The 288,358-nt window shown below is 49.9% G+C and overlaps 1 protein-coding gene across 2 annotated transcripts; it reads right to left on the reverse strand.

Moving 5' to 3' along the window:
• Positions 1-25,021: 25,021 nt before the first annotated feature.
• Positions 25,022-224,428, reverse strand: ADAMTSL4 (ADAMTS like 4). 2 transcript variants are annotated; one of them, XM_066609238.1, is made up of 17 exons: positions 223,790-224,425; positions 179,931-179,997; positions 164,054-164,802; positions 160,909-162,046; positions 151,433-151,535; positions 96,513-96,649; positions 64,313-64,517; positions 61,934-62,106; positions 41,401-41,509; positions 39,805-40,062; positions 39,587-39,716; positions 37,352-37,556; positions 37,021-37,194; positions 32,400-32,573; positions 31,820-31,999; positions 31,588-31,732; positions 25,022-30,134 (listed from the first exon to the last, which is right to left on the reverse strand). In XM_066609238.1, the coding sequence occupies exons 2-17, from the start codon at positions 179,994-179,996 to the stop codon at positions 29,998-30,000; spliced, it is 4,083 nt and encodes a 1,360-aa protein (XP_066465335.1). In that variant the 5' UTR covers position 179,997; positions 223,790-224,425; the 3' UTR covers positions 25,022-29,997. The 2 variants fall into 2 exon arrangements, with proteins under 2 accessions (XP_066465335.1, XP_066465336.1); XM_066609239.1 differs by having other exon boundaries at positions 30,036-30,134; positions 31,518-31,732; positions 223,790-224,428.
• Between the last annotated feature and the right edge of the window lie 63,930 nt (positions 224,429-288,358).

Below are 288,358 nucleotides of genomic sequence, written 5' to 3' on the forward strand. Positions count from 1 at the left end.
TAGATGCAGGATCTCAGAGGTGATGGACATCTCCACCATATTTCATGAATGATGGATTGGGCTCAGGTTGGGTGACTGGGAAGGCTATACCATTCAATGCAACTCTCCAGAATGCTCTTCAAACCAAGTCTGAACAACTGGGGTGTGAAGGCGCGGTGCATCAACCTGCAGGAATATCCCATCACAATGGGAGTACATGAAGTCCACGGAGGGCTGCAATTGGTCACCCAACACCCAATCATAGTAGGCATCAGTCAGTGAGGTGTTAAGGGTGACCAGTGGATCCAAGAATCCTACCATCAGCCACAACAATTGGTACCTTGACTCTTCAGACCACGAAACATGTTGCCAATCCTCTATGGTCCAGTGAGCTGTTTCATGAGCTCAGGTGGGAGGAATTATGGCCACTGTCATGTTAACAGAGGGACTCTGGTGGGTCTTCTGTTCGAATAACCCATGTGTGTGTAGTTTCCTGCAGGGTATGTGTGTGGGGTCTCCTGTGGGGTATGTGTGTGGGGTCTCCTGCACTGACCTGTGGGGTATGTGTGTGGGGTCTCCTGTGGGGTATGTGTGTGGGGTCTCCTGTACTGACCTGTTGGGTATGTGTGTGGGGTCTCCTGTGGGGTATGTGTGTGGGGTCTCCTGTGGGGTATGTGTGTGGGGTCTCCTGTACTGACCTGTGGGGTATGTGTGTGGGGTCTCCTGTGGGGTATGTGTGTGGGGTCTCCTGTACTGTCCGGTGGGGTATGTATGTGGGGTCTCCTGTGAGATATTTGTGTGGGGTCTCCTGTACTGTCCGGTGGGGTATGTGTGTGGGGTCTCCTGTACTGACCTGTGGGGTATGTGTGTGGGGTCTCCTGTGGGGTCTGTGTGTGGGGTCTCCTGTGGGGTATGTGTGTGGCTTCTCCTGCACTGACCTGTGGGGTATATGTGTGGGGTCTCCTGTGAGATATTTGTGTGGGGTCTCCTGTACTGACCTGTGGGGTATGTGTGTGGGGTCTCCTGTGGGGTATGTGTGTGGGGTCTCCTGTGGGGTATGTGTGTGGGGTCTCCTGTACTGACCTGTGGGGTATGTGTGTGGGGTCTCCTGTGGGGTATGTGTGTGGGGTCTCCTGTGGGGTATGTGTGTGGGGTCTCCTGTGGGGTATGTGTGTGGGGTCTCCTGTGGGGTCTGTGTGTGGGGTCTCCTGTGGGGTATGTGTGTGGGGTCTCCTGTACTGACCTGTGGGGTATGTGTGTGGCGTCTCCTTTGGAGTATGTGTGTGGCGTCTCCTGTGGGGTCTGTGTGTGGGGTCTCCTGTACTGACCTGTGGGGTATGTGTGTGGGGTCTCCTGTACTGTCCTGTGGGGTATGTGTGTGGGGTCTCCTGTGGGGTATGTGTGTGGGGTCTCCTGTGGGGTATGTGTGTGGGGTCTCCTGCACTGACCTGTGGGGTATGTGTGTGGGGTCTCCTGTGGGGTCTGTGTGTGGGGTCTCCTGTACTGACCTGTGGGGTATGTGTGTGGGGTCTCCTGTACTGACCTGTGGGGTATGTGTGTGGGGTCTCCTGTGGGGTCTGTGTGTGGGGTCTCCTGTACTGACCTGTGGGGTATGTGTGTGGGGTCTCCTGTACTGACCTGTGGGGTATGTGTGTGGGGTCTCCTGTGGGGTATGTGTGTGGGGTCTCCTGTGGGGTATGTGTGTGGGGTCTCCTGTACTGACCTGTGGGGTATGTGTGTGGGGTCTCCTGTACTGTCCTGTGGGGTATGTGTGTGGGGTCTCCTGTACTGTCCTGTGGGGTATGTGTGTGGGGTCTCCTGTATTGACCTGTAGGGTATGTGTGTGGGGTCTCCTGTACTGACCTGTGGGGTATGTGTGTGGGGTCTCCTGTACTGACCTGTGGGGTATGTGTGTGGGGTCTCCTGTACTGACCTGTGGGGTATATGTGTGGGGTCTCCTGTACTGACCTGTGGGGTATATGTGTGGGGTCTCCTGTACTGACCTGTGGGGTATATGTGTGGGGTCTCCTGTACTGACCTGTGGGGAATGTGTGTGGGGTCTCCTGTGGGGTATGTGTGTGGGGTCTCCTGTACTGGCCTGTGGGGTATGTGTGTGGGGTCTCCTGCACTGTCCTGTGGGGTATGTGTGTGGGGTCTCCTGTACGGACCTGTGGGGTATGTGTGTGGGGTCTCCTGTGGGGTATGTGTGTGGGGTCTCCTGTGGGGTATGTGTGTGGGGTCTCCTGTACTGACCTGTGGGGTATGTGTGTGGGGTCTCCTGCACTGTCCTGTGGGGTATGTGTGTGGGGTCTCCTGTACGGACCTGTGGGGTATGTGTGTGGGGTCTCCCGTGGGGTATGTGTGTGGGGTCTCCTGTACTGTCCTGTGGGGTATGTGTGTGGGGTCTCCCGTGGGGTATGTGTGTGGGGTCTCCTGTACTGACCTGTGGGGTATGTGTGTGGGGTCTCCTGCACGGACCTGTGGGGTATGTGTGTGGGGTCTCCTGTGGGGTATGTGTGTGGGGTCTCCTGTACTGTCCTGTGAGGTATGTGTGTGGGGTCTCCTGTGGGGTATGTATGTGGGGTCTCCTGTACTGACCTGTGGGGTATATGTGTGGGGTCTCCTGTACTGACCTGTGGGGTATGTGTGTGGGGTCTCCTGTACTGTCCTGTGGGGTATGTGTGTGGGGTCTCCCGTGGGGTATGTGTGTGGGGTCTCCTGTACTGTCCTGTGGGGTATGTGTGTGGGGTCTCCCGTGGGGTATGTGTGTGGGGTCTCCTGTACTGACCTGTGGGGTATGTGTGTGGGGTCTCCTGTACGGACCTGTGGGGTATGTGTGTGGGGTCTCCTGTGGGGTATGTGTGTGGGGTCTCCTTTGGGGTATGTGTGTGGGGTCTCCTGTACTGTCCTGTGAGGTATGTGTGTGGGGTCTCCTGTGGGGTATGTATGTGGGGTCTCCTGTACTGACCTGTGGGGTCTCCTGTACTGACCTGTGGGGTATGTGTGTGGGGTCTCCTGTACTGACCTGTGGGGTATATGTGTGGGGTCTCCTGTACTGACCTGTGGGGTAAGTGTGTGGGGTCTCCTGTACTGACCTGTGGGGTATGTCTGTGGGGTCTCCTGTGGGGTATGTGTGTGGGGTCTCCTGCACTGACCTGTGGGGTATGTGTGTGGGGTCTCCTGTACTGTCCTGTGGGGTATGTGTGTGGGGTCTCCTGTGGGGTATGTGTGTGGGGTCTCCTGTGGGGTATGTGTGTGGGGTCTCCTGTACTGACCTGTGGGGTATGTGTGTGGGGTCTCCTGCACTGACCTGTGGGGTATGTGTGTGGGGTCTCCTGTACTGACCTGTGAGGTATGTGTGTGGGGTCTCTTGTGGGGTATGTGTGTGGGGTCTCCTGTACTGACCTGTGGGGTATGTGTGTGGGGTCTCCTGTGGGGTCTGTGTGTTGGGTCTCCTGTGGGGTCTGTGTGTGGGGTCTCCTGTACTGACCTGTGGGGTATGTGTGTGGGGTCTCCTGTGGGGTATGCGTGTGGCGTCTCCTGTGGAGTATGTGTGTGGCGTCTCCTGTGGGGTCTGTGTGTGGGGTCTCCTGTACTGACCTGTGGGGTATGTGTGTGGGGTCTCCTGTACTGTCCTGTGGGGTATGTGTGTGGGGTCTCCTGTACTGACCTGTGGGGTATGTGTGTGGGGTCTCCTGTACTGTCCTGTGGGGCATGTGTGTGGGGTCTCCTGTACTGTCCTGTGGGGTATGTGTGTGGGGTCTCCTGTACTGTCCTGTGGGGTATGTGTGTGGGGTCTCCTGTACTGTCCTGTGGGGTATGTGTGTGGGGTCTCCTGTACTGACCTGTGGGGTATATGTGTGGGGTCTCCTGTACTGACCTGTGGGGAATGTGTGTGGGGTCTCCTGTACTGACCTGTGGGGTATATGTGTGGGGTCTCCTGTACTGTCCTGTGGGGTATGTGTGTGGGGTCTCCTGTACTGTCCTGTGGGGTATGTGTGTGGGGTCTCCTGTGGGGTATGTGTGTGGGGTCTCCTGTACTGACCTGTGGGGTATGTGTGTGGGGTCTCCTGCACTGTCCTGTGGGGTATGTGTGTGGGGTCTCCTGTACGGACCTGTGGGGTATATGTGTGGGGTCTCCTGTACTGTCCTGTGGGGTATGTGTGTGGGGTCTCCTGTACGGACCTGTGGGGTATGTGTGTGGGGTCTCCTGTGGGGTATGTGTGTGGGGTCTCCTGTACTGTCCTGTGAGGTATGTGTGTGGGGTCTCCTGTGGGGTATGTATGTGGGGTCTCCTGTACTGACCTGTGGGGTATATGTGTGGGGTCTCCTGTACTGACCTGTGGGGTATGTGTGTGGGGTCTCCTGTACTGACCTGTGCGGTATATGTGTGGGGTCTCCTGTACTGACCTGTGGGGTATGTGTGTGGGGTCTCCTGTGGGGTAAGTGTGTGGGGTCTCCTGTACTGACCTATGGGGTATGTCTGTGGGGTCTCCTGTGGGGTGTGTGTGTGGGGTCTCCTGTACTGTCCTGTGGGGTATGTTTGTGTGGTCTCCTGTACTGACCTGTGGGGTATGTGTGTGGGGTCTCCTGTACTGACCTGTGGGGTATGTGTGTGGGGTCTCCTGTACTGACCTGTGGGGTATGTGTGTGAGGTCTCCTTTGGGGTATATGTGTGGGGCCTCCTGTACTGTCCTGTGGGGTATGTGTGTGGGGTCTCCTGTTGGGTATGTGTGTGGGGTCTCCTGTGGGGTAGGTGTGTGGGGTCTCCTTTGGGGTATGTGTGTGGGGTCTCCTGTTGGGTATGTGTGTGGGGTCTCCTGTGGGGTATGTGTGTGGGGTCTCCTGTACTGTCCTGTGGGGTATGTGTGTGGGGTCTCCTGTACTGTCCTGTGGGGTATGTGTGTGGGGTCTCCTATACTGTCCTGTGGGGTATGTGTGTGGGGTCTCCTGTACTGTCCTGTGGGGTATGTGTGTGGGGTCTCCTGTACTGACCTGTGGGGTATGTGTGTGGGGTCCCCTGTGGGGTATGTGTGTGGGGTCTCCTGTGGGGTATGTGTGTGGGGCCTCCTGTACTGACCTGTGGGGTATGTGTGTGGGGTCTCCTGTGGGGTATGTGTGTGGGGTCTCCTGTGGGGTATGTGTGTGGGGTCTCCTGTGGGGTATGTGTGTGGGGCCTCCTGCACTGACCTGTGGGGTATGTGTGTGGGGTCTCCTGTGGGGTATGTGTGTGGGGTCTCCTGTGGGGTATGTGTGTGGGGTCTCCTGTGGGGTATGTGTGTGGGGCCTCCTGTACTGACCTGTGGGGTATGTGTGTGGGGTCTCCTGTACTGACCTGTGGGGTATGTGTGTGGGGTCTCCTGTGGTGTCTGTGTGTGGGGTCTCCTGTACTGCCCTGTGGGGTATGTGTGTGGGGTCTCCTGTGGGGTATGTGTGTGGGGTCTCCTGTGGGGTATGTGTGTGGGGTCTCCTGTGGGGTCTGTGTGTGGGGTCTCCTGTGGGGTCTGTGTGTGGGGTCTCCTGTACTGAACTGTGGGGTATGTGTGTGGGGTCTCCTGTGGGGTATGTGTGTGGGATCTCCTGTGGGGTATGTGTGTGGGGTCTCCTGTACTAACCTGTGGGGTATGTGTGTGGGGTCTCCTGTACTGTCCTGTGGGGTATGTGTGTGGGGTCTCCTGTACTGACCTGTGGGGTATGTGTGTGGGGTCTCCTGTACTAACCTGTGGGGTATGTGTGTGGGGTCTCCTGTACTGTCCTGTGGGGTATGTGTGTGGGGTCTCCTGTACTGACCTGTGGGGTATGTGTGTGGGGTCTCCTGTGGGATATGTGTGTGGGGTCTCCTGTACTGACCTGTGGGGTATGTGTGTGGGGTCTCCTGTACTCTCCTGTGGGGTATGTGTGTGGGGTCTCCTGTACTGTCCTGTGGGGTATGTATGTGGGGTCTCCTGCACTGACCTGTGGGGTATGTGTGTGGGGTCTCCTGTGGGATATGTGTGTGGGGTCTCCTGTACTGTCCTGTGGGGTATGTGTGTGGGGTCTCCTGTGGGATATGTGTGTGGGGTCTCCTGTACTGTCCTGTGGGGTATGTGTGTGGGGTCTCCTGTGGGGTATGTGTGTGGGGTCTCCTGTACTGACCTGTGGGGTATGTGTGTGGGGTCTCCGGTACTGACCTGTGGGGTATGTGTGTGGGGTCTCCTGTGGGATATGTGTGTGGGGTCTCCTGTACTGTCCTGTGGGGTATGTGTGTGGGGTCTCCTGTACTCTCCTGTGGGGTATGTGTGTGGGGTCTCCTGTACTGTCCTGTGGGGTATGTGTGTGGGGTCTCCTGCACTGACCTGTGGGGTATGTGTGTGGGGTCTCCTGTACTGACCTGTGGGGTATATGTGTGGGGTCTCCTGTACTGACCTGTGGGGTATGTGTGTGGTGTCTCCTGTGGGGTATGTGTGTGGGGTCTCCTGTGGGGTATGTGTGTGGGGTCTCCTGTGGGGTATATGTGTGGGGTCTCCTGTACTGACCTGTGGGGAATGTGTGTGGGGTCTCCTGTGGGGTATGTGTGTGGGGTCTCCTGTACGGACCTGTGGGGTATATGTGTGGGGTCTCCTGTACTGTCCTGTGGGGTATGTGTGTGGGGTCTCCTGTGGGGTATGTGTGTGGGGTCTCCTGTGGGGTATGTGTGTGGGGTCTCCTGTACTGACCTGTGGGGTATGTGTGTGGGGTCTCCTGTACTGACCTGTGGGGTATGTGTGTGGGGTCCCCTGTACTGTCCTGTGGGGTATGTGTGTGGGGTCTCCTGTACGGACCTGTGGGGTATATGTGTGGGGTCTCCTGTACTGTCCTGTGGGGTATGTGTGTGGGGTCTCCTGTACGGACCTGTGGGGTATGTGTGTGGGGTCTCCTGTGGGGTATGTGTGTGGGGTCTCCTGTACTGTCCTGTGAGGTATGTGTGTGGGGTCTCCTGTGGGGTATGTATGTGGGGTCTCCTGTACTGACCTGTGGGGTATATGTGTGGGGTCTCCTGTACTGACCTGTGGGGTATGTGTGTGGGGTCTCCTGTACTGACCTGTGGGGTATATGTGTGGGGTCTCCTGTACTGACCTGTGGGGTATGTGTGTGGGGTCTCCTGTACTGACCTGTGGGGTATGTCTGTGGGGTCTCCTGTGGGGTATGTGTGTGGGGTCTCCTGTGGGGTATGTGTGTGGGGTCTCCTGTGGGGTATGTGTGTGGGGTCTCCTGCACTGACCTGTGGGGTATCCTGTACTGTCCTGTGGGGTATGTGTGTGGGGTCTCCTGTACTGACCTGTGGGATATGTGTGTGGGGTCTCCTGTACTGACCTGTGGGGTATGTGTGTGGGGTCTCCTGTACTGACCTGTGGGGTATGTGTGTGGGGTCTCCTGTGGGGTATGTGTGTGGGGTCTCCTGTACTGACCTGTGGGGTATGTCTGTGGGGTCTCCTGCACTGACCTGTGGGATATGTGTGTGGGGTCTCCTGTGGGGTATGTGTGTGGGGTCTCCTGCACTGACCTGTGGGGTATGTGTGTGGGGTCTCCTGTACTGTCCTGTGGGGTATGTGTGTGGGGTCTCCTGTACTGACCTGTGGGGTATGTGTGTGGGGTCTCCTGTACTGTCCTGTGGGGTATGTGTGTGGGGTCTCCTGTACTGACCTGTGGGGTATGTGTGTGGGGTCTCCTGTACTGTCCTGTGGGGTATGTGTGTGGGGTCTCCTGTACTGACCTGTGGGGTATGTGTGTGGGGTCTCCTGTACTGACCTGTGGGGTATGTGTGTGGGGTCTCCTGCACTGACCTGTGGGGTATGTGTGTGGGGTCTCCTGTGGGGTATGTGTGTGGGGTCTCCTGCACTGACCTGTGGGGTATGTGTGTGGGGTCTCCTGTACTGTCCTGTGGGGTATGTGTGTGGGGTCTCCTGTACTGACCTGTGGGGTATGTGTGTGGGGTCTCCTGTACTGACCTGTGGGGTATGTGTGTGAGGTCTCCTTTGGGGTATATGTGTGGGGTCTCCTGTACTGTCCTGTGGGGTATGTGTGTGGGGTCTCCTGTTGGGTATGTGTGTGGGGTCTCCTGTGGGGTATGTGTGTGGGGTCTCCTGTACTGTCCTGTGGGGTATGTGTGTGGGGCCTCCTGTACTGACCTGTGGGGTATGTGTGTGGGGTCTCCTGTACTGACCTGTGGGGTATGTGTGTGAGGTCTCCTTTGGGGTATGTGTGTGGGGTCTCCTGTTGGGTATGTGTGTGGGGTCTCCTGTGGGGTATGTGTGTGGGGTCTCCTGTACTGTCCTGTGGGGTATGTGTGTGGGGTCTCCTGTACTGACCTGTGGGGTATGTGTGTGGGGTCTCCTGTACTGACCTGTGGGGTATGTGTGTGGGGTATGTGTGTGGGGTCTCCTGTGGGGTATGTGTGTTGGGTCTCCTGTGGGGTATGTGTGTTGGGTCTCCTGTGGGGTATGTGTGTGGGGTCTCCTGTGGGGTATGTGTGTGGGGTCTCCTGTGGGGTATGTGTGTGGGGTCTCCTGTGGGGTATGTGTGTGGGGCCTTCTGCACTGACCTGTGGGGTATGTGTGTGGGGTCTCCTGTGGGGTATGTGTGTGGGGTCTCCTGTGGGGTATGTGTGTGGGGCCTCCTGTACTGACCTGTGGGGTATATGTGTGGGGTCTCCTGTACAGACCTGTGGGGTATGTCTGTGGGGTCTCCTGTGGGGTATGTGTGTGGGGTCTCCTGCACTGACCTGTGGGGTATGTGTGTGGGGTCTCCTGTACTGTCCTGTGGGGTATGTGTGTGGGGTCTCCTGTACTGTCCTGTGGGGTATGTGTGCGGGGTCTCCTGTACTGACCTGCAGGCTATGTGTGTGGGGTCTCCTGCGCTGACCTGCGGGTTATGTGTGTGGGGTCTCCTGTGCTGACCTGCAGGCTATGTGTGTGGGGTCTCCTGTACTGACCTGTGGGGTATGTGTGTGGGGTCTCCTGTACTGACCTGTGGGGTATGTGTGTGGGGTCTCCTGTACTGACCTGTGAGGTATGTGTGTGGGGTCTCCTGTACTGACCTGTGGGGTATGTGTGTGAGGTCTCCTTTGGGGTATATGTGTGGGGCCTCCTGTACTGTCCTGTGGGGTATGTGTGTGGGGTCTCCTGCGCTGACCTGCGGGTTATGTGTGTGGGGTCTCATGTGCTGACCTGCAGGCTATTTGTGTGGGGTCTCCTGTACTGACCTGTGGGGTATGTGTGTGGGGTGTCCTGTACTGACCTGTGGGGTATGTGTGTGGGGTCTCCTGTACTGACCTGCGGGTTATGTATGTGGGGTCTCCTGTACTGACCTGTGGGGTATGTGTGTGGGGTCTCCTGTACTGACCTGTGGGGTATGTGTGTGGGGTCTCCTGTACTGACCTGTGGGGTATGTGTGTGGGGTCTCCTGTACTGACCTGTGGGGTATGTGTGTGGGGTCTCCTGTACTGACCTGTGGGGTATGTGTGTGGGGTCTCCTGTGGGGTATGTGTGTGAGGTCTCCTTTGGGGTATATGTGTGGGGCCTCCTGTACTGTCCTGTAGGGTATGTGTGTGGGGTCTCCTGTTGGGTATGTGTGTGGGGTCTCCTGTGGGGTATGTGTGTGGGGTCTCCTGTACTGTCCTGTGGGTTATGTGTGTGGGGTCTCCTGTACTGACCTGTGGGGAATGTGTGTGGGGTCTCCTGTGGGGTATGTGTGTGGGGTCTCCTGTACTGACCTGTGGGGTATGTGTGTGAGGTCTCCTTTGGGGTATGTGTGTGGGGTCTCCTGTTGGGTATGTGTGTGGGGTCTCCTGTACTGTCCCGTGGGGTATGTGTGTGGGGTCTCCTGTGGGGTATGTGTGTGGGGTCTCCTGTACTGTCCTGTGGGGTATGTGTGTGGGGTCTCCTGTACTGTCCTGTGGGGTATGTGTGTGGGGTCTCCTATACTGTCCTGTGGGGTATGTGTGTGGGGTCTCCTGTACTGACCTGTGGGGTATGTGTGTGGGGTCTCCTGTACTGACCTGTGGGGTATGTGTGTGGTGTCTCCTGTACTGTCCTGTGGGGTATGTGTGTATGGGGTCTCCTGTACTGTCCTGTGGGGTATGTGTGTGGGGTCTCCTGTGCTGACCTGTGGGGTATGTGTGTGGGGTCTCCTGTGGGGTATGTGTGTGGGGTCTCCTGTGGGGTATGTGTGTGGGGCCTCCTGTACTGACCTGTGGGGTATGTGTGTGGGGTCTCCTGTGGGGTATGTATGTTGGGTCTCCTGTGGGGTATGTGTGTTGGGTCTCCTGTGGGGTATGTGTGTGGGGTCTCCTGTGGGGTATGTGTGTGGGGTCTCCTGTGGGGTATGTGTGTGGGGTCTCCTGTGGGGTATGTGTGTGGGGCCTCCTGCACTGACCTGTGGGGTATGTGTGTGGGGTCTCCTGTGGGGTATGTGTGTGGGGTCTCCTGTGGGGTATGTGTGTGGGGTCTCCTGTGGGGTATGTGTGTGGGGTCTCCTGTGGGGTATGTGTGTTGGGCCTCCTGTACTGACCTGTGGGGTATGTGTGTGGGGTCTCCTGTACTGACCTGTGGGGTATATGTGTGGGGTCTCCTGTACTGACCTGTGGGGTATGTGTGTGGGGTCTCCTGTACTGACCTGTGGGGTATGTCTGTGGGGTCTCCTGTGGGGTATGTGTGTGGGGTCTCCTGTGGGGTATGTGTGTGGGGTCTCCTGTACGGACCTGTGGGGTATATGTGTGGGGTCTCCTGTACTGTCCTGTGGGGTATGTGTGTGGGGTCTCCTGTGGGGTATGTGTGTGGGGTCTCCTGTACTGGCCTGTGGGGTATGTGTGTGGGGTCTCCTGTACTGACCTGTGGGGTATGTGTGTGGGGTCTCCTGTACTGACCTGTGGGGTATATGTGTGGGGTCTCCTGTACTGACCTGTGGGGTATGTGTGTGGGGTCTCCTGTACTGACCTGTGGGGTATGTCTGTGGGGTCTCCTGTGGGGTATGTGTGTGGGGTCTCCTGTGGGGTATGTGTGTGGGGTCTCCTGTACGGACCTGTGGGGTATATGTGTGGGGTCTCCTGTACTGTCCTGTGGGGTATGTGTGTGGGGTCTCCTGTGGGGTATGTGTGTGGGGTCTCCTGTACTGGCCTGTGGGGTATGTGTGTGGGGTCTCCTGTACTGACCTGTGGGGTATGTGTGTGGGGTCTCCTGTACTGACCTGTGGGGTATATGTGTGGGGTCTCCTGTACTGACCTGTGGGGTATGTGTGTGGGGTCTCCTGTACTGACCTGTGGGGTATGTCTGTGGGGTCTCCTGTGGGGTATGTGTGTGGGGTCTCCTGCACTGACCTGTGGGGTATCCTGTACTGTCCTGTGGGGTATGTGTGTGGGGTCTCCTGTACTGACCTGTGGGGTATGTGTGTGGGGTCTCCTGTACTGACCTGTGGGGTATGTGTGTGGGGTCTCCTGTACTGACCTGTGGGGTATGTGTGTGGGGTCTCCTGTGGGGTATGTGTGTGGGGTCTCCTGTACTGACCTGTGGGGTATGTCTGTGGGGTCTCCTGTGGGGTATGTGTGTGGGGTCTCCTGCACTGACCTGTGGGGTATGTGTGTGGGGTCTCCTGTGGGGTGTGTGTGTGGGGTCTCCTGCACTGACCTGTGGGGTATGTGTGTGGGGTCTCCTGTACTGACCTGTGGGGTATGTGTGTGGGGTCTCCTGTACTGACCTGTGGGGTATGTGTGTGGGGTCTCCTGTACTGACCTGTGGGGTATGTGTGTGAGGTCTCCTGTACTGTCCTGTGGGGTATGTGTGTGGGGTCTCCTGTACTGACCTGTGGGGTATGTGTGTGGGGTCTCCTGTACTGTCCTGTGGGGTATGTGTGTGGGGTCTCCTGTACTGACCTGTGGGGTATGTGTGTGGGGTCTCCTGTACTGACCTGTGGGGTATGTGTGTGGGGTCTCCTGCACTGACCTGTGGGGTATGTGTGTGGGGTCTCCTGTGGGGTATGTGTGTGGGGTCTCCTGCACTGACCTGTGGGGTATGTGTGTGGGGTCTCCTGTTGGGTATGTGTGTGGGGTCTCCTGTGGGGTATGTGTGTGGGGTCTCCTGTACTGTCCTGTGGGGTATGTGTGTGGGGCCTCCTGTACTGACCTGTGGGGTATGTGTGTGGGGTCTCCTGTACTGACCTGTGGGGTATGTGTGTGAGGTCTCCTTTGGGGTATGTGTGTGGGGTCTCCTGTTGGGTATGTGTGTGGGGTCTCCTGTGGGGTATGTGTGTGGGGTCTCCTGTACTGTCCTGTGGGGTATGTGTGTGGGGTCTCCTGTACTGACCTGTGGGGTATGTGTGTGGGGTCTCCTGTACTGACCTGTGGGGTATGTGTGTGGGGTATGTGTGTGGGGTCTCCTGTGGGGTATGTGTGTGGGGCCTCCTGTACTGTCCTGTGGGGTATGTGTGTGGGGTCTCCTGTGGGGTATGTGTGTTGGGTCTCCTGTGGGGTATGTGTGTTGGGTCTCCTGTGGGGTATGTGTGTGGGGTCTCCTGTGGGGTATGTGTGTGGGGTCTCCTGTGGGATATGTGTGTGGGGTCTCCTGTGGGGTATGTGTGTGGGGCCTTCTGCACTGACCTTTGGGGTATGTGTGTGGGGTCTCCTGTGGGGTATGTGTGTGGGGTCTCCTGTGGGGTATGTGTGTGGGGTCTCCTGTGGGGTATGTGTGTGGGGCCTCCTGTACTGACCTGTGGGGTATGTGTCTGGGGTCTCCTGTACTGACCTGTGGGGTATATGTGTGGGGTCTCCTGTACAGACCTGTGGGGTATGTCTGTGGGGTCTCCTGTGGGGTATGTGTGTGGGGTCTCCTGCACTGACCTGTGGGGTATGTGTGTGGGGTCTCCTGTACTGTCCTGTGGGGTATGTGTGCGGGGTCTCCTGTACTGACCTGCAGGCTATGTGTGTGGGGTCTCCTGCGCTGACCTGCGGGTTATGTGTGTGGGGTCTCCTGCGCTGACCTGCAGGCTATGTGTGTGGGGTCTCCTGTACTGACCTGTGGGGTATGTGTGTGGGGTCTCCTGTACTGACCTGTGGGGTATGTGTGTGTGGTCTCCTGTACTGACCTGTGAGGTATGTGTGTGGGGTCTCCTGTACTGACCTGTGGGGTATGTGTGTGAGGTCTCCTTTGGGGTATATGTGTGGGGCCTCCTGTACTGTCCTGTGGGGTATGTGTGTGGGGTCTCCTGCGCTGACCTGCGGGTTATGTGTGTGGGGTCTCCTGTGCTGACCTGCAGGCTATGTGTGTGGGGTCTCCTGTACTGACCTGTGGGGTATGTGTGTGGGGTGTCCTGTACTGACCTGTGGGGTATGTGTGTGGGGTCTCCTGTACTGACCTGCGGGTTATGTATGTGGGGTCTCCTGTACTGACCTGTGGGGTATGTGTGTGGGGTCTCCTGTACTGACCTGTGGGGTATGTGTGTGGGGTCTCCTGTACTGACCTGTGGGGTATGTGTGTGGGGTCTCCTGTGGGGTATGTGTGTGAGGTCTCCTTTGGGGTATATGTGTGGGGCCTCCTGTACTGTCCTGTAGGGTATGTGTGTGGGGTCTCCTGTTGGGTATGTGTGTGGGGTCTCCTGTGGGGTATGTGTGTGGGGTCTCCTGTACTGTCCTGTGGGGTATGTGTGTGGGGTCTCCTGTACTGACCTGTGGGGTATGTGTGTGGGGTCTCCTGTGGGGTATGTGTGTGGGGTCTCCTGTACTGACCTGTGGGGTATGTGTGTGAGGTCTCCTTTGGGGTATGTGTGTGGGGTCTCCTGTTGGGTATGTGTGTGGGGTCTCCTGTACTGTCCCGTGGGGTATGTGTGTGGGGTCTCCTGTGGGGTATGTGTGTGGGGTCTCCTGTACTGTCCTGTGGGGTATGTGTGTGGGGTCTCCTGTACTGTCCTGTGGGGTATGTGTGTGGGGTCTCCTATACTGTCCTGTGGGGTATGTGTGTGGGGTCTCCTGTACTGACCTGTGGGGTATGTGTGTGGGGTCTCCTGTACTGACCTGTGGGGTATGTGTGTGGGGTCTCCTGTGGGGTATGTGTGTGGGGTCTCCTGTACTGACCTGTGGGGTATGTGTGTGGGGTCTCCTGTACTGACCTGTGGGGTATGTGTGTGAGGTCTCCTTTGGGGTATATGTGTGGGGCCTCCTGTACTGTCCTGTGGGGTATGTGTGTGGGGTCTCCTGTTGGGTATGTGTGTGGGGTCTCCTGTGGGGTAGGTGTGTGGGGTCTCCTTTGGGGTATGTGTGTGAGGTCTCCTGTTGGGTATGTGTGTGGGGTCTCCTGTGGGGTATGTGTGTGGGGTCTCCTGTACTGTCCTGTGGGGTATGTGTGTGGGGTCTCCTGTACTGACCTGTGGGGTATGTGTGTGGGGTCTCCTGTACTGTCCTGTGGGGTATGTGTGTATGGGGTCTCCTGTACTGTCCTGTGGGGTATGTGTGTGGGGTCTCCTGTGCTGACCTGTGGGGTATGTGTGTGGGGTCTCCTGTGGGGTATGTGTGTGGGGTCTCCTGTGGGGTATGTGTGTTGGGTCTCCTGTGGGGTATGTGTGTGGGGCCTCCTGTACTGACCTGTGGGGTATGTGTGTGGGGTCTCCTGTGGGGTATGTATGTTGGGTCTCCTGTGGGGTATGTGTGTGGGGTCTCCTGTGGGGTATGTGTGTGGGGTCTCCTGTGGGGTATGTATGTTGGGTCTCCTGTGGGGTATGTGTGTTGGGTCTCCTGTGGGGTATGTGTGTGGGGTCTCCTGTGGGGTATGTGTGTGGGGTCTCCTGTGGGGTATGTGTGTGGGGTCTCCTGTGGGGTATGTGTGTGGGGCCTCCTGCACTGACCTGTGGGGTATGTGTGTGGGGTCTCCTGTGGGGTATGTGTGTGGGGTCTCCTGTGGGGTATGTGTGTTGGGCCTCCTGTACTGACCTGTGGGGTATGTGTGTGGGGTCTCCTGTACTGACCTGTGGGGTATATGTGTGGGGTCTCCTGTACTGACCTGTGGGGTATGTGTGTGGGGTCTCCTGTACTGACCTGTGGGGTATGTCTGTGGGGTCTCCTGTGGGGTATGTGTGTGGGGTCTCCTGCACTGACCTGTGGGGTATGTCTGTGGGGTCTCCTGTGGGGTATGTCTGTGGGGTCTCCTGTACTGACCTGTGGGGTATGTGTGTGGGGTCTCCTGTTCTGACCTGTGGGGTATGTGTGTGGGGTCTCCTGTACTGACCTGTGGGGTATGTGTGTGGGGTCTCCTGTACTGACCTGTGGGGTATGTGTGTGGGGTCTCCTGTACTGACCTGTGGGGTATGTCTGTGAGGTCTCCTTTGGGGTATATGTGTGGGGCCTCCTGTACTGTCCTGTTGGGTATGTGTGTGGGGTCTCCTGTGGGGTATATGTGTGTGGGGTCTCCTGTGGGGTATGTGTGTGGGGTCTCCTGTTGGGTATGTGTGTGGGGTCTCCTGTGGGGTATGTGTGTGGGGTCTCCTGTACTGTCCTGTGGGGTATGTGTGTGGGGTCTCCTGTACTGACCTGTGGGGTATGTGTGTGGGGTCTCCTGTGGGGTATGTGTGTGGGGCCTCCTGTACTGACCTGTGGGGTATGTGTGTGGGGTCTCCTGTACTGTCCTGTGGGGTATGTGTGTGGGGTCTCCTGTACTGACCAGTGGGGTATGTGTGTGGGGTCTCCTGTACTGTCCTGTGGGGTATGTGTGTGGGGTCTCCTGTACTGACCTGTGGGGTATGTGTGTGGGGTCTCCTGTACTGACCTGTGGGGTATGTGTGTGAGGTCTCCTTTGGGGTATATGTGTGGGGCCTCCTGTACTGTCCTGTGGGGTATGTGTGTGGGGTCTCCTGTTGGGTATGTGTGTGGGGTCTCCTGTGGGGTCTCCTGTACTGACCTGTGGGGTATGTGTGTGGGGTCTCCTGTACTGACCTGTGGGGTATGTCTGTGAGGTCTCCTTTGGGGTATATGTGTGGGGCCTCCTGTACTGTCCTGTTGGGTATGTGTGTGGGGTCTCCTGTGGGGTATATGTGTGTGGGGTCTCCTGTGGGGTATGTGTGTGGGGTCTCCTGTTGGGTATGTGTGTGGGGTATCATGTGGGGTATGTGTGTGGGGTCTCCTGTACTGTCCTGTGGGGTATGTGTGTGGGGTCTCCTGTACTGACCTGTGGGGTATGTGTGTGGGGTCTCCTGTACTGTCCTGTGGGGTATGTGTGTGGGGTCTCCTGTACTGTCTTGTGGGGTATGTGTGTGGGGTCTCCTGTACTGACCTGTGGGGTATGTGTGTGGGGTCTCCTGTGGGGTATGTGTGTGGGGTCGCCTGTACTGACCTGTGGGGTATGTGTGTGGGGTCTCCTGTGGTGTATGTGTGTGGGGTCTCCTGTACTGACCTGTGGGGTATGTCTGTGGGGTCTCCTGTGGGGTATGTGTGTGGGGTCTCCTGCACTGACCTGTGGGGTATGTGTGTGGGGTCTCCTGTGGGGTATGTGTGTGGGGTCTCCTGCACTGACCTGTGGGGTATGTGTGTGGGGTCTCCTGTACTGACCTGTGGGGTATGTGTGTGAGGTCTCCTGTACTGTCCTGTGGGGTATGTGTGTGGGGTCTCCTGTACTGACCTGTGGGGTATGTGTGTGGGGTCTCCTGTACTGTCCTGTGGGGTATGTGTGTGGGGTCTCCTGTACTGACCTGTGGGGTATGTGTGTGGGGTCTCCTGTACTGACCTGTGGGGTATGTGTGTGGGGTCTCCTGCACTGACCTGTGGGGTATGTATGTGGGGTCTCCTGTGGGGTATGTGTGTGGGGTCTCCTGCACTGACCTGTGGGGTATGTGTGTGGGGTCTCCTGTTGGGTATGTGTGTGGGGTCTCCTGTGGGGTATGTGTGTGGGGTCTCCTGTACTGTCCTGTGGGGTATGTGTGTGGGGCCTCCTGTACTGACCTGTGGGGTATGTGTGTGGGGTCTCCTGTACTGACCTGTGGGGTATGTGTGTGAGGTCTCCTTTGGGGTATGTGTGTGGGGTCTCCTGTTGGGTATGTGTGTGGGGTCTCCTGTGGGGTATGTGTGTGGGGTCTCCTGTACTGTCCTGTGGGGTATGTGTGTGGGGTCTCCTGTACTGACCTGTGGGGTATGTGTGTGGGGTCTCCTGTACTGACCTGTGGGGTATGTGTGTGGGGTATGTGTGTGGGGTCTCCTGTGGGGTATGTGTGTGGGGCCTCCTGTACTGTCCTGTGGGGTATGTGTGTGGGGTCTCCTGTGGGGTATGTGTGTTGGGTCTCCTGTGGGGTATGTGTGTTGGGTCTCCTGTGGGGTATGTGTGTGGGGTCTCCTGTGGGGTATGTGTGTGGGGTCTCCTGTGGGGTATGTGTGTGGGGTCTCCTGTGGGATATGTGTGTGGGGTCTCCTGTGGGGTATGTGTGTGGGGCCTTCTGCACTGACCTTTGGGGTATGTGTGTGGGGTCTCCTGTGGGGTATGTGTGTGGGGTCTCCTGTGGGGTATGTGTGTGGGGTCTCCTGTGGGGTATGTGTGTGGGGCCTCCTGTACTGACCTGTGGGGTATGTGTCTGGGGTCTCCTGTACTGACCTGTGGGGTATATGTGTGGGGTCTCCTGTACAGACCTGTGGGGTATGTCTGTGGGGTCTCCTGTGGGGTATGTGTGTGGGGTCTCCTGCACTGACCTGTGGGGTATGTGTGTGGGGTCTCCTGTACTGTCCTGTGGGGTATGTGTGCGGGGTCTCCTGTACTGACCTGCAGGCTATGTGTGTGGGGTCTCCTGCGCTGACCTGCGGGTTATGTGTGTGGGGTCTCCTGCGCTGACCTGCAGGCTATGTGTGTGGGGTCTCCTGTACTGACCTGTGGGGTATGTGTGTGGGGTCTCCTGTACTGACCTGTGGGGTATGTGTGTGGGGTCTCCTGTACTGACCTGTGGGGTATGTGTGTGGGGTCTCCTGTACTGACCTGTGAGGTATGTGTGTGGGGTCTCCTGTACTGACCTGTGGGGTATGTGTGTGAGGTCTCCTTTGGGGTATATGTGTGGGGCCTCCTGTACTGTCCTGTGGGGTATGTGTGTGGGGTCTCCTGCGCTGACCTGCGGGTTATGTGTGTGGGGTCTCCTGTGCTGACCTGCAGGCTATGTGTGTGGGGTCTCCTGTACTGACCTGTGGGGTATGTGTGTGGGGTGTCCTGTACTGACCTGTGGGGTATGTGTGTGGGGTCTCCTGTACTGACCTGCGGGTTATGTATGTGGGGTCTCCTGTACTGACCTGTGGGGTATGTGTGTGGGGTCTCCTGTACTGACCTGTGGGGTATGTGTGTGGGGTCTCCTGTACTGACCTGTGGGGTATGTGTGTGGGGTCTCCTGTGGGGTATGTGTGTGAGGTCTCCTTTGGGGTATATGTGTGGGGCCTCCTGTACTGTCCTGTAGGGTATGTGTGTGGGGTCTCCTGTTGGGTATGTGTGTGGGGTCTCCTGTGGGGTATGTGTGTGGGGTCTCCTGTACTGTCCTGTGGGGTATGTGTGTGGGGTCTCCTGTACTGACCTGTGGGGTATGTGTGTGGGGTCTCCTGTGGGGTATGTGTGTGGGGTCTCCTGTACTGACCTGTGGGGTATGTGTGTGAGGTCTCCTTTGGGGTATGTGTGTGGGGTCTCCTGTTGGGTATGTGTGTGGGGTCTCCTGTACTGTCCCGTGGGGTATGTGTGTGGGGTCTCCTGTGGGGTATGTGTGTGGGGTCTCCTGTACTGTCCTGTGGGGTATGTGTGTGGGGTCTCCTGTACTGTCCTGTGGGGTATGTGTGTGGGGTCTCCTATACTGTCCTGTGGGGTATGTGTGTGGGGTCTCCTGTACTGACCTGTGGGGTATGTGTGTGGGGTCTCCTGTACTGTCCTGTGGGGTATGTGTGTATGGGGTCTCCTGTACTGTCCTGTGGGGTATGTGTGTGGGGTCTCCTGTGCTGACCTGTGGGGTATGTGTGTGGGGTCTCCTGTGGGGTATGTGTGTGGGGTCTCCTGTGGGGTATGTGTGTTGGGTCTCCTGTGGGGTATGTGTGTGGGGCCTCCTGTACTGACCTGTGGGGTATGTGTGTGGGGTCTCCTGTGGGGTATGTATGTTGGGTCTCCTGTGGGGTATGTGTGTTGGGTCTCCTGTGGGGTATGTGTGTGGGGTCTCCTGTGGGGTATGTGTGTGGGGTCTCCTGTGGGGTATGTGTGTGGGGTCTCCTGTGGGGTATGTGTGTGGGGCCTCCTGCACTGACCTGTGGGGTATGTGTGTGGGGTCTCCTGTGGGGTATGTGTGTGGGGTCTCCTGTGGGGTATGTGTGTTGGGCCTCCTGTACTGACCTGTGGGGTATGTGTGTGGGGTCTCCTGTACTGACCTGTGGGGTATATGTGTGGGGTCTCCTGTACTGACCTGTGGGGTATGTGTGTGGGGTCTCCTGTACTGACCTGTGGGGTATGTCTGTGGGGTCTCCTGTGGGGTATGTGTGTGGGGTCTCCTGCACTGACCTGTGGGGTATGTCTGTGGGGTCTCCTGTGGGGTATGTCTGTGGGGTCTCCTGTACTGACCTGTGGGGTATGTGTGTGGGGTCTCCTGTTCTGACCTGTGGGGTATGTGTGTGGGGTCTCCTGTACTGACCTGTGGGGTATGTGTGTGGGGTCTCCTGTACTGACCTGTGGGGTATGTGTGTGGGGTCTCCTGTACTGACCTGTGGGGTATGTCTGTGAGGTCTCCTTTGGGGTATATGTGTGGGGCCTCCTGTACTGTCCTGTTGGGTATGTGTGTGGGGTCTCCTGTGGGGTATATGTGTGTGGGGTCTCCTGTGGGGTATGTGTGTGGGGTCTCCTGTTGGGTATGTGTGTGGGGTCTCCTGTGGGGTATGTGTGTGGGGTCTCCTGTACTGTCCTGTGGGGTATGTGTGTGGGGTCTCCTGTACTGACCTGTGGGGTATGTGTGTGGGGTCTCCTGTGGGGTATGTGTGTGGGGCCTCCTGTACTGACCTGTGGGGTATGTGTGTGGGGTCTCCTGTACTGTCCTGTGGGGTATGTGTGTGGGGTCTCCTGTACTGACCAGTGGGGTATGTGTGTGGGGTCTCCTGTACTGTCCTGTGGGGTATGTGTGTGGGGTCTCCTGTACTGACCTGTGGGGTATGTGTGTGGGGTCTCCTGTACTGACCTGTGGGGTATGTGTGTGAGGTCTCCTTTGGGGTATATGTGTGGGGCCTCCTGTACTGTCCTGTGGGGTATGTGTGTGGGGTCTCCTGTTGGGTATGTGTGTGGGGTCTCCTGTGGGGTCTCCTGTACTGACCTGTGGGGTATGTGTGTGGGGTCTCCTGTACTGACCTGTGGGGTATGTCTGTGAGGTCTCCTTTGGGGTATATGTGTGGGGCCTCCTGTACTGTCCTGTTGGGTATGTGTGTGGGGTCTCCTGTGGGGTATATGTGTGTGGGGTCTCCTGTGGGGTATGTGTGTGGGGTCTCCTGTTGGGTATGTGTGTGGGGTCTCCTGTGGGGTATGTGTGTGGGGTCTCCTGTACTGTCCTGTGGGGTATGTGTGTGGGGTCTCCTGTACTGACCTGTGGGGTATGTGTGTGGGGTCTCCTGTACTGTCCTGTGGGGTATGTGTGTGGGGTCTCCTGTGGGGTATGTGTGTGGGGTCTCCTGTACTGTCCTGTGGGGTATGTGTGTGGGGTCTCCTGTACTGACCTGTGGGGTATGTGTGTGGGGTCTCCTGTACTGACCTGTGGGGTATGTGTGTGAGGTCTCCTTTGGGGTATGTGTGTGGGGTCTCCTGTTGGGTATGTGTGTGGGGTCTCCTGTGGGGTATGTGTGTGGGGTCTCCTGTACTGTCCTGTGGGGTATGTGTGTGGGGTCTCCTGTACGGTCCTGTGGGGTATGTGTGTGGGGTCTCCTTTACTGTCCTGTGGGGTATGTGTGTGGGGTCTCCTGTGGGGTATGTGTGTGGGGTCTCCTGTACTGTCCTGTGGGGTATGTGTGTGGGGTCTCCTGTACTGACCTGTGGGGTATGTGTGTGGGGTCTCCTGTACTGACCTGTGGGGTATGTGTGTGAGGTCTCCTTTGGGGTATGTGTGTGGGGTCTCCTGTGGGGTATGTGTGTGGGGTCTCCTGTGGGGTATGTGTGTGGGGCCTCCTGTACTGACCTGTGGGGTATGTGTGTGGGGTCTCCTGTGGGGTATGTGTGTGGGGTCTCCTGTGGGGTATGTGTGTGGGGTCTCCTGTGGGGTATGTGTGTGGGGTCTCCTGTGGGGTATGTGTGTGGGGCCTCCTGCACTGACCTGTGGGGTATGTGTGTGGGGTCTCCTGTGGGGTATGTGTGTGGGGTCTCCTGTGGGGTATGTGTGTGGGGTCTCCTGTGGGGTATGTGTGTGGGGTCTCCTGTACTGACCTGTGGGGTATGTGTGTGGGGTCTCCTGTACTGACCTGTGGGGTATGTGTGTGGGGTCTCCTGCACTGACCTGTGGGGTATGTGTGTGGGGCCTCCTGTACTGACCTGTGGGGTATGTGTGTGGCGTCTCCTGTGGGGTATGTGTGTGGGGTCTCCTGTACTGACCTGTGGGGTATGTGTGTGGGGCCTCCTGTACTGACCTGTGGGGTATGTGTGTGGGGTCTCCTGTGGGGTATGTGTGTGGGGTCTCCTGTGGGGTATGTGTGTGGGGCCTCCTGTACTGACCTGTGGGGTATGTGTGTGGGGCCTCCTGTGGGGTATGTGTGTGGGGCCTCCTGTACTGACCTGTGGGGTATATGTGTGGGGCCTCCTGTACTTACCTGTGGGGTATGTGTGTGGGGTCTCCTGTACTGTCCTGTGGGGTATGTGTGTGGGGTCTCCTGTGGGGTATGTGTGTGGGGCCTCCTGTACTGACCTGTGGGGTATGTGTGTGGGGCCTCCTGTACTGACCTGTGGGGTATGTGTGTGGGGCCTCCTGTACTGTCCTGTGGGGTATGTGTGTGGGGCCTCCTGTACTGACCTGTGGGGTATGTGTGTGGGGTCTCCTTTACTGACCTGTGGGGTATGTGTGTGGGGTCTCCTGTGGAGTATGTGTGTGGGGTCTCCTGTGGGGTATGTGTGTGGGGTCTCCTGTACTGACCTGTGGGGTATGTGTGTGGGGTCTCCTGTGGGGTATGTATGTGGCCTCTTGCATTGAATGTAGATGTGATTTCTTCCAGGGTGGTTTACGCAAACAAATCTAGCCAGACACCGTCGGTCGGGATCATTAAGCCCTTGTGGGTGACCATTGCTCCGTTCACTGTGGGTGATGATGCCTTCTATGCTGTACTCCCGATGTATATGACACTGCGGGTGGTGGCGCCCTCTATGCTGTACTCCCGATGTATATGACACTGCGGGTGGTGGCGCCCTCTATGCTGTACTCCCGATGTATATGACACTGCGGGTGGTGGCGCCCTCTATGCTGTACTCCCGATGTATATGACACTGCGGATCAAGGAATGTCAAATCCCGGCACAACTTTGGAAATTGAATGTCCCATCTGTCTGGCACCGACTATTGTGCGTCGCCTCGCCATGAGTCCAACCCTACAAGATAACACCTTCCATCATATACAGGCGGGGGCGTACCCGAGCGTCACCGGAGGTCTACACTACTTCATCACCAATGTACAGACCGCTATCCCAGGACTTTTGGCATGCCAATGTACAATAGCAGTTCTTTCTTTAAGTAGACCTGATCTGTGTTTCTACCAGCCATTGGCCCTCCGGCTGGCCCAAAGTTATCGAGGTCTCTCAAGAGAGCAATAAGGCCATCACTCTGACACTGTGTCTCTGCGTGAGAGCGACTACTTATGCTTCATGTATCATCTAGGATTATTTGGCACTCGCTTCTCAAGGGCCCGTGCCTCGGGCGACTGTCTGCTGGAGGGCCACCACTGGACAGGGGGGAAAAGGTTTTATGTTTTTTTCAGCAATCACCTCTGCTGCCTCTTGCAGGACCTGGTGGGAGCGGGTTATGGGAGTTGCAGAAGTAGCAGAGGAGTAATGCTCCTCCCTCTCATTTGCTGAGCTCTGATTGGTGTAACGGCGGTCACCCATCTACCGCTCTGCTACATGCAAGCACCGTGGAGGAAGTGCTGTGAGATCCCGCCCCCGCGGTGTGCTGTCAGTACTTACAATAATGTTTCTGCAGTCTCCCCTTTACTGGGCCCGCCTGGCAGGCACATTCATAAGGGTGGCGGTAGCAGGCGCTGCCACATTTCTGCCTCCTTGAGGACTAACTTAGATTCAGAGGAGTCCTATTTGGTGCAGAACTCCTCAACAAAGTAAGTTCCACTATTACTATTTTTTATCCAATTACTAAGAGCGGGAACTTTTACTCCATCCCCCATTGTGTTCTTGACCGAGGTCATCTCGCCTTCCAGACGTTCTCCCTATGGATCGGGGATCTCTATATTGGCCCCTTGGACTGGCGGTGTGAACGTCTGTCATTCACCACCAGGTGAGTCCCACCTGTTCTCATTATTACTCTACATCCATTTATCTATATATCTGACGTTCCTGGTAGGGTGGCAGGGAGGGCAGAGGCCCCACGTCTGGGGACGACCGCATGGGCTGCTGCGCAGGCACGTTCTTCAGGTAGGGGGCTCCACCATAAAGCACTGATATACACCAATGCTTCAGTAGGGTCCACATGCAGATATTTGGCGAAACTTGGCCTTATGGTCTCCTATAACTCTTCAATCCGCTTAAAGAGAAATATTACTACTTTAAAGGGATGGTGAACTCAAGTGCCGCACCACAACTCTTGGCCAACTACTAGTTCAGCATTTGTACCTATTAGTGTTTGAGGAGGCGCTGAGATGCTCTGCAGACACATTATTACTGCTTATGGCAGGATGGCACCATTATCTGGAGAGACCTGAAAATGGCTGTCCACCGACGGCCCCTATCCAACCAGACGAAGCTTGAAGGATCTACAGAGAAGAATGGCAGAAAATCCCCAAATCCAGGTGGGTAAACCTTGTGGCATCAAACCCAAGAAGACTGCAGTCTGGAATTGCTGCCAGAGGGGCTTCACCTATGTGCTGAGTACGGGGTGTGAATACTTATGTCAACGCAGAATGGTAGTTTTTTTATTTATTTTTTAAACTTGGGCCCTCCAGCCTGGTGCCTTGCCCTTCTGCAAGTAGTGAAACGTAGCAGACACCAGTCAATATTTAAGTGGACCAGTGGACCCAACCGATGTCATGAGAACACCCCACACCAGTATGGAGCCACCACCGGTCTACACAGCGCCTTGTTAACAACTGGGGTCCATGGCTTCATGAGGGCTGTGCCACACATAACCCTACCATCAGCTGAAACAACTGGTGACCCATCGGACCGCGTCACGTTGCCAGCATGATGGGAAAAAACAACGTTTTTTGTTTAATTTGTACAGGGCCACAACAAATGAAACAAAAAAAGGTAACAAATGTAAAAAAAAGGTGAAAGGGTCTGAAGATTTTCCAGATGCATGGTAGTTGTGGATCTGGAAAGAGTGTAACCCACCTACTGCTGAGGACCTCCCTGACCTCTTCTATGTACTCTGATGGGGATGTCCTCCTCATACAGTCTTCACGGACGCAGGCCATCTGTACTAGTCAGATGTCTCTAGGTGACAATGTCGGTCTCCGCTGGTGAAAGATGTTGGTTACGGTCAATATGCTAGGGTGAGCAGATCTGGTGGATTGCCATGGACATCCGTGCAACTCTACCCTAACTCCACCCAATGGTTTAGTTTTGCGAAGAGTCATCCTGAAGGTCAGAGATAACAGAGGTCTACTGCAGCAGGTCTCTCTGGCTCCTACTAATCCAATCATCATTATCCATCTTGGGGGTGGAGCTATCATCATTATCCATCTTGGGGGTGGAGCTATCATTATTATTAATCTTAGGGGCAGGGCTTACAACAACAATGCTATTCCTGCAGCCAGTGGTGGAGGATAACATAAAGGTGAACGGTTTTTACCTTCTCTGACCTCCCACCCCCATTACACATAATATATACATGGGAAACGTTGTGTCGCAATTAACGGATGGACGATGACACCAATTTTTCAAAAAATTTAATATTTTTTACAATCTCTTTTCATAGGAAACAAAAAACATAAAATCTTCTTTCTTAAAAAATAAATTAAAAATTTACAAAGAAAACAGAGAGCTCAGTTTATACTGATGGACCGGCTGGAATATGAGCTACTCAGCGATATGTTGTAAGGTTTTCAGTAACATTGAGTACAGTATAGAGTGAGGGTTGGAAATATGAAATGACCTTCAAGGAATACTCCAAGATAACTGGTCCAATGTATTAGGGCTGGCGCAAGGCTTCAGAGGGCGGAGCATGACGCGAGGATCAATGGGGGACCTATAGGTCTTCTCACGCCTACTCTGTGCTCTCTACAAGGAGACACAATACCCCTTCCCACCAGGATCTTTGTTATGCTCCGCCCCCGCTCATGTCTTAACACAATGGATCAGTTTTGCCTGTAGTGTTCCTTTAAGCAACCCTGTAAAATATAGGCACCAGCGTCCATGAATCCCCCATAGTCTATCCTATTACAATACTGATATGAATGTAGGCACAGTTCTGGTACATCTGATACCGTATTATAGACCATCTCCCAGCAAGCTCCTCTCTACCAATAAGAGGCGGCACAGGCCCCTGAAATCCTGGGGAACAATTCCTATTGTCATACGTGTCTTGGAATCTCGGACTCCAAAAAAGGATGCGCATTGTGACGTAGGACCCTGTAACCTACGCGGTGACCTATGAGAGCGTACGGATGTCGGAGGGTTGGGGAGCCGCTGCCAAGAGTGGTTCCCACCCCGGAGGACAAGACGCGACTATGGATCGTATGCGCACCCATACATGTGTATAAGCACCGTGTAATACTACATTAACCCTGCAGTGGCCACTGTGGGGGGTGAGCTCTTTAATGGCGTAACGTCCGCCAAACAGGAACGGTACCCCATATAATTTAGCCGCAGAGTTTGAGGTGGAATCCACATGGAAAAATCCAACCTGGATCCTGATACGTGAACCCAAGCCGAGGCCTCCAGCTTCTCGCTCTCCTGCTGTTGTAAACTACTATTCCTACCATCCTGTTATAGCGACATAGTTGTCAGGGCATGCTGGGGGTTGTAGTTGCACCAGCAGGAGGTCATTGCTCTAGAGAAATATAAAGTTCTATATGAGTTGTAATACCAGCCACAGACAAGGGAGGTGCTATTGGAAAGCACAGCCAGAACCTCCTTTCTAACCTCCCCACATATGTGATAGCGGTGCGGCCTTGTCTGAACTAGTGAACAGATCCGCAGGTAATGGCAGTCATGTCCGAAAAACTAGTGCAAGTAAGAAAAGGGTCGTTGACCAGATTCCAAGTAGAAGCGTTGGTTCGTAGGGGCGGTATCAGAGGTCTTCGGGCCCTTGTGGCCCTTCCATTGTGTAGTACGCTTGCCCCTCTATAAACTAAAGCGATCTAAAAACTTTAGCGCCACCCACAGCAACCCAACTGTCATATTCCAAGAGACTGTTGTACCCCAGCTGACATCTGATTGGCCGTCATACCACGCTTCTTGGATTTCACTACATTTTATCCATGAACCCCAAGAAGATCCCCAAAACAAAAAGCTTATTGGACTGTCAGATGCACAAAATGGATGACGCCACTTTGTGGGCGGGAACAATTTGTGGCCTATCGGTTTCTTACAAACTGGGGAGATCAAAGCCCCTTTTTTTTAAACCCCGCCCCAGAGGAGCCTTTTAAAAGGAACCCTCCACTTTCTGGATATTCTTGAAGGAAAGGTATTTGTGACCTTAAAGGACTATCAGCTCCTATGAGCCTCATAGACTCCAGGTATGGGCAGGGGCACGGTGTCCGGGAGCGGTCAGGTGCCAGTCACTTGCCGTTTGTCTGTAACGCGCCGCTCCCAGTATACAACGGACTACTTGGGCGCAAGTCATATGAAGAGGACCGCTGTATACAACGAGGGTGGGCAGCGGTGAGTGGGACCTCCCTGGACTCAGTGCGCCGGCTCCGATGGGCCTACAACCATGAACCATTTTTCATAGATCATCGCTAAGCAATGCTAGAAAACAATTGGGCCTTCTGATTACTTGTCTACCGACCTAGAGGATAAGTGGCGCCATTGTGTGTAGCTGACAGCGATTGTCTAACGTTCACAGTAATGATCCTGGGTTTTCTAGTTTACAGTACATTGAAGCATATAGGGTTAAAGCACCATCAATGATTCCCTGATCGTAGCCTGCTGCCTACATGCAGTGGGAGCCGCCATTTTGTTTCAAGATGTATCTCTCCATTGAACCCCACGAACCGGACCACCCAGTTCCTTCCTGACCATTATAAATGGAGGTCCATAAGATTCATTTAGGACTCGTAGTGTTGGTTGAAGAAGAAAACAATGGCTGCCTCTCCTGTGGGAAGAAAACAACATGGCTGCCCCTCCAGTGGGTAGCGCTCAGGCATTCTTTACAATGGAGGTCAGGCTTATTTTTATGAGCAGTTGACTCCGTATCTAAAATAATTTAGGTTAAACCTGGTAGAGCCATTTTGGAGCTCAATGAGGTGAGACTATTTGGTGACTGTGCGGCGCTGTATATGTAGCTCTCCGCTATAATGGGTCGCCATGTTTTCACCTTCTTTGTCCTTACAGCCATGATCCAACTTACCAGAAACAGCTGGGATGTGGAGCTGTGGCGCCCAGCCACACGATAACCAACATTTACCCCGGAAGGACTTGTTCAGGATGGGCAAAACATGTCTGCTTACTTCTAGAAACAGCGCCACACCTGTCCTCAGCTGGTGTCTGGTACTTTTAAAGGAGTCCCTTCGCCATTGTTGACCAGCTGGGGTAGGCGATGGATGAGTCTACCCAGTTATGTCCTCTGCCAGAACTTCCGTACGTTGACCAATTCTTATGAATCACTGCTCTAATCCCTGCGAGGTTCTTGGATGGAGACTCCATCATTTACTTCAGCCTCAACCAGGAGGAAGACTCTACCATCACTAATTAGAATGGATGAAGATGAATCTATACCTATAATGGTTGTATGTAAATTAGCTTCCTTCCTTCTGGAGGAGAACTCATTTGCATCCTTTTTTCCCATGAAGCACTGCATGTAAAGTCTCCATCCACCACCTAGATGTCCTCAATAAGAAGCGGCACCCGCCAGGAAATAACCATACAACCTGGCAGGTCAAAACACTAAATGAAGCTTAAAGAGACTTCGTCCCCGAGACTTAACCTTATGAGCTAAGGTAGGTGACCCGCTGAGTCTGGGGATGTTATACTTACCTCCCCCTGTGTGAGCGTTGAGAGCCATAGCTGCGTTGCATTGAGGGTCGCACTAAGTAGTTCACCCATTGTATAATTAGAATTGGCGGACTACTTAGCCATGCTCAATGCACTGCGGGGGCGACTTGCAGCGCAAAAGATGGGGGAGGTAAGAAGAACACTTATATCCCCGGACTCAGCAGGTCACCTACATTTAGCCCATAAGCTAAGCTCATAGGACTAAAAGAAGGTGACAGATTCCTATTAGGGGTTGGCCAAGCTACACTGCCGCTTGGTTCTCACACGGGGTCACATGGTATGGACTCAACCTGTGCCAAGCCTCTTCTGCATCACCAGATAAGGGAATGGCTAATTATTAAAATGAGCGCTAGAACTCCTCCTCCAATGATGGGACGGGCATGGAGAGAAAATCCATACCATGTGACCCGGTGTCGGCACTGGCCAGATGTGTAGGTTCTGACCCTGCAGGTACGGGTAAGGATTCTGCCTCCTATGAAACCTCTTTTAAAGTGACTCTCCAGTTTTGTACAAAATTCTGTCCTGGGACCAGAAGAGTTGAGGGTATATTACCTGCACTCGTTCTACTCTGATGTCCATCCGATCTACCAGTTTTGGTCCCGGTTTTGGCTGTCCAAGATGGCCGCTGCGATTTGGTATCTAGCTAATGTATGTTTTGCACTGCTCTCCGATTGGCCAGTGCTGATCACTCTACCAATGCATTATGGAGGTTGGGTAGTCTGGAAATTATGCCAGCCATCTTGAACTGCCAAAAATGGGACTGGAAACCTCCAAGTTGGACAGCAGAGAAGAACCACTGTCCTCTCTGGTCCCGGGCACACAATATTTTATCAAAATCGGAGGGTCACTTTACGGTTTGGACTAAATTTTGATATTTTTCCAGCAATCTATGGGGGTAAAAAAGTAGTCATTTGACTAAAACTATGTGAAAATTACATGCTCTTAACTCCGTCTCTGCTCCAGTCAGAACTCTGTATGCAGCCCCTCGTTTAAGGTGGTCTTAGGTAATAAAGCCTGCTGACCTACAGGAACTACAAAAAATAGTGGGTTGCCCAGAGTTAAAAAAGTATGGCGGTTATCTTCCAAAAATAGTGCCTCACTGTCCACAGGTTGTGTGAAGTACTGCAGCTCATTCTGTTGAGCAGACCTGTGATACCAGACACGGCCCATGACCATGGGTGGCACTGTTTTTGGAAGACCTTTGCCATGTCTTTCACATCCTCGATAAGGGAATGCTGATTACTCTGTAACCGTGAAGACGGAGAGGAATTATAAAAACTAGAGCGAGGAAGGAAGCTGAGAGATGGCCACAGCAAACAATAAGGTGGCCAAGAGTCTTTACATAAGCCTCCTCTAATATGCCTGTTGCATGATTCCTACATGACGCCAACAGTACGATAAATAGCATTGGTTTCCCAAAAGTCACAGTTGCGGTGAATGAGGATGGCGATATACAGGTTGGCATGTAGCACCGTAAAAGAATTGGGAAAGCGGGACCCTCCTCTGTTCCTGTGTGAGCGAGGGGAGGGCAGGAGAAGCAAAGATACAATTCAGTCTTTAGCCGCTTCTCTGCCGGCATGTTGGGCCTCGGCAAAAGTGGTCGGCCAATGTAGCACTAGAGAGGTAAATAAATACTGTCTCTTCTGCATATATAGACTCTGGTGGGGGGGGGTGGGGTGGAGGCCGGCTCGCTATCGGCTCTCGGATGTCCTTCGTTGCAGGGAGTGGGCGCAGGAGGAACAGCATGCTTGTTTGTAATAGGCGTAGACACAGAGTCGCGCTTGGACCACCACGGCGCAGTTGTGATACCGATCCCGGCAGTTGTCATCTGGATCAGGAAGAACAATGTTAGGTCACAGACAATGTACAAAGTTACAGAGACAACCACATGCTACATGTACATGCCAATTGTATGTGTCTTTGGTCATGCGGTCGTGGGGGGATGTTTTTGTGTTTGGGATAGTCGTTTTCAGATAATATTCTATGGATTTTTTTTAGATTTTGGCCCAAAAGTTTTATTCTGAGTCCCGAAGAACTTCACAATGGGTCATTCCAAGAGGGGCATCCCATCTGCTTGTCTAGAGTCTTCTTTTAAGGTGGTTTCACACGTAGCATTTTGCGTCCAAATGACATATTTTTCTTGGCGAGACGTATGGCTACAACCAGTCGTGGGACCGCGGCTGTCTTCCTATTCAAGTATGCTATTGTTATTTTCCTGCAGGACCCCAGTATTGGGATATAGCGCCGGATGCGGCTTTTTGACTATATCCTGTATAAGCTGTAATATTGGTGTTCATATCCTTGAAATCAAATAACTTGTAGCTCTTGACCAAATAGTAAACTGCACAATATTCTATGACCGACTGCTTTATTAGAGACAGCCACCTAGCTTATTAATGATAGACTCAGAGGTGGAACTTGAAGCTCCTGGCCACCATGGCCACCCTTCTTCAAGGCCCCCATCCTCCATTCACAATACTGGCATCGCCTTATTAGAAAACCTCCATCAGGTCATCTGCTACCTCTGCCCTTCCTATAGCTACGACCCTGCAAGGATGGTACCTTCTAAAAGTGGTGTGATACACTGTAGGAACTGGCCAGAAGAGAACTTGGAGAGGCAGGAAACACACAGATCGGTGTCTCTCCTGCACCTTCCCCTCCAGATCCTTAGTGTTTGCACTGAGTATCTTCTGCATGGGGCATACCAGCATGGTCTGGCCCCTGCCTCCGGTCAGTCTCTTGGCTGTACTCCGGAGAACTTTGAGGTCCATCAAAATACAGAGGCCTCCTTTGTTTTTCCCGTGTGGGGCTGAGAGATGCCGACTGGAGCTCAAGAAGCTCCCCTACTGAGGTGAAGATCTCATTAGACAGACCCCACTAAAGAGAACTTTAGACTTTATGTCAAGTCGAAGGTTTTTGGAAACTTCTGGAACTTCTATATTGGCAAGTCAGAGTTTGGCTGATTTTTTGGAGCTTGTATCATGTGATGTATGCAGTACATGCGTGTACAATGTAGGGTAGATGGTTTGGAAGATCAGTAACCACATAGTTTAGTCCACATTACACTTCAACTACAACCAGGACACACGTGCCACTAAGCTCCACAACTACTGCTAACGCCTACGATGATTAGGATTAATCTGAGCCGCTAGAACGATCAATCTGCTACCATCGACTTTCTGGTATGGCAAAGCGTTTACTGTTTATTAACCTCTGAGCTGCTGGAGAGGTCCGCCATGTAATGTCAGGTCAAGGCTGGACGGTTTCCTCTCTCTCCTCACCTAGTACAGAGGAACAGGGCTGTGGATTACACGCTTTCTTCTCCTCGGGCTTGGAGTCCAGGTCACACTGTTGGCTGTAAGTCTTGTCAGGTGCCAGGCACCGCACCTCTCTTACCTGGACGCCACCTTCACAAGACTGTGAGCACTAAGGGGGACGGAGACAATGATCAAGAATGAGGTGAAGTGTCAGAACTAGATCTAGCCTATGGCTGTGTTGATGCATGCCACTCACGGTGCTCCAAGGCGTTGTGAACCAGCGTGACCCACAGGGTCCGGCGTTGCATGACTGTAGGCTTGGTGGCTTCTCAAGGTGGGCACACTCCGATGCATCAGTCACGTTGAAGTCAGAGCCCATTTTGGTGACACAGATCACATCACGTCTCTGCGAACCTTCATCACAATCTGTAGAACACTGTAGAAGTAGAGAAGGAATAAGACTCCACGGGTCCAATTCACCTTATGTTTCTGCATTAAAGGGGTTTTCCGGGACTCAAATATCGGTGGGGGGCCATCGCTTGGGAACCCAATGGGTCAATTGCCTGAAGAGCCAATGGTACTCGGGCGAGCGCCACGGGATCTTCATCACATACCATGCACAGTGCCATACATTTCATAGCAGGGGTGCCTGGTATAGAAACTCAATCTCATTCAATGCATTGAGTTGCTCTCGGGCCATGCACTAATCCGAGTGCCACAAGCTCTTTTGTTGGCTGACCCCCCACCAGCCGGATACTGATGACTTCGCCTGAGGGTAGGGCATCGATATTAAAGTCCAGAAAAACCTCCTTATCAACAGACATTGGGCGATATACCTCAGACCAAGGTCCTGTGTACCACTTGATTGTCCGCTCGCAGGGTCCACTGTTACATACTCGCATGTCAGAAGGTTTATTGCCTGGGCAGCCATCTTGGGACTCATCCATGGGAGAACTGGAGAGACAGAAGACCGAGCGGCGCTGGATCCCTGGTCCGCATTCTGAAGAGCACTGTAAAGCATGACACACAAGATGAAGTATGGCAGCTAACACACACTATAGGGCTTAGAAGGAGGAGCTGTTCCAGGAACAGCACCCCTCTGGTCTGTGGCCTGTGTCTGGTAATGCAGATAATCTCCACTCAAGTGAATGCTGCAGTACCAGACACAGCCAAGAGGGGTGTTCTTTCTGGAACAAGAGGGGATACTTTTTAACTCCTTCGGGACATAGCTTGTTTTGGCCCATTAACCCTTTCCAATCCAATTTGTATCCTGCTTTTCCTAGGGGGCTTACTCTTTCTCTGCTGTTATACAACAGCGCTATCTGCTGGCTAAAGCAAGTACTGCATGAGGTGACACGTTGGATAGGCTTCGACAGCAGAGAGGCTGGCAATATACAGTAAGAGAGCCCCAACGGACGTCTTTCAACATCGGAGCTGTACAGCCTTAAATCATAATGTCTTCAGAGGTCAGACAGTGGATTGGAAAGGGTTAAAGGGGTATTTTCATTTTGGCCTGTATTGCATTTGCACAGGATATGCCCTTAAAGTCTAATAGGTGCAGGTTCCACTTTTCTGATCCACACCAAGTTGTGGCCCCCACTGCCATGACCTGGCCGTATGCAGTGGTCGGGCAGGGCCAGAATGTGCAGAAACGGCTAAAAGGGCTTTGCTAGATTGTCTCTGTAACTCCCATAGAAGTCAATGGGGGTCATGAAAACGCTGCAGCATAGGGAGCTTCAATTTACCATAACTCAGGAGGTGCAGAAAAATGCTGTTTGTGTGACTCCCCTTGACTTATATGGGAATGACGGAAACAGTTCAGCCCAGCCATGCTCGGCTGTCCGCCAGCCACCTTGTGTGCAGCAGTGTTTCCAATATGGCCGTATTTGGCAGACATGGAGCACCCCTTTAAGGATGGAGCATTACTTTTTTTTGTATTTTTTTCATGGTCTCATTCTAAGAGCCACAGCTTTTTTTACATTTTCCATCAGAGCAGCCGTGGAAGGACTTTGTAGGACAACTTAAATTATTCGCAGGTACATAAAAGTCCTCGATTGGCTTTTATACAGTTTTTAGGGGTTAATAGGGAAAAAAAACTGAAATGCAGTCCTTGCTTTAGGAGTTGTTATTGCTGCACTCACTGACTATGGTCAATTCTATAATACACTGCAATACTTACACTGCAATACTCCAGTATTTCAGTGTCTAATCTCATGTAAGTGTTATTAGTCCTGTGTTCACCTATTAGGCTCATATACAAGGCAGATACAGATGCCTTAGTTAGGCCCCGGCTGCCATCGCAACCCATTGGTGTCCCATAGCGCCTTCCCCTCTGTCAGTAAGGTGTTTCCCTAGAGGGTCATGATGTTGCTATGCTAGTGGACAGTGAAATACACCATATTGTGGCTTAGCAGGACCAAGCTCAAAGGGAGCTTGCTGATTGGCTGAGGCTGTTACATAAAAGGCCCATTTCTGCGGAATTGGAGGTCCTGCCAATATGTTGTCACATTAGGCTTACAGTATTACTCTAATCCCAGGGTTCAGCTGGTGGTGGCTCGTACCAAGTTATTCCAGAGGGATAAGTTAGATTGGTTTCTTTTTGTAATGCTACTATTCATCTGCATTCTTTCATTCTGTTGTATACCTCCTTCTGCTGCATCGTACCCTGACTCCATATTGCAGCACCATCTCCCATGATGTAAATGCTTAGATGCCATGGTTGACTGCAGTATCTAAGGGGTTAGACAACTAAGATCAGCGTTATCTTCAGGGTGTCGGCTGTAACACTGCGGATGGTAAGCCCTTTGTCAGAGTGATCTAGCCATCATGAGTCCCACTATCTTGTTTATATACTAATGCATACATTAATGATGCACAACAATCTCATCATGTATTTACAGCCCCGCCCACGAGGAGTAACTCGAAGCTCCTGGGTCCAGAAACAGATTCCATAACAGGGCCCCATGTGTCACTTATAGAAGGGGCACTCTTCAATGGCAGAGAGGCCTCTGGGGTGACCCAGGCACCAGCTGCACCCTCCATACCCCATATTGGCACATCTCAGGACGTCACAAGATAACACATTGTTTAGGGTCCTGTTCTTACAAATACCTTGTTTGGGTACACTGCATCTCCACTGGCAATTAATACGGTCATTGTCAAAAACAATCCCTGCCCTGGAAGGACTTCTCGGAACTGATTGTAACATTGATATAAGTAAGAGATCACACTATCAGAGCAAAAGGATCATTTATTGTGGAGAACTGACACTTGTAGGGAGGCTCTAGTACCCCGTTGTACCGCCTCTAGCTTGGATACATGATGTGATACAGGCAGGCATGGAGGCTCTAGTACCCCGTTGTACCGCCTCTAGCTTGGATACAGGATGTGATACGGGCAGGCATGGAGGCTCTAGTACCCTGTTGTACCACCTCTAGCTTGGATACATGATGTGATACAGGTGGGCATGGAGGCTCTAGTACCCCGTTGTACCGCCTCTAGCTTGGATACAGGATGTGATACGGGCAGGCATGGAGGCTCTAGTACCCTGTTGTACCACCTCTAGCTTGGATACATGATGTGATACAGGTGGGCATGGAGGCTCTAGTACGCTGTTGTACTGCCTCTAGCTTGGATACAAGATGTGATACGGGTGGGCATGGAGACATACAGGCTCCATATGTTATTCTACAGCATATCGCTCCACATTTTCTGTAACGGAGCCTCTAGATCATGTAATCTCGTAGGCTGTTGAAGCTGGCGTTCCAGATGGTTCCACATGTGCTCTATTGGTGGTAAATCTGGTGACCGGGCAGGTCATAGTGTGACAATGTTGTGGGGGCTCCTGTGACCCCCTTGTGTGTGCGGCTGAGCATTATCCTGCTGGAAGCCTCCATGAGAAGAACACATGTGGCTGCAGGATGTCCTGAACATATCGCTGAGCTGTCATTGTCCCTCATACCACTACTAGGGGGGACCGACTGTTGTATACGATGGCCCCCCAGACCATCACACCAGCAGGGGGCAGTGTGCCGCTCCACAGCAAAGGCAGCATTGAGTTGCTCACTCCTAGGTCTCCAGACACGAACACGGCCGCCGTCAGCACCCAAACTAAACCTGGATTCATCACCAATAACAACCCGGTCCCACTCTGCAGCGTCCAGTTTCGTTGTTCACGACATCACTGCAAACGGGCAACAGTGGGTGGTTGTCAAAGGTAGTACACGTAATGGGGGCCGTGAGACCAAATTTCTTTCAGCCAAGCACCTGGAAATGATTTTGACAGACACAGAGGTGTAATGATTGGGCCCCCTGTCTCTGGCTGGCAAACAATGAAACTGTTAGAGCTGCTGGTGCTTGTCAGATGATCAGACTCTCCTCTCTACTGGTGGTCTGTCGGGGGTCCTGAGCCCGGTCACATTGTGTACCCTCACACATTCAGTGGTCACAACACCTCCTAACAGTCTGGTCAGATGCTCCTCTCTACTGGTGGTCTGTAGGGAGCGTCCTGAACCCAGTCACCTTGTGTGCCCCCATCCATTGGTCTAAACACCCTCTAACAGTCTGGTCAGACGCTCCTCTCTACTGGTGGTCTGTAGGGGGTCATTAGGCCGGTCACCTTGTGTGTCCTCACACATTCAGTGGTCCCAACACCTCCTAACAGTCTGGTCAGACGCTCCTCTCTACTGGTGGTCTGAAGGGGGGTCCTGAGCCCGGTCACCTTGTGCTCCCCCATCCACTGGTCCCAACACCTCCTAACAGTCTGGTCAGACGCTCCTCTCTACTGGTGATCTGTGGGGGGGTCCTGAGCCCGGTCACCTTGTGTGCCCTCATCCACAGGTCCCAACACCTCCTAACAGTCTGGTCAGACGCTCCTCTCTACTGGTGGTCTGTAGGGGGGTCTTGAGTCCAGTCACCTTGTGTGTCCTCACACATCCATTGGTCCAACACCCCCTAACAGTCTGGTCAGAATGGCCGGTGGGAACAATTCATCGATACGTCCATCCAGCTTCTGACACCCCAATAATATTCCCCTCTTAGACTCTGGTAACGGGGTGAAATCTCTTCTCTGCGTTGTAGAGGCGTCTAGTGGTCAACAAGCTCTACACAAGCAGAAGAAGAGGTCACTGCACACAAGGAGCCTCCGAGAGCCTTTTATATGCCAAGGGGGGGAACCACTTTTAGAGCCTCCAGTGACCGTCCATCTAATCACCACAACTCTCATCATCTACATATCTGCCTGAGATGGAACTGTAGGACGGGTTTTGCAGAAAAAGAGCAATTCCTTCTAAGGACCCGATTTTGTTTTTGATAAAGAATGTATTCCACACCAAAAGTCTGCCTGAACCTTAGTAGCTTATAAGCAAAGGAATATGTGGTGTTCTATATGGGTTGTACATTGATATATCGCTTTTACATGAGTTCAGCCAAGCTTAGAGGTATTAGACGCAGACTTACCGTAGAGCTCCACTCATTGTGGAACCAGCTTCGAACGCAAGGTCCCATATCGCAGACCTCATTGGTCCTGGGACGGAGGCGGTTGCTGCATTCTCCCTCACCGACCACATCCCCTTGGTTACTGACACATCTGACGTAACGGGTCCTTTGGCCAAGGCCACACATGACTGAACACTGTGGATACAATGCAATAGAACTTAAGAATTGGATCATTTTGAGGAATATGAAGACCAAATGTGACATGTGATCTAATGAATCCTATTTACTATCAATTATAAATAACGGCAACACCTTCCACCATCTATCATAGGGTTCTTCAGTCATTCTTTACCGTAGTCCAGTTGCTTTGGATCTCCCAGTGGCTACAGATTCGGAGTTGACACGTCTGGGTGACATTCGGCTTCACCAAGTGACCGCACCTCTGTGGATGGACCATAGTGGTCCGGTTGGCATACATCTGCCGACACAGGACTTGCCGATGCTGTATTCCATTGCCGCACGTCCTACTGCAGACCGACCAGTCTCCCATGTCCCAGCTGAGGAGAAGCGAAGAATAAGAAGTTACGTTCTCAGATGTAGGTAAAGAATCTTGTTGTGTCTACAGGGGTTGTGAGGCATCAGAAAAAAGGTTCTTGAAGGCTTGTCAATAGGGATAAGATCCGTTGTTCTCCCAGTTCTCAGCTTTCTGTTCTTGTATAAACATTTTATAACAAAACCACCAAATTGGACTCTAGATGTGTTCCTAGAACTGGCTACCGGTGTACAATGCATTTTCCATTGTGACTCAGACAGTTCAGCGGCTTCCCAGTTGAAGTGGGCCAAGTCAGTGTTTCGATTGATGCTGTCTGGCACGCGGAGTTCTTCATTGGAACAGAATCTTGGATGACTTTTATGAATATTGAAGTTGAGTGAAAATGGCTGTGAAATGTATCCTAAGAAACTGATATATAGAGCTCCTTGGTTTTAAGGGTTGGAAAATTGGGATCAGGCCAAGCCTCAAAACCATTCCTCATCCACACAGCCAAGCCATACCAATTTCTGATGGACCTTTCATGCTCTTTTTTGGCCCATTTCTACGAAAACTGATGCAGTTGGCAGGTAGCATCATTTCATGTGCTTAAACAATGGAATGGATTCAGTTTAATCTCATCTCCATGAGCTAAGTAAAAGTAGGACAAAGTAAGTCTAACTGTGAGGAACGTTGGACAATAGGGACAGAAAAAAGTTCAAACTTTGACATGACGTTTTAAATTCCCCAACAGCGCCATCACAGGAGAAATTATCTATAACGTGATGGCCATTGAAACCAGTGGGGCGTTCATCAAATGCTGGGTCCTCCGGGGAACGAATGCTCTTTGTTAATGTTCTCCCTGTGCCTAATGGATGAGAGTCCTGAATGGGGATCCTCCTCTTATGCCCCTTAACCCTTTGCAATCCAATTTTGGATTTAGGGTTTCCTAGGGGGTTTTCTCTTTCTGCCATTATACAATGGTGCCATCTGCTGGCTAGAGCCAGTACTGCAGTATTCGATATGCTGGAGAGGCATAATTTACAGCAAGAATACCCTGCCGGACGTCTTCCGACATCAGAAGCTGTACAGTGGATTGAAAAGGGTTAAATGCCCTGGTATTGTACTAAAAGACAATGGCTTTAAGTGAAGAAAAAGCTTTTCCCCCATGGCCCAATAATCCTGTTTGAGCATTTGCCAGTCAGTGGGCCATAAAAGGGACTTCCTGGACATTGGGACAACTATCTAAAGTAGACAAGCTATGGTTAGAGGTGCTGTCAGTCTTGGCCAAGCCTTTGTGGGTCGTTGCTGTAACATTAAGTAGTGTCAACATTCCCATTCCTACTACCTTATATGACCAATGTATGGCTCTGTCGCTTGGGTCAGTTTGCTTGGGGATGGGCTGATGATCATCCTATATCCTCCCATTTAAAATGTATCTACAGCCTTAATGGGGCCATGCCAACATACACAACCCCTCTCAGAATGCGGGGCCCAGGATGACCAGCTTATTGTTCGGGTCCCTCACTTGGCACCCCCAACAAAAACATGATATTGACCAGGAAAAATTGTAGTATTACAGGATGGCCAATCACATGGATGGAAGGAAGCCGTGATAGGCTATGTTCACAACTGCGCGGGAGCCTTCATTGCAGATCCAGCACAACAACCCGAAAAATTTGTGAGAATTCCAGGCAACATACCGGAAGCTGGACGGAGCCCATTATGGTCAACGGGGGCCATCCGGCACCAGCCTATTCCGGATCTGGCCCATCCGTTTTTCTGTTTAGCTCCTAGGATGGAGCAGAACAACGCAAAAAGGGAACACTGATGTGAACCCAGTTTTACAGAGTGGCTCTATAGAGGGTGGTCCTAAGCAGGAAGCCCCTCTCTATGCCTTGCTAGGGCAGATGAACAGGTGATGCCATCTTGGCACAACCACTTTCATGATGTCTAATTGCCCATCACATATGACCAGGTGAATGTTTATAGCTCACTGCCCATGAGTAACGGGTACTGGGAGGCTCAGAAATTAATATCAAGGGTGAATAAACGTACAAGGCGGGGCAGGGCTGGGTGTTACAGGCCTCCTCCTGGGGGAACGGCTTGGTCGATGAGTCACATTCCTCCTCATCAACCTCATCCAAGGAACTTCTGGAGACACACTGGTAGATGGGATACCAGAACCCTGAGAAAAGGAGAAGGGAGTTACACTGGTGCCACCGAGACCCCCAAAAGACCGGAAAATCACCCTACATAATGTAAGTACCGCTCACCTTTCCCACAGGTGATAGAGCAGGGTGTACTTCCAACACGTCTCCAGAAATACTGCGGCTGCTCTGGCCAATAGTGAACAGGTGGAGCCGAAAGAGGAGGGATTCGAATATTACGCTGCAACGTGCCGGCCGGCCGTGGTGGAGGTGGTGGTGGTGGCCTTACTTGAGGTGGTGGGACCCGGTGTCGTTCCTCCACGGGGTGATTTCGTACGTTAGTCTGTGGCAGGGAATCGCTAGATGGCATTAACCTCAGTGATCCTACAGAAAGAATAGAAGTCAAGTCAACTGATCAAGTACCACGAAATATGGAGCTCAGTGTCGCTCAATATGGCTTATTAGTGGCCGCCCAGTTTGGGTGTCGCTCAATATGGCTTATTAGTGGCCGCCCAGTTTGGGTGTCGCTCAATATGGCTACCATTATTAGTGGCCGCCCAGTTTGGGTGTCAATCAACATGGCTACCATTATGGGTGGCCGCCCAGTATGGGTGTCAATCAATATGGCTACCATTATGAGTGGCCGCCCAGTTTGGGTGTCAATCAATATGGCTACCATTATGAGTGGCCGCCCAGTTTGGGTGTCAATCAATATGGCTACCATTATGAGTGGCCGCCCAGTTTGGGTGTCAATCAATATGGCTACCATTATGAGTGGCCGCCCAGTTTGGGTGTCAATCAATATGGCTACCATTATGAGTGGCCGCCCAGTTTGGGTGTCAATCAATGTGGCTACCATTATGGGTGGCTGCCCAGTTTGGGTGTCAATCAATATGGCTACCATTATGGGTGGCTGCCCAGTTTGGGTGTCAATCAATATGGCTACCATTATGGGTGGCCGCCCAGTATGGGTGTTGCTCAATATGGCTACCATTATGAGTGGCCGCCCAGTTTGGGTGTTGCTCAATATGACTACCATTATTAGTGGCCGCCCAGTTTGGATGTCGATCAATATGGCTACCATTATGGGTGGCCGTCCAATTTGGGTCTTAATTAATATGGCTACCATTATGGGTGGCCGCCCAGTATGGGTGTTGCTCAATATGGCTATCATTATGAGTGGCCGCCCAGTTTGGGTGTCAATCAATATGGCTACCATTATGAGTGGCCGCCCAGTTTGGGTGTCGCTCAATATTGCTACCATTATGAGTGGCCGCCCAGTTTGGGTGTCGCTCAATATGGCTACCATTATGCATGGCCGCCCAGCTTGGGTGTCAATCAATATGGCTACCATTATGGGTGGCCACCCAGTATGGGTTTTGCTCAATATGGCTACCATTATGGGTGGCCACCCAGTATAACTGTTGCTCGATATGGCTACCATAATGGGAGGCCGCCCAGTATAAGTGTTGCTCGATATGGCTACCACTATGGGCGGCCGCCCAATATGGGTGTTGCTCAATATGGCTATTATTATGGGTCGCTGCCCAGTTTGGGTGTCACTCAATATGGCTACCATTATGGGTGGCCCCCCAGTTTTCTGCTTTCTATGGTTGTGTAATGTCTTGCTGACGTAAATACTAGGTCATCTGCGTCCCTCCGGCCCAACATGTCGGACACTCACAGCGGAGGGCGATGTGGATCTGTAAGCGCGGCCCTTACCGTATTCCTGCTGCGGGACGTGAGGTACGTGGCTGGGATTATCAGAGTCGTGCGGCGCAGAGATGAAATACTGGAAGGAGACTCCAGGGTTGTCCTGCTGAAATATCATCTGGAAAGAGAGAAGAACTGGTTGGGGTTTGTACAGGAGCGGCCGGCTCTGACGGACAACGCCCTCCCTGTACACTGAATGACCCCCTTATTGGAGACCTCCATCTAGTAGCCCACCGGACCCCCTCTGGTCTTTACAACCTCAGCAATTCTTTGTGGTGGCCATCCACAGATATCAGAGGACCGCCGGTGCGACAAGAGCACCTTCCCCCACCATTACTGCACCGGCAGACAGGAAGGGGTCAGCGATTCATGCTGCTTGCACCCAATTCTGACTCCCATCAGTCGCCTGCTGTTATACCATCCGTGCAAAGGATCGGCGAGGTGTGCTAGCGGACATGTTAGTTGGAACGCCAGCCGTGTATTCGGCTATAGTTTTCTTAAATGTGCAGCCTGTTCATCAGAGTGATTCCTGACCTCCTCCTCCGACCCCTTTCTTCAATGTGTTTGATCCCCTGTCGCTGGATGTTGTACCTCAGTCATGCCATTCTCTATATACTCCCCTACTTCACTCAAGTAAGGGCATGCATACCACAGAGGCAGATCATACGACTGCTCAGGGGCCCTTGGAGAGAGGGGCCCCAGCTCTAATGGCACCACCCCTTTTACTCCTGGATATTGAGGACTTTGCAGGACCTTCCTCCAAATGGGAGCTGTATGATTAGCAAGAAGGAGCTGAATATTTGTCCCCGGGGTCCGAAACTGGAAACAACACAACGCCCTTCAGACACCATAACAGGGGCCCATTTAGGTTTGTGCTCTGGGGCCCCATCCCTTTTATGTACACCACTGCATCCAACTTCATACAGATAGGATTACTTCCTAATTATCCATCTTGTCATCAATACTCTTTACAGAAGGTATCAGGAACCGTCTAACGAGCCGCACAAAACCTTCATACGGGGCGTCGGGCTACAATGTATCTGCTGCAGCGGCACTAGATACTATGTACATCAAGTCTGCCACTAGATGGCGGTAGAACACCTATAGTCACTGCTATATAGTCTCCATACTATCAGCACGGGGACTGCTGTTACACAGGACTGCACAATATGACCTCTAGCGTTACACAGGACTGCACAATGTTACATACGACCTCTTAGTCTACGACGCTGATGATCCTGGATGTCATAAAAGCATTATCACCCAATAAACCGTCCGATTCGGATTAGTTTATAGAAAAGCTTTTCCTGCTGAAAGGACTGTGTAAGAGCCCAGTAACCGCGCCGCGTCGGCCGCAGCCGGTCCAATGACTGTGTAAGAGCCCAGTAACCGCGCCGCGTCGGCCGCAGCCGGTCCAATGACTGTAAGAGCCCAGTAACCGCGTCGCGTCGGCCGCAGCCGGTCCAATGACTGTGTAAGAGCCCAGTAACCGCGCCGCGTCGGCCGCAGCCGGTCCAATGACTGTAAGAGCCCAGTAACCGCGCGGCGTCGGCCGCAGCCGGTCCAATAACTGTGTAAGAGCCCAGTATCCGCGCCGCGTCGGCCGCAGCCGGTCCAATGACTGTAAGAGCCCAGTAACCGCGCCGCGTCGGCCGCAGCCGGTCCAATGACTGTAAGAGCCCAGTAACCGCGCCGCGTCGGCAGCAGCCGGTCCAATGACTGTAAGAGCCCAGTAACCGCGCCGCGTCGGCCGCAGCCGGTCCAATGACTGTAAGAGCCCAGTAACCGCGCCGCGTCGGCCGCAGCCGGTCCAATGACTGTAAGAGCCCAGTAACCGCGCCGCGTCGGCCGCAGCCGGTCCAATGACTGTAAGAGCCCAGTAACCGCGCCGCGTCGGCCGCAGCTGGTCCAATGACTGTGTCAGAGCCCAGTAACCGCGCCGCGTCGGCCGCAGCCGGTCCAATGACTGTGTAAGAGCCCAGTAACCGCGCCGCGTCGGCCGCAGCCGGTCCAATGACTGTAAGAGCCCAGTAACCGCGCCGCGTCGGCCGCAGCCGGTCCAATGACTGTAAGAGCCCAGTAACCGCGCCGCGTCGGCCGCAGCCGGTCCAATGACTGTAAGAGCTCAGTAACAGCCGGTCCAATGACTGTGTAAGAGCCCAGTAACCGCACCGCGTCGGCCGCAGCCGGTCCAATGACTGTAAGAGCCCAGTAACCGCGCCGCGTCGGCCGCAGCCGGTCCAATGACTGTAAGAGCCCAGTAACCGCACCGCGTCGGCCGCAGCTGGTCCAATGACTGTAAGAGCCCAGTAACCGCGCCGCGTCGGCCGCAGCCGGTCCAATGACTGTAAGAGCCCAGTAACCGCGCCGCGTCGGCCGCAGCCGGTCCAATGACTGTAAGAGCCCGGTAACCGCGCCGCGTCGGCCGCAGCCGGTCCAATGACTGTAAGAGCCCAGTAACCGCGCCGCGTCGGACTGTAAGAGCCCAGTAACCGCGCCGCGTTGGCCGCAGCCGGTCCAATGACTGTGTAAGAGCCCAGTAACTGCGCCGCGTCGGCCACAGCCGGTCCAATGACTGTAAGAGCCCAGTAACCGCGCCGCGTCGGCCGCAGCCGGTCCAATGACTGTGTAAGAGCCTAGTAACCGCGCCGCGTCGGCCGCAGCCGGTCCAATGACTGTGTAAGAGCCCAGTAACCGCGCCGCGTCGGCCGCAGCCGGTCCAATGACTGTAAGAGCCCAGTAACCGCGCCGCGTCGGCCGCAGCCGGTCCAATGACTGTGTAAGAGCCCAGTAACCGCGCCGCGTCGGCCGCAGCCGGTCCAATGACTGTAAGAGCCCAGTAACCGCACCGCGTCGGCCGCAGCCGGTCCAATGACTGTGTAAGAGCCCAGTAACCGCGCCGCGTCGGCCGCAGCCGGTCCAATGACTGTGTAAGAGCCCAGTAACCGCACCGCGTCGGCCGCAGCCGGTCCAATGACTGTAAGAGCCCAGTAACCGCGCCGCGTCGGCCGCAGCCGGTCCAATGACTGTGTTAGAGCCCAGTAACCGCGCCGCGTCGGCCGCAGCTGGTTCGCCACTTATTTTCTGCCTCCGCCCACGATTCTCTGCGCTTCATGGTGGACCTCCCCGCTCAGGACTAGGATGGCAGACAGACATTTGGGAAATGATTATGTGCATTAAAAGAATTAAGACTGGCACTGGCCTTGGACCTTAATTACCGCCAGTTGGCAAGCCTTGGCGCAGCAGAAGACCCCACTCTTAAAGGGGTTGTCCGACTCTGACAGATTCTGTTAGTTTTAGTTTGGGTCATCAATAGCTGGTCAGATTTCTGGTGTCTGAGCATTCCTTCTAGAAGACAATATATTGTATATGGACTGCAGGGCTCAGTGATTACAAATCTCCTACAGTTTTGTGCACACCAGCAGGCCAATGCGTTTCTATGGTTACAGACTATAAACAACTCCTTGGCATAGTCGGCCACTGCAGTGATATGTAACCCAGTGCCTATGCCCCCTCTTCTTCCTAACCTTAAAGAAGAGCCACGTGGATTGTAGTAACCCATGACTGTGGGGTCAGACTACACACAGGCTTTGTTTGTGGTCTGTTACCATGGAGACACAAAAGCCTGGATAGGAGTTGTATATACAAAGCAGTAGGATAGTTTTCATGACAACTAGATGCAAAGTTGACTAATTTTTTTGTAGGAGGTTTTCTGGATCATCCAAAAATAAGTCGCAAAACTTCAAATACCATTTAAAGGGATTGTGGCAACAGGTTCATGCGGCCTGAATCCACGTCAGCGTGAGCCCGGGACAGGGAAGCCTGTGGCCCCCAAGGTGTGTTGTATTCTGCAATGCTGAGCTCTGAGTCACTGGTGGCCCCTCCGGCCTCTCCCCCCACACATGACGGCACTGGGCATCCCTGTCCCGGGTCCATGCTGGCGATGCTTCAGGCCGTGTGAACCCGATGCCAGAATCCCTTTAAGAAAGCAGAAAGTCTGTGAAGGGGAAGTGGTGACCAATCGCCTTTCCAAACAATTAGCTCACAGGAGGATGTGAATCATGACATTGACTTGTAGAAGCAGCACGCAGCCTGATTGTGTCCCAACTAGGGCGCAGGTCAGCAAAATACAGCGAAGCCCGCGGACGGCCAGCGAGCGGCAATGACCTCACCGTCCAGCGCCGCTCGGATCCCCCGCTGAAGGTCCGCCTGAGATTCCTCAATGACACATTTGTTGTTCTGGAGATCTCTGGTGTTTGGATAAACGTTCTGCAGCCCAAGGATCATCCAGAGGCGGGGGAGCCGTCCTATCAGTGCGCCAAACCTGCGCCAATCACTAGCAATCAGGGCTGTCAGACTCCTTTACACCGAGGGCCACATCAGCCTTCGGGCTTCTCCCCACTAGCGATGATCTGACAGCGATTAATACGAAGCCAATGATTTTCACTGGTTTTTATACTCATTTGCCGTTTTTTTTCTTAAGTCTCGCAGCGCAGAGAAACAAATCTGCGATATCGCTCTGTGTTAGCAACGGGGCCGGCGGCAGCAGTGCCAGCCCTATTGGAAACATAGGGAGTACATGGCGGACTTCTGCCACAGCTATGGCAGGGGATTCCTTCATCCCCACAGGGACTGCAGGGATGAAGGAATCCGCTGTCACAGCTGTAGCACAATGCTATCCCATTGCTTTCAATGAAGACGGCACTGCTGCAGCCCCACTGAAAGCAGTGAATTGCAGGCAACCCCCGCAGTGATGATTTTCGTGGAAGTACTTGAAATATAAGCCCGTCCCTGAAAATCATGGCTAGCTGTAAAAAAAAGTTAAAAAAAAAAGTTTATACTACCCTAGAAGAGCAGTCCGACTTTTCTTTCTGGCACAGAAGTCTTCTTCTGTGTTCTGGAGGACGGGATTGAAAAATCCCCACCCCCAGAAAGCGCTGGTCTCATTGGCTGAGCGCTCAGCCAATCACAGGCAGCGCTCAGCCTTTGAATGACAGCTGAGCACTGCCTGTGATTGGTTACAGCGCTCAGCCAATCACAGGCAGCACTTAGCCATTCATCAATGAATGGTTGAGTGCTGCCTGTGATATGCTGAGTGCTCAGCCAATGACACCAGCGCTTTCTGGGGGCGGGGATTTTTCAAACCTTGACCTCCAGAACACAGAAGACTGCTGTGGCGGAGAGGAGAGACAGACTTCTCTTCTAGGTGAGTATAATTATTTATTTTTTAACAGCTAGCCATGATTTTCAGGGTAGGATTTATATTTCAAGCCCTTCCCCGAAAATCATGCTGCGGGGGTTGCAACAAAACCCCTGCTTTCAATGGAGCCGCAGCACTGCTGTTACGATCGTGTGGGCAGGCAAAGCACGGGACCCACACGATCGTGACCAAAGGGGGACACATACAGGTCATGCAACTGTCCCTGTGATAATGGGACGTAGACATGGCCCTACCTAAGCGGGGACATTGCCCCAATAAGGGCAGCCCAGCGGTCTTCGGATCTGGGCCCTAGCTGATCCTAGGAGCCACGCACCAGAACAGGATGCATTCACATGCCACATGACAGACCCAGAATACACTGCATACAACATACAACCACTAGTACCAGATTGGAAGCTGAATATAAATACCAGGTATTAGTTGACATGTTGTACAAGATGTTGTAAGCTAGCAGGCCACTTCACGGCTCCTGGTTATACTGCTAGTCCCTACACTAACCAGGAGTCCAGCAGAACCAGACAGAGTTCACACCGCACGCTGCAACAGGACAAGACACAGATAGCAGGACACACAGCAAGCTAACACAAAACTGACAGAATATAAACGTACAAACGGACATGAACCTGATCACACTGCAAACCTCACCAGACAAGCATTCATGACTGCTCACCTGAGGGGCCATACAGACTGACCAGGAGCTGGGTTTATATGTGAGCACAGATCCAGGGGATTGGCTAGCAGACAGTACCACACCCAGCCAGCTCAATCATTAACCCTGAGAGTGCTGTGCTGCTGGAATCACCATAGTACAACATGTCTCAGCAGCACACGCAACAACTGCCTTCCCCATTGAAAGCAATGCGATAGCATCACGGACTTCTGCCACAGCTGTGACAGAGGATTCCTTCATCCCTGCGGTCCTCACTGGGATGAAGGAATCCCCTGCTATAGCTGTCACAGCTGTGGCAGAAGTCTGCGGTATTCTCCCTATGTCTTCAACGGGGTTAGTGCTGCTGCCGCCGGCCCCGTTACAAACACTGAGCGATATCGCTGCGCGGCGCTCGATCCCGCATCACTAGAAGAAAACCCGTTAGTGGGTAGGCCCCCTAATGGTTGTAATTGTAAGACTCTATGGGGGACTCGTTCACACAGGCGCATTTGCACGGGGTATTATGGCAGCCATGCATAATACGCAGGGAATAAAGTTCATTGATTTCAATGGCTTCAGTCACACAGGTATATACTTTCAATGGGCGCGTCTGTATACTTCTGTGCGAGCACAAATACGCCGTGTACTGGAGCACACAAGAGCGTGCCAGACAGGCTGGGAATTGCAAGGCTCAGCAATTTTAGGACACACAAATACGTGGCAAATCTGCTTATGCCTGTGTGAATGAGCCCCGATAGTGGCCACCATAGTGGCCCCAGTAGTAATAAGGACCCCATAGTAATAGCAGCCCCTATAGTGGCCCCAGTAGTAATAGGGACCCCATGGTGTCCTCAGTAGTAATAGTTTCCTCTATATTGGCCCCAGTAGTAATAAGTGACCCCATAGTGGCCCCAGTAGTAATAGGGACCTCAATAGTGGCCCCAGTAGTAATAGTGGCCCCCATAGGGGCCCCAGTAGTAATAGTTGCCCCCATAGGGGCCCCAGTAGTAATGGAGACCCACATAGTATTCTCAGTAGTAATAGTTTCCTCTATATTGGCCCCAGTAGTAATAAGTGACCCCATAGTGGCCCCAGTAGTAATAGGGACCTCAATAGTGGCCCCAGTAGTAATAGTTGCCCCCATAGGGGCCCCAGTAGTAATAGAGACCCACATAGTGGTCCCAGTAGTACTAAGTGACCCACATAGTATTCTCAGTAGTAATAGTTTCCTCTATATTGGCCCCAGTAGTAATAACTGACCCCATAGTGGCCCCAGTAGTAATAGGGACCTCAATAGTGGCCCCAGTAGTAATAGTTGCCCCCATAGATAGGGGCCCCAGTAGTAATAGAGACCCACATAGTGGCCCCAGTAGTAATAAGGACCCCATAGTAATAGCAGCCCCTATAGTGGCCCCAGTAGTAATAAGTGACCCCATAGTGGCCCCAGTAGTAATAGGGACCTCAATAGTGGCCCCAGTAATAATAGTGGCCCCCATAGGGGCCCCAGTAGTATTGGAGACCCACATAGTGGTCCCAGTAGTACTAAGTGACCCACATAGTATTCTCAGTAGTACTAAGTGACCCCATAGTGGCCCCAGTAGTAATAGGGACCTCAATAGTGGCCCCAGTAGTAATAGTTGCCCCCATAGGGGCCCCAGTAGTAATGGAGACCCACATAGTGGTCCCAGTAGTACTAAGTGACCCACATAGTATTCTCAGTAGTAATGGTTTCCTCTATATTGGCCGCAGTAGTAATAAGTGACCCCATAGCGGCTCCAGTAGTAATGGTGACGTCCCTATTGGCCTCGGGCTGGGCAGCATTCCCTACAGGCATCTGCTCACCCTGCCTGCAGTTCCAGTCCAGCGGCTGCAGTGCAGTCTGACCGCTGACCCCTTCCATTGGTGCTGTGTACAGGTGGGCACACGCAGACCCCGAGGGGAAGAAGTCAGCGGTCAGACTGCACGGCTCCAGACCTTGAGGTGGGTGAGTAGAATGCTGCATGGCCGGCGGACCACCTAAAATGAGGGCCTTCTGTCTGATGCATGATATAAATGGACAAATGGGACCCAGGCGTCAGATAGTTCAAGAACCCAATGATTAGAGAATGAGGGGACGCAGGCCGAGCCCAGCAATAATGCAGATCTTCACTACCTGCCAGGCCGCTTCATACATGGTGTAGCAGCTTTCATATGACTGGGATTGGGCGGCTCTCAGGCCACATGGTGAATGAACGTGACGTCACTGGCCGGAGAAGAGACTACCGAGGCTCAACCTCTTGGAATAAACCGACCCACGGACCGGAGTGGCCAGAACTGGACCATGAGGGTCTGCCAACATATGAGTTCAAGGTCACTATGACCCATTGATGGTCCAGGCCCCGACACAGACTGCAGTATCTCTACCGTTCCTTGACATGAACCAGACCGTTTCACCGGACTGATCCCTCTAGAGGATGGGGACCGATCCCAGCCTGAGCCCTTGGCGATCCCTAAACATCGGCCTGAGTGAAGCAGTGATCCATCTGCATGGAGGACAATTCATGGGATGACCCAACATCGATCTCGGTGGAATGGACAATTAGATAGGATTCTTGACATTTTACTGTATGCTATGCCCATCCGATAGTCCAGAATGTTCGATAATCCAGGTCCTAGTCATGCTGGATTACTCTTCATGCTCTCCACCCCAACAAGTGAGGTCTAAATGCTATGGCCGCCCAACAATCCAGAATATTCAGGTACCTATGATGCCGCAATGATGCTGGATTAAAGGAATTCTACTGTATAAATCTATATCAATGATTCATACGTGGATAATGCGCCATATGTGAGCGGAGGGGGCACCGTACGGCTCCTCCAGGACGACCTAACCTCACGGGAGGGGAAAGTCCTATAAAACCTCCGGAGCGGGAAATTCACGGAGAGTTTTTTCCGCCTTTAAACAGGAAATTCAGAAAATTATTCCATATTTTGTGGCTTACGAATAAAACCAGACTTGGAGATCGCGACTGCGGGAAAACGGAAAGATAAACATAAAATGTATGAGAAGCGGCAGTGATCTGCGGCGGTGAGAACGGAGATCCGCGGCTGTGAGGACGGAGATCTGCGGTGGGGAGGACGGAGATCTGTAGTGGTGAGAACGGAGATCCGCGGCGGTGAGAACGGAGATCTGCGGTGGTGAGAACGGAGATCTGCGGCGGTGAGAACAGAGATCTGCGGCGGTGAGAACGGAGATCTGTGGTGGTGAGAACGGAGATCCGCGGCTGTGAGGACGGAGATCTGCGGTGGGGAGGACGGAGATCTGTGGTGGTGAGAACGGAGATCTGCGGTGGTGAGAACAGAGATCTGCGGTGGTGAGAACGGAGATCTGCGGCGGTGAGAACAGAGATCTGCGGCGGTGAGAACGGAGATCTGTGGTGGTGAGAACGGAGATCTGCGGTGGTGAGAACGGAGATCTGCGGCGGTGAGGATGGAGATCTGCGGCGGTGAGAACGGAGATCTGCAGTGGTGAGGACGGAGATCTGCGGCGGTGGGAACAGAGATCTGTGGCGGTGAGAACGGAGATCCGTGGTGGTGAGAACAGAGATCTGCGGCGGTGAGGGCAGAGATCTGCGGTGGTGAGGACGGAGATCTGCGGCGGTGGGAACAGAGATCTGTGGCGGTGAGAACGGAGATCTGCGGCGGTGAGAACGGAGCCCTCCGCATTAGACTGGACCTTCCTGGAGTCACTTAAGGGGTCCGGACCTTCTGGGAAAAGGCTGGGAAATTCTGCATTGTTAAATTCTGTGCTATATCACCAAACGTTCTGGATTATCGGAGAGCTGATTAACCCTTTGTGGCGGTTTTCTACTGAGTTCATTGGTGGGCTTCAAACCTCCACATGCACCTTTTAAGGCGGTGGCTCGGCGGACTACTGACAGCAGCAGAGAGACCTGAGATCCTGGCAGTGTAACCCCTTGCATGTCGTAATCAATAGCACCTGCGGCTTGTAAGCTGATGATGGGGGGGGGGGGGGGGGGGCTTTTTCTGTCACCCTGCAGTGTGATACAAGGTATCTATGGGTTCCCACAGCAACCGGAAGCCTGACAAAGGCCTCCCATGTGACTCAGCCTACTAGACCTCGCCTCTGGCACAGTCTAATAGGTTGCTGTCATACAGTAACATGCACTACCTAAGTAATGCAGTGTACCATCCAAGTGACTGAGTGACATATTCAAGTCCACTGGAGGGACAACAAAAAATAGTGTCAAAAAAGTTCAATAAGGTTTAATTTAGAGAAAAAAAACAGCTAAAAAAATACACATTTTTCCCTCCGAAAACTCGTTTTCAATTGATAAATGCCATTTTTTCTCTTTGGAGCCGCACATAACAGGCGTCACTGTGTTCGTACGTGGGGAACGCCGAAAAAATGATAATAAAAGGTTACACCGGGATTGTTAGTTTTCTTTTTTTAGACCCCCAAAAAGGTAATAAAAAACATCCCAAAAATCACAAGTACCTCAAAATGGTACCAATAAAAACTGCCCCTCTTCCCACGAAAACCAAAAATCCCAATGTCTCGGCTCTTAGAACGCGGCGATGCAGGAACTATAAACTCTCCATACTGACTGGTGAACGCTGTAAAAAGAAAACCCCAAACAGCGGATTTCTGGTGGATTTTTCCACCCCTCCTCCCCCAAACAGGTAATAAGAGTGATGCACTATATTGGGTGTGCCCAATAGCACCCCCCATTAAAAACTACAACTTGCTCCCCAAAACCAGCAGCTCTCACACGGCCAGGTCAGCGAGTTGTGGCTCTTATGATCCCTTCATCTGTCAGGGACAACATGGGCCGGTGTCTACGGGGTCTTAAAGGAATATCGCTGCATTAGCAGTTGTGTTCTGCGCCTTCGGACGTGTTCGCATTGTCATCGGAGGATCATTCTGAGCTTCTGTTAAAAGTCCGTGCTGCGCCATTTCATCCAGGATTATGCCGGTCACGATAGCAGAAACCGAACCGACCCCACTACAATCAAAAGGGTCCATTTAGTGTCGCTCAATCCCATCATGAAGGGATCCCTTCATCCTGGAGATCCCGTGTTTCTGCCTCCACAATGGAGCACACAGATAGAAGGCAGAAGCTGAACTGGTGTAGCCAACTGTTGGACCAATTACAATTCACCACAAGCCCCAAGCACAGGTCTGAATGGGTCTCCCTTTGGCCTATGCCTACGATAAGCGGGGTTCGGCCTCCCATGACCTGTCTTACACTGGCGCCAACCCCGGACAGGTAAGTATGTGTCTTCTATCCGTGCAGCAACTCAGATGAGCCTCTTGGGTTCCAGCAGCCTGTCTCAGCGTTGCGCCACTAACAGATTCCTAATATGGTAGCAGCGGGTCTTCACATGTAGCGCCGATCTACTCTTTTGTCTTACTCATAACGGAGCAGAAGAACAGAGACCCCAACGGTGATGTGAAGAAGCCCTTCTTTCTTATACTTCTAACTACTCAGAATGATGAGTACACTCCTTGTCTGCACCTCCCCATATAGTCCTCACACGGCCGGCTAAAGTACTTCTCCTGAAATGGACCCAAAACGAGGTGCGTCCTCTGCTGGAGTCTAGTTATTTATGGTACCAGTGGGCTTCTATTCCACCTATCAGAAGATGTTTTACACGTTTTCTTGATTCCCCTAACAGGTATATAACTATTGGCACAGAATGCCCATGTGGGCAGGTAAATTAAACCGGGTTCAAAAATTTGCTTGGGTGCTGAAGAGCCGCTTCTGAGGGCCATAACTTCAGAGACGTTTGCTTGAACATAACATAGGGGGTCTCTAAGCAAAGGATCCATGGGATTCATTCATAGAGGGTGACAGAGATCTTAGGGTGTGTATCCCATCCATATATAGGTTTGGACCAGGGTTCAGGCGGCAGTGGTTCCCTATCCTCAGAGAGACGGGCTGGTGTCATGGTTCAGGCGGTGGTGGTTCCCTATCCTCAGAGAGATTGGACGGTGTCATGGTTCAGGCAGCGGTAGTTCCCTATCCTCAGAGAGATGGGACGGTGTCATGGTTCAGGCAGCGGTGGTTCCCTATCCTCAGAGAGATGGGCTGGTGTCATGGTTCAGGCGGCAGGGGTTCCCTATCCTTAGAGCGACGAGCCCGTGTCATGGTTCAGGCAGCAGTGGTTCTGTTACGGCACTCTGCCCCCCGAGCGCCAGTTGGGGTGCCCTGATCTCCTGCACCCCACTGTCCCTGCCTACTTGCCTCGGCCCTGGCTAACCCCAGGCGGACAACTGGGCGGCAGTCCCTGCGCTGGCTAGGGACCTGGCGACTACCTGGATGGAACTACTAACAGGGGACAGAGTGCCGACAGGAGAGGCAGGTGTAACAGACCAACAAAACTACTAGGTGAATCAAGGCTGGAGGTGTAGCTCACAGGCAAACGAAAGGATACTGACAAGCAACTAGGACAGACTAGAATAGACCTGACTAGAGGCTAGCAGAACCAATAACTGGCAGTGAGTTCAGGTCACTGCCAGCCTTTTAACTAAAAGCCTCCGCCCAGGGGCGGAGAGTGGGAGGAGCCGACTCTCCCACTGTTGCATAAGGGAGGTGGATGAGAGCGGGCGGCACCCTACGGGCGGACACGCCCACGCCGCAGCCCGCTGGCTGCTCCACGCTGCTGCACGCTGGCTGCTCCATGCCGCCGGGAGATCCCTGACAGCACAGCTCCGGGACGCCGAAGCCGAGCTCGAAGCGGCGCGCGCCGGCCGCGGGACCCAGCGCCGCCCTGCATGGTAACATTACCCCCCCTCTGACGGGGGACCTCCGGGCCCCCGGAAACTCGACCAGGCTTATCTGGAAAACGACGGTGGAACCGCCGTACCAACACGGGAGCATGAACATCACATGCGGCCACCCAGGAATGATCTTCTGGTGGAAAACCCTTCCAGGCCACCAAGTATTGTAGGATTCCTCGACACCGACGAGAGTCCAGTATCTCCTGGACCTCGTATTCGACTTCATCCCGGACCAGGGTGGGCGGAGGGGGACCGGAGGTGGGTATCACCGAAGGGACAAAAGGTTTCAGCAGCGACTTATGGAATACCCTGTGAACCCTCCATGTGGCTGGCAACCCCAGCTTGTAGGCGAGTGGGTTCACCACACGTGTGATGGCAAATGGCCCCACGTAACGTGGCGCCAGCTTCAAGGACGGGACCCGCAATTTGAGATTTTTAGAAGACAGGTATACCTTCTGTCCCACCCTGTAAGGTTCAGACACAGACAGACTCTTCCCACTGCGCAACTGCATACGGGCCCCCGCTGCCTCCAAGTTTCTCTGCACCTCTTTCCATACTCCCCGAAGCGTATCTGTGGCGTCATCCGCTGCCGGACAGAGCGACGGAGTAGGGATTGCTGTAAGGAAGCGAGGATGCTGACCGTATACACTAAAAAATGGAGACACCCCAGTAGAAGAACAAAGGCGGTTGTTTAGTGCAAACTCTGCCAACGGCAGGAACTCTGCCCACTGGTAAGCCTTTTCGCTGGCAAACAACCGTAAATATTGCACTAAGTCTTGGTTCTTCCGCTCAGTCTGACCATTAGTCTGCGGGTGGAACGCTGACGAGAAGGAAAGCGACGTTCCCAGGTTTCTGCAGAAGGCACGCCAAAACTGCGACACAAACTGAACCCCGCGATCAGATACAATATTTTGGGGAACCCCATGTAGGCGAATTATTTCCTTTACAAAAATCGTGGCAAATTCTTTTGCCGAGGGTACCTTTTTTAACGCCACAAAATGTGCCATCTTTGAGAAGCGGTCGACCACCACTAAGATAGTGGTGCACTTCTGGGATTCTGGTAGGTCAGTGATGAAATCTACTGATAAGTGAGACCAGGGACTGGAAGGAACCGGTAGTGGTCTCAGAGGACCCTCCGGAGGACGCCGCCGACTCTTATTGCGAGCACAGACCGAGCAACCCTTCACAAAGTTGCGGATCTCCTGAGACATGCCTGGCCACCAGAAGTATCGGGAGCAAAGCTCCAGGGTCCCCTGGAACCCTGGATGCCCGGCGAGAGCCGACGAGTGGGACTCATCCATGACTCTAGGGCGTAGGGTCTCTGGCACAAACCATCTGCCCTCCGGCACCCCTGACGGAGCGTCCTGCTGAGCATCCTGTAGTTGAGGGACGAAGTTAGACTCTAACACTGCCACCACCACGCCGGGGGCTAAGATATTCTCGGGAGTCATGGTCCCACTGTCTGGTACCCCGAAACTCCGTGACAGGGCGTCCGCCTTCACGTTCTTCTCTCCGGGGATATATGTCACGACGAAGTTAAACCTGGCGAAGAACAACGCCCACCTGGCTTGACGAGCTGTGAGTCTTTTCGCATTGGCGAGATATACCAGATTCTTGTGATCAGTATATACGGTAATTGGGTGTCTAGCACCCTCAAGATGGTGTCGCCACTCTTCCAGAGCCCATTTGATAGCCAACAATTCACGGTTACCCACGTCGTAGTTGCGCTCTGCTGAATTGAACTTTCGCGAAAAGAACGCACATGGGCTATACCCAGACCTCTCACTGACTTCCTGCGACAATACTGCCCCCGCCCCCACCTCAGACGCGTCTACCTCAATAAAAAAGGGTAGTCGTGCGTCCGGCTGTATTAGCACCGGGGCAGTCGTGAATGCCTTTTTTAGACGGCTAAAGGCCTCAAGGGCTGCAGGCGACCACTTACCCAAGTCAGCCCCCTTCTTAGTCAGGTCGGTCAGAGGTTGAGCAATAACTGAGTAATTTCTAATGAATTTGCGGTAGAAATTTGCAAAACCTAAGAACCGCTGGAGAGCCTTGAGGTTGTCGGGTCTGACCCATTGGGAGATTGCTGCTACTTTATCAGACTCCATCTGAATCTCTGTGGGGGAAATTACATAACCAAGGAAGGATACTTGTTTAGAGCCAAATGTACATTTCTCTAATTTGACAAAAAGTTGATACTCGCGCAAACGGGTCAGGACCAACCTCAGGTGCCGCACCGTATCTGCGGAGCACACAGCTATGGTAGACAGGTGATTGTGACACGATGACCCCCAATGAGTCAATTCCCGGGTGGACCAATCAAATTGGGGGTTGTGCAGTGCCAACCAGGGCATACCAAGCACCACATCAACCGACATTTTTTCCATAACCAAGAAAGACAGTTCTTCCGAGTGGAGGACCCCCACCGTGAACTGTAATCTTGGGGTCCTCCATCGTACCAAGCCTGTAGAGAGAGGGGTAGCATCAATGCTGGTAAAATGAATTGGCGTCTTCAACGCCACAAATTCCGCCATCAGAGAACGGACAAAACCCAGACTTATCAAGTTAGCGGCTGCTCCGGAATCAATAAACGCCCGCCCTGATCGGGAAAAATCCCCGAATCTAACATGGCACGGTACCAAAAGTTTAGGAAGTACCTGAAGTCCTAGGCGATCCTCCCTGCAATCGCCTAGGACTCGGAGTTTTCCGCCGGTTCCGGCTGCGGGCGTTGAGACCTCAGTGGGCAGGTTATCACCCGATGTCCAGCTTTCCCGCAGTAGAGGCAGAGACGATGCAACAAACGGATCCGGCGTTGCTCTTTGGGGTCCAGCGGGTCCACCTCCATCGGCTCGGGCGCAGAGACTGGTAAGGAGGAGGAGGGACCAGGGCCACTGACCTCCCTGACTCTACGGGTCTGCCTGTCCTGCTTTCTAGACCTGAGCCTCCTATCTGCTCTCACCGCTAGCTCCATAGCCTCCCTTAAGGACCCGGGAACGGGATGGGAAATTAACAGGTCTTTAACTGCGTCCGAGAGGCCCTGCAGAAAAACGTCCTTCAGCGCGCTATCGTTCCATGTCGTGTCCCCCGCACAGCGTCTGAAGTTGGAGCAATAATCCTCCACACACGACAACCCCTGCCGCAGCGCCAACAACCGTGAAACCGCCAACCCCGCTCGGTCCGGTTCGTCGAAGATACCCCCGAGTTCCTGAAAAAAGGAGTCCACGGACTGCAGGCAGGAGGAACCCTCGGGGATGGAGAAAGCCCATGTCTGTGCCGAGCCCCGCAGCAGGGACATTATCAGCCCGACCCTCTGAGCCTCCGACCCGGAAGAACGGGGACGCATGCGAAAAAACAGGCGACACGCCTGTCGGAAAACAAAAAACTTGTTCCTCTCCCCAGAAAACACCTCGGGAAGAGGGCACTTGGGTTCGGGGCTGGTTGAGGCGTCCGACCACTGCGACACCCCCCGCCGCTCCTGGGCCACCATGCGGGCGGATAAATCCTGGATCACAGGCACCAGGGCCTGCAGCTGGTTTGTGAGGGAACTGATCGCCTCCATGAAAAAAACGGTTTTAAGGGCCAGTTATTATGTTACGGCACTCTGCCCCCCGAGCGCCAGTTGGGGTGCCCTGATCTCCTGCACCCCACTGTCCCTGCCTACTTGCCTCGGCCCTGGCTAACCCCAGGCGGACAACTGGGCGGCAGTCCCTGCGCTGGCTAGGGACCTGGCGACTACCTGGATGGAACTACTAACAGGGGACAGAGTGCCAACAGAAGAGGCAGGTGTAACAGACCAACAAAACTACTAGGTGAATCAAGGCTGGAGGTGTAGCTCACAGGCAAACGAAAGGATGCTGACAAGCAACTAGGACAGACTAGAATAGACCTGACTAGAGGCTAGCAGAACCAATAACTGGCAGTGAGTTCAGGTCACTGCCAGCCTTTTAACTAAAAGCCTCCGCCCAGGGGCGGAGAGTGGGAGGAGCCGACTCTCCCACTGTTGCATAAGGGAGGTGGATGAGAGCGGGCGGCACCCTACGGGCGGACACGCCCACGCCGCAGCCCGCTGGCTGCTCCACGCTGCTGCACGCTGGCTGCTCCATGCCGCCGGGAGATCCCTGACAGCACAGCTCCGGGACGCCGAAGCCGAGCTCGAAGCGGCGCGCGCCGGCCGCGGGACCCAGCGCCGCCCTGCATGGTAACAGGTTCCCTATCCTCAGAGCGACGAGCCAGTGTCATGGTTCAGGCGGCGGTGGTTCCCTATCCCCTGAGAGCGACAGGCCAGTGTCATGGTTCAGGCGGCAGTGGTTCCCTATCCTCAGAGCGACGAGCCGGTGTCATGGTTCAGGTGGTGGTGGTTCCCTATCCTCAGAGAGATTGGACGGTGTCATGGTTCAGGCGGTGGTGGTTCCCTATCCCCTGAGAGCGACAGGCTGGTGTCATGGTTCAGGCGGCAGGGGTTCCCTATCCTTAGAGCGACGAGCCCATGTCATGGTTCAGGCAGCGGCAGTTCCCTATCCTCAGAGAGACGGGCTGGTGTCATGGTTCAGGCAGCGGCAGTTCCCTATCCCCTGAGAGCCACAGGCTAGTGTCATGGTTAAGGCGGCAGTGGTTCCCTATCCTCAGAGCGACGAGCCAGTGTCATGGTTCAGGCGGCGGTGGTTCCCTATCCCCTGAGAGCGACAGGCCAGTGTCATGGTTCAGGCGGCAGTGGTTCCCTATCCTCAGAGCGATGAGCCGGTGTCATGGTTCACCCGGCAGTGGTTCCCTATCCTCCGAGAGATTGGACGGTGTCATGGTTCAGGCGGTGGTGGTTCCCTATCCTCAGAGAGATGGGACGGTGTCATGGTTCAGGTGGTGGTGGTTCCCTATCCCCTGAGAGCGACAGGCCGGTGTCATGGTTCAGGTGGTGGTGGTTCCCTATCCTCAGAGAGCGACAGGCCGGTGTCATGGTTCAGGCGGCAGGGGTTCCCTATCCTTAGAGCGACGAGCCAGTGTCATGGTTTAGGCGGCGGCAGTTCCCTATCTTATGAGAGTGACGAGCCGGTGTCATGGTTCAGGCGGCGGTGGTTCCCTGTCCTCTGAGAGCGACAGGTCGGTGTCATGGTTCAGGTGGTGGTGGTTCCCTATCCTTAGAGCGACAGGCCGGTGTCATGGTTCAGGCGGCGGTGGTTCCCACTCCTCCGAGAGCGACGGGCCAGTGTCATGGTTCAGGCGGCGGTTGTTCCCTATCCTCTGAGAGCGACGGGCCAGTGTCATGGTTCAGGCGGCGGTGGTTCCCTATCCCCTGAGAGCGACAGGCCGGTGTCATGGTTCAGGCGGCGGTGGTTCCCTATCCTCTGAGAGCGACGTGCCAGTGTCATGGTTCAGGCAGCGGTGGTTCCCTATCCTCTGAGAGCGACAGGCCAGTGTCATGGTTCAGGTGGCGGTGGTTCCCTATCCTCTGAGAGCGACAGGCCGGTGTCATGGTTCAGGCGGCGGTGGTTCCCTGTCCTCTGAGAGCGACAGGCCAGTGTCATGGTTCAGGCGGCAGTGGTTCCCTATCCTCCGAGAGTGACAGGCCGGTGTCATGGTTCAGGCGGCAGGGGTTCCCACTCCTCCGAGAGCGACAGGCCGGTGTCATGGTTCAGGCGGCGGTGGTTCCCACTCCTCCGAGAGCGATAGGCCGGTGTCATGGTTCAGGCCGTATTTGGGAGCAGAATGTTTGTCTCAGTCTAGGACAATGATTGTACCATTATGGGTGTCATTGTGGCCTTTTCTTCATAAGTAAGCAATTTACTTAAAGGGGTTGTCCAAGTTATAAAAGGGGTCTCCTATGGTGGAAAATAATGAAACAGCTGATGCTCACTGCCCCATATTCATCCCCGGGGGCTCCGCTGTGTCGTTTACAGGCTGCAGTCAACTTGTAACGTTCTGTAAACCTGTAGCTGCAGCCAATCACAGCGCTCATTAATAATCGCTGAGCGCTGTCATTTGTAGATGACTCAGGCTGACTGCAGCCTCTAAAGATGATGTCAGCACGGAGACCGGAGCCGCATATTGGGGATGAGTGGGAAGCGGTGAGTCTCCGTGGTCTTATTGTACACCGTGGGGGACTCCTTCGGCTGCCCTTTCATAATTCAGACAACCCCTTTAACAAGCTCTCATGGCTGGAATCGCACCATCTAGGTAGACCATGAGTCTCACGGAAATAGGCTAATATCATGGCCGCATATCTCAAGCTGTGAAGGTATGAGACACAAATTCAGAGTACTGTCTGTGCAGTAAACGGTACTAATGTGCGGTACACAATCAGCAATGGGCCAGAATCGGCTGCCGTAACAAAACATTTTGAGAACTGGATAATTTGGGCTCAGTTCCTCAAGAATAAGTAACAGGTGGTTCTCCTTTGGTTAAACAGGACAAGTCCTTTAAAGTTACCCAGACTTCGGGGGAAGCAATCACTAGCAGCCTGATCCCCGGTGAGGCTCAGCAGTCCTGTTGTGCCTGAAGGCCGATGTTGTCAGAGTAACGAGATAGAAGGTGGTGGACCATAAGGATACAGTGGAATATGTGCCCGCAGGGCTGACTGCATGCAGCTCCCTCGCTCTTCAGGTAGGGTAATGCAGCTCACATCCACACTGCTCAGTGGACATACTCCACACTTTGCCAAAACTCTTCCCTCTACTCTACCCACCTTCTGGTTTTGGGTTATTGATATCACACCCAAGACCCCGCCGCTCCCCAAGACCCCCTCCTCCTCCTAAAGGAACAAGAACTTCAGCATTCAGTATCAACATAAGAGAACATCCAGAGGAGTCACAGACCCTCCCCCTTACACATTGGGACATCGATACAGATAAGTAACAACTATCCACCATTCTGATGCCAAGGCCAAGACTTAAAAAAAAAATCTACATAGTAGGAAGTGCGAACACAATTAAGCCCACCCAGTAACAACGCATTGGCTCCCTCTCATCTAGCTGACCCGTCTCCTGCTCCTCAGCTCCCCTGGCCATGCCCACCTATGAGGTCCATATGGTAATCACATTCTACAAATGTTTTCCTAACTTCTATTCTTTCAGGCGTCTGGCAGCATCCCCCTGCATTGTGCCCACCCCAGACCGCAGCCCTTCTCTTTCATCGAGCATGAGGTAACCTCAAGCTTGGCACGGGGTGCGAATAGTGCCGGCAAAGAAGCTGTAAATCATTCAATATAGATGGTTTGAATTAGACCTCATTTAGCACTTGTTTCCTGGAGACAAACCCAGAGGAAGCCAGCTGGTTGTCATAAAAAAGAGCAAATTACTAAATCGCCTGGGACTTCTGGGCCAATTAATCATGAACATAAGGTGTATAGGGCAGAGAGAGTCAGAGAGCAAGGAGTGAAGGAACAGATAAGACTCCTTCAGGGACAGTGGCCAGTCCTTTAACAGGCCTTGCAGTGGAGAGATAGTTTGCTTTCTTCCTGGAAGGAGAGATAATTTGCATAACTTTTTCCCAGGAAGCATTGCATGGCTTATAAGCATTGCTATGCCAGCTTATCACTCTCCACAAGTAAAAACATTACCCCTCTGGACTTACTCATATCACTCAGTCACCCATCATAGGTTCCTCATGGCTCCCCCGTAAAGTCATCCCTCGTGAGCCAATACCTCTGGTGCAGTGATTCGGAGGCATACGGGTAGCACTGTTATTTTTGACCCACTGCCCTCCAAAGCCCTGAACAGCTTTTTTGAGCTCCACACATGGTTTGCAACTACCAAGGTTGCAAAGCTCTGACAAACCCTTGGGGACTTCTTTTGGAGTTCTTACCCTCTCTCTAACTCAAAGATGTAGTAACAATGGAGGACAACATGTGGAGGACATATCATGTGCCAGGCATGGAATCTGAGGAGGTATTACTCACATAGACATGGAGAGCTTCAGAGGTGGGTCCAGGAGCAGTGAACGACTCCCCTTCCTGTTCTTCACGTCCAGGTTGGGTATAGGTAAACACGGTGCTGCCGGCTTCATATTTTCCTGGTGGATCTACTGCCCAGTTACCATTAATAATGGATTTTCCTGATCGATTTCTCAAGGCTGAAAAAAGTTTAGAAGTTGTTGAGCTTTCAAGACATAGCATGATCTATGCATCCTCCGGTCACGTCATGTACAACCTTCATGCAACATTGTTCCCCTATCTAGAAGACCTTTGATTTGTTCCTCCGTTGGACGTTGACCTCCATTATGAACCAAAACGTTCACACTGCTTACTTCATCTAATCGTGGTTGACGTGTCTGAAGCTCATCCTATGTCCATTTCCTCAACATAATTAACGTTAGTATTAAAGGGGAGGTCTAGTGTAAACTGTGGATGGTCTATCCACAGGTTGGGCCATCAATAATAGACCGGCAGGGGTTTGCCACCCAGGATTCCCTTTGATGAGCTGTTTGCCCTCATGCATGGAGCTGGTTTCTTTAAGAAGCAGATAGCTCCATTCCCACTGCAGTGGCCAGGCTTGGTTTAGTAAGAGTAGATGGCCTGTAAGACCATGCCTGGCCACTGCAGTGGGACCGGAGTTGTCTGTTTCTTGCAGAAATCAGCTCAGTGCACAAGCCATCAACCCAGAGAACAGTTCATCAACAGGGACCCCGGATGGTGGACCTTTGCTGATCTACTGTTGATGGCCTATCCTGAGAATAGGATATTAATTGTTCACAACTAGACAGTCCCTTTAGGCTCTTCCATCCTTCCCAATCCTAATCCCTTCCATTTCTCTACATCCATGTGCATTTTTCACACCATCAATGGTTTAATTACTCAGCTGCCTTTTATGTTACCGACAACACTCTTAACTCGTCTGAATTTCTACCTCCAGATCCCAAAAAGAGTTTCCACTCTACTAAACAGTAGCATAGCTAAAGAGGGTCTCAGCTGCAAATGGGTCCCCATGCCAGGGTGGTCCAAAGGTTCCCCTCCCCACACTACTTACACGGCTTTGATCGCCACCTCTGTTTGGCCAGGCAGACACACCAGACTTCATCAGTCATCATCACTCACACTGCTGCCTGTTCGGCTATGCGGCTCCATGTAGGGTGTACTCCCGCTCCCCCGTCTCCTGCTCAGTATATGCTTTAAGCATTGCTGAGCAGGAGACGGGGGAGAAGTTGGACTGCGCTCTGCACAGAGCGGTCTGCTAGACTATTACAAAGTGGGGGCACAAGGGAGGGCACTATTACTGTAGACAGAAAGGAGGCATTAGATTTTATTTTTTACCCAGAGAGGCATGGATGGCCTTATAAGTCTCCTCACTCATCTTCTTGGTGCTCTCCTTAAGGAGCGATACTACCCCTTAAGAGACCCAGAAACACAGTCAAAAGTTCACAGCAGGGCAGACCATGGCCAGGAGCCATGGAGCGTAGGTTTGGGGGGAGGGAACCCAAGCTGAACTTTTGCACCAAGGCCTATGAACCTTTAGCTACATTCCTGTTATTAAGTCTCATAAAGGTTAGTTATGTTGTTTCCATGGCTGATTGGCAGCTCCTCGTTATTGAGACAGTAAAACGGCCACACCAGTTTTATTCCCTCAGATGAAAGGAGCCGTGAGCAGGTTACGCTGGGGATCTCTGCAAGCAGACAATGAACCGGGCAAAACCACAGCCCGACGAGAGAAGGAGAGAAGAATGTCTTGGAATGAAGCCAGAACCCACTTCCTCCACAAAATCCTTCAGCCTTGTCAACGTTTAGTCGGCTGTGGCCACAACTCCATTCCTGTTTCCTAAGGACTAAGTATACCAGGTCTCCAGGATGAGTCGGATTCTCTACTGTGGGATGGACTCTCCATTAATGGATGGACCAGGACTAGCTTCTATTGACCTGGCTCCCGGAGAAATTACTGACTGCTATTATGGCCCAATATGGCCTATTGTATTTGTTATTGTGTTCTGCATTATAGAGTGAAGCACATCATCTAAGAAAGCCTCTATTGCAGATCCCCGCAGTCCACGCTATACCACTATGCCACGGGGGCATTAGAGGACAGCCGTAGAGGCCGATACCTAGCCTGGAGTGGCCAGAACTCGGACATGAAAGTCTCCTCACACCACTGCCACCATATGACTCCACTTATGGTCCAGTCACAGGTACAAACCCAATGGGCCCTACCAATCTCTGGAGCAAGCCGGCTCGAGTCACTGGCTTGGTCCCCTCCCTTGGATAGCACAAGCTCCAGCTCGCCTCCTGGTCCATCCTTTTAATGGGGTGCATGTCATGTCTATAGGGTGTGCTTGCACATACATTTCTTACCTAGGTAGTTTGGGCTCCAGGTAAGTTCTCGGACACTGATCTGCGTGGCCCCCTTTGGAATCTCCAGGATTTTGTGGTAGCCAATAGGAATATTAGTGTCCTTGAATGTGCCTGTGATGAACTTGCAAGTAGAGCCATTTCCACCGCACACTCCACACGTGTCCAGCGTGCTGTTTGATCCTAATACGCCGTCACAACCCGGGCTCTGCAAATAGGGAAAGTGTAGGTATTATCTCCAAGACATTGGAAAGATACAGATCCCCCCGTCATCCAAGAGGGGTACAATGAGCTGAATACCATGAGCAGCTATGAAAAAACTAGATGCCTTTGAGAATGTTCCTGTATTTTGTGATCATTCTTTGCTCGGAGGGGTGATGGATCTGGTATCTAGAACACATTTTTAAATACCCTCTTAGGGCACTTATAGTTAGTAGACAACAGGGGTATAGCTATGGGGCTGGTGGGGCATCTGCCCTGGGTGTGGGGCTAGATCGGTGATGGCGAACCTTTTAGAGACCGAGTGCCCAAACTGCAATCCGAAACCCACTTATTTACTGCAAAGTGGCAACCCGTCAGGGGGGCGGGGCTTATCACCACGTATGATTTTACCTCCGTCGTTATAAAAAAGACAGGGCTGTTTCAAAGTAGACCGGGTGCAGATTTTGACTGGTTTTTGGATGCAGAAATGCTGCGGAATTTGCCACGGAAATTTCAGCTGAGGACATTCAGTAGCATTTCCGCCACGTGTAAACATATCCCAGCAGTAATAGTGCCCCCAGAGCAGCCCCAGTGGCAATAGTGACCCGTACAGCAGCCCCAGTGACAATAGTGACCCCCAGAGTTGCCCAAGCAGTAATAGTGACCTCCCACAGTGGACCAAGTAGCAATGCTATTAATACTGCAGCTGATATAGGGGACACTATTACTAATAGTATCCCCATATATCAGCGCCAGTAGTAATAATGCCCCCCTGAGACCCATATACTTACCCCACCTCCTCGTAGAAGCGCCACTGCTCCTCTGCTCGGCACTGCTGCTGGCACTGATCCCAGGTGCACACAGTGATGTCAGTGTGCTGCCGGACGCCTCTGCTCTCACAGAACCAAGGATGAGACGTCAGAGGAGGGGGATCCCGGGTGCACACTGACATCACAGTGTGTGCCTGAGATCAGCAGCGCCGAGTGAATGCCAGCAGGGGAGCTGTGGCACCCCTGATGGTATTCACAACCGTGGTAAAGAGTCGCTGGCGTGCGTGCCAGCAGGGAGGTCTCTGTGTGCTGCTTCTGGAATGGGTGCCATAGGTTCATCACCACTGGGCTAGGGTATTTAAATGCAGAGCTAAGACAGCAAACTGAACTTATACTCTCTCCTCTGTCAGAGTGGTAGCTGGGCTTTCTTCACCTTGGCCAGGTATACAGAACACGACCCGGCATGGATAGCACATTAAAGGAGTTATCCCAAACTCTAAAGTTATCCCCTACCATAGGATAAAGGATAACTTTATGATTGGTGGGGGTCTTACTGATGTCCCCTTCTTCTCGTCACTGTGGGGTCTCCCACCTGCAGTAAAGTCAGACTGAATAAACCGCTGGCTAGGTATGCTCCATAGTGAGACCCCCACCAGTATAAAGTTATCCCCTATCCTGTAAAGAGAGTGTAAATTTAAAGGTGTTTTATCACTACCCCCAAAAAGTCTTCAAGCAGCTAAGCCCAGCCTAAAAAATGGCTATACTCACCTCTTCTCGGCCCCCTGAGATGCAGCTGAGCGGCTCCCGTGGCCCGGCTTCCAGACGTATGGCCTAGTGGAAATCAGGTGAGGACTGCGGACAATTAGAGTCTGCAGCGTCACCAACCGAACTCCGGGTATCACCGTTCTCATCCAGGGTGCTGTGATGCCAGGAGTTTGGGATTGTGATGATGCAGCCTCTGATTGGCTGCAGTGCTCACCTGACTTCCATCTGGCCGTACACCTGGAATATGACGCCGGTTTATTTTAGGCTGGGGCCAGCTGCTTGAAAATGTTTTAGGGCAGTGAAAAAAAGCCTTTAAATTTTGGGATAACGCCTTTAATTTCAGTGGGCACCATGTAATGCTCAATATTCCCTGTGGAGGCGCTGCAGGCAAATAAAACACTTTGTTGCCAGGTTCCTCCAGCTGATCATTGGGCAGCCCAGCAACAAGACAACTTATTTTTGGTGGTTCCTTCCAAACAAAAAGGGAGGGTACAAAGTGGACACCCCTTAATGCAGTCATACCTAAGTCAATCATGTTCATCATTCCGACTCCTGGGGGCAACTGTGACCAATCAGCCTAATGGGCCATAATCGGGCCTACATTCTGCTGACAGCATAGGGGAATCATTTGTCTCCTCTTCTAAAGGAAGCCATTTGGGCAACAGGCATATATTAGGGAATTACTAAAAATCTATTCCCGTAGCTCTGTGGTGGGTGCGGGCACAGATGTAAAACATGTTTGACAGCCAGCAATCAGAGAGGAGTCTATGGGTTACATTGACCCAAATCCTCATATATACTGTGCAGTAGATCTGAGATCAGGCATCCACATGTTCCTAGAAGTCGTTCCAGAAATGTTTCCACTTCCTCAGTCATATAGATGATGTATATCAGAATATCTCAACTCTGCTGAACACATTTGGATGGTGTCAATGTGGGTAAGCTTCATCAAAAATAGGAAAGCTACATCTAAGATACTTCAAAATCCTCTGAGCTCTGACATCTACTGCAGGGTAGAAGCTAGGCTATGCTCTAAGGGTATAGACTTCATGAGGACAACCGGCCATACCACGAATATAGATGGAGCCTCCAGCCTTGATGGCAGATGTCAACAGATCAAGTCATTGGGTTCTAACATGTTTGATTCTTTAGTTATTGGGAAGATAAGCTGCCATACCAGAAGACATGGACGCTTGGCCAAGAATACCTGTGTATCGGGATGAGGTGTGGGAGAGATCGCGGTCAGCCCAACGAGCATTCATCTAAAATGTATGGCTAGCTTTAGTTCCATATCTTAATACCAACGTCAAGGTAGATGGGAATCTTATATAGGCCATGCAATGTTTCCTTGGAAAAAAAGTTTGTTCGACTGTTCAACAAGCCTTGACAACATGCCTAAGGATATAAGCCTAACCGGATCCTTCGTCAGAAGAAGACACCCATCTGACGGAGCTGTAGAGGTACTTTTCCATCCCCTAGCTGCAAAAAGAAGATGATTCTGGTCTGACTTATGTCCTTAGTCATGTTGTCAAGGCCTGTTGAAAAGTTAAACCTTGACTTATAAGAAAGTCACCTGCCAACAGGTGGTGCTATGGAGGTACTTTTCCATCTCCTATTTGCATACTTTTTCCCAGGGAGCATTGCATGGCCTATATAAGATTCCCTACACCTACACTAACTTGGTGCTCTCCTCAAGGTGACCCTTTATGCCCCAGTCTGTGTTATAACAATAAGAACTGTTCAGAATGCGATTCCATCATTACATCTTAAACTCCATGAAGTAAATCTTGGTCTGAATGTACAATCCAGTGAGGACATAAAGTGCCGGACTAAATGAGATCCAAGTAATACATCTTAATAATCCATCTAGAATGTTAAAAATAGTACAAAGACCAAAAATAACGCACAAACAGCACTTAAATCATCGGCTCCGTAAGCACAATGCTATGCTGCAGTCATTAAACACATCATTTAATACGTTTTCTTTACCTCCAGTCCGGCCGTAGCTTAGATAGCACCCGGAGTGACAGTTTTTTTGGCATCCGTCTCCCATCATAAGACAAAAACTATATTTTCACAGCTTGGCAGTCTGCTTGTATTCTATTTGTGCAGCCAGATAGCAACATAAACCAGAACACCTCAATGAATCAATACTGTACCAGAACCAAAATAAATACAGCACCAGAACCAAGCTTGGTACATAAATGAAGCCCCAAAGGCAAGCTTGGTACATAAATACAGTACAGGAACCAATCTCAGAGTATAAATACAGTACAGGAACCAAGCTCAGTACATAAATAAAGCACCAGAGCCAGGCTCAGTACATAAATACAGCACAGGAACCAATCTCAGAACAAAAATACAGTACAGGAACCAAGCTCAGTACATAAATACAGTACAGGAACCAATCTCAGAACAAAAATACAGTACAGGAACCAAGCTCAGTACATAAATAAAGCACCAGAGCCAGGCTCAGTACATAAATACAGCACAGGAACCAATCTCAGAACAAAAATACAGTACAGGAACCAAGCTCAGTACATAAATAAAGCACCAGAGCCAACCTCACTACATAAATACAGTACAGGAACCAATCTCAGAACAGCAATACAGTACAGGAACCAAGCTCAGAGTATAAATACAGTACAGGAACCAATCTCAGAACAAAAATACAGTACAGGAACCAATCTCAGAACAAAAATACAGTAGCAGAACTAAGTGATTGCGTTAAGGGGGCGCTAGTGCTCTGACAGCAGCACCACAGAACCTCAGCGGGAAGGAGACAGAGCAAGGATGAGGAGCATTCATGCAGCTCCACAAGACTGCTGTACAGAAGAGGTAGATCATCTGGAAGGGCAATGGTCCCCAACGTACATAGGGTGGGCCTGGTGCCCACCACACTCCCGTCCTACAGGCTAGTGGAGGGTGTCCTGTGTGACCACACAGGTCGCATGTAGCTAACTATGAAACTAGTACATAAGGGAAGTGGAAAAGTTGCCACCCCAGGTACCGCCTAATGCCAGGTTGTGTTTCGTTACAGGATGTTTTCCACCATCCATAATCTCAGCCGTCGGTCAATTAACATATGAGGTTAGAATGGAAAGAACTCGTGAAAGGTACCATGAAAACCTCAAACTATCATGGAGACCTCGTTAACATGTGGACCGTTACTCCCAGTCCAGCTTTGGGCTACACCCGCCTTTCATTATTGGATGGTGTAAACCAGCCCATATTTTCATTCCATTAGTGTTGATTTCATATTAGCAGCTTGGAGCGGCTCACGGGAGGCTTGCTATGTGTGGATCAATGCCCTGGATGTAGGCTGAGAACAGGCTTCAATGCCAGACCAGTTCTTGGAATGACTATAGAAGGGGACCTCATTAGGAGGGATGCAGACATTCCGACTGCCGGCATAGGCCAGTGACTAAGTTTACATATTCTAGAAGTGAAGGGTGTACGCCAGCAGATCTTGTGACCAGCAATGGCTCCTTTGTGCACACATAAAGCTAAAAATACCGGATAGTCCAAAAGAAATGTCAAGAAGGAAATGTAATACTAGATATAAAATCTCAAGAACAGGTAAACTTCAGTTGCAAGAAAAAGGAAATGAGCCATTTGGCATTCCTGCCCCTTGCTTAGCGATTGGCATCTCCAGCTCCATTGGAACACATGGCATCTCCAGCTCAAGGGAGCTGGGGATGTTAACAACTAGGCAAGGTGAGGGGCTTGGAGGAGAGAGCCCAGACCCAACGGTTCCATACCGCAGAGATTTCGGGGCCTTGGGGCCACTGAGAGTTCAAAAAAAAAGTCGGATTCCATTTGTATTCCTAACCCAACTTCTGCATGGCTGGATTCCAGATGCATTTTTGGCCAGTCTTTAGGCTGCCTTATCCCCACAGTGCATTGGTAGTGTTAGGCTACCAATGCATTATGCCTGCTCCCTAATAGGCCAGAGTTTGTCACGTGACCAGCAATGGCCAATTAGAGAGCAGTGCATTAGGTAGTTAGACAATTGCTGCAGTCATCTTGGACAGATTGGAGGGGGAGCAGAAGAAGAACTGAAGATAATATACCCCCAGACCCTTCTGTCCCAGAAGAGAGGGTTTTTTCGAAACCAGAGGGTCACCTTAAGCATTCCTTTATTACATCCATATGCAGATTTACTTAGACTTAGGTCTTCCCATGCCTTTCACTGCATCGGGAGACTAAAGAATGCCATTGTTGGTGGTCAATGGCAGCAGTTTCAGCATCATCCCATGGAAGGTCGACAGTCCATATGTCCTTTATTAATGTAGGTTGCCAGGTGATCTTGGGACTTCCTCGCCTACTTTAATGTAAGTAGAGGATAGGAAAAATTGCTCTTGTGCTCCCAAGGTTTAGTACAATTAATGGATAGAGTGAAACTTACTGAAGGGGGAGGTCTTTCTCCTCGAGACCCCCAAGTCGACTCCAGACCAAAGGAAAGTGATTCTTATGCAGGAGATTCACTCAAAGTTTTATTCTTCCCAATATTGGGCAAGTTTAAAAAGGATCCAATGAATATATACAATCGCAACGCGTTTCGGGGCTACACAGGGCCCCTTCTCAAGCATACGGTATGCTTTGGGTCTGGAGTCAACTTGGGGGGTCTTGAGGAGACTGACCTTCCCCATCAGTAAGTTTTACTCTATTCAACAATTGTACTAAACCTTGTGAACCTAAGACCAATTTTTCCTATCCTCTACTTGTATTATTTCCTGGATCGCCGATTGTGCTGTCTGGTGTTTGCTCTCCACCTGAGGTGGATGTAGGAAGTACTAGGACTGAAAGAAAAGTTTTACTATCTCTGGGACGCCATCAAGGTTTGCAGTCAACTCAATATCTTGGGTAGGACCACAAACGCAAGGCGAGTCCCACTTATAGGCGTAGTATCACCATTTCAGAGCGCTGTCCCTTCATGTATACGTGACCTCCCTAACCTTAAGAGGTTCCAATCCCAGGGGTGTAATATGAGAGGTGCAAAAGCTGAAGTCCCACCTGGGCCTTGGAGCATGATGAAGCTCAAAAGACGCCTCTACACCCATATGAGTGGGTGGGAGCCCCGTAATGGATTTGCATGGGGGCCCAAGAACTTTAAGTTCTACCTTTTGAGACCCCACAAGAGCAAACGCCAGGATCTATTAACCTGAACGCTTTCAGCTTTGTCATAGGAGTCTTGCAGCTGTGACAAGATATCTCGTGAGTAGCTCCAGCTTAATAGCAGAGGAGGAAATGACTGGGAAATTTTTCACATTTTTTTTACAACTTTCCTAAAGGTCAAGTGAAAGTTTTTTGGGGATCATTAAGTGATCATAAATTATTTTTTGGTTCACTGATGAAATATGCTTTGAATTAGGAGCAGCACATGCAAAACGTAGACCGTGTCCAGAAATATGCCGCTTGTAATAAGAAACTGAAGGCTGCAGAGATCTGGGCAAGCTTGATGTCTCGGGGGATCTGGGCATGGGACGGGTTAACAGACGCTCAGTGTTTGGCCGCTGTGAAACATCCCATTGTCTCTCCGCTCAGTCAAGTACTTTGTCTGGAACTGGACCAGTGGTTCTGGCTCTACATCACAAGGACTGGAGGCTTGGTGCTCTCGCATGTGGTCTCAATAGCTGCCGGAGACAATCTCCGAATGTTTGGAGTAGGACTCTGTCTCCTACGGATCTGTCTGCGACCATGTTACCTACAACCTTTTCCCAGCTTGAAGTCCTCGCAGAAGAATTAATCACACTTCTATTGCTAACGAGTCTGTGACCCAGAGGCTAATGTTGCTTTTCTAATCAGTTGGAGGCAGTAAACCCATCTGTTATCTTCTGCCATTTCTACACTTAGGAAATAAACCTTTCCATCCAGTCAAGCCGTAAGACGTCTCGGTTGGGTTCTGCATTGCCTCATATTTGTATTAATACAGTCGGAGCTGTCGGGTTATCTTGGGGTCATGGACAAGCTTGGACCTCGATGGTGAGGTTGGGGAGTTTGGATTAACCGATAGATTACTGGAATATTAGAGGCATTGGGATCCACTCACAAGAAGTCCTAAATTCTGGATAGTACACTGGTGGAAATCGAAAGTGTTACGCCGAGAAGGAATTGGTGGAGTGTTATAAAACATGGTCGATATGTAGAGTCACACCCAAAATAAATGGTAGCCAATTGGAATGAATCAACGCTTATTCCTGTAGAGGTTTCGGTGAGAAATGTGTTGACCACGAGCGCCTATACACTCCTGGATCCTTGCAGGCATGGAATTAATAGGTGTTTGGATGTCTTATTGGGGTATGTCTCTGCACGGCTGCATGACTTGTGCAGTTAGTTAGGGTATAGCTTGTGCTGCGTGGCCATGTAATGAGTCTACCATGGTATCCCAGACATGCTGCATTGGGGATAAATCTGGGGTCCGCATGGGTGAATCCATGGTCGTCACACCTTGTAAGGCATGTCTTGTGATTCTGCAGTATGTGAATGGGCATTATCCTGTTGGAAGATACCATTTTGGATGGTGGTCATGTAGGGTATGACAACAGGGTGTGCCCCGCTGTCCAGGTATTGGCGGGCAGTCGCTGTGTCTTCACTGACTACCAACCCAGTCCTGTTGTCATAACTGTTTAGCCCCCCCAAGCCATGAGTCCAGGGGTCTGACCTGTGTGGCGCTCTGAAATCACAGCAGGAAGGGCCTTTTCTCCAAAACACCAACTCATACGTTGACGATTATCCCTTTGCTCCAGACAGAATGGGGACTCGTCACTAAACACAACTGTTCTCCATTCATGTATCCAGTTGCGTCTAGCGGTACATCGGGTTAGTCGTTGCTGGCAGTGAAATCAAGTAAGAGAACACACTGCATGGGGGTTAGAGGATGCAACCCGGCTTCCAGTATGTTACATCTGTGCGTGGGGCGACTGTGACTCCAACCACTGCTGAGACCTACGCTCCAGTCGCTCCTCTATCAGGAACGGACATCCGCACAATCTGGCAGTCTTCAAGTGGCACTGCCCTTTTGCCTGGAGCTGTGCCAGGTCTGAGTGCCGCAGCTTTCCTGTAACCTCTCTCTATACGGACATTGCACTACAGCCAGTTCGTCGGGGGATTTAACAATATGATCCCCCATTTCGACCATGCCAATTATCTGACCGCTCTCAGACATTTAGGTGCAAAGAGTTTGAAGTCTATAATGTAGCATACCAACGGCGAATCAGAAACTTCCTACATAACTCCCCTTATGACTTATAAACTGAAACAATGTAGCACTTTGCATAACAAAGGGGGCAGGCATTTCCATACAAATACACCAACTTCATCCAATTTTTAATTATTCAATACCCTTCTTAGGCGTCATGTCCACCGGTGAGTCGGATGCCGCGTGGGAATCCGCCCGTGCCCGCATTGGGCCCTATGGAGAGACTTCCATCCAAATTTCACACATTTTATTAAACTCTGTGTGGATGTTACATTTTCAATCTCTACCGGTTTATTTACACCACAGATAAGGAAAACAGCCTTTACATGGGCACAGCTGGCATAAATAGTTGTGCCAACAGTGAAGTACAACGGAGGTTTCATGAAGGTCTGGAGGTGTTTTACGTGGCATGGTCTCGGTTTGTTAGTCATAGTGGCAATAACCATGACCACGGAGGTGACCCTGACACAATAATGTGCTGCCGACAATGTGGTAATACTCTGGGGATGGTCGGCCATACTTCCAACAAGACAACGCGCCTCATCATAAATGCAATGCTGTTTTACATTGGTTTGAGGATATGGATGTTCCATGATTGGACTGGTCTATACAAGGTCCCCACCTGAACCCTACTAATCTTGCTAAGATGTCCAATTACTTTTGGTAGGATAGTGTATATGAGACTATATGGAGGAATAGTTGCTACATGAGAGGTACAGGTGTAGCATGCGGTGTTACAATGGTCAACCAGAGGATCCTTTGATGGGCAGGGGTGCGACTCCAGAAACCACCAGCTGCTATGGGGCCCATGGGGCAGGACTCAGCATATTCTGGCTCATGCACTATGGCTGGCGCTGCAGGCTCTCTGCATAACTTATCTAACTACTCGGGTTATGCAGAGAGCAGGCAGCGCCAACAGTGCTGTATGAGGAAGAAGATGCTTATACTGCTGCTGGTGGCAGGAGTTTTGCGACTGGTTCTTAGTTATCAAGAGGAGCCACATTGGGGCTCGCCATTACCAAAAGGGGCCACTGCGAGGCTTGCCGCTACCAAAAGAAGCCAAAGAAGGGTTCACCATTACCGAGGGGCTGTAAAGGGGGCATTATTACAAAAAAGAGGTCCCAAAGGGGGTGCTATTATCAAAAGGGTTCACAGAGGGGGCACTATTAATAAGAGGGGCCACAGAGGGGGCACTATCACCAAGAGGAGCAACACAGGGGGCACTATTACAAAGAGGGGCCACAGAGGGGGCACTATCACCAAGAGGGGCCACAGAGGGGGCACTATCACCAAGAGGGGCTACATCTGCAGCTGACTTGAACCTGCAAGGCACCTGAGCCCTCACTGCAGCGCACATCTCTCACCCGACAGCCTCTACTGAGTAATGCCGCCGGGCAGTTGATGTGAAGGTTGGCACACCACCCTGCCAGTGGTGGAGGGCTCAGTAGTAACTGCGGGGTAGGGGGTGTATGCTACAGTGAGGGCTCAGTATGGTGAGAGGAGCGGCTCCGCAGGCTGAAACCGATGGGGCGGATTTTGACTTGGATTTTGACGCATGTAGCATCAGCCGGGAGCTGGCCAGACCCCTATAGATGGAAGGTGAGCCCACAGAGGCCCGATAGTAGAGTTGGCTTCGTTAGACACAGCTCCGACGTAGAAGCCTACATGTAGTTACTACATACAACATAATTATTTATCTTGTGGTTGTTTTGACATTCAACCAAGATGACATAGTAACCCCCTCCCTGTCCCGTGGCTGGATGCAAGAGCTTCAACCCTAAGGGGACAACTTCTACAAGCTCGGAAGTGTAGGCAAAGTCAAGCCTGCAGCCCTCAGGACTCTCCCGAGAGGCGGCTGTACTCCTGCTATGGTTACAGCTGTCTGCTTACGAGGTCCTGCCTTCCAACATGAGAAATAGAAGAATCAGCTCAATCATTTCTAACACCCCCCTCCCCTCTCCTCGACCCCTTCTTCCAATTGTGGGCTGGAAACGGAGCAGCAAAAACACAAAAAGTGGCACTAATGAAGCCAAAGTTCTCCATGTGAAAGGCCCCTCATGGCGAGTCTGAGAGGAGAATGTGAGGGCAACAGATTGTTTCTGGTGAGCCCCCTGAAATGCCAAGAGCACACAAGGAACTGGTTTAGGAGAAGATTGCAGCGTGTTGGGGACGCCGGGCCAAGACGACGCCTAGACGCAATGTGTTAACAATATGTTCTAACAGTGTAAACACTCCACATCCAACACGTACAGTAAAGCACAGCAACCATGTGATGCAAGGACAGATGGCTGATAGAGGAATACTAAGTGTGCTATAGGTAAAACCAGTGCGGGATAATGGGTTCAAATCCCACCAAGGACAACGTCTACATGGAGTTTGTACAACTTTTTTAGCGACATCGGCCTTTTCACAATTGGAGCCGCCCCGTATAGAAATCAGACCGGTTGAAAGACGGCCATACTTTATCAAGTGCCTGCGGCTTTAAATAATGTTTTCTATAGTTTATGTAATGCGTGGGCGAGGTTAATAAGGTCCCGCGAGGAGCGCACGGTATAACGGAGCTGTGTAATGCGCAGCGGGAACAGTGCATGCAGCCGTATTGCTTGTCAAGTCAACCAGGATGGGGTTAAGAAGGTGGCACATAATCCTTAAGGGATTATCGGGCAATGCCAGAGTTTGGCTCTTTGTCGCGTGTTGATGGTAGGGTTGCCCACCAGCCGGTTATTCACCAGAAGTGAATGCCTGGTTACCCCAGGTACTCTGCGCCTGAGAAACATCGTCTGGTGAATGTATGTTGCCCCGTGCTGATGAGAGGTCGGAATCTGGCAAAAGCAGCATAAATCGATGAACCCTTCCTATCAGGCGATCAGAGCACATCTAGACCTCCATCTAATGTAAGGCAACTACAAGAAGCTTCCTGTCTACAGGGGCCGATGTTCCTGCAGAACCATCTCATCACCCAATGGAATCTACACCGTGGCCAACTGCCGCGGTTCTGAAGGCCGAAGGAGTCCAAGGCACTCCTTGATGGAGGTCTCTAGTGAGGTGGCCACTTTCTGTAAGTTCTCCCCATGTTTGTGGGGATTTCCTGCTTGTACTTGGGTTTTCAACCACACTCCAAAAACATCCTGATCAGTGGGATTTAGATTGTGAGCCCCAGTGGGGACAGACTGAGATGACATACTCTGTATGGCTCTATGGGACATGACAATAACTGCAGGCTGTAGAAGGTCTGATCTGATAGACCCGGCCCATGGAAACAACTCATTTAATTTTACCAGAAATCTCGAAATCCTCAATTATATCAGGTGGGAAACTCTGCGCTCAAGCTGACCGAACATGAATGATGGCACCAAGGTTGTCTGACTCTTAGGAGCCACATAGCGCCACTGTGGCGGGTGGAGGTACTGCATGGCGACCCAGGATTCACGGACTATGCAATATTTACTTAACGCCACCAAACATACAAGCGAACAATAGAGTGCTAATGATTAAACAATTCGTCTTATTCCTGTGAACACCGGCTGCTAACATAGCGATAACAAAGCCTTGTGAAGAACATCAACACTCCTCTAACAATGGCACCGCTCCGCAGGAGGACAGATCAGGTTTCACCCCAGGGGTTAATACTCCACGACTATCACTGCAGTCTATTAGACATATAGATTACAGTTTACATTCAGGATGTCTCATTGTTTAAAGTTCACTTGATACCTCAGGCGACGTGTCACTCTTCGCTTGCCAACAAATGCCTCGGCCCGTGATCAGGGGCTCGAAGAACAAAACTTTGGAAATAGTCCAATGTCTTTAGTGTATGCTGTGTCTCCCTGCAGCAGCCCTGCTGACTAACTGTCCTTCGGCCTGTCTGGGGTGCACACCCGGTGTCCCCTTATGAGGCTAGCCTCACTTATGGTTCTGTTGCGTGGGAGTCCAAGCGTCTACCGACCCCACCGGACCCACACCTCTTGTCAATGCTAGCGGACTCTCCACTCTCCCCTCGGAGCGCCCTTTCTCTTTTGCTAGCACAGATAGTGGCATCCTCTGCTTTAGTCCGGCACGCTCACAGGGTAGTCTATCTCTCCTGATCTCCTGGACAGCACCCTCTTCTTCCTCAGCTCTGCTCGCTATGCTGCAAGGAATTGCCTTTTTTATATCAGGGCATTCACCAATTACATCACAATCAGTCCAGTGAGCATGATCAATTTCGTTGCGCTAAAATTTGGTGCCTGTGATGATTTTGGCACAATTTTGGTGCACTTTCCATCTTTTTAGCAACCTTTTAAGCTTCTATGGAAGTCCCTACATTACAATCTAAAGGGATCAGCCGACCAGTGCTCCAGTCTCAAGGATTCGAGAAGATGACTATGCAGTGATAAGGAAGGGACTCACCTGGTGTGGAGCACCCGTCTGATGACACCGTCAGTCCGAGGCGGCTTTATAGGTATAACCAAGAGACAGGACCCCTAATCCTTGGGGAGAGCGCCTGGGGGGACCCCGCAGGTGAAGAGGACCTCGGTCGAGAACACAAAAAGAGCCCCGCGCTCCTTTGTAATTTGGATAATGCAAGAGAAGTGGATCTACTGTTGAGGATAACATATTTCGTAGAGGAGCCCTATAGACACACAGGACTCCTCTAAATCCCAGTACGTCCTCAGAGAACCAGATAGAGTCCTGGGAAGGTACAGATTCAGTTTCAACTCTGTCTTTACCTCTGTCTGTGTCTACATATGTCTGTTCACCAATAACCCAGTTGAATCTGTACCTTCCCAGGACTCTTTCTGGTTCTCTGAGGACGTACCGGGTTTTAGAGGAGTCCCGTGCGTCTATAGGGCTTCTCTACAAGGACGTTATCTTCATCAGTAGATCCACTTCTCTTGCATTATCCATATTACATTGGAGCGCTGGGCTCTTTTCTACCTTGTGTCATTGTCTACATTACAACCAGTCGTCCATGGTTATAAAATGTTGGTCAAGACATTTGTGGAACATCTCTCTGGTCCCAAAGACAACAAGTCCTACATGTGAAGAGGAGAGGAAAAATCTCCTAGGGAAACATTTCTTAAGAAGCCTGCAGCTATCATTAGTTCTCATCAATCATGGCAACATAGCCTCCCCAAATCTCGTAGCTGAAACTATGAGAAAAGTCAATAGGAATCTCCGTCTACAAATTGTCAATGTGAGGCAGTCATGGATGGTCCCACTCAGATGATCTACAAGATCTCTACAGCTTCCAGTGATGGTCCCACTCGGATGACCTACAAGATCTCTACAGCTTCCAGTGATGGTCCCACTTGGATGATCAACAAGATCTCTACAGCTTCCAGTGATGGTCCCACTCGGATGATCTACAAGATCTCTACAGCTTCCAGTGATGGTCCCACTCGGATGGTCTACAAGATCTCTACAGCTTCCAGTGAAGTATGACTCTTCACTGTCCTGACCCTTCTCTCTGCCCCCAATAGTAAATCTCCACCATGTCACATCTGAGAGACTGGTTAACTTGTAAGTGAGAACAATCCCAATGTAACTTTCTGAGGGTGGCAGGATTAACCCTTTCCAATCCACTGTCTGACGTCTGAAGACATTCTGATTGAAGCCTGTACAGCTCTGACGTCGGAAGATGTACGTCAGGGTATTCTTACTGTATATTACTGGTCGCTCTGTTGTTGGGAGCCTCTCCAGCATGTCCTATACCGCAGTACTGGCTCTAGCCAGCAGATGGCGCCATTGTATAATTGCCGAAAGAGAAAACCCCTAGGAAACTCTAAATCGAAAATTGGATTGCAAAGGGTTATTGGTGCCGCAGCTTCCGCCCTGAGAACAGTAGGTTCTGTAGGAGAGGGGGAGACATTTCTCACTTCACTGAGTAGTAAGAATAGGAAATACATGAGGCGGTCTAGTAAAGAAAGTGAGTAGCCCTCCTCCGGATCTAAACGTGTACAGTAGCAGGTCTAAGCCATTGTGTTGATATTGCTGTAATTGAGACAGATGCTAGTTATTTGTTTAAGGGGTCCTGACTATAACGCCCCCCAGTATTGTGCCTGGATCAGGGCTGATGTGAGCAGAAGCAGAGGAGCATTGCATGCTTTAGTTTAATGCTACCGGCCCTTTAAGAGGGGAATGGTATTGCCGAACAATGTATGAGTTATTTAGGGAGTTTTCCTGGTGGTGAACATTTCACCTTATGAAGCGTGGATGGGTTCTCAAATAACACTGGTCTTTGTCTACAAGGCGGTGCTGAGAAGTTCTTGGCTTTTCGATCTTCATCTGTTTTCACATTAGTGAAAGTTCTATTATTTCAAAGCTCGTTCTTCGCAATATGTTGAGAGCAAAGTTTGGCACGATCTCACCTGCCAGTCTTATGTTATGTGGGTGTGAGGACAGCATGGCGGCGTCTGCAGCAGACATCTCACAAACTAAGGAGCAAACATCCCAAATAAAGTCCTGTCATTGGGACTTCCTGAATGACTGAGCGATAGTTGGTCCATGTGAATGTGCGGACCTGTTCACAGAGGCGGTGTGAGCCTTATCGAGAGACTGATGGAACACTATTCTTACTGGCTGGACCTACCAAGATCGGTGGAACTCTCGGCCTCCCTTCCTTGTCTTATTCTGCATCACCAAAAGAGTTTGGGGTCTTGATACCACTCTGGCCCCAGGTCCCCCGGCCCGCATTACAGGTTGCACAATGATCATGGAGAGAGTTTCATTGACTGATTAATGTACGGTACGATTCCATCTTTGCTGATACCTTATTACACTTCCCAGTTCCCCCACACCTACGAACAATCTGTTGGGTGTCTAACTTTTGGGATATGTGATGTGTCTACATTCTTCGTCCTCTCTAGGGCAGCAGTAAAGGTTGGGTGAAGGTTACACTGAACTTGGAGTTCCTTATTAATAACTGCTCCTTCTTAATCCATTCTTAAAGAGTCTGTTATGTCTTGGAGAGGTTCTTCACACGGAGTTCATGGAAGACTCTCTTCTTCTCGGTCAGGCCTTTTCTCTATTAGGAAGAGTTGATAGCCTCTGCAAACAGTAATTTGGCCCTTAAGGACGGCTAGTGTTTGTCCTGTACATGGGCACACCTTAATTAGGAACCAGACTTGGGACAACCACATAAAAGTTCCTCACAAGTTCTCCCACCAGTGGAAATGCCTACAACCCACAATGTGCAAAGACCTAGATATTAGAAGGGGAACTCCAACACCTACAACAAGTGACTGTCTTTTCAGGGCCCAAGTCATTTTTAAGAAATTGAGTGAGGGGCCATAACAAACTCTATCCTTCAGCACTAGGGGGCACTTGTGCTTCAGATTGGTACAATTTGCAGGGAGCTTATGGACCCTTTGGCACTGTTTTTGTTTTATTCCTACCATTTTGCTCCTTTAAAGTCCCTGTACCTCCTTCACATAACAAACTGTCATGTTAAAGCGGACATAGATCCATTGTACAGCGCTTCTGGCTAGGTTGCCTTTCTCTGACCTCCCTTTCCCTTCTCTTAGTGTTACAGAAAGCTGCCGGAAGAGGAGGTGGGTGTAAAGAACAGAACAGAGCGTGGAGTGGGAAGAAAGCATCCAAGTCTTCTGGGAGGGCAGATCACATAGACCATACTGCATAAACATGGGAGGAAAGTAGGCACTAGGCAGCGAAGAATTCTGAATTCAAGGGCTTCAGCAATCTACGGCTCTTCATTGAATGATGGGATCCCCTGTTCTCGGGATCAGTGGGGGTCCAACCGAGAACCGGGCTCCTGTTCTTAAGTGAATGGACCAGAGGTCATGCAGGCTGTGGATAGGGTCTAACTACATAACTTGGCACAATCCCTTTAAAGGTGGCCACAAGCCCATCATTTCTTCCATGCCAAAAGTGGCCATAGCCTCTAACATTAGCAAGTGCTTGATGTAATGCTATTCGAGATTCTTCAAGCAGTCGTAGCTCGCGGCTCTACTGAATGCCAACTCCAAGTGGTGGGTTTTACAGTCAGTATAGCAGCCCGCTGCCCATTCTGCTAACGTTGGGCCACCTTCCATGTTGTGGGTGATCCTGTCCTCTCCATACATGGTGTAATGAACACTTGGTTTTATACAGGCAACTGATCAGCCTCTTCAGTCTTGTAGTTCGACTATTAGAAGAAGCGATCTGCCATAACGACCGGCGCTGCGAGCTGCCTGCCACATGTCGGCTCTAGTTGACCCCAGCTGTGTCTACTGCAACTGCAATGGGTGATTTATGAACACGGGGAGTCCTAGTAGTATCCTGGTGGGGGGACAGCAATGCAACATTCAAGATGCGACGCAGCAGGCGGAACCACCAAAATATACAAAAATACCAGTAACTAAAGGAGAATGATTATTGAGCAATTGGACTTGGACCTTCGAGGTCCTAAGTGGTATCTGTCGCTAGCAAAAACACAGGAATAGCAAGATTCTCTGCCTAATGTATAATAACAGTAACACTTCATGGACAATGTCAACTACACTCCATAATTACCGAGACTGTATGGCAAAGTACAACGCGCACCTTCACCAGCAGGACTATGTTGCCTTAAATACCACAGCCCATAACCCGGACTGTTCAATGTTAGTGTCCGTAATTTTAGCCCTTCCTGTAGCCCTATTGGGGTGCACACCCAGCAGTTTTACTGAGGCCGGCCTCACTTACAAATAGTTGCCTCCTTTTGCTGTCTATTCTGTTAGTGCAGGTAGTCGTGTAGCATTCCCTTGTTTTAGTCCGGTGCCCTCACAGCCCAGCCCCGCTCTCTCTCAGGCCCCCGCACTACTCCTCTCTTGGTCAGCTACCTCCTGTTGCTGGATCCTAGCATAATAATAATATTTATTCATATAGCACCAACATAATGTAATGTCTTGTGTCAGATACGACAGGACACCTTCAAAGGTCTTGTGAAGTCCATGCTTCAATGGATCACAACAGTTTTGGGAGCACAAGAGCGACCTACACAATAGGTAGGTGCCTTTATTGCAACTAGTTGCTGTATAATAGCGCCTGTAAACCTGGACTAGGTGCACCATGTGGCGCAGAGTACTAAGGCAGCAGAAATGCAGTCCTAAGCTCTCCCTCACGACCTGAAGGTTGCAGGTTCAATCCCCGCATGGTTCAGGTAGTTGGCTCAAGGGTGACTCAGCCTTCCATTCTTCCGAGGTCGGTAAAATGGTTGGCAACAAAATGTTGAAGCAATCAGGAGTCTCATTTTCCTTCTCTTACATCGATCAGTGATCGTCGGGGGACGTGAGCCGGGCATTAAAAGTAAAACAAGGGGTTTGTGGGGGGACAAAGGCAGCAGAATTTCAGTGGGGGGGCACCATTACTTTGTGAGGGGTACAACTGGGGCACCACTAATTTGTGAGGGGCACTGTTATTTTAAGTGGGCACTCATACTTTGTAAAAGGCAGTAAGACAGCACTATTTTTGAGGGACACGAAGAAGTACGCTATAACTGTGGGGCACTAAGGGGGTACTGTTACTTCGCGGGAGACACTAATGGTGCATTATTAATTTGCGGGGTGCACTATTACATTGTGAGACACTAAGGCTGCATATTACTTTGCAGAGACATAAAGGGGAAACGTTTGTTGTGTGGAGGCACAAAGGGGGCGCTGAGAGGAGCAGAGGTAACAGCAGGATGATGAGTTCGTATGTAGAGACTGGCTAAAGGAATGGCTGGAGGATATGTTTATGGCAGTCTAGGCCTAGATAGAGATTGACATGCTACGCAGTGCAGCTGATGGCCACGAGGAGGTGCTGTGCCGATGGGGTTAGGCTCAGCTTTTGCACCTAGGCCAATGAGCCTCCAGCTCTGCGTGATCGGTACGGCTAAAATGCTGCCCATGACTAGTAGAGTCGCCATGCAGAATTTGCAATGGCGTTAAGTGAGACTTTAAAGAAGACCCTGCGGGCAGCGGAGCGTAGTGACGGACATGCTGACTTCAGCAGTCTGTCACAGCAATCATTTTAGAGGTTTTGCTGATGGCTAGGGTCTTCCATATTACTGTGCACACAGATGGACCTGGAGGAAGGAGGAGGTGAGGGGAGCATGCATATGTGAGCATACATGAGCGTCATTGGATTCATCTCCAGTCCAGAGGTGAAAAGTTTTAAATAAAGTTTTGCAAAAACTTTGCAGCCTGCGTGGCTTACGGGACGTGACCAATTGTCTTTGCTACCTCTGTAACACATAAAGGATTGCCCCTAGAACCCACATACAGTGCTGTTTATTGCATAGAGTATAGTGGTGGCAGGGGGTCCATCATATTTCGAGGCGTGCTCCTATCCTGTAGACTCCACTACCTGCCTACAGACCATCTCTACTTGGTGTCGGTGTGTTCCGTATAAAGCGCTGGGCTGGTAGGTTATTTGCAGAGGAATGCAGGATGTCGTCATCTCCGCCGCCCCCTGACTGACAGCAGGTAGAGTCATCATGACACATCCAAGTACCTCATCCATAAATAAGCCAGCCATTGCCTTTTATCTTGCAGGTTTCGGCTTGCGTGTTTCAGAAATATTAATAAAAGTATTTTCCATGACATCCAGCTTCATTCTGCTGCCATATTAACTCTTCAGAGGAACGGGAACGACAGTCTGGAACTTCATGAGAACTCAAACTTGTTTAAAGGGAACCCGTCACTACTCCAAGTCCAGTTATAGGGTGATGAAATGGATATATAGGATGGTGTGATTGGTAGGGTGCAAGGAGAAAGAATCACTGCAGCAGTAGACACGCTGCCACTCTCATTCATGTGGCTATATCCGGTACTGTAGCTCAAGTTCATTCACACTAGGGGTCGATAATAGTCACATGCTGCCCATGCTATGAGGCCTATGGGGCAGAGGAGTTTGGAGTTGAATGGCCCCACATCTATCTTACTGCTGATTCACAAGACGCTTCCCATTAGTCCGGCCAACTGCACAAATCTCCTTGTAACTCAAGTCTTGCCGGCCTGAATGCCGCTTGGCTCAGTGTGGAGGACAACTCCCACCCCTCTCTCCTGCTCTTAGCAGATTACTACCGGAGAGCAGGAAAGATGGTGAGGAGCTGGCCTCCGCACTGAGCCAAGCGATGTCCAGACGGGCACAACTGTGAGCCATTACTGACCTCAGATTTGGGGAAGGGGGGTGAGACACAGAACTGGACTGTAATCTTCAGGGACACAAAGGGGGTACCTTTACTAGGTGGGGCCACAGAAGAGGGGACACTAATATTTTGTCGGGCCACAGAGATGGCACCAGTACTATGGGAGTACAGAGAAGGATATTGAGGTAGCAGCAGGGTGAGAAGAGGAAGGGGAGTGAGACACAGAGCGGGCACTGTAATCTGGAGGTGCACAGAGGGGGCACTATTAGATGAGGCTGCAGAGGTGGCACCATTACTAGGTGAGGCCACAGAGGGGGCACCATTACTAGGTGAGGCTGCAGAGAGGGCACCATTACTAGGTGAGGCCACAGAGAGGGCACTATCACTAGGTGGGGCCACAAAGGGGGCATTATTACTTTGTGGGTCCACAGAGAAGGCATTAGTCCTATGGGGGCACTGTGAGGGATATTGGGGGCAACGGCAGGATGGAAAAACTAAAATATTCAACACCAATCAGAAGAGACACCCCTGTGATCATCGGAAGTAAGTGCACTATAATGACTACTGTAGTGGCCCAGAGTTAACGGGGCCCCTCCATAAGTATGAATGCATTTGTCTTGTGCCTATGTGTTGTCAGTGTCTTCTATGTCGCATGAATTTATTGTGTATTCCACCTCTGCAGCACTGAATGGGTTAATGTCTGGGTTATGTCTGGAAAATGTATCTTGTTGTGTGTCACATGATCATGCTTCATATATGTGTTTGCAAGGTGAGTGAAAGTTAGTTTTCTTGCAGCCATTGGAGAGTCGGTCTATGCAAGTCTGCAAGTTAGTTGTAGTTAGCAGGGGAGTCTTGCAAAGGAGAGTCTGGAGTTTGGAGTTCTGCAGGTGAGCCACACAGACACTGCTTGGAGAGAGTGAGAGGAACCACCATGCAGCATTGAGTGCCTTTCCCTTAAATGTGAGCGTTGACCAGTAGAGAGCTGGAGAGAGAGTGAAGGAGAGCGGCCGGGATCAGAACCCCACAGATAACTTGGACTGTGGACTCATCTGTCATCCCGTGATTGCTCCCTGTCACACCACTAATTTTGCCTGCACCCGTGTCCTGATGGTTGATGTACAGAGTTTGGACAGTTAACTGTTATTTCAAGTGAATGAGCTTAACCGACCGTTCCCGGTTCTGCTCTGAAACGTTATCCCTGCGTGTGGACTCTTTATTAATAACATCTGGATTCACCGCAGGGGATGGAACGATGACGTCACGAGTGACAACAAGGACTAAAGGTGAACCACATCTTGGGTTACCCTGTGAAACTCCCCCAGCGGTAACTTGGACGGGTACTGTGCTACCTCCAGGGGAGGAGATGGTAGAGCCCCATGACAAGGCCTCAATCCACCCCGCTGTGTCCTCAGCCGTGGGCCTTTGCCTCAGACGTTGCCCCACCACTGTATAGAACTGGTATCAGGCTGTTATATGAGCCATGGTATATAAACCTTCCGTATTATAGATATGCCGTCTCCAGTATATTTATTTTCGGGGGTGGAGGGCATTCTGAGTTTTGGGGCCACATGAGATCAGTTGCACCCGTTGCAGTGATTAGCAATGTTTTACCAAGGTACCCTCCCGTTAAACAGTCCATGATATCACTACATCAGAGGGTGGTAATCCCATAGGCTCACTGTGGACTGAACGGATTAGGACCAGTTTCAGGCTAAGTCTATGATTACACTATTTCTCCAGGAATGACAATCTGCTGGAGGTTTATGCTGCCCATGTGATACGGATGGAAGAAGGAAGGGAACAATATAGTTGTTACATTGTGTCCGGTGGGGTCTACGTGTGATGTGGCATTGTCTTCGAGAGGGGATTGCTGCTGGTGGGGGTTCGCTTGGCTTCAGGACTGCGGGAAGCATGATGAGATGTACTGCTCTGACAACGTAACCTGGACAGGAGCCACAGCTCCTCCAAGCCAAGGGCTCCACATCATGTCAAGAACGTTCTTCACTGCTCTAGTTTCTGCTATCGTCTAAGCTATTGGAATGCAGGACTTGAGGGAAGCCAGGGGTAGAATTGTCTACATGCAGACGAATGGGCCAGAGAGATGCAGAAAGCTCGGAGTGGATCAGTCTTACCTTCTCCTAATGCATTGGCTCTAGACAGTTTAATTGGTTGTCTCATAAAAGACTAATCGTCAGGCCAATACCCGAGGCGGCCTTCGGCAGCGGGAGTCGGGCAACTGCTCTTTATATCTTGCTAACCGAACTGTTTCCATCTTCTTATCTACCTACAAAAACTCTTATTGTTGCCCAGATCCATCCTCATCGTGACTTCTGGAAGTTACTACTGATCGGTCTTCTTACTAAACTCCCCCCTCTCCAATCCAACATGACCGCAGTAGTCAGATTAATCCTGTTGTCCAACCACTAAGCGATTCCTCTACCTTGTGCCAGTCACTGACCCAATGCCTCCACCCTGTGCCAGTCACTGCCCCGATGCCTCCACCCTGTGCCAGACACTGCACTGATGCCTCCACCCTGTGCCAGTCACTGCCCCGATGCCTCCACCCTGTGCCAGACACTGCACTGATGCCTCCACCCTGTGCCAGACACTGCCCCGATGCTTCCACCCTGTGCCAGACACTGCCCCGATGCCTCCACCCTGTGCCAGTCACTGCCCCGATGCCTCCACCCTGTGCCAGACACTGCCCCGATGCCTCCACCCTGTGCCAGACACTGCACTGATGCTTCCACCCTGTGCCAGACACTGCACTGATGCCTCCACCCTGTGCCAGTCACTGCCCCGATGCCTCCACCCTGTGCCAGACACTGCACTGATGCTTCCACCCTGTGCCAGACACTGCACTGATGCTTCCACCCTGTGCCAGTCATTGCCCCGATGCCTCCACCCTGTGCCAGACACTGCACTGATGCCTCCACCCTGTGCCAGTCAATGCAGGGAAGCCTCCCCCATGTCAGTCATGGCGCTGGTTGCCCATGCATTATTGAACACACTATAAGCTCATCATAAAGGTCTCCACAGGGCGGCACTGCCCCTTATTTCCAACCTCATCCCAACCCACCAGATTACCCGTGCCCTCCGTTCTACTAATGACCTGAGACTAAGTTCTTCTATGATCTGAGCCTCCCATCCCCAAGGCTTTGCCATACCTGAAAGTCTGAACTGACACATATTAAAGAGGTCCAGGCTAATAGTCAGGACTGGCAGCACAGGTACATTAACGAGGTCCGGGCTAATAGTCAGGACTGGCAGCACAGGTACATTAACGAGGTCCGGGCTAATAGTCAGGACTGGCAGCACAGGTACATTAACGAGGTCCGGGCTAATAGTCAGGACTGACAGCACAGGTACATTAACGAGGTCCGGGCTAATAGTCAGGACTGGCAGCACAGGTGTATTAACGAGGTTCGGGCTAATAGTCAGGGCTGGCAGCACAGGTACATTAACGAGGTCTGGGCTAATAGTCAGGGCTGGCAGCACAGGTACATTAACGAGGTCCGGGCTAATAGTCAGGGCTGGCAGCACAGGTACATTAACGAGGTCCGGGCTAATAGTCAGGGCTGGCAGCACAGGTACATTAACGAGGTCCAGGCTAATAGTCAACACTGGCAGCACAGGTACATTAACGAGGTCCGGGCTAATAGTCAGGACTAGCAGCACAGGTACATTAACGAGGTCCAGGCTAATAGTCAACACTGGCAGCACAGGTACATTAACGAGGTCCGGGCTAATAGTCAGGGCTGGCAGCACAGGTACATTAACGAGGTCCGGGCTAATAGTCAGGGCTGGCAGCACAGGTACATTAACGAGGTCCGGGCTAATAGTCAGGACTGGCAGCACAGGTACATTAACGAGGTCCGGGCTAATAGTCAGGGCTGGCAGCACAGGTACATTAACGAGGTCCGGGCTAATAGTCAGGACTGGCAGCACAGGTACATTAACGAGGTTCGGGCTAATAGTCAGGACTGGCAGCACAGGTACATTAACGAGGTCCGGGCTAATAGTCAGGGCTGGCAGCACAGGTACATTAACGAGGTCCGGGCTAATAGTCAGGACTGGCAGCACAGGTACATTAACGAGGTCCGGGCTAATAGTCAGGACTGGCAGCACAGGTACATTAATGAGGTCCGGGCTAATAGTCAGGGCTGGCAGCACAGGTACATTAACGAGGTCCGGGCTAATAGTCAGGACTGGCAGCACAGGTACATTAACGAGGTCCGGGCTAATAGTCAGGACTGGCAGCACAGGTACATTAACGAGGTCCGGGCTAATAGTCAGGACTGGCAGCACAGGTACATTAACGAGGTCCGGGCTAATAGTCAGGACTGGCAGCACAGGTACATTAACGAGGTCCGGGCTAATGGTCAGGACTGGCAGCACAGGTGCATTAACGAGGTCCGGGCTAATAGTCAGGGCTGGCAGCACAGGTACATTAACGAGGTCCAGGCTAATAGTCAGGACTGGAAACACAGGTGTATTAACGAGGTCCGGGCTAATAGTCAGGACTGGCAGCTCAGGTACATTAACGAGGTCCAGGTTAATAGTCAGGGCTGGCAGCACAGGTACATTAACGAGGTCCGGGCTAATAGTCAGGGCTGGCAGCACAGGTGCATTAACGAGGTCCGGGCTAATAGTCAGGGCTGGCAGCACAGGTACATTAATGAGGTCCGGGCTAATAGTCAGGACTGGCAGCACAGGTACATTAACGAGGTCCAGGTTAATAGTCAGGACTGGCAGCACAGGTACATTAACGAGGTCCGGGCTAATAGTCAGGACTGGCAGCACAGGTACATTAACGAGGTCCGGGCTAATAGTCAGGACTGGCAGCACAGGTGCATTAACGAGGTCCGGGCTAATAGTCAGGGCTGGCAGCACAGGTGCATTAACGAGGTCCGGGCTAATAGTCAGGGCTGGCAGCACAGGTACATTAACGAGGTCCGGGCTAATAGTCAGGACTGGCAACACAGGTGTATTAACGAGGTCCGGGCTAATAGTCAGGGCTGGCAGCACAGGTACATTAACGAGGTCCGGGCTAATAGTCAGGACTGGCAGCACAGGTACATTAACGAGGTCCGGGCTAATAGTCAGGGCTGGCAGCACAGGTACATTAACGAGGTCCGGGCTAATAGTCAGGACTGGCAGCACAGGTACATTAACGAGGTCCGGGCTAATAGTCAGGACTGGCAGCTCAGGTACATTAACGAGGTCCAGGTTAATAGTCAGGGCTGGCAGCACAGGTACATTAACGAGGTCCGGGCTAATAGTCAGGGCTGGCAGCACAGGTACATTAACGAGGTCCGGGCTAATAGTCAGGACTGGCAGCACAGGTACATTAATGAGGTCCGGGCTAATAGTCAGGACTGGCAGCACAGGTGCATTAACGAGGTCCGGGCTAATAGTCAGGACTGGCAGCACAGGTACATTAACGAGGTCCGGGCTAATAGTCAGGACTGGCAGCACAGGTACATTAACGAGGTCCGGGCTAATAGTCAGAACTGGCAGCACAGGTACATTAACGAGGTCCGGGCTAATAGTCAGGGCTGGCAGCACAGGTACATTAACGAGGTCCGGGCTATTAGTCAGGGCTGGCAGCACAGGTACATTAACGAGGTCCAGGCTAATAGTCAGGACTGGCAGCACAGGTACATTAACGAGGTCCGGGCTAATAGTCAGGGCTGGCAGCACAGGTACATTAACGAGGTCCGGGCTAATAGTCAGGACTGGCAGCACAGGTACATTAACGAGGTCCGGGCTAATAGTCAGGACTGGCAGCACAGGTACATTAACGAGGTCCGGGCTAATAGTCAGGACTGGCAGCACAGGTACATTAACGAGGTCCGGGCTAATAGTCAGAACTGGCAGCACAGGTACATTAACGAGGTCCGGGCTAATAGTCAGGGCTGGCAGCACAGGTACATTAACGAGGTCCGGGCTAATAGTCAGGGCTGGCAGCACAGGTACATTAACGAGGTCCAGGCTAATAGTCAGGACTGGCAGCACAGGTACATTAACGAGGTCCGGGCTAATAGTCAGGACTGGCAGCACAGGTACATTAACGAGGTCCGGGCTAATAGTCAGGGCTGGCAGCACAGGTACATTAACGAGGTCCGGGCTAATAGTCAGGACTGGCAGCACAGGTACATTAACGAGGTCCGGGCTAATAGTCAGGACTGGCAGCACAGGTACATTAATGAGGTCCGGGCTAATAGTCAGGGCTGGCAGCACAGGTACATTAACGAGGTCCGGGCTAGTAGTCAGGACTGGCAGCACAGGTACATTAACGAGGTCCGGGCTAATAGTCAGGACTGGCAGCACAGGTACATTAACGAGGTCTGGGCTAATAGTCAGGGCGGGCAGTACAGGTACATTAACGAGGTCCGGGCTAGTAGTCAGGACTGGCAGCACAGGTACATTAACGAGGTCCGGGCTAATAGTCAGGGCTGGCAGCACAGGTACATTAATGAGGTCCGGGCTAATAGTCAGGACTGGCAGCTCAGGTACATTAACGAGGTCCAGGTTAATAGTCAGGGCTGGCAGCACAGGTACATTAACGAGGTCCGGGCTAATAGTCAGGGCTGGCAGCACAGGTACATTAACGAGGTCCGGGCTAATAGTCAGGGCTGGCAGCACAGGTACATTAACGAGGTCCGGGCTAATAGTCAGGGCTGGCAGCACAGGTACATTAACGAGGTCCGGGCTAATAGTCAGGACTGGCAGCACAGGTGTATTAACGAGGTCCGGGCTAATAGTCAGGGCTGGCAGCACAGGTACATTAATGAGGTCCGGGCTAATAGTCAGGGCTGGCAGCACAGGTACATTAACGAGGTCCGGGCTAATAGTCAGGACTGGCAGCACAGGTACATTAACGAGGTCCGGGCTAATAGTCAGGGCTGGCAGCACAGGTACATTAATGAGGTCCGGGCTAATAGTCAGGACTGGCAGCACAGGTACATTAACGAGGTCCAGGCTAATAGTCAGGACTGGCAGCACAGGTACATTAACGAGGTCTGGGCTAATAGTCAGGGCTGGCAGCACAGGTACATTAACGAGGTCCGGGCTAATAGTCAGGGCTGGCAGCACAGGTACATTAACGAGGTCCGGGCTAATAGTCAGGACTGGCAGCACAGGTACATTAACGAGGTCCGGGCTAATAGTCAGGACTGGCAGCACAGGTACATTAACGAGGTCCGGGCTAATAGTCAGGACTGGCAGCACAGGTACATTAACTAGGTCCGGGCTAATAGTCAGGGCTGGCAGCACAGGTACATTAACGAGGTCCAGGCTAATAGTCAGGACTGGCAGCACAGGTACATTAACGAGGTCCGGGCTAATAGTCAGGACTGGCACTACAGGTGCATTAACGAGGTCCGGGCTAATAGTCAGGGCTGGCAGCACAGGTACATTAACGAGGTCCGGGCTAATAGTCAGGACTGGCAGCACAGGTACATTAACGAGGTCCGGGCTAATAGTCAGGACTGGCAGCACAGGTACATTAATGAGGTCCGGGCTAATAGTCAGGACTGGCAGCACAGGTACATTAACGAGGTCCGGGCTAATAGTCAGGGCTGGCAGCACAGGTGGATTAACGAGGTCCGGGCTAATAGTCAGGACTGGCAGCACAGGTACATTAACGAGGTCCGGGCTAATAGTCAGGACTGGCAGCACAGGTACATTAACGAGGTCCGGGCTAATAGTCAGGACTGGCAGCACAGGTACATTAATGAGGTCCGGGCTAATAGTCAGGACTGGCAGCACAGGTACATTAACGAGGTCCGGGCTAATAGTCAGGACTGGCAGCACAGGTACATTAACGAGGTCCAGGCTAATAGTCAACACTGGCAGCACAGGTACATTAACGAGGTCCGGGCTAATAGTCAGGTCTGGCAGCACAGGTACATTAACGAGGTCCGGGCTAATAGTCAGGTCTGGCAGCACAGGTACATTAACGAGGTCCGGGCTAATAGGGCTGGCAGCACAGGTACATTAACGAGGTCCGGGCTAATAGTCAGGTCTGGCAGCACAGGTGCATTAACGAGGTCCGGGCTAATAGGACTGGCAGCACAGGTACATTAACGAGGTCCGGGCTAATAGTCAGGACTGGCAGCACAGGTACATTAACGAGGTCCGGGCTAATAGTCAGGTCTGGCAGCACAGGTACATTAACGAGGTCCGGGCTAATAGGGCTGGCAGCACAGGTACATTAACGAGGTCCGGGCTAATAGTCAGGTCTGGCAGCACAGGTGCATTAACGAGGTCCGGGCTAATAGGACTGGCAGCACAGGTACATTAACGAGGTCCGGGCTAATAGTCAGGGCTGGCAGCACAGGTACATTAATGAGGTCCGGGCTAATAGTCAGGACTGGCAGCACAGGTACATTAACGAGGTCCGGGCTAATAGTCAGGGCTGGCAGTGATGCCTGACTGCACCCCGACAGTAGGCGAGCAGCGGGGGCGCTGTGACAAATGCACCACCCTGGACAATCGCGGGTAGATTACCGACAGTTTAGACCAAGATTAATCCCCAATCCATAGGGCAGCCAACCACAGTGAGGAGGGTGGGGGAAAGGAGACCCCTGTTCTCGGAATTAGTGGGGGTCTCAGCAGTGGATCGGTGATTCTGGTACAACTCCTTTAAGCACATCTCTTTAGGGGACATATCATCCCCCTGATCTAACTCTTCTCCATTTATCGGAGCCCCCCCCCATATACAAACATTCCGGCCTCAAATCCGATGGGCGTCCCAATACTGTGAGCCAACGGAGGATTACAATGGCGGTATTACGGAGAGCCGCCTGAGGCTCCAGGGGGCCCGAGGGGCCCAATCCACCTCTATCAATAATCCGCCTGTGTGGCCCCACTATCTTATAGTTCACCAGCCCTCTCAGAAGTAGCCGCCCCTTCCTAAAAAAGGAGGAGTGACGGCGGCCATCATCCAATCAGGAAGCGGCGCATAGTGCCGTGAGAAGGGACACCAATCATGATGAATTAATAAGCCTACCGGAGGCCTGCCCCCTCAGTTGAGTGATAGCCATTGGTTCCTTCCACAGTCCGCACCACTGAGGAACACATTGCTGCTCTCTTCTCTAACACAGAGGCATCACAGGTGAGAGTATGTATGTGGGAAGCTTGGTTCTGGGACCGTATGTATGTAATGGGTTCAGCGCTGGTTTAGCAAGCTTGGTTCTGGTACTGATACTATGTAAATAGCTGAGTTCTGGTACTGTGTCTATGTAAATAGCTGAGTTCTGGTACTGTGTCTATGTAATAGACTCGGTTCTGGAACCACATCTATAAAAAGCAAAGTCAGCACTTTGACTAAATAAATTAAATGTGAAAGTGCACATAAGCCTCGTGTACGAGTGCTGAAGCACGTGTATCTTCTACTGTAGTCGTCACGGCAACGGTTTACGTGTACCTTCACATTCAGGCCGCCTGCACACGGCAGAGCCAGATTCCACATGCCCACAGCGGAATCTGACCCGTGCCCAGCGTCCGCGCGTCCCTGTATTTCGTCTTCAGTATCTGTGCAGCAGATGGTTCGCACGGCTCGCCGTCGGACATGCGCAGTGCAGAGTTTTCTTTCTAAACTCCTGCTTTTCCCGCGCCGTCGCTAGGCGATGATGCTTGTAACCGCGACCTTACTGCAATTGCGGACGGGCCACGGGTCGGATGGCTCACACTGACTTCAATGGAAGCCGTCCACGTGAAATCCGCGAAGAAATAGAGCATGTTGTGATCGTTTTTCCACGAGTGCACAAAACGCAGTCGTTGTTCGCTCGTATGACCGCCCATGCGGCTGTCCTATGGGTTTGTGCGGAATGTGCTGCAGACGATTGCGGGTTCTGTCGTTCAGACTGGCTGGTGCGCACGTGGCCTTATTTGGTGGAGGGGCTGACCTCGATATTTGCTGCAGGTACATTTGTGCAGCCGCGGGCGCCTTCAGTGATGCCCTGCGTTCACCAGTCTGTCCCAGGCTCTGCAGTCAGACTATTTAGTCAGGTATCCCGTTTGCCATTCATTGGAGGCTCTTTAGCCCAAAGAGAGCTGGAGAGTGATCCAACAAGATTCGCTGGACGTGCCGGATGGGCCACCATGTTTTGATCAAACAAGAACCTTGCGTTTTTATGTGGTTAGCACAATTCTATTCCCATATTAAATGTGTATGAGTGCTGAAGCACATGTTTCTGTTGCTGGTACTGTATCTATGTAATAAGCTTAGTTCTGGTACAGTATCTATGTAGTAAGCTTGACTTCAGTATTGTATACAAGTAGTACACTTGGTTCTGGTTTCATATTAACGGAGTACATTTTTTCCTGGTACCTTATCTATACAGTAAGCTCGTTTCATGTACTGCATCTATGTAATAAGCTTAGTTCTGGTACAGTATCTATGTAGTAAGTCTGACTCCAGCATTGTATACAAGTAGTACACTTGGTTCTGGTACTGTATGTATGTAGTAAATTTAGTTCTAGTATCATATCAACGTTTTTTTCTGGTACCTTATCTATACAGTAAGCTCGTTTCATGTACTGTATCTATGTAGTAAGTGTGCTTTAGTCATTGTATCTATTCATCTTAAACCGTCAGACTAGTGGGGGATGGGCAATCTTCATACAGCCCTGGGTTCATGGTTGACTTAGTCCACCCCAGGGCGGCCCTATTATCCATCTGAGTGTTGGGTAATCATACATCCATGCTCTTTGATTCCGGTTTTCTGGGTGGTAAGCCCTTGCTCACCACAGAAGACCAGATCCCATGTTCATGTGGCTCCACGTGGTATTAATAAATTTGCGCACTATGGCGGACGTCTGAAGACTTGACGCCTCCGTGATTCCATCCACCTTTCTGCATGGCTGATTGTGGTTACTGCGGTCTCATGAACATCCTGCTCAGCCGTCCTTCTATACATTGTACTGTGCATCATCTACTCAAAGCCGGCCGGATATCTAGATTGGACATCTCGCCAAGCCGTAAGAAGGCACCAAAGTAAAGGCACACCATTTTATAGTCGTTTCTGCTAACCCATCGATAGTCCCAAATACTTAGCAACCAGCGGTAAATTCTATGGCCCTAACCAACAAGGTGCTGCGGGACATTCTGTCCGCCATGTCTTCTTCCTGGTGGTTTTAGCGATCGGGATGAATTTGGTGCGTATTAAGAGAACCAGAAACTAATTATTATCAGTCCGAGAGCAAACGGCAGACGACCCACTTGGCTTCGTGCTTAACCCATTTAGGACCAGCCGCTGTGTATATATACGGCGGCTGGTCCTGGGCTTAGAGGACCACCGATAGTAAAAATCAGTCAGAGGCAGGAACCGGTTATCAGCTGTTAGTGACAGCTGACAACCCGGAGCAGAAGGGGTTTTTAACCCTTTCATCTACAGTGCTCACTGTATGGGCAAAGTGAAAGTAAGAAGTACTTTCACTACGGGAGCCTCGGGGGGTCATGTGACCTCCCGGGATTCCCTGCTATGCAGAGCTGGAGGGTCAGACTAGACCCTGGCAGCTCTGCAGGTGACTAATGTCACCACAGGGGTTGCTTTCCCCTGTAACTAGGGCTCCTATGGACGCCCCAGCTACAGTGGGAAAGTGTCAAATAAAGAAAAAAAAAGTGAATTTCCCCCAGAGGTCTTATATGACGTCATGGGGGACACAGATAGTAAAATACACAATTATATACATCAGTAAGACAAAATAACACAATAAAACAACAATACATACAAAAGAGAGAGAATAACACAAAGCAGACGCCAACAAAAACCGTCGCCGTATGCGCCCTATAAACCAAAACCGTACATACTATATATTAAAACGTCCGAAACAAATAGAGGAACCCATTACCATACTTTATTTTAGTGTAAATATAAAAATAATTTTTTAAAAAACTATAAATGTTAAAAAAAAATGATTTTTTTTGGCATTTTACCCCCAATAAAACTAAAAAACGGGAAAAAAAAGTCAGTGAAAAAGATCTAAAAAAAATCGCCGTATATGTCACGGAAAAAAAACGCAGCAAATATAATTTTGGTAGCTAAAGGAAAAAAAATAGAGCAGTAAAACCGCCACATGGGTAAAATCCCTAAAAAGTGTCTGGTCCTTAAGGTACAAAACAACCTGGTCCTTAAGGGGTTAAATAACTGAGCTCAGACTTACCAGACATTGCCCATCAACACAGACATCCAGAGACCCGGCTTCACACGGGGTGCCATCTTGGACCTTCTCCGTATGACGTACATAGAAACGGTAGCCGATGGGTCGACAGTTCAGAGCGCACCTTTGATTTCCACTCACTGCAAAAGAAAGGAAAAAATATTATATTTACCTAATTTTTAAGTTTCCTCTCCACAGGACAGGTCATCAATAGTAGATCAGCAGGAGTCTGCTGCCCAGTACCACCGATCAGATGTTTGATGGGGCAGTATACTCATGCACTGAGCAAAGTTTTGCAGGAAGCACACAGCTCCGTTCCCACTGCAGTGGCCAGGCTTGGTACTACAGGCATTGAAGTGAATGGGAACTTTGCCTGTAATACCAAGCCTGGACACTACAGTGGGAACAGAATTGGTAAACAGCTGATCAGGAGGGGTTCTGGGTGTAGGACCACATCAATCTGCTATTGATGGCCTATCCAACAGATAGGCCACCAATGGTTTACAACTGCACAACCCCTTTAAAAGTTTAGTAAGTCATTAGTCATTACAGGTCTCTTGTTTCTCTGCAGAGGTCATAGTAGCTTGGTGACCATTACAATGTCCATGACAGTTGTTCCTCAACCATCCTCAACCATCCACAGACCCAAAGGCCTAATTGAGATGTACCTAATGCAGTAAAACCGGGACCTTTCATGGTTCAGCCGAGTTAAATGGAGATCACCATAAGGATTGGCTCAGCTGAACCATGGACGGTCTGGTGTAGCAGCCATAATACAGACGCTATAATACAACCACACTATGGTTGTGGGAATAAGGCCAAAATCGGTTAAACATTTGGGGTGGTAAGGTAAGAAACTCAGTTTGGATGAGTAGAAAGCGGACTGACAACCTTAACGGACAACCCCAACTGACATCCCCAACGGACAACCCCGACTGACAACCCAAACTGACAACCCCGACTGACAACCCCAACTGACTGTCATTAGAGGTTGTCCCCCCATCTGTTACCCCTGTAGAAGACCTCCTGTGACCCATAAGAAATGTCTATAAAGCAAACCATCACTACGTGGCTGTTTTGTGTTAATTCCTTTGAAGAACCCTCCAGGCACAACTCATTCACTGTATTCTGCCAAGGGCCGGAGCTAGAGGGACATGGCATGGATACATAGCTTGGCATCCTCATTGTTTCACCCACAGTCCTGTAAGGCCTTCTGACATAGGTGGACAATTGGACACGAACATTCGCTCATGTACCAGATTGTCATCATCTATGAAGCTGCATCCAAATCACAATCATCGCTGTAAGGGGGTTGTTAGAGATCTGCCCATCTGGTCGGAAAGCAGGAGGCCTTATTTTGCTGTTTTGTGTGTTTTTGGTAATTGGAGCCTGACCTCTGGCGGCCAACGTTGATGCTGTTTAACGCTAATATATGTTTTATTTCTGTTGGGTCAGGAGATCCCATGAGAAGGATGAGGCGCTCTGAGACAGGGCTGCACTCTCTATAAGTGTAGGGTAGATGCCTACAAGGTCAGTAGACACCAGCAGAGGGTGGCAGTGAAGTCTACACCGGCCTGCACCAATGTAGGAGCCTGGCTGTGGCATCCCTGGTGGGTTCTCATGACGTGCCACGGCACCCCGATTGGAAATCACTGCTAAAATAACAGCAGTGTGAATGATAGCTTTATGGTGGATTAATTGTGTCTCCCCAAAGAAAGAAATCCAAGGTGCAGGGAATGCACCAACAAATGTGTGAACCGCTCATCCCAATATCATCATTGTGAAAGGCAAAGATCCCGGTTAATGCTGATATCAGCCCACTTCAAAGCTACCTTGGTCCCTGAACTAGGCAGACTCCACATGAGGGGCCACGAAGGGACATAAACTTCCAGTTCTCTTCCATTTTGGAGGGCAAATTCACCTTCCACCACAATTAAGAAAACATTTCCATACAAGAAAGTTTTCTTCCTCCCAGGGGAAGCCTAATTTGCATATTTTTTCCCCATGAAGCCTTGCTTGAGTAATAAGTCTCCATACCTCCTGGATCTCTTCAATGAGACCCAGCACCCCCAGCCCCATTTTAGGGATACATTCTTTATTAAACAGTTGCAGTGGATTTGTAGGATTTCAGTTGCCACAACAGAACTCAACAACATATCCTTCTTTATACCTTTCATCCAACACGCTTAGCCGACCACGCACCTGACAGATGCGGAGGACACTCGGAAAATGTTACCTGCCAATACAGCTGCCGGAAAAAACCTAAATCCCACATCATTAAAGACAATTAGGGAACTGGATTTGTATATATTCCAGTCCGTTTACTCAAGGGAGAATAGAGTTGGCCCATGAGTAAAGGAGAGCGCCAAGTGTTCTTGGGTCCATGGAAGGAGGGGAGCAGCTTCATGGCACCTTCTGTGAGTCCATCTTGTCTTATCGCATACTCATGATAGAACGCTTGGCGCAGATACGGGGTTACTCATATTCCTCATGTCAGGCACACTATTTAATAAGTGATTAGTGGTCCTCTTCAGTAAACACCATATGTTTTGCTTCAGATGATATGTAACACTAGGATCTCCTCGCGTACAGTGAGAAGACAACAACCCTACAAGTCCTGTGAACATCTGCGGGGCCGGGAGCAGAATGCTTGACCTTTATTCTTGTTGAGGTGGAGTTTGCAGAAATCACACAGAGAAACTCTGCGGAATGACATAGGCAATGATGAAATGGGGTCTTAGTGTTTACGGGGACTATCACCCTCAGTCATGCCATAAGCTGTCATAACAGCGGTGGTGGTCCATGAGATTTGGTCTACCACCGCTTCCCGGAATGAGTCACACAAACACCTAAAGTCCACAATTTGGAATCCAATGTCCAAACCGATATATATTGGAGAGCTTTACTCTGTACAGCATGATCACGTCTGTGCCGAGATGACATCACTATCCATTTGGCCTATGGAGGCTTGAGAACGTTGTAGAGCAAGGTCCTTCACTCAGGACCCTCTCTAGATTCCAGAACGGAAAGATGCTCAGCAAAAGTAGTGCCTGTCCTGCAGACCTTCTGCGGTCCTGTAATATAAGAGAGTCAGGCTGGCCGTGGCTTTCACCAGCAAAACCAGCTGCCTGCCGAGGGTGCCGACAGCAGGACTTGGGGAGATCAGCTGATCATCATGAACACTGCATGGGGTTGTGCAGCTTGGTACCCCTTTAGTTTGTGGATTCAAGGAGGTCCCAGTTCATAGACTTCCACCAATGCTTTTCCTCAAACAAAATTTAAAGAAGAAGAAAAAAATTCCAGCGCTCTAGAGGTTGTGTAGATGACACAATGGCACTTATGTTTTGGAGGGGGATTGCAAGATCAGGAACCCCCCTAAGTCCCAGATGTGCTTTAAATCAATCAGTGGAAGGATGAAGTCCATGATCCCGAATTCTGAATTGAACACTGTTTTATGGCTAGAATATACATACAGGAATAAGAGTTTCCAAGGAGCTTCCTTCTCTTACTCCTGCATGCACAATGGGAAGAGTACCACTATGGGGAGTACCACGGGTGCCATTATTATTGCCTTGGGACCTATAGAAGGGTGGATTGTGTAAAGGTTTAGATAACGTAGGGAGGGTGATGGATAGCAAGGAGCCAAAGACATCTCTCTCTGTTAATTTCCACAGAGACAAGTTGTGGCTGGGTTAAGTTACTTCACCGCACACAGAAGATAATTACTCCACCGCACACGGACGAAGGTTACTCCACCGCACACGAAAGATGGTCACTCCACCACACATGGAAGACTTCTGCTCTCTCTGCTTTACGACTCCTCACCAGAATACAAGCTGCCCTCGCACAACACCACTGCCCCTTCCTGTTTCAGTCACCACATCCTACACAGCTGCCCTAATCGTGCTTCGGGGCCTTCCTCTGTAGGAAATAGGTGCACCTGATCCCAACACTGCAGAAGCATCTCTGTGCGTTACAATGGTGCCACACCGGTGGTCAAGACTTAGGGTTCTATAAATGAAGCAACTGGTTAAAGTGATTTGGAATCCATACACTTTTAGAAAACGTATGTATTGGAGGGGTGGGGGACTTTACCCTGTGCATTGGTCCCGTTATTTGGAGAATCGGTGAGATTCTACTCCTTGTGGCTCATTTGACCCGTCCCTCAAGTTGCAATGCTGCTGGATGGGATGAACCCAAGCCGTGATGGGTCAATTCATCGGCCCAGCTGCTTTCAATGCTATCAGATTATGGGACCCTACAGTAATACGGGGCCTTCAAGCTCCTCTGTCTAAGAATGTTGGCCGGTACCTTCTTCCGGAGCTGTGATCGTGCCATATTCGTTGTCACCCGGCTTTTTAAGGTGACAGAAAAATGACCTACTTGAAAAAGATTCCTGGAAACGCGAGCGGCACATCTGCTCCTCAAGAACTGAGATCACTGATGACTTTACAATATTCCGAGGTGTGATTCTATAAAAGAAGCACCCGGCTGAGGTCACGTAAACATATCGCAGTACTCTGCCTTAACTTCAGCCGGCTCTCTCTTCTTCAAGGAATACTGATGTTAATAAATATTTGAGGATTAGAGCCCTGGAGACGAGGGCTGCTCTCCGCTATGTCAGACCTCCCTGGCTCCTTGTGAAGATATCATCCACAAACTCTCTCTTCGCAGTCCAGATTGAAAGCAGAAATCTCTCCATTTGCTGCCTGGCAAGCGTGGAGCACCGGCACAGCTGGGAGACATCTGGCGGGGATGGTTTGTGTCCTGGACCACATATCTATCCCAACAAGGTCATCCTGTGTTTTACAGTCCTTTATCATGCCTGACAACACACTAACTTTAGTGTTAAGGAGAAGAAACAGCTGATCTGGGCATGGAGCAACAGAGCCGTGCTTGTGTGTCCATCTCATAATCCACGGAGGTGTGGAGGATGTGGAGGCTACATCAAGTCATGCTTTGGCTTCAGCTAATTTATGATGAAAGAGATCTTTTAGGTCTTGTTACGGACTTGGGTCAAAGTGGATCGAGCCAAAGTCTCTACACTACAGCATCTATGTAGGTGATAAGAAGCTGACCAGTTGGGTCTTCTGCTCGGCTGGAGGCTCCTCTTCCACATGTATTCTTACATGGGCAAAGAACAACAACGTGGCACTCATCAGGGTTGAGTGAACCAAACTGCTTGAACCCTGTTTTGGGTTGAACTTTGCTAAAAGTTTAGTTCAGAGTTGAACCCACTTTCTAGATGAAGGTGGTGGTGGTTCTCCCGTGGCTCAGCGGTTAGTCATTACAAGAACTAACAGTATTAACTGCCATTCCTGAAGGCTTATATTGACATCTTGCTCGCTCTTTGTTTTTCCCTTAAAGTGCACCATCAACCAAACTGTAAAGCTCACCTGTGTGCAGGTTCCCTCTAAGCTCGGCTGTTTCCATTGTTGCAGTTTACAACGGACTTCAGGTTCTGAATCTCAAAGTAGTTCCCATTGTCAGCTACCTCCATTAGGTGGCACTAGCAAGATGCTTGTCCTCCTTCTTGGACAGAGCTAATTTGCATACTCTTTTCCCATGGAGCATTGCCATATACAGTTGGTCTCTTTAATGAGAAGCAGTACCCACTGGCATCAGACAGCAGTCAGGCTGATCACGGCTCAGGTCAGAGACCACGTGTTGGAGACCACCGGCCTGTAAGGGCCTCAGATGTTTTTTTTTTCTTATTAAAGAGTAGGCTGGCCATGTTGAAGGGTCACATCAGTCAGGAAGGTAAGCAGTTTACTTTTGCTTCTAGAACTTAAAAGCCTAAAAAATATAAAAAAACAACGAAGCTGGAAATCTGGCGGCTCTCCAGACGCCTGAGGTGCTGAACATACCCCTCAAATCACAGCGGGCAATTGTTCTTACTGCAAAGACATGCAGGTAGGGCCAATATATGCACTCTATAAATCCGTGACATTACCAGGTCCCACTGGGCCTAGGAAGCCCATGGTGATCTAGATGTATAGGGAGCCTACCGTGGCTCTAATGCCTTGAACTTGTCCTGCATGCAATTCTGGACTGGGGTGCTGAGGGCCCAACAGTAACATTTATTCCAGGGTCCCACTGACCAGTTACATGTTAATACCACCCATCTAGAATGCTGCATCGGTCTATCAGTATGTATTGCAGTGGGTGTACGGCTCCACGCACTGTTCGTGTGAAGACTTGGTGGACCACTCCTGGCTCAGGGACCACTGGTGGATTCATCTGCTTCCCTGTAGGCCTGTCTGAGTCAGCCACGGATCAGGCAGATTTGTAACAATTATTGCCCAAGTAATCCCATGTTTGCAACAGGTGAACATGACCCTCGGGGCTTGAGAATTAGCAGCCTACGCGACAGGTATACGGGGTGTCACCTGCCAGGTGCCGTAGCAGTCCCGTGCTTGTTTACACAGTTTTGGGCATGAGTGACCAAAAAAAAGTGGGGAAACCTCTATGAGGTGTTGTTAAAAATTAGTCAATTCCTGCAACTGAAAAATGGCCCTTGTCAGATATTCACTGGGACTTTGTGGGGTCATATGACAGTTTACCCTACAGCCCAAGATGGGTGAGGCAGGAAGACCCCGATTTCGACTACCGAGGCTTGCTTCTGATTGACACCTCATGATGGCAGAATGACTCCCAGGTTGTTCATCTCATCGAAGGTCCTTACACAACGGTCAGGCATAGTATCAAGAAGGCCACGGGTCTGGAATGGGTGATGAGCCGTGTCCCTGTTTCCTATATGGTTAGTTCTGGGGATCACAGGGTTACTTGCACGGGGTGTTCATCTGGCGCTCGGACAGGGCTGCACTGACATCACGCAGGCCTTCTCCCTGATGTGTTTTTAGGTTTTTGTTGTTTCTTTAACTCTGGCAGACAATGCAGAATGAAAACACAAAGACCCCGCAGATTAGGGAGGGGACCAGCTGATCGCTCCCTTCACGGTGAACTTTATCTTGGGGCCGCCCTTGCAGAAGGGACAACGCTCACTACAGAAAAATGCCCCCCAAAAGAATAGCTGAACCCGAATAACCTTCTAAGAAGCCACGTCAGGAGGTGGTCATACAGGGTGAGATATGAAACAGGGCAGAACTACAGGGGGTGCAAAGGAAGCAGCGGCACCTGGGTCCCTATACTGGCGGGTCCAATGCCCCTCGGGCATGCAAGGTGCCCATAACTCACACATGGGGGGCTGAGGGGCTCTATTAAAGGTTTTGCATTGGGGCTCAGAAGCTTTCGGTTACACCTCTAATTTGGAAGACAACAGGCCACACCCCCAATAAGCCATGACTCCACCCACAAACATGTGAGTTCTGTTTGCAGCATCTTTAGGTCAAAATTGATACATTTTATAGCCAAAATCTGTGAATTTCTACAATACTGATCATGAAATGTCACGAATCATAGAAGAGTCATACAGCATTATTAGGATGACATACCATCCTATATTGGTCAACGGGGCTCCGCCTGCTGGAAACCGCACCGATCCTTCATTGATTTGTCCCAGCACAGATTTAAGGGGCTCCCCTAAAAGGTTACAAATGTTGCCATGGTGATGGACTGTAAGATGCACCAAAAATTGTGCCAAAATTTGGCAAAAGAGAGCTGAGGACGCTCAGTGGAAACGAGCTGATTGGCCGAGGCTGTGATACAAAAGGGTATGACATGCTGAGCTAAAAGTGCTGCTAGAGACTGCAGGGGGCAGCAGGAGTACAGAGACTGTGAGAGGGGCTTCAGGGAGAGAACAATGGGCTCTGGACTGACCAAACTGCCTGCTACCCGGAGCCTGGGAGAGAGAACGTGGCCGCACTATTAGCTAAACCCAGTGAGGCATCTGGACTGCAGTCAGGATAAGGTGACCAGACTTCCCGATTTAGGCAGGACAGTCCCACTTTGGGACCCTGTGTCCCGCCTTCCACCAGGACTCCGGAGGGACAGCCATTTGTCCCACTTTCGGGATGTCTGGTTACTATAGTGATTACAGGCCGGGGTGCCACAGCTTCCCAGCTTGTAATCACTGTGGTGGCGCAATGGATGCACACACTGACTGCATCTGGGATCTTCCTCCCACCCTCCCCTGACCTCTCCTCTTTAGTTCCGCGAGAGGAGAAGAGAAGGGCGGAGGTGCCGCTGCGGTGCACACACACATCCTCCTGTAGTTACGCTGAGAAGAGGAAGAGGGTAAGTTCATGGGTTTCATTGGTGTGGGGGTCACTATCACTACTGAGGGCCACTGTGGGGACACTATTACTACTGAGGACACTGTGGGGACACTATTACTACTGAGGGTCACTGTGGGGGTCACTATCACTACTGAGGGTCACTGTGGGGGTCACTATTATTACTGAGGGTCACTGTGGGGCTCACTATCACTACTGAGGGTCACTGTGGGGGACACTATTACTACTGAGGGCTACTGTGGGGGACACTATTACTACTAATCCCACTGTGGGGATCACTATCACTACTGAGGGTCACTGTGGGGGCACTATTACTACTGAGGGTCACTGTGAGGGACACTATTACTACTGAGGGTCACTGTGGGGGTCACTATCACTACTGAGGGTCACTGTGGGGGTCACTATTATTACTGAGGGTCACTGTGGGGCTCACTATCACTACTGAGGGTCACTGTGGGGGTCACTATCACTACTGAGGGCCACTGTGGGGTCACTATTACTACTGAGGACACTGTGGGGACACTATTACTACTGAGGGTCACTGTGGGGGTCACTATCACTACTGAGGGTCACTGTGGGGGACACTATTACTACTGAGGGCTACTGTGGGGGACACTATTACTACTAATCCCACTGTGGGGATCACTATCACTACTGAGGGTCACTGTGGGGGCACTATTACTACTGAGGGTCACTGTGAGGGACACTATTACTACTGAGGGTCACTGTGGGGGTCACTATCACTACTGAGGGTCACTGTGGGGGTCACTATTATTACTGAGGGTCACTGTGGGGCTCACTATCACTACTGAGGGTCACTGTGGGGGTCACTATCACTACTGAGGGCCACTGTGGGGTCACTATTACTACTGAGGACACTGTGGGGACACTATTACTACTGAGGGTCACTGTGGGGGTCACTATCACTACTGAGGGTCACTGTGGGGGTCACTATTATTACTGAGGGTCACTGTGGGGCTCACTATCACTACTGAGGGTCACTGTGGGGGTCACTATCACTACTGAGGGTCACTGTGGGGGACACTATTACTACTGAGGGCTACTGTGGGGGACACTATTACTACTAATCCCACTGTGGGGATCACTATCACTACTGAGGGTCACTGTGGGGGCACTATTACTACTGAGGGTCACTGTGAGGGACACTATTACTACTGAGGGCTACTGTGGGGGACACTATTACTACTAATCCCACTGTGGGGATCACTATCACTACTGAGGGTCACTGTGGGGGACACTATTACTACTGAGGGTCACTGTGGGGGACACTATTACTACTGAATGTCACTGTGGGGTGCACTATTACTACTGAGGGTCACTGTGGGGGGCACTATTACTACTGAGGGTCACTGTGGGGGGCACTATTACTACTGAGGGTCACTGTGGGGGGCACTATTACTACTGAGGGTCACTGTGGGGGACACTATTACTACTGAGGGTCACTGTGGGGGACACTATTACTACTGAGGGTCACTGTGGGGGACACTATTATTACTAAGGGTAACTGTGGGGGACACTATTACAACTGAGGGTCACTGTGGGGGGCACTATTATTACTGAGGCCACTGTGGGGGACACTATTACTACTGAGGCCACTGTGGGGACACTATTACTACTGAGGGTCACTGTGGGGGACACTATTATTACTAAGGGTAACTGTGGGGGACACTATTACAACTGAGGGTCACTGTGGGGGGCACTATTATTACTGAGGCCACTGTGGGGGACACTATTACTACTGAGGCCACTGTGGGGACACTATTACTACTGAGGGCCATCGTGGGGGACACTATTATTACTGAGGGTCACTGTGGGGGTCACTATTACTACTGAGGGTAACTGTGGGGGACACTATTACTACTGAGGCCACTGTGGGGGACACAATTACTACTGAGGGCCATCGCGGGGGACACTATTATTACTGAGGGTCACTGTGGGGGACACTATTACTACTGAGGGTCACTGTGGGGGACACTATTACTACTGAGGCCACTGTGGGGGTCACTATTACTACTGAGGGTCACTGTGGGAGCACTATTGCTACTGAGACCACTGTGGGGGACACTATTACTACTGAGGGTCACTGTGGGGGACACTATTATTACTAAGGGTAACTGTGGGGGACACTATTACTACTGAGGCCACTGTGGGGGACACTATTACTACTGTGGGTCACTGTGGGGGACACTATTACTACTGAGGGTCACTGTGGGTGACATTTTTACTACTGAGGGTCACCGTGGGGGACACGATTATTACTGAGGGTCACCGTGGGGGACACTATTACTACTGAGGATTACTCTGGGGGACACTATTACTACTGAGGGTCACTGTGGGGGTCACTATTACTACTGAGGCCACTGTGGGGGACACTATTATTACTGAGGGTCACTGTGGGAGACACTATTATTACTAAGGGTCACTGTGGGGGACACTATTACTACTGAGGGTCACCGTGGGGGACACTATTACTACTGAGGGTCACTGTGGGGGACACCATTACTACTGAGGGTCACTGTGGGGGACACTATTATTACTGAGGGTCACTGTGGGGGACACTATAACTACTGAGGGTCACTGTGGGGGACACTATTACTACTGAGGGTCACTGTGGGGGACATTATTACTACTGAGGGTCACTGTGGGGGACACTATTACTACTGAGGGTCACTGCGGGGGACATTATTACTACTGTGGGTCACTGTGGGGTGACAATATTACTACTGAGGGTCACTGTGGGGGACACTATTACTACTGAGGGTCACTGTGGGGGACATTATTACTACTGAGGGTCACTGTGGGGGTCACTATTACTACTAAGGGTCACTGTGGGGTCACTATTACTATTCAGGGTCACTGTGGGGGACACTATTACTACTAATCCCACTGTGGGGATCACTATCACTACTGAGGGTCACTGTGGGGGACACTGTTACTACTGAGGGTCACTGTGGGGGACACTATTACTACTGAGGGTCACTGTGGGGGACACTATTACTACTGAGGGTCACTGTGGGGTCACTATTACTACTGAGGGTCACTGTGGGGGACACTATTACTACTGAGGGTCACTGTGGGGACACTATTACTACTGGGGGTCACTGTGGGGGACACTATTACTACTGAGGGTCACTGTGGGGTCACTATTACTACTGAGGGTCACTGTGGGGGACACTATTACTACTGAGGGTCACTGTGGGGTCACTATTACTACTGAGGGTCACTGTGGGGGACACTATTACTACTGAGGGTCACTGTGGGGTCACTATTACTACTGAGGGTCACTGTGGGGGACACTATTACTACTGAGGGTCACTGTGGGGGACACTATTACTACTGAGGGTCACTGTGGGGTCACTATTACTATTGAGAGTCACTGTGGGGGTCACTATTACTGCAAAAAAACTGTCAAAATCTGTAGTATTGGTGCGGATTCTGTCTAAATAACAGCCGTTCCTCCGCAGCTGATGTCATACTGTGCAGCGCTCCCCTCACCTCCTCTGAAGGCTTCCTGCTGTCAGCGCTCCCCGACTTCCAGTCCCCAGCAGCCTGGTCAGGTGATGTTGGTCAGGTGATGCTACTAAAGGCTGCTGGGAACTGGAAGCCGAGCAGCGCTGACAAGGGAAGGCCTACGGAGGAGGTGAGCCGCATAGCATGACATCAGTTGCGGGTACACAGCTAATTTTCTGTCAAAAGTCGCACCAATATGATGGATTTTGACTGTTTTTGGATGCAGAAATGCTGCGGTTTGCTCCCTGCCTTTTTTGAGATGGGCCTGTACTTTTTATAACAACGCAGGTTAAATCATACGTCGCGATAAGCCCCCCCACCCCGACGACCCCCCCCCCCCTTTGTCCAGGGTCACACAGCGGCTCAGTGAGTTAACACCGTTGCCTTTTAGCACTGAGGTCTTGGGTTCAAGTTCCACTCAAGGACAACATCTGCATGGGGTATGTATGTATTACCCATGTTTGCATCGGCTTCCTCCTCATGGGCTTCCTCCTGGTAATTCCCCACACTCAACCCCCCCTTCCGTCCCAAAAAAACAAAGAAAACCCCAACAAAGTAAGAAAAATAGTAATAGGTGAAATTGGACTGCGAGCACTAATGAGCGCTGAAAAATAAGTATGTGCTATATAAATGTGTAACAATAGGAAGAGATGAATAGAGGATAACGCAGAAGAGTGGCACCCCTAACCCTATCCCTAAACCTGGATCAGTGGAAGCAGCCATTCCCACGCCACACAACTGTAAGTGAGGCCGGTCTCAACTTTATCTCTAGGTGTGCACATTAGAGATGAGCGAGCATGCTCGGTTAAGGAAATGACTCGAGCGAGCATCAGCATTTTCGAGTAACTGCCTGCTCATCCAAAAAGATTTGGGGGGTTGCGGGGGTGAGTGGGGGGTTGCGGGTGGGAGCGGGGACCCACAACACTCCTGGCTGAATGCAGCTTTCCATTACTTTCTTTTCTACTCATCCATCTGTAACACGTAATGGTATATATAGTCATATAGCTTATACAGGAACCTCAGCGCTCCAGTACATCGAGCACACCCCGCTCATTACCCGGCTATGCTGGACGGCCTGCGAATGAAGAAAGAGTGGGAGGGGGGGTCTGGCAAAACTCAGCATTCACCACATGTGTGGAGCTCCCTATAGCAGAGGCCATAAGTCAGCCTGCAAAAGGCATTCATGGGATTGGGAAGGTTAATCCGGCACTGGCAGTCGTCCCTCCATTTACTCTGCACTGAGTGGTGGAGAAGCTTGGGCAGGTGGAGAGGAGGAATTACTTGAGTTTATTTTGCAGGGGATTGAGAGCACTGCCTAAATGCTGCCTCTCCCCCGGGCAGTCGAATGGCCCTTGGCAAATGATATTACGGTTTTCTTAATGGCTAATAAAGATGTTGTTCTTTCCTTTTGTAATCCCATTCTCCTATAAAGTTTATCCTTTACTGGAGTTCATGAAGGTAGAGTGGGGCCCCACCCAGCACCTATGGCACACGGCCCACCAACCTCCCCATCTAGGGCCCGGCTCTGTACCATCATCAGGTTGGCTTACCTACTAAAATCAAACTCTTGTCTACACCCTTACAACCCTCACGGAGGCATGGTAGCCCCCGGACCCCAAGTTAGTAAGGGTCTGGATAGGGGCCTGGAGGACATATAGAAGGCCCACGTGATGGGGTTTGGAGGAAAAGCACCGGACTCCGAGCAGGAAAGAGCAGTCAACGGGAGGACAGCAAATGAAGTGAAGTGCTGCCCTCAGAAGCATTTGGTACTAGTATGGACGTGGAGAGGATCCTGGAGCAGCTCCGGGCTGCTGCCGGCATCCATGGCAGAGACTGGTTGGTGCAGCAGGTAGTGGGGCACTGTCTGGTTCATCCATGGCAATCTCCACCCCTCCTCCTCCTGAGCAGCACTCATGCCAAGCTAAGCCACCCACACACGTGAGCGCACATATGGCGCCCAGAGTGCCTCGTCAGCCCAGGAGCCTCTCTGGTGACCCTCTGGGCACTGAACCAGCGTCCTCTATGCCTGGAGAGGAGCGCAGCCTGGGAGGATTCCTAACACGTGGGTGAGTGCTGTGGTGGTCAGTAGGCCTCATGGTAGGCTAGAGGCGAGGTCTGCCTCCTGCAGCACTCCAGTGACAACTAAAATGGTGGCGGTTTCCCTGTCAGTATTCCAGTCAGGGAGCCCACCAGGCATTGGAGTGCTAGCCCCAGCCCTGAGACTACTAGTGCAGCGGCCCGATCCTAGCGGGTGGCAGTCAGATAGAATCTCCTCCCAGATGATCCCCCTTGGCAGGCCTCTGAGTTACAGTCGGCTTCCTCCATATTGGCGCCTGGATGTGGGCAATACTGCTCCGCCTGCCAGGATAGTGAGGATGCTGCTGGAGCAGATGGCCAAATACTGTGCTCTTCTGGATTCGGGCTGCCCGACTGGTGGGTCCACAGCTCCTGAACAGTCTCATTTGTCCATGCCCATCACTTGTCCAGAGTTCTTCGTGGGGAAGTGGGGTAGGTCAGGGATCTTATGGAAGTTATGGAGTATAGGTAAGGGTTAAGAGAGAAATGGTTTATGCAAATTGGTAGGGAGCATCATGGAATTACTGGCGCAATATGAACGTGCAGTGGAGGTGGCAGAAGGTCCATCTCTGGTGTCTGCATGAGTGGATCCTCAGCGGTGGAATGGACGTAGTGGTCCTTCTTCAACAGCAGTGGCGAGGCAACCTGGTGTAGCAATAGCGGTTCAAACTGAGAAAGAGGAGAATGATATTCGCTTGTCGACAAAGCTAATGGGAAAGTCTATGTGTGCTTTGAGGGCCCCCTAGGGGTCACCTGAAGAAGGAGCTTGGCGGGATAACTAAGTGGAAATTTTTTCCCTACTCCCTCTGGAAAAATGTAATTTGGATAAGGCTAAGAGGGATGATAGTCAGAAGGAGCAGGGAGAGAAACAGAGATGGCGTTGTTCATGAGCCGGTTGCAGGTATTGGCCATCTTGGCCAGCACAATGGGAGGGAAGGCGCCAGAGAATTGTTTAGTGCTCTTCTGCAACATGGATGTGAAAGGAGAGGCTCATCGGGGCGTTCTGCTCTGCACTCCTTTCTCATAGGAGCAGCAACCGAAGCAACAGTTTGGAGTTTAAGCCCGAGGACGTTGAGGAACATTGGTAGATGGTAGTCACAGCAGTACAAGTCTGACGTTCATCCCCAATTACTGGAAGAAGTTTAATGGGAGGGAATCAATTTTAGGATGTTGAGTTCGCTCTGTGCGTTTAGGGTGCTTCTATGGATAATTAAAGCTTAATTAATTAGTGTGGATATTCGGGCATTTGTTTGTCTATGGGGGACTGGAATGGGCGAAGCTTTGCCCAGCTTGTCAGAGCCCTGAATTGGTTAGCCCTACAAATGGAGAGTAACTACTAAGGGCTGGGGCCGCATGGCAAAGAGAAAACGTAAGGGCCCAATATACAGGGTTATTACAGATGATCCCCCCGATGTGAATCCCTCATAACTCACGTTTAAATCTTTGCAATCCAATTTTGGAGTCAGGGTTTCCTAGGGGGCTTTCTCTTTCTGCCATTATACAATGGCACCATCTGCTGGCTAGAGCCAGTACTGCGCTATGGGACATGCCGGAGAGGCGCCCGACAACATACAGTAAGAATACCCTGCCGGACGTCTTCTGACATCAGAGCTGTACAGCCTTCCATCAGAATGTCTTCAGACGTCAGACAGTGGATTGGAAAGGGTTAATGACACTCAGATACAGGAATACGATATTGATGGGAACAGAAACTCCCAAAAAGTTTCATTTATCAAAGCTGGCTACCAATAAGGCCTTCCATCCCAACCAATCACTGCGCATCATTCATTTCTCAAGCTGCTGAGAGCTGCGCTGTGATTGGTTGCTGTGGGCAATAAGGACCATCCGACTGTTAGACCCAAAAAGTTTTATTCTGCTGTAGCCGTCACTAGGGGGATATGAGACAAAACGGTTGCCAACGAAGACAGGAGAGAGTCTTGTGCCCTTGATTTTCACGTCTACCTTCTGTTATTAGTGGGCAAATAAAGTTTGGTGAAGATCTGCCAGCGGGTGTAAAATACGTAAGTTGTACTCCAATGTTAAGGAAAAGGGTAGCGTACCTGTACAATTTGAAACTGGATCTCCGCCGTGCAACGCTCCTCTGGGAAATTTGGTATGCAAATGAGAGCTGTTGCATTACTCTGCAGCGCCACTTATTGGAAGGCACCTTCTGTACAATTCAGTATCCGACCTTCTAACATGACTAAAGATATTGGTCAAGCCCAAGTCTTCTCCATAAGACTTACCTTCCGATGGGTGGCACTGAAGAGACATTGTACCATCCGCTATTTGTACACAGAGGTTAAACCCCCCTGAGATTTATACCAGAAACTGGAACTGCCAGTCTTAATAAATTTCCCCAATGTGTTGTATTTCCATTCAGACACACGAGGGACCTCCTCGCCCAGAAACCACTTGGATGTCCATCTGATGCCGCTTTAAGGGCACCCAGTGGTAAGCTGACTCATCAGATTGTGACACCAGATGCCACGGCCAAGATCTGATCTCTGATGATCTGGTGTGAATACCTGGAAGCCTCCAGCAGGGACCTCGTGAGCCTTCAGGGAACAACCTCTGCTTGTAAAGGGTGAAGAGCCTACATGAGGGGCTCCAGACAACGACAGGATGTAGTGGCGGCTGCGCACGAAATGGACACAAAATCCATCTTTACCTTCTAGGTCCTTTTATCTGAAGAGGAACCATCTCTGAATATCTCCCACATTCTCCATCATACCGACATCTGGATTTACTGTGCATGGTAGGCTAGTGGCTGTAGGCAAAAGTGGCTACATGCTCAAGAACAAAGTGGCCTTCTTGTCCATGGGCCGTCTGGTACTGCAAATGAGCCAAATTCAGGTGAATTCGGCTGAGCTGCGATTCCAAACACAGCCTATGGTGGCGCAGTTTCTAGAAAAAGCAGGAAGTTGGCCATAGAAATGCATAAACACATGGTACCAAACTATGTAGCTGCCAGCCAACCCTGGCATTACTTGGCTTTAAGGTGTAGAAGAATTAGAATAACTAGTGTACAAACAGCGCCAACCTGTCTACAGTCTGTGTATGGTATTGCAGCACATCACCAGTCACTTAAATTCTATCCCAACTGACCTGAATTTGGCGGCTCAGCCTCAGATTTTGAAGGATGTCCAAGGAAGCAGGAAACACTGGAGATGGGGTCAATTATAAATCAGCCTCTATTCTTCGCACCTCCAGATAGCGCGATCACATGCGATCTAACACGTGATTTCTGCAGCCAATCACTGGCAGGGGTATTGACTGCAGTGATCACGGGATCGCACTACCCAGGAGTGATTGAGGAACCAAAGAGTCACAGAGCAAGAAAGGTGAGTATAGTCGTTTTTTTACATTTTACTAGATAAAAGGTGGGATTATTACTGTGAGGAGACATTAAGGGGCACTATTAGTATGAAGGGGTCACTGAGGGGCACTATTACTGAGAAGGGGTCGCTGAGGGGCACTATTACTGAGAAGGGGTCGCTAAGGGGCACTATTACTGTGATGGGGTCACTGAGGGGCACTATTAGTATGAAGGGGTCGCTGAGGGGCACTATTAGTATGAAGGGGTCGCGGAGGGGCACTATTAGTATGAAGGGGTCGCTGAGGGGCACTATTAGTATGAAGGGGTCACTGAGGGGCACTATTACTGTGAAGGGGTCGCTGAGGGGCACTATTACTGAGAAGGGGTCGCTAAGGGGCACTATTACTGTGATGGGGTCACTGAGGGGCACTATTAGTATGAAGGGGTCGCTGAGGGGCATTATTACTGAGAAGGGGTCGCTGAGGGGCACTATTACTGTGAAGTGGTCACTGAGGGGCACTATTACTGTGAAGGGGTCGCTGAGGGGCACTATTACTGAGAAGGGGTCGCTAAGGGGCACTATTACTGTGATGGGGTCACTGAGGGGCACTATTAGTATGAAGGGGTCGCTGAGGGGCATTATTACTGAGAAGGGGTCGCTGAGGGGCACTATTACTGTGAAGTGGTCACTGAGGGGCACTATTACTGAGAAGGGGTTACTGAGGAGCACTATTACTGTGAGGGAGTCACTGAGGAGCACTATTAGTATGAAGGGGTCACTGAGGGGCATTATTACTGAGAAGGGGTCGCTGAGGGGCACTATTACTGTGAAGTGGTCACTGAGGGGCATTATTACTGAGAAGGGGTTACTGAGGAGCACTATTACTGTGAGGGAGTCACTGAGGAGCACTATTACTGAGGAGGGGTCACTGAGGGGAGCTATTACTGAGAAGGGGTCACTGAGGGGCACTATTACTGTGAGGGAGTCACTGAGGGGCACTATTACTGTGAGGGAGTCACTGAGGGGCACTATTACTGAGAAGGGGTCACTGAGGGGCACTATTACTGAGAAGGGGTTACTGAGGGGCACCATTACTGTGAGGGGGTCACTGAGGGGCACTATTACTGAGAAGGGGTCACTGAGGAGCACTATTACTGAGGAGGGGTCACTGAGGGGAGCTATTACTGAGAAGGGGTCACTGAGGGGCACTATTACTGTGAGGGGGTCACTGAGGGGCACTATTACTGTGAAGGCATCACTGAGGGGCACTATTACTGTAAGGGGGTCACTGAGGGGCACTATTAATGTGAGGGCATCACTGAGGGGCACTATTAATGTGAGGGCGTTACTGAGGGGCACTATTACTGAGAAGGGGTCACTGAGGGGCACTAATACTGAGAAGGGGTTACTGAGGGGCACTATTACTGTGAAGGTGTCACTGAGGGCCACTATTACTGTGAGAGGGTCACTGAGGGGCACTATTACTGTGAAGGCATCACTGAGGGGCACTATTACTGTAAGGGGGTCACTGAGGGGCACTATTACTGTGAGGGGGTCACTGAGGAGCACTATTACTGAGAAGGGGTTACTGAGGGGCACTATTACTGTGAAGGGGTCACTGAGGAGCACTATTACTGTGAGGGGGTCACTGAGGAGCACTATTACTGAGAAGGGGTTACTGAGGGGCACTATTACTGTGAATGGGTCACTGAGGGGCACTATTACTGAGAAGGGGTTACTGAGGAGCACTATTACTGTGAGGGGGTCACTGAGGAGCACTATTACTGAGAAGGGGTTACTGAGGGGCACTATTACTGTGAAGGGGTCACTGAGGAGCACTATTACTGAGTAGGGGTCACTGAGGGGCACTATTACTGTGACAGGGTCACTGAGGAGCACTATTACTGAGAAGGGGTTACTGAGGGGCACTATTACTGTGAATGGGTCACTGAGGGGCACTATTACTGTGAAGGCATCACTGAGGGGCACTATTACTGTAAGGGGGTCACTGAGGGGCACTATTAATGTGAGGGCATCACTGAGGGGCACTATTAATGTGAGGGCGTTACTGAGGGGCACTATTACTGAGAAGGGGTCACTGAGGGGCACTAATACTGAGAAGGGGTTACTGAGGGGCACTATTACTGTGAATGGGTCACTGAGGAGCACTATTACTGAGAAGGGGTCACTGAGGGGCACTATTACTGTGAAGGTGTCACTGAGGGCCACTATTACTGTGAGAGGGTCACTGAGGGGCACTATTATTGAGAATGGGTCACTGAGGAGCACTATTACTGAGAAGGGGTTACTGAGGGGCACTATTACTGTGAGGGGGTCACCGAGGAGCACTATTACTGAGAAGGGGTTACTGAGGGGCACTATTACTGTGAAGGGGTCACTGAGGAGCACTATTACTGTGAGGGGGTCACTGAGGAGCACTATTACTGAGAAGGGGTTACTGAGTGGCACTATTACTGTGAATGGGTCACTGAGGGGCACTATTACTGTGAAGGAGTCACATAGGGGAACTATTACTGTGAAGGGGTCGCTGAGGGCCACTATTACTGTGAGAGGGTCACTGAGGGGCACTATTATTGAGAAGGGGTTACTGAGGGGCACTGCTACTGGGAGGTGTCACTGAGGGACATTATTAGTGTGAAGGGAGTTACTAGGGGGCATTATTACTTTGTGGGGGTCACTGCGGGGCACTTTTACTGGAAGTGATGATATGCCCCCCCTCCCCCAAAGAGCTCTGATATCATCATCATGCAGTCTGTCTGGGATTACATGAAGAGACGGAAGGATTGGAGCGAGCCGACATCCACAGAAGATCTGGGCTTAGTCCTCCAAGATGTCTGGAACTTCTCTGCTGAGTTCCTTCAACAACTGAGTTCAGGTGCATCTAGAAGAATTAATGCTTGAAAGCAAAGGGTGGTCACACCAAATATTTTCCACTTCTGCTTAAAACCTTATAACCGGCGCAGAGGTCGCAGTCACACCCAGGCTCTGGGGTCTTAAGGGGCCCATAAGGTTTCTCTTCTCCATATAAGGAGGAGTACTATGAATGAAGCATTAGACACGAGGTCCTGTTACAGATTTTGTACTGGGGCTTACCGCTTCCAGTTACACAGGAGATCAGTGGTGCAGGAAGAGCGGTATCTTAATCAATAAGGTAGTTTAATAATGTTTTAGGCCCATAGACCTCCATGTGTAAAAGTTGGTAAAGCAGGTGCCATTTTGGTGCCACAATTGGGCCGCTGGTCAAAAACCTAAAGAGTCTTTCAAAAAATGCCATCAACTTCAAAAGGTCTTTTCTAATGGGAATTCCCTCCAAACCCCAAGACAGAAGAAGGGGTATCAGTCACATCCGGGGTGGATCGGTCGGGTTTAATGTCCTTGGAACTAACTTTTCAGAATTCCCCACTGGCAATGCTTTGCTTCCTGAATGGATCGAGAAAAAGCCATTAACATTTTAAGTCAAAACGGATGGACTTAATCATGAAAATATGCAGAAACAATCCCGGCCGATCCTCCAATAAACTTTTATAGACGGAGGATGCACCAACGGGGGAAGAGCTGCCAGGGAAAACAGTGGAGGAACACGTCAACTACTAATATTTGTGTCTGCATAATCTTCATCCTTGTAGATGAACTACTTGTATTTGTATTTCTTGCTCCGGATCGGAGCAGACGTCCCTCGGGGAAGTTCTACCAGATCAGTGCTAGGGGAACAGCCGGAGACTGTCCCAGTGAGACCAGACAGAAGTTGACCCAGCCCCAACACACAAAGAGGTCTTTCCCAGTTTGCTTAATCTCCTATGCTTTTTTCCAGGCCGTTTGTTTATTCCTGTGCTGCTGGAACACTTGATTCTCATATAAACCATGGTGCTGTGTACTGCTAACAAAAGCTCTCTGTCCGACCCCTTGTTCACTCAGTGAGGGAAACTAAACAACAGAGGGCAACCCGAGCAATGCGGAAACTTCAGCTCCCATCATGGACAAGCTTTCGAAAACAAGGTCTTCGAAAACACTCAGTTGTAAACAATCCTAAGAGGACAACTCAATCAAAAAGTAAGAAGAAGAGGTCCACCTGTGTCAGGATACAGGAATACCACCCGAGACGTCATGGACACGTCACTGGGATGGCTGAAGACCTCATCAGAGTGACCCCCAAAGAAACACTACTCATGGTAGCCAACAATCAACTGATGTCGCATTTTTGATAACACCATAAGAGGTGGCTCTTAAAAAAAGACAATGAAAGGCAGAAGAAGACTTTAGTCCAAACTAGAAGGACCACGTACTAACCAATGGAAGACAAGTGAAGAAAACGCTGTTGACATTATTTGTGTTTGTCATCAATGCTTCCATGTTCCCTTCCTTTACGTGAGGCACTCAAGATCTCAGCAGCTTGGGGGAAGGCTCTAGAACCGGTATTGAAATGTACATGAGGTTCAATCTTCCCTCAGGGTTGGCCTTAAGATCCCCATACACATTGGAGTTTAATACCCTTGCCGATGTTTCAGGCTTGATGTGATATCACACTACCCCACTACTCAAGATCCTGCACTGCACCTATATAACCTCCTATGAGTCTCTGACCATTTACGTATTAGGAGAGACCAGCCAACGTTGGCAGTGTTCATGGATAAAACAAATATAAGTCCAAACACAGATTATGGGCTTCCTTAAAACTCCCCCTCTACAATTACTCAATCCCACTGATAACAGTGGTGCCAGACAACCCTCTAATGTGTATGGATCCGGTCAACTATACCCCGAAAGATGATGGCATGGAAAAGAAGGATGGAGAAGTTGAAGTTCAATGCCAGATTCTTTACTTTCATTCCGAGAGCGATAAGCTTCATCAGAAGTGTCTTGTGGCTCAACGCCTTACACATACAAATCCTCTGCCGAGCGCATCGTTCATGTGTAGGGGAAGCAGTGGAAACAGCGGGCAAACAAATGGTCCTTCATCCAACAGTAATTGAAGGTGTATGGGCACCTTTAGAGATGTTCAACCTCTGCAGTCACAGAGATCGCACCCTGATCACACACTTGGTGCCCAAAATGACTATTTGGGCACCATAAGGCGGTCTCAATGGAAGATATCCTATAGCATATCAACCAACCAAAGGCCGGTCTTGTAAACTGAACACCATGAGCAACCACAGCAATATCGGGCATGGTAACAGGATGCATGGTCATGTTGTCAACCCAACCGCCCTCCAGAGACATCTTGCCAGATTAATGGGACCTTCCCCCATATTTTTTGATCATGGTGCCATCAGATGCATTGCTGCTACAACATAGTCACTCTTTGTGGTATTGTACAGCTCTTGGTACTTTACCGATTAACACCATCTATGCCAATCCACCAAAAGGCCCAATGCCTCCATATAGGAGAATGCTTGCAGCCAGGTCTAAGGAAACAAGCAGGATTCTTTGCTTCAGATAGAGCTGAGGGCACAAGGAACGGTCCTGGGTGTCCAAGATGTTTACTCTTAGCATGGCTGCTGACAGACGATGAGCTTGTAGAAATGAGAGGGTGATGAAACGGTCCCTGGAATTGGCGCCACACATTCCTGCATACCACCTTCTATGCCCATTTCTGATAGCAGAGATATGCATTATTTTACTATTTCAGTCCTGGGCTTCCCAATGTAAAAGAAAAGGTTTACCTTTGGATGTACCAGCTGACCTGACGGTCTTCTATCAGTAGGCCTCATGCTCAGTACTGGCGTTACGCTGGATGGTGCTCTGTGTGGCACCTTCACATGGCATCGCTCTCCCAAAATTGGTGTACTGTCATCCAATGGGTAAACAACCACACATTGACTAATTATTACCACTACACAGTAGGTCTCCAAGATATATGTCAGCCACATAGCCAGTGCTGGCATCAGGTTAGATGGCACCCTGTGTGGAAATTGTTTTTGTGCCCCCCTTCCCCATCATAAGAAAAAACTGTGTATATTGAACTGATAAACAGTCTGCCTGAGCTCTATGTGTGCAGAAGAACAGCTCAGTGCATAACTACTATACCAGAATCAAGCTTATATCATAGATACAGCACCAGAACCAAGCTTATAACATAACTGCAGCACAAACCAACCTCAGAACATAGACAAATTACCGGAACCAAGCTCATAACAGATACAACCACAGAACCAAGCTCATTACATAAATACAGTAGCAGAACTAAGAAATTGTGTTGAAGGGGCCAACAATGGCTCCTCGGAACATTACAGGGGAGGAGACAATGCCCTGAAGAGGATCATTTATGTAGCTTCACATAAAACTCTGCAACGCAAAGGAAGATGATTACCTAGCTGGGTGGACCTAAAGGTGGCGATTGCCCTTAACCTACATCTCCCTGGTGCCCCGCATCTCCCACCCCCATACAAGCTGGTGGTTACACGTATGTAAGACTGGCCATCCACATAACTTCCATATGGTAGTCTTAATGACCATGCTATATAATGCTGCTCCCAGCATGCACTGCAGTGCCTCAGTGAGTGCCCCATATGGTGCCCTAATCATACCAACATCACACAAGCTCAGACACGTAACTGGAGTTTACATTCATCCACGTCTCAGACTACACGGATGTGACATACAGGCACCAGCCAGGCCTTCGGAAGGCCCCGTCATCCGTGCACCGGGCCATATGTGGAGAGGCCGATATACAAGGAGAGGATCTGCAGATGATTAAGAAGTAAAAAGCTACATCTACTTTCATCTCAAAAGAATATTTTTGGACTGGAGAATCTCAAGTCTGACTACATTTTTGAAAGCTTCTTCAATGACCTAACAAGAGGGTCACCGGGGTCATGAGGTCACATACGACCGGAGCAACGTCTTCATGGAGGGTCTAGGTTGTCCCCCTGTTTGGGGATGTTCTGCGCATTAAAGTGTCAAAAAGGTATTCTTTATAGAAGAACATGCCTATTGTGCCATAAATGGTCAGGTTTATCCCCAGGAACTACTACACCGCCATAAGGCTTACTCCGATCTCACCTCAGCTGATCTCAAGATCTATGGCTTCCAGTACCGCAAACAAGAGGAGACGATCCGGCATGTACAATGTGAATGGGGCATCCTAAAGGGTTAAAGTGTTGCTATGGCAATGGATTGGAAGATGCACCAAATTCTGGCACGACAGAACAGAGCATGCTTAAAGGGAAACTTACTGATTGGCCAAAGCCCTGGCTATATAAGCCCTCTGCCACAAGAGAGAGCGCAAGGACTATTTCAGTTGGCTGGAGAGCTAGCAGGAGAGGTGTAATAGACTGCTTATGTGCCGCTGCTAGAGAGAGAGAGGAGCCTGCGATCTGGTTGTGAGAGGACATTGTGCACTGGACCTAATAACTGGAGACGGCCTACTGCCAGGAGCCAAAAGAGAGAGTATGTCTGCACTAAGTCCCCGACACAATGGGGGCATCTAGACCAAGGAGAGTGCTGGTAGAGTGGTGCTCCAGAGCTTGGAGACAAGCTTGGGTCAGTAGAAACCACGATTACCAAACAACAAAACCGTAAGTTAAGCCGACCTCAAATCAGAGACAAAACTAGTTAAGTGACAGGTCTGTGGTACAATGAGGTGCCACATTAAGAAGCATCGGTAAGACCAGGGGTCGTAGTGCCACGTTCAGGGCTTTATTTGAAGGCTACCTACTGCTCACTGTAAGTCCTGGACGTGGCTCTCTCCCCGTCCATAGGAATCAGTATGGCAGTGTTCATGTGATTTAGTCACCTGGCTATTTCTTCGACTTCATTCAGTTCTGCAAAGGTGCAGGCACCGATCTATTTTATTTCTGTAACTGAGCATGCGTTGAACTCAGTGACCAGCACCGATGAAGCAGCTGCCAGAGATGGGGAGCGCACCTGACCCCTAGACAACACTGTAGGACCACTGGGGTTGGTAGAAGCTGCAACCCTCCGCACACTACAAGCTGTAAGTGAGGCCGACCTCATAAGGGATACTGGGTGTGCGCACCAGGAAGGGGTTAAACTACAGTTAGTCATCAGGCCTGCTGTAGGACATAGGATATTGAACTGTCGGCAGTTTTTCTAGTGCTTGAGCCTCTGTTATTTGCTGGGCAGGGGAGAACCACCTGTTACCTGGGTATCAAGCAAGCCGTAAAGAGCCGTCATGAGTATATACTGTAATTGGCCTGAGACTATTTTGGGGTATTAACCCCAATGGTGCCTCCTGTCTCTGGATTGCGGAAAACTAAACAGTTGGATCTCCTAGTGCTTGTCGGATGATCAAATGGTCCTCTCTACTGGTGGTCTGTAGGGGGCGTCCTGAGCCCGGTCACCTTGTGTACCCCTATCCACTGGTGCTGACACCTCCTAACAGTCTGGTCAGACTCTCCTCTCTACTGGTGGTCTGTAGGGGGCATCCTGAGCCCGGTCACCTTGTGTGCCCCCATCCACTGGTCCCAACACCCCCTAACAGTCTGGTCAGATGCTCATCTCTACTGGTGGTCTGTAGGGGGCATCCTGAGCCCGGTCACCTTGTGTGCCCCCATCCACTGGTCCCAACACCCCCTAACTGTCTGGTCAGATGCTCCTCTCTACTGGTGGTCTGTAGGGGGCGTCCGGAGCTCGGTCACCTTGTGTGCCCTCACACATCCACTGGTCCCAACACCCCCTAACAGTCTGGTCAGATGGTCCTCTCTACTAGTGGTCTGTAGGGGGCATCCTGAGCCCGGTCACCTTGTGTGCCCCCATCCACTGGTCCCAACACCCCCTAACTGTCTGGTCAGATGCTCCTCTCTACTGGTGGTCTGTAGGGGGTTCTGTGCCCGATCACCTTGTGTGCCACATCCACTGGTCCTGACACCTAACAGTCTGGTCAGATGCTCCTCTATACTGGTGGTCTGTAGGGGGCGTCCTGAGCCCGGTCACCTTGTGTGCCCTCACACATCTTATTCTGTAACCTGTATCTCTCAGAGTCGGTACCAATAGTAATTGAGTATTATTGATATTGTTCACCAGGTATTACTGTTATTACGGACTGCTCTCGGGGGATTATTACTACTATGTATTACGGGGCGCCCATCTACTGTACGACATAAGTTACATTCATTCCATGCTCGGTCCCGGGATTCGCTGTTATCGTCCGTGAAGGTCTTACATTCTGGTAGGTTGATGCCCTAAAGACGGCCAATCGGTGCGGATAAGAGTCCTTGAGACTTTGGAGAGCTTTGTGAAATAACAGTTTCCTGAGTGCTTCACCCCCCGGCAGCCCTTGTGTCTCACAGTCTAACGGCTCCGCTTACACACTCAGCTCTTTGTTCGCTCTTAGCATTTGCTACATTACGTACCAATCCTTGTGTGTTCTAGAGGAAGAGCGGGCCCCTTAATAAACATGAACTGCAGGAAGACCCCGAGCGACGCCATATGAGTGCGGCACGCATGGGCTTACATGACGTATAGCCGGCCCGTCCATTCAAACATTTGGTCTAGACAACAAGGCAAAGGGTTGGACTGCAACGAGGTTTAAAGGGAGTCCATGATACAGTGAATGTTAGATATCAACTACCGAGGACTGATATTGGGACGGTGGGAGCACCTGGACCCCTTTTTGTTTGCATGTGCCGTAGTTCACTTTATGGTGCAGATCTCTGTAGACCCAAACTATATCCAAAGAGACGATGCACACTCTTTGTCACAAAAAATCGCGCCCCTAGAAGTCGTCATTTGGCAGTAAAACTCGGCATGCAGTTACATCTCAGGCAGATGTGCAAATGATTAGATGAATGGTCTTGCCACTCTTGGGCTATAAAAAGGCTCTCCGAGGCTCCTTGTATGTACTGGACTTTTCCACTTGTGTAGAGCCTGTTGACCACTAGACACCTCTACGACGCTATGAAAAAGATTTTGCCACGTAGTAAACAGAATTTGAGAGGGGGTGCATTACTGGAATGTGAGAACCTGGATGGTCATATCAACTGATTGCCCACCACCTGGGCCGTTATTACCAGACTTTTTAGGTGGTGAGACCAGTGGATATGAAAAGGGCATACAAGGTGACCGGGCTCAGGACCCCCAACAGACCACCAGTAGAGAGGAGCATCTGACCAGACTGTTAGGGAGTGTTGGGACAAATGGATGGAGGCACACAAGGTGACCGAGCTCAGGACGCCCCCTACAGACCACCAGTAGAAAGGAACATCTGACTAGACTGTTAGGAGGTGTTGGGACCAGTGGATGCATGAGGACACACAGGGTATCCGGGCTCAGGACCCCCGACAGACCACCAGTAGAGAGGAGTGTCTGACCAGACTGTTAGGAGGTGTTAGGACCAATGGATGGGGGCACACATGGTGACCAGGCTCAGGACATTCCCTACAGACCACCAGTAGAGAGGAGCGTCTGACCAGGCTGTTAGGAGGTGTTGGCACCAGTGGATGTGTGAGGGCACACATGGTGACCAGGCTCAGGACGCCCCCTACAGACCACCAGTAGAGAGGAGCGTCTGAGCTGTTAGGAGGTGTTGGGACCAGTGGATGGGGGCACACAAGGTGACTGGGCTCAGGACGCCCCCTATAGACCACCAGTAGAGAGGAGCGTCTGACCAGACTGTTAGGAGGTGTTGGGGACCAGTGGATGGGGGCACACAAGGTGACCAGGCTCAGGATGCCCCCTACAGACCACCAGTAGAGAGGAGCGTCTGACCAGACTGTTAGGAGGTGTTGGGACCAGTGGATGGGGACACACATGGTGACCGGGCTCAGGACGCCCCCTACAGACCACAAGTAGAGAGGAGCATTTGACCAGGCTGTTAGGAGGTGTTGGCACCAGTGGATGTGTGAGGGCACACAAGGTGACTGGGCTCATGATGCCCCCTACAGACCACCAATAGAGAGGAGCATCTAACCAGACTGTTAGGAGGTGTTCGGCCCAGTGAATGGGGGCACACACTGTGACTGGGCTCAGGACGCCCCCTACACACCACCAGTAGAGAGGACCATGTTATCATCCGACAAGCACTTGGAGATCCAACTGTTTAGTTTTCCGCAATCCAGAGACAGGTGGCACCATCGTTACACCCCTGTGTCTGTTGGAACCATTTCCAGGTGCTTGGCTGAAGGACATTTGGTCTCACAGCCCCCATTACACGTACTGTCTTCAACACCAGTCGCCACACCCATTGGCAGTGCTGTCACAAACAATGAAACTGGACTGCTGGTGTGGGCCAGGGTTGGCATCAGCAATGAATCAAGGTTTAGTTTGGGCAAGGACAACAATAGTGCTCATGTCTGGAGACCTCGGGGAGATCGCCTCAATCTGCCTTTGCTGTGGAGTGGCACACTGCCCCCTGTGGGTGTGGTGGTCTAGGGGGACAGTCGGTCCCCCCTAGTAGTGGTATGAGGGACAATGACAGCTCAGCAATATGTTCAGGACATCCTGCAGCCACATCTGTTCCTCTTATGGGGGCTTTCAGCAGGATGATGCTCGGCTGCACACATAATGGGGTCCCAGGAAGCCCCCACAACACTGTCACACCTCCGTGGCCGCCCGGTTGCCAGATGTATCTTTTTGCTCTGATATTGTAATCACTTGTATCAATGTTACAATCACACATAGACAGTTCCCCTTGATTCCGACGGCTCCTTCTAGGGGAGGGATCTTTTCTTGAGGAGTATATTTTGTCTCTGGGAACGGAGACTCTACAGGCTGGATATCTCACAGACAGTCAGAGGGATGATTGATATCTTCAGCTGGAGATCCCCATAATGCCCCATGAAATCCAGATAAGCCCTTACTCAAGAGCAGCCTGTACCCTCCTTGGCAGCCCCTTCCCTGCAGATTGCAGAAAGTGCTTCATGAGAAAAAGGGATCCTTCTTCAGAAGCTCAAAAACAGCTGGGAAATCTGATTATCGGGCAAGACGGGCCGTCATCATCAGGCGTGTTTGTTCCAGAAGATGTTTCCATCTGGACCAAAAACAGTAAGGGCCTCCCTTTACTAAGAGCGAGGGGTGGTTTAACACATTCCTTCACGCAACCTTGAAAAATGACTGACATATCAACACAATGGGGGGTGTTAGAATGCATGGGCGGCCCAGAAATGAACAATCACATTAGTCCTCTCACCAAGCCAACCAGAACCCTACTTCACACTGATGAGGGGCAAGAGACCTGAAACAGCTGGTTGGGCTGCCATTCCTAGTTGAGTTTCCAGGCTCTATATTGATGCCCTGACATGTAAATTGGGGGTAAGCTTTTTTTTTTTTTTTTTTAAATAGTTCCATTGTTTTTCCTCATTGGGTTTAGTATTGTGGCTGAGCTGTAATACCATACACAACCAGTGGATGGGAGTGGCGCTGTTTGCAGAAAAAAATGACTTTTTTGCACTCTCACACAACTCCATAACCGTTTGCAATGTCCTTCTCAATAATGACTTCTAAATGTAAAAGTCCCAAGATATCATGAGATGATTTAGTGGGACAGAGGGTTGGATTAGTCAGAGTATCTTTAGACATATCAGAGGTGGAAGGGTCAAAATACTCAACCCAAAATAAATTGAACAGGCTGTATCCACTTTGAGATATCAAGATGGCACAGGCCATTAATTAGCCACCAACGAGCTATCTGGGCGTGCTGCATGCTGACTATTCCTCACTATGTCCTCATAAATAGATGTAGGGACGCCCAACGCAGCGCTCATCTGTTACGGCCGGCCGTGGGATTTATTAGCACTTGTCCAGATACCCAAATAATCTAAAACTGTTCTACAAGTCAAGTACAGACAAAAATAGCTGGCCAAATCAAAATATAGACTTAAGGGGGTCATCCTATCTGAGCAGTCCCCTTCAAAAGCCCCTTTTAGGGGTCACAGAAGGGAGTTTCCCCGCACAGGAACCCCACGTGGACCAGAGAGTACCTTCACTCTGAACTCTATGCAACCACTCAATGGGTGCCATGTCCTATAGTGTTTACTCAATGGGTGCCATATCCTATACTGTTTACTCAATGGGTGCCATGTCCTATACCGTTTACTCAATGGGTGCCATGTCCTATACTGTTTACTCAATGGGTGCCATGTCCTATACTGTTTACTCCATTGGTGCCATGTCCTATACTGTTTACTCAATGGGTGCCATGTCCTATAGTGTTTACTCAATGGGTGCCATGTCCTATAGTGTTTACTCAATGGGTGCCATGTCCTATACTGTTTACTCAATGGGTGCCATATCCTATACTGTTTACTCAATGGGTGCCATGTCCTATACTGTTTACTCAATGGGTGCCATGTCCTATACTGTTTACTCAATGGGTGCCATGTCCTATACTGTTTACTCAATGGGTGCCATGTCCTATAGTGTTTACTCAATGGGTGCCATATCCTATACTGTTTACTCAATGGGTGCCATGTCCTATACTGTTTACTCAATGGGTGCCATGTCCTATACTGTTTACTCAATGGGTGCCATGTCCTATACTGTTTACTCAATGGGTGCCATATCCTATACTGTTTACTCAATGGGTGCCATGTCCTATACCGTTTACTCAATGGGTGCCATGTCCTATACTGTTTACTCAATGGGTGCCATGTCCTATACTGTTTACTCAATGGGTGCCATGTCCTATACTCTTTACTCAATGGGTGCCATGTCCTATACTGTTTACTCAATGGGTGCCATATCCTATACTGTTTACTCAATGGGTGCCATGTCCTATAGTGTTTACTCAATGGGTGCCATGTCCTATAGTGTTTACTCAATGGGTGCCATGTCCTATACTGTTTACTCAATGGGTGCCATATCCTATACTGTTTACTCAATGGGTGCCATGTCCTATACTGTTTACTCAATGGGTGCCATGTCCTATACTGTTTACTCAATGGGTGCCATGTCCTATACTGTTTACTCAATGGGTGCCATGTCCTATACTGTTTACTCAATGGGTGCCATGTCCTATAGTGTTTACTCAATGGGTGCCATATCCTATACTGTTTACTCAATGGGTGCCATGTCCTATACTGTTTACTCAATGGGTGCCATGTCCTATACTGTTTACTCAATGGGTGCCATATCCTATACTGTTTACTCAATGGGTGCCATGTCCTATAGTGTTTACTCAATGGGTGCCATGTCCTATAGTGTTTACTCAATGGGTGCCATGTCCTATACTGTTTACTCAATGGGTGCCATGTCCTATACTGTTTACTCAATGGGTGCCATGTCCTATACTGTTTACTCAATGGGTGCCATATCCTATACTGTTTACTCAATGGGTGCCATGTCCTATACTGTTTACTCAATGGGTGCCATGTCCTATACTGTTTACTCAATGGGTGCCATGTCCTATAGTGTTTACTCAATGGGTGCCATGTCCTATACTGTTTACTCAATCGGTGCCATATCCTATACTGTTTACTCAATGGGTGCCATGTCCTATATTGTTTACTCAATGGGTGCCATGTCCTATACTCTTTACTCAATGGGTGCCATGTCCTATACTGTTTACTCAATGAGTGCCATGTCCTATATTGTTTACTCAATGGGTGCCATGTCCTATAGTGTTTACTCAATGGGTGCCATATCCTATACTGTTTACTCAATGGGTGCCATGTCCTATAGTGTTTACTCAATGGGTGCCATGTCCTATACTGTTTACTCAATGGGTGCCATATCCTATACTGTTTACTCAATGGGTGCCATGTCCTATACTGTTTACTCAATGGGTGCCATGTCCTATACTGTTTACTCAATGGGTGCCATGTCCTATATTGTTTACTCAATGGGTGCCATGTCCTATAGTGTTTACTCAATGGGTGCCATGTCCTATAGTGTTTACTCAATGGGTGCCATGTCCTATACTGTTTACTCCATTGGTGCCATATCCTATACTGTTTACTCAATGGGTGCCATGTCCTATACTGTTTACTCAATGGGTGCCATATCCTATACTGTTTACTCAATGGGTGCCATGTCCTATAGTGTTTACTCAATGGGTGCCATGTCCTATACTGTTTACTCCATTGGTGCCATGTCCTATAGTGTTTACTCAATGGGTGCCATGTCCTATACTGTTTACTCAATGGGTGCCATGTCCTATAGTGTTTACTCAATGGGTGCCATGTCCTATAGTGTTTACTCAATGGGTGCCATGTCCTATACTGTTTACTCCATTGGTGCCATATTCTATACTGTTTACTCAATGGGTGCCATGTCCTATAGTGTTTACTCAATGGGTGCCATGTCCTATACTGTTTACTCAATGGGTGCCATGTCCTATACTGTTTACTCAATGGGTGCCATGTCCTATACTGTTTACTCAATGGGTGCCATATCCTATACTGTTTACTCAATGGGTGCCATGTCCTATACTGTTTACTCAATGGGTGCCATGTCCTATACTGTTTACTCAATGGGTGCCATGTCCTATAGTGTTTACTCAATGGGTGCCATGTCCTATACTGTTTACTCAATCGGTGCCATATCCTATACTGTTTACTCAATGGGTGCCATGTCCTATATTGTTTACTCAATGGGTGCCATGTCCTATACTCTTTACTCAATGGGTGCCATGTCCTATACTGTTTACTCAATGAATGCCATGTCCTATATTGTTTACTCAATGGGTGCCATGTCCTATAGTGTTTACTCAATGGGTGCCATATCCTATACTGTTTACTCAATGGGTGCCATGTCCTATAGTGTTTACTCAATGGGTGCCATGTCCTATACTGTTTACTCAATGGGTGCCATATCCTATACTGTTTACTCAATGGGTGCCATGTCCTATACTGTTTACTCAATGGGTGCCATGTCCTATACTGTTTACTCAATGGGTGCCATGTCCTATAGTGTTTACTCAATGGGTGCCATATCCTATACTGTTTACTCAATGGGTGCCATGTCCTATACTGTTTACTCAATGGGTGCCATGTCCTATACTGTTTACTCCATTGGTGCCATGTCCTATAGTGTTTACTCAATGGGTGCCATGTCCTATACTGTTTACTCAATGGGTGCCATATCCTATACTGTTTACTCAATGGGTGCCATGTCCTATAGTGTTTACTCCATTGGTGCCATGTCCTATAGTGTTTACTCAATGGGTGCCATGTCCTATAGTGTTTACTCAATGGGTGCCATGTCCTATACTGTTTACTCAATGGGTGCCATGTCCTATACTGTTTACTCAATGGGTGCCATGTCCTATACTGCTTACTCAATGGGTGCCATGTCCTATACTGTTTACTCAATGGGTGCCATGTCCTATACTGCTTACTCAATGGGTGCCATGTCCTATACTGTTTACTCAATGGGTGCCATGTCCTATACTGTTTACTCAATGGGTGCCATGTCCTATAGTGTTTACTCAATGGGTGCCATGTCCTATAGTGTTTACTCAATGGGTGCCATGTCCTATAGTGTTTACTCAATGGGTGCCATGTCCTAAACTGTTTACTCAATGGGTGCCATGTCCTATACTGTTTACTCAATGGGTGCCATGTCCTATAGTGTTTACTCAATGGGTGCAATGTCCTATACTGTTTACTCAATGGGTGCCATGTCCTATACTGCTTACTCAATGGGTGCCATGTCCTATACTGTTTACTCAATGGGTGCCATGTCCTATACTGTTTACTCAATGGGTGCCATGTCCTATACTGTTTACTCAATGGGTGCCATGTCCTATACTGTTTACTCCATTGGTGCCATGTCCTATACTGTTTACTCAATGGGTGCCATGTCCTATAGTGTTTACTCAATGGGTGCCATGTCCTATACTGTTTACTCAATGGGTGCCATGTCCTATAGTGTTTACTCAATGGGTGCCATGTCCTATATTGTTTACTCAATGGGTGCCATGTCCTATACTGTTTACTCAATGGGTGCCATGTCCTATACTCTTCACTCAATGGCTGCCATGTCCTATACTGTTTCCTCAATGGGTGCCATGTCCTACACTGTTTCCTCAATGGGTGCCATGTCCTATACTCTTTACTCAATGGGTGCCATGTCCTATACTCTTTACTCAATGGGTGCCATGTCCTATACTGTTTACTCCATTGGTGCCATGTCCTATACTGTTTACTCCATTGGTGCCATGTCCTATACTCTTTACTCAATGGGTGCCATGTCCTATAGTGTTTACTCAATGGGTGCCATGTCCTATACTGTTTACTCCATTGGTGCCATGTCCTATAGTGTTTACTCCATTGGTGCCATGTCCTATAGTGTTTACTCAATGGGTGCCATGTCCTATACTGTTTACTCAATGGGTGCCATGTCCTATACTCTTTACTCCATTGGTGCCATGTCCTATACTCTTTACTCCATTGGTGCCATGTCCTATAGTGTTTACTCAATGGGTGCCATGTCCTATACTGTTTACTCAATGGGTGCCATGTCCTATACTGTTTCCTCAATGGGTGCCATGTCCTATACTGTTTACTCAATGGGTGCCATGTCCTATACTGTTTACTCAATGGGTGCCATGTCCTATACTGTTAACCCTATAACCCTTTTCCATGCAGCCTAAGAGTTGGTCTACATTTTGATACAGGTGGTTCTCCTGATTGGAAGGAACTAAACTGAGCCTCTCGCATTCTAGAAGACTGGAGGCATCTCTACATTACAAGACAGCTAAAAAAACACCTTCACATAACAACAGGACCAAACACAACATCTATTTGCAGTCTGTAACCATAGAGTCACATCGGTCTACATAGGAGCTGTATACACAAAATGGAAGGATCATTTTAAATGAGGTCTGTTTGCAAAGTTGATGCAGTGGAGCAAAAAAAAAGTTGTAAAGGTGGACATAGCCTTTACGCTTACAGTGTAGTGGCCCAGTACATACTTTCCTAGCCCCCTCCATAATGTCATACTTGTCATGTCCTGTCTTGATGCTCTGTGCAAAAAGGTCTTGTCATTCTGTTGTGTGTATTGCACGGCTGCAGTATGTGATGGGTTAATGTCTACAATATATGAGCTGTCTGTCTGTGAATGTATCCATTCTGTCCTGTCACGTGGTGTAAGTGCTTGAGAGCAGGGAGAGGGTCTTCCATCTTGGCTCCCATCTGAGTTCCACCTAAAACACAGAGGCACACGGGAGCACCTTAAGGCCTCATGTGTTGAAAATGGAAGACGAGGAGAGATTTCCCGAGTGCAAGGATCCCAAAGAGAGAGAAAGTGAGCAGAGCGCCAGTTCAGTCTGTCAAGGCCTAGTGCAGAGGTACGCAATTGTCTCTCTCGCACACCCGTGCGTCCTTAAGTCTGGGACCATCGGTGGAGGTACTTGTCCACTGAGAGTCAGTGGAGTGACCCTACTGCTATCCTCCTCCGGGTGCCTGAGAGATAACTTGGGCTGCAGGACCGCTGTCATCCTGAGTTTCCTCCCTGACCTCAAATCTTCTGTCTTACCTGCCCTGTGTGCCTTTTGAATTTGTGCCTTGTATCGCTGAATTTCCAGTAAAGTTATTTCCAGGCCCCGACCGTTCCCGGGGACCGGAGGTACTTAAACTGCCTGTGGCTCATTTATTTGCCCCGCCAATGTTCTTGCCAGGGGGTATCGGAGGGTACGGTGGCGTCACCCGTGACAAATTCCTCTACACCTGTATCCCTGTTTATTGGGCATCCTTGGGGTGTCCAGAAAAGGCCCAGCACTGCTCTGGCCTTGGCCACAAGCGTCCCTCCGGTAGGCAGCCTGGAACGTGCCGCCGTGACCAGCCAACACTTTACCCCCCCAGCTCCTCAGCGTATATCATGTGTCCGGGGTCACCCTACGGGACGCTGCAACGGGCCTAAATCCTTGATGACCTCCCTATTTGGATAGGCTAGCAGTGTTAGCTTCAGGGGGGTCAGACCATCAGTCAGCAGTATGAAGAATGAAGTAAGCTGCAGCAGCGGTAGCAGGCCCATCCTAGAGTCAGACCCTCCATCATCAAACTTGTAGACTAAGGATAGGTCATCTGTTTTTTTGAGTTTCGACTCCAGTTTGAGAAAGTGACTACAAGTAACGATGAAAGTGCCATCCTTTATGACTCAAGGAAGGGTCAAAGCTTGGATAAAGCTGGGCAGAAGTGACATATTTATGGGTATCCTCTGGAAGGATTTGATAAATGCAATTTAACCCCTTTATGGCACAACCCTTTTCTTTTAGGCTTTTTGTCCCCACTTTCAAAGATTCATAAATCTTATTTTTCCATCAAGATAGCTTTCACAAGGCCCCAGGCTGCTATGGTGACCAAATGGTACCTCGGGATCTCATCACCGGGGGAAGGTTTGGGGCAGACGAACACTGATTGGAGCACTGAAATGCCACTGTCAGAACTGATAATGACATTTAAAGGGTTCACAGTCATGATCAGCATGATCGCTGGTTGTGACTATTGCAGGCAGGTGTCAGCTGTTAAAGATGGCCGATACCCGCTGTGTATGGAGCAGGATCACCTCCTGATCCCGCCTCATACAGACCCCGTGCACCCAGGACATAACCGTACACTGTTGGCATGAAGGGGTTGTACCAACTTGCACAATTGCCCCCCGAGCTGTCGGGGGGCGTTCACATGAAGGGCCATCCTGTAATACCGGGATGGCACAAGGTCCAACACAATGAGAGTCACGCCTACTAGGCAGGTCTCCGTCCTGGGTCATGGAGGGTGGTCCGAGTGAAGGGCTCCACTCCATGGCGTTCTTATGGCCCAAGAGGGTATATAAACAAGGGTTTGGCCCTTTAAGACCCTGGAGAATCATCTGAAGAAAAGCAGAAGATCAACCGCAGTAATCCTCGCATCTTCTATCTGTGAACTCCCTCGTGAGGAGGCGAGGCGCTGACGGTGTCCATCTACAAACACAGAGCTGAACTTAGCATAAACTAAGACTTGGGCCAACTCTGATACATACGGCTGAAACCATACAGGCAATGGACAGCATCAGTGTAGAAGAGGCCATGCGAAGGCATGGCAGAGGATTCTCTCATTCATGTGTACGAATGTCTCCCCTGTACAGAGCAGGAGCTTTTGGCTCCACCGGCACCTCCTATAGAGCGCTGGAGCTGTGGCACAGTCCCTAAGGTGGAGACAAGGAGGCACAGAGCAGAGCCAGCAGCAACATTATGGCTATTTGCAGGGGTTAGTAGAGTGGCTGTATCCCCATTCTGCAGAGCAGCCATTGATAGAGAAATAGGCCACCAGGAGCCTGTGATGACCTGGGGGTGAAGAAACCACGCCAATGGCAGACCAGCCCGATTCTTGGGGTGAAGTGCTCTGCAGCGAACGAGAGGAGAGGAAGTCTCCCCCCAGCATTGCCGGACACCGCAGCAGCGGTGCAGAAGACAAGCACTGGATGAAGACAAGACCAGGATGATGTATAGAGCGCCACCGCCAGAAGTCTACCGAGGATTCAAGTGAGCATGAGCGAACTACAGTGCCCAGTACTGAGTGAAGTATAATCCTTGGTCAGGGTGGGGGTAAATGGACTCATGGGACTGTGATGGAGTTATGGGATTTATAGCGTATAGATAGAGGCCTTGCAAGGGTTAATAAGTGAGGAAAATGTTGCATGCAGTGTGGTGCGAGGTGATGAGAAGTGTTGTGTCACTTTAAGAGCTTAATGCCAGTTATTACGCAGCGCTATACTGTTCATTATGTAACTGATCAATAAAGTTATTTTTATAGAAAAGAACTCCTCGGTCTCAATGTGTCAGCGCCGCGCCATCCTGAACCGCCATGGCATTACCACCCATGACCGGTTACATCCTGGAGATCTATCAAGAGTGCAAATTCAACCATTCCTTATAATCAACTACGCCTAGAGCTCATGCTTACTGGGTCTCTCCAAGCGTGGGCAGTCAGCAGTGCCAACCGTAGGTTAGATGGCACCCTGCGCAAAAGCTCAGTACATAGATACAGTACCAGAACCAAGCTCAGTACATAGATACAGTACCAGAACCAAGGTCAGTACATAGATACAGTACCAGAACCAAGCTCAGTACATAGATACAGCACCAGAACCAAGCTCAGTATATAGATACAGCACCAGAACCAAGCTCAGTATATAGATACAGCACCAGAACCAAGCTCAGTACATAGATACAGTACCAGAACCAAGCTCAGTATATAGATACAGCACCAGAACCAAGCTCAGTACATAGATACAGCACCAGAACCAAGCTCAGTACAGATACAGCACCAGAACCAAGCTCAGTACATAGATACAGCACCAGAACCAAGCTCAGTACATAGATACAGCACCAGAACGAAGCTCAGTACATAGATACAGCACCAGAACCAAGCTCAGTACATAGATACAGCACCAGAACGAAGCTCAGTACATAGATACAGTACCAGAACCAAGCTCAGTACATAGATACAGCACCAGAACCAAGCTCAGTACATAGATACAGCACCAGAACCAAGCTCAGTACATAGATACAGCACCAGAACCAAGCTCAGCACATAGATACAGTACCAGAACCAAGCTCAGTACATAGATGCGGCACCAGAACCAAGCTCAGTACATACATACAGTACCAGAACCAAGCTCAGTACCTAGATACAGCACCAGAACCAAGCTCAGTACACAGATACAGCACCAGAACCAAGCTCAGTATATAGATACAGCACCAGAACCAAGCTCAGTATATAGATACAGCACCAGAACCAAGCTCAGTACATAGATACAGTACCAGAACCAAGCTCAGTATATAGATACAGCACCAGAACCAAGCTCAGTACATAGATACAGCACCAGAACCAAGCTCAGTACAGATACAGCACCAGAACCAAACTCAGTACATAGATACAGCACCAGAACCAAGCTCAGTACATAGATACAGCACCAGAACGAAGCTCAGTACATAGATACAGTACCAGAACCAAGCTCAGTACATAGATACAGCACCAGAACCAAGCTCAGTACATAGATACAGCACCAGAACCAAGCTCAGTACATAGATACAGCACCAGAACCAAGCTCAGTACATACATACAGCACCAGAACCAAGCTCAGTACATACATACAGCACCAGAACCAAGCTCAGTACATAGATACAGTACCAGAACCAAGCTCAGTACATAGATACAGCACCAGAACCAAGCTCAGTACATAGATACAGCACCAGAACCAAGCTCAGTACATACATACAGCACCAGAACCAAGCTCAGTACATAGATACAGTACCAGAACCAAGCTCAGTACATAGATACAGCACCAGAACCAAGCTCAGTACATAGATACAGCACCAGAACCAAGCTCAGTACATAGATACAGCACCAGAACCAAGCTCAGTACATACATACAGCACCAGAACCAAGCTCAGTATATAGATTCAGTACCAGACCAAGCTCAGTACATAGATACAGCACCAGAACCAAGCTCAGTACATACTTACAGCACCAGAACCAAGCTCAGTACATAGATACAGCACCAGAACCAAGCTCATAGCAAATATAGTAGCAGAACTAAACGATTGTGTTGCAAGGGTGCCGATGAGCTGATAGCCCCTCAGAACATCAGAGGGGAACAGATGGAGTCAGGAGGTGGATGATTCATGTAATTCCAAAAGACGCTTCTGCACGGAGGAAGATTTCATTTGCAAAGGTAGACCAAAGGGGGGAATCACCCCAAGCCTACATCCGACTGGTGCCTTGCCCCTCCCCATCTCCGCTGATGGCTGGGACCTTGTGCGACTTCACAGGTAAGGCCACCCTCGGCTGTCAGTCTTGGTTAGATACCAAGAGATCTCCACTTTGAGTCAGAGGTGGGTGATGAGCTCTATGACACCTGTATGCCGTAGTAGCAGGATCCGGGAGGAGTTGCCCTGATGAGACAACGCTTTTATGTTTGGCTTTTTTTGGACTATTTTAAGGTTTTCCGTCATACAATCTGAGTTTGAGAACAACCGAAGTCCAGAACTTGGAAGCTCAGACCACAAGAGGCTAAGACGTCTTCAAAGGGAACTCGACTTCTTGCCATCTGCGATTACTAATACATTAAGATCCTAACTTGGAGCCAGAAAGCCAATTAGCTGCGGTTCTCCGCGACTCCTCGGTAATTCTACATTTATTACCGCGTCATTAGAGTGATACAATCAGCCGGTGCAAAAACGACTTGGCCAAGAGCGCAGGATAGCGGGGAACTTTATGGCTGCGAGCGGTCACATGACTAACGATCACCTGTATAAAAAGGAGTGCAGACGGGTAACACAGGGCAACCAATCAGCTTCCATTACCTAATTTGTGCTTGAAAACCATAAGCTGCAATCTGATTGGTTACTAAACATGTCCGAGGTCAGAGACATAACTAAGAGGAGTTGTATCGGGATAGGTGTAAAAGTCTGATCAGTGGGGGGCCACCGCTGAGACACCCAGAGATCCCAAAAACAGGGGTCTTGTATCCCCTTCTCCTCCTCACTGTGGGCTTACTGCACCCCATGTAGTGAGCAGTGAGACTTGTACATGTGCGGTGCCGCTTCATTCATCTTTAATGGAACTATGGGAAAGAGCTGAGGGACAGTTCTCAGGATCAGTGGGGGTCTCAGCAGTAAGACCCCCACCAGTCAGATTTTTATTACCCACCAGATGGATAGCGAATTGTGGCACAACCCCTTTAAAGCTCTTGGCCACTAATGCAGACTGTGTAAGGTGACCCACCAATCATGGGGCATTTATAACACTGGTGTTTTCTTATGTGGTGGGAGGGCTTTTAGCCCCCCTAGACACCGGAGCTCGGATGCATCTGTCACCTCCGCACCCAATGTTGGTCAGTATGTCATCAGTTATCACTCTAGGAAGTTGTGGAGGAGGAAAAGGTTTACTTGTCAGGAAGCGAGATGTAGCAAGGAGGAACTCGGCGGTGCGTCTCCGTAAGGCATCCCTCTGCCCTTTAATCACACTATGAGTTATGGCTACTATGTGGCGATATTATGTGGGCACTATATAACATACAGTGCTGGATCCTCAGATATGCTGCATCGGCGGACTGTCATGTAACAGTAGAGAGGAGGAATCTGTGCTGGAAACAAGTGGTGTATCGTCCGACCTCTTAGGATTGGTGGCATTTCACTGACCGCATGGATCTATTCCCTTAGCACTGAGATGGAATTACTGTTCCTGGACGGCATGATGCCAGAATGTATGGGCGCCGTACGGCACTATATGGATGTCTGGGCATTGCCTGTTTAAAGGACAATTCAAAAGGGACACCAAAAAGGAAAAAAGGCATCAAAGGGAAAAAAGAGAGATAAAGGAGGAGAAAGAACAAGAAAGGGGGAGAAAAACGAAAAGGCATAAAAAACAAAAAAGGTAAAAGGGAAGAAAAGAGTAAAAAGGAGAGAGAAGAAAGGACAAGGCAGAAAGGGACAGAAAAGGCACGAAGAAAGGGCAAAAAACAACAATAAAAAGGAAGAGAGGAAAAGGCAAAGCAAAAGGAAAAGGCAAATGGTGACAAAAATAAGACAAGATGATAGGGGACAAAAAGGCAAAAGAGAAAAAAGGCAAAAGGAGACCAAAAGGGACAATCAAAAGGGGACAAAAGATTAAAGAAAAAGCAAAGGATGAAAAGAAAGGAAAGGAAAGGAAAGGTCAGCTGAAAGCCTAAAATCTTAGATTTACTGAAGTACAATTCAACTTCCCTCACTCATAGATGTCTGTATAGCTGAGATATAGGATGCTGCTGGTGAGGTCTACACATACATACCCTGTTACCCTGAAAATAAGACATCGCATGATTTTCCAGAATCTTTGAGGATGTAAAATGATTTTTCAGACTTTTTGAGGATGCTTGAAATATAAGCCCTACTCCAAAATTAAGCCCTGCTAACAGTTAATTAAAAAAGTCAATTTCAATAGTGTCCAGGCAGCTATACATGGAAAAAAGGTAAACCTTTTTGAACAAAAATTAATATAAGACACTGTCTTATTTTTGGGGAAAGTGGGTAGTAGTGCCACTTTTGCCAGTTGACCATGCCAAGACACTGAACGTTTTACCCATTGGTCACTAGGTTAGGAGATGACCATTTCCCCCCCAGTGAACCCCGGCTCTTTATTGTGGGGTCCTTGGGATCTTCGTGTAGCAATGACTATGAAGGTTCTAGAACTCCCCACAGTCCATGTATATTTCAGGCACAGCATGAGTGCGGTGCAGAGGCTGCGTACGGTTTACGGAGTTTGGATACATTGCATTCTAACTTCCTTTGCATACCTTGCCCTGATTAGAGGAGCCTACTCTCCCATGCCCCCACAGCCGCCCTCGCTGTGCCTACTGACAGTGAAACAACACAGCTGGCGGAAGGCGCGCCTGCCCGTATTCCGGGACCAGCAAAGCTGAGCAGGAATTTCACCTTTCTGGACTGGTTTGTTTTCCTCTTGGCGGAGGCTTAGCAGGTACCCTGCGGCAGGTGCTGAAGGCTCAGGGGGCGCACAGCGTGCCAGTTGGTTTTGGAGCGAGTGCAGATCCTTCGCTGTTGATATGTTTTGGGGTGTTTGTGTTTTCTGTCCACTTTACATGCCAGAATAAGCCATGGAGAATCGGTTATTTATGCTGGGATGGGACCGCCACTCTTTATGTGTCCAAGGCGAAAAAATGGAGAATTCAGGACTTCTTAACCCCAAATCCTGGATGTGAGGCAGCCTTGTCCCATACTGAATGCGGTCAGTGCAGGTAGCCACCGCCAGGTTTAAAGGGCTTCTAGGGCTTCTACAAACTTCTCTATAAGATGTCCTTAGTCTATATGCAGGTAATACGAGAGCCAAAAGAGGGGGTGGAGGGGGATGCAGCTGCAGTTTGTCACCATGTCTGTAATACTGCATGCTGCAGAAGGCGTGGGAAGACATCTGATTGGCTCCGAGTACTAACGATATAGCCCCACCATCAGACCAGGAAGAGCTCATCATATATAGAGAGAAGGGATGTATATATGAACAACGCTGGGGCTACATGGCAACCTCACATCCAGCGATCAGATACATCCACTATCCTGTGCATAGGGGGTGCCATTATCGGGAAAATCCCTTTAAGGGAAGTATGTCTGCAATGTCCCATATGGACCATTCTCATGGTCAATGGTAATCTCTTTGGTCACCAAGATCTCTGCTTGCTGTGAGTGAATGGTCTTTTTTTATATCCAGAAGCTATATTAATTGTGCTGCAGTGTATCAAGGCAGGTAAAATGTATCTCTCTGGACTCCTTTTAGCTCACAGAGGATTGTCCAAGCTTGATACATAGTAACAACCCCACAGCTGAGGGTTAAAGGGAACCTGTCCTGCACAGAGCAGGGCTCAAGTAGTCACTCTGTGGGCCTGCAGCAGCTTGGCAGGCACACTACACTACAGCAGGGCACCCGGTGAGTAGCAAGCACTGCTGCCTGCTCCCTGACCTCTAGCCCTATACTTATGGGGCTCACAGGACATGACAGGGTCTCTCTAACCCTATTTCATATCCACTGTCTGACGTCTTCCTACATTCTGATTGAAGCTTGTACAGCTCCAATGTCAGAAGACTTCCGACAGGGTATTCTTACCGTCTACTGCCAGTCACTCTGCTGTCGGGGCCTCTCTGGCGCACACACACTGGCTTTAGCCAGCAGATGGCACCGTTGTATAACAGCAAAAAGAGAAAGCCTTTTAGGAAACCCTGAATCCAAGATTGGATTGGAAAGGGTTAAAGATTTTTCAGAACTTTATAAAACAATGGACAAACTTTCTTCCAATAAACCTGCTAACCCCAGATGGTATTGCATGGCCTCTAGGACTCCCTGCACCCTAGTGGTGGCCTCTTCCTTGGGGCGCTCTCCACAGAAGAAACATGGCTTCCTTTGGGACTCACATTGGTGGCCTCTCACTTGGCCGTCTGGAACCCTACAGTGCATTGATGAGGGGCAAGAACACTCAAACATCTGTATGTACATGGGGACTCGGGCCTGGTCAGCTTCCCAAGGTGCATTGCATGGCCTATAAGACTCCTTGCACTCTTGCGGTGCTCTCCACAAGGACAAACATTACCCTCGACTCACTGATATTGTATGATGTGTCATAGTGCATCACTAACAAGCGTTTGCTAAAACAATTATTACGCTAGTACTTGTCGCCCCGGTCACCCGGTCGGGGATTCATGCCACATCCTGGTCCCATTGCCTTGACAAGCCGGCAAATAACGTTATAATTAATGCTGGTGATTACAAGGACTTTGCGCTAATCACCCTGCATCCACTTTGAAGGGCTGCGGCCCTGCTGTCACTATTCCGGGACCTTGTGTCACATTCCACACAAACCCACCGGGGCCGCCGACTCCGCTAATCCGAATATTTACTAAATAACTTCACTTTAATTGGACTTTCTCAAGGGAAAGCGAAGCTCGCAGTCAGGGCTTTACTGCGGCGCAAAAGGCAACCGATGGCGAAAGAGCTTTGGGGATGCAGCAGCGAGGTCTGTTCACAGCAGACGCATTCTTCACAATCACTTACCCCATAGACCAATAGGCAATCCAAAAAGATTCAAAAAGTAGCACGTTAAACTCAAACCCCAGCGCCGGTGAGCCTCGCGGGGTCAGCCATGTTATTAGCTGGAAAGAATTACAAGCCTACTAAACCCACTTGGCCAAAAAGCAAAAACAATAAAGCAACAATAGACTTGTGCCAGCTTAGGAATTGTTGGGAAAACAGGCCAAGAAGGACTGATGGAAGAATTAAGGGTTTATGAGGCTCCAAGGAGGCCATTGTAGGCTTTGAATGAAGCATCTGTTTGAATTCACTCAGCTAGTCAGTTAAAGGGTATGTAAACCTTTGGAACCTTTTTTATTATTTGCTCTTATGCATCTTAAAGTAAAAATGAAGAAACGTTGCTAATAGTGTTCATTAAAATAAATACTCATTGTGTTTACAGCTCCGATGCGGATTTATGTGTCACTGTGACGAGAGACTACAAGCAAACCCACTATGTAGTCAAAGACTAGTACTGTTGTGGGCTACCGAGAGGTTTATTGGGGTAGAGGCAGAATGAAAGCGTTTGAAGAGATAAGTAATTACTGGAAGAAGTCTTCATAGCGGTCTGGGCCGGATGGAGGAGAAAAAAAGAAAACAGATTACTTCAATCTGACACAATGCCTCCCGTGATTACTGGAGGTAACTGCACTAAGGAGCACTAATACTGTGAGAGGATCATTGGGGGGCACTAAAGGTGAGGCTTAATGTAAGAGGACGCTGCCTGACAAAAATATGCTGGACTCTTTTTGGTTGTTGTGTGGCATGTGTAGTAAGCTCCATTAATTCCCCCAATACCATAACAAGGAAAAGTGTCTTTACTTATCCGATCCCTCCTAGGTTGTGAAGGACAGCATGATGCCGATCTCTAATCTGGAGGGTTGAGGTGGCCATCGGAAGGGCAAGCCTTGTGCATGTTTACATTTCCCATGAGGAATTTCACCGATGCCCACCCCTGCCCTGCCCAGGAAGACCCCTCCTTCAATAAAAACATGCAGATGGTTCTTCTACGCATATTTGAATAAGCAATGCCCCTCTTGTGGGCCACGTCTTGGGGCTGATCCACTAAAAATGGGGACTGCGAATGATCTGAGAAAGAGGATGGGGCTTACACAAGTCGGGAGCTCACTCTCCTGGCCGCGGTGTCTATGAAAAACTATGAAAAAACAGAGGAAACGCAGCGTGGTCTCCGGTTCAAGACCCACTCGAGACCCTTCTACCAAAAAGAGAATATCCCAAGTGAAGAAGCCCTTAAGGATTCGTCCGGCTACTTCTCATACGTCTGTCCTGCACCCCACTGGGGTAACAATTTTTGGAATCTAGTAATGACATATTTTGGATGCTTTCTGCATTTCTACACAAGTCTGATGGATGTGGCAGACAAGCGTGACCATCTGATAGGACCTCTGGGATGGTGACTGCTTCCATAGACTGACAGATGTAAGTTTGCACAAGATATTAGTGATCTTTGCTCTCCCAAATCCTTTAATCACACGAGGTCCTGCCTGTGTTTCCTGCAGCCTGGCGCACCGTGCCGGTATGTGTTTTCCACTTGCTTGTACAAATCAGGGTTGATGAACCCGACGAAGTGTCAACCTGCCAACGGAAAGCAGTGGGAAGGTTCCTACTGGGACATAAGAGGGTGGATTAATCCGGAGGCCCTGCTGCAGTGTGCAGACGTACTGTTCTATCCCAGTTGCCATTTCAATGAACCATGTGTTCTGATATTTACCTTGTTGTCTGACGTGCCGGTCATCACATTTCTATCAGGTACTACATACTAGGACAAAGTGTCTCGTATTGCATCACTGCTTCTCCAAGATATAGCTGGTTACCAAAACTCCTTCACTGGAAAGAGCAGCTCCAGCTCTGGACAACACAGAACGCCCTTGTATTACATGGAGAACCCAATAATTTCATTGTGAATTGAGTAATACCCTGTTTCGCCTTTGGGGGCACTGTGGTAGAATTGTATACCTTGTTGTTGGCTCCTCCCACAAGTTACAGCTGAAGGTCCAAACAGTCTGGGGATCCTTCTAACAAAAACTAATTGGATGATTCTTTTGAATTGCTCACATGAGGCATCAGGGCCCATTAGGTTTATTATACCTCTGGGGTTAAGCAGAGAGAACTAAGGACCGTGCTTGTTTGAAGTTGGCCGTGCTTATGTAATACATACCCGTGTAATGCGCTTTATTGTTGTTACATACAAGACATGGGTTGTTTACCCAGAAGGAACGTGCAGATCAGACAGATTGGCTAAAACACTAAAAAATGGCATGTCATTGAATCCTCCGTACACTAATCCACAAACTGCAGAGAAGAGCTACACTGGACAATCATTGCATTAGGAGCCCCTACCGGTAGTCCACAGCGGGCCGGTCTAATTATTTGGGTGATCACAGCTTTCAGATACGGCAAAGTGGTGAGCATCCTCCAGACTCAGCTCACCCCACACTCGCTATATCAGCTCTATCAGTCAGTGCAAGAAGGAGCAGATCTCACGACCCTTCCCAGTATATCCCAAGCCTGTTCAGTGGGGTTACAGTCTGGTGAGTTTGGGGGCCGAGGCAATGTGGAGAATTCATTGTCATGCTCCTCCATAGTGATTCAAGCTCAATGACACAGTTGTCCTGTTAAAAGATGGCACTATGTTCAGGGAAGAAGGTCTGAAGATATGGGCCAAGATGGTCAGCTAGCAGGTCCACATAGCCTTCACCAGTCAAGGATTGTGGTATGATGACCAATGGTCCTATGCCATGCCAGGAAAGCACTCTACAGACTATGGCACTGCCACCACCGATCTGTTGAGCCAACAGTGCACACATGAGAAACAGGACTCGTTACTCCAGATGACCTTCTGCCATGTCATTTAATGTCTTTTCTGGACCAATGCAAAGCCTTGTTGATGACGATGTAGGGTCACCCTTGTCAGTCTTAGGCTATTCAACCCCAACTGACATGAAGTACGCTGCATGGTCGTTGTGGAAATTAGTCTAACTTCCCTGCTGTTGTACTGCTGGCTCAGCTTGTCCATTGTGGCACTGAGGTACCAGATCGGCCATCTGACGCCCACCTCTAGGATCAACCACAAGAGGCCTGACGCTATGTGATCTTTTGTCAGATGTCTGTCCATGTCCAGCTAGTCACAGCCAACAAGTGTAACTCTTACAGAAATACTGGCACCACTTCTCCGAGCACCAACTACCTACCTGTAGTCAAAGTTACTCAAGTCACCACATTTACACATGACTGCCAAGTGTTGCCTTCTGTTGAGAAGTTGAAGAGCAGATCATGACACGGCCATCATGTGGTGCCACGCTACTGATCACAAGATATCACGTGCCAGCCGTTCCTAATGCAGTGATCGCTCAGGGTATAAATGCCTTTACTTAGACTAAAATCAGCTCCACTCGTTGCTACCTCAGTCAAATTAGGCAGAAATATACAATATCAGGTTTTCTGCATAAATTCCCAACCTGAAGAATGTATCATGGCCCCTCGGAGGAAAGAGAAGACTAATCCTGAGAACACAGACCTTAGTTCTTATCTGTTGATGTACGTGGTGAGGAAACGTGATAGAAGGACATCTCTCAACGTGATGACTAGGTAACGGTCACACAGTGCAAGATCAAAGCAAGAGGCCGAGGCGCAGGTTGGCAGGAACATGCCAATGTACCGGCGAGAAGGACTGAAGGTGACCGTTTGTTGTCCAGAACTCGGCAATTCAAGCCATTTGGATTAAAAAAAAGTGAAAGCATTAAGCCGGGTATAAACTGTTCTCGGAGAGTTAGAAGAGCGTCCAAATGTATTTTTGGACGGGTCTCAAAGGGATAGCCTCTCCGGCCAGGAGGAATGAATGGACTCTGTAGAATCAAATAGTGCTGGCTTTCACTAAATAGAAGGAAAGGACCGTAGAGCTGAGATTTCTGTTTCCACAGATCCCATTGATTTTGGGGTTGACAATCTCAAGTTTATGGCACAACCTCAATCGGACTCCTTGTTCCTTCAGGGTCTAAGTGGTGCAAGAGTTCCTATTAAAATATATATACAAAGTCGAGTCCCATTATTATGACCACCACGTAATATCCTGAGTAACCGGACAGCGGCTGGATGGGCTGGGAGTCACTGAATAAGTTGTTTATAGGTTGTCTCCGGTATCTGGTACCATGCTGATTGTAGGGTGCATGGGGGAGGATCCATAGAGCGAACACAACGATCGAGGTGGTCCCACAGATGCTCAGTTGGGTTCAAGTCCAGGGAAGTACTTGGAAGTCTTAGTCGTGCTCTACCAACCACTGTCGGACATTTCTAGCCGCGTGACATGCTGCATCCTTCTACTTCGGAGACCCATATACACAGTACAGTTTGCCGCACTGATGTGTTAGACACACGTCTGTTAGCCCTGTGGTTAGTATTCATGATGAGCTGCTCCACTTTGGTGTATCGGTCGGCCCTCGCGTAACTTTGTAGGGGACGTTCACCATTCACAGGTAATGCAATCACATACTAGACAACCCATGACCGGTGCAGTCAGTCCCTGGGGTCAGCCACAGTGGTCACTTGCCACCAAGCACATGATCCTGTTTAAAGACCAAAGTATAGCGTTGGCGGGGGGCTCGAAAGAGCCAACTATATTGGGGGGTTTTACAGGATAAAATGGGATATCTGTACACAAGTGGGCATTACTACTATGTGGGGGCAGAAAGACATTTTTATTGATGCGTCCTTGCCCGCTCAAGTTGGGTACCATTCAATATTTGGTTATGGGGCCAAGCATTATCTAGTTACACCCCTGATTAGTGACATCACTTGTGATGTCACCGGAGCTTTAATCAGTCAGTTTAAGGGGTTGTAGCACAATTTCAAGTTATCCTTTATCTACAGGATTAGGGATAACTCACTGTTCACTGGGGGTCTCACCACTGAGACCACCACTGATCTAGAGAGACTCCCGCGTCCTCCTGACCTGTCGCTGAGGGTTGGTGTTGCTTCTCCACCCACAATGACATCACTGTGAATGAAGTGCTGGCCATTTCAATGGGGCTCATGGAAATAACAGTTGCGCCACTCGGGTATCTCCGCGGTCCCATTGAAAGTGAATGGACACTAGTGCATGGCGACCAGCGCTCCATTCTGTCTGCTCCTCACTGCAGAGGGTGCAGTAACCCTGCCGTGAGGAGGAGGAGGACATGGGACCTCCATTTTCAAGATGATCGCAGATCTCAGCAATGAGATCCCCCGTGTGGGTAGGGAATAACTTTGTGGTACAACCTCTTTAAGCAAAACTACTTAGAAGCCAGTTAGCAGAATGCAGACTGCTGTATAATGTAGCTGTCAGTAATCCTCATGCTCTTGGACATTCTGGAGGTTTGTTTCGATGGTCCTACACTTTATCTGTCATACATGACAATTATTCTTGCGTGATGGCCACGATCTCTACACCTGTATCCTAACCTGGCGATGAGATAAATATACAGCCCCCCACCAAATGCACCGTTCAGAGGTATCCAATGTGCCTCCATGATGTCTATAGCCCATTATAATGACTTCTGCAGTAGGACTCAACTGGTGGCATTGGAGTAGACCGTCCAATATCAGACCTGTGCACTGATTTCTATACATACCACCATCCTGCCTATATCTAGCAGACCATCAGGCATTTTTCGGACCCTACAAACGACCTCTTTAAAGAGACTCTGTGCCCATCTTATTGCAGGCCTCACTGGGAGCACCATAAGGTAGTGCCGGGAGAGGAGACAGGGCCATTCACAAGACACTAATCTACCAAGGAGGAAGATCATCTGGCTAGGCAATCGCCCCCAGCCCACATCCACCAGCCCCCCCCCCCCCCCATCCCCTACAAGCTGGCGAATGGGTCGCATGGATCACACATAGTTAACACCGACCATGAACCTACCGATAGCGCATTATAGAAGAGAACTATATTACTAACTTCTAAAGACCTTCATCCAGTCAACCGTCCATCAAAGCCCAAAACAAAGGAACTTAAAACATGCGTCAAATATGGGTGGCTAACTGGAAGCCAAGAAAGTTCAGCAAAGTCGAAGGGCCACGAAGTAGAAGGACCCGTTAGCTGGACCTGTATCTACTGTAACATAGAAGTGTTGGAGGAGGCAGCAAGGCACATGGTGTATCTAGAATGAACATCATCAGGTCACAGACACGCACGGCTCGGCAAACATATCAAAGGCCGGACGAGTTGTTTAAACGCCGATGCCAGCTACAGCGCTCAGGAACGTAAACGCTCTTTAACCATGTCTTCACCAACCCGGCAGGCAGAAATATGAGAACACGCAACGGGAGAGGACTCGATATATGTTCCTGGATGGTCATCTCGTAGGTCCCAGAACTAAGAGGTCCTCAACAATGATCTCAGTAATAATGCAGGGACTGTGAGAAGGGCGACCGCCGCAGCCACGGAGGAAGACAAATGGTGGCCTCTGCCTCACTTGGCAGAACTTCGATAACCCCTGGACCAGAAACGTCAGCCAGACTGTTCCCAAAGTTGTGCCAACTTCTGAGCCTGAATCAGCGATGTTTACCAGCTATTGGGACATGTATGTAACTTCTCTCCACTCCGTAGGGTGTTGTCTCTTTCCTATATACTTTATGAACACGTGTAGGTCTTGTGCTGTTGATAAATATTGCCCCAGGAATCGAGACATTCAGGGTGCAACTTCTTAATATACACCCTGCCTCAATACTGCTCTTGTTCCAGATCGCGGGGCGGCTGGGTAGCCAGTTCTGTTAATCGCTCCTCTACATCTGGCCCAAGAACCTGCAAGGTCGCCTATTGGCCGGGGCGAAAATATATTACGTGCAAAGGGTGCAGTTGTGAAGCAGGGTCCGAGGGTGGGCTGGCCGGATAAGGGTGGTAATATGGGCAGCAGGTGGCGGCGCTGGGATATAACGGGAATTGTCCCATAGAGGGCGTCCGGTCCCAAGCTGCCCCATAATAGGGGGCATGCAGTGCTGATAAGAGTGTTACCGGAACAGACCACATGACTCCGTGGGATGATCGCGAAACAAGGTAACAAAGTCCTTATTAACCAACCTGGCAGCAGACGTAGCTCTACTCAGGCTATAGGTACGGTTCAGACAGGTACAGGTGAGAGGGGTTGGTGACCGCGGGATATCATGATGAGCTTTCTCTCCCTATCTGACCGGCAGGACTGATCTCAGGTGACATTCGCACCTTGCGCTTCACCCAGTGTAACTAAGCAACCCTTTGCCCAGCGTCTATCAAGTCCAATGTCTGCAAAAGATTTGAGGCATAGGCCTGGGGTGTAGGAGCCTGCAGCATGCTCCATAGTGACTAGTGGAAACGAAGCACTCAAAGTTCTCAAGTCCCTAGCCCGTTTTTTCCTATAGAGTACGAGCGCAGACTTCCTGCTGTGATGTGACTAGCGGGCCTGCATAGTTCCTATTAGTCCCTCTGTTTGTGTGTACACTGGCGGCTTTTACTGAGGACCGACCTCACTTACGGAATCCTCAATATGCGTTGTACTGTAGTGGGCTAAGGCGTCTTTCAACGACGGCTCCTCTGAAGAATAGTAGGACAGCTCAGACTTGCTCTTTCTCTTGGGGGTCTTACCCCCCTGCAGCAATGTCTCCAGCTGTAGCCTCTGACAGTCGGTAACCCTATGGATCTGTAGTTCAGCCTACTGTAGACCATCAGAAACAGTTTGGGCAGAAGCACTTGGCCTACACAGTTCTTATGCTGCCCTCTTCCCAACTTTGTAGAGAGGGACTGTGTGCGCCTGCTGAAGCACTCTGTGGCCTCCTGTGCTGTCTCCCGTGGTCTCTGCACACTTTGCACTGCAGTCCCTATGATCTGGACCCCCCTGGAGCTACTCTCCCAGCATGCGGCTCCTGCACTCTCACTGTCCCTCCCCACTGTGCTGCAGCAATAATTCTCCCTCTTGGTGGGGAGTAGCAAATCCCACCCAGTCCTTCTTGGCACGCTCAGTGCACCTCAATTCTGGTCTGTTGCAATGGCAACTCCATAGGGGAGCCTATAACAGTACAGTAGCAATCCCCAAACCCGCCTTACTGCTACACCCGGGCTCTGGAGCCTTAGGGGCCCATAAAGTCTCTCTTCTCAATATGATGAGACCAGTACTATAAATGATGCAGTAGGGGGACCTGTTACATATTTTATATTGGGGCCCAGCAGCTTCTACGTACATCACTGCCTATTAGGCTATGTTCACACGTGGTGGATGTTGGTGCGGATCCACGTCAAAATCTGCACTCTGCCTACCAACTTCCGACAGTTAGCGCCGGTGCCCGAGAGGGCTCCATAACCCGGTTGTCCCACAACCCTTTTATGTCCCTTGCTGGTGAATGATGGCACTATGTCAGCGATGTCCATGGAAAGCCTGCTGGTTCCATCATACCAACGGGAACAATACAGGATATAAGATATAGCGGGACCTGAGCCACCAGAGGAAATGGAAACCTCCGTCAGCCTTGTTCTATGTGGCATGGCCTCCCAGCACGGGTCTTCTGTACTTCCCTGCATCCTTCCTGCTCTGCGTGGATCTCCCGTCATTCTCTCCATTCAGTCCTCTCAGCGGCTAACCGCTACACGTTCTTGCATCACTCATGATGTGCGGAGAGGAAAGAACTGCCGTAGACCCCTCTGCTCTAAAGGACACGAGGCACAATATACGAGGTCCGGCATGTCATACTCTTAGGGCGCCTTCAACCCAGCGAGAGAAAAGGCAGGATTGTGAAACCAATGAGTTTCACTGATTTCATTCTCAGCCGCAGCAGGGGATTCTTTAATCTAAGGTGAAAACATCTCGATCCTCTGCAGCTGCTGTGACAGCAGTGGCAGGGGATTCCTTCATCCCCACCCGTAGTCCCTTCATCACTGAACACTGTGACAGCAGTGGCAGGGGATTCCTTCATCCCCGCCTGGAGTCCCTTCATCACTGAACACTGTGACAGCAGTGGCAGGGGATTCCTTCATCCCCACCTGGAGTCCCCTCATCACTGAACACTGGGACAGCAGTGGCAGGGGATTCCTTCATCCCCACCTGGAGTCCCCTCATCACTGAACACTGTGACAGCAGTGGCAGAGGATTCCTTCATCCCCTCCTGGAGTCCCCTGATCACTGAACACTGTGACAGCAGTGGCAGGGGATTCCTTCATCCCCTCCTGGAGTCCCCTCATCACTGAACACTGTGACAGCAGTGGCAGGGGATTCCTTCATCCCCGCCTGGAGTCCCCTCATCACTGAACACCGTAACAGCAGCAGCAGGGGATTGAGTGATGAAGGGACTCCCCGCAGACCCTTACCACTAAGACCCGCCCACTTGAAAAAAAATTTGGGGAAGCCAGAAGTTTAAAAAAAAAGAAGCTGAAATATCTGTGGTGTGTACACAACCTTAAAGTAGATTCACATGTGGTGGATACACTGTGGATATTTCATCAGGATTGTGGGAGTAAGATCCACTAAATTACTATAGAGCGAAAGCAGTGCGGCAGAAAAACTGCACCGAGATTGATTTCTGTCTTATGAATATGCAGCATGTCGGGTCGTTCGGCAGATTTTCACTGAAAATGTGACTTTTTGTGAGGCAAAGTGAGTAAAATCCATTGCGAATCTGCAACAAAATCTGCATGGAATTTCGCCTCAAATTCTGTCAGAAATCGGCGCCGCGTTACCTGTGCGCCGTTCAGACAGAACTTTAAAGGGGTTTCCCAAGACATAAGAAAGGTAAATGGGCTTACAATGAAAAAAAATAATTGAATACTCTCCTATCCCGGTGGCTCCCATCCAGCCCGGCGCCCCGATGCCCGACACACGGAACCCAGAAGAAGCAGCGGGTGGTCACATACCATTCATTGTGCACGCTCAGCCAATCACAGGCTTCAGCAGTGATTCTGTTATGGCCGCCGAGGCCTGTGAGTGGCCAACTGGTCACGTGCACAATGTATGGCACAAGACCCCCCGATGTGTCTTCCAGGGCCCTTGCGGTGGGCACCGGGGTGCAGCGTTAGACAGGAAGCCACCGGGATAATTGAATATTCAACTTTTCTTCATTTTAAGCCAGTTTAACTTTTTATATCCCAGAAAACGCCTCTAAGGCTCTTTTACATGACTTGATTTTCAGGCACAAATGTTTTTCTGAATGTTTGTTTTCCTAATCTTTGGGCCGTGTAAAAGGTCCAATGATTGGCCGATGGGCGATCATTGACTTTCAGCAAAGTTTTATCTATAACGCACACACAAAGGGGCAGATCCATGAGTACAGACCATAGGTGTCTACATTGCCTTTAAGACAGACCATTCAATGACATAGTGAAACGCCCTTACCTTCAGTGAACGCCTCCCACTGGTACAGACGACCCATGAACTCCTGGTTGTTGAAGGTTGAACATTGCAGAGTTCTTGCGTCAAGTTGACCAACTGGACATGGCTGCAAACCAAGAAAGGCAACATCAATGTTAGCATGGAAAATGTGCACAACGTCTTGTGTCCATCAGTAAAGCCAACTCTACAACATTAATCACAGTGGTATTCCGAATCTATATAGCCTTAGAAATGCCCTTCACAGATATAGACGAAATTAAAATAGATACCTTTATTAATAACTTGTTTAAAATTAGGGCCACATAAATCAAATAACAAACACTGACATACGTGGACTAACAACATGAATCGTGCTGTGTGACTCAGTGACCGGATGGAATAAGGGTCTAGGTTCCCCCCTAGGTATCCAGTCAGGTTAACCCCTATTAGCAGAATTGGGGGACTGGGTCACTGGTTTATAGCGGTATGTCACAATAGGAAGGTTCCCAATCTAGCGTGGCTGGTTCCCAGCCGGAAACCCCTTGACCGTTATTATCGCTATTTTCAATAAGGATCATATGGTTGATCAAAAGATCTATGTTACACCATACTAGATACGTTGTCACTTGTGGTACGTGTATTTTGACGTTAATAATGGGGGAATTAGACCCCTCAGTGGATGATCGCTCAGATATTAATATAGGTGTTCCAACGTCAATGACTGGGTAGTCAATCAGTGCTCACTCAAGCATTCTTTTCATGTCTTGAGATAATTCCTCAGCAGGTAGGTGACTACTCAGATGGCTTGCAATGTTTCGGCACTTATAAACGTATTGCTTCAAAGTTGTGTATTGATTTCACACAGCGAGTGACTGCTCAAGTATTTAGTGTACGTATTACGAATGGTCACTATAGTGGTCACTTAGACGTACATCAGTTTGGAGCAACGGAATAATTACTCCAAGAGTGCGTGATCACTTCCGTGGCCATTCGTTTGTTTTGTTACAGAATTAATTTGCTTAAGGGATAGGACATTAGCTCAACGCGTTTCTCCGTCCCTGTCTGGGGCGGTTCTTCAGGAGCAGGGCCGAAAATTGCCCTAAATTCTATGTAATAATCCCTATGAATCCTATTTTAGTGAATAAGACCCTTGTTGGTAGTCCTTGTTTTTATAAAAGGAAATAAGACAAAGGTTCTCCTCCTAATAGTTCCCTAGGCTCAAAAATTAAATATGGAGGGTCGCTTTGCTTGATGAAGATAGCAAGCGGACCGATGAAAGCCTACAGGAATATTGACTTTACTAATTGCAGTGAGACCGGTTGTATTGTATGATTCTCACGGCAAGTAGAGAAAAGTCGCCGAACACGACTCCCCGTTTTCAGAAGGAATCTCAAGGGACGATTCCCTCAAAGACACGATTTGAGTCGTGCCTCAAAAAATAATAGAGGGCTAGTCCCATAGACCTGTAGTTTCGAGTCTATAGGTACTGGATCGGTGCCCAATTACAGCCTGTGGCCTGTAAAAAGTAGTCTAATAGGGTTGGATCAATCATCCAATACGCCAAAAAAATAAGTAAGTAGTGCTGCCCCAAATGTCGGACAGGGCTGCGTAGCCCTACTAGTAAGGGGAGTCAAGCTGCAAGAGGAAGAGAGGAGAGATAAAGTGCCTGCGGCTCTGATGGTGAGCGGCTGGCAATGAAGTCCCAGAGCTCACAGCAGGGATTAAAAAGGGATATAGCTCCTCCTAGTTCCGGGGGCTTGTCAATGGTTAACCAATCTGTTCCCTGGTGGGGCGGGTCTGAGCTTAACCAGGTAATTGGCAATGCATTCAACCCGATAAACCACTACCTATGTTATCTGTTGTGGTACCAATTCTAGTCCGGATCGTAGCGCTGTTGGCCCAGTATCTGCCATGACCTAGCGATTCTTTCATAGAGGGCTGCGATCGGCGGCATAGGTACGGATGCGGCACTTCCGCGTCCCATGCTGGAACGCATGCACCGTCGCTTAGTGACGTCATCACGCATAGTGCGCTCCCATTGGACGGGAGGGCGGTACTGCAATGACGCCAATTGGGTACTGTGTCCGTGGGCGGAGAGAATGTTATAGCGAGGACATCCCTTAGGCAGCCTATGAGTGGTCAAAGCCGCTTTGTCGCTGCCTCCTCGAACGGTATACAAACGCTTCCGCGTTCCAAGCTGGAACGCATCCTACGTTGCGGAGTGACGTCATCGCGCACGCAAATCACCGCTACCCCCAGGGGGGCGGCGGCGCGATATCGTCACTGGCCGACTGAGCCCGTAGGTGGAGTATACAAGTAAGAGGTATACCACAGACACAGACATTGTGGGCGTGGTTGCACTTCTGTTTCTCCGCCCCTAGATGATCGGTGTGTCAAAAACTGGTAGCAGATGGAGTACAACTCAACAGATAATAAAATTCGCAATGTCCGGAATTAGCTTCCATAAAGGGGCAATGATGGTGAAATCTGCATTATGTTGTAGTGGGGAACGGACTACTCATGGTAGGGAGCTCAAGGTTTATATATATCCCATGTAGTGATAATTTCTGGGATGTTGGTTATGTAAAGTATGTGGACCCCAAATATAGTAATTTTTAATAATAGTCAGGGTTGTAATTTAAGCATACAGGCAGGGAAACAACGTACAACGGCACAATGTATCGCTACCAGCATGCAAAAATATAAGTCATGCGGGGAGACTGTCATGGCCCAGAACAACATGCGAGAGATTTATCGCCAGTTTGTCTGGAACATACTGGACATATATGAAGATAATCCCCTGTTTAACCCACAATAGGGCAGGGAGTAGATCCGACATGGGTCAGGAGAACCGGAAAACAGCGGAAGAGGCAATCAATTTTTTAGGGAGCTGAGAATTTTTTCTTCACATCAGCGATAATCAGTCTAAAGGAAACAGTTGAAATTTAGGGTTGCATTAAGACCTGCGGGGGTTACCGTATTTAGCCTAAAGATCCAGGCCGCTTCTTTTCTAAGGAGCATCTTGTCAATGTTGCCCCGTCTGGCGTTCGTTCGTAGGTTTTCAATTCCCTGGAATTTCAAGTCATCCAGATTGCCATTGTGCACCGTTAGGAAATGGTCCGCCAGTGGTGTTTTTTCCCGGCGTCGAATATTCCCCACATGCCCCAGGATACGACGCCGGAATTCCTGAATAGTCTTACCGACGTAGTTCCTGGGGCACGAGCAAGACGCCATGTAAACGATATTTCGTGTTTTACAGTTAATAAAACTTCTGTTGGAATAGATTCTGTTGGTACTGGCGCTTGTAAACGTCTTGCTTTTCAATATAAAGGTGCACGCCTCGCAATCATGGCAGGGAAATGTCCCACATGGTTTTAGGCTACCCAACCAGTTTTCCTTTGGACAAGGGGTTAGATGGCTCTTGACAAGGTGATCCCTAAGGTTATGACCCCTCCGGAATGTAATCATCGGGTATGTTGGTATGATGTCTCTTAGGTCAGGGTCATTGGAGAGAATGGTCCAGTAGTGTTCCAGGATATGGCGAACCTCTCTCGTTCCTGTATCGAAGGTCCCGATGATCCTTGAGGATCTCAAATTGTTACGTTGTCTAGGGACTAAGAGATCGCATCTCGGCTGTAGTTCTGCATATTTCTGTGCGTCTTCAATTATATCGCTTGGGTAGTCTCTTTCCAAGAAACGTTGCTTCAAACTTTCGCTCTCTCTCTGGAAATCTTGTTCCCTCGAGCAGTTCCGTTTGACTCTAAGGAACTGCCCTTTTCCCAAAAGGGCAGTTCCTTAGAGTCAAACGGAACTGCTCGAGGGAACAAGATTTCCAGAGAGAGAGCGAAAGTTTGAAGCAACGTTTCTTGGAAAGAGACTACCCAAGCGATATAATTGAAGACGCACAGAAATATGCAGAACTACAGCCGAGATGCGATCTCTTAGTCCCTAGACAACGTAACAATTTGAGATCCTCAAGGATCATCGGGACCTTCGATACAGGAACGAGAGAGGTTCGCCATATCCTGGAACACTACTGGACCATTCTCTCCAATGACCCTGACCTAAGAGACATCATACCAACATACCCGATGATTACATTCCGGAGGGGTCATAACCTTAGGGATCACCTTGTCAAGAGCCATCTAACCCCTTGTCCAAAGGAAAACTGGTTGGGTAGCCTAAAACCATGTGGGACATTTCCCTGCCATGATTGCGAGGCGTGCACCTTTATATTGAAAAGCAAGACGTTTACAAGCGCCAGTACCAACAGAATCTATTCCAACAGAAGTTTTATTAACTGTAAAACACGAAATATCGTTTACATGGCGTCTTGCTCGTGCCCCAGGAACTACGTCGGTAAGACTATTCAGGAATTCCGGCGTCGTATCCTGGGGCATGTGGGGAATATTCGACGCCGGGAAAAAACACCACTGGCGGACCATTTCCTAACGGTGCACAATGGCAATCTGGATGACTTGAAATTCCAGGGAATTGAAAACCTACGAACGAACGCCAGACGGGGCAACATTGACAAGATGCTCCTTAGAAAAGAAGCGGCCTGGATCTTTAGGCTAAATACGGTAACCCCCGCAGGTCTTAATGCAACCCTAAATTTCAACTGTTTCCTTTAGACTGATTATCGCTGATGTGAAGAAAAAATTCTCAGCTCCCTAAAAAATTGATTGCCTCTTCCGCTGTTTTCCGGTTCTCCTGACCCATGTCGGATCTACTCCCTGCCCTATTGTGGGTTAAACAGGGGATTATCTTCATATATGTCCAGTATGTTCCAGACAAACTGGCGATAAATCTCTCGCATGTTGTTCTGGGCCATGACAGTCTCCCCGCATGACTTATATTTTTGCATGCTGGTAGCGATACATTGTGCCGTTGTACGTTGTTTCCCTGCCTGTATGCTTAAATTACAACCCTGACTATTATTAAAAATTACTATATTTGGGGTCCACATACTTTACATAACCAACATCCCAGAAATTATCACTACATGGGATATATATAAACCTTGAGCTCCCTACCATGAGTAGTCCGTTCCCCACTACAACATAATGCAGATTTCACCATCATTGCCCCTTTATGGAAGCTAATTCCGGACATTGCGAATTTTATTATCTGTTGAGTTGTACTCCATCTGCTACCAGTTTTTGACACACCGATCATCTAGGGGCGGAGAAACAGAAGTGCAACCACGCCCACAATGTCTGTGTCTGTGGTATACCTCTTACTTGTATACTCCACCTACGGGCTCAGTCGGCCAGTGACGATATCGCGCCGCCGCCCCCCTGGGGGTAGCGGTGATTTGCGTGCGCGATGACGTCACTCCGCAACGTAGGATGCGTTCCAGCTTGGAACGCGGAAGCGTTTGTATACCGTTCGAGGAGGCAGCGACAAAGCGGCTTTGACCACTCATAGGCTGCCTAAGGGATGTCCTCGCTATAACATTCTCTCCGCCCACGGACACAGTACCCAATTGGCGTCATTGCAGTACCGCCCTCCCGTCCAATGGGAGCGCACTATGCGTGATGACGTCACTAAGCGACGGTGCATGCGTTCCAGCATGGGACGCGGAAGTGCCGCATCCGTACCTATGCCGCCGATCGCAGCCCTCTATGAAAGAATCGCTAGGTCATGGCAGATACTGGGCCAACAGCGCTACGATCCGGACTAGAATTGGTACCACAACAGATAACATAGGTAGTGGTTTATCGGGTTGAATGCATTGCCAATTACCTGGTTAAGCTCAGACCCGCCCCACCAGGGAACAGATTGGTTAACCATTGACAAGCCCCCGGAACTAGGAGGAGCTATATCCCTTTTTAATCCCTGCTGTGAGCTCTGGGACTTCATTGCCAGCCGCTCACCATCAGAGCCGCAGGCACTTTATCTCTCCTCTCTTCCTCTTGCAGCTTGACTCCCCTTACTAGTAGGGCTACGCAGCCCTGTCCGACATTTGGGGCAGCACTACTTACTTATTTTTTTGGCGTATTGGATGATTGATCCAACCCTATTAGACTACTTTTTACAGGCCACAGGCTGTAATTGGGCACCGATCCAGTACCTATAGACTCGAAACTACAGGTCTATGGGACTAGCCCTCTATTATTTTTTGAGGCACGACTCAAATCGTGTCTTTGAGGGAATCGTCCCTTGAGATTCCTTCTGAAAACGGGGAGTCGTGTTCGGCGACTTTTCTCTACTTGCCGTGAGAATCATACAATACAACCGGTCTCACTGCAATTAGTAAAGTCAATATTCCTGTAGGCTTTCATCGGTCCGCTTGCTATCTTCATCAAGCAAAGCGACCCTCCATATTTAATTTTTGAGCCTAGGGAACTATTAGGAGGAGAACCTTTGTCTTATTTCCTTTTATAAAAACAAGGACTACCAACAAGGGTCTTATTCACTAAAATAGGATTCATAGGGATTATTACATAGAATTTAGGGCAATTTTCGGCCCTGCTCCTGAAGAACCGCCCCAGACAGGGACGGAGAAACGCGTTGAGCTAATGTCCTATCCCTTAAGCAAATTAATTCTGTAACAAAACAAACGAATGGCCACGGAAGTGATCACGCACTCTTGGAGTAATTATTCCGTTGCTCCAAACTGATGTACGTCTAAGTGACCACTATAGTGACCATTCGTAATACGTACACTAAATACTTGAGCAGTCACTCGCTGTGTGAAATCAATACACAACTTTGAAGCAATACGTTTATAAGTGCCGAAACATTGCAAGCCATCTGAGTAGTCACCTACCTGCTGAGGAATTATCTCAAGACATGAAAAGAATGCTTGAGTGAGCACTGATTGACTACCCAGTCATTGACGTTGGAACACCTATATTAATATCTGAGCGATCATCCACTGAGGGGTCTAATTCCCCCATTATTAACGTCAAAATATACGTACCACAAGTGACAACGTATCTAGTATGGTGTAACATAGATCTTTTGATCAACCATATGATCCTTATTGAAAATAGCGATAATAACGGTCAAGGGGTTTCCGGCTGGGAACCAGCCACGCTAGATTGGGAACCTTCCTATTGTGACATACCGCTATAAACCAGTGACCCAGTCCCCCAATTCTGCTAATAGGGGTTAACCTGACTGGATACCTAGGGGGGAACCTAGACCCTTATTCCATCCGGTCACTGAGTCACACAGCACGATTCATGTTGTTAGTCCACGTATGTCAGTGTTTGTTATTTGATTTATGTGGCCCTAATTTTAAACAAGTTATTAATAAAGGTATCTATTTTAATTTCGTCTATATCTGTGAAGGGCAACTCTACAACATTACATCCCCCCCTTTAACTGTTGTCGTCCTCTCCCTGTTTCAGATGGACAGGGTGCCAGGCGAAGACGCCATGGCCCTTGTTGAAGTCACTTTAGGCTCTTCCTCCCAGCATTGGGCTCTGCTCACATTGGTGGTGGGTTCTGTTGGGTTCCAGTCTACAATGCTATGGAAACCTAACGAGACTCATAAGTCAATGGGATCTGTCAGACTTTGCTGGGATCTGTTTGTATACGAAGCTGCCAAAGTAGTTAAAGCCTAATTAAGAACAGAAGCCATGATGCTACCCTGAACAGAGCCTTAGGGGGGCATGATGAGGTTGGTGGGATCAATTAAGGGCAAACTAGATGGACAATTTCCTCTGGCAATGTCATCTGTCAAGAGTACTTGTCTAATCCTGCCAATACATTGTACGGCCAGCTTAGAAGAAGTCTTTCCAGGTTCACACGTGACTCTTGTACAAATATAGGAATTTGGGAACAGATTAAAATAGTGTATGGCACGATACCAAGGCAATCCAATTAGAGAAACTTATCTAGTTCTTCAGACTTGACAGGACTCTCTAATTGCTGGGTGGGAGCGAGTTTTGTGGTTGCCCAAGGAACTGTAGCAGAACTCAAGATCTCGGAGCGTTCCGCCTATAAACCCTCTGACTTCTCGTTCCAATGAGTTACAAACTATGAAGATATTAGAAGGAGTCGGAACAAGCGGCAGATATTTAGATATTTCCCAGCGAAGCCGTTGTGAGAGGCGAATGCAAACATGTCAAACGTGAGTTATAATTAGGTCTTGTTTGAACAGAGAGCCGCTCACAGTAGACGTATCTGGTTCCATCGTTACAGACTGTTACACAAATAGTAAAATGTTTACAACGGGCCCACAAATGGGATATTTAAAGCCCCGAGCAGTCAGGACATGCAAGCCCTCCACACGACGGGACTCTTATTCTTCTACCGTCTCCCCCCATTCAATACAGCCCAATCTATCCAATACTTGGCCTATTGGTTCTCCAGAAACTTTAAGTGGGTTTCTGAGTTATTTCTTATATAGTTTTAGACCTCCAGTGTCCAAAACAATGAATTCACCCATGTGCCGGCAGTCTGGCAACTAGGCATCTCACAGGTGACATCACCACGAGAGAAGAGACGGTGACGTCCCATAAATCTGTCACATGGGCTTCTAATGTAGTAGGTTTATGGGACGTCCCTGTCCAGCCTCCTATTGGCTGCAGTGATCACATGGATAAACAACCCAATCACCACTGCAGGTAAAGTAAACACAAGACCAGAAGTCCTGGAGCGAAGATAGGAAGCAGCACAGAAAGCGGGTAGGTGAGTATCTGTTATTTTTTTAATACACAGCTTGTCCTCTTGCTGCCACCAAAAATGTTGAACATGGAAAACCCCTTTAAGCTCTGTTACTTAGTGATGTCACAGACTTCAAAGTGATGCAGTAATTTGCCATATGCCACCTTTCCAGTCAATACAGGTACTGATGTGACATTTACATTATGGTGGGGTGGTATGAGAGGACCTCAAAAGTTGGAGATAAAGTTATGCTAGAGAGAAAGGTCATCTAAAAAGGCCGATTTTGCCTATTTTGTGTGACGATTGGCTGCAAAATGAATGCAGAGGACCGTGCATGATAGCAATGGCAGACTAGAAAATTAATCAGTGAGATTCGGCTGATCATGCCATTTCGTGGAAGCAATCGAATGGTGTTATAATAAATAATACCTCGTTGAGTTCCCCCTCCTCTCCCACGCAGGAGCACTGGTCACCGAAGCTCCAGCCCCAGAAGAGGCCGGTAGCACAATGGCATTTGCTCATTGTGCCCTTGACCCCTACCGGCCTCTTCTAGGTTCTGGGTGGTCCTAACTGCCCCTGAGTAGGATTTATTCCTTTATTTTCCCACTATTCCATGCCACAGAATTTATTTGGACTCCCAGAATTGGTACTTCAGCTGGTGGGATAGTTTGTACTACTGGGGTAGTGGTCCTACTGAATCGGACTTAGATCACTCTAAGATCTTCGGGAAATCGAAGCCCAGTTCAGTAGAACTCTAGGAAGTTCATATATTGTGGCCATAAGAGAACAAAATTTAGAAATTCTTGAAGACCATGAGTGGTCCATACCGCCTGCTTATGTGTATGAACTGCAGAAATTAAAATGGGATGTTGGCATACCTCTTGAGTACATGACTTGAACTGCTTCTTTGGACCCGCACAGTGGAATTCTTCTGTTCCAGGATTATACAGGGAAAGTGGAACTTCCGAATTGTGATGATGGCCTTGTCTGGGATCCTGTCCTCTTTCAAAGGTAAGAGTTGGGTTTCTTCCCAGTGAAGCCCAAGGATCGCCTTGCAAAGGTCTGGAGGGATGGTCTCTGAAAATACTGGGATGTGTCCGGCTGCCATCTATACTGTGCCTATATGGACTTTGCCTCTGGCTACGAGTCCTGGAACGGCGTGATGAATCAGATTTGTGACCGTTTTGCACATTTTCAACCACTTCATCACTGGTGACATCAGAATTTTGCAAGGGTGTCCTGCCCTGCCTATGTGGTTGTGCTACCTTTTCATCGTGACTTTTCTTCCCACTGATCACATGATGACTATTTACACGTTTTCTTATTACCGTATTCTGAAGAACTAATCTTAATGGCGTTGGTTTAGAAGTGCTCGTCAATAGTGGAGCGTGAGTTGAAGGTATCATCTTTTCCAGCTTCTCACTGGCCCCCGATGTCCTAGACCTAGAACCATATAATGTGCTATGATTCCCATTCTCATGTGGATGCAATGGCTCATCATCATCCCTTTCCGTCCTCATGTCCCGGAGAGCATCCCGGAGATTGATGTCAATTCTTGAATGATTAAAAGCTTGTCTTCCAACCATCGAGGCAGAATCTGCTTCTCCACCAACAAGAGACCCATGTTCTGATGACTCTCCTTCAAGATGCTTATGCTGAAAACCACTCAGCACCATTTGTGCTGAAGAGTTGGCTTTTTCTGATGGTTGATCAGGCTGACTAGACCTCTTGGGTTTTCTGGAGGATGGAGTACCCTTTTTGGAAGATGCATCAAAAAAGTCATTGGCTTGACCTGGGGCTTCACTACTTGGTTCTCCCAGGTCATCTAATGGTTTTTGTGTTGCTGGTAAGTCCTTCTTTCTCTCTTTCCTTGGGCTAGCAGTAGTGCCAACGTTCATTAACTTGTGATGTCTCTTAAAGCGTTGCGATTCGTCTTTTTCAGTAAGTAGGGGCAAAGCAAATGGCACTTTTCCATAACCATATCTGCCGGGCTTAATCACATTTCTTACACGAGACCTATGGGGAAAAAAAGAAAAAAAAATCAACATCCAAGAGCTTTGCTTCTATGGTCCATATTATGTCTAGGCTGAAGTTATGGGAAGATCTTCCAATTGATAATGATTGTGAATGCCCATCTCTCATGACGAAAGGCAACGCGTGACTCCTAATAATGGCCATGTTATCGTTCGACTAAAATAAAATGCAAAACCCCCGTTCACCTCATCCGTGATTCTTGGCACAAACTTCATGTTAGGAAAGCAGAACAGATTCCATGAAGGAGCTGCCCATACAAGGCACTAAGAGAGCGGCAGGGAGAGTTAAACGCCGATCGGCTTTAAACAGATTTTTACAGTATAGCAAATGCGAGAAAATGAAGTTGAAGCTTCCAGCACGTTCCTGGACCTTAAATAAACAAGATTGTTATCCAAAGTCGAAAATTGTTTTGGCTGCTCCATAAAATCACATCTGCTGCCTCAAAAACTCATTAAAAGTTCAAGTGCCGAAGACTAGCGCTTCATTGTGAAGCCGTCCACGTTGTACGGCCTGACGGCCCCGAGATCGGGCAATACACCGGTTATTAAAGCTTCCCAGGCAGCCATGACTAGTGCTGCTCAACCCGATCAGCCAGCTGATAAAATTGGTCTGATTGTCACAAAATTGAATTGGGTTAGTCCCAACCGATTTTTGGCAAAAATTGCAGGAAAATCGAATTTCCCATAATGCCTGCTGCAAAGGTCAGCGTGCAGTCAATCAGCAGCCAAATGTGTTCTCCATCTTACATATGGGCAGCCGCTTCATTGGCTGCCTGTATCACATGACCTAGCCATATATTACATAGGCAGTGTGTAACCAGCAGCCATCCTCACATTTATATGTCTATATAACATGGGTCTGTTGTTAGGGACAGATATTCCACAGAGGATATATTGCTGCTGGTGTGACAGCTTGTATACCAGCAGAGAACCTACACAGAGTTCGATTGGAGGGAGCAGAGAAGGACGATGCATCCCGTTTATATGTCTATACGAAGAGCTGTCTATATATTGGGAGAGGGTATATAGCAGTAGAGCAGACAGAGAAGAGGCTGTCTTAAAGAGGAGTGGCCATGTCTTCATGTTAGTCGGCTGGCTGCATAGCCTTCAACGATGTCTTTCTTTTGTTCATACTCACCCTCATTCCCTCTTTTTTTAGATTCAGCTCTAAGTGATATGAATGTGTCAAGTGGGCGGTCCCCACCACTCACCGTCATTGGGTAACATTTGACCTGGTTGACAGTGAATGGTGGGGACCACCCACTTGACACATTCACAGTGTATGAACAAAAGAAAGACAATGTTGGAATTAGTGGGACCGTGGCTGCTGCACCTATGTACCTGCTCCACTAACGGGAAGATAGGACTCTTTAAATACGGCCTTAGGTACGGGATAGATAGGAGGTCTCCGTCTATGTGCAGAAATGTGGAGCTTCTCTGATTGGACTGTCCATGCATTTGCTGTAAACTCTCAACCCAATCTAATGAACACACAAACTAGGGCTAAGAAGGATTAGGATTAAAAGAGTATATAAGAGTAGACATTGGAAACACCATTTAGATGTTGCCCGAAACAAGGGTATCCACCGAGTGGTTTGACACTTGGAAGTACTTATTTTCATACAACCATGGTGGTCAAGTGTAATGCTCAGCATATCATACCATGGTGGGTTGAAAAAAACAGAAGAGAAGGGACTCCTCAGCAACCATCAGGATGGATCCCTCATTAGTAGGCTTGGTTTTGCCACCCAAGACATAAAGGTCTCATTTACATAAAACTTAGGCAAATTCCATACCCCTAATTGACTAATAATTCGGTTCCTCTAGAAAGGGAAGCCCTGCGTAGGTTCTTGCCATCTGGTGATGGAACCAACTGAACCTGGATCCCTGCTCTCCCGAAGCCCTATGTCTCATCCTTACTGTCTCCATTGACAATATTGCTGATACCTCACCTTCAAGCTTACAGATTCTTATCACAGGACTTTCTTACCTTCGCGAAAAACGAGATTCTTTGGTGGGGAATAAAGGCGGCAATGCCGGTCCTGGGTTGGTCTCCTCCCAGCTGTCAGGTTTCAGAAGAGGGATGGAATCTGGAAAGAACGGCCATGGCTGTGAGGAGTCATCAACACGCGAATTATTTCTTCTATTGAATGGAACATCTTGGTGGGGTTTCCTATGAATGGAGATGGTTTCAGAAGCACGAAGTGCATCTTGCCTGGGTGGCATGTCCAATGGTGATGGCTGCCAAAGTGTTCCTGGGGGCTGAGGCGCTGTCCGTCCTCGGTTTGATGTGGATCTGTGATAGGGAGGTTGATCCCGTCTTGAGTAGGAGGATTGAGATCCACCAGCAAATGTCTCTTCTCTGACATTGCGATTAAATTGATTATGTCGACTAGGTGGAGGGTTTCTTTGTATATAAGGCTCCACAAATGGAGCTGCGATCTCCCTTTCTACATGAAGTGGGTACGATGACCTTGCCGGCCCCATAGAGAAAATATTGCCTCTCTCATCACGGAAAGGTGTCTCTGAATGAGGCTGAATGTTGTGTGGGTTTGGCTCTGATCTTGCTACCCAAGGAACCTGTTGATATGGAGACAAGCAAGTACGGCTTCGCTCGATGACTCCCAGGCCACAGGTCTGTGAACAAGAGGACCATGTTCCCCAGGAGCCCCATGTGCCAACAATTTTATTCTCTAAGGAATCATCTTCAATAGTTTGTCGAGATCTTCGATGAGGCACCTGTAAAGTGTAAAAACAGAGTTATCAGATGGTCTACAGAAGTCTAGAACCTATCACAGAAAACCAACCATCTCTAAACACATCCTAATGAAGTTCTTTTGTAGCCCTCTATTGTAATAAATGGCCAACACCACCCATTAGGTCGGTCTTCATACAAATTTGTTCTAAAAAAAAAAAAAACAGTTCAGACCCCTAGAAGACCTGCAAAATGGGATTCTCCAAACCAAAGGCACTTCAAGACCAATGCACATTGTTCTCATATCCACAGCACATATTAATGGAAACATACCATGGAGGGACCGCTCACCCATGGAACCACTTCCTTTCAAAGCTTAAAAAGTCGGTAAAAAATGTATAATAGATATCGGATTCTCAACCCCATCACAAACCTTGTCATAAGCCGCTCTTCACTTATCAAACGCTCATAGACATCTAGAGGTGCCCCTATCATGAGGCAGCCTGAGACTGCTGCCTCAGGCGGCAGTCTGCAGGTCCTCAGTGGAGTGGCACTAGGGTTGCTGCCCAGCCGGTGTTTACTTTTTACCAGCCCTATTAATGGCCAGTAAAAAATAACTGCCAGCTGTGAGCCAGCCGGGCAGCAACCCAACGAGCATTTAACTCACTTGTTCTGCAGCTCCGGCCCGATGGGGGCCGCCACTGCCGTAATCAGAGTGTGACCCCTGACCTCTCCCCTGAATACTGCGTCCCTGCATACTGATGCTGGGTTGTACTCGGTGCAGAGAGTTCGGGGGTCACACTTTGATCATAGCAATGCCCACTGCTGGACCGGAACTACAGAGCAAGTGAGGTAAATGCTTGTTGGGTTAGTGACCTCCAGCTGGGGACACTATTGGGGTCACTACTACTACTGGCGCCACTATGGGAGATACTACTGGCACTATGAACTGGGTCACTATGGAAGATGATTCTGTAAAGATACTTACTACTGGGGCCATTAACAAGGTACAAATCAGTACTAGGGCCATTAAGGGGGTCACTATTAGTATTGGTGCCACTAAGGAGGACACTATTACCCTGTCACTTCAGACCAGTCTCAGTATGTTTTGGGTACCTTGTGTATTGGTGCTCTCAATGCCTGTAAAATGAGTGGGGTTATTTGGGGGTCGGCAAATAAGCCTCAGGCAACATGAAGACTTGGGCCCCCCTGTAGACATTGGCCATCTTCAGACACATTACAATGGTATGATCATAGACAGCATGATACAATGGTCTACATTCCCCTATAGACCTCACAGGACTAAGTATGTTTGTACTCTAATTGGGCAGATCATTTTCTTTGACCTTGATCAGATCAACTCTGTCACTGAAGGATTTATGTGAGAGGGACACAATAGGACCGCACACGTCCTATCAGGGTTGGCATCTGTATCTTCTATAAAGAGCTGCTTGACAATGGTTTGTTGCGGAAGAGGAATGAACGTTGCCAAGTCAGAAATAGCTTCATTCTCCTGGTAACAATGGGGCTGTCAATGGGATTCCAAGAGTAATAGATCCTGGCATCAGAAGCTCTACTATGGCCACCCATACATCACGGTGCCATCTGAAGCCAGCCGAGACATGCCACCCACTGGGATGACGAAAATATGGAACATCTTAAAGATGCAAGGACATTTTGGAGGCCAGATCTAAAGCATCTGCACCACCCCACCCCAAATATCACATGGCCAATGGACCTCCTATAGTACTACTTCCTCTATCTCAATGGCTGCTACAATGGAGAAGAGGTGCCAAGGATATTGCCCAGGACCAAAACCTTTGTTACCCAATCACGTCAATTTCTCTTTAAAAAAGTTGGCACTCTTAGTTATACAATATGTGTAAATGGAAAAAAAGCCTAACGTTGTTTTTGTGTGGGAAGTCCTAAAAAGATTGTCCACTTTGGACATTCCCTAAAAGGGTTCCTTGACAATAGTATGATCAAAAAGGGAGTGTTCCCCTACTGGGACCTGCATTGATCAGGTGTGATCTGCAGTGGTACCACAGAAGAAAGGACATATGAGAGTTGTAAGAAGGGAGAGCGGTATCTTGCTCCCAGCGGCTCCATGCTAAGCTCCGCCCCCTTGTCAGACAAGGCAGGGAAATCAGAAGAGAGTTGAGATAAGACACCGCAAAGGGCACGGGAGCCTGGACCCCAGGATCCGAAAGGGACAAAGTTGGGCAGAGCCAAGGAAAGCAACAGTATGGGCGCCCCAAAATCGAGAGCCTGTGCTACAGCCATGAATTGGAGGAAGCAACTGGAATATGACAAGGAGCATGTAAAGCAGTGGTAGAGTCACGTTCCTGCCCCCCAGACAGTCTTGGGTCAGTAAAAGCAACGATTCCAATCCAACGGGACCGTAAGTGAGGCCGGCCTCAGTAACACCACTAGGTGTGCCAACCATAGGGACTTGCCAACCAACAAGCCTGTTCTATAGGAGGGTGCTTTGCCGCAGGGGACTTTGACTGTTAGCAAGTGTCTATTGCTCACAGATATATACTGAGATAGACCTTATGCACACGGCCGGATTGGATTTCGCATGTGGGAGCCCGCAGTGGAATCTGACCCTGCCTGCCGTTAAGAACCCTGCGGTACCTGTCGGGGTCTTCTCTGTGGATGTGTGCAGAAGCATCGGCCGGCGCACATGTGCAGTAGAGGTTTTTTTTTAAAATCTCCTGCTTTTCCGAGGAATCCGCGGCCCGGGCTGCAGATCGAACGGCTTCCATGGACTTCAAAATGGAGCATGCTGTGATTGTTTTTCAGACTAAAAGGTCCGCAAAACGAATCTGCGTGCTTTAATACAGCTGCGGACGCCCAGGTCTCCCTATGGACGGCTTGAACTGCGGATCTCCTGCGCGGGCTCCACAAATGAAATCCGCCTGTGGATACTGGGCCCTAAAGCCGCAGTGTGTTACGTGGTTCATATCTGTATAAAGCGAGGCTGATTGGTTTCCATTATTGATACCATCTTTCTGGCATTGTTACTATTTCACATTGAGAAGAGCGCTGTAGATGCGGCTTCACCGGCGGTCTCCCTCCTGCTTCGTTCTCTATTGCTGCCCAGTGGCTGTGGCCGGTATGTCCACTGCTTTACTGGTCGGGCACGCTCAGTAACTGGCAATGAGGTATTGTGCGATTGTATATAACAATGTGGACATCTGCAGGCAGCTGGAAGCAGCGCCCAACAGCAACATCCAACTTCACCGCAGAGGATGGAATGGTGGCGTCACGAGTGACAAAAGAGACCCAAGGTAATGCTCAATTTCCTTTCCCTGTGACCTCCCCCAGCAATAACTTGGTCGGGTCCTGAGCTACCCTCAGGGGAGGAGATGGTAGAGCGACCCGTGACAAAGTCCTTATCTTCCCCGCCATCTCCTTGACTGTGGGCCCGCTGATCTGGGAACACTGGGGAAAGAAGCCAGGTGGATGCTGGGTCTACGACAAGGACAGTAGAACCCAATTCTTTCACAATACGACTTCTGGAGGACTCTCCCTGCACAGCGGCCTCGTAGTGGCCTAGTGGGGTCAAACCAACCTCGGCAGGTAAGTGACTCATATTTACCGAAGCACTTTACTCCGCTGGAAACTCATTCAAGATCAACGGCCTCTCAGTAGGAGAATTTATAATGGTCCCTTCAAGTAAATTCTGCTGCGTGGTTAAGATGGCGTCTCCTGTCCCCCGACTCACAAGAAGCCGCAGAGCTCATTTACAAACTTGTGACAGGCTGTATTCCGTAACGAGGCCGCCAGTAGTAGGACACCTGAGGAGTTGTTCCCTAGTAGACAGTAGCCCTCGGTAGGCCCTGTTGCCCACCTGTTCTTTTCCACTGAGGGCCCCTTCTATGTCCACTCCATCAACCTGGGGGCCCCTACACCAGTATGCAAAACACTGATTGGCTAGCTCATTAAAAGGAAAGTCTACTGCCATGATGTGTGGGTGACGCTCGACACCCCTTCAAGCGTTACGTGATGGAATCCATGAGTGGTGGTGAATGGGGGTCTCACCTAGAGCGGAGGACCACCTGTTCCAGCACACAGCTGCTTTGGGAAGGATAGCATTACTCCTTCCTCATCGGCAGCGAAGCGTGGTTCCCTCATAATGGAGGAATTAGATGAAAGTGAAGACGGCATATTTGGGCATTTTGGCTTCTCCTTCAGAGGAAGAAGAGATTACACAAAAGTCCAGACGCTTCCAGCATTGTATCAGCTATCAACTGCTGCATTCTCTAACGAGGACTGTTACTAATTGTCACTAAGCGCAGCCGCATGAGGAAACCTGCGGAATCAGGTGGGACATACAATGCAGGGTTTGTGCTACTTCACATGAACCCCAGAGGCGGCAAACGCTGAACAAAGTCCATCAGCGATAAGTTCATGATAAGATGTCTTCAATCATCAGATGGAATCTGGGGGGACAACTTATAGTAGGTGTCTGTTGTCCCTGCAGCGCCACCATAGGGTAAATGAAGCATTACACAGTCCCATTAAAGTCAATGAGCTGTATGTACACTGTCCTGTAATTGGACACCTGAGCAAGAATGAAAAGTAGTCTTTATTCCCATATGTTCTACTTATTGGGGCTCCTTTGGCCCTAATGATATCGGATACTCCAGGAAGAAGTGCAGACAACTCACCGGGCCCGATGGCGTACCCCCCAGGGTCTAAGGGAGTTGAGTCATGCCATACCGCTGGTTCCCGATGGCGTACCCCCCGGGGTCTAAGGGAATTGAGTCATGTCATACCGCTGGTTCCCGATGGCGTACCCCCCGGGGTCTAAGGGAATTGAGTCATGTCATACCGCTGGTTCCCGATGGCGTACCCCCGGGGTCTAAGGGAGTTGATTCATGTCATACCGCTGGTTCCCAATGGCGTACCATCCGGGGTCTAAGGGAATTGAGTCATGTCATACCGCTGGTTCCCGATGGCGTACCCCCCGGGGTCTAAGGGAGTTGAGTCATGTCATACCGCTGGTTCCCGATGGCGTACCCCCGGGGTCTAAGGGAGTTGATTCATGTCATACCGCTGGTTCCCGATGGCGTACCCCCGGGGTCTAAGGGAGTTGATTCATGTCATACCGCTGGTTCCCGATGGCGTACCCCCCGGGGTCTAAGGGAGTTGAGTCATGTCATACCGCTGGTTCCCGATGGCGTACCCCCCGGGGTCTAAGGGAATTGAGTCATGTCATACCGCTGGTTCCCGATGGCGTACCCCCCGGGGTCTAAGGGAATTGAGTCATGTCATACCGCTGGTTCCCGATGGCGTACCCCCCGGGGTCTAAGGGAGTTGAGTAATGTCATACCGCTGGTTCCCGATGGCGTACCCCCCGGGGTCTAAGGGAATTGAGTCATGCCACACACAGACCCTTGCTTCTTATATTTCAGGACTCTATAGTGACGGGTCTTATCCATTGGGCTGGCACAGAGCAAACGTGGTGCCGATATTCAAAGGGGGGTCAAAAAGTAAACCTGGAAACTACGGGCCGGTGAAGGCCCATTTACACACAACCACTGTCGGTTAAAATTCGCGCAAAAGTCATCTTTTGAGCGATAATCGTTGTGTCTAAACGTGCCCATCTTTCCGTTACAGTTCTGCTTAAAAACCATTGTTTGGCATAACAGCTGATTAGCAGGACCGCAGGCTGTGCTCTACCCATGGAGAGCTGATAACATTGTATCAGCTGTTCTCAGCAGAACAAAGCGAAGGTAATCAGGAAACAGCGGGAGGTCTGTTCCCTGATTACAGCTCCGGGCTCCATGTAAGTCCATGGAGTGCTGTAATATCACATCGCAAAACGCATAACGCGTGCGAGGAGGCGATGCGACGGTGCTATATTTTCTGGGTGGAAGAGTGACTAATGGGAAGGCGGACTTTTACAAGGAAAAAGCAGGAGGTCAGCAGGGAGTGTGGACAGAAGCGAGACCATAACTACACAAGAGAGGCATTAAATACTCCGACCATGCCGAGGCTTCAGAGAGCAAAAACACATCGCAGCCGCACAAAAAACACAAGTTCGCAACTGCGATATCGCAGACAAGCGGCGGCACCCTGCTTGTCCTCTGCATTCTCCGCTTGGAGCGCAAGGTGATCGATCATCTTGAGCTGTAAGTGACACAAAGATGAGCGATAATCGTTGTGTCTGCATGGGCCTTCAGAGCTGCCATCCTGGAGGTCCACAAGGAGAATAGCTGTATCACTCCGGATCAGTGCGGGTTTATGGGAGATCGCTCCTGTCACACCACCCTGATCAGCTTCTACCAGGAGGTAAGCTCCAGACCGGACCGGACAGTCACCGGATCTTGTGGATCTGGACTCCTCCAAAGAGTTTGATCCTGTGCCACATAAGAGGGTGGTACATAACATGAGAATACTTGGTCTGGTGAGAATGTGGGTAAGGGGGTAAGTAATTGGTGAGGATAGAAAGCAGAGGGGGTTATAAAAGGGACATACTCTGATTAGGTCACCATTACTAGTGGGGTACCACACGGGGAAGTACTGGAGGGGTCACTATTACTAGTGGGGTACCACAGGGGGCAGTATTGGAGAAGTCACTGTTACTAGTAGGGTACCTCAGGGGGCAGTATTGGAGAGGTCACTGTTAATAGTGGGTTCCACAGGGGGCAGTATTGGAGAGGTCACTATTACTAGCGGGGTACCACAGGGGGCAGTATTGGAGAGGTCACTGTTACTAGTTGGGTACCACAGGCGGCAGTATTGGAAAGGTCACTGTTACTAGTGGGGTACCACAGGGGGCAGTACTGGAGGGGTCACCAATACTAGTGGGGTACCACAGGGGGCAGTACTGGAGGGGTCACTATTACTAGTGGGGTACCACAGGGGGCAGTATTGGAGAGGTCACTATTACTAGCGGGGTACCACAGGGGGCAGTATTGGAGAGGTTACTGTTACTAATAAGGTACCACAGGGGGCAGTATTGGAGAGGTCACTGTTAATAGTGGGTTCCACAGGGGGCAGTATTGGAGAGGTCATTATTACTAGCGGGGTACCACAGGGAGTGGTATTGGAGAGGTCACTGTTACTAATAAGGTACCACAGGGAGTGGTATTGGAGAGGTCACTGTTAATAGTGGGTTCCACAGGGGGAGTATTGGAGAGGTCACTATTACTAGCGGGGTACCACAGGGGGCAGTATTGGAGAGGTCACTTTTACTAGTGGGGTACCACAGGGGGCAGTATTGGAGAGGTCACTGTTACTAGTGGGGTACCACAGGGGGCAGTATTGGAGGGGTCACTATTACTAGTGGGGTACCACAGGGGGCAGTATTGGAGGGGTCACTATTACTAATGGGGTACCACAGGGGGCAGTATTGGAGAGGTCATCGTTACTACTGGGGTACCACAGGGGGAAGTATTGGAGAGGTCACTGTTACTAGTGGGGTACCACAGGGGGCAGTATTGGAGAGGTCATCGTTACTACTGGGGTACCACAGGGGGCAGTAATGGAGAGGTCATCGTTACTACTGGGGTACCACAGGGGGCAGTATTGGAGAGGTCATCGTTACTAGTGGGGTACCACAGGGGGCTGTATTGGAGAGGTCACTGTTAATAGTGGGTTCCACAGGGGCAGTATTGGAGGGGTCACTATTACTAGTGGGGTACCACAGAGGGCAGTATTGGAGAGGTCACTGTTATTAGTGGGTTCCACAGGGGCAGTATTGGAGGGGTCACTATTACTAGTGGGGTACCACAGGGGGCAGTATTGCAGAGGTCACTGTTACTAGTGGGGTACCACAGGGGGCAGTATTGGAGAGGCTACTGTTACTAGTGGGGTACCACAGGGGGCAGTATTGGAGAGGTCACTGTTACTAGTGGGGTACCACAGGGGGCAGTATTGGAGAGGTCACCGTTACTAGTGGGGTACCACAGAGGGCAGTATTGGAGAGGTCACTGTTATTAGTGGGTTCCACAGGGGGGGGGGGGCAGTATTGGAGAGGTCACTGTTACTAGTGGGGTACCACAGGGGGCAGTATTGGAGAGGTCATCGTTACTACTGGGGTACCACAGGGGGCAGTATTGGAGAGGTCACTGTTACTAGTGGGGTACCACAGGGGGCAGTATTGGAGAGGTCACTGTTACTAGTGGGGTACCACAGGGGGCCGTATTGGAGAGGTCATCGTTACTACTTGGGTACCACAGGGGGCAGTATTAGAGAGGTCATCGTTACTACTGGGGTACCACAGGGGGCAGTATTGGAGAGGTCATCGTTACTAGTGGGGTACCACAGGGGGCAGTATTGGAGAGGTCATCGTTACTACTGGGGTACCACAGGGGGCAGTATTGGAGAGGTCATCGTTACTACTGGGGTACCACAGGGGGCAGTATTGGAGAGGTCATCGTTACTACTGGGGTACCACAGGGGGCAGTATTAGTTAGACTTACTGGGGCTCACTCCATTAACATGCAATCACAAGCAGTAGGGAAATCTCTCCTTCTCTTCCATCTTCACCTCATGAAGGCTGAAGGTGCCCCCGTGTGACTCTGTACCTTTGTCTTTCTCATCTTCAGAAGATGGAACTCCTCCCCGTTGTCAGTCACTCCCTTTTATACCCTCCTCTCACACCACATGACAGACTTGATACATTTACATGAAGGCTTTGGATTTTTGCCGACATTAACCTCTCAAGCGCCGCAGCTGTGCAGCACACATACTGGAGATGACAAGACAGGTTTTTCACAGTGCATCCACATAAAACAAACATGTCTGACATTTAGGATGGTGTGCCGGTCACTACACTGGGACTGTAACAAGGGGGCGCTCTAATAACTATGTATAATATACCAGGATGGTGTGCCGGTCACTACACTGGGACTGTAACAAGGGGGCGCTCTCTAGGTCTAGAGGAAAGAAGATTTCTACACGGAAGGTAGGATAGTGTATAATACATGGTTGCGTTGTCTTCTAAGGCTCTTTGCAGCCACTACCCGCTCTTGCTAATAAACCACCCTTGCTTGAAAATGAGTTTTCTAGACAACCCCTTTAACCCCTTGGTGGCATGATTTGTACATGTACAGCGCTGGGAGCCACGACTCAGCACCCAGGATCATACATGTACATCACTGTGATCTCTGACAACTGCCATCCCTCATCAGTGGCCAAATCTAGAGAAAACTGTGATCCGGACCATTTAACCCTCGTGATGCCATATACTCTGTGCATGTATATAGACTACAGGGCTACAGGTACTTTCACATAGACCGACAATCAGGTAGGATTGTTGTCTGCGTATCACCCCATGTGAAGTGGGGACGTGCTGCTGGCAGCGATCATTCTCAATAGGGGATGAATGGTTGTATGAACGATCGTTTGTACCCCTTAGGGTCTGAATCGGCCCCTCTAAAGGCAGAGTAGACAAGCGCTAATATCTTTGACTTGCATTCGTCTACTGGAGCAAATCTCTCCATGTGAAGGGATCCCAAAGCCATTCTGTGGCTCATTCACACAGGCGTATGCAATTCTGGCCCGTGAAAAGCGCAGCATGTATGTATTTGTTTATGGTGCGTATATCGTGTGTATACATCCGTATTCACTGTGCCTATTTTTATGCTCGCCCAGAAAATCTCTGGGGCTTGCTGCACTGACCATGCAGTTAAACCCCGGAAGATTTCTGTGGACAGCTCTAGTGCTGAAATGCTGCCCAGGACACACTTATTGTACCACTGTACACATTTGAAAAATCTATGGGGCTTGCTGCACTGACATGGTAATAATAAATCTGCCACTGAAGGGGTTAATGGGCTATTTTACTCCGTGAATATGCAATAGGATGGGACATGATGCAATTTTTTTTACACTAATTCAATTCAGTTGGTCCTTAGTAGAATATACATGGAATACATATACAAAATGCGCCGTGTGAATGGGCCCTCATGCTGTTCATGAACACCGGCTTACACAAAAAACACGACGTACGTAACAGATCCAGATCTAAGACCTTTTCGAAAAGCCTCCAATGAATCATACATTAAAGAGCTTTAGCGCTTTGATGCCGAGGAGTAACGGACTGCTTAGACACGCGGCTAATGGTTCCTGCATGTTGCCGTCTTATGAGAACCATCCTAGAGCCTATGATACAAATCAAGTTTTCAAAGGTCTTGGGGCGGTGGGACGCCAACATCAATTCCGCCGCTCCATCAAGCGGAGATTCATCATTGCTGCCGGTTGACCAGCAGTGTTCTCATGACATGCGGGAAGGCCATCAAAGACCAAGATGATATACAGCCGGATATCAGATTTCAAGTGTGAACTAAGAAGACTACCAAAGACTCTGGATTCAATCAGCCGCTCCATGGATGGAGGATCTACAACAGGTTCATCTTAAAGGGCTTCTCCAGGATTAGGAAAACATGGCTGCTTTCTTCTAGGTTGCATGTGGTATGAATGGGGTGAAGTGTGATACCAGACACAACCCATTGTGTGTTGGATTCCAGAGTCTGTCCCAGGAGGCAGGAGACATGTCCCAATCCCCCTCGCCCCCCACATCACACCTCTCCCCAGCTCTGGCTCTCAGTACAGTGATGGTCAGACACCAAGTGGGTTGGTGCAACAATATGTAGATTGCCAACAGCACAACCCTATACCCAATATTGCAGGGGAGCCGTAAAAGTGCACGCTTCCACCAGGATCCTCAAATCCACACACTCAAAGCAGGAACAGTGCTTGACAAAGACCACAGAAGTGGTGGAAACGTCGCTCGTCTTGTATGTTCTGTCAGTGGATTGGCAATAAAAGATGTCCCTTTGATTTACAAGAAGTCTTCTGAAGATTCCTGATTGTGCTGCTCCCTTTAACACTTCCTGTCATCCTCTGTACAGAGCGCAAGGCAACCCTATCCACAGGGAATATAATTTGCTGACCAGTGGGGATCTGACCGCTGATCATGCGTGGTCAGCACTCCATTCATTTCAATGGGGCCAAGCGGGTGCAGTAACCTCACGGTGAAGAGGACAGGGGGCATGGGACCCACGTTTTTGAGATCAGCGGTGGTCTTAGTGGTAAGATTCCAACCGATCAGTAAGTTATCCCATAGCCTGTGGATAGAGAATAACTTATGGTACAACCCCTTTAGCATTTTACCAATACAGCCCACTCATACTTCTAATCTCAGTGGGAAGGAACATTTTTGGGATGCCACCCATGGCAACCTCCTTAAGTCATACATCCAGTATGATGATGACGGATCAAGTGGCCATACATTGACCCATATGCCCGGCACATGCAGATCAGATTAAGTGCACATACTCCGGCTTCTCCCCAAGCCCAGCAGGAGTTGATGAGGGAGAACTGCAACCATTGTGTGTGTTCACCTAGCAAGTGAACCATTTCCTAAACAGGAACAAGAAGACCTCAGCTTGTCGGAAAAGCTTGTAAATCAGCTCCAACCTCATCACCAAGGCATGACTTGTTAAGCTTCAAGTACAATGAGGTTTCCTGCTGGGCATGTAAGTAAGCAGAGCCCATAAAGACTCATCAATGAGTGCAAGACAATATCTGGGTCAAAGCAGAAGGGCAAAGGCCACCCACCAGGTGCCAGGACAGGGAGGTCTCAGGGACTGAACTCCACAATGACCAGACTATTGGGCAAAATAGTGTGAAAAAAGCACCCGCTACCAACTAATCAGAGGGCACTATTAAAGGTAGCAAATACTCAGCGGGCACTACTAAAGCCACCAACTAATCAGAGGGCACTATTAAAGGTAGCAAATACTCAGCGGGCACTACTAAAGCCACCAACTAATCAGAGGGCACTACTAAAGCTACCAACTAATCAGAGGGCACTACTAAAGGTAGCAAATACTCAGCGGGCACTACTAAAGCTACCAACTAATCAGAGGGCACTACTTAAACTACAAACTATACAGCGGGCACTACTAAAGCTACCAACTAATCAGAAGGCACTATTAAAGGTAGCAAATACTCAGCGGGCACTACTAAAGCTACCAACTAATCAGAGGGCACTACTTAAACTACAAACTATACAGCGGGCACTACTAAAGCCACCAACTAATCAGAGGGCACTACTAAAGGTAGCATATACTCAGCGGGCACTACTAAAGCTACCAACTAATCAGAGGGCACTACTAAAGGTAGCAAATACTCAGCGGGCACTACTAAAGCTACCAACTAATCAGAGGGCACTACTAAAGGTAGCAAATACTCAGCGGGCACTACTAAAGCTACCAACTAATCAGAGGGCACTACTTAAACTACAAACTATACAGCGGGCACTACTAAAGCTACCAACTAATCAGAGGGCACTATTAAAGGTAGCATATACTCAGGGGGCACTACTAAAGCTACCAACTAATCAGAAGGCACTACTAAAGGTAGCAAATACTCAGGGGGCACTACTAAAGCTACCAACTAATCAGAAGGCACTACTAAAGGTAGCAAATACTCAGGGGGCACTACTAAAGCTACCAACTAATCAGAGGGCACTATTAAAGGTAGCAAATACTCAGGGGGCACTACTAAAGCTACCAACTAATCAGAGGGCACTACTTAAACTACAAACTATACAGCGGGCACTACTAAAGCTACCAACTAATCAGAAGGCACTATTAAAGGTAGCAAATACTCAGGGGGCACTACTAAAGCTACCAACTAATCAGAGGGCACTACTTAAACTACAAACTATACAGCGGGCACTACTAAAGCCACCAACTAATCAGAGGGCACTACTAAAGGTAGCAAATACTCAGGGGGCACTACTAAAGCTACCAACTAATCAGAGGGCACTACTAAAGGTAGCATATACTCAGCGGGCACTACTAAAGCTACCAACTAATCAGAGGGCACTACTAAAGGTAGCAAATACTCAGCGGGCACTACTAAAGCTACCAACTAATCAGAGGGCACTACTAAAGGTAGCAAATACTCAGCGGGCACTACTAAAGCTACCAACTAATCAGAGGGCACTACTTAAACTACAAACTATACAGCGGGCACTACTAAAGCTACCAACTAATCAGAAGGCACTATTAAAGGTAGCAAATACTCAGGGGGCACTACTAAAGCTACCAACTAATCAGAGGGCACTACTAAAGGTAGCAAATACTCAGCGGGCACTACTAAAGCTACCAACTAATCAGAGGGCACTACTTAAGCTACAAACTATACAGCGGGCACTACTAAAGCCACCAACTAATCAGAGGGCACTACTAAAGGTAGCAAATACTCAGGGGGCACTACTAAAGCTACCAACTAATCAGAGGGCACTACTAAAGGTAGCATATACTCAGCGGGCACTACTAAAGCTACCAACTAATCAGAGGGCACTACTAAAGGTAGCAAATACTCAGCGGGCACTACTAAAGCTACCAACTAATCAGAGGGCACTACTTAAACTACAAACTATACAGCGGGCACTACTAAAGCCACCAACTAATCAGAGGGCACTACTAAAGGTAGCAAATACTCAGGGGGCACTACTAAAGCTACCAACTAATCAGAGGGCACTACTAAAGGTAGCAAATACTCAGGGGGCACTACTAAAGCTACCAACTAATCAGAGGGCACTACTAAAGGTAGCACATACTCAGGGGGCACTACTAAAGCTACCAACTAATCAGAGGGCACTACTAAAGGTAGCAAATACTCAGGGGGCACCACTAAAGCTACCAACTAATCAGAGGGCACTACTAAAGGTAGCAAATACTCAGCGGCCACTACTAAAGCTACCAACTAATCAGAGGGCACTACTTAAACTACAAACTATACAGCGGGCACTACTAAAGCTACCAACTAATCAGAGGGCACTACTAAAGGTAGCAAATACTCAGGGGGCACCACTAAAGCTACCAACTAATCAGAGGGCACTACTAAAGGTAGCAAATACTCAGCGGGCACTACTAAAGCTACCAACTAATCAGAGGGCACTACTTAAACTACAAACTATACAGAGGGCACTACTAAAGTTACCAACTAATCAGAAGGCACTATTAAAGGTAGCAAATACTCAGGGGGCACTACTAAAGCTACCAACTAATCAGAGGGCACTACTAAAGGTAGCAAATACTCAGCGGGCACTACTAAAGCTACCAACTAATCAGAGGGCACTACTAAAGGTAGAAAATACTCAGCGGGCACTACTAAAGCTACCAACTAATCAGAGGGCACTACTAAAGCTACCAACTAATCAGGGGGCACTACTAAAGCTACCAACTAATCAGAGGGCATTACTTAAGCTACCAGCTAATCAGAGGGCACTACTAAAACTACCAACTAATCAGAGGGCACTACTAAAGCTACCAACTAATCAGAGGGCACTACTAAAGCTACTAACTAATCAGGGGGCACTACTAAAGCTACCAACCAATCAGAGGGCACTACTAAAGCTACCAACTAATCAGAGGGCACTACTAAAGCTACTAACTAATCAGAGGGCACTACTAAAGCTACCAACTAATCAGAGGGCACTACTAAAGCTACCAACTAATCAGGGGGCACTACTAAAGCTACCAACCAATCAGAGGGCACTACTAAAGTTATCAACTAATCAGGGGGCATTACTAAAGCTACCAACTAATCAGAGGGCACTACTAAAGCTACCAACTAATCAGAGGGCATTACTAAAGCCACCAACTAATCAGAGGGCACTACTAAAACTACCAACCAATCAGAGGGCACTACTAAAGCTACCAACTAATCAGGGGGCACTACTAAAGCTACCAACTAATCAGTGGGCGATACTAATCTAAAGTTATCATCTGATGTATGAACAGTACCAGACTGAAGCTACAAACTAATAGATGGGCATTATTAGACTAAGGATGCACAGGAGACAATGTTGCCAAGCAAAAAAATTCTATTAGAAGCATTTGACGAACACAAGATCCCACCGAGGTGTAATGGTCCTTTACCCTTAGGGCATGTTCACACGGTGGACTCCATGTAGAAAAAGCCACGTTGGATTGAACATACACTTGGTCCTTGATTTCTTTCTTGACGATGCATGCCAACGCCCCCATTGCAATCACTTATGGTTCATAAATAGGCATGGAGCAATTTGAAGAATTATGGTGGTAAGAGGGAACCATGAGGCATGGGATTTGTGCCAACTACCTAAAGGACAAACACTGGGAGGGAATGACTTTATGTCAACACCAAGACTCACCTTGTCACTCCCATGGCACAGATGAAGGATCAGCAGGTGGAGGAACAAGAACTGGAAGTTGGGCATCCTATGGAAATAAAGAGAAGCTGCATATTACCTGTAATGTCATATTTCTGCATATACGGCACATGTTATGCATTACAGTCTATATATAGAGGAAAGATACAACACTTTACAACTCTTCCACTTATCTCATGCCCTACTCTGCTGCATTGTGGGTCATATTTAGGAATAGTAACCTTGTCAGGCAACCGGGCGGCAGTGAGGTAGCACACAAGTCCATATGGCTAACGCACCGGAAGTGTAATGATAGCAGACCGGCAGGCTGTGAAACTGGGGATTATTAGCATATGAACTTCATTTCAGTAACGCCATAAAATGATGTCTACGTATGAACCTCAGGTGAGATGTGTATACCGCAGCCCAGACTATACATACAATCAAAGTAGTGGTACTTGCATCTTAGTCCACATGCCATAGGTCTAAGTCACAGTGGAAAAAGTTGAAGAGAGAGCAGAGTCACTTGGCCGTACTCGCTCGACATCTCCACCATGTGTAGGCACTGTCTGGTTGATAGGCTGACCTTCTTCTGTTAGCATCGGGAAGCGGGGGAACTTTGAACCCATAGACCCACCAAAACTGCTCAAGACCCACTAGCAACAAACTGATCAGATTGCACTTAGATTCTTCTTTCTGTAGGTTCTACCATCCCATCATGTAAAGATATTGTAGGCCCCTTGGAACATGAAGAAGGTTCCTTATAAGCCCATAGTAGTGTTGTGCCTGGACCCAGGTATTGTTGAGTCCGGTCCTTTACTCACATTAATTAAGCCCCACACCAACCCATTGCCCCGCGTTCTCCCAGCCCCCAGTGGAGACCCCCCCCCCCCCCCCCCCCCCCCCCACAGCTGGACTCTACAGATAAATTTGGACGTTTTATTAAACAAACATTAAGATGAATAAGGAAAATTGCAAAAGACTAAAAACATAATATATAAATATGTATCAAAATGGAGGGGAGGGCCTTGGAGCCCAAATGTCCGTAATAAAATATGATTTACCTCCAGCTGACACTACCAGCCACCACAGATGGCTTCCACAAGGTTGCCACTCTCAGGGACACTGTCAGAGCCCCAAAAGGTGCAAGACCCAAATATCTTGACCAAAAATAAGGCTGCCAACAGCAGCGGAAGCAGATAACTCTGTGATATGTATAAGGGAGGCTCAACTTTTCCTGACAGATGCTTCCAAGGGAGAGGACAATTGGGGATGTTGCATTTCAATGCCGATCCTTTTGTTACTTGGGAGGTAAGCCAGCACTAGAGCTGTATGGCTTACCTCCCTAAACACATGAATCATTGGCCAAGCATTCATGTGTATGGAGGGCAAACAGCTGAGGATGTCTGGGGTCATAAAGAGCTGGTCAACTTACAAAGCCAGTCCCTCTCATCAGATGGACTCCTTCTCCATCTGCAGCGTTTGGTAATGCCGCTCAGTTCCATTCAACCAAGAACATATTACCAAACTGCTATTTCTCCAATTCCCTAAAATAATCCTAATTATGGGTTTGTTAAATGTATGTTATCGTGGAATGCATAGAATTTGAACCTTTTCACCCAGAACCACCACAGGTCCTATCTAATGCCACCTCTTCATGCTGACAGATGGAACTTGTATAGGAGATGTCGCCATACGGGGTCACAACCTGAATTCTGTAGGAGCTGCGCACGCACTTCTATTAGTCACAGACCAATCATCAAATGTTACAACACAAACCTCTAATAATGCAGAAGTCCAAAAACAAACAAGAACAATACAAAGAGTCACCGATTCTTCTTTATGGGATCAGCACTGAGTCATAACTGACACTTGGGAGAATGCGTTTCCTCCAAGATCTTCTGTAGACGGTCCTCTGCCATAGCTTCCTCATTAGAGAAGACATAGGGGAAGCATATACATATATAGGCTGGAGGGGAGGGGGGGGGGCTGGGAATACACAATGGCATTGGTAAATGGCTGGATGAGCACTTATGATAAATGGATATGGACTGTAGTGTGAATGTAAAAGGTATAAAAAAGTATAATCAGTGCTGCCCTTAGGCTAGATGGCACCTTGTGCGCAATTGTTTTGGTGCTTCCGCATCATAAGAAAAAAGCAGTATACCGTATAGTGCATCAATAGGCAGTCTGCTTGCATTCTGCGTGTGCAGAAACCAGCAAGCTGGCAGCATACTGACACCAGAACCAAGCTTTGTGCATAGATACAGCACCAGAACCAAGCTCATAACACAGATAAAGCACCAGAACCAAGCTCCATACATAGAGACAGCACCAGAACTAAGCTTGTAACATGGATAAAGCAGCAGAACAAAGCTTTGTGCATAGATGCAGCACCAGAACCAAGCTCATAACACAGATAAAGCACCAGAACCAAGCTTGTAATACGGATAAAGCACCAGGACCAAGCTTTGTGCATAGATACAGCACCAGAACCAAGCTTGTAACACGGATAAAGCACCAGGACCAAGCTTTGTGCATAGATGCAGCACCAGAACCAAGCTCATAACACAGATAAAGCACCAGAACCAAGTTCCGTACATAGAGACAGCACAAGAACCAAGATTGTAATACGGATAAAGCACCAGGACCAAGCTTTGTGCATAGATACAGCACCAGAACCAAGTTCATAACACGGATAAAGCACTAGAACCAAGCTCCGTACATAGAGATGGCAGCAGAACAAAGCTTGTAAAACAGATGAAGCACCAGAACCAAGCTTTGTGCATAGATACAGCACCAGAACCAAGCTCATAACAGGAATAAAGCACCAGAACCAAGCTCCATACATAGAGCACCAGAACCAAACTCTCTATGGGAGTCCAGATCTCCATAGAGTTTTTTCCGAACAGGAATTGTCTATGCACACTGTCCCTGTCCTGCCTCTACCACAATGAACGTCTCAGTGACACCCCCACTAGCGCACCCCTTTATGGCCCCACTCTCTTATAGTGCCCTTCATTCTGGCCCCACACCTTCAGACTGCTCCCAGCTGGGGCCCCAGTCCTTTATAGGGTTCCCCACTGTGGCCCCACTCTCTTATAGTGCCCTTCATTCTGGCCCCACACCTTCAGACTGCTCCCAGCTGGGGCCCCACTTCTTTATAGTGCCCATTTGGTTGTAGTGCCTATAACTTTCTAGCAGCACCAATTCATGACTCATATACTGCTGCCCATTGGATGCCAGCTTATGGCGTAAATTATACATAAATCTGTTGGCTCGGGTGGCAACACCGTCTCCAACAAGTACTGACCGCTTTTAGGAAAAGTGGTTAGGCCGGCGCAAAAATGGGAAAAGTTGCTACATTTTGCGTACATAGCCATTTTTCAAAAAAAACCTGCAACTTTTTATGGCAGAAAGTGGCGTAAAACCCTTTATAAACGTGCCCCAGTGTGTGCAGAGATGGGGAGAAGAGTCAGGCAGGTCCTTATACCCAGCGGGCTGCCCAACCAGCAGTATATGTGAGTGATGACGTAACCCCACTGCTTGCCACAGCTTACTCAAGCAGGACCCGCTGGTGGCACAGACGGGAGCAGGACATGCCTCCTGAGATGGTGGAACAGATCCCAAAATCCAGGCCAGGAATGGTTTAGGGCTAGTAATGGCAAAATGACAAAATCTAACAATTTCTGGAGGTTTTGTGATTTTAGAACTTATCCCTCAAACAACCCCATGAGCTTCCCTCTGCCGGAGACGCCCATTAGTGTTCCTTATTAAAAGTTTCCTTTCAGAAATATCACACGCCGATTGTTAAATTGGTTGACCATCTCGCCCCAAGCGAAAACCACAAGAGCCAACTTGGAACCATAGAAGGAAAATGCACTGAGCAAACAACTGCAAACATCTGAAACAATGAGGCAAAATGTCTCAATCTCATTATCTGTAGACCGCCACCCATAAGAGGGAACAAATGTCCACCGGGTCCGACCAGCACTGTGGGAACGAGCTAGACTGCCGTCATCTATTCAGCTTATCTGTTTTATGAGGCTTAAGACATCTGAAAACTCATCAGAGACTTCCGCCCCCACAATTTACTCATCGAGGTCCCTGGAGGGAACGAGACCTGCTGTGACCACTCCGGTCATATGATGGACCTACTGAGGTCTTGGTGGAGAGGAGAGCTGCAGCACTGCAACCTCCTGTTATATCCAGCTTGGGTACAAGATGTGATACAGTCAGGCATGGAGGTTTTAGTACCCTGTTGTACTGCCTCTAGCTTGGATACAAGATGTGATAGGGGGGCGTGGAGGCTCTAGTACCCTGTTGTACCGCCTCTAGCTTGGAGACAAGATGTGATACAAGCGGGCATGGAGGCTCTAGTACCCTGTTGTACCGCCTCTAGCTTGGAGACAAGATGTGACCCCCAACAAGCATCTATCTCACTTGTAGTCCTGGGCTGGCGGCGGCCGTGCCCCTGCTGCAATCAGTGTGAACCTCTTTTCCAACATCTGCATGCAAGAGGAGGACTACAAGTGAGTTAGATGCTTGTAGAGGTAGAGGAGGGGGGGGGGGCAGGCGGGACATGCCTCCTGCCGCCAGGGACTGCAAGACAGAACTCCAAATCTGAGACTGTTCCATAGAATCCGGGACGGTTGGGAGGCATGAGAGAGCAGGGGACAGGAGTAGGAGTTAGGCTATGCACTTCACAGAGCCGCAGGACATCTGGCAGTACTGCAGGAGAGTTCTGTTACTGGCTGCAGGAGGTGGGGATGACACACAGAAGGGGCGCTATTACTTTGTGGAGGGTACTGAGAGGGTATTTGGGGTAACAGCAGGTTAGGAAAAGCGTACAGAGAAGAGTTGTGGCTAGAAGAAGTTATCAGGGTGGTCTGGGCTCGGACAAAAAAGAAAAACAAAAACAGACGACATGTATCAGAGGAGATATCATCTGTGATGACTGGAGGTAATTCCACTGTAATCATCATCACTGTGTAGAGCCGGTATCTGACCATTATTTGGCGACTACAATATTTAGGCAGGTAGTAGAGCTGAGCGGCTGTATCTGAGCCTACTACATGCACACTCCTGCAGTTGGCTAATAAATGGGAACAAGTACCTTATAAGCTTGAGATAAGATCATCTACAACAACCGTTTGGTCTTCATACATAAACCACCACCAATGGAGAGTACTCGGTAGCATTGGCAGGACTAGCAGGTCATACATGTCCGAGGTGGCAACAGTACGTCCCACTAGCAGGTCATACATGTCCGATGTGGCAACAGTACGTCCCACTAACAGGTCATACATGTCCGATGCGGCAACAGTACGTCCCATGATGTCCTCTGAGGGACCTAAATACTAGTGAAGTAGAAAGTATGAGCAGATACAAAGGTTCCTTCAGATTGTAATAAGCTGAAGACCCTTTAAGCACTCTTCACCTATGCACTTGTCTGAAACCCCTCCTTCTTCAATCAATAGACTAAACTCACCCAAAATGTGTCCACCTTCAAAAACTATCCCCCTTTTGTCCCTGATCCATCATGGTCTTGGCCCATCATTCTCCCTGTCAGGAAGGTGCGGTACCTTGTAGACATGGCCTGGAGTACAATCCTAGAGACACCCATGTGTGTGACGTACGCTTCATGTTAAATAACCAAGGTCTCCATGTCCTTACTTCAGAGGGGCTGGGAAACACAAACACAGCTGCATTTTTGTCACAAGTCCAACATGTTGTGTAAAAGCTGCGTATTACACAGCGCTGAGTGATTTGTAACTCAGCAGACACCTTCTTCCACTTAATTCCCATCATCTGGTTCATCTGCTCGGAAGGTGTCATTACCCACCATGGGGCCCTAAGTTGGTCTTCACGAAGGTGCCAAGTCTATGTCAAGATCAAAGTGGTGACCCAAGTGGTGCCGACCATTTAGTATAACCATGAGATGGTATCATGTAGCCGAGGAGTAACAAATACTGTGAAGACCGATACATTGTAGCAAGGGTGGTTACTACTGTCTATGAGATGACCGGACAAGAGCATTGGTACTACCGGTATGAAAGCAGGCTGGGACTCTTTTCTTAACTGAGTCTTTGGAGGACTGGATCCTGAAGATCACATTCTTCTTGGAAGTACAGAAGATCTAGCAACTAAGAAGCTCCAGTTACGGTATATGCACTGAACCGCTGCCCACAGAGGACCTCTAGATTTCTTCTTCTGGGAAGTCCAATGTATTTGGGATGGCTACACACACTTGTCTTAAAGGGCTCTTCTTTTCTAAGCTTGGAGTTGAAGAGAAATGATCATGGTCATTCTCATCATCATCATCATCCTCATCATCACGGTCATCATGTTGGATGTCAGTCTCATCATGTGATCCTTTTGGTGGGTTTGGCCGCCCAAAGGATTCCTGCAACCCTGGACTTTTGGCAAAGTTCGACCTGAAATCGGGTTCTACTGTTTTGGTTCATTGGACACTATTGGGCACCCGTGGTGGCAGTGCCCCTGATAACGGCGGTGTGCCAAGTACAAGGATGACTATTTCTAGACTAACACACAGATGGCGCTGTCAGCGACCTTCAGGAGCCGTGAAGTAAACAGCGGTGTTACATTTGGATGAGACGGCTTATTATGGGGTACACAGCCTCACTGCGGCACGGTCCTGGGCACAGAGGGTATATACCTTGGACTGAGAACAATATACTAATTTCCTCCCAAGCTGTGTAAACTCTGTTCGGGTAAGCAAACACCGCAAGAGGAAAGCCATGAGCCACTTGTAATATAAAGGGTCTTTTCTAGTCCTAAGTGTTTACTAATAACCTGTATATACAGAGGCTCGAGGAGTCCGCTTTACACGGCGCCCGACAATGAGGCCTCTATTGAGGAGGGCAGACTCTGTGAATGTAGTCAGTGTGCGGCGCACATGTTCCATCCCGTGTCCGTCATCCCAGGCTACATGTCCTCCTGCTTACAAGCATGTACAATCTGCAAGATCCGGCCCAAGAAATGCGCCGACCTCGTGATCACCCTACTCAGATCGCCAAAACCTCAAAATAAGCATCAGAATGCGCCCCGCGGGACAGAAGGCCATTGGTTTTATCACTCCTCTCCCTTTTGATGACCCTTATGGCTGATTTCACAGGGGCGAGCGCGATATCGGGCCGCGAAACTCCGAGAGAACGCCCAAAGATAGGACAAGCCGCGATTTTTCCCGCACCGCAATGGAGAAAAAAAATCGCTGGTGTATATGACCCCAATGTTTTACCCAGTAACACCGCGTGTAATAGAAGGCTTCGCTCCAATTGGAATATGGCTCCAACCCCAATGCGGATGAAGGGTCACCATGAGGCCTACTGCAGTGCTTGCAAAGGCTGAGATCAGTTGATTGCTGGGGGTCCTGGACCGCAGACCCCCATTTATCAACTATCGATGACCTATCCTGAGGTTAGATTATCAATACTGCAAGGGGTTAAACGCCCGGAATACTCCTTTAAGTTCCATGGCAACCAATTAAAAGTGCCGATTTTGCTGCAAAGTTTGGTACAGAAACCGCTTCGAAATAATGCTGTGTGAAGACCTAGAGGCCCATTTAGACCCAACGATTCCTGCTCAAAATTCGCTCAAAGCCATCTTTATGAGCGAGGATTGTTGGGTCTAAACGCACGGACGTTGTCGGACATCTTTCTAGTGTTCTTGAATTGAGCGATGAACTCTTATCAGCGGTGCAGGCTGTTATCACAGTCGGCAGCACTGAAAAGATTCTTCCAGCTCATGTCCCACTGGTAGTTCACAACTGTAATCGCGGAGAACAATGCAGCTGTTTGCTTATGCAGAACAGCTGTATTGTTCGCCGAGTGATAGCGGCGGTGTCCTGCTCCGCATAGCCCTTAATGGCTAATTAGCTACTAGAGATGATGCAAAGATGATCGCTCAAAGCTGTCACTCAAACTGCAATTTGAGCGACTTTTGAGCGATCACCTGTCACTGTAAATGGGGTCTAAAGGGCGCTGCTAATTAACACTATTAACAGAGTTTAGGACAGAACCTAAAGAGGTTTTCCTGTTATATGTGAATAAAGCTTAACCCTTTCGAGTCCAATTTGTATCCTGGTTTTCCTAGGGGGCTTACTCTTTTTCTGCCGTTATACAATGGCGCTATCTGCTGGCTAAAGCCAGTACTGCATGAGGTGACACGTTGGATAGGCTCCGACAGCAGAGAGGCTGGCAATATACAGTAAGAGAACCCCGACGGACGTCTTCCAACATCGGAGCTGCACAGCCTTAAATCATAATGTCTTCAGACGTTAGACAGAGGATTGGAAAGGGTTAAAGGGGTATCAGGTGGGCTTCACACGGACTAGAATTGCTGCACAATTTCCTTGCGGACCCCCCAGTAGCAGCAAAGTGGATGAGATTTTGAAAATCTTGTCCATAATCTGCAGAACTACCCGCTCAAGACCGGTGAAGAAACTGACTTGTGGCGCGGAATTCGAATCCGTGGCGGTTACATGTTATCGCCGTCTCAATAAGGGGTGGATTCTGCACAGGAATACGCGATGAAGCCTACACCAAATGGCGCGGGTTTGGAGGCAGGCTGTCCGCGGGTGATCTGCAGCAGAATGCCCGCTGTGGACCCAGCCTGATAGTTTCGGCAAATTTTCACAACCTCTGTTTGCTGTCTATGAATGGAACCATCCAGATGCCAAAAACTCGCGTAGACCTAATGCGCCTAAGGCCGTATTCACAATTGCGACCATCTGAAGCACTGGACTCCAATGTATTCATTCAGATATCCGATTACTAGCTGCGTAAAAGAGCGAAAGAAGCAAGCGTAATAAAGCGAGAGCAAGTGCGAAAAGTATAAACGAGAGATAAATCTAGCAAGAGATACACATAAAGGGACATAAAGAGCACGATACAAAGTCTTTACATACAACACAATAAACAAAATGAGCCCATATGGGCAGCACCTGCAGCGCTGTTCTTGGTTCATGAAGAGAATGCGAACAACTGCAGTGAAGACTGACACTTAAAGAGGCAGCAGGAAGAGGGTGATCCTGCAGATTGACGCAGCATTCAATGTCCCCCCATTACTACTAGTGATGCCACGGGAGCCTCACATGTGACTGCTGACCTTGACCTGACCTCCACTGAAAAGCAGAGGGTAATTGTGTGGGTATCGCTGGAGTGACATGCAAGGGGCAGGAGCTGGCAGGGATCTGTGCCCTACTACGGGAATCATCATCACAGCACCTGGCAACGGCCCCCAGGATCCCAGCGGCCCCGCAGTTTGGAAGGAATCTTCTGTTCACGGCTTTGGGTGGGGAAAACATTGTAACAATATGAAATGACATAATGTGTCAGCGGGACCAGGAAACGCAGTCATCGTGTGCGGGTGTGAAAGCGGGTTAAAGGGCCAGCAGCTGCGGGCATGGCAGGGTCACGACCTACCATATGTGTGTAATCAGTGACTTGTGGAGAGCACCGAGGGGGGCATGTAAGCAACGCAAGGCCCCCTGGGAAGAAGCTATGCAAATGAGTGATGGAATCATCTTCCAATAGGAAGCCTCCTCTGGTGCGCAGATGCTCAGGAAAGTACAGCATGCTCTATTTTTTTTTTTGCGCAATCGAAATGCATGCGCAAAATACGTAAATGTGAACGAACGCAGTGAAATAATGGGTGCTACTCTCCGCCTAATGCGCCCGTGGGAAGCCGGCCGTATCCATGAACGAAAACCATACTTGAATTCTCGGCATTGCGGGTGGGGGCCTCATGACATGAAGGGGCTTCATACAACCCTTCTAGAGGTCATAAAACGCAGGTGGGATTACAAACCCCCGACCGCGGTCAATCTTCGCTAGCGATAAGCGCCAGTTCATGATTGGGCAGCATATAACTGAAGTATTACATGGCACAGAGCTGATGAGCCACCCTTGGGAAGGACGAAGCGTTGGTAACAATGTCCGTCTGTCACATATAGACAAGCTTTACAATATCCATGGACGTGGCGGGCGGACGGTCGCGGCTGCACATCCTTCCGGTATAACCACCCCACTAAAACACAGCTGGAGAACAAGGTCAGCCGTGATTAACCTGCGCAGTAACATAGTAAACTGGGGGCTAAAGTTGTCAACACGGGCAAACTGAGTAGATGCCGGGACCTATTGGGGGGTATAGATCTCCATGGAGTCTTCTATCGGTATTAGTGTATCTTGACTCCACCAGGAAGTCCTGGTGGAGTCCAGATTGAGAGGGGGTGACACCTCCTGTACCTGATTGGCTGCAGAGCTGGATGGGCTGCAGGTCCTCGCAGCCCACTAAGCTCATGCAGCAGCTTACATGAATGGAGACCTTCAGCTCCGTTGTACCCAGCACAGTGTAATGATTTATGTCACGGATGGAGGGTTAGGGTGAGGGGTATGCGTCACAGTTATCCCTACAGTTTTAATATAAGGCTTACACTTTCCCCTCACCCCAACCCTCCATCCGTGACACAAATAGCTGGATGGCTACTTTCCCGTGCTTCACCGCTGACACGTCTTCTTCCCCCCTACGGCACCGGGTGCTCCTGCTGCAGCTCCCCCGGCGGCCGAAGCAGCCAGGAGCGCATGGTGTGCCGTCCCAGATGCCATCGCTCACCTGGCATCTGGCACTGCGCAATTGCGCTGCCGAGAGCGTGGTAAGAGTGTCGTCTGTGTTGTTGCCGGGTGGCACTCCTGCACCACCGGCAAAGTTGCGTCCCCCTTGCCATCCCCCTAAGGGGCAAGCAGGCGGGAGCGCTGGCACTGCTGTCGCCAGTGAAGTTCCGTACTGTTGCCTCCCATGTCGGCTCCCCCTGCAGCCAAAGCAGGCGGGAGCACTGTCAGTGATGTCCCCGAGTGTGGGTCCTCCAGCAGCATCTCTCCCGCTTCGGCTCCCCAGCGCTGTAAGTGGCCTTCCCAGCTCCTAGGTCCTTCCAGGACCTTTGCTTCTTGACCCTATCGGGAGCTAGGGGTGTGACAGGGGCGTTCCTCCTGTAAAAACCCCTAGCTTGCGGTGGTGTCAAGATACACTAATACCTCTTCTATCTACTGGAGTGTACTAGAGCGTCATCTACAGCATTAAGCAGCAATCTAGGATATCATTGGTCTAATCACAAGCACAGCACTCGCTTGTGAGAGGCGGGGTATTCAAAGCCCCAAAATGCTGTCAGTGCGGAGGACACGGCAGCCTGCCGCAGCGCCGGAGACCAACATGAAGGACATGGCAGCCTGCTGCAGCACCAGAGACCAGCGCGAGGGACCCCCGAAAATAAGACACTCTGCCTCTTTTGGGGCAAAAAGTAACATAAGACAGGGTCTTATTTTGGGGTAAATTAGCTAAATAATGCTTGCAGTCGTTACACACTCATCAATCAGCCGTTGCAGTCAGCAAAGGGCAGTTATTACTGCGGTTGTATGAGATTTAAAATCAAAAGGCAAATCATGGCTAGAATTGTAGGCGGTGCCCAAAAATCGTCCTCCCCCTGATCACTGATGGTTGTAGCACGCCATGTAGGCTCACCTTTATTAACTCACAGAAAATGCAGACCTTAGACTGATGCATCATAGCAGCCCATCCTAGCATACGGGCATCATAGCGGCCCATCCTAGCATACGGGCATCATAGCGTCCCATCCTAGCATACATCCATCATATTGGCCCATCCTAGCATACGGGCATCATAGCGGCCCATCCTAGCATACGGGCATCATAGCGGCCCATCCTAGCATACGTGCATCATAGCGTCCCATCCTAGCATACGGGCATCATAGCGTCCCATCCTAGCATACGGGCATCATAGCGTCCCATCCTAGCATACATCCATCATATTGGCCCATCCTAGCATACGGGCATCATAGCGTCCCATCCTAGCATACATCCATCATATTGGCCCATCCTAGCATACGGGCATCATAGCGGCCCATCCTAGCATACGGGCATCATAGCGGCCCATCCTAGCATACGTGCATCATAGCGTCCCATCCTAGCATACGGGCATCATAGCGGCCCATCCTAGCATACATCCATCATATTGGCCCATCCTAGCATACGGGCATCATAGCGGCCCATCCTAGCATACGGGCATCATAGCGGCCCATCCTAGCATACGGGCATCATAGCGGCCCATCCTAGCATATGGACATCATAGCGGCCCATCGTAGCATCGGGGCATCATAGCGGCCCATCCTAGCATACGTGCATCATAGCGTCCCATCCTAGCATACGGGCATCATAGCGGCCCATCCTAGCATACATCCATCATATTGGCCCATCCTAGCATACGGGCATCATAGCGGCCCATCCTAGCATACGGGCATCATAGCGGCCCATCCTAGCATACATCCATCATATTGGCCCATCCTAGCATACGGGCATCATAGCGGCCCATCCTAGCATACGGGCATCATAGCGGCCCATCCTAGCATATGGACATCATAGCGTCCCATCCTAGCATACATGCATCATAGCGGCCCATCCTAGCATATGGTCATCATAGCGGCCCATCCTAGCATCGGGGCATCATAGCAGCCCATCCTAGCATACATGCATCATAGCAGCCCATCCTAGCTTACGGGCATCATAGCGGCCCATCCTAGCATACATCCATCATATTGGCCCATCCTAGCATACGGGCATCATAGCGGCCCATCCTAGCATACGGGCATCATAGCGGCCCATCCTAGCATACATCCATCATATTGGCCCATCCTAGCATACGGGCATCATAGCGGCCCATCCTAGCATACGGGCATCATAGCGGCCCATCCTAGCATACGGGCATCATAGCGGCCCATCCTAGCATATGGACATCATAGCGGCCCATCGCAGCATCGGGGCATCATAGTGGCCCATCCTAGCATACATGCATCATAGCGGCCCATCCTAGCATACATGCATCATAGCGGCCCATCCTAGCATATGGTCATCATAGCGGCCCATCGTAGCATCGGGGCATCATAGCAGCCCATCCTAGCATACATGCATCATAGCAGCCCATCCTAGCTTACAGGCATCATAGCAGCCCATCCTAGCATACGGGCATCATAGCGGCCCATCCTAGCATCGGGGCATCATAGCGGCCCATCCTAGCATCGGGGCATCATAGCGGCCCATCCTAGTATACATGCATCATAGCGTCCCATCCTAGCATACGGGCATCATAGCGGCCCATCCTAGCTTATGGGCATCATAGCGGCCCATCCTAGCATACATGCATCATAGCGGCCCATCGTAGCATCAGGGCATCATAGCGGCCCTTCCTAGCATACGGGCATCATAGCGGCCCATCCTAGCATATGGACATCATAGCGTCCCATCCTAGCATACGGACATCATAGCGGCCCATCCTAGCATCAGGGCATCATAGCGGCCCTTCCTAGCATACGGGCATCATAGCGGCCCATCCTAGCATATGGACATCATAGCAGCCCATCCTAGCATACATCCATTATAGCGGCCCATCCTAGCATACATGCATCGGGGTCATCACAGCTGAATGCCCCTACAGACAGCGTCTGGTATTGCAGCTCAGCCCCACTTGTGAAAGAGCTGGCACTTTTCCTCTAAACAATGCCTTTAACTCCTAAGCACATGACTGCTATTGATCATTCTGCACTATCCGGTTCACCATCGGTTCACCATCGGGCCCTGAGCTCCTGGGAGGCACTGATGAACCCAAGATAGGATGAAGTAATTGCCCCCAGTCCATTCGGTCAGCCAGTAGTCGGGCCATGTCGTAGGACCATGTAGCGTCTCACTATATCACTCCTATCAGATAAGAATGATGGATGTCATGTCACCTCCGGCTGCTCTCCACCAGATCGGCCTCAGAGGGGCTAGAAATGTACAAGTCTTACTCTTCTTCATAAGGTTGGTGCTTACACCTATTGTGCTGTACACTACAGGCACTGGCACCGGTCCACCTTCCCAGTAGGAAACACATTTATGTTATGAGCTTGGTGCTGGTCTTGTATTTATGTAATAAGCTTGGTTCTGGCGCTAATGAATGTTCTAATGTCCTGTGAGACCCCCTGAGGGAGGGCAGACGATGTGTGTGATGTCTTCACAGCTCCTACAAGGCTTCGTTGTACACGTTCTGTCACTTTACGGAATCTCCCTGAACATGGCGGCACCGCACACACCGGATGGCTTCCATCTCCCAATAACATGGCCAACAGTGGACTCTGGAAGCTCCAGAAGCTGCAATCTCCGTACTGATTGGTTGGTGACATCCCCCCACTAGACCCCGTTGTCAGCTCTACACCTGGTGACATCTCCCTACCAGACCCCATTGTCAGCTCTACACCTGGTGACATCCATCCACAAGACCCCATTGTCAGCTCTACACCTGGTGACATCCATCCACCAGACCCCGTTGTCAGCTCTACACCTGGTGACATCCCCACCACCAGACCCCGTTGTCAGCTCTACACCTGGTGACATCTCACCAGACCCCATTGTCAGCTCTACACCTGGTGACATCCCCCCACCAGACCCCGTTGTCAGCTCTACACCTGGTGACATCCCCCCACCAGACCCCGTTGTCAGCTCTACACCTGGTGACATCCCATCACCAGACCCCGTTGTCAGCTCTACACCTGGTGACATCCTACCACCAGACCCCGTTGTCAGCTCTACACCTGGTGACATCCCCCCACCAGACCCCGTTGTCAGCTCTACATCTGGTGACATTCCACCACCAGACCCCGTTGTCAGCTCTACACCTGGTGACCCCCCCCCCCCACGAGACCCCGTTGTCAGCTCTACACCTGGTGACATCCCCCCACGAGACCCCGTTGTCAGCTCTACACCTGGTGACATCCCCACCACCAGACCCCCTTGTCAGCTCCACACCTGGTGACATCCATCCACCAGACCCCGTTGCCAGCTCTACACCTGGTGACATCCCCCCACCAGGCCCCGTTGTCAGCTCTACACCTGGTGACATCCTCCCGCCAGACCCAGTTGTCAGCTCTACACTTGGTGACATCCCCCCACCAGACTCTGTTGTCAGCTCTACACCTGGTGACATCCCCCCACCAGACCCCTTTGTCAGCTCTACACCTGGTGACATCCCATCACCAAACCCCGTCATCAGTTTTACATCTGGTCACATCCCCCCCCACCAGACCCTGTTGTCGGCTCTACACCTGGTGACATCTCTCCACCAGACCCCGTTGTCGGCTCTACACCTGGTGACATCCCCCCCACAAGACCCTGTTGTCAGCTCTACACCTGGTGACATCCCCCCACCAGACCCCATTGTCAGCTCTACACCTGGTGACATGCCCCCACCAGACCCCGTTGTCAGCTCTACACCTGGTGACATCCCCCCATCAGACCCCGTTTTCAGCTCTACACCTAGTGACATCCCACTACCAGACCCCGTTGTCAGCTCTACACCTGGTGACATCCCATCACCAGACCCCATCATCAGTTTTACATCTGGTGACATCCCCTCCCCCCACCACCACCACCACCAGACCCCGTTGTCGGCTCTACACCTGGTGACATCCCCCCCACAAGACCCTGTTGTCAGCTCTACACCTGGTGACATCCCACCACCAGACCCCGTTGTCAGCTCTACACTTGGTGACATCCCCCCATCAGACCCCGTTGTCAGCTCTACACCTGGTGACATCCCCCCATCAGACCCCGTTTTCAGCTCTACACCTAGTGACATCCCACTACCAGACCCCGTTGTCAGCTCTACACCTGGTGACATCCCATCACCAGACCCCATCATCAGTTTTACATCTGGTGACATCCCCCCCCCCACCACCACCACCACCAGACCCCGTTGTCGGCTCTATACCTGGTGACATCCCCCCCACAAGACCCTGTTGTCAGCTCTACACCTGGTGACATCCCCCCACCAGACCCCATTGTCAGCTCTACACCTGGTGACATCCCACCACCAGACCCCGTTGTCAGCTCTACACCTGCTGACATCCCACCACCAGACCCCGTTGTCAGCTCTACACCTGGTGACATCCCCTCACCAGGCCCCGTTGTCAGCTGTAAACCTGGTGACATCACCCCACCAGACCCCGTTGTCAGCTCTACACCTGGTGACATCCCCCCATCAGACCCCGTTTTCAGCTCTACACCTAGTGACATCCCACTACCAGACCCCGTTGTCAGCTCTACACCTGGTGACATCCCATCACTAGACCCCATCATCAGTTTTACATCTGGTGACATCCCCCCCCCACCACCACCACCACCACCACCAGACCCCGTTGTCGGCTCTACACCTGGTGACATCTCTCCACCAGACCCCGTTGTCGGCTGTAAACCTGGTGACATCACCCCACCAGACCCCGTTGTCAGCCCTACACCTGGTAACATCCCCCCACCACCAGACCCTGTTGTCAGCTCTACACCTGGTGACATCCCCCCACAAGACCCTGTTGTCAGCTCTACACCTGGTGACATCCCCACCACCAGACCCCATTGTCAGCTCCACACCTGGTGACATCCCCACCACCAGACCCCGTTGTCAGCTCTACACCTGGTGACATCCCCCCACCAGACCCCGTTGTCAGCTCTACACCTGGTGACATCCCCCCACCAGACCCCGTTGTCAGCTCTACACCTGGTGACATCCCCCCACCAGACCCCGTTGTCAGCTCTACACCTGGTGACATCCCCACCACCAGACCCCGTTGTCAGCTCTACACTTGGTGACATCCCCCCATCAGACCCCGTTGTCAGCTCTACACCTGGTGACATCCCCCCATCAGACCCCGTTTTCAGCTCTACACCTGGTGACATCCCACTACCAGACCCCGTTGTCAGCTCTACACCTGGTGACATCCCATCACCAGACCCCATCATCAGTTTTACATCTGGTGACATCCCCCCCCCACCACCACCACCACCACCAGACCCCGTTGTCGGCTCTATACCTGGTGACATCCCCCCCACAAGACCCTGTTGTCAGCTCTACACCTGGTGACATCCCCCCACCAGACCCCATTGTCAGCTCTACACCTGGTGACATCCCACCACCAGACCCCGTTGTCAGCTCTACACCTGCTGACATCCCACCACCAGACCCCGTTGTCAGCTCTACACCTGGTGACATCCCCTCACCAGGCCCCGTTGTCAGCTGTAAACCTGGTGACATCACCCCACCAGACCCCGTTGTCAGCTCTACACCTGGTGACATCCCCCCATCAGACCCCGTTTTCAGCTCTACACCTAGTGACATCCCACTACCAGACCCCGTTGTCAGCTCTACACCTGGTGACATCCCATCACTAGACCCCATCATCAGTTTTACATCTGGTGACATCCCCCCCCCCCCACCACCACCACCACCACCAGACCCCGTTGTCGGCTCTACACCTGGTGACATCTCTCCACCAGACCCCGTTGTCGGCTGTAAACCTGGTGACATCACCCCACCAGACCCCGTTGTCAGCCCTACACCTGGTAACATCCCCCCACCACCAGACCCTGTTGTCAGCTCTACACCTGGTGACATCACCCCACCAGACCCCGTTGTCAGCCCTACACCTGGTAACATCCCCCCACCACCAGACCCTGTTGTCAGCTCTACACCTGGTGACATCCCCACCACCAGACCCCATTGTCAGCTCCACACCTGGTGACATCCCCACCACCAGACCCCGTTGTCAGCTCTACACCTGGTGACATCCCCACCACCAGACCCCGTTGTCAGCTCTACACCTGGTGACATCCCCACCACCAGACCCCGTTGTCAGCTCTACACCTGGTGACATCCCATCACCAGACCCCAGGGTCAGCTCTACACCTGGTGACATCCCACCACCAGACCCCGTTGTCAGCTCTACACCTGGTGACATCCCCCCACCAGACCCCGTTGTCAGCTCTACACCTGGTGACATCCCCCCACCAGACCCCGTTGTCAGCTCTACACCTGGTGACATCCCACCACCAGACCCCGTTGTCAGCTCTACACCTGGTGACATCCCCCCACCAGACCCCGTTGTCAGCTCTACACCTGGTGACATCCCCCCACCAGACCCCGTTGTCAGCTCTACACCTGGTGACATCCCCCCACCAGACCCCAGGGTCAGCTCTACACCTGGTGACATCCCCACCACCAGACCCCGTTGTCAGCTCTACACCTGGTGACATCCCCCTACCAGACGTCGTTGTCAGCTCTACACCTGGTGACATCCCCACCACCAGACCCCGTTGTCAGCTCTACACCTGGTGACATCCCCCTACCAGACGCCGTTGTCAGCTCTACACCTGGTGACATCCCATCACCAGACCCCGTGGTCAGCTCTACACCTGGTGACATCCCACCACCAGACCCCGTTGTCAGCTCTACACCTGGTGACATCCCATCACCAGACCCCGTGGTCAGCTCTACACCTGGTGACATCCCACCACCAGACCCCGTTGTCAGCTCTACACCTGGTGACATCCCATCACCAGACCCCGTGGTCAGCTCTACACCTGGTGACATCCCATCACCAGACCCCGTGGTCAGCTCTACACCTGGTGACATCCCACCACCAGACCCCGTGGTCAGCTCTACACCTGGTGGCATTTGATGGTTTGTGTACTGGGATATGATGTGGGATCCTCTCCTTCATACCCAATGCTGACACATCCGAATTGCACATACTCTTCACCTGACAGCACAGGATTGGTGGGGGTCCCAATACTTTTGTCGCACACATATATACCAGTTGATGAAAATATTACTGCACTACTTTATAAAAAAACCCAATTAAAAAATTACATCATTAAATAAACTAAATAGCAGGCAGTAAACTGTCGCCTCTGTCTATAATACGTATATAATAGCATGGTAGCAGGAGGAATGTGCCAAGTTCTGAAGACTGGGTGCGGGATAATTATACATAGAGTAAATGAAAAGAGGACGTGTGGAAGCGTGTCCGTGTGTCAGACGGGAGGGGCACAAGGCATTTACTAGTGAGGGTCTCAGACATAATAAAACGCTAATGAGGGGGTGCTATCATGAATGGCGCGGCCGCGGGCAGACGGAGGCGAGGCACTCCATCCAGAATGTACTGAAAAAATGATACAAAGTAACAATGATTTCAAAAATAGAAGTGTTAATAGTTTATTTCTGTCAATTAACAAAATGCAAAGTGACTGAAGAAAACAGAAATGTAGATCCCATCAGTGTTTGGGGTGACGCCCTTTACCTTCACAACAGTATCAGGGCTTCTGTAGGATTATAGTCAGGTGTATGATTAACCAAACAGGTGATAATAATCACCATTTCATATGTAGGTTGAAACACAGTCATTAAAAAGGCTTAAAACTGGGTGAGGATCAGACAAACTGCTACAAAGGTGAGGTTGTGGAAGACAGTTTCATTTCACAGGTCATACACCATGGCAAGACTGAGTACAGCAACAAGACGCAAGGTAGTTATACTGCATTGGCAAGGTCTCTCCCAGGCAGAGATTTTAAAACAGACCAGGATTTCAGGATGTGATGTGAAGAAGCACAAAGAAACAGGCAACATTGAGGACCGTAGACACGGTGGTCTGCCAAGGAAACTTAGTGCAGCAGATGAAAGACACATCATGCTTACTTCCCTTTGAAATCAGAAGATGTCTAGTAGTGCCATCAGCTCAAAACTGTCAGAAACCAGTGGGACCCAGGTACAACCGTCTACTGGTTGGAGAATTCTGACCAGAAGTGATCTTCATAGAAGAATTGTGGCCAAAAAGCCAGACCTTCTACATAAAAAGAAGGCCAAGCGACCCAACTATACAGTGCACAAAAATGAAAGGAGGTGCTCGGGACTATCGACACAAAGTGAAATATCTGGCTCTAACAGAAAGCAGTTGGATCAGTGAAGGGCTGGAGAGCGGTACAATAAAGAGTGTCTGCAGGCAGCAGTGAAGCCTGGTGGAGAGCAGTACAATAATGAGTGTCTGCAGGCAGCAGTGAAGCATGGTGGAGAGCGGTACAATAATGAGTGTCTGCAGGCAGCAGTGAAGCCTGGTGGAGAGCGGTACAATAATGAGTGTCTGCAGGCAGCAGTGAAGCATGGTGGAGAGCAGTACAATAATGAGTGTCTGCAGGCAGCACTGAAGCATGGTGGGGAGCAGTACAATAATGAGTGTCTGCAGGCAGCAGTGAAGCATGCTGGAGAGCGGTACAATAATGAGTGTCTACAGGCAGCAGTGAAGCATGGTGGAGAGCAGTACAATAATGATTGTCTGCAGGCAGCAGTAAAGCATGGTGGAGAGCGGTACAATATTGAGTGTCTGCGGGCAGCAGTGAAGCATGGGGGAGAGCGGTACAATAATGATTGTCTGCAGGCAGCAGTGAAGCATGGTGGAGAGCGGTACAATAATGAGGCAGCATTGAAGCATGGAGAGCGGTACAATAATGAGTGTCTGCAGGCGGCAGTGTAGCATGGTGGAGAACGGTACAATAATGAGTGTCTGCAGGCAGCAGTGAAGCATGGTGGAGAGTGGTACAATAATGAGTGTCTGGAGGCAGCAGTGAAGCATGGTGGAGAACGGTACAATAATGAGTGTCTGCAGGCAGCTGTGAAGCATGGTGGAGAGCGGTACAATAATGAGTGTCTGCAGGCAGCAGTGAGGCATGGGAGAGAGCGGTACAATAATGAGTGTCTGCAGGCAGCATTGAAGCATGGTGGAGAGCGGTACAATAATGAGTGTCTGCAGGCAGCAGTGAAGCATGGGGGAGAGCGGTACAATAATGAGTGTCTGCAGGCAGCAGTGAAGCATGGTGGAGAGCGGTACAATAATGAGTGTCTGCAGGCAGCAGTGAAGCATGGGGGAGAGCGGTACAATAATGAGTGTCTGCAGGCAGCAGTGAAGCATGGTAGAGAGCGGTACAATAATGAGTGTCTGTAGGCAGCAGTGAAGCATGGTGGAGAGCGGTACAATAATGAGTGTCTGCATGCAGCAGTGAAGCATGGTGGAGAGCAGTACAATAATGAGTGTCTGCAGGCAGCAGTGAAGCATGGTGGAGAGCAGTACAATAATGAGTGTCTGCAGGCAGCAGTGAAGCATGGTGGAGGGCAGTACAATAATGAGTGTCTGCAGGCAGCAGTGAAGCCTGGTGGAGAGCGGTACAATAATGAGTGTCTGCAGGCAGCAGTGAAGCATGGTGGTAGAGTGGTACAATAATGAGTGTCTGCAGGCAGCAGTGAAGCATGGTGGACAGCGGTACAATAATGAGTGTCTGCAGGCAGCAGTGAAGCATGGTGGTAGAGTGGTACAATAATGAGTGTCTGCAGGCAGCAGTGAAGCATGGTGGAGAGCGGTACAATAATGAGTGTCTGCAGGCTGCAGTGAAGCATGGTGGAGAGCGGTACAATAATGAGTGTCTGCAGGCAGCAGTGAAGCATGGTGGAGAGCGGTACAATAATGAGTGTCTGCTATGGCATTACATCATACTGCATGTTTTTGCCCCTCTGGGAACTAAAAAAAGTAAAAATTAGATGAATAAAGTTTTACTAATTATTAAGAAAAAAAAGTGATAAAAGTTTAAAAGAAAAACGTTTGTCCCATTTATAATAAAACTAAAACACATGTCTGGTATCGCGGCGTCCATAAAAGCCCGATCTATCGCAGTAACAAGATGAACGTCATCAGAATAGAAATAAAATAAGGAACGCGCATTCTATGTCCCCCCCCCCTCCCCCCTCCCCCGTCTCCAAGAAAAAACGCAATAAAAAGTGATAAAAAAACAGAAGTATTCCAAAATGGTGCCAACGCAAACGACAGGAGGTCCCACAGGAAATGAGCCGCCGCACAACTGTGTGAGCGGGAAAATCAAAAAAACAACAAGTCCTCATACAGCGACGGCGATGGATAAATAAAAGGGGGGAGGAAAAACAAAAACGGGGAAAAAACGGGGCTGGAGGGTAACTACTCTACAACTTTGATGGTTTTATGTACTGGCCCTTTAAGAGCCCAGAGCCATTATTGGTTTATAGCATGCGCTGCCAAGGAATGTGGCGCACTTCCACCTGACAGCTGCCTGATAACGCAGCGGGCTCATTTGTTTTGCGCTGGATCACCCGGAGTACCGGATCACGTAATAATGTGTTACTGGCCGACGCTGCCATATTCTCCCACACGCTCGCCTTCTGGAAAGTGCGCCGAAGTACTTCAGGAATGGGATGTGCGCCGTGTTCTGCAATGAGCTCACATGATGGCACGGGATTCCTCCATGAGCTCCCAGGGCCACTCCGCTGAAGTCATTATGTCGCTACCCCCATTGTCGGTGTTACCATGGGTAGTTATTGCTTCCAGCCTCTTCTTCCTCAGATGGTCATGTGACCTCAGTTCTGACCCGCTCGGATCTGCTTCAGGACCATGGATTGATTATCTAGTCAGTCTCAGTGTGATGCTGTTACATGGATCTACCCCAAAAACTGACTACAATGGGGACAAACGTACTCTTATCACAGTTACTGATGATGATCACACAGGTATAATAGAGGAGATCACAGCTCACCCTCCTGACTGTATAATAGAGGAGATCACAGCTCAGCCTCCTGACTGTATAATAGAGGAGATCACAGCTCAGCCTCCTGACTGTATAATAGAGATCAAAGCTCAGCCTCCTGACTGTATAATAGAGGAGATCACAGCTCAGCCTCCTGACTGTATAATAGAGGAGATCACAGCTCAGCCTCCTGACTGTATAATAGAGGAGATTACAGCTCAGCCTCCTGACTGTATAATAGAGGAGATCACAGCTCACCCTCCTGACTGTATAATAGAGGAGATCACAGCTCAGCCTCCTGACTGTATAATAGAGGAGATCACAGCTCAGCCTCCTGACTGTATAATAGAGGAGATCACAGCTCAGCCTCCTGACTGTATAATAGAGGAGATCACAGCTCACCCTCCTGACTGTATAATTATGAGCTGTATCTCCCCAGCAGGCAGAATGGGAAAACCTAATGCATTATGGGATGGATGTGAAACTGAAAGTACAAAACTCAAGTTGGTGGCTGATAAGCATCAGACAGGGGGCTGCGCTGCATGGTGGTGACTGCAATACACAGAGGAGACCTCTGGAGTGTGACAGACACTCAGGTAAGGGGGGCAGGGATGGAAAATGTGTTTTCGCTGGAGTGGCCCTTTAAAGCAAAGTCCACAAATTCCATTTCCGCAAGGACTGTGCCAACAGGCAGAATAGCTGAGGCTCATGCAGTAATGTGCCCACCCCCATAAACACCCTTTAGGTATGCCCATTCACATCTACAGGGCTCTGCTGGCACATTGTAAGAACAAACTCCAAATGTTCAATAAACCCATTTTTATAGATTTTCTTTCTTAAAGGCACGGCGCTACAGAAACCGCGATCATGGAAATAGTTCTCGCTTGCATGTGCAAATAATCTATCTTACGCCTCGCAACCGCCACGGTTATCTGCAAGCGCCGTACAGAGCTAGCCAATCACAGGGCGAAAAGATATTAGTCTGACACACGAGGAAAAATCATAAAAATAATGGCCGGCTCCCCCGATATAACCCCTTCCATATGTCTTGCCGAGACCCTCCAATCCCTCCTGACGCAGCTTTAAGACACATGGAATGCATTCTTCTGGAGGAACGTCCTGCAGCCTGAAGCTCGCGCAGCCAATTACATGCAGAGAAAGAAGAAAACCAGATGCCTGCGGTAGGTAAGGGGTTAAAGGAAAGGAGTGCTGCCGAATGGGAGGCCAGCAGTCCCTCCAGTCGCTGGCACCCCGCACTGCGAACAGTAGGAAGAGCTCCAAGCACATCACTTTCCTGGAGTTCCGAGGACTGGATCCAATCTCTGGACAGTTCCAGGAGTGATTCATCCCGTTCCGGTAACCTGCGGAGTGCTGGCGAGGGCGCGGGGCACAAGATTACTGGGGTGCAGAGACCCTCGTGCAGAGTTAGTGTTGGGTATCAGTATCGCGGTTCCAGGCTCCGTGCCCGCTAGTCACCCATGTCTTTCGTGTGGCCTGGGACAATATGCCACGAGCATTGCCCAACCTAGAGCAACTTCTAGCTGCAGGGCACTCACTTCCATCAGGGACATTAGTGTAGAAATGTCATGGCTTACAGACAATAGGGCGGGGCTACCACAGACCCCTCCTCTCACCAGTACACACATGTAGCTGAGCTCTGTGCTGCCCCCCATCACTGGCTCCTGTGCTCAGTCCAGAGCCGGGGAGGAGTAAAGCTGCAGCAGCAGTGGTTAGGGGAAGGAATACTGGAAGCAGCTCCTTCTCCAAGTCCAGAACAGGGTCTGCAACAGCTACATGTATTCTGTTGCTTAACCCCTTAGAGCGCCATATGTCCACATGCAGGGGGCCGTTCTCCTGCATGGATGTACATGTAAAGCAATGCACAGACTCTGTGGCCACAAAATTATTGCCATTTAACCCATTAAACACCACATTCAAATGTATTCCCAAGCTCGGCAACACAATGGCCAAGGTTTATGCCTATATACAGGTAGCATGGGACCAGAGGGCCTTAAAGGGGCACCAACGTTTTAGAAAACCTCTGCTCATCTACTGGCTTGTGTTAGGGCCCATGCACACGAGCGTATAAGTTTCTACGGTCGCCTGTACGCACCATAAAATCACATCAATCAAGAATAGCCGCAATCGAGTTCCGAGCCTAATTAGCGTTTTCTGGTCCATTCACACGGGCGTATCACCGGAAAAATACGCTGTAGCGCAGAACTCCATCGGTCAACAGAAACCCTCAGAATGACCGCGGTCTTCTTTTTGCAGTGTTGGACGCAGGTAAACTCCCTTTTTTTCAGCTCCCATAGAAGTCTATGGAAGCTTCCAGAGTTTTTCAGCAAAAGACGGGGCAAGACCTATCTTTTCCTGCAGCGCCAAACACTGGCAGGTCACCGATGTTCCAGTTTTGATGGCGCAATTTTTTTACGTGCCCGAAAGTCATTTGAATGAATGCATTGGAATCCGATGCGTTACACGGTCGCAATGTTCGGATGACGTGTTTACGTGGCTAACTAGCTGCGTGTGAACAAGGCTTTAGTCTCATCATTTTGCTCCCCTGGGGCGGAATATCACTTGCGATATTCCGTCCCGCCCGCGGACACTCAGCCTAAGTCAAGTTTACAGTGGCTGCCACTAGGGGTCTCCCTTCCGGGTTCTCTGCCATCCAGCCTCTGTCATTAGGTACAGAGCTTCCTTAATAACTAAGACAGAGGGACGTTTCCATAGCAACAAATGGAGGGTCTATCTTCACAGGCTGCAGGCTGACAGATCTGCAGACACTGTGATAGTGATCTCCACGGTCTTTGCCTCCCCTGCTGTTACAGCATGTGTTTGTGTGTCTGTGCACATTATAGTGGGTTTTACACATTTGGCTTGAATGTCTCTGAATGCCTGAATCATTCTGGGAAAGCAGAGGGGTGGGCAATTAGATACTGTCTCCTTGCTGATTGGACCAGATAAAGTGCAATGCAGCATGGGAAATAAGGGCAAGGAAGTGCAGGACAGGGAACTACTGGAAGAATGCTAGGCTTGCTACACGCCCCTGAATGTGGCATGAAGGCAGCGGCGGGGAAGACCAGCTGAAAATCAGAACGTACAAAGCATGAAACGGGCAAACAGCAGCAGTGAGAAGGTGAGGGCAACTTTTTTAGAAAATTTATTGAAAAATCAGGTACAAGCTTGCCACGGGTAGTGCCATAAGATGCCCCTGGGTACTAGTTTGTGCCAGAACAACACTGAAAAAAATGTTCTACGCAGCAACGAGTCGAACTAATGTGTGAGCAGCTTACTGGGGCAGCATGCTGACCATCGCAGACGTTCCGTCCGTCCCCCCGGCTCTCCATGGTCCGGGCAGCAGTCTCCCTCCCTGCTAATGTTGCACCGGGCCTTCCCTTGACCTTCCAGCTATTCCAGGAGTTCCTGGCATGAGTTATTCCGTGGAGCGCTGCCAAGTCCATAACTCCACGAGTTTACACCATGCCGCCGTGTTAGTAAACATCTGCTGCCCGCTGTATCTCTAAGGTCACACAATGCACCATACACATGACTCACTCCTGATCTTCTCTGCTTTGGGTAATCCTATTTGGTAGAATGGCCCGCCCCAATGATAAGCCAATGACAGAGTGTCCAGTCCAGCAGACAGTATTCAATGCAGCGCCACCGCAGGACAAATGAAGTATTGCACAATTGAAAGCATGGTGGGAGACACCCTTTATAGGTATTCTCTAGTCTTGTTTTATCATGGGGCCTAAGTGAGAGGACCTATTTGGTGAAGCCCAAGATGGCTGTTGTATGTGCAGCAGAACGTAGGTTGCCACCTACAGTGCCGTGTCCTGTATGGGGCAGCAGAGACGTGCCGCTGCAAACACAAAGCTGTCAATCTTCAAGTATTTTAGGGGATCAGTAGTAGTCATCATCATCATCACAGGGGGGGGGGGCATTCAACGGGCAGCTGCTGCCTCTGCCACCACTCAGTAAGCCCCTGGCACTGCCACTGTCATCGTGGAGGCAGCAACTGCATGTACTGGTACTGCTGCCACCGCTACTTCATGGGCGGCTGTCACAACTACAAATATTTTAGGAGACCAATAGTCATAGTCATTATCTAATGGGAACGGTTATTCCATGGGCCGCCACTCTGCAGGACATTAATGTGACTGGCACTAATAATCAGGTGGATACTAGAGCTGGCATTATGCCATGGGAGCACCATTATGGCTGGCACCATACACAATTATGACTGTTATTAGACGTGGCAGCGGGGTTGCCAACCATCCAGAAATTCTTGACCAGTCCATAAAATATGGCAGTGAGATTATTTTGGGGTGGTTGGTATTGATCGGGTCATTATCAGTGTAATTATCACCATTTTACAGCTTCCAGTATATACTGGTAATGCGCTCCACCAGCGGCTGGCATACTAACATGGCTCACTTATAGCCATCAGCATTCGCTATGCTCTTCTATTGGGTTCAGAAAACAGTGTTGGCCGGCCGTGATTTGGGGGTAAGCTGCCAAGAGAAAGAAAAATTCAGCTTGGCAACACCGTGTGGCACTACTATGGTGGGCACTATCATAAGGGAGACTACTATTATGTCTACTGACCCTTTCTATAGAACACGGCGGCCACGGAAAAGTTGCCCCGTTCCACATGTGTATACAAGCTGCCTAAGAGACAATCTGTCTTTGTTGCCCATAGTTGTAGTATCGGGGGGGGGGGGGGGGGGGGTGTTCTCTCTAGTTTTGTTCCGGTGGTCACTGATGAGCCCCCTGCACCCATTCTGTCAGAGGGGGTGGTGGTGTCCTCGGTGTCCCTGGATCTTGAGGAGCATTTCCATAAGGCATAAGATTTGGCGCCGGCTTCCTTGCCTAAAGACAAGCTTTTTGTTCCACTACATCTGAGGTTTCGGGTAAGTTTTGGTGGCCGTCTTTAAGACGTGGTGTTTTTGTTTTGTGTCGGCGAGGTCTGTGCTAGAGCCAAATCGCCTCGGCATCTCCCTGCCAGGAAGTTGTTGTCTCCACCGATGCCGGAGAGACCCAGGACTGATCTGTCCATGGATGTTATCACGGACTTACCTTCCTCTGAGGGAATCAGTTATCTGGGTGGTGGTAAATCGGTTCATTTTGTGGCTCTGCCCGGCCTACCCAACGCTAAGAAATTGGCTAAGCTGTTCATAGGTCATGTTGTTAGGTTACACGGGGTACCATCTAACATTGTCTCTGACCGAGGGGTGCGGTTTGTATCCGGGTTCTGGTGTTTTGTGTGGCGCCAGCTAGGCATACAACCATCCTGAGACAAGTGGCAGACGGAGAGGTGTAACCAGAGTCTCCAGCAGTATCTGCCATGTTTGGTTTCAGAGAATCAGGATCTGGGTACTTACCTCTGGCAGAGTTTGCTCTGAACAACAGATCTTTAGAGTCTACAGGCACATCTCCGTTCTTTTGCAATTATGGGTTCCATCCGTGTTTTGGTTCTTTTACTAAATTCAGGTCGGAGGTACCGCAAGACAGTAATTTTTTGTCCAACCTTGAAGCAGTTTGGGAGGAGGTGAAGAGAAATGTCAAGAGATCGGTCAGAAGCCACAAGAGGGTGGCAGGTAACAATCGGTCAGAGGGGGTTAGCTTTCAGGTGGGTGACTTGGTCTGCATGTCCACAAGGAACATCAAGCTTAAACAACCATCTTTTAAGCTGGGTCCACTGCTTATTGGTCCTTTTATGATCACTGAGAGCATTAACTCGGTGTCCTTCACCGGGTGACCTGGACTTGGGTCATCACCTCCGCTATTAGTGTATCTTGACGCCACCTCAAGTTGTGGTGGAGTTAAGATACAGAGTGTTTGACAGGGGGTTGCCGTCCCCAGTTCCTGATTGGCTGTCCGGCTGCTTCCATGTTCTGCCCCTCACAGGTGCTGTAGGCAGCGGCGTCCAGGAGCGTCTCTCTGCCTGTCACTGTGCCTGACAGGTGCTGTAGGCAGCGACGGCCTTTTCTGCAGCGGTCAGGATTTTTGCAGCGTTGCAGCTGTTGGTGACGACCGCACTACGGCATTCTCGAAGCCCTGAGCGGCCGCTCTTCACTTTACCCCGCTGCTGTTGTCCCACGGAGCGGCGGCGCTTGGAAAGTTTCCAGCGCTGTTGTGGAAGAGGGAGCGCTGAGCACAGCCTGTACTTCAGTGCCGCGTATGGGTGAGCGCTGCAGAGTGCCGGAGGGGCCCTAGTTAATTCCCCGGACACCTATGGCCGCAGCTGCGGCCCAGGACTGTATGTGCAGGAGGCTTCAGCGATGCACTGCGGTGGTGGACAGCAGCAGTTTACCGGACAGCAATGCTGGCACCTGTAGCAGCGGGGTCACGTGGTGCACAGCGCTGCGCGGGGTGCCCCCATAAATGAACCCAGCACTTTGCTTGCTCCACGGACACTCTGTGGGATACAGCCGTTCCTTCATGCCAGACGCCACTGGCTCCAGGATCAATGAGGGGAGGACGGGGAGACAGCAGTACATCAGGAACAGGGGGCGACAACCCCCTGTCAAACACTCTGTATCTTGAGTCCACCACAACTTGAGGTGGAGTCAAGCTACACTAACACCATCACCTCCTCCGCCAGTGTTGTTTGATGGGAATCTGCAGTTTGAGGTCAGCCGCGTCATTGATTCTCATTGAGTCAGGAACTCGCTGCAGTCTCTGGGGCGTCGGCGGGGGCCTGTACCTGTATGCAGGCGATCGGTGTTTATGGAGAATACAATGGCTGCTCCATAACTGCGACCAGTGAGGGGGAGACATAAGCCAATCATGTTCCTGCACTCATCTCTGTAAGGCAGTCTAATGAAAGCAGCCGACTGATTGGTTACCAGGAGCTCCTCCTTCGTCTCCTGGTGACGCTGACAGGGTGTGTGAACACATGGAGGATTCATGTCAGCCAAGATGGCCGCCAGAGAGTGTAAACAAAGAGCGTGCTAACAGGTCTGTCAGCTCCAGCAGCCACACACAGTGCAGTGAGCAGACGGCCGCCGCCGCGCAGGAGAGTCTGACAGGATGTGCAGCTACATGAACCGCCTGTCACTGAGCCAGCAGCAGGGATCACAGGCAGACATGGCTGCCGGACTACAAGACCCAGGAGGCCCTGAACACCAGTGGGCGAGCGGCCGTTCATTACATGACGGGGGTCAGTGATACATACATGGCGCAAATCCTGTCAGCGCGCCACGTAGGAAGAGAGCAAACTGTGCCAAAATGGCGGCAGCTCGCCGGTCGGCCGGCTTTATACGGACGTGTGTGCGCTGAGAGCAGGACCGCTGATGTCTCTGGGCTCGCACGCAGACCCGTAATACATGCTCTATTTTTTTGCGTATTTGCGCACCAAAGGTCCCCATGGAAGTCAATGAAGAGCGCGCAAAAGCGAGAAATACGCAGGAGATGCGTGAAACACTGGAAAAAGAGCGCGTCTGGAGCTGATTAGACCAGGTTGCCATTTCTGTTGGTGCGTCCCGCGGGCAAATGAAAAAGTGCGGCTGAATATGCTGATACTTACGTAAAGAAAAAAGAACTGTTTACAGCGCAAAAGCGGGCGCGGTTTGACCGCTGCAGGAAGCAGAAATCTCGCACAATTATGAACCCCATTGAATGGCGTCCCACACACGAGCGACGTCTTCCTGCACGGCGCCGCGAAGCGGGAAACAAGTCGCAGCATGTTCTATCTTGTGTGCACTCTCGCGTCGTAGCGCCCTCTGTCCTCAGCGGGGCCGCCGGCGGCGTGCTGGGGGCTCGCGGTGCGATGACAGGTTTGGCAAGGAGCGCTATTTCTCTGAAGTGATGCCAGGCGATTTTGTTAGAAGAACGCCTCACATCTGCGGTAAAACGGCATGTTGGCGAGCGCCATATCACGGCCCGCGGGACGCAAGCCTCAAGGGGCATCCACGCAGAAAGATCCACGCGGACACTGAGCTGCGCATGTTCACCCATGTCCATGAGAGGAGTGGGAAGATCGGTCCTGTCCGTTCGTCCTCGCACGCAGTATTAGCGCACGAGAATCCCCAGAGTGGAAACGAAACCATTGAAGCGAACAGCTTCATTCTGCACCGTTACGCAGCTGGGATTTTCACGCCTTTCTGCTTAAGCCCATAGTATGTGGATGTAGCTTCAACGGAAACGGCTCCACATGTGGCCCCTCCAGCGGCTCCACATCCCCCACCCCGGCCGCTCCACGTGTGGCCCATCCAGCGGCTCCACATCCCCCACCCCGGCCGCTCCACGTGTGACCCCTCCAGTGGCTCCACATCCCCCCCCGGCCGCTCCACGTGTGGCCCTTCCAGCGGCTCCACATCCCCCACCCCGGCCGCTCCACGTGTGGCCCCTCCAGCGGCTCCACATCCCCCACCCCAGCCGCTCCACGTGTGGCTCCTCCAGCGGCTCCACATCTCCCACCCCGGCCGCTCCACGTGTGCCCTACCCCCCCTCTTCCTCCATCTCATCGCTGTACCACAAAATGGCGCATGGTCTTGATAAATTTGGTGGATTTTACGACTCCTGTAAGCCGTGCCGCTTTTTAAAGACACTTTTCAAAACCGTCTTGAACCCCTTTCCAATCCACTGTCTGACCTCTGAAGACATTATGATTTAAGGCTGTACAGCTCCGATGTTGGAAGACGTCCGCCGGGGTTCTCTTACTGTATATTGCCAGCCTCTCTGCTGTCGGAGCCTATCCAACGTGTCAGCTCATGCAGTACCAGCTTTAGCCAGCAGATAGCGCTGTTGTATAACAGCAGAGAAAGAGTAAGCCCCCTAGGAAACCCAGCATACAAATAGGATTGGAAAGGGTTAAGGGCTCATTCACAGGAGGGTCATTTTGGCGCAATGTAGGCGTGTCAAACAATTGCTTCTATTAGAACCAATGGTGTCCTTCAGATGTACAATATTTGTATCGCATCAAAAGAAGGTCTTGAAGGACCAACGCAGGAGACTCCATAGACTTCTATGGGAGCTGTCCAAAAAAGGGGATATTAAGACCGCGTATTACGCACCCAAAAACTACGCCATAATATGCAGTGACCCTGAGCAACACCCCTCTTCCTAAGGCTGCCTGTCCACGGGGGATGATCCGCCGGCGATGTGAAGCTTTCTGTAGAGCAGCCGCGGCATCCATGAGTGGAGAATCCTGCCGTGGTGAGCCTATGTGATAGGCTGGGACCTGACAGCCTCCTGTCCCCCGCGGCCGTGGACAGGGGGCCTAAACACTGTAGAGCAAAGTGCAGAGTGTAAGGGGGTCTTCCCAAAACATAAAATAAAGACAAACTGAATATTCGTATCCCTGCCCAGCGCCAAACGCACGGAGCCCAGAGGAAGTGGCAGGCGGTCACCGCCAGCTGCTTCTCCTGGATTTCCTGAGGCGGGCAGCGGGCATGCAGCGCTGATGAGGAACTGCCAGGATAAGTAATTAATTTTTCTTTATTTTAAGGCTTTTTAACTAATTTTATAAGTGGCAGAAATCCCTTTAAAAGAAAAAAAATATCACCTGACTTGCGCTCAATTTTTTTTTCAGGCTTTTTTAGTAAATATTCTCTGTTGCGCTTGAATGGATTTTTCCAGGACTTTAACACTGACGACTCGGTCATTAATATCAGATTGATGGCGCTCTGCCACTTGGGATCCCCACAGCTGCATATCAGGCACAGCACCGTACTCTTCATAGTGGCCATGTCTGGTATGGCAGCTTAATCCTATTCACTGGAATGGCCATGCGACCGATGAATGTGATGCCACAGCTGATCATCAGGATTTCCAAGCCGCGGACCCCCACCAACCCAATACTGACGACCTATCCTGAGGATAGAACTCACTCACAGGGGCGTATAGGGCCCAAGTATGACCTGTGATACGTAAAAGAGAACAGCACATATCCTATTTGGGCGCATATTACATGCAAATATAGACTATGGGGATTTTTAACATACAGCCAATGGGCATGTTAGATATATGTATGTAATAAGGGGGCCACATAGGCGGAGCCCTTAATGCCCTTTAAGAAGGGCCTCTGGGAAGCCTATATTTGCCTTTGTGACTGCAGCCGGGAATCATCTCCTCTGGTATTTGGCAGGTTCACATCCTCCTCTCAGCACGCTCGTCCTACGTAGTAAGAACACACATCTCACTGGTGTCATCTGCTGCCACCGCGGAGAGCCGGGGAGTCGCCCAAGGAGGTGGGCATCACTTTACACTGTTATCACCTAAGGAGGTGGGCATCACTTTACACTGGTATCACCCAAGGAGGTGGGCATCACTTTACACTGTTATCACCCAAGGAGGTGGGCATCACTTTACACTGTTATCACCCAATGAGGTGGGCATCACTTTACACTGTTATCACCCGATGAGGTGGGCATTACTTTACCATCACCCGATGAGGTAGGCATCACTTTACACTGTTATCACCCAATGAGGTGGGCATCACCTTACACTGCTATCACCCAATGAGGTGGGCATCACTTTACACTGTTATCACCCAATGAGGTGGGCATCACTTTACACTGTTATTACCAGATGAGGTGGGCATCACTTTACACTGTTATTACCAGATGAGGTGGGCATCACTTTACACTGTTATTACCAGATGAGGTAGGCATAACTTTACACTGTTATCACCCAATGAGGTGGGCATCACCTTACACTGCTATCACCCAATGAGGTGGGCATCACTTTACACTGTTATCACCCAATGAGGTGGGCATCACTTTACACTGCTATCACCTGATGAGGTAGGCATCACCTTACACTGTTATCACCCGATGAGGTGGGCATCACTTTACCATCACCCGATGAGGTAGGCATCCCTTTACACTGTTATCACCCAATGAGGTGGGCATCACCTTACACTGCTATCACCTGATGAGGTGGGCATCACTTTACACTGCTATCACCCGATGAGGTGGGCATCACTGTACACTGTTATCACCCAATGAGGTGGGCATCACTTTACACTGTTATCACCCGATGAGGTGGGCATCACTTTACACTGTTATCACCCGATGAGGTGGGCATCACTTTACACTGCTATCACCCGATGAGGTGGGCATCACTTTACACTGCTATCACCTGATGAGGTGGGCATCACTTTACACTGTTATCACCCGATGAGGTGGGCATCACTTTACCCTGCTATCACCCGATGAGGTGGGCATCACTTTACATTGTTATCACCCGATGAGGTGGGCATCACTTTACACTGTTATCACTGCTAATGCCAGTAATCCAGGAACATTTCATACTGTTATCGCCAGTGTATGACACGCATTTCACAGAGTTATACCCGATGCCCTGCGCTGGTTGGCATCATGAGCAAACAAGACCTCACCAGGTCATAGAGAGTCCTGCAGAGCTGCGCTCGGTAGGTGAGAGGGTCCTACTAGGACTCATTGAGGCCACAGAACTTAGGCTTCCCTCCCTCGTCCCAGCGGAGAGCTTATGTAACTCTGGAGGGCTCAGCGTCACTCTGCGTTACATGGTCGCCCAATAAATGTAGGGACTTGGGGAGATTCTAAGGACGGGAACAAGGGGTGGCATGCGTAGCTCACCATGCACATTGCTTCCTTATGCCCGGCCCATTTATATAGGAAGCGCTCCCCACCTTCAGCTTTTGAATCATGAATGGCACATATGACCCCCTTCATCACAACATGAATACAGACGGCACACCGGACCCTCTAAACAAATACAGACCATACCCCCTCAGTAAAGACATAATGTAGACTGCAGGCCAGCCCATTATATAGACCCCAGAGCAAACCCCCCATGTACAGACCCCAGGTCAGACCCCAAACCAGTCACTGCCTGCTTATAGACCCCAGACTTAGTGACCTGGTGTCGAGCGTCTGCAGACGTGTTCGAGAGTGGAGGAAAGCAGAGGAATGTCCTGGAAGCTTCTGTTGGTAAATATGGCTTATCCCATGGGGGTCTTTGAAGTATCAACGGCCAGTTACAAGTATATGTGGGACGTTGAGATATCAATTCAAAAGTGTGCCCCTGCCCCATATCCTGAGCAGCATAGGGCACGGTTACCCAAATTACTCTGGGCCTCCCCAAGCCCAAAGGGACTGACATCTATCCCATTTACCTGGTGTTGACACCAGCCATACCTCCAGCCTTCAGCTCATAAACAGGGAAGTGCTTTAGGCTTCGCGCACATGAGCCGTAACGGCGAGTCCTGCGTAACCGGCATTGGACGGCACATGGGCACCAATATAAAGGGATGCAGTACAGTCCCATGCATTGGCATGTCATATGTGTGGTCCGTAAGACAGACAGGAATGGCACATGCCAGAAGAGATACTGCCTCCCTGCTGATTAGACAGTATGAGAAGTAAGGGCAAGGAAATCAGGACAAGAACTTCTGTCAATGCAAGCTCCGCCCCTAAATGTAGATCAGCAGAGCAATAGAAAAACGGGGAAGAGCACCTGAAAATCAGAACTTACAGACATGAAACAATGCAGCAAATAAGAGTGTAAGGAGAACCTGGTGTGTTTAGAGGCATCACGGTTGTCCCTGGTCGCAGTATGCTACACTAAGCCAAGGATCTGATGTGGAATACGTAAGACGAGGGCTTGACCCCACGGAAGGAATGCAAAGACTGTAAGCGGCCATCTGAAGATCTCCAGGTATGGATACCCGAGGCTCTTAGGGAATAAATAACTCTAGGAGCCACAAGCTTATCGCAGATATGCCAGTCGCCCCTCCAGGGCAGGTAGCATGGCAGCCAACCCACTGCTCTCCCAACTGAAAATATTAACCCCTTGTGTTACTGATATCAACTAGAAGAGGAGGCAAAGCTGAGATTGAATTTGCCTGTACCGTAGATGCACCAACCACTTGGGCCAATATTAACTATATAATAACGGTATGCCACCACCTGTAATGCCAGAACAACCCCATGGCATCTTCTATGTGGCAAGGTATTCGATAACACACACTGTTATGTTTGCGACATTAGCATACAGAAGACGTGGATCATTGCCCATGAGGAGGAGCGGCTGTACTGATCTGTGCGGGTATGGTAAAATACAAGGCAACACTTATATACATGGCTGGCCTGAGCTATATGCAGCCAGGGCGGTTACATCGGGTGCTGGCCACCAGCTTATAGGTTGTGCAGGCTGAGGGCGATCGCCCCCTTAGGTCCACCTGGCCAGATTCCTCTATGTGGCAGTGTCTTCTGGAGCTAACTACAATCATCCTCCTCCTGGCTCTGTCTCTTCCCCTCTGATGTTCTGAGGTGGCACTGTCAGCCCATCGGCCCCCCTACAGCCAATCGCTTAGTTCTGCTACTGTATTTCATGTTATGACCTTGGTTCTGGTGCCGTATTTATGTTATGAGCTTGGTTCTGGTGCCGTATTTATGTTATGAGCTTGGTTCTGGTGCTGTATTTATGTTATGAGCTTGGTTCTGGTGCCGTATTTATGTTATGAGCTTGGTTCTGGTACAGTATTTAATCACTCAACTGTTCTGTTGTGGGTAGGCTGCTATCTTTCCGCACAAGCAGAACAGAGGCAGACTGACTATTTAATATATATTTTTTCTTATGATGGGGGAGGGGCATAAAACAATTCAGCTCAGGGTACCTACCACACATCTCTATAGAAGAATATGCACTATATAATATGCAGCTTGTGTTATTTCATCATGGTTTCCATTACTGATAAAGTTGTTCCACATAACTTCAGGGTGCCCATCATATACCTTCTATGTTGCCTTCTAGGCCATTCAGCTGGCATCAAACAAAGCCTGTTGATGAATGATGAACCAATGGACCTCATACCGTACTCCTGAGGACAAGTTAGAATACAAGTTTGTCACACCCGGGAGTAGCATCACACCATCTATGACCTAGATCACAAATACAAGACCTTTCTTCAACCAGCTCCACCAATCCTTGGTGAACAATGCCATCTGGCTTTCGAGTTTCCCAAGTCAGCGCTACCCAAAATGGAAAAATAGATCTTAGGTGCAGTGTCCTCTCATGGCCCAGCCTACTTAATTTGCATACTTTTCCCCATGGAGCATTGCCTTATAACATCTGTGTCTCCTCAATCAAAAGCGGTAGTCTACCCAAAGTTGTGTCTAAGGCACTTCGTCCAGTCAACGAGTACCCTGTTATGTACTGACAAGGGGCAAGAACTCCCAAACCGCTGTCTGCAGATGGGTCCCACTTCCCTCTGGGAACGTCTCTGGTTTAGCTGGTATGAGATACTTCTCTTCCTTTTGGAGGGAAGATAATTTGCATACTTTTTTCCCATGCAGCACTGCCTGAAAAAAATCTTCCATCCACCAGCTGTGTCCCTTCCGTGAAAACCATTGGCCCACTTCCTGACCCCCAGCCTACTATGTGAGACGTTATGAAGTATGATCCATGTTCACCGTTTGGCACTCTAGGGCTGCCTGTACTTTCTTTGGACCTTGTAGACCCCTAACATGTTCTTCATAGGGTGGCATGGGGCAATATTCACAACTGCATCTACACATCAAGAATAAGCCAAGTACAGTGGAGCTGCTCCTTTAGAGGACCATATCCGAGGCCAGATTCTTCTGTACAACCTGAGATTGTGTTAACAAGGCAGCTCACATAATACAAGAGACCAACGAAGAGGCTTGGTTCTATGGTTCCATGCGTTTAATCATTGTAGTCTGTGGTGCCTGAAGATGAGCCTAGGAAATAGTGTAGAAGAACCGGTGGCAGATGGCTCCGTGATCACAGGGTCGCTGAACCAGGTCGGATCAACCATCCCTTACTGACCGGCACAAGTCTCATCCAGGACAGGTAATGCTGTATAGATCAGCCGAGGCTCGGGCCACACCGGGTCACTGGAGGCCTAGTTAGGTTTTACTACAAAGAATGAACCGGATGGTCTGGGGAAAGATTTCGTAAACCGGTCATGAAGCCATGTTGGAAACTCGTAGACCGTTGACTTGAGGACACAGTAGGCTTCCCCCCATTACAATAGATGGACATCTCAAAACTGTATTTTCCTTGGCTTGTGCCACTCTACTTTAAAGGGATATTTCCATCTGAGACTTTTATGGCAGATCCACAGGATGTGCCATAAAAGCCTGATAGGCACAGGTGGGACCCATGGTTCAGGTGGATGCCTGCAGCCCGATCAGGTTATATAGGCATTTCCTGCTCATCCAGGATGGCATATCCATACGTACCATCACAAGAAGGTTGACGCTGTCTCCCAGCGCAGTCTCAGGAGCGTGGTGCAGATGCCAGGACACGAACCATTACACAAGTAGTTGTTACAAGGCTTGTATAAAGAGTCTAACATTGACTTGCAGGAATGCTGCCTTCCAATAGGTGGCGCTGCAGAGGTATTGTTCCATCTCCCTTACTTGCATATTACCCAGAGGAGCATGAATGGCCTTATAAGTCTCCTCACTCACTTTCTAGGTGCTCTCCATAAGGAGAAAAGATAGCATTCCTGACACAAGTAGAGCTGGACATGGCTGCAAAGGGCATCAACCTGCATCAAGACCAGAGGAACAGAAGGAGCGCTGACAGAGCCCTACAAAATTACCTCTGACAGGCTACTGGTCTGCATATTTTTGACCAAACAGACTCCATGAGGGCCCAACGTCCTGTAGTCGGACCTGTGCATACAGCCCATCACTGGGCACCTTAATTGGCATTGACCAGAGAACACCAGAATGGGCAGGTCCATCAGTCATGTCCCGTTCTCTCCACAGATGAGCAGCTTCACACTGAGCACACATGAAACGACCCCCGTATTTCCACAACTTGATATGGTTTCTACCGACATTCCTCTTGGCTTGGTCAACACTTTGTCCATCTGCAATGGCAGGTGGGTCTGGTCACCAAAGAAAGACAGAGACCTTCTCCCATGATACATCCTTTAGAGTTCCCATTGTGTAGGGTCTAAGTCGGTGGTCTCCAACTGTTGCAGAAGTATTACTCGGAGCCCGTCCTGACAGACTGGGAGTTGTAGGTTTGGACAGCTGGAGAGCTACAGGTTAGAGACCACTGGAAAGTTCTCTTGGCTGCCACCCATATCAATATACTATAAAGAGGGTACACATTCTCATGAGGGAACATCTTTACTGATGCTCCTCCAACTTAATGCTCTGGTTTCGCTACCAGAACTTGTATCGAGTGCACATAGACTCCAATGAAACGGGGGAGTATCCACTCTGACAAGAGTACATGAGACCACCAGCGATGTCACCTCACTGGTAAATGACCCCCATACACAACAGTGATGCCAACTCTAACCCATGACCAGCCCTGGCGATACCAACTTCTCAGTCCTTTCAGTAAACAATGGAAGTGTCCAAACAACTCCCAAGCGGATGACAAATGTGCCAAAAACTCAGTAGTCAGCCCAAAGCCATTCCAGCTATTCGTGTTGATTATGTGCATGGACATGGGCCAAACCACTAATCAGCACATTAATGTTAACCTCAGCTAGGCAAGCTTCACAGTGCAGATGATGTGAGCCGTGCATTACCATGAGCCAGTCAGGTAGCAGAAGGAACGCGAGGCGTCAACTCCATCCACTGGGAAGTGTCTATGCAGATGATGTGAGCCGTGCATTACCATGAGCCAGTCAGGTAACAGAAGGAACGTGGGACGTCCACTCCATCCACTGGGAAGTGTCTATGCAGATGATGTGAGCCGTGCATTACCATGAGCCAGTCAGGTAACAGAAGGAACGTGGGGCGTCAACTCCATCCACTGGGAAGTGTCTATGCAGATGATGTGAGCCATGCATTACCATGAGCCAGTCAGGTAGCAGAAGGAACGCGAGGCGTCAACTCCATCCACTGGGAAGTGTCTATGCAGATGATGTGAGCCGTGCATTACCATGAGCCACGACACAGTCAGGTAACAGAAGGAACGTGGGGCGTCCACTCCATCCACTGGGAAGTGTCTATGCAGATGATGTGAGCCATGCATTACCATGAGCCAGTCAGGTAGCAGAAGGAACGCGAGGCGTCAACTCCATCCACTGGGAAGTGTCTATGCAGATGATGCTACAGATGTAGACTCATTGACTGGTGGAGCTGGAGGTGACATTCGCTCTATAGAAGAGAGAATTCGTTCATTCCCAAAGGTTCAGCCCCCCCCCCCCCCCCATTTGACAAAAATGGACGATTTCAACCAAAATTATTGTCTTTAGGCAAAATGCAACAACGTCTGACACCTATAAGGCACCTTTCAGAGGGCGATCGCCTGAATTCTTGCTGGGGACATCAAGTTCGGGTGATAATCATCCGGTGGTAATGCAAGCGCCGATGCGGCAATGAAGGAGACATCGCTCACCAGTCAAACCAAGTGACTATCTGCCGTGTAAACAGGAGGTGCTTAATGTTTGAGCAATTCCTGTTCACTGTGAATGCAGGCGGGTGGACGGACCGTTCCGACCCGCTCCACCTTCATTCACTTGACCGACTAGTACTCCTTTGTAAACCACAGGAGCGACGGCCGGGTGGTAGTCTGTGGGGCGGCTGTCGGACACATCTGCCCCAGCGGTCACCCATGTAATGGTATCCTTAGGCCTCTCACACACAGACTACTTTTTACCACGTTTTGCGCGCGTTTCAGATACAGCGCTAAGTGCGGTACAACGCCTCCATTGATTTTAATGGGGCCTTGCAGTCTTCATGCGTTTTAATGCACCTCATCACCCATCACAATGACGGGGTGCGTTAAAAAACGCAGTTGAATGCCGTACAATATTCGAAAACACTGTTCAGAATCACGGTAAAATATCGCCGCGTTTTACCAACGCTGTGTATGAGAGCGACCCAACCCAACTCATCACAGGCTCCTATCCTCCAGGAGGATATCGGCGCCGTTTGACATTTTCCTCCAGTAGGCTGGATGGAAGATCGTTCGTCCATCGCACTGAACACGTATGGCGAGTCTGAAAGACCGTGACGCCTAACGCTGCGATCATCCACCAGGCTACCTCTAATAGGTATGCCCACCCTTACACTAGAAATCTTCAAGTTGTGGTCAAACTACAACTCCCAGCATGCTCTGCAGGCATGCTGAGAGTTGTAGTTGTACAACAGCTGGAGGGCAACAGTTCGAAGACCCCTGCTTTACTCCCATGACATAGATGTCAAAATGAATACATATGAGACCAAGGTCCTCTTGGCATGCTGGGAGTTGTAGTTTCACAGCCGCTGAGGAGTCACAGCGAGGAAACGTCCGCTTTTACTCAGTTCCCTTTAAATGACCCGTTTATCACAAATGATCCCGACTGTTACCTACAAGGTCAGCCTGCAGCCACGCCGGGGGTCACAGCCCGAAGACCTGCACTCCGTTTACAGGACGCGCAGCTATTGCTAAAGACTCGTTGGCTTCTGCATTTTCGGATCAGACTTCCAATAAAAGCCTGGATGAAATGACTTTGCATCCAAGAAACTATCCCAGTGCATGCCGTCACCCGGCCTTATCCATTATGGCTAATGGGTTCTATCCAGCGCCGTCCGTGTCCAGCAGGTGCCGGATCAGCGTTTCCAGCTGTACCAATATGCGGCTCCTAGGATGGAGCAGAACAACAGAATATGTCGCTGACGATGTGAGCGAGCCCTTACTCCGATGTGAGCGAGCCCTTACTCCGATGTGAGCGAGCCCTTACTCCGATGTGAGCGAGCCCTTACTCTGATGTGAGCGAGCCCTTACTCCGATGTGAGCGAGCCCTTACTCTGATGTGAGTGAGCCATTACTCCGATGTGAGTGAGCCATTACTCCGATGTGAGCGAGCCATTACTCCGATGTGAGTGAGCCATTACTCCGATGTGAGCGAGCCCTTACTCCGATGTGAGCGAGCCCTTACTCTGATGTGAGCGAGCCCTTACTCTGATGTGAGCGAGCCCTTACTCCGATGTGAGCGAGTCCTTACTCCGATGTGAGCAAGCCCTTACTCCGATGTGAGCGAGCCCTTACCCCGATGTGAGCGAGCCCTTACCCCGATGTGAGCGAGCCCTTACCCCGATGTGAGCGAGCCCTTACTCTGATGTGAGCAAGCCCTTACTCTGATGTGAGCGAGCCCTTACTCCGATGTGAGCGAGCCCTTACCCCGATGTGAGCAAGCCCTTACTCCGATGTGAGCGAGCCCTTACCCCGATGTGAGCGAGCCCTTACCCCGATGTGAGTGAGCCCTTACCCCGATGTGAGCGAGCCCTTACCCCGATGTGAGCGAGCCCTTACCCCGATGTGAGCGAGCCCTTACTCTGATGTGAGCGAGCCCTTACTCCGATGTGAGCAAGCCATTACTCCGATGTGAGCGAGCCCTTACCCCGATGTGAGCGAGCCCTTACCCCGATGTGAGCGAGCCCTTACCCTGATGTGAGCGAGCCCTTACCCCGATGTGAGCGAGCCCTTACCCCGATGTGAGCGAGCCCTTACCCTGATGTGAGCGAGCCCTTACCCTGATGTGAGCGAGCCCTTACTCCGATGTGAGCGAGCCCTTACTTTTATGTGAGCGAGCCCTTACTCGATGTGAGCGAGCCCTTACTCCGATGTGAGCGAGCCCTTACCCCGATGTGAGCGAGCCCTTACCCCGATGTGAGCGAGCCCTTACTCCGATGTAAGCGAGCCCTTACTTTGATGTGAGCGAGCCCTTACTCGATGTGAGCGAGCCCTTACTCCGATGTGAGCGAGCCCTTACTTTGATGTGAGTGAGCCCTTACTTTGATGTGAGCGAGCCCTTACTTTGATGTGAGCGAGCCCTTACTCTGATGTGAGAGAGCCCTTACTCTGATGTGAGAGAGCCCTTCCTTCAATGTGAGAGCCCTTCCTCCGATGTGAGAGAGCCCTTACTCCGATGTGAGCGAGCCCTTACTCCGATGTGAGCGAGCCCTTACTCTGATGTGAGCGAGCCCTTACCCCGATGTGAGCGAGCCCTTACACTGATGTGAGCGAGACCTTACTTTTATGTGAGCGAGCCCTTACTCAATGTGAGCGAGCCCTTACCCTGATGTGAGTGAGCCCTTACTCCAATGTGAGCGAGCCCTTACTCTGATGTGAGCGAGCCCTTACTCCGATGTGAGCGAGCCCTTACCCCGATGTGAGCGAGCCCTTACTCTGATGTGAGCGAGCCCTTACCCTGATGTGAGCGAGCCCTTACCCTGATGTGAGCGAGCCCTTACTCCGATGTGAGCGAGCCCTTACTTTGATATGAGCGAGCCCTTACTCCATTCCATTTACAGGACACTTGGATGTTACTAAATGATCTGAATTGTTACCTACGAGTCAACCCTCTAGAGATGCTGGGAGTAGTACTTTCACAACAGCTGGAGTCACAGCTTGAAGAGCTCTGCTCCCCTCAGTCTACAGGAGGCTCAGCTATTGCTAAGCACCCATTCACTTCTGCAGTAGAGGTTTTACACTATTTGGAGCCCCTGTCACAGAGTTCCACTAAATTCCAGGATGAAATGGCGCTGCATGCAGCACTACTACATCTGGGAAAATACTGGAGCTCACACCGTCACTCGGACTTATCCATTATAGTCAATGGCTTGCGTCCGACGCCGTTCGGGTCCAGCAGGTGCCAGATCAGCGTTTCCAGTTTTACTGTTATGCATCTTCTAGGATGGAGCAGAATAACGGAATATCATGGCGCCAATGTGAATGAGCCCTCACTCAGGAGGCTTTTACCAAATAATCCATCTATCAAGTGATCACAATTGTTACCTCCGAGCTCAATACTCTGGACATGCTGGGAGTAGTAGTTTCACAACAACTCGAGAATCACAGCTTGCAGAACTCTACTCCGTTCCCTTCACAGGATGCTCAGGACTCAGTCACATTCTGCATCGAAGGGACCGTTCAGAAATACGCTGCGCATTTCCGCTCAAATCCAGCCTAAAATGTCAGTGCATGCAGCATATAGGAGCGCATAATGACCCCCGAACGTATATGTTATGATCAATAAGTTCCATTCGCCGCCATTTACGTCCAGCATGTGACAGATCTGGCGGTTCCGGTTTTACAGTTATTTGGAACAACAGAAAATCACAAATGAGTTCATTTTAAAGCAAACTGTAGGATATTACTAAATGATGCAAATCTAAAAAAATGATCAGATTTGTTACTTTCCTGAGACCGATCCCAACCCTGCGGATGCTGGGAGTAGTAGTTGCAGAAGACTACCCTATTGGAGCTGATCTATACACCCCAGACAATCCCCCCAGTGTGAACATAGTAATATAGTAACATTGTAACATAGTAATATAGTAATATAGTAACATTGTAACATAGTAACATAGTAATATAGTAACATTGTAACATTGTAATATAGTAATATAGTAACATTGTAACATAGTAACATTGTACCAATTGCCGGCCGCTCACCTTCACGCAGGAGGATCCCAAATGTATCTTCTTGTTGCAAGTAATTCAAAACAAACAGAAGGTTGCGGCATCCGCGCGCAGGAAGCTGAGAGCTCGTCCCGGGGGTCACAGTCCTGGCATCAGCGGGGGCTGCAGGGTCACAGTCCTGGCATTAGGGGGCTGCAGGGTCACAGTCCTGGCATCAGCGGGGGCTGCAGGGTCACAGTCCTGGCATCAGCGGGGGCTGCAGGGTCACAGTCCTGGCATCAGCAGGGGCTGCAGGGTCACAGTCCTGGCATTAGCGGGGGCTGCAGGGTCACAGTCCTGGCATCAGCGGGGGCTGCAGGGTCACAGTCCTGGCATCAGTGGGGGCTGCAGGGTCACAGTCCTGGCATCAGCGGGGGCTGCAGGGTCACAGTCCTGGCATTAGCGGGGGCTGCAGGGTCACAGTCCTGGCATTAGCGGGGGCTGCAGGGTCACAGTCCTGGCATTAGCGGGGGCTGCAGGGTCACAGTCCTGGCATTAGCGGGGGCTGCAGGGTCACAGTCCTGGCATTAGCAGGGCTGCAGGCTCTCCTCTCACCTCCTGCCCCGAGTCCTACTACATTCCCAGCTCCCTCCAGTGAGGCAGTCCCCGAGCCCGAGGCGCCTCCCTCTCTCCTGTCTCCCTGATCAATTTCACTCCCCTCTGGAATGTAATCCTAATTCTGCCAGTTGCATCCATGCTGCTCCCCCAGCCCACTGCCTGGAGTGCAGCCCCCCTCCTCCCCAGCAGAGGACCTGGCCGTCCATGTGCTCCTCCCTCACCCCACAAGTTACAAAGTATCGATCAGTGCTGTGGGTGGCAGCTGGCTGATGCCAGTCCTGGAGCTGCAGGGGCTATGTAATGCCAGCTGATTCTACAAGCCTATCTGATGTATATGTAAGGGTGCGTTTACACGCAGCAGAGACGTTTACATGCAGCAGAGACATTTACACGCAGCAGAGACGTTTACACGCAGCAGAGACATTTACACACAGCAGAGACGTTTACACGCAGCAGAGACGTTTACACGCAGCAGAGACATTTACACGCAGAAGAGACGTTTACACGCAGCAGGGACGCTGTGGATCGCTACTAAATACGTAGCATTTTTGTGCCAAAATCTACACCACTGGGCCGGCCGTGCGGTATCACAGCTAGTACTTAGGAAGTAGAGATACTTCACAAATCGCAGTCCCTGCCTCCACCAAGAGCGCTGCTCACTGCCTGCACTCGGAGGCACTACTGAGCGCGCTTCCACATCACCTGACCATCCTAGGCCGGTCTTACGCAACCGGATTTGTGTTGCAGATTCCGCAGACATTGAAAGTCATGCATTTTTCATTTTTCCGTCACACTCATAGATACAAATTGCGTATTCTGCGAGTGGAAAACAATTTGCAGCATGCTCTATTTTGCCTCGGAAGTCATGCTGACGGCCCCCATATGCAATTAACAGTGCCTGCGTCATCACAGTACAGTTAAGGATGGTACACAGGGTCACCAGCCAGGCTCACAGACGAAATCCATTGCGGCCTTAGGGTGCATTTAGGCTATATGCATACAAAAGGTGCAGAAGCTGCTCCTGATCCCAATATACTCAGGTGCAAGTCGCATTGGATCCGAGAATAGGGCATACTGCAATTTTTTTTTTTTACTCAGGACTTTTGGTCCCAGTAACATGCAGCCCATGTGCCTAGAGACATTCAAATGAATGCGTAAAAACAATTATAGTCATTAGGAGCTGCGCCTGCAGTTACATGTTGTGGCCACTACAGGGGTCAGAGCAGCAGCTTCCGCTCCGTACTATTGATGACCTATCCTGAAGATGGGTCATGAGCATTATGTTCCTGGAAACCCCTGTAACAGAAATCAGCGACGGAGGCTTTTTACGGAACCGCCGACAATGATGTGAACGGGCCCTTAAACATACGGGAGCTTACAGATTTACTTCTTCATGTTTGCTACTGACTAAAAAAAAGCGTAAGTCGCTCTTCCATTTTTATTGGGACAGAAGGCAGGCACGCTGCATTGCGGGAGCATAAAGAAAGGTAGAACATGCCGCGATTTGTTTCCCACATAGCATCGCGGTGCCATGCCGGAAAACATCGCACAATAGAATGGCGTTCATATTTGTGCGTCCCGCAATGCACAAATCTTGCACGATTTTTATGCCAGCGTGAAGGCCAGGGGCTTCTTCAGATGATGGTGATTTTGTCCCGTTTTTTATGTCAGTGGTTTTCTTGCACGTAGAATTAACTTTCCCTATCTGGGGCTTTCCTACGTGCGAGGAAGATGGGGAAATACCTAGCCTCCCTTCTTTTTAAACTCGCAGGTACTAGCATGGAGCTTAAATAGTCCAAAAAACCCCACAAAAACCCCAGTTCATACACAAATCCGGCCGTAGCGGTGGCCATATTAGTGCACCCATGTGTTTTTGTCCGCATGTGCGCAAAAACCTGTGCAAACATGTCCCTCTATCTAAGGCTCTATTCACACGGGGCCGTTAGGTTGCAATTAAAACAACACCAAAAAGGGCATTTTTAACCCCTTCCCGCTATATGACGTACATTTACGTCATGCAGCGTCGGGGTATATATGAAGAGATCGCTGGTCGACGTCTCTTCATACAGCACGGGCGTCAGCTGTTTATTACAGCTGACACCCATGGGCAATAGCTGCAATCAGCTGCGTGGCTGATCACGGCTATTAACCCTTTAAATGTCATCATCAATTCTGACAGCAGCATTTAAATCCCCTGACTGATATTTGGGGGTCCTCTACAGCAGGGGTCCCCAACCACAGGTCCGCGGACCAGGGCCGGGCAGTTAGGGGTTTAGCGCCGGTCCGCGACACCGCGGGGAACTTTTGTTCTAAACACGTGCCAACGCCGCTCACCACTGAAGCGATTACCAGCTGGGGTGCCGCAGCTCCCCGCTGGTAATCGCGCTGTTGCCATGATCCCGGCGCACACTGACGTCAGTGTGCAGCCAGGGTGCTCCTCCCCGAGTCCCCTGCTCATTAGTTCCGCAGGAGAGGACTCGGGGAGGAAGTGTGCCGGGCTACACACTGTGACTACAGTGTGCGCCGGGCTCAGGGCAAGCAGACAGGGAGTGACGCTGACAGCAGGGAGGAGGTAAGTATATGGGTTGGATGGGGGGGGGCTGTTTATTACCAGGGGGGGCTGTTTATTTCTGAGGGGTGGTGGCTGCCTATTACTGGGGTGGGGAGCTTATTACTGAGGGGTGGGGGCTGCTTATTACTGGGGGGGCTGGTTATTACTGTGGAGGGGACTGGTTATTACTGTGAAGGGGGCTGCCTATTACTGGGGGGAAGCTGCCTATTACTGGGGGAGGGGGGCTGCCTATTACTGGGGGTGAGGGGCTACCTATTACTGGGGGGAGCTACCTATTACTGGGGGAGTGCTGCCTATTACTGGCGGGGCGCTGCTTACTACTGGGGAGGGGATGCTTACTACTGGGGGGGCTGCTAGTTACTGGGGGGTGCTAATTACTGGGGGGGGGGCTGCTAATTACTGTGGGGGGGCTGCTAATTACTGGGGGGAGGAGATAAATTTTTGCTGCCCTATGTGTGTGCTGGGGGGAGATAAATTATATGCTGCCCTATGTGTGTGCAGGGGGCGGGGGGGGGGGGCGGGGGTATATTATACTGCCCTATGTGTGTACTGCCAGGACATTCTAAATGTCATAATTAAATAAGTATGCACTAAACTCCAACCCCCTTCATAACCCCGCCCCATATAACCAAAGCCCCGCCCATGTCCCACCCCACCCTGCCGGGCCTTGTAAAAATGGTCTTGCTTGAAGGCGGTCCTTGGTGCCAAAAAGGTTGGGGACCACTGCTCTACAGCCCTTCCGCGGTAAGATCGCAGGGAGCCTTGCGTACGTTTTTGCGAATGTGAAACTCACGCCCGCAAAACATGACGAAGCAAACCCATGGATTTCAATGGCTTCATTCTCGTGAGCGTGTTTCTCGCACGCAATTCCTATGGCAGGTTCAAATAATGAAGGGGGGTGTGACCCAGCGGATAGCGCAGGAAAGCGAAGGCAGCCGCCATTATTAGGATTTAAATAGCCATTCTATTCCTCGGAAAGGGAGGATCCCGCGTGTGTGACCGGGCATTGGGAGCGCGCAATTCACCCTTTTTTTGGAAATTATTTTTTTTTTCTATATCGCTACATTCAAAGTAACTTTTTTTATATTTCCATGGACGGAGCTCTGTGGGGGCTTATTCAGCTTTTTCTGCATGTCGCTACGGATACGTTGATACCAAATATGTGGGATTTTATTTTTAAAAAAAAATTTTATGCTAATATGGGAAAAAGCACAAAAATAGTTTTTTTTCACATTTTTTTCAGTTTTTTTACCTTATTTTTTACACCATTTGTGTCCCTCTGGGGGACTCACATCACAGCACTGATGATCGCTATGATAAGGCATTGCAGGACTTCTCATAATAGGCAGTGGTAGTACAGGACGCCTGTAGGTGGCGTCCTGTTAGCATGGCAACCAGCCGCTCCCTCTGTGAACCCTTCCTCTGCTGCGCTCTACGTCTCCGATGCACCCCCGCAATCGAAATAAAATGCTCAAAATGACAATTATTGCCCTATTAGGGCGAGCGGTCTTCTTTGCCCGGCGTTGCAGGGTGACTCCTCCCCTCCCTTTTTTCCAGCTTCTGTAGAAGTCTATGGGACCTTGCTGCATAACGCGGCGAAAGCTGGCACCCATCTGTGCCACAGACTGCACTATAAACAGTAATTGGCTGGCACTCTGAAGGTCGCACCCCTTAGGGGGACCCTCCCTGGCTGGGGCATTGCCTAATGTTATGGGCGTACTCATGGTGCCACTCCTTATGATGCTGGCACTCTTTATAAGGGAACTCTGTGACTGGCACTATGTACGTCAGTAATCCCTGGCTGGCACTGTTTATAGGGGGCACTCCATGGCTCTGCCTTCACCCACGGGGGCTGATTTATGAAGCCCACCATGAGAAGATTCACCTAATATAGTAGGAGGCGCGCTTATTAATGTATACGGTGTAAAGAGGTATACATCAGCTACGGCATAGATGCCAGCTAGTAGTTACCCCTGGCATCGATGTGAAGCGCCGCAGCAGCCCTGCCCGATTTGCTTCTTACAAAAGTGGAAAGGCTGATGTAAAACTGTAAAAAGTCACAATTTTTAGTGCAAAATGTCATTTGCGCCAAAACTGCAACTTTTTAACAGCAGAACTTTGGCGCAGAAATGATAATATGTTCCCCCGCATTGTTGGCACTAATATAATACCGCATTCAGACGGCTGTGCCCATGTTGTACCCATGGAAACTGGGCACAAAACACATCATGTACATTACATGCGGACTCATCTGCAAGAATGACCACTGAGTTATAGTGCCCTCCTCTGTGGCCCCACTTAGTAGTGCCCCCCTATATGGCCTCACTTAGTAGTGCCAACCCTCTGTGGTCCCAATTAGTAGTGCCCCCCTCTGTGGCCCCACTAAGTTATAGTGCCCCCCTCTGTGGCCCCACTAAGTTATAGTGCCCCCCTCTGTGGCCCCACTAAGTTATAGAGCCCTCCTCTGTGGCCCCACTTAGTAATGCCACCCCTCTGTGGCCCCAATTAGTAGTGCCCCCCTCTGTGGCCCCACTAAGTTATAGTGCCCCCCTCTGTGGCCCCACTAAGTTATAGTGCCCCCCTCTGTGGCCCCACTAAGTTATAGCGCCCTCCTCTGTGGCCCCACTTAGTAGTGCCCCCCTCTGTAGTCCCAATTACACTGCCCCACTACTGGGTCCTGGTACATCAGCCACCTCACTGACCGCTATGTACCTTACACTTTGGTGCCAGACACTAATATCACGCGCCTCTACACACAGGCGGACCTCTCCTCCCCCAGACATCATGTACTATGACATTTTCTTAAGTGTCAGCCATATTGCCTTCTTAGTCATCGGCCCCAGTTTGTCAGACAGTGCAGAGCTGGGAGGGATAAGTGTTGGCTTCTGACGGCGGCACTTACCAGGCTCTGGTCCCGGAGGGATGACACGCAGCCAAGGCCAGAGCGGGATTGTAGACCACCTTCATCACCCCTAGGATAGGGAATGCCAATAAACGGGTTGATGGTGGTAATAGTACAAATTACTTGCGACGCCACCGTTCCCACACACCAGTATGCTATGAGGCGGAGATAAGAACACAGAGACTGGTGTGTAGTACCTCGGGTCCCCAGGAACGGTTAGGGCCCGGTATAACTTTTACTTAAAGGATAAACTTTTACAACACAGGTATCCAAACGATGCAGGTACAATTCTCTTGTCCACGTTATGTGTATGGCTCCGCACCTTGACTGGGAGTACTCTGGAGGAGGAAGGGGGTAGGGGTCACTCTACAGACACTCCGGGAGACCATTATTGACAGGAAGGCTTAGACAATACACACCCCGCACAGCAGGCGCGTGGGTGTAACTCAGTAGCGTACCTCTGTGCAGTGATCCTGACTGTGGCACAGGAAAAGCCTGTAGTGTGAACTTGTACCTGTACGTTGGGTTCCTCTATATAGAACTATTAGAAGATGCTCTCTCTAGGATCTTGGGACTCTCTGCACTCACATCCAGACTTCACTCGCTACTGGATGTCGCTCCCCTTCCTCCATCTTCACCTACATGGAAGCTGAAGGTGCTTCCATGTGGTTCTGTGTTGGCACAATCAGGTAGACAAGATGAAAGACCCTTTCCTCCTCTCAGGCACTCACATTTATAACCTCACTCAGACCACATGACAGGACAGACTGATACATTTACAGGCAAGCAGTGATTTTATTACTGTTAACCTCTCAAGCGCCGCAGCTGTGCAACACACAGCACAAGGAAAGACTAGAAGCAATGGGATGACACTGAAAGGAAGGAGACACAGATTAGATATTAGACAGTGAGGGGGATCAATGAGTGGAACAGGTTACCACGGGAGGTGGGGAGTGCTCCTTCAATGGAAGTCTTCAAACAAACACATCTATCTGGGATGATTTAGTGATCCTGCACTGAGCAAGGGGTTGGACCCGATGACCCTGGAGGACCCGATGACCCTGGAGGTCCCTTCCAACTCTACCATCTAGGATTCTATGATTCACACACACTGGAAATGACACCAAGGTTTGAACAGGCCCTGCGTGCCCCAAAGGTACAGAACTATGTGCCTACATGCGCGCAAATCAACCTCATTCGCTGCACAAATACATTGCGCTGAGGCAAGCGTATTTGCGTATAGGGTCATCTGAATAAGCCTATGGGTTTATTCACACGGTTGTTGGTACAGGGAGGGGAGGAGGTGTGCTGTGACTATTGTAAATGGTGGGTCCTGTGTTATCTATATATAGGTGTCACCTCTCAGTGTAATCCTGCCTGTGCAGGGGGGTGGGGGGTGGGGGGGGGGAGAGGTGGTGAGCTGTGACTATTGTAAATGGTGGTCCTGTGTTATCTATATATAGGTGTCTGCTCTCAGTGTAATCCTGCCTGTGCAGGGAGGTGAGGAGGTGAGCTGTGACTATTGTGAATGGTGGATCCTGTGTTATCTATATATAGGTGTCTCCTCTCAGTGTAATCCTGCCTGTGCAGGGAAGGGAGGAGGTGAGCTGTGACTATTGTGAATGGTGGCTCCTGTTTTATCTCTATATAGGTGTCTCCTTTCAGTGTAATACTGCCTGTACAGGGAGGGAAAGAGGTGAGCTGTGACTATTGTGAATGGTGGATCTTCGGTTATCTACATATAGGTGTCACCTTTCGGTGTAATCCTGTCTGTACAGGGAGGGGAGGAGGTGAGCTGTGACTATTGTGAATGGTGGATCCTCTGTTATCTATATATGTGTCTCCTCTCAGTGTAATCCTGTCTGTACAGGGAGGGGAGGAGGTGAGCTGTGACTATTGTGAATGGTGGATCCTCTGTTATCTGTATATAGGTGTCTCCTCTCAGTGTAATCCTGTCTGTACAGGGAGGGGAGGAGGTGAGCTGTGACTATTGTGAATGGTGGATCTTCTGTTATCTACATATAGGTGTCACCTTTCTGTGTAATCCTGTCTGTACAGGGAGGTGAGGAGGTGAGCTGTGACTATTGTGAGTGATGGGTCCTGCATTATCTATATATAGGTGTCTCCTCTCTGTGTAATCCTGTCTGTACAGGGAGGGGAGGAGGGGAGCTGTGACAATTGTGAGTGGTGGATCTTCTGTTATCTACATATAGGTGTCACCTTTCTGTGTAATCCTGTCTGTACAGGGAGGTGAGGAGGTGAGCTGTGACTATTGTGAGTGATGGGTCCTGCATTATCTATATATAGGTGTCACCTCTCTGTGTAATCCTGTCTGTACAGGGAGGGGAGGAGGTGAGCTGTGACTATTGTGAATGATGGGTCCTGCATTATCTATATATAGGTGTCTCCTTTCAGTGTAATCCTGTCTGTACAGGGAGGGGAGGAGGTGAGCTTTGACTATTGTGAATGGTGGATCTTCTGTTATCTACATATAGGTGTTACCTCTCTGTGTAATACTGCCTGTGCAGGGAGGGGAGGAGGTAAGCTGTGACTATTGTGAATTGTGGCTCCTGTGTTATCTATATATAGGTGTCTCCTCTCAGTGTAATCCTGTCTGTACAGGGAGGGGAGGAGGTGAGCTGTGACTATTGTGAATGGTGGATCTTCTGTTATCTACATATAGGTGTCACCTTTCTGTGTAATCCTGTCTGTACAGGGAGGTGAGGAGGTGAGCTGTGACTATTGTGAGTGATGGGTCCTGCATTTTCTATATATAGGTGTCACCTCTCTGTGTAATCCTGTCTGTACAGGGAGGGGAGGAGGTGAGCTGTGACTATTGTGAATGATGGGTCCTGCATTATCTATATATAGGTGTCTCCTCTCAGTGTAATCCTGTCTGTACAGGGAGGGGAGGAGGTGAGCTTTGACTATTGTGAATGGTGGATCTTCTGTTATCTACATATAGGTGTTACCTCTCTGTGTAATACTGCCTGTGCAGGGAGGGGAGGAGGTAAGCTGTGACTATTGTGAATTGTGGCTCCTGTGTTATCTATATATAGGTGTCTCCTCTCAGTGTAATCCTGTCTGTACAGGGAGGGGAGGAGGTGAGCTGTGACAATTGTGAGTGGTGGGTCCTGCATTATCTATATATAGGTGTCTCCTCTCAGTGTAATCCTGTCTGTACAGGGAGGGTAGGAGGTGAGCTGTGACAATTGTGAGTGGTGCATCTTCTGTTATCTACATATAGGTGTCACCTTTTTGTGTAATCCTGTCTGTACAGGGAGGTGAGGAGGTGAGCTGTGACTATTGTGAGTGATGGGTCCTGCATTATCTATATATAGGTGTCACCTCTCTGTGTAATCCTGTCTGTACAGGGAGGGGAGGAGGTGAGCTGTGACTATTGTGAATGATGGGTCCTGCATTATCTATATATAGGTGTCTCCTTTCAGTGTAATCCTGTCTGTACAGGGAGGGGAGGAGGTGAGCTTTGACTATTGTGAATGGTGGATCTTCTGTTATCTACATATAGGTGTTACCTCTCTGTGTAATACTGCCTGTGCAGGGAGGGGAGGAGGTAAGCTGTGACTATTGTGAATTGTGGCTCCTGTGTTATCTATATATAGGTGTCTCCTCTCAGTGTAATCCTGTCTGTACAGGGAGGGGAGGAGGTGAGCTGTGACTATTGTGAATGGTGGATCTTCTGTTATCTACATATAGGTGTCACCTTTCTGTGTAATCCTGTCTGTACAGGGAGGTGAGGAGGTGAGCTGTGACTATTGTGAGTGATGGGTCCTGCATTTTCTATATATAGGTGTCACCTCTCTGTGTAATCCTGTCTGTACAGGGAGGGGAGGAGGTGAGCTGTGACTATTGTGAATGATGGGTCCTGCATTATCTATATATAGGTGTCTCCTCTCAGTGTAATCCTGTCTGTACAGGGAGGGGAGGAGGTGAGCTGTGACAATTGTGAGTGGTGGATCCTCTGTTATCTACATATAGGTGTCACCTCTCTGTGTAATACTGCCTGTGCAGGGAGGGGAGGAGGTGAGCTGTGACTATTGTGAATTGTGGCTCCTGTGTTATCTACATATAGTTGTCACCTCTCAGTGTAATCCTGTCTGTGCAGGGAGGGGAGGAGGTGAGCTGTGACTATTGTGAATGGTGGCTCCTGTGTAATGACTACTTCAAAGCTTTCTCTACAGATCAGGAAGTATTATCTATTAGTTATTCGGTCATTTTCTGACATCTTCCCTTCCAAGTGCCTCCAAAGGTGAAGATTTGCTTCTTAACCTTCCTTGAAGTACCGGTTTGTGTCTTACTGGCATTTCCTTTATTGATATCTGCTTTCCGTAACCCTCCTGGCATCTCCAGAAGTCTGTGGATTATCCATTTGATTTACAGTTGATCCGCCAACTCACTCATGCAGAGAATTCCTCCCGCCTGCTGTGGACACGGCTCAGACAATGCAGGGATCAATGACGACTACCGAAGTACACCAAGTGGGATCTGAAGAACGGGATGGGATGAAGCAAAGCTACAAAGTCACAGCTGTTCTGCACTGGAGATACGTCTGGAAACATATGTGCCCCTTCCACACATCTCACCAATGAGCCTTGTGTGCTGCAGAGTGTCACGGCAGCAGCATGCAGTGCTAAGCTCTGGCTCATGACCTGAAGGTTGTGGGTTCAATCTCCTCTTGTTCAGGTCGGCTCAAGGTTGACTCATCCTTCAGGTCTGTAAAATGAGCAAAAGATGACTGAGGAAGGCCGTGGCAAACCACCCCGCAAAAACAGCCAAGAAGATGTCTGTTTACCCTACCTACATATCTCCTATTATAGTCTATTTATGAATACTGTCTGATCGAGGGGCCGGGCACACAGCAACGCCTCTGCCGGTTGAGGAAGCGTGCAAAGAGAAAAAAAAAAGAAAAAAATTGCATAACACCCCACGGTAGGGCCAAACCTCCGTGCTCCAGGGGACGCCCAAAAACACGGCGGCAGAGGCCGATTTCGACGGAGCGTCCCCGGCCACGAGGCGAAGAGGGTGTATGAGGAAAATCCTGGGCGGTCCAGGCTGAGCGCTGGTTCCAGGAAGGCGGAAGGAGCAGGCCTGTTTCCCCAGATAGCGCCGACGGCGGTGAAATGAGGCCTCGCAAAATGTCACAGCGAACACCTTGTCCGGGCTAATGGCAAAGGGCTGTGGTCTTTGACGCGTTTTCTCAAAATGCTGAGGAGCCGGGACGCACTCAATCACTGCACCGCAGCCTCCCCTCTGCCTCCTCCCTTGGGAATTGCTGATAAATTGACGTACGATCATCATTCCAATCCCGTGCCACCTCCATCACAAAATTTCATGAGCCACAAACGTGGGCATAAAGGGGACTCGGATGCCAGTACATCTACACATCTCCACAATTCAACAACCCATTCTAAAACAAAAGATTTGTTTACCAAGAGTATAGGTGAACCCCTGAAAGATTTTTTTTGAGTGACAGCTCGTACTTGCTTAATGGGATCCAGATGGGGGTCCACCGACAGGCAAGCTACCGCGTGACCCAGCCCCTGCCTCTCCCCGAGGGGCTTGTTAAGCAGTGCCCCAGGGAAAGACAGCATGAACTGTAACGAAATTAGTGGCCAAAGATGGACACCGCGCTGGGATACGTTTCCGTACGCCGTGTGAACCTTTTAAAATTGTGCTTCATAGCTGACAAATCACAGACAAATTAACCCCTTAGTGACGGCCCCATCGGGATTCTACGTCCTGTCCTGCTGGGCTTAATTCCTAGAGGATGTAGAAACATGCATCATCTAGGAATGAAAGCCCTGCAGGCTCAGGACGTGATGGCTCCATGCTGCTGGTTACCGGAGGTAGCTGACAGCATGGAGCGGTAATCGCGGGCCGTGGGACCCCACCCCCGGTCACGCGATTGCTGGTATCCACCGGATACCAGCGATAGCGTTAAAGTCTATGAGAAGTTTAACAAAAGTAAAGTTTCAGCTCCCCTTACAGATCAGATCCGTAAGGGGAGCTGAGAGTACTCACCCCCGCTCCTCCGTAGCGTCCGGCGTCTTCTATCTTCTCCCCGGCCCTGCCGCCAGCGTCTGCGCATGCGCTCCAGACGCATTACGTCACGCGCATACGCAGGGAGCCGGGAGGCCCAGGAAATTTAAACCCCCCCCCTTCTCCTGGCTAGTATGAGTAGCCGAGAGCAGGGAGCTGTCACCAGGGCCGCTGTATGAGGTTCCCGGTCACATGATCGCTGCTATCCAATGGATAGCAGCAATCATGTAAAAGTTGAAAAAAGTTTTAAAAGAGTGTAAAAAAAAAAAAAGAAAATTTGTTTCATCTCCCCTCATGGATCATACTGCCAAAATGGCGGACGCAGGCGCAAAAGCCGCAGATTGGCGGGGTAATTTAAAATCTCCCCGCACCTGATTACTAAATGTAGCCAAGAGCCTGGAGATTTCATGGGGTGCTATCGTACGCTTTTCCCAGTCACATGATCGCTGTTATCCAACATTTGTGTACCCCCTGAAAGATTTGTGTACCAAGAGTATAGGTGAACCCCTGAAACATTTTTTTTTAACATAGAGCTCCTACATGCTTGGGATCTAGGTGGCGGTCCACCGACAGGCAAGCTACCGCCTGTCCCAGCCCCTACCTCTCCCTGAGGGGCTAGTAAACTAATGCCCCACAAAAGACAGCATGTACTAAGAAGAAATTAGAGTGTCCAAACCAGGACAATTCACTCTGTCTCGGTGTTAGATAGCTGGATACATTTGCGGACTCTGTGGGCGTGTGAAGCTGAACCAGCACATTTGCTAAACTCTAGTGGTTAACCTCTTCAAAATTGGGGGCGAGAACCTGGAGGCGACCCTCAGAAAAAAAATAGTTTTTATAGAGCCTTTTAACCCTGTAAGAATTGGCTGTTCAGCGTGCTGACATGCTGGTTTAGGAGGAGGAAGAGGAAGATCAGAGAAGGATAGACCAAGCTACTTCTACCCTTTTTTGGGGTGATAGAGGATGCATGGTTCTCCAGTTCCAGCTTCAAGATACTTTATGTTAAGCTGCTTTCCACCGGTGGAGAAGAAGTCTGTGGAAATCCAGGCTTTGCTCATCTTAATGAGTGTAAGCCTGTCAGCACTGGCAGTTGACAGGCGGGTACGCTTATCCATGATAATCCCCCCAGCAGCATTAAACACCCTCTCTGTTAACATGCTAGCAGCAGGGCAGGCCAGCACCTCCAAGGCGTACAGTGCTAGTTCGTGCCATGTGTCCAGCTTTGACACCCAATAGTTGTATGGAGCAGAGGGATCACGGAGAACATTGGTATGGTCAGCTTTGTACTTCCTCACCATCTTTTTACACTGCTCTCTCCCACTGAGCCTTGTCTGGGGAGTGGTGACATAGTCTGGCTGGGGTGCCATAAAAGTGGCAAAGGCCTCGGAGGTGTGCCCCTGCCTGCGCTGGACATGCTGCCTGTTCCCCACGCCTGCCCTGCTACTTGGCCCACTGAACTACGTTCTCTACCGCTAGCGTTGTCAGATGGGAACTTTAGTATCAGCTTTTCCACCAGGGCCCTGTGGTATTGAATCACTCACGTACTCCTTTCCTCTTCAGGAATGAGAGTGGAAAGGTTCTCCTTATACCGTGGGTCGAGAAGGGTGAACACCCAGTAATCCATGTTGGCCAGAATGCGTCTAACGAGAGGGTCATGGGAAAGGCAGCTTAACATGAAGTCAGCCATGTGTGCCAGAGTCCCAGTATGCAACACATCGCTTTTCTCACTAGGAGGATGACTCTCAGTCTCTTCCTGCTCCTCCTCCTCCTATTCAGCCCATACACACTGAACAGATGTGGAGGAAGTAGCATGGGTACCCTCTGCAGTATGGGCAGCAGTCTCTTCCCCCTCCTCCTCAAATACATGCTGAGAAACAGACCTGAGGGTGGTCTGGCCATCAAGCAACATATTGTTATCCCCCATCTCCTGTGCAATCCGCAAAGTGTTGGCCTTAATGCTTAGCAGCGACCTTCTCTGCAGGCACAGCAGCGGGATGGTTACGCTGATAATGGCCGCATCGCCGCTCACCATTTGTGTTGACTCCTCAAAGTTTCCTAACACCTGACAGATGTCAGACATCCATGCCCCCTCCTCTGTGAAGAACTACGAACGCTGACTACCATTTCGACGGCCATGTTGCAGCTGGTATTCAACAATGGCTCTACGCTTCTCGTAAACTCTGGCCAACATGTGCAACGTTGAATTCCAGCACGTGGGCACGTCGCACAACAGTCGGTGAACTGGCAGCTGGAAGCGCTGTTGCAGTGTCCTGAAGGTGGCACCATCTGTGGTGGACTTTCTGAAATGTGTGCACACGCGACGCACCTTGCTGAGCAGGTCAGACAAATTGGGGTAGTTTTTAAGAAAGCGCTGAACCACCAGATTGAACACATGGGCCAGGCCTGGTTACGCCCATTGTCACACACGACCATGCCTGGTTGGAGGTTCAGCGGCGTAAGCCACAGATCTTTCTGCTCCGTCAGACCCTGTAACAGCTCTTGGGCATTGTGCCTCTTGTCACCTAAGCTCAGAAGTTTCAGCCTGGCAACTGGGGTGACTGGGGACCGAGTAGCGAGGGACGGCCGCCATAAGGTTGCAGAAAGCCTCAGTTTCTACCAGCCTATATGGCAGCATCTCCAGGCTCAGCAGTTTGGATATATGCACATTTAGCGATTGTGCATGCAGGCGGGTGGCGGCATATTTGCGTTTTCGCTCTGTTTGTGTTATGGACAGCTGAACGCTGCGCTGGGACACATTGGTGGAGGCAGTGGAGGACCGTGTAGGTGAAAGGGTGGGTGCAGGGCGGGAGGCGCTTGTGCCTGTGTCCTGAGAGGGGGATTGGATCTCAGTGGCAGGTTGGGGCACAGGGGGAGAGGCAGTGGTGTGACCTGCAGGTGGTGAATGGCCTTCGTCCCACCTTGTGGGGTGCTTGGCCATCATATGCCTGCGCATGCTGTTGGTGGTGGCTCCCCGGCTGATCTTGGCGCGACAAAGGTTGCACACCACTGTTCGTCGGTCGTCTGCACTCTCAGTGAAAAACATCCACCGTTGAACACCTCGGCCTCTGCAGGGTGGCATGGTGCGAGGGTGTGCTTTGGGAAACAGTTGGGGGATTCTTCGCTCTGGCCCTGCCTCTACCCCTGGCCCTGGCCACCGCACTGCCTCTTGCAACCTGCCCTGCTGCTGCCCTTGCCTCCCCTCTGAAGCCCTGTCCTCAGTAGGCGTTGCACACCAGGTGGGGTCAGTCACCTCATCGTCCTGCGGCTCTTCCTCCGAATCCTCTGTGCGCTCCTCCCTCGGACTTACTGCCCTTACTACTACCTCCCTGACAGACAGCTAATGTTATCTTGTAGCCCCAGCTATTTCCCTTGGTGTGCTCTCACCCTAAGTGCCCAGACACATTAGACTAACGTTGGTGAAAATGGCGATTTCAAGCAAAATGACCATTAGGTGAAATCTAACAATGAACGATGGTTTTTGGCCGACTAATGATAGACCATCAAGTGTCTGGAAAGAAGCCCGGTGCATTTCAATTTTTTGTTCCACAGGCAGATGAAAGATACTGTGTTGGTAAAGTAAGACCTCCCTCGATAATAAGCCCTACCCTGATTTTCATGTAGCTACACTACATGGAAAAAATATATACTCCCCTCGCAGGCGGCATCCCCGTCCCTCTCGCTGCTCTCCAGGCGTACCGGCATTTTTCCTTGTTGTCCTCAGTGCCGAAAGAGCATTCTCTTCCTGGTAACGTACGTTGAATACCCCGCCTCCAGCAAGAGAACGCTGTGATTGGCCCAGGCAACAGATATAGGTGAAATATATATATTTAATCAAGTGACTCACTTTTGCTTTTCTTCTACATTTGGCCATGAGCTTCCTGGCTATTTCTCCCAAAGACTGCAGAACTTGAAGACGTTCAGCTGATAGGTCGGGGTCCCGAGCCACGGACCCCAGCTGATCAACTATTGCTGACCTATCCCAGTGATGGCGAACCTTTTAGAGGCCAACTCCCCAAACTGCAACCCAAAACCCACTTATTTATCGCAAAGTGCCAACATGTCAGGGGCGGGGCTTCTCACCATGTAGGATGTACCCTCATCGTTCTATAATGGACAGGGACGCTTCAAAATAGGCAGGGTGCAAAAATACTGCAGAACTTGTTACAGAAATTTCCTCTGAGGATATGATGCTGCATTTTCGCCATGTGTAAATATACCCTCGCGGTAATAGTCACCCCCCACAGCAGCCCCAGGGGCAATAGTGACATCCCACAGCGGCCCCCAGTATAATAGTGACATCCCACAGCGGCCCCCAGTATAATAGTGACATCCCACAGCGGCCGCCAGTATAATAGTGACATCCCACAGCGGCCCCCAGTATAATAGTGACATCCCACAGCGGCCCCCAGTAGTAATAGTGACATCCCACAGCGGCCCCAGTATAATAGTGACATCCCTCAGCGGCCCCAGTATAATAGTGACATCCCACAGCGGCCCCAGTATAATAGTGAAATCCCACAGCAGCCCCCAGTAGTAATAGTGACATCCCACAGCGGCCCCAGTATAATAGTGACATCCCACAGCAGCCCCCAGTATAATAGTGACATCCCACAGCGGCCCCCAGTATAATAGTGACATCCCACAGCGGCCGCCAGTATAATAGTGACATCCCACAGCGGCCCCCAGTATAATAGTGACATCCCACAGCGGCCCCCTGTATAATAGTGACATCCCACAGCGGCCGCCAGTATAATAGTGACATCCCACAGCAGCCCCCAGTATAATAGTGACATCCCACAGCAGCCCCAGTATAATAGTGACATCCAACAGCAGCCCCAGTATAATAGTGACATCCCAAAGCGGCCCCCAGTATAATAGTGACATCCCACAGCGGCCCCCAGTATAATAGTGACATCCCACAGCGGCCCCCTGTATAATAGTGACATCCCACAGCGGCCGCCAGTATAATAGTGACATCCCACAGCAGCCCCCAGTATAATAGTGACACCCCACAGCGGCCCCCAGTATAATAGTGACATCCCACAGCGGCCCCCAGTATAATAGTGACATCCCACAGCGGCCCCCAGTATAATAGGGACATCCCACAGCGGCCCCCAGTATAATAGTGACATGTCACAGCAGCCTCCAGTATAATAGTGACACCCCACAGCGGCCCCCAGTGTAATAGTGACATCCCACAGCAGCCCCCCGTATAATAGTGACATCCCACAGCGGCCCCCAGTATAATAGTGACATCCCACAGCGGCCCCAGTATAATAGTGACACCCCACAGCGGCCCCCAGTATAATAGTGACATCCCACAGCGACCCCCAGTATAATAGTGACATCCCACAGCGGCCCCCAGTATAATAGTGACATCCCACAGCAGCCCCAGTATAATAGTGACATCCCACAGCGGCCCCCAGTATAATAGTGACATCCCACAGCGGCCCCCAGTATAATAGTGACATCCCACAGCGGCCCCCAGTATAATAGTGACATCCCACAGCGGCCCCCAGTATAATAGTGACACCCCACAGCGGCCCCCAGTATAATAGTGACATCCCACAGCGGCCCCCAGTATAATAGTGACATCCCACAGCGGCCCCAGTATAATAGTGACATCCCACAGCGGCCCCCAGTATAATAGTGACATCCCACAGCGGCCCCAGTATAATAGTGACACCCCACAGCGGCCCCCAGTATAATAGTGACATCCCCCAGCGGCCCCAAGTATAATAGTGACATCCCCCAGCGGCCCCCAGTATAATAGTGACATCCCCCAGCGGCCCCCAGTATAATAGTGACATCCCACAGCGGCCCCCAGTATAATAGTGACATCCCACAGCAGCCCCCAGTATAATAGTGACACCCCACAGCGGCCCCCAGTATAATAGTGACATCCCACAGCGGCCCCCAGTATAATAGTGACATCCCACAGCGGCCCCCAGTATAATAGTGACATGTCACAGCAGCCTCCAGTATAATAGTGACACCCCACAGCGGCCCCCAGTGTAATAGTGACATCCCACAGCAGCCCCCCGTATAATAGTGACATCCCACAGCGGCCCCCAGTATAATAGTGACATCCCACAGCGGCCCCAGTATAATAGTGACACCCCACAGCGGCCCCCAGTATAATAGTGACATCCCACAGCGGCCCCCAGTATAATAGTGACATCCCACAGCGGCCCCCAGTATAATAGTGACATCCCACAGCAGCCCCAGTATAATAGTGACATCCCACAGCGGCCCCCAGTATAATAGTGACATCCCACAGCGGCCCCCAGTATAATAGTGACATCCCACAGCGGCCCCCAGTATAATAGTGACATCCCACAGCGGCCCCCAGTATAATAGTGACACCCCACAGCGGCCCCCAGTATAATAGTGACATCCCACAGCGGCCCCCAGTATAATAGTGACATCCCACAGCGGCCCCAGTATAATAGTGACATCCCACAGCGGCCCCCAGTATAATAGTGACATCCCACAGCGGCCCCAGTATAATAGTGACACCCCACAGCGGCCCCCAGTATAATAGTGACATCCCCCAGCGGCCCCAAGTATAATAGTGACATCCCCCAGCGGCCCCCAGTATAATAGTGACATCCCCCAGCGGCCCCCAGTATAATAGTGACATCCCACAGCGGCCCCCAGTATAATAGTGACATCCCACAGCGGCCCCAGTATAATAGTGACATCCCACAGCGGCCCCCAGTATAATAGTGACATCCCAAAGCGGCCCCCAGTATAATAGTGACATCCCACAGCGGCCCCAGTATAATAGTGACATCCCACAGCGGCCCCAGTATAATAGTGACATCCCACAGCGGCCCCCCGTATAATAGTGACATCTCACAGCGGCCCCCAGTATAATAGTGACACCCCACAGCGGCCCCCAGTATAATAGTGACATCTCACAGCGGCCCCCAGTATAATAGTGACATCCCACAGCGGCCCCCAGTATAATAGTGACATCCCACAGCGGCCCCCAGTAGTAATTGTGACATCCCACAGCGGCCCCCAGTATAATAGTGACATCCCACAGCGGCCCCCAGTATAATAGTGACATCCCACAGCGGCCCCCAGTATAATAGTGACATCCCACAGCGGCCCCCAGTATAATAGTGACACCCCACAGCTGCCCCCAGTATAATAGTGACATCCCACAGCGGCCCCCAGTATAATAGTGACATCCCACAGCGGCCCCCAGTATAATAGTGACATCCCACAGCGGCCCCCAGTATAATAGTGACATCCCACAGCGGCCCCCAGTATAATAGTGACATCCCACAGCGGCCCCCAGTATAATAGTGACACCCCACAGCGGCCCCCAGTATAATAGTGACATCCCACAGCAGCGCCCAGTAGTAATAGTGCCCCCCTGAGACCCATGTACTTACCTCCTCCTCTGCTCGGAGCTGCTGCTGCTGATCCCAGGTGCACACTGTGACATCAGTGTGCTGCCAGATGCCTCCTCCCTTGCTCTTGCAGAACCAAGTAGGAGACATCAGGGGAGGGGGGAGGAGGATGCTGGCTGCACACTGACGTCATAGTTTGGGCCAGGATCAGCGCCACTAGCCCCTGCCGGTATTCGCTAACGTGGTGGCGGCAATAACGGCGCATGCCAGCAGGAAGGGCTCTGTGTGCCGACTCATGAATAGTATTTTCCTGAAAAACCCCTTTAAAGGGGTTGTCCAGTTATAAACTATTGACTGCCTATCCTTAGGATAGTCCATAAAGAGTAGAGGTGAGCTTCTGATGCCGTGACCCCTGGAATTGGTTTCTTCAGGAAGTAAACAGCTCCATTCCCACTACAGTGGCCAGGCTTGGTATTGCAACCTGTCCTCTTCAATGGGAACTTTGCTTGTAATAACAGAACAGGCCATTGCAGTGGGGACAAAGCTGTTGGCTTTCTGTATAAATCAGCTGAGTGTGGGGGCACACTGGCCCAGTGAACAACTAATTCCTGGGGGGCAGATGCCTATGGATCTACTGTTGATGACCCTGCCACCAGCGAGGTATTCGCTCTCCGCAGCCTCTGCAGGATAAATGTAGTATTACACCGCAGCCTTTCCCTTAAATTACTCGGACGCCATATGATCTGCCCGCCCATTCCTGCCATAGAGGGGTTCTCCCAGGTGGTGGACTCTTCATATACCCTAATAGGGCATATGGACAGGGGATACCATCTTGGCACAACCCCTATGACAATCTTAAAGGGAAACCACTACTAAAAGTCCCAATTTGTGTCCTTGTCCCTAGAAGTGTACCCTATCAGTAGTATCTAGTACCTCAGTATTTTGCACCTTTTGATGGTGGGTTCAGCCCCCGTTGTAGGGGAGCCGCCGTGATCACCTGAGAGGACATGTGACTACTTTCAGGTCTCGCTCTGTTTTTCAGTGTGACTTGTACAAGTATGTAAAGTATGTGATTTCATGCCAAACACAGTATTATTGTACTCCTGGTAATGCGGATGACAGATTACTGCAGTTATGCGGAGGAACAGACGGTTTTTTCTCTTCCCCCTGAGACATGTGCGACATTCCTCTTTGTAGACCGGGACCCCGTATATTTCAGTGCTGCAGCCCGTCGCTGGATCGGCTTCAAAGGACCCGCGAATGGCCAGATGAATTAGTCCCATTAAATCCCACACAACACTGGGGGCCACAGAGGTCAGAAATGTTGTGGAGTGAACGCTACAGGAGATGAGATGTTCGCCATAATACAGATGCGCCAAATTAATCAGAATCCCGCGGTTTCTGAGCGTCAACGACGATTTTTTTTTGCATTGCAAATTCCGGCCGGGCGCCCGCCTCCGGATTCCACAGCCAATACCGCCCGTAGCGTGCTATGGCAAAACGCGGTTTCCTCTACACGAGCGGAAATCATTTGCCATTTTCCGTTCGCGGAGGAGACATTGCAGCATGCCGCGGTTCTGTGCAGTCAATGGAAGCCATCCGACCGAATCATCATTGTGGAAAGGTCGCGGATCCGCGTCATCACCCAGCAGCGGCACGGCATTATTTGTACTGCGCATCAGCGCGCCGACTGGCACGTCCATAACACAGATCAGAAGAAATATGGGCAGGTACTTAGGCGTCACTGGGATTTTCTCGCCCCCGTGTGAAACCGCCATAAATGCGTAGCGGGGATTGTAGGCGGTTTTCCCCAAAAGCGAAGCAGCTGTGCGCCATATTGTTCCAGTGGGCACACGAACGAAGCGGATAAGGAAAAAGGCAAAAGGTTGCATTCACTAGTCTCCAGTCCCCGGAAAGGAAGCCGTGGCAACCGCTGACATCAGCATTCACTATGAAGGAAAGTCCCCAAAAGAATGCTGGTGAAAACCAGAACAAATTCTCTACCTAATTCGCCTCGACCACTGCCGCCTCCACCGCAGCCGCCTCCATCGTAGCCGAATTCTCCACAGCCGCCTCCACCGCAGCCGCCTCCACCGCAGCCGCCTTCACTGCAGCCGCCTCCACCGCATTCGCCTTCACCGCAGCCGCCTCTACCACATCCACCTCCACCGCAGCCGCCTCCATCGTAGCCGAATTCTCCACATCCGCCTCCACCGCAGCCGCCTTCACTGCAGCCGCCTCCACCGCATTCGCCTCCCCCACAGCGTCTCCACCGCAGCCACCTCCACCACTTCTGCCTCCACCACATCCGCCTCCACCGCAGCCGCCTCCACCGCAGCCGCCTTCACTGCAGCCGCCTCCACCGCATTCGCCTTCACCGCAGCCGCCTCTACCACATCCGCCTTCACCGCAGCCGCCTCTACCACATCCGCCTCCACCGCAGCCGCCTTCACTGCAGCCGCCTCCACTGCATTCGCCTCCCCCACAGTGTCTCCACCGCAGCCGCCTCCACCGCTTCTGCTTCCACCACAGCCGTCTCCCCCAACTTCACTGCATCCACCTCCACCGCAGCCGCCTCCACACGTATCTGCCTCCACAAACCATGTGCTGCAGAGACAGAAGCCCTGGCTTTATTCTCTTATGAACGGTGAGCCAATAGCGAGTTGTTCTGAGCGTTGCAATGTAGCGTGAGAGTCAGAATTATGCCGTTTCCCGAAGGTCCACAGTGAGGAGCTGCCCTCAGGGTTGTGCGCAGATGTATTACCCGGGCATGGGAAGGGCATACATACAATGTGCTGCTGGTCTCCATCAAGGCCCCCCTATGGTCCATGCCCGATATCTGCACTTACCTCCCTTTCACTTGGGTCGCCTCTACAATCCCACAGTCAGCACACCCGGCAATGGGCTGGTGTTGTCGATGGACGCTGCAGACAGATACGCCTAGCGGCGGCAAGGAACATGTAGTATTACAGGCCAGCCGTTCACATGAATGGTCATCCTGTAATATCAGGATGGCAGAAGGAGTCGCCCATTCTATGTATTACTTTAGTTGCCCCCTTTGTACCCGCTCCAGCTCTGATATGTCCTTCTTGAGTACGGCTGCCCAAAACTGTCTACAATGTTCCCTGTGTGGTCTGACCAGTGACTTGTAGAGAGGAAGAACAATGTTCTCATCATGCTCCCCTAGACCTCTTCTGATGCCCCCATGATCCTATCTGCCTTGGCAGCAGCTGCCTGGCACTGGTCGCTCCAGTTAAAGGTGTATTCCCACAGTGTTTCATGGCTGAGATGAGAACCGTGCAGATGTTTCCCGACCACCTCGCTGAATGTTCTGGAAGCGGGCGAGGTAGCCGCCTTGGGTTGTGTCTGGAACTTCTTTTGAAGTGAACAGGTGTTACGGAAACATCATCCCACGACTCGCCACTCAACTTCCGTAACATTGATGTGTTCTTTCACCCCATCCCTCCAAAAAAAAAAAGGTAGGACTTTTAAAAATTAGAGAGGATAATCCCCAAAAAATCCCTGCATCCTTGGTCTGATTTGTTGGTGGGGTCCGTGAGGGGCGCAGTACTTGCACCCCACAAGAAGGTAACAGTGTTCCTCCCTCGGTAGCTTGGAGATGGGGGTCCAGGAAGGAAGTTAGTTGGAAGAAAGAAATCATTCTCTCTGTACTTGGGCCGCTCACTGGCAATGGACGCCCGAGGCACTGGCCCTCCAAGTGTGGCCATGGCTACAGGTAGGGGGTCGTATATTTGATTCATGTGTCTGTTGCAGTTTCTGATTATGATTTTATAAATGTGCGTAAATATCCGAGGAGCAACTTGAAGCTGTAAGAGGACCCCCAGTTATAACGCTGTAAGAGGACCCCCAGTTATAACGCTGTAAGAGGACCCCCAGTTATAACGCTGTAAGAGGACCCCCAGTTATAACGCTCCGTGTATAGAGGTGGTCTCCTTATGTGGGGAAGAGAGACCTTGTCTGAGGGTCACGGTGAGTTAAATCCGTATGTCATTAAAGACCTTACATGACATTGTTAGTGCAATTAGGAAGTGGCGCACTGTAAACGTCCGCATACATTAAAGGACGCGGCCGCCAGCAGGAAGGACTCAGGAAGCTGATTGGATAAAAATAGTCGAGCCCAAAGGTCATCCGCTAAAGGCGGAACGCGGAATAAAGAGTTTACTTCCCTCACTTAGCCCAATGTTACATCCTCCAACAGAAAGGAAAAGTGTAAATGTCCCCTGCCCCACGCCACACTTCATTCGCATATGTCGGCTAGAAGGATTGTGGGTAAACAAATCTGGACTTGCCTATATATAAATGTAATGCAGCTGGGAGGACCCACCGTGTCAATGACTATCTTGGCTTTGGGCTACTGGTGAGAGCTTTTCTAGGGGGTTCCTTGGCTTTTCCCCTTTCTGAGAGATCCAGTCTTTGCTGTAGGAACCCCCCAGGATAGTCTCCGTGCAGTTACCGCTGAAGGAACCAGAATGTGGTACTGTAGGTCCCAGGCAAGGACGTAGTCAATACACCAGGCTGAGGTCAGGACAGGCGGAGTTGGAAAAGCTGGGTAATCAGGTAGAGAGTGAAAACCATAAATCAAGCATGGTACAGATACACCTTTACAGAACCACGAGGAACCTATTGTTCTCACACCTTCCATCAAGGGCAGGGGCCTAAAATAAATTTAAAATGGCTAGGATAGGCTGGGGACTTGAAGCCTGAGTGCGCATGCAGGTCCTTTAAGAGGCAGGTCTAGCAGATGCATGCATCCTTTGGTCAGGGGCAGCCACAGGAATAGTCCAGTGCCTGTTGTACAGAAGACAAGGAGCAAAAGGATGATGGCAGAGGGGGGGGGGGGGGGTAAGAGAGGGTGCGGCCCACCACAGCCAACGCCCGTAACACTGAGCAACATAAACCACCAGCCCCATTATACGCCACAATATTTCATTGACATGCACTGCTGCTAGATGCCTGGCTCTGACATCCGACATGGGCCAGTGAGAATGCAAGGCACCTTTACGTAGTCTTAAAAGGCCAGTTTACTGCAAATTAGTGTCCCCCCCCCCAGCAATCATATTTTGAGCCCTGGAAAGATCAAGCATCTTCCTTCTGTGGATGGTGCCTGAGTATTGTGTCCTTCTGGTCTGCCCAAGGTGTTTCAAAGTTGTTCTTATTCCTTGGTTTCCTGACATTGGCAAACCCTGGCAATGTTCCTGTCTCCATGCCTGACCCCAGTTTGTGATATCAACTATGCTTCTGTCTGTTGCCTGCCTTGACCTCTAGACTGAATTAGCATACTGAACCTGTTCTCTGTGACCTGACCTGTGGCTTTGTTCTGAAGTGTGCCGTCTGCCCCAACTGAGACTGTCTGACTGCGCTCCCGTTCTCACCCTCAGGTACTGCACCTAGGCCCTTAGTAGCATGAGCTTCCACAGTACTGGAAGTAACATTCCCAAGCCACGGTCTGGGGACTCCAAAGCAAAGTGGTGGGGTTAAAGGGTAAAGACTGCGGTACCATATGTGTCGCCTCAGGATTTGGTCCAAAGCCAAACCAGTCTATGGCTCTTTCATGGATGGAAGTATTGTGATGCAGGATTCAGTGCAGCAGAAGAAGTGTCAACAATATATAACTTCTCTATGAAAAGTAAATGTAAGCAAAAAATGGTATCCGGACCAAATATACAATTAAACTTGGGGTCATATGGGGTAAAGCCAGAAGAACGATATTAATATTACTGTACAAAGATCAGTTCTCACCGTACAGGTAAACCAAAATACAGGTTACACAGTCCACCCTTTAAAAGGTTAATGGTCCACTATTAGCAACACAGTCTACTGGAAGCCCAGCGTTCGAACCCCAATCGATGTGCCTCTGTTGTGTAGGCTCAGGCCCCTGTGTCACTATCTCAGTTTATAACTGTGAGTATGGAACGTTTCTTATGCAGCAGGCCAGTCAGTTATTAATGGTGTGCATATCTAATATTTGGCTTGAGGCCGGCCTCACTTACAGAAACATGGGATAGGAATCACCGCTGATACCGACCCCAGCTTGGCCGAGACCAGTAAGGTGACTCTATCGCTCTACTCTCTGGTTGGCTGCAGACACTTCTCCATAGAGCCAATGACTTCTGTCTCTCCTTGTTCCTTGTGCTCTTCAGTGTCCTAGCAGTACCTGCAGCTCCAGTCTGGCAGTTCTGTTCTACAGGTTTCCTCTATCAGACAACATCCTTCTGATCTTCAGTCCAGCAGCACAGCTCATAACAACGCAGCTCATATTGACCCTTTGTATAGCAGAGCTTCATCCTTCCAGAAGGCCTTCAGTGAGCTTACTCAATTTCATAGCATCAAAACTTGGCGCAAATTTTGGTGCATGCTGTAATTTTTTGGCACATTTCACAGTTCATTGCGATAGCACATTTTAACCCTTTAGAGAAGCCCCTTTACAGCCTGGCGGATCCACGGCCACAGATCCTGAGAGATATTCTTCTCTGCCATAGTCTACCTCTGCTAGGGTACCAACTAAACCAAATTCTCCTAGACTCGTCCGTATATGGGGGACTTCCCTGAGGACAGCCTTCTGGGGATCCACACTTACATGAGGGAGCTTATATTCACTTCTAGTCCTTGACAGAAGGTACTTTGGGTGGAGATTATAAAACTAAGAGAAAGGCTGGGAGGTAGAAAATAACAGGGAGACCAAAGAATCTGAAAACCTCTTTTATTGGAGTAACGCGTTTCGGCACCTCATTGGCACCTTCATCTGGCTGGTTGTACAGACAAGGAGTACACAGAGCTGCATGGACTGCATGGACTTCCCCACAGACGGTCCTTACTCCTGCTGTTTGGGGTGGCTGCTGCTCCCTTTGACAGACTTTCTGGCGACCAGCAGTCCCAGCACCATTGTGTCTAAGAAAAACAGAAAGTCAAGACTCCAGCAGGCAAAAAAGTGCAAAGTTGTATCACCGAACAGCGGAAAAGCATCGCCTGGTCAGATGACTCCAGATTTCTGTTACTGACGGGATGCCAGAACTTGGCACAAGCAGCATGAGCTGATGACCCCTTACTGTCAGGTGTGAACAGTATGTGCTGGTGGAGATAGAGTAATGGTGTGGGGAATGATTTCTTGGTGCACCCTGGACCCTCTGATACCTGGACTTGGATGCGACAATAAATTGTTGTAGTTCTGAAAGCCAAAGGAGATCCAGATTTCTGTTGCACCGCGCTGATTGGAGAGTCAGAATTTGACGCAAGCAGCATGAGCTGATGAACCCTTCTGGTCAGGCTGGTGGTTGGGTCGGCTACCCATGTCTGCCACCTTCTTGCTATTCCGAGCAGACGCGGGTATCGCTCTGCTGCTCCTGTATGAATGACTCTCAGTTTCTACTTCCATCTGCAGTACAGGAGTTAATCTTCTCCAGCGCTCTCATCCCAGCTGCAGGGTAATAGGCTATTGCCCTCATATTTAGTTGAGCTGGGGAACCTCCTCCTTTGCCTGAGTGTTGGTGTGTGGTTAGTCTCCTGCTCTGAAATCTGTGTCTGCTCTAATTCCTGGGCTTTTACTTGAATACAATTGTTCTCTGCCTGCTCCAACTTTGCATCAGATTCTGTTTAGACTTCGGCCTGTTTCATGGTGCCTCTGATCCCCCTGGGTCAGCTGCCATCCACACCAGGACTACTCCAGGAGGTAATGGCCTGCTTGGTTACCCGCGGCGAAGTCCAGATCCCTGTACAGGGGTAAAAGTGTGAATACCGGGGAATTATCGGGATAACGCCCTTAGGGCCTTGACTTAGGTTGGTTGGCACAGTGGGTCCACACTCGCTGTCCGTAACACTGGAGAAGGTGCAGTAATGGTGTGGGGGAGGACTGTGGCTAGCAGTCTATGGGTTGGTTCATGCCTTAGTTAAAGGACCGTTTTCCAGGTTCTTCCAGGTGAGGATCAGATGAGTGCACCTCGAGAGGCCGATATCTGCCCTCTATGGCCATAATACAGCCCATTTTTGAAGGTCTGAATCTATTCTTGATGTCTGTAATTTGATGGGATATATTTGGAGTAAAGACCAAGCACAAACGCATCCAACAATGATTTCAGTAATTCCCCTGTAAATCCCAATAATATGTTAATTCCGATTAATCATGTGGTGTATTAGCTGCATAAATAGATGTGCGTAACCTGCCGGCTGGAGACATCTGTTGTCTGGTTCTCATTGTCCAAGTGCGTGACTATGAAATGGTCTCAGCAGGGGGACTCGCCCTTGCCAGGGGTCCACAGTGCACTTTCACCAAGGCCCGGGGTTCTGGGAACAATGCCCCCTGGCCCCCTGCTGGGGAAGCATATGAACTGTTCTGGGTGAGTGACACGATATGTGGGGGATACAATGTATCCTATTGTATCCAGTAATTGTGGTCATTGTTTCCCTTTCAGAGACCCCACATACCACATATTCTCTCCCTCAGATTATCTCCATTCATTTGTACCCCCTCCACTCTGCTTCCTTGGGCTGTCACTTATAATAGGTAAGAAGATGGGGGGGGGGGGAGGATGAAACAGGAAGAACATTTTGATGGTGATCACTAAAACCTTTATCCAAAACTATGTTTTAAAGGGAAAGCGCGCCTATTCTTTTTATTGTTCCTGCGCATCTGAAACAAAAAGTGAAGCAACTTTCTAAATAATCTAAATTAACTCTTGTTGCCAGGAGACGGTGGAAAAGGGGGCAAATTTGAACATCAGCCACTTCAAACGATTCGCTCCCCATTTAGGAAGAAAAACAAAAATTTGGGGAAAACTTGCTGAGGGGCGGCGGGGGAATTATGTAACTCCTGCTACCAATGGTCAGTAAGTGTCCCCTGGTTTTCAACGATAATCTATTTGCAAAAACCATTTTTCCACCGCCGAATGCAGCAAGTCAGCTTTAACCCTTTCCAATCCACTGTCTGACGTCTGAAGACATTATGATTTAAGGCTGTACAGCTCCGATGTTGGAAGACGTCTGTCGGGGTTCTGTTACTGTATATTGCCAGCCTCTCTGCTGTCGGAGCGTATCCAACGTGTCACCTCATGCAGTACTTGATTTAGCCAGCAGATGGCACCGTTGTATAACAGCAAAAAAAGAGTAAGCCCCCTAGGAAAATCAGGATGCAAATTGGATTGGAAAGGGTTAATCGCTCCAACATGCCAATGAATGCTGTCCTTGATGCAGGTCAGTCACAGTAGACCTGGTCCGCTACAGCAGCTACCGGCAACTTTTTAAATGTTTTTTCTGTCCATAATTGGTGGAGCAGCAAAATGCCCTCTAGAGGCCTCTAAGCTGGGAAAGTTTCATTTTGCCAACCCCGTACTTACAATTTGCAAATGTGTAGCACACAAAATATTACACACTGAAACCAAAAGGTGGCGAACAGGGATAATGGATGCTAACCTACTAATTCGAGAGAGCCCTGTCTGCAACCTGGGATCAGCCTCGTTGGTAACAAGGAATGTAGCTAAGATCAATGGAGATATCAGACGGCCAGTCAGAACAAATGAGGCAGGAGTATAACCGGCGCCCCCTGCGAGGAGTGGCCAGAATAAATAGGCTGATGCTGATTAGCTGGCTGGGCTGTCCCGCCTCCCAGCCAACCACTCTGCCCAAATCTGTCAGCACCCCGCACTGAGCATGAGCCGCGTGGCGAGGTCATAAATTGGTTATTATGACTCGTCTGACACAATGCCGCCCATTGAGTTATCATTCTTTGTTAGCTGTTACTTATTACACCCCGATCCAATCACAGGTAGTCATATGGTTTGATTCAGGGGTTTATCGTTATCTACGATCATCCGAAAATATTGTGGGTGCCGAGAAAAGAGCAACAGGCTCATCTAAATCGGGAATTCTCTAGAATGGTGTTTTTAAGTAAAAACAATATGAATTAAGTTTTTGGAGTTATTAGTAAATCTTAAAAAATATTACAAGTTAAAAATAAAACGTTTTCCCGATCCTCGCATAAAAAAATTATTTTAAAAAAGTACCGCTATTGTCGGTTTCGCAAAAGTGTAGTCTATTGCAACACAATCTTATTTACCCCCACGTGGTGAGCGCCATCAGGAAAAATAATACCCAATGTTAGAATTGCGCATTTTCGTCACGGCTCTCATACAGCCAGCCAGGCGGCAGGAAAAATAAAAGGAGGGTTTGTGGTTTAAGTTGTGAAGAACAATGAATACTAATAAGTGAAGCCGAGCTGCAGAGGGAAGGGGTTAAAGACCCGGTGATAAGGGCTGCGGAGGGAAGGGGTTAAAGACCCGGTGATAAGTGCAGCAGAGGGAAGGGGTTAAAGACCCGGTGATAAGTGTTGTAGATGGAAGGGGTTAAAGACCCGGTGATAAGTGCTGTAGATGGAAGGGGTTAAAGACCCGGTGATAGGTGCTTCAGGGGGAAGGGGTTAAAGACCCGGTGATAAGAGCTGCGGAGGGAAGGGGTTAAAGACCCGGTGATAAGTGCTGCAGAGGGAAGGGGTTAAAGACCCGGTGATAAGTGCTGCGGAGGGAAGGGGTTAAAGACCCGGTGATAAGTGCTGCAGGGGGAAGGGGTTAAAGACCCGGTGATAAGTGCTGCGGAGGGAAGGGGTTAAAGACCCGGTGATAAGTGCTGCGGAGGGAAGGGGTTAAAGACCCGGTGATAAGTGCTGCAGGGGGAAGGGGTTAAAGACCCGGTGATAAGTGCTGCAGAGGGAAGGGGTTAAAGACCCGGTGATAAGTGCTGCAGGGGGAAGGGGTTAAAGACCCGGTGATAAGTGCTGCAGAGGGAAGGGCTTAAAGACCCGGTGATAAGTGCTGCAGAGGGAAGGGGTTAAAGACCCGGTGATAAGTGCTGCGGAGGGAAGGGGTTAAAGACCCGGTGATAACTGCTGGAGGGAAGGGGTTAAAGATCCGGTGATAAGTGTTGTAGAGGGAAGGGGTTAAAGACCCGGTGATAAGTGCTGGAGGGAAGGGGTTAAAGACCCGGTGATAAGTGTTGTAGAGGGAAGGGGTTAAAGACCAAGTCATAAGTGCTGCAGAGGGAAGGGGTTAAAGACCCGGTGATAAGTGCTGCAGAGGGAAGGGGTTAAAGACCCGGTGATAAGAGCTGCAGAGGGAAGGGGTTAAAGACCCGGTGATAAGTGCTGCTGGGGGAAGGGGTTAAAGACCCGGTGATAAGTGCTGGGGAGGGAAGGGGTTAAAGACCCGGTGATAAGTGCTGTGGAGGGAAGGGGTTAAAGACCCGGTGATAAGTGCTGCAGAGGGAAGGGGTTAAAGACCCGGTGATAACTGCTGGAGGGAAGGGGTTAAAGACCCGGTGATAAGTGTTGTAGAGGGAAGGGGTTAAAGACCCGGTGATAAGTGTTGTAGAGGGAAGGGGTTAAAGACCCGGTGATAAGTGCTGTGGAGGGAAGGGGTTAAAGACCCGGTGATAAGTGCTGCAGAGGGAAGGGGTTAAAGACCCGGTGATAAGTGTTGTAGAGGGAAGGGGTTAAAGACCCGGTGATAAGTGCTGGAGGGAAGGGGTTAAAGACCCGGTGATAAGTGCTGCGGAGTGAAGGGGTTAAAGACCCAGTGATTAGTGCTGCAGAGTGAAGGGGTTAAAGACCCGGTGATAAGTGCTGCAGAGGGAAGGGGTTAAAGACCCGGTGATATGTGCAGCAGAGGGAAGGGGTTAAAGACCCGGTGATAAGTGTTGTAGATGGAAGGGGTTAAAGACCCAGTGATAAGTGCTGTAGATGGAAGGGGTTAAAGACCCGGTGATAAGTGTTGTAGATGGAAGGGGTTAAAGACCCGGTGATTAGTGCTGCAGAGGGAAGGGGTTAAAGACCCGGTGATTAGTGCTGCAGAGGGAAGGGGTTAAAGACCCAGTGATAAGTGTTGTAGATGGAAGGGGTTAAAGACCCGGTGATTAGTGCTGCAGAGGGAAGGGGTTAAAGACCCGGTGATAAGAGCTGCAGAGGGAAGGGGTTAAAGACCCAGGGATAAGTGTTGTAGATGGAAGGGGTTAAAGACCCGGTGATAAGTGCTGCAGAGGGAAGGGGTTAAAGACCCGGTGATATGTGCAGCAGAGGGAAGGGGTTAAAGACCCGGTGATAAGAGCTGTAGATGGAAGGGGTTAAAGACCCGGTGATAAGTGTTGTAGATGGAAGGGGTTAAAGACCCGGTGATTAGTGCTGCAGAGGGAAGGGGTTAAAGACCCGGTGATAAGTGTTGTAGATGGAAGGGGTTAAAGACCCGGTGATTAGTGCTGCAGAGGGAAGGGGTTAAAGACCCGGTGATTAGTGCTGCAGAGGGAAGGGGTTAAAGACCCGGTGATAAGTGTTGTAGATGGAAGGGGTTAAAGACCCAGTGATAAGTGCTGTAGATGGAAGGGGTTAAAGACCCGGTGATAAGTGTTGTAGATGGAAGGGGTTAAAGACCCGGTGATTAGTGCTGCAGAGGGAAGGGGTTAAAGACCCGGTGATAAGTGTTGTAGATGGAAGGGGTTAAAGACCCGGTGATTAGTGCTGCAGAGGGAAGGGGTTAAAGACCCGGTGATAAGAGCTGCAGAGGGAAGGGGTTAAAGACCCGGTGATAAGTGTTGTAGTTGGAAGGGGTTAAAGACCCAGTGATAAGTGCTGCGGAGGGAAGGGGTTAAAGACCCAGTGATAAGTGCTGCAGGGGGAAGGGGTTAAAGACCCGGTGATAAGTGTTGTACATGGAAGGGGTTAAAGACCCAGTGATAAGTGCTGCAGAGGGAAGGGGTTAAAGACCCGGTGATTAGTGCTGCAGAGGGAAGGGGTTAAAGACCCGGTGATAAGTGCTGCAGAGGGAAGGGGTTAAAGACCCGGTGATAAGTGCTGCGGAGTGAAGGGGTTAAAGACCCGGTGATAAGTGCTGCAGGGGGAAGGGGTTAAAGACCCGGTGATAAGTGTTGTACATGGAAGGGGTTAAAGACCCAGTGATAAGTGCTGCAGAGGGAAGGGGTTAAAGACCCGGTGATAAGTGCTGCAGAGGGAAGGGGTTAAAGACCCGGTGATAAGTGCTGCGGAGTGAAGGGGTTAAAGACCCGGTGATAAGTGCTGCAGGGGGAAGGGGTTAAAGACCCGGTGATAAGTGCTGCAGGGGGAAGGGGTTAAAGACCCGGTGATAAGTGTTGTACATGGAAGGGGTTAAAGACCCAGTGATAAGTGCTGCAGAGGGAAGGGGTTAAAGACCCGGTGATAAGTGCTGCAGAGGGAAGGGGTTAAAGACCCGGTGATAAGTGCTGCAGAGGGAAGGGGTTAAAGACCCGGTGATAAGTGCTGCAGGGGGAAGGGGTTAAAGACCCAGTGATTAGTGCTATTGTGTGCCGTCTGCCACTCATCTGATCCCCATTGCCATGGCACTGACACCTCCTTTGGCATTGTGGCTATTCCTGCCCCCCATCCCCGTTGGTACTTCCATGGCACTGACACCTCCTTTGGCATTGGGGCTATTGCCCCCCCCCCCCCCCCCCCCCCATCCCCGTTGGTACTTCCATGGCAGACGTCGATGACATGTCGCTCGTGCCGTTTCCAGTGTTTTTTCGCAAAGTCTAAAGCCTGATTACGGAGGATCCTGGAAGCTGCGGCGCTGCTTTATATGGCCATATAGCCGTTCCAATAACCCAAAAACGAAGCGCCTCGTCCTATTTATAGCCGCCCCTCATTGTGCTCATGTAATACGGGGACTATCCTCCATAGTTGCTTGTGATATCCCGTCCCGGCCCTCTCCTACACGCACTGCAGGTTTTAGCTAAATTCTGGAATATTTTTTTTTTAAGTTCATATGAGAAACTTTTGCAAAGTTTTCTTAGTCCGTTTTGCCGAATTTCGAAAACGCAGGAAGAACACAGAAACTCCAAGCAGAATTGGGAGGAATACAAGTATTTACTAAAATACACATTAGAAGAGTTAGAGGGGGTTGTCATGGTAACAGTCGCCGGTGACGGAGGGGCTTTACACCAAATGCTGTACTGAATGGAGGATAATGCTGCAACATAAAGTGTTATTGGATACAATGTAAATAGTTCACTGACACCCAGTAATGCTATAACTCGGCCTGTACCCTACGCATAGGGTGTACATAATATTGGGCACCCAATATAGAAGTATCAGATGGTTTACCCTGGCCCGGGGGAAGAAGCTCCACAAATGGGACTTTGAAGTAGTAAATCTGCAGTCACTGCCCACTGGACAGATGATCAGCACAGGACCTTTGGGGGAGCTTTACATTTTACCATTGAGGAGCCTGAGTCATTGTACTCACTATTACACTGAAACATGAATATCTGGAAACTGCCTGTTCTCACTAGTGGTCTCTCTACTGTGACAGCTCAGTGCTTCTGGTCCGGTAATAACAGCTGACCTTTCCCTGGACGATCGGCTGATCTCTCTTTGACACTCATGTTAGCGCCACTCCAGGGACGCCTGTTGCATTCTCTCTCTCTCTTTGGTACAGGTTAATCCAGCTCTTCAGTAGCACTGGGGCAGCTCACTCCTCACAAGGCTCTCTGCAATACCTGTTCCATTTGGATACAGGATCTCACAAGTCCATCTCTAAAACAATACAGAGACACACAAGAGCCCGGTCTTTATACCTAGCCCATCAGACAATCAACAGGCAGCTCAGAACCCAAGTCATGTGATCTTTCTGAAGGTCCTGCAGCAGGGACATAAAGTAGAACAGTAGCATTCATGGGCGTTTATCCCCTAAAGTGGGATGCTAAATACTTACAGACCTGCAGCGTGGGAGACTTCCCTTTTGTCTTGATTCTCACACTGCGCCCATGAAGGGGCTAGCTGTTCCTCATTCGTCTCCTCTATCTGTATGTCAGCTGTAACAGAGAAGGAGGCTGGCTGTAAGGATAGCCGAATCGCCAGTACCTATGATGACATGAAGGGCACAGAGAGGGGGCCATACCACATGACCCAGTTTCGAAACCTGAAGTGGAAGTTCGACACTGCGGGTCCATGAAAGTATTTAGCCTCCCTGGTTGACCCCTTTTACTTTCTTCTGGCGGGTCCTATGAGGCAGAGAGGCTCAAGGCTGAATGGCCCTCTCTCTTGTACCCCTCCGCCCAAAACTTCACTCAGCAACGCAGAAGCACCTTTACAGCAGACGCTGTCACAGGACACGGTGCAACTCTGTGTAATCTATAGCTAGGACTTTTTCTCCCTGGGGTAAATTCTGTGTTTTGCTGTGGGGCCCCATGAGTTCTGTGTTTTGCTGTGGGGCCCCATGAGTTCTGTGTTTTGCTGTGGGGCCCCGTGAGTGCTGTGTTTTGCTGTGGGGCCCCGTGAGTTCTGTGTTTTGCTGTGGGGCCCCGTGAGTTCTGTGTTTTGCTGTGGGGCCCCGTGAGTTCTGTGTTTTGCTGTGGGGCCCCGTGAGTTCTGTGTTTTGCTGTGGGGCCCCGTGAGTTCTGTGTTTTGCTGCGGGGCCCCGTGAGTTCTGTGTTTTGCTGCGGGGCCCCGTGAGTTCTGTGTTTTGCTGCGGGGCCCCGTGAGTTTTGTGTTTTGCTGCGGGGCCCGGGAGTTCTGTGTTTTGCTGCGGGGCCCCGTGAGTTCCGTGCTTTGCTGCGGGGCCCCGTGAGTTCCGTGCTTTGCTGTGGGGCCCCGCGAGTTCTGTGCTTTGCTGTGGGGCCCCGCGAGTTCTGTGCTTTGCTGTGGGGCCCCGCGAGTTCTGTGCTTTGCTGTGGGGCCCCGCGAGTTCTGTGCTTTGCTGTGGGGCCCCGCGAGTTCTGTGTTTTGCTGTGCGGCCCCGCGAGTTCTGTGTTTTGCTGTGGGGCCCCGCGAGTTCTGTGTTTTGCTGTGGGGCCCCGCGAGTTCTGTGTTTTGCTGTGGGGCCCCGCGATTTCTGTGTTTTGCTGTGGGGCCCCGCGAGTTCTGTGTTTTGCTGTGGGGCCCCGTGAGTTCTGTGTTTTGCTGTGGGGCCCCGTGAGTTCTGTGTTTTGCTGTGGGGCCCCGTGAGTTCTGTGTTTTGCTGTGGGGCCCCATGAGTTCTGTCTTTTGCTGTGGGGCCCCATGAGTTCTGTCTTTTGCTGTGGGGCCCCATGAGCTCTGTGTTTGATCATGGTAATTGGTCCTCTTTAATAAACCCTTTCTCCCAAACTGGGGAACACCGTAAGTACACCCCAGTGGTGCAGGCTCACGGCTCGCAGCATGCACCAGCACTTACACAGGCAGAGCAATAGTAGAGGTGCAGATGTGTGCATGAGGTTTTCTGCATGAATTATGCGTCTAAAGACTGAGCCAAATTTTCTGCGTGTTTTTGGCGCAGATCCGCGCACATTTAGCCCCGTCATGGAGCCAAACCCGTCTGCAGAGTCCAAGGAGTTAACATAACGTGATTTTTCACATCAGGATTCCGCAAATTGGTTGTGGCCAGTGATGGGACTGAATCCGCGCAGATAACCGCGGCAAAGTATGCGCCAGAGATTTGATAAGACTGCTACACGTTCCTATATGTAGTACAGAGCGTGATACGTGGGTTCAAACATACGGTAAGAGCGCCGCGTCATCACGCCTCCCTCCTCGCACCCTGCGCTGCGCACAACACGGCTCTGGATGGTCCACAGAGCTGGCGACCACCAGGGCGGCGCCGGACATGCAAAAGCCGGAGAGGTTATTATAGTATCTTTCATTTTGGCAATGGAGAGCAGGAGTTAGGAAAGAGTAACTGTGACTGCCCCTTTAAGGCGTCTGCTCTGTGTCTGTATTTATTTAGAGATCTGATCTGGGGTCTGCAGAAGTTTAGGAAATCTGAGGTCTGTTTCAGATTAGCAGATCTGGTCTTAGTAAGGCCAAAAAAATACACACGTCCATCCAGTTCAGCCTATTACTACTCCAAAGGAAGGCAAAAATACCCAATGAGGTGGAAGGCAATTTTCCCCATATCAGGGCGCCTACCCACTTGCGTTGCCCATTTTCGCGTGTGAAAAACGCGGCGTTTTTGCGCGTTTTTTGCAGCCCTCCATTGACAATCATGGGTGCATTAAGAGGAAAATAAGGAGACATATGCAACTGACTGTTCCTATGTGAAAAAAACCCACGAAACGGAAAAAAAGCCAGATGGACAAGAACACATTCTATACTAAATGCTCTTGAGAAAAAACGCAAAACACAGGAAAAAAATCGCAAGTGGGTAGGCGCCCTTAGGGTGCCCACCCACTAGCGCTTTTTTACTGCGAAATTCGCAGCGTTTTTTTTTTTTGCAGGGGTCTTTGGGCTATGGGACATGCAAAGCTAAAATCGCGATCGCTCAAAATCGCGATATCGCGGTAAATCGCCAGTGGGTGGGCGCCCTTAAAGGGAAAAAAATTCAGTGCTTACTCCCATCTGACAATCGGAATAATCCCCGGGTCACCGACCCTTGTGAGGTCATGAATGATTATAACATGTAACATTGTAACACTCAAGAAAGGCGTCCAGCTCCTTCTGTACTGTTTCATTGAGTTCTCTATCACCACGTCCTCAGGCAGAGAGTTCCACAGTCTCACTGCTCTTACAGTGAAGAACCCCTTTCTGTGTCGTTGTAGAAACCACCTTTCCACTAGATGTAGAGGGTGCCCCCTTGTTACAGTCATGGGTATAATAGATGATGGGAGAGATCTCTGTACTGCCCCTGATATATCTATACATAGGTATTAGAGCGCCCCCTTGTTACAGTCCTGGGTATAATAGATGATGGGAGAGATCTCTGTACTAACCCCTGATATATTATACATAGTTATTAGAGCGCCCCCTTGTTACAGTCATGGGTATAATAGATGATGGGAGAGATCTCTGTACTGACCCCTGATATATCTATACATAGTTATTAGAGCGCTCCCTTGTTACAGTCCTGGGTATAATAGATGATGGGAGAGATCTCTGTACTGACTCCTGATATATCTATACATAGTTATTAGAGCGCCCCCATGTTACAGTCCTGGGTATAATAGATGATGGGAGAGATCTCTGTACTTACCCCTGATGTATTATACATAGTTATTAGAGTGCCGACTTGTTACAGTCCTGGGTAATATAGATGATGGAAGAGATCTCTGTATTGACTCCAGATACATTATAAATAGTTATTAGAGCACCCCCTTGTTACAGTCCTGGGTATAATAGATGATGGGAGAGATCTCTGCACTGACCCCTGATATATCTATACATAGTTATTAGAGCGCCCCCTTGTTACAGTCTTGGGTATAATAGATGATGGGGGAGATCTCTGTACTGAACCCTGATATATTATACATAGTTATTAGAGCGCCCCCTTGTTACAGTCCTGGGTATAATAGATGATGGGGGAGATCTCTGTACTGAACCCTGATATATTATACATAGTTATTAGAGCCCCCTTGTTACAGTCCTGGGTATAATAGTTGATGGGAGAGATCTCTGTACTGACCCCTGATATATCTATACATAGTTATTAGAGCGCCCCCTTGTTACAGTCCTGGGTATAGTAGATGATGGTAGAGATCTCTGTATTGACTCCTGATATATTATACATAGTTATGAGAGCGCCCCCTTGTTACAGTCCTGGGTATAAATAGATGATGGGAGAGATCTCTGTACTGACCCCTGATATATCTATACATAGTTATTAGAGCGCCCCCTTGTTACAGTCCCAGGTATAATAGATGATGGGAGAGATCTCTGTACTGTCCCCTGATATATCTATACATAGTTATTAGAGCGCCCCCTTGTTACAGTCCCAGGTATAATAGATGATGAAAGAGATCTCTGTACTGTCCCCTGATATATCTATACGTAGTTATTAGAGCGCCCCCTTGTTACAGTCCTGGGTATAATAGATGATGGGAGAGATCTCTGTACTTACCCCTGATGTATTATACATAGTTATTAGAGTGCCGACTTGTTACAGTCCTGGGTAATATAGATGATGGAAGAGATCTCTGTACTGACCTCTGATATATCTATACATAGTTATTAGAGCGCCCCCTTGTTACAGTCCTGGGTATAATAGATGATGGGAGAGATCTCTGTACTGACCTCTGATATATCTATACATAGTTATTAGAGCGCCCCCTCGTTGCAGTCCTGGGTATAGTAGTTGATGGTAGAGATCTCTGTATTGACTCCAGATACATTATAAATAGTTATTAGAGCACCCCCTTGTTACAGTCCTGGGTATAATAGATGATGGGAGAGATCTCTGCACTGACCCCTGATATATCTATACATAGTTATTAGATCGCCCCCTTGTTACAGTCCTGGGTATAATAGATGATGGGGGAGATCTCTGTACTGAACCCTGATATATTATACATAGTTATTAGAGCCCCCTTGTTACAGTCCTGGGTATAATAGTTGATGGGAGAGATCTCTTTACTGACTCCTCATATATCTATACATAGTTATTAGAGTGCCCCCTTGTTACAGTCCTGGGTATAGTAGATGATGGTAGAGATCTCTGTATTGACTCCTGATATATTATACATAGTTATGAGAGCGCCCCCTTGTTACAGTCCTGGGTATAAATAGATGATGGGAGAGATCTCTGTACTGACCCCTGATATATCTATACATAGTTATTAGAGCGCCCCCTTGTTACAGTCCCAGGTATAATAGATGATGGGAGAGATCTCTGTACTGTCCCCTGATATATCTATGCATAGTTATTAGAGCGCCCTCTTATTACAGCCCTGGGTATAATAGTTGATGGGAGAGATCTCTGTGATGACCCCTGATATATCTATGCATAGTTATTAGAGAGCTCCATTGTTACAGCCCTGGGTATAATAGATGATGGGAGAGATCTCTGTACTGACCTCTGATATATCCATACATAGTTATTAGAGCGCCCCCTTGTTACAGTCCTGGGTATAATAGATTATGGGAGAGATCTCTGTACTGAACCCTGATATATTATACATAGTTATTAGAGCGCCCCCTTGTTACAGTCCTGGGTATAATAGATGATGGGAGAGATCTCTGTACTTACTACTGACGTATTATACTTAGTTATTAGAGCGCCTCCTTGTTACAGTCTTGGGTATAATAGATGATGGAAGAGATCTCTGTACTGACCCCCGATATATTATACATAGTTATTAGAGCGCCCCCTTGTTACAGTCTTGGGTATAATAGATGATGGAAGAGATCTCTGTACTGACCCCCGATATATTATACATAGTTATAAAAGCGCCCCCTTGTTACAGTCCTGGGTATAATAGATGATGGAGAGATCTCTGTACTAACCCCTGATTTATCTATATATAGTTATTAGAGCGCCCCTTTGTTACAGTCCTGGGTATAATAGATGATGGTAGAGATCCCTGTACTGACCCCTGATATATTATACATAGTTATTAGAGCGCCCCCCTTGTTACTGTCCTGGGTATAATAGGTGATGGAAGAGATCTCTGTACTTACCTTCATATATTATACATAGTTATCAGAGCGCCCCCTTGTTGCAGTCCTGGGTATTATAGATGATGGGAGAGATTTCTGCACTGACCCCTGATATATCTATACATAGTTATTAGAGCACCCTCTTGTTACAGTCTTGGACATATTAGATTATGGAAGAGATCTCTGTACTGACCCTGATATATCTGTACATAGTTATTAGAGCGCCCCCTTGTTACAGTCCTGGGTATAACAGATGATGGGAGAGATTTCTGTACTGACCCCTGATATATCTATACATAGTTAGAAGAGCGCCCCCTTGTTACAGTCCTGGGTATAATAGATGATGGGAGAGATCTCTGTACTGACCCCTGATGTATCTATACATAGTTATTAGAGTGCCCTCTTATTACTGCCCTGGGTATAATAGATCATGGGAGAGATCTCTGTGATGACCCCTGATATATCTATACATAGTTATTTGAGCGCCCCCTTGTTATAGTCTTTGGTATAATAGATGATGGAGAGATCTCTGTACTGACCCCTGATGTATCTGTACATAGTTATTAGAGCGCCCCCTTGTTACAGTCCTGTGTATAACAGATGATGAGAATGATCTCTATACTGACCCCTGATATATCTATACATAGTTATTAGAGCGCCCCCTTGTTATAGTCTTTGGTATAATAGATGATGGAGAGATCTCTGTACTGACCCCTGATGTATCTGTACATAGTTATTAGAGCGCCCCCTTGTTACAGTCCAGTGTATAATAGATGATGGAGAGATCTCTGTACTGACTCCTGATATATCTATACATAGTTATTAGAGCGCCCCCTTGTTACAGTCCTGGATATAATAGATGATGGGAGAGATCTCTGTACTGACCCTGATATATCTGTACATAGTTATTAGAGCGCCCCCTTGTTACAGTCCTGTGTATAATAGATGATGGAGAGATCTCTGTACTGACTCCTGATATATCCATACATAGTTATTAGAGCGCCCCCTTGTTACAGTTCGGGGTATAATAGATGATGGAGAGATCTCTGTACTGACCCCTGATATATCTATACATAGTTATTAGAGCGCCCCCTTGTTACAGTTCGGGGTATAATAGATGATGGGAGAGATCTCTGCACTGACCCCTGATATATCTATACATAGTTATTAGAGCACCCTCTTGTTATAGTCCTGGGTATAATAGATGAGGGGAGAGATCTCTGTACTGACCCCTGATATATTATACATAGTTATTAGAGCGCCCCCTTGTTACAGTCCTGGGTATAATAGATGATGGGAGAGATCTCTATACTGACTCCTGATATATCTATACATAGTTATTAGAGCGCCCCCTTGTTACAGTCCTGGATATAATAGATGATGGAGAGATCTCTGTACTGACTCCTGATATATCTATACATAGTTATTAGAGCGCTCCCTTGTTACAGTCCTGGGTATAATAGATGATGGGAAAGATTTCTGTGATGACCCCTGATATATCTATACATAGTTATTAGAGCGCCCCCTTGTTACAGTCCTGGGTATAACAGATGATGGGAGAGATCTCTGTACTGACCCCTCATATATCTATACATAGTTATAAGAGCGCCCTCTTATTACAGCCCTGGGTATAATAGATGATGGGAGAGATCTCTGTGATGACCCCTGATATATTATACATAGTTATTAGAGCGCCCCCTTGTTACAGTCCTTGGTATAAATAGATGATGGGAGATATCTCTGTACTGACCCCTGATATATCATACATAGTTATTAGAGCACCCTCTTGTTATAGTCCTGGGTAGAAACAAATGATGGGAGAGATCTCTGCACTGACCCCTGATATATCTATACATAGTTATTAGAGCACCCTCTTGTTATAGTCCGGGGTATAATAGATGAGGGGAGAGATCTCTGTACTGACCCCTGATATATCTATACATAGTTATTAGAGCGCCCCCTTGTTACAGTCCTGGGTATAATAGATGATGGGAGAGATCTCTGTACTGACCCCTGATATATTATACATAGTTATTACAGCGCCCCCTTGTTACAGTCCTGGGTATAATAGGTGATGGAAGAGATCTCTGTACTGAGCCCTGATATATCTATACATAGTTATTAGAGCACCCCCTTGTTACAGTCCTGGGTATAATAGATGATGGAGAGATCTCTGTACTGACCCCTGATATATCTATACATAGTTATGAGAGCGCCCCCTTGTTACAGTCCTGGGTATAATAGATGATGGGAGAGATCTCTGTACTGACCCCCGATATATTATACATAGTTATTAGAGCGCACCATTGTTACAGTCTTGGGTATAATAGATGATGGAAGAGATCTCTGTACTGACCCCCGATATATTATACATAGTTATTAGAGCGCCCCCTTGTTACAGTCCTGGGTATAATAGATGATGGAGAGATCTCTGTACTGCCCCTGATATATCTATACATAGTTATTAGAGTGCCCCCTTGTTACAGTCCTGGGTATAATAGATGATAGGAGAGATCTCTATACTGACCCCTGATATATCTATACATAGTTATGAGAGCGCCCCCTTGTTACAGTCCTGGGTATAATAGATGATGGGAGAGATCTCTGTACTGACCCCCGATATATTATACATAGTTATTAGAGCGCCGCATTGTTACAGTCTTGGGTATAATAGATGATGGAAGAGATCTCTGTACTGACCCCCGATATATTATACATAGTTATTAGAGCGCCCCCTTGTTACAGTCCTCGGTATAACAGATGATGGGAGAGATCTCTGTACTAACCCCTGATTTATCTATATATAGTTATTAGAGCGCGCCTTTGTTACAGTCCTGGGTATAATAGATGATGGTAGAGATCCCTGTACTGACCCCTGATATATTATACATAGTTATTAGAGCGCCGCTTGTTACAGTCCTGGGTATAATAGGTGATGGAAGAGATCTCTGTACTTACCTTCATATATTATACGTAGTTATTAGAGCGCCCCCCTTGTTACAGTCCTGGGTATAATAGATGATGGGAGAGATCTCTGTACTGTCCCCTCATATATCTATACATAGTTATTAGAGCGCCCCCTTGTTACAGTCCTGGGTATAATAGATGATGGGAGAGATCTCTATACTGACTCCTGATATATCTATACATAGTTATTAGAGCGCCCCCTTGTTACAGTCTTTGGTATAATAGATGATGGAGAGATCTCTGTACTGACTCCTGATATATCTATACATAGTTATTAGAGCGCTCCCTTGTTACAGTCCTGGGTATAACGGGTGATGGGAGAGATCTCTGTACTGACCCCTGATATATCTATACATAGTTATTAGAGCACCCCCTTGTTACAGTCCTGGGTATAATAGATGATGGGAGAGATCTCTGTGATGACCCCTGATATATTATACATAGTTATTAGAGCGCCCCCTTGTTACAGTCCTGGAGTATAATAGATGATGGGAGAGATCTCTGTACTGACCCCTGATATATTATACATAGGTATTAGAGCGCCCCCTTGTTACAGTCCTGGGTATAATAGATGATGGAAGAGATCTCTGTACTTACCTTGATATATTATACATAGTTATTAGAGCGCCCCCTTGTTACAGTCCTGGGTATAGTAGATGATGGAAGAGATCTCTGTACTGACCCCTGATGTATCTATACATAGTTATTAGAGCACCCCTTGTTACAGTCCTGGGTGTAATAGATGATGGCAGAGATCTCTGTACTGACCCCTGATATATCTATACATAGTTATTAGAGCGCCCCCTTGTTACAGTCCTGGGTATAATAGATGATGGGAGAGATCTCTGTACTGACCCCAGATATATCTATACATAGTTATTAGAGCGCCCCCTTGTTACAGTCCTGGGTATAATAGATGATGGGAGAGATCTCTGTACTGACCCCTGATATATCTATACATAGTTATTAGAGCGCCCCCTTGTTACAGTCCTGGGTATAATAGATGTTGTAGAGATCTCTGTACTGACCCCTGATATATTATACATAGTTATTAGAGCGCCCCCTTGTTACAGTCCTGGGTATAATAGATGTTGTAGAGATCTCTGTACTGACCCCTGATATATTATACATAGTTATTAGAGCGCCCCCTTGTTACAGTCCTGGGTATAATAGATGATGGGAGAGATCTCTGTACTGACCCCTGATATATCTATACATAGTTATTAGAGCGCCCCCTTGTTACAGTCCTGGGTATAATAGATGTTGTAGAGATCTCTGTACTGACCCCTGATATATTATACATAGTTATTAGAGCGCCCCCTTGTTACAGTCCTGGGTATAATAGATTATGAGAGAGATCTCTGTACTGACCCCTGATATATTATACATAGTTATTAGAGTGCCCCCTTGTTACAGTCCTGGGTATAATAGATGATGGGAGAGATCTCTGAACTGAACCCTGATATATTATACATAGTTATTAGAGCGCCCCCTTGTTATAGTCCTGGGTATAATAGATGATGGGAGAGATCTCTGTACTGACCTCTGATACAGTATATTATACATAGTTATTAGAGCGCCCTCTTGTTACACTCCGCTCTACACCTTTATTAATTTAGGGATGTGATCTAGGTTTGTAATAGATTAGTTTATATGGTCTGAAGTCTGTGTTAGATTACGGGGTCTTTTCTGGGGTCTGTATTAGATCAGGGGATGTGGTTTGGGGTCTGTATTTGGTCATGTAGTATGTTCTGGGGTCTTTGTCTAGGGAGTTTGTAGTCAACTGTAATGCTGTCAATAAATTCTCTGCTCTTGGAGTCTGTAGTAGGTTAGGGGTCAAGTTTGGGGTCTTCGTCTAGGGGGACTATATTCTTATGTGACTAGGGAACCTCCTCTGGCTGTGTTCTAGTATTAGTTTATGGCATCTCATCTGGGGACTGTATTCATTTTGGGGAGTGATGAAGGGGGTTCTATGATTCAAATGCCGTAAGTTGGGCGGGTCCTCTATAAATGGACACATTGTATGGTAAACAAACTAGCATTGTGTATCATATTTGTGATGCCACTTAATAACCCCTTTTCAGAGGCTCCATGATGTCCTTCTCAGAAGCTGGCAGGTATGTTCCAATATAAGATAGGCGGATATCCTTGCAGACTGCCGGAAGATTTCACAGATAATAAGGAATAAGTGCCCTTAATGAACCTTCCGCTCTTCGCAGAGATTGTGCCAACACATCTGTGCAGAGAGGCTGTTATGTCATTACACGTCCTCAGCAATCCAAGGCTGAAGATCTGGCCTCAGGGATAATGTACTTACATGTAGTTTGGCTGGAGACTGACCGCAAATGTTACTGAGGTTTAAGCACTGATGCTTATTAGCATGCCTTAAAAATGTTCCTGCGGAGAGAGAGACTTACATGCTATGTGGATCCCCCATGACGACGCAACGGAGACAACAACAGGAAAATGTTCTTCTTCTAAAACCTTTCGGAAGAATTTTTGTAACTTGATCCCCCAACTAACACAAAAAAAAACAGAAAGAATGACTCATCAGAAAGACGTCTGCATGAATAATCACAATAGGAGACTCCAACTTCACCTTCAGGGGTTTTCCAGGAATCGCCGGCCAACTTGTATACCTGCTGATCAGCCTATGAAGTGGCTGTAGTAATACATGAGCACCATGTCCCCTTCATCTGCTAATCCACGTACAATGGAAGGTTCAGGTGATGATGGAGACTGTATACAAAACTGTATACAATACGGAAAAATATGACTTATATTTCAGCTCTCCACGGAACGGCTTTATACTTCAACATTACTTAACATTTACCAGTAGAGTCTGGCTTTTCTCTCCAATGGAAGACACAATATTTAAGGGCTATAGAAGCGTTTTTGTATAAAAAAAAATCAATACACACATATCTAAGTCCTTGGTTAAAACAAATTATACACTTTCCTTTTTTTTCATTGAGTTTTCCTTCTCATTTGTCTAGAAAGCCTCATACAAGCTCTCTTACATTCAAGTTTCTTACTGCGGGACATTTCCAGCAGTGATAAGCTGGTCTTTTTCAGCTATTCCTTCCCTGTCCTCTTTCAGAAGCTGTGTAATATAACCATGCTCACAAGCTATCTCTCATTCTGTCTTGGAGTAGTTGCTGGTCCCGTTCCCTCTCACTGGTAAGACCAGAAAATTCACCTGGAGTGAATTTCAGCCCTCTGTAATATCAGCTTTCTCGGCTCTTCTCTCCTCCAACATCCTCCAGCACTGTTACATAACTCTTTTTAATAGCAGCTTTCTCAGCTCTTCTCTCCTCCACCATCTCCAAGCACTGTTATATAGCCCTTTGTAATAGCAGCTTTCTCGGCTCTTCTCTTCTCCACCATCCTCCAGCACTATCATGCAGCTCTCTGTAATAGCAGCTTTCTCAGCTCTTCTCTCCTCCACCATCCCCCAGCACTGTTATATAGCTCTCTGTAATAGTAGCTTTCTCAGCTCATCTCTCCTCCACCATCCTCCAGCACTGTTATATAGCCCTTTGTAATAGCAGCTTTCTCGGCTCTTCTCTCCTCCACCATCTCCAAGCACTGTTATATAGCCTTCTGTAATAGTAGCTTTCTCAGCTCTTCTCTCCTCCACCATCCTCCAGCACTGTTATATAGCTCTCTGTAATAGTAGCTTTCTCAGCTCTTCTCTCCTCCACCATCCTCCAGCACTGTTATATAGCTCTCTGTAATAGTAGCTTTCTCGGCTCTTCTGTCCTCCACCATCCTCCAGCACTGTTATATAGCTCTCTGTAATAGTAGCTTTCTCGGGTCTTCTCTCCTCCACCATCCTCCAGCACTGTTATATAGCTCTCTGTAATAGTAGCTTTCCCAGCTCTTCTCTCCTCCACCATCCTCCAGCACGATCATACAGCTCTCTGTAATAGCAGCTTTCTCGGCTCTTCTCTCCTCCACCATCCTCCAGCACTGTTATATAGCTCTCTGTAATATTAGCTTTCTTGGCTCTTTTCTCCTCCACCATCCTCCAGCACTGTTATATGGCTCTCTGTAATAGTAGCTTTCTCAGCTCTTCTCTCCTCCACCATCCTCCAGCACTGTTATATAGCCCTCTGTAATATTAGCTTTCTCAGCTCTTCTCTCCTCCACCATCTCCAAGCACTGTTATATAGCCCTCTGTAATAGTAGCTTTCTCGGCTCTTCTCTCCTCCACCATCTCCAAGCACTGTTATATAGCTCTCTGTAATAGCAGCTTTCTCAGCTTTTCTCTCCTCCATCCTCAAGCACTATCATACAGCTCTCTGTAATAGTAGCTTTCTCCGCTCTTCTCTCCTCCACCATCTCCAAGCACTGTTTTATAGCTCTCTGTAATAGTAGCTTTCTCAGCTCTTCTCTCTTCCACCATCTCCACCACTGTTATATAGCTCTCTGTAATAGCAGCTTTCTCAGCTTTTCTCTCCTCCATCCTCAAGCACTATCATACAGCTCTCTGTAATAGTAGCTTTCTCCGCTCTTCTCTCCTCCACCATCTCCAAGCACTGTTTTATAGCTCTCTGTAATAGTAGCTTTCTCAGCTCTTCTCTCCTCCACCATCTTCATGCACTGGTATATAGCTGTCTGTAATAGTAGCTTTCTCGGCTCTTCTCTCCTCCACCATCCTCCAGCACTGTTACATAGCTCTCTGTAATAGTAGCTTTCTCAGCTCTTCTCTCCTCCACCATCCTCCAGCACTGTTATATAGCCCTCTGTAATAGTAGCTTTCTCAGCTCTTCTCTCCTCCACCATTCTCCAGCACTGATGTATAGCTCTCTGTAATAGTAGCTTTCTCTGTTCTTCTCTCCTCCACCATCCACCAGCACTGTTATACAGCTCTCTGTAATAGTAGCTTTCTCAGCTTTTCTCTCCTCCATCCTCAAGCACTATCATACAGCTCTCTGTAATAGCAGCTTTCTCAGCTCTTCTCTCCTCCACCATCTCCATGCACTGTTATATAGCTCTCTGTAATAGTAGCTTTCTCGTCTCTTCTCTCCTTCACCATCCTACAGCACTGTTACATAGCTCCCTGTAATAGTAGCTTTCTCGTCTCTTCTCTCCTCCACCATCCTCCAGCACTGTTATATAGCCCTCTGTAATAGTAGCTTTCTCAGCTCTTCTCTCCTCTACCATCCTCCAGCATTGTTATATGGCTCTCTGTAATAGTAGCTTTCTCAGCTCTTCTCTCCTCCACCATCCTCCAGCACTGTTATATAGCCCTCTGTAATAGTAGCTTTCTCAGCTCTTCTCTCCTCCACCATCTCCATGCACTGTTATATAGCTGTCTGTAATAGTAGCTTTCTCAGCTCTTCTCTCCTCCACCATTGTCCAGCACTGTTATATAGCTCTCTGTAATACTAGCTTTCTCAGCTCTTCTCTCCTCCACCATCCCCCAGCACTGTTATATAGCTCTCTGTAATAGCAGCTTTTTTGGCTCTTCTCTCCTCCACCATCCTCCAGCACTGTTATATAGCCCTCTGTAATAGCAGCTTTCTCAGCTCTTCTCTCCTCCACCATCCTCCAGCACTGTTATATAGCTCTCTGTAATAGTAGCTTTCTCAGCTCTTCTCTCCTCCACCATCCCCCAGCACTGTTATATAGCTCTCTGTAATAGCAGCTTTTTTGGCTCTTCTCTCCTCCACCATCCTCCAGCACTGTTATATAGCCCTCTGTAATAGCAGCTTTCTCAGCTCTTCTCTCCTCCACCATCCTCCAGCACTGTTATATAGCTCTCTGTAATAGTAGCTTTCTCAGCTCTTCTCTCCTCCACCATTCTCCAGCACTATCATACAACCCTCTGTAATAGTAGCTTTCTCAGCTCTTCTCCACTGTCCTCCAGCACTGTTATATAGCTCTCTGTAATAGCAGCTTTCTCGGCTCTTCTCTCCTCCACCATCCCCCAGCACTGGTATATAGCTCTCTGTAATAGCAGCTTTCTCAGCTTTTCTCTCCTCCACCATCCTCCAGCACTGTTATATAGCTCTCTGTAATAGCAGCTTTCTCAGCTCTTCTCTCCTCTACCATCCTCCAGCACTGTTATATAACTCTCTGTAATAGTAGCTTTATCAGCTCTTCTCTCCTCCACTATCCTCCAGCACTATCATACAGCCCTCTGTAATAGTAGCTTTCTCAGCTCTTCTCTCCTCCACCATTCTCCAGCACTGATGTATAGCTCTCTGTAATAGTAGCTTTCTTGGCTCTTCTCTCCTCCACCATCTCCAGCACTATCATACAGCCCTCTGTAATAGTAGCTTTCTCTGATCTCTGTCCTCTGGATCTTGAGCCGGCACTGTAATATAGCCCTCTGCAATATCTCAATGGAAAGGCAGTGAATGCACCTTCACAACAGGGAAGCAGTTAGAGAGGGGGGGGGGGGGGGGCTGGCAGTTTACTCTGACTGACAGAATTTGCTAAGTTTTCAGTCCTCTAGTTTGCAGTGCACGGGTTAGTCCTTTTAATCTCTATCATGCGATTATCTCTAACTACCGTAACGCTGGTAGCGGCCTCTACAAGTGGGTGTATTGTCCAAAAAAACATTCTTTCGTCAACTCTATACCTGGAGTATTTACAGCTTGACAGTCTCTCAGTTTTTGGCCTTTCTGCCTCTTTCAGCGCAATTTTTCCTTTTCGCCGGTTCTCTCTCTCATCAGCTCTCCTCCGTCTGCATTCATGGAACTCTAATCACTTCCAGTCCTACATACAGGAGAATATATCCTTCAGTCACTGGCTCTCCACATCGGACTTCAGGTTTGTTTCATCTCTTGTTATCTCCGTCTCTCCTTGTGTCGACCTTGGCACGCTCACACCTATCACATAGCTGTCACAACTCTTTTTCTCTTACCAAGGTGTTCTCCAGGCTGTCTACTCAAATCGTGGGAAGTCTCTGGCTCCTTGCTGATTTCTCTCTCATACTGTAATGCATGGGGAGCCCTCTTACTCTGCTTGCTGTGACTCAGTCACAGTTTTTGTTTGTCCTTTGTCTCTTTGGGCTTCTGCCACTCTTGGTCCTCTGGTTGCTCGGTCCCATGTCATCTGACCCAGATCTTCTGGGCCTCCCTTGGGTCATGTCCATATTCTTGGCCACTCTCCAGCTTGGGAGTGTGACTAACGTTGCTCTTCTTTATGTTGGCCTCCGTCACTCTAAATGCTGGTTCTATGTTGCATCACTCTTCTCACAGAGAATATGGCACCCATCTGACACTCAGAGCATTCTCTCCCCTGCTGCATGGGGTTTGCCACTGTCCTTATGCTATCTTCTGGACGGTTATGCGCTAGCCTGGTCTATTGCACCCTATTCACTTCAATGAGAACTTTGACTTTAATACCAAGTCTGGCCACTACAGTGGAAACGGAGCCGTCTGCTTTTTGCAAAAATCATCTCACTGCATAAGCACAGTGGCTCAGTGAGCAGCTGATTGGTAGGGTTCCAGGACAAGAGACCATTGTTGATCTATTATTGACAGGCCTTCAATAGTTTTACAGCTGGACAACACCTGTAGGCCTCTTTCACATGAGCGTTGCGACTTTCAGCCACCCACAACAAGGCCGAAAATCGTGTGAACAAGAAAAAGCCACGACCAAGTTGCGGCTAAATCTCGCGTTTTTTTTGCTCATTTACATATAGACGCTGCAGCTCTGAATTTCTTTGGCCGGCAGAATACTTCAACTGGCTCAATAGAGCCAGCTGACCAGGATTAGCAGCGCTAGTGTAGTGGCCCACAGCTAAAGGGCCCCTCCATAATGTTATACGTCGGTCTCGTGCCATTGTCTTGTCAGTGTCCTATGTGCAGTGTGCATTTGGTATGTGTATTGCACCTCTGCAACACTGAATGAGTTAATGTCTGGGTTATGTCTGGGAAATGTATCATGTTGTAGGTCATGTGATGTCATATATAAGTGTTTGCAAGGATGTTAGGCTAGTCTATGCAAGAGAGTCTGGGAGAGAGACTAAAGAGTCTGAGAGTAGTCGAAAAGAGGCAGCCTAAGAGTGCGAGTTATTTGCTTCACCGAGATTTACCACAGAGGATGGAACGATGGTGTCACGAGTGACAAAGAACCGTAAGGTAACTCCTGGTTAGGTTTCCCTGTGACCTCCGCCTGCAGTAACTTGTACGGTTCCCAAGCTACCCCCCAGGGGAGGACATGGTAGAGCCACCGTGGCAAAGTTATTCTCAGCCACCCCGCCATCTCCTTCTCTGTGGGCCCGCTCCTCGGACACTGCTCTAGCCACTGCTAAACTCCCTCCCCCTCCCTTTGCCGGCAGCTCCCATAGAAGTCTATGGGAGCTACCGGCTGATTGTGGACAAACGACAGGGAAAGACCTATCTTTTCCGGCCATGTTAAAACATCGGTCGAAGTATTTAGCCGCCGATGCCTTATCTTCGCGGCCGGGCGTTTTTATGCGGCTAATAACCGGCCATGTGATTGAGTGCATTGGAATCTCACACGGTCGCAATTATTATGGCAGCTAAGTTAGCCGCCTGAAAACGCTTGTGTGAATAAGGCCTTAAGAAGGAAAAACCACATGACAGCCCACGTTCACTGCCGAGTAGCTGGGTACGATCCGCACTCCGTCAACTTTTTGATAACATTTTGAAAAATTCACTTTGATAAAGCTTCTTTTTGGCGCATGAATTATAGCTCATTATCACTCACAGCGGCACTTCCCTACATCTGGCGGTTGGATCGGCCGTTGTGCAGCACTTCCCTACATCTGGCGGTTGGATCGGCCGTTGTGCAGCACTTCCCTACATCTGGCGGTTGGATCAGCTGTTGTGCGGCACTTCCCTACATCTGGCGGTTGGATCAGCTGTTGTGCGGCACTTCCCTACATCTGGCGGTTGGATCAGCTGTTGTGCGGCACTTCCCTACATCTGGCGGTTGGATCAGCTGTTGTGCGGCACTTCCCTACATTTGGCGGTTGGATCGGCCGTTGTGCGGCACTTCCCTACATCTGGCGGTTGGATCAGCCGTTGTGCGGCACTTCCTTACATCTGGCGGTTGCATCAGCCGTTGTGCGGCACTTCCCTACATCTGGCGGTTGGATCGGCCGTTGTCCGGCTCCTCCTTACATCTGGCAGTTGGATCGGCCGTTGTGCGGCACTTCCCTACATCTGACGGTTGGATCAGCCGTTGTGCGGCACTTCCTTACATCTGGCGGTTGCATCAGCCGTTGTGCGGCACTTCCCTACATCTGGCGGTTGGATCGGCCGTTGTCCGGCTCCTCCTTACATCTGGCAGTTGGATCGGCCGTTGTGCGGCACTTCCCTACATCTGACGGTTGGATCAGCCGTTGTGCGGCACTTCCCTACATTTGGCGGTTGGATCGGCCGTTGTGCGGCACTTCCCTACATCTGGCGGTTGGATCAGCCGTTGTGCGGCACTTCCCTACATCTGACGGTTGGATCAGCCGTTGTGCAGCACTTCCCTACATCTGGCGGTAGGATCAGCCGTTGTGCAGCACTTCCCTACATCTGGCGGTTGGATCAGCCGTTGTGCAGCACTTCCCTACATCTGGCAGTTGGATCAGCCGTTGTGCGGCACTTCCCTACATCTGGCGGTTGGATCAGCTGTTGTGCGGCACTTCCTTACATCTGGCGGTTGCATCAGCCGTTGTGCGGCACTTCCCTACATTTGGCGGTTGGATCAGCCGTTGTGCGGCACTTCCCTACATCTGGCGGTTGGATCAGCCGTTGTGCGGCACTTCCCTACATCTGGCGGTTGGATCAGCTGTTGTGCGGCACTTCCCTACATCTGGCGGTTGGATTAGCCGTTGTGCGGCACTTCCTTACATCTGGCGGTTGCATCAGCCGTTGTGCGGCACTTCCCTACATCTGGCGGTTGGATCGGCCGTTGTCCGGCTCCTCCTTACATCTGGCAGTTGCATCAGCCGTTGTGCGGCACTTCCCTACATCTGGCGGTTGGATCGGCCGTTGTCCGGCTCCTCCTTACATCTGGCAGTTGGATCGGCCGTTGTGCGGCACTTCCCTACATCTGACGGTTGGATCAGCCGTTGTGCGGCACTTCCTTACATCTGGCGGTTGCATCAGCCGTTGTGCGGCACTTCCCTACATCTGGCGGTTGGATCGGCCGTTGTCCGGCTCCTCCTTACATCTGGCAGTTGGATCGGCCGTTGTGCGGCACTTCCCTACATCTGACGGTTGGATCAGCCGTTGTGCGGCACTTCCCTACATTTGGCGGTTGGATCGGCCGTTGTGCGGCACTTCCCTACATCTGGCGGTTGGATCAGCCGTTGTGCGGCACTTCCTTACATCTGGCGGTTGCATCAGCCGTTGTGCGGCACTTCCCTACATCTGGCGGTTGGATCGGCCGTTGTCCGGCTCCTCCTTACATCTGGCAGTTGGATCGGCCGTTGTGCGGCACTTCCCTACATCTGACGGTTGGATCAGCCGTTGTGCGGCACTTCCTTACATCTGGCGGTTGCATCAGCCGTTGTGCGGCACTTCCCTACATCTGGCGGTTGGATCGGCCGTTGTCCGGCTCCTCCTTACATCTGGCAGTTGGATCGGCCGTTGTGCGGCACTTCTCTACTTCTGACGGTTGGATCAGCCGTTGTGCGGCACTTCCCTACATCTGGCGGTTGCATCAGCCGTTGTGCGGCACTTCCCTACATCTGGCGGTTGGATCAGCCGTTGTGCGGCACTTCCCTACATCTGGCGGTTGGATCAGCCGTTGTGCGGCACTTCCCTACATCTGGCGGTTGGATCAGCCGTTGTGCGGCACTTCCTTACATCTGGCGGTTGGATCAGCCGTTGTGCGGCACTTCCTTACATCTGGCGGTTGGATCAGCCGTTGTGCGGCACTTCCTTACATCTGGCGGTTGCATCAGCCGTTGTGCGGCACTTCCCTACATCTGGCGGTTGGATCAGCCGTTGTGCGGCACTTCCTTACATCTGGCGGTTGGATCAGCCGCTGTGCGGCACTTTCTTACATCTGGCGGTTGGATCAGCCGTTGTGTGGCTCTTCCTTACATCTGGCGGTAAGATCAGCCGTTGTGCAGCACTTCCTTACATCTGGCGGTTGGATCAGCCGTTGTGCGGCACTTCCCTACCTCTGGCGGTTGGATCAGCTGTTGTGCGGCACTTCCTTACATCTGGCGGTTGCATCAGCCTTTGTGCGGCACTTCCCTACATTTGGCGGTTGGATCAGCCGTTGTGCGGCACTTCCCTACATTTGGCGGTTGGATCAGCCGTTGTGCGGCACTTCCCTACATTTGGCGGTTGGATCAGCCGTTGTGCGGCACTTCCCTACATTTGGCGGTTGGATCGGCCGTTGTGCGGCACTTCCCTACATCTGGCGGTTGGATCGGCCGTTGTGCGGCACTTCCTTACATCTGGCGGTTGGATCAGCAGTTGTGCAGCACTTCCTTATATCTGGCGGTTGGATCAGCCGTTGTGCGGCACTTCCCTACATCTGGCGGTTGGATCAGCCGTTGTGCGGCTCCTCCTTACATCTGGCGGTTGGATCAGCCGTTGTGTGGCTCCTCCTTACATCTGGCGGTTGGATCAGCCGTTGTGCGGCACTTCCTTACATCTGGCGGTTGGATCAGCCGTTGTGCGGCACTTCCTTACATCTGGCGGTTGGATCGGCCGTTGTGCGGCTCTTCCTTACATCTGGCGGTTGGATCGGCCGTTGTGCGGCTCTTCCTTACATCTGGCGGTTGGATCGGCCGTTGTGCAGCTCTTCCCTACATCTGGCGGTTGGATCGGCCGTTGTGCGGCACTTCCTTACATCTGGCGGTTGGATCAGCCGTTGTGCGGCACTTCCTTACATTTGGCAGTTGGATCAGCCGTTGTGCGGCACTTCCTTACATTTGGCGGTTGGATCAGCCACTGTGCGGCACTTCCTTACATTTGGCGGTTGGATCAGCCGTTGTGCGGCACTTCCTTACATCTGGCGGTTGGATCAGCCGTTGTGCGGCACTTCCTTACATCTGGCGGTTGGATCAGCCGTTGTGCGGCACTTCCTTACATCTGGCGGTTGGATCAGCCGTTGTGCGGCACTTCCTTACATTTGGCGGTTGGATCAGCCGCTGTTCGGCACTTCCCTACATTTGGCAGTTGGATCGGCCGTTGTGCGGCACTTCCCTACATCTGGCGGTTGGATCGGCCGTTGTGCGGCACTTCCTTACATCTGGCGGTTGGATCAGCAGTTGTGCAGCACTTCCTTATATCTGGCGGTTGGATCAGCCGTTGTGCGGCACTTCCCTACATCTGGCGGTTGGATCAGCCGTTGTGCGGCTCCTCCTTACATCTGGCGGTTGGATCAGCCGTTGTGTGGCTCCTCCTTACATCTGGCGGTTGGATCAGCCGTTGTGCGGCACTTCCTTACATCTGGCGGTTGGATCAGCCGTTGTGCGGCACTTCCTTACATCTGGCGGTTGGATCGGCCGTTGTGCGGCTCTTCCTTACATCTGGCGGTTGGATCGGCCGTTGTGCGGCTCTTCCTTACATCTGGCGGTTGGATCGGCCGTTGTGCGGCTCTTCCTTACATCTGGCGGTTGGATCGGCCGTTGTGCGGCACTTCCTTACATCTGGCGGTTGGATCAGCCGTTGTGCGGCACATCCTTACATTTGGCGGTTGGATCAGCCGTTGTGCGGCACTTCCTTACATTTGGCGGTTGGATCAGCCACTGTGCGGCACTTCCTTACATTTGGCGGTTGGATCAGCCGTTGTGCGGCACTTCCTTACATCTGGCGGTTGGATCAGCCGTTGTGCGGCACTTCCTTACATCTGGCGGTTGGATCAGCCGTTGTGCGGCACTTCCTTACATCTGGCGGTTGGATCAGCCGTTGTGCGGCACTTCCTTACATTTGGCGGTTGGATCAGCCGCTGTTCGGCACTTCCCTACATTTGGCGGTTGGATCGGCCGTTGTGCGGCACTTCCCTACATCTGGCGGTTGGATCGGCCGTTGTGCGGCACTTCCTTACATCTGGCGGTTGGATCAGCAGTTGTGCGGCACTTCCCTACATCTGGCGGTTGGATCAGCCGTTGTGCGGCTCCTCCTTACATCTGGCGGTTGGATCAGCCGTTGTGTGGCTCCTCCTTACATCTGGCGGTTGGATCAGCCGTTGTGCGGCACTTCCTTACATCTGGCGGTTGGATCAGCCGTTGTGCGGCACTTCCTTACATCTGGCGGTTGGATCGGCCGTTGTGCGGCTCTTCCTTACATCTGGCGGTTGGATCGGCCGTTGTGCGGCTCTTCCTTACATCTGGCGGTTGGATCGGCCGTTGTGCGGCTCTTCCTTACATCTGGCGGTTGGATCGGCCGTTGTGCGGCACTTCCTTACATCTGGCGGTTGGATCAGCCGTTGTGCGGCACTTCCTTACATTTGGCGGTTGGATCAGCCGTTGTGCGGCACTTCCTTACATTTGGCGGTTGGATCAGCCACTGTGCGGCACTTCCTTACATTTGGCGGTTGGATCAGCCGTTGTGCGGCACTTCCTTACATCTGGCGGTTGGATCAGCCGTTGTGCGGCACTTCCTTACATCTGGCGGTTGGATCAGCCGTTGTGCGGCACTTCCTTACATCTGGCGGTTGGATCAGCCGTTGTGCGGCACTTCCTTACATCTGGCGGTTGGATCAGCCGTTGTGCGGCACTTCCCTACATCTGACGGTTGGATTGGCCGTTGTGCGGCACTTCCCTACATCTGGCGGTTGGATCAGCCGCTGTTCGGCCACATATCCCACTGGTTATTGCTGAATTCACATATAATGCACCTCTTCTTGCGTCTGACTCCTCCAGTTGGGTTTCCTCTGTCGTGGCGTCCGGATGCGGGGGGCAGCGCGCTGCTAATATTAACCAGCAGTTCCTCCCTGGATGGACGAGAACCTTGAGATGTGACCATGAGATGCGTGGGGTTATCATACAGAGCTGTGGGAGCGTAATAACCTTATATCCTGCACTGGCTTCTCAGTAAAACTACTTAGCCAGTCAATTTATGGGAACGATCATTAACCCTTCAATGTCAAGGCCACTTGTGACCCTAAGGACTCAAAAAATGTTCTTGTTTTGCTTCTCATTGTTCCGGCAGCGTCACCTCTCTAATTTTAGGACGGCGTACTGCTCGGAGATCTGCTTTTGCAGGACTTCTTGTTCTTTCTTTGGCTAAGGCATAAATTTTGACAGAATTATAAAAAATATATACTTTTTATGCCAATAATCAGTTGCCTTCAGTAGTGCCATCTAATTGTAGGGCGGGCCGTTATGTTACAGCGATGCCAAACAAGAGGACATTATTGGTTGCTCTATCTCTGTTATATAATAGAACATACACTGCATGGCCAGTTTATTAGAGACCCCGTCTAGTAGCGCGTTGGACCTCCTTTAATCTTTAAAACCGCAGCAAAACATTGTGGCGTAGATTCCACTGGATGATAAAATAATTCTGCGGGAATACCGGCCCCTGCGGACGGGAAGCTCCTTGTAGTCCCTGCAGATTAGATGGCGGTGCTGACATGTTCTGACCGGCTGACAGGAAGGGGTCAGCGATTCATGCTGCTCGTACCAAATTCTGACTCCCATCAGCAACATAAATCTGCATCCATCTGACCAGGAGATGTTTTGCCGCTGCTCAGTGATACAAGTTTGTGTGCTCTTTTGCCCACTGGAGTCGCATCTTTCTGTGAACTGGTCGTCTGCTGTTACGGCCCATCTATGCTAAGGAACCATGATTTCTGTGTTTGGACACATTAGTTGGAGCTCCAGCGTTGTGTTCAGCTACAGTTTGCTTGACTGTGCAGCGCTGCTTCATCAGTGATTCTTGACATCCTCCTCTGACCCCTTTCATCCGGGAGTTGCTTCTATCCAGGGGTTTCCCCTTTCACTGGATGTTTTGCCTTGTTCAAGCCATTCTGTGTATCCTCTCTACACCGCTGCAGGAGGAATCCCCATGCAGTTGGCAATGAAATCCTAGCACTGATGACCTGGCCTTGTAGGAAATGGCTGAGATTGCTGGTGCAGTGAGCAGGAGTTGGCAGAAGTAGCCTGAGTGGGTGTTCTAACCTCTGCTTGTCACGGTGGTGGCTACTCTGCATAAAGTGGTGGCTGGTGCAGCAGGTGGGTTGCAATAAGGCTGAGAAATAGCCATGAATAGTTTGTGTGATGTCTGACGTGACGCCAGTGCCTCTGATGGGGTGCTTGCAATAGCAGAATGATGAGACAAGTCCAGATAGGTTGCAGTGAAACCGAAGGCACACAGTTTACTGACTCTAATGTATTTAAGTACAACATTCACACTTGGCAGTTTTGTAGATAGTAACAACTTCAGCAATCATTCCCATACATGTAATAGCAGGCAGTACTTTCCTCGGCTCGCTCTCTCTCTTTCTCTATGGCAGTGGCTGCCAGACTAAGTGGAATGTGGGTTGTTTCTGAAGGTTATTGATGGAGGGATGGAGGGACTAGTGCAGCTTCACTGTAACCCCACTGACTTCTGACTACTCAGGGCTTTCTTACACTCACGGTTGCGCTGACCACTCTCCGTACAGCCTCCGCGGGGCCTGCCCTGGCTCCGGTTCCTCCCAGCAGGGATGAAAAAGACTCTGCTGCCGCTCTGAGTGCTGTCATATCAAGGTCCTACGATCCAGCATTTCTCTAATGCTCTCCAGCTTATCTCCTCACTCTTGCTGCCCTCTAACTCCACACTTCTGCCGTTTCCCTCTCTTTCTTCTCTCTTGCCGGTTCACCTCCTCTCCTCCCAGATCACTTTCCCCGTTTTCTCTTAACTCCTCCCCCTCCACTAATCAGGAAATTAGCTGCCAGCAGCCAATCAGATAATCGGCTGTTGCTAGGCAGACTACGTTTAACCCGTTATTCAGGGAAATGCAGTGTCTTTCTCCTGCAGGGTGCCTCCTATGTCCCACTAAGGGCTCACAGCGAGGTCCCTAGGACTTTTTAACTCTTGAGTCCCCTGTAGGACCCTCCGCTGGATCCAACGTGCATTCACACAGAAACTCATCCACCAAAAACATGTCACATGATTTTATGCCGCCCTCCGGGGAGAATTACCATACAGGGGGCGCCGATGTGGCCATTCACTGTGTAATATGCAAAAATATTGTTTGCTTCTCACGTTTTTTGTTACCTTTTTGGCACTTTTATTTTTCTTAGATTATTTTGTTTTTCTTACTAAAATGAATCAAAGTTAATTTTTCATCCCCAAATGTGATTTTTACTAATTATTTATGATTTCCCATAATCGTCCCCCTTGTCGACCGCCGATACACCTTTTCACGGCTGCAGACTGCTGTCTCTCTTCGGCCCTGCGGTCTAGGTGCTGCACTGACTTCCTCTACCAAGTGGAGGGGCTTCTTGGCTCGGCCGGCCGACCTTTACGGGTTGGGATTGGAGGGACCTGTTTACAGTGGGGGGGGGGGGGGTACGCTGCCCTCGGATGCCGCTGCAGTTTGGTATTCGTCACGCCAGATGGTTTTCAGAATCCATCTAGTTGTTATTTCATTAGCTGAAGAGCATTCCTATTGGGCGCGGTCAGCAACACTTCAGCATGTTCTTCCTGCAGAGTCATTGGATTGCTGCCGGCCCGCAGCGGGTCCTCCTCTACATCGGTGTTATTGTGCACAGGGGCGCAGGCAATTATTGCCCACATACGCATATAGCAAACAGCAAATCAAATGCTAGTTCTGCTCATATGTTACAAGTTCAGCAATGCTTTGTGGGTGGTGCGACGGTGCAATTATTTATTAACCCCTTAAAGACCAAGCGTGGTAAATGTAAGGCACTTTGTTCTGGGCTTTAATCCCCGCCAATAGCAAATGTACAGCGCAGGATTAAAGCCTCTGCTGCTGCAATCAAGTAGGAGCAGGTCGGGTTGTCAGCTGTCAGACACACCCGAGGACCCAGAGGAGAAGGAAGATGCGGTTTTTAACCGCTTCAGCCTTCTTCTTTCCTCGGTACATAGCGCTCAATGAGTACTATGCACTAAAAAGTGAAAGTGGAAGTGTTTCATGCGACCATGTGATCACTGGATTCCCCCTGTTATAGTAGAGCTGCAGGGTCCTAGCAGACCCTGATCAGCTCTGCCCGTGACCATTGTTACTACAGGGGATGTTTTCTATGGATGCGACTCTTATGGATACCCCAGCAATAGTGGGAAAGTGTAAAGATACTAATTTAAGGAGATACAAGTATAAACTGCAGGGCAGAAGTTCAGCAACCTCTCAGTGCCGAGTGCAGCGGGCAGCAGTAGGTGAGCGGGGGGCACCAAATCAGGGGTGGGATCTGCAACTACCTGGCATTTATGACATTCCTGGGATATGCCATAAGATTGGAGTACCACTTTAAAGTGACTCTCTTGTCCAGGGATTGAAGGTGGGTAGGTATATCACCCTCCTTTCTTCCCACACTGCCCCCAATCTGATTTCTCCTGGGGCCCCTTTCCAGGTTTCCAAGATGGCCGCCGTACTGAAGACAATAATTTGTACACACTGTGTATCGGTAGTCAGACATTGCAGGCTGCTTTGTGATTGGCCAGCGCTGCTCACGTGATAAGAGCTGACCAATCATAGCAACATGCAATGTCTTAGGCTATGATGTACCACCCCTGCTCGGTGTGCAGCAGGCCAGCTGGTAAGAATGAAGACAGCCCCCAGGTACAAGTGGGCGAAGCGGAGAAAGGACAGCATCAGGCAGTATACAGTAACCGCCCCCTTGTCCTCGGACCAGAGGGTTACTTGTGAAATTATGGAAAATGGCAAAAAGCAGAGATATAATTAAAAAGACCCTGGGCGGGTGAGCTGCTTTTGGGCAATGAACGTTTGGGTTACCTTTCCTGCCACTTTTTGTGTAAAGTCCATGTTATGTCAGCGATGATGTCATCAGCATTAATAAATGCATGGCCAGTTTTTAGGGATTTTCCAGATTTATTTGACTGCTTTTCATACGTTTTTGCTCTCTGATTTCTTCTATTTTTGTATATTTGCATGCAGCAGTGTATAAATAAAAATATTTCAATGGGAAAAACTAAAACAGTCAAACGTTTTCTAATGAACCATCCTTTAAAGCATAAATCATCAATAGTAGATTGGCAAGAGTCCATTGCCTTAAGTCCCCCTACCGATCAGCTGCTTCCCAGGCTGACATACTTGCGCACTGAGCTAATCTCTGCAAGAAGCAGACAGCTCTGTTCTAAATGTAGTGGCCAGACTTGGTATTGCAGGCAAAGTTCCCATTCATTTAATTGGGACTTTGGCATGCAATACCAAGCCTCGCCACTACAGTAAGAACAAAGCTGTCTACTTTCTGCAGAATTCAGTCCAGCACACGAGTGCCCCCGGAGTGCAGCATAGACGCAAATGACAAGTTTGACACGGATCAGTTTCATTGAAGCTCCAATCATGAAAGGGCCAGGGTCTCCAATACAATCTCTAGTATATTCCCTCCCAATCAATGGACCTAAAATCTAATGAAATTAAAATCCATTGCTGTTAATTGGAATCAGAGGTGGTAGTGGCCTTTTGGGGTCACCTACTGCCAACACCACAAAGGTGACAACCCTGGATGACTGATTTACCTACATGAAAGAGACTTGTGAAGTCTAACCTGCTGGGCAACAGGATACGACATCCAAGACTACCGTTTGAGACAAGCCTTCTTGGTTGGACCGGACCCAAGAGCTGGAGATCTCACCAAGTGTTCGGCTCGGCACGCAGCATGACACACCTTGTAGAGTCTAAAGAGGATTTAATGGCCCCATGCCCTTCACACTACGGTTCACAATTCGTTAGTCTAATCTGATCAGCAATGAAAGCGGTGGGAAGCACGTCAACACAACTCAACCAAGAAGCTCTGTGTTCCGCAGTGCAATGTGTGCCATGACCACCCCCTCCCCAAATACTCGCCAACCACATCCTTCTTCTGTGTGCATACCCCAGATACTTCACCTGCACTCTTAACCTATCGTCTCCCACCTTCCTGTTTTGTACTTTTGTTCTTTGTACTAACTTTCTTTTTGAAGTTCAGTTTGGACGAAGCCAACGGGAAGCGGCTTCCATCATGGGCGGCGGAGTTGGATATAGTCCTCACCAGCTAAATGTCTGGGCCCGAGGCCTGCTGCCAGTGTTATCATTGGACACATTCTGCAGAGAGATTGGAAGAAAAATATCTAATTTTGGGCATTTATTTCATTTGGAAGACTAATTTGGAAAATGCAGGTTAAAGAGCCACTAATCCTGAAACCCAATCTGTAAGCCCCCGGTCAGAGCGAGAGAGGATTCCAGAAGGAGCTGTAGGGAAATGCTGCAGAAGACGTATCCTACGTTATATTGAAGGCACCGATCAGAGATCAGGGGGCCCCACAGCAAGACCCAGAATTGGGCCCCCTACAGCCCAAAAATATATAAGAAGCAGCATATCTACAACATTATGGGCTTAGATACAGCGTCTCAGCTGTGGGATACTTCTAAAGAATGCGGTCACCATATAATAGATACCAGTCCTATCGACATTCTGATTACAGTGCAGCGATCACAGGTGACACCTTGAAGATGTCTTCCAGACACAACTCTCCTCTGCACTCTCACCTCACCCTCCTGCTACCCCATTGAACCTCTCACTACCTCCCAACAGTTCTGGCATCCCCGCTGCGGCCCCATATAGTGCTGGTGTCCTTCCTGCTGGCTCCCCTTGTGGATGCCCCACTCTCATAGTGCTGGCTCCCCTTGTGGATGCCCCCCTCCCATAGTGCTGGCTCCCCTTGTGGATGTCCCCTTCCCATAGTGCTGTCTCCCCTTGTGGATGCCCCGTTCCCATAGTGCTGGCTCCCCTTGTGGATGCCCCGTTCCCATAGTGCTGGCTCCCCTTGTGGATGCCCCCCTCCCATAGTGCTGGCTCCCCTTGTGGATGCCCCCCTCCCATAGTGCTGGCTCCCCTTGTGGATGCCCCCCTCCCATAGTGCTGGCTCCCCTTGTGGATGCCCCGTTCCCATAGTGCTGGCTCCCCTTGTGGATGCCCCCTTCCCATAGTGCTGGCTCCCCTTGTGGATGCCCCCTTCCCATAGTGCTGGCTCCCCTTGTGGATGCCCCCCTTCCATAGTGCTGGCTCCCCTTGTGGATGCCCCCCTCCCATAGTGCTGGCTCCCCTTGTGGATGCCCCCCTCCTATAGTGCTGGCTCCCCTTGTGGATGCCCCCTTCCCATAGTGCTGGCTTCCCTTGTGGATGCCCCCTTCCCATAGTGCTGGCTTCCCTTGTGGATGCCCCCTCCAATAGTGCTGGCTCCCCTTGTGGATGCCCCCCTCCTATAGTGCTGGCTCCCCTTGTGGATGCCCCCCTCCTACAGTGCTGGCTCCCCTTGTGGATGCCCCCCTCCCATAGTGCTGGCTCCCCTTGTGGATGCCCCCCTCCCATAGTGCCACACAGAATGGCCTCCCAGGCTGCTTGTGGTCCCCAGGCCGCAGATTGTGCACCTCTGCTCTAGACAAACATTGCAGTCCATACTCTCTAGTGATCATTGGGGTCCTGGGGGCCAGAACCCCTAGTATTGAAACGATTATGGCCTAACCTGTTGTAAGAGGGGGAGTTCACATCATTTTATATCGTGCTTTGTTTACTCTAAAGTACCTGTGTCCCCGGCGCGATGGTCTCCCCGGCGGTGCGGCAAGCTGCTATGTAATTCTCCCCGCTGTCATCTCTCTGCTCAGCTTTGAATTCCCCCACCGTCAGCAAGTAAGCGCTGTGATTGGAACGAGCACCAGCCAATCACAGCTAGTGCTCGATGAACCACTCATAGCCATTCAGTGATGTCATTCACTGAATGGCTGTGAATGTTTGAGAGTCAGCTGTGATTGGCTGGAGCTCGATCAAATCACAGCGCTTACTTGGTGACGGTGGGGGAATTCAAAGCTGAGCAGAGAGATGACAGCGGGGAGAATTACATAGCAGCTTGCCGCACCGCCAGGGAGACCATCGCACCGGGGACACAGACGCCGGCTGGGAGGGGAGTATTGCGTTTTTGTTTTTTGCCTAGTCCCTCACTCAAGGATAAGCTGGGGGCGTTTTTAAGCTTAAAAATATGTGCTAAAAAAGTCGGTCTATACTGGAGTATATATGGTGTGTGTAAGGTGCTGTGTCTTTAACACCTTAGTGACCAAGCCTGTTTGTGCCTTAATGACCAGGCCAAATTTTGGAGATCTGACATGCGTCACTTTAACACAGAATAACTCTGTAAAGGTTCTGCATATCCCAGTGATTCTGACATTGTTTTTAGCCACATGTTGCACTTCATTTAGGTGGTGAAAATAGACCGATAGAATCTGTGTTTATTTATTAAAAGCGCCAAATTTGGAAAAAGTTTGGAAAAAATGTTAATTTTTCACATTTTCAACTGCAATATCTCAAATATGTGCAAACATACTGTACAAATTTTTGATAAGATATATATTTCCATCTGTTTACTTTATTCTGGAAGCAAATTTGAAAAAAATTTGTGTTGTTTTTTTTAACCATTTAGGAGACGTACAAATTTAACATTTTGAGGAACACTTTGTTTTCCTGCACCAAGCCAAGATTGTGAAGGCTCATAGGTGTCCGAATGATAGATACCCCTACAAATGACCCCATTTTATAAACTACACCCCTTAATGTTTTCACTGAGGAGTGTTATGAGTATTTTGACCCTACAGTGTCCCGTAGGGTGACCCCGGACACATGCCAAATGCTGAGGAGCTAGGAAGGTAGAGTTGTCACGGTGGCACT

Source organism: Eleutherodactylus coqui, chromosome 6 (genome assembly GCF_035609145.1).
Source record: "Eleutherodactylus coqui strain aEleCoq1 chromosome 6, aEleCoq1.hap1, whole genome shotgun sequence".
Lineage (NCBI taxonomy): Eukaryota > Metazoa > Chordata > Amphibia > Anura > Eleutherodactylidae > Eleutherodactylus > Eleutherodactylus coqui.

Bases quoted from the DNA above. Each gene is read 5' to 3' on its own strand.
- ADAMTSL4 (XM_066609238.1), bottom strand. From the start codon at position 179,996: ATGCCCAACTTCCAGTTCTTGTTCCTCCACCTGCTGATCCTTCATCTG. The intron at 162,047-164,053 runs GTAAGAAAGTCC...TTTTCCCCATAG, and splicing joins GAATCTCGTTTTTCGCGAAG to GTCTCGTGTAAGAAATGTGA. The intron at 32,574-37,020 runs GTAAGTCTGCGT...CATGCTTTACAG, and splicing joins ACAATGAGTGGAGCTCTACG to TGCTCTTCAGAATGCGGACC.